The sequence below is a fragment of the Netta rufina genome, assembly GCF_964035555.1.
Source record: "Netta rufina genome assembly, chromosome: 4".
NCBI lineage: Eukaryota > Metazoa > Chordata > Aves > Anseriformes > Anatidae > Netta > Netta rufina.
The window spans coordinates 15680659-15966997 of NC_140127.1; the positions used below are offsets into that span (position 1 = coordinate 15680659).

Here is a 286339-nt window from a genome sequence, read left to right on the forward strand (position 1 = left end):
AAAGGGCTGCTTGGTCAACAAGCCGCATGGAAGGGGCATCTTCTTATTCTCTTTATTTTTACTTAGTGTAACTGATTTCCTCTGGTAAGTAAGATTCACTCAACATCACTACCGAAGAGTGAATAAATGCAAGTTCTATCGTCCTAGGATGATTTTTTTTTCATTATATATATATTTTTTTCCCTCCAGTTCCTGTTATCAGCAGTGCAGAGGTTTTGCTCCCTCGGGTTTGCTGAAGCCGAGATTCCTGGAAAACGTCACTGTCGACAGATGCCCAACAAAATGGTGCCCTCTAAAGGTAACTCGCACACACTGACAAGCTACGGGACACTCAGCAGTGGGCTGTTTCACTGAACTTGGGAGGCAGGTGTTTCGGAGGTAAAGTGGGTAGAAGACTTGTATCTCCGTTGAGGAGAATCAGCCTTACCCCTTGTCTGGATCACAAACCTTCAAGAACCATTCATCTGCATGAACGAGGAATGCACACAGCATTCACTTGACGTATAAGATTCACTGATCTGTTTATTCAGTGACAATTTACAGCATGACAGCTAGCCTAGAAAAAGAAGTGTTTGAGAGGAATTACAGTAATTAATTTTTGCACCAGTAAAGTTTTCTCATTTAAAGAAGGTTTTAAAGAGAAACCTGACGTTTAGAATATGAAAAATCTTGAAGGTGAAACACTTCAGTACCACTAAATGAATAGACGTTACTTGGAAAATAAGTATATGATTCGCCTTGAAAATTAAGAATAAAAAATTGAATGCTATTTCCAAGACATCATGTTTTAATTCTTTCAATATTTTAATGGTGTTTAGTAGTATATAAGAGTCTCTAAAAGAGTTTATTGCATGAAATAGTTTATAAAAGCGGCAGCTGTCAACAATGAGATGACTTAGAATGGGTTGTTTACAGTTTCAAAACACTGATAAGAAATGTTCAAGGCTTCTGAGATATTCATGGGTTGGCAGTACCACACGGTGAAAGACTTCCATTGAAATCCTGAGACACTTGGATTGATAGCTCATGACGGCTCGATAACACAACACTTGAGGATGCCAAGACTGGAAGTAGAGGATGCAGGACAGCAGAGGACCATCCATCGCTGTCTTCCTGACCACACGACAGGAAGCTTTGGCACCTTGTCTTCCCAACAAACTGCTCAGAGCCCCTGCACCTCAGCCTCCATACTTTTTTCGTTCCCTTGGCTGATCTTTCACCTTGCTGCTCTCTTCCACAAAATGGTTAAGCTTGGAAGGGACCCATGGAAGCCACCTGCTCCAACAACTGCGCTCAAGAAGAGATAAGGAGCGCACGTACCCATCTTTTTTTTTTTTGTTTTCCCTTCCTGACATACATTTGCTAAGGACACCACCACATTCGCGGTGCCTCCCCTCTCCCCTCACAGCACCGATCGGGTCCCGGCTCCCGCCCCGCGCTGCCGGCGCCTCCTGGGTAGCGAAGGCGGAGCCCCCCCGGCTCTCGCCCCGCCTGCCCATGGCCGCCACCGCAGTCGCCCGCCGCGGGCTGGCCGCGGTGCTGCTGCTGGGCCGCCGCCGCCTCCTGCCCGTCCCGTCCCCGTCCCCTTCGCCCTCCTGCCGCCTCCTCCTCAGCGCCGCCGCCGCCTCCCTCCGGCCGCTCGGCGCCGCCGCCCGCCGCTGCAGCCAGGTAGGGGCGGGCGGGAGCGGGCCTAAAATGGCGGCGACCGCGGGTGAAGCGTGAGGCGAGGGGGGGGCGTGGGCGCCAACCGCCAGCGCTGCCAAGGGGAGCGCGGGTGGCAGGCGCTCGCCTCGCCCTTTCTCCTTTATTATTTTTAAAAAAGGTGTTTTTGGGGTCAGGTTGTAGGCTCGCCGTCCCAGGAGCGTCAGCTGTCGGAGCAGGACGCGGAGGCACCCAGGGGGGAAAATGAGGAGGCCGTTTTTCTCGTCAGGGCGCAGGGGTTCCCCTTCTCCTGCTCCGAGGAAGACGTGGTTACCTTTTTTGAGGGTAAGGGAGATAATTTACCTGAGTAATGGGTCAGTGGGGAGTTATACAACCTAATACGTGATCATTAGTGGAAAAAAAAAAAACAAAACTTACAGACCACTGCTCAAAGCAAGATGGGTTCTCAGTTCCATCACAGCAACTCACACGCATAAAGCCAATGACCAGCAAAGTGTTTCACGTGTAGTTGAGCACATCGTCCTCTTCTTGCTGTGTTTCAGTAATAGAGTTTCACTGATCCACATCTAAACGCTTTACTGGAATACCATTATGGTTGGCTTCCATTCCCTCCCCCCTTCTTTTTGATCAAAAAGTGATGCTTACAGGGGGAGACTTCAGAGCCACTTGCCAATGCTGATAAGCAGGCTTTTGCTCAGCTTTGTGAGGCTGATCCTCCCATACTGTAATGTTAAGATGCATCCCTTCATTGTAAGTGAGGTGATCAAATCAAGTTTCTAAGCAGTTTAATAACCTGCTGAACTAAGCTTAGTCTCTTTAAACTCCTAGAGAAAGGAACGTAAAACAGGCAGAGCATAAATGATTGAAAGGTGCTATAGCATTTGTTCAAGATTTCAAGTACCTCAAAAACAAACTTTATGAGCAATATGAGGATATTTATTACCCAGTTATATAGCTGTGAATGCCGTGGGATGCCAAATCTCCTTCTTCTCTGTGAGAAGCATTGCGTGTTAAAGCTAGTGGTAGAAATGAGAGTTTCCTAACCTGTGCTTCAAAACAGATGAATGGCTCCACGCAGAATTTGCTGTTTTAGTCTGGAATCAAAAGACTCCCCGTGGTTGATACAGTTGCGTATGTTTCTGTGCCACGTGTTCCCTGATTTCTAGGCTGTAGAATTCGGAACGGTGAGAACGGCATACACTTCCTCTTAAACAGGGATGGGAGACGCAGGGGAGATGCCTTGATTGAGCTGGAGTCAAAAGCAGATGTCCAGAAAGCCTTGGAAAAGAACCTGAGATACATGGGCCCACGCTACGTGAAAGGTGAGTTGGAAACAGAGGTTTAATTGAAGGAAACACAGTAGAGTGAATAAGAACTGCTTGAATACCAAGACAGGCTTGTGCCAGGGAGACAATCAGGGACAAAACCAGTGAACAAAGTGCCATGAAGTCAAAGCTTCTTGGGCTGGGCAGAGAAAGCAAAGCACCTTGTGGCATGAGGGGCAGCACTGGGGGGACCTTTGATTGCATGGGGAGAACGGGAATGAAGGTGCATGCATGGAAGGAAATGCTGCCTTAGAAGAAGGTGTCTGCAGAATGCTACCTTCTGTGTACCATGAAGGAAAATAATGTTTTTTGCCTATATTCCTTGCAGTTTTCGAAGTACATGATAGAGATGTAGAGGGCTTACTGCAGAGTCTGCAGAATGAGTCGCAAGCCATCAGTGATGGAGTTGTACTACTCAGAGGCCTCCCGTTCACCTCCACTGAGGATGACATCGCGGAGTTTTTCTCAGGTAACTCAAAATAGTTCTTACTCTAGTTTATAAGGTATTCTGTGCTCCCAAGTTCATGCTCAGCTAGACAGTTGTTCCTCTAAAGGAGAGCTACAAGAGCCACATGCAGCCATGAACACCTTAGTGTAACAGGTTGCTATCCCCCTGCAGTTAGAAGGCAACTAAAGCTTTATTGAACAACCTTTAAGATTACCAGCTACCTCTGACTTCCTGCAGGTCTAACCTAGCTTTGGGACTTGCAGCACTAAATTTTAGGGGAAAAATAAGTAAAGGGAGTAATCTAGGTTCAGTTTACTTCTCTTGAACTGCTACCAGCCTGTAATTTGCCATAGAGGAAGAAGCATGCCTGTATTACAGATAAAGCACAAATGAGTGCAGCATGGGGCCTTTCAGCAGTACAATCGTAATAGAACACGCATGTCAATGTTTAGAACTCGGCTATTTTTTGTTTGTTTGTTTGTTTCAAATAATGGCTTGTTCGTGGTTGTGAGTAGTTGCTGCACAATTTCTCAGCCAGTCAGCTACTGGACAGGATGTGTCCACTGCCCTCAGGGCTGGAGCAGGCCAGGTGGCTGCTATGTACACTTCCTAGGAAAGAAGCCTTCCCGGTGTTTGCAGAGTTTACTTTTTTAGACAAAAGATTAGACTGTAGAGTAAACCAAAAACACTTGTTCTCATGTTTCTGCCACTCCAGGTAGGCATGCACACAGTTCTCTAGCATTAAGGCTCATGATAGTCAACATGATGCCAAAAGCAAGGGCTGCTGATAGTAGATTTCTGAACTGATCGCCAGCAGTTAAATAATGTTTAAAATCAGTCTAGTGCAGAGCTACCACAATGAGGTACCTAGGAAAGCATTTTGAGGTTGCTGTTTCTTTGAGTGTTGGTGAGACCATTCCAGAAGGTAAAAAAAATAAAAAAAATAGAAGATTACAAAAGCAACCACAACCACAAATGTTGGCTTTCAAAAGTTCACAGGTGTAGGAACCCAGCCCAGTATGCACTGGTATAATCACTGGTATAATCGCTGATTAAGGTAGGACTTGCAGCTCTTGGCTGTATTGTGTCAGATACAACAACGTAATGGTTTACAGTTACTTTACAGTTTTTCCCCAGAAAGATACTACACAGTTAAAAAAAAAAAAAAGTTTAGTAAACTAGATTTCAGCTGGATTTTAAAGAGACGAAGAACAACCTGAATTAGAGATTATTTGAGGAGCATTTGTGCTCCTTTTGTGTAGAATTTCCATTCATTTGTTGTTTTTGTAGTTACTTGAAGCCTGAAGTGGATTCGTTATTAGCAATTAAGGCTTCTGTGAGAAGTAGCACAAGTCCTCTAAACCAGAGTTTAAAAAAAAAAAAAAAACAATACAGGTATACTTAGGCCAACACAACCAGTTGTTGCAGAACTAGGGGCTACTGGATTAATTTGTCAAAAAACAGGAGTGAAAGGGAAGGGGTGTCCTTGAGCACCAGTTCCTAACATTGTAAATACTTCTTTTCCTCCTTTAGGTTTAAGGATAACTGACATAGCTTTTGTTTACCGTGGAGAAAGAAAATCTGGAGAAGCTTACGTGCAGTTTGCAGCTCCTGAAATGGCAGCTAGAGCCCTCCTAAAGCATAAGGAATACATGGGGAGTAGGTAGGTGCTTTGCTGTAGTTAACAGAGTAGAACAACTTGATATGAACCATGTGGTGTGACATAGAGCTTGCCTCTTAGCTTAAGGTACCATACTCATAGTTTTATTGAAGCATGCGTAGAACCCAGTTCTTAGGATTCAAATTCCAGAAGGAATCACAGTAAAATCTTCCTCAGTGTCAGACTGTTACTTGATGGCTTGGAACGTGTTATTTTTTAGTAGTGCCTTCTGGAGGACTCTGTTTCCTAAGCATTACCTCCTCCAGGGAGGTTTTCTGAGGAGCCTTGACAAAGATGGGGATGAGAACAGAAAGCTTTGCACTGCAGAAGCACGTTCACCACTTACAGCTTAAGCAGATGTGGGGCTCTGTCAAAAGAAAAGAGTTCTTCTGAAGTTCTCCTGAAGCCAGCCTCACCCTGCCCCAAACTGGGTGCCAGCATTCAGGATGGGGAAGAGCTCCATCAGGTAGATCCCACCTGCCCACTCACAAGCGCACAGGGATCCTGCGCCTCCTACAAGGTTTGCTGTTGCCAAGGCTTCTGCAGTGGGGCCCGCAGCACAGGCAGCCCTTCCCTTCTAGCAAGCACTAAGCACAGTCAGTGTTTCCATGTGGATAGCACGGCGTACAGAGCACAACTCACTGCACCTCTGGCTTGAATCCATTGCTGCAGCCGACTGTGGTCAGGTACCAGCCTCCTTGGTGACAGCATCTGCCTGGGCTGCTCTCCTTCCTCAGGACTTTGCATTTAAGTGCATTTCTCCGGCATGCTGAGGCCCTACACTATGTTCTTCCCACCTGAGAGCTTCCCTTGCCTTAAGCAAGTATTTGTAGCTTTTTTTCCCTACTATCCCAAAGTATCTTCAAAAAAAAAAAACTACTCATTTTTATGCTGGTTGGCTTTTAGAGTGCTCTCTGATAACTCCCTGATTTATTTTTCTGAATGCCAGATTGCAAGAAACCTCTCCCAGCCTTTCCTTCTCACATACCCCAGGAAGGCTTCCTTCCCTTCTATGCCTTTACTTCCTGTTTCAAGACTTCTTCCTTGTGTTTGTCCCCACCCCCCCCATATTAAAAGCAAACAGCTGCTCTGCAGGTGTGCTCAATAATTCCATAGGTGTGGCAGCTCCACACAATTCCCTACCCTCCAGGAGGGATTAATTAATTCCCAGCCTGCCATTAGGGGTTGTTTTAACCTTTCTTTCTGCATGACTAGCCAAGGAACTGAGTAGTTTCCAAACCTGCTGCCAATTAGCTCTGGTTCTTCCTGGGTCATCACTTTTGTCTAGAAGGGGACACTCCTGAGCCTGGGCACGCGGACGCTGAGCTGTAAGCGCTGCCCGGCTGTACGTGGGGTGATGTCTCTTCCTGAGGCTGCTGCTTAGGCAGGGAGGAAGGCCGCCTCACTTGGATGTGCGCGTTCTCTTCTCCATCACATTGTTTCTTCCGTGCTCTGGAAGCCACCTGCTTGGGCGCTGGGAGCTAAACCTGCTCGAGGCCCAGCTGGCTGCTGTTACCAGCTCTAAAAGAGCCTCATAGGAGAGTCCGAAAAAGGGGTTCTGGGGTGGGTGGCCAGAGATACAAGATACTACCCTGTTAATGCTTTCATCTGCTTTGGGGTTGAATTTTTTTTTCAATTGGGGTTTGGAGGGTTTGAGATAAGGCAGTTTGCAGAGGTGTAGTGGGGAAAACAGCCTCAAAAGAACGCATGCTACTGCAGGAAAGAGGTCGTGGTTTTGAGTAAAGCTGTATTTCTGCAACAAAACATAGCTTTGGCTTGTAAACGTAGTGCTTCTACAAAAATCTTGGGTAAGGCCATAAACTAAAGACCTTGTCCAGAACGAAGTGGCTCACAATACGTGGGTTTATACAGGAAGATGACTCTCATTGCCCATTGAAAAGGGCTTTCATAGACATAACTGGACAATTTAAATGAATTCTTCAAGACCTTTTCTTGCCAGCTAAGCCAGAATTGTAACAGCTTACAAGGCTCTCATACTTTGTGAGCACAGCTGAGCTGGGAAAACATCCGGAATTAATGGTACTTTCTGAAATCCTTGTGTTCTTTCTGGTGGGCCAAGGAGTGCCATGTAATCTTTTCCTTGTAATTTTAGATATATAGAAGTATACGTAAGTAGAAAGCAGCAAATGCAAAGGCATGTGCCTTATCACAAGCAGATAGCGACCTTCCCCAGGCTGAGACGGGAACTTGAATTGATTGCTGAAGCGAGGAGGTTGAGTGACAGTGCAAGCTCTGATGCCAAGAGACAGAACCAGAACCGTGAGTCGCACCCTGTGGCGCGTGTGTTGTTTGAGGCCCCTTTGTCTTACCCTCACTGCTGCTGTGGGCACAGCCATGTGAGGAAGGTGATAATTACAAGGGTTAATGATGTTTTCCCTTGATTCCCCAGAACTAGGTAATGAAGAAACAGAAAGCTCCGGGCACTGTTCAGAACCTGGGAGCACCTCATCACGGCCACACATTGTCCACGTGAGGGGTTTTCCTACCGAAACTAGAGCCCAAGACATAATAAATGTGAGTAGCAGTAAAAGTATGCATCGAGTTCAGTTGTAACTACTAATGGTAACCTGCGATCAATCTGTCCAGCTGAAATGACTGAAAGTTTTTGCTTTCTCTGTATCAGTCCTCAGTGCTGCGTGGCACTGGGCGTTGGGAAACTTGAACTGACATCGAAATGCTGAGGGACACGGGAAGGGTCACAGGCTCCCACATGTGCCCTGGCGTCATGGGTGCAGCAGTGATACCTGGGGAAGGTGACAGCTTGCAGGGCTGTGCTGAATGCCCACCAGCATGAACTGTGTCCTGTTGTACCCTTAGCTGACTGTACAGAAATTTTAATATCAAATATATTTCATTTTAATAGTGTACGGTCACAGTGAGTGCACCCGTGTTTGATGCCTTTGGCCACGGTACAGAAGGGTGCTGTGGGAGGCTAGTTCTCCCTGTCAGGAGTTACCCTGACAGAGGGCAGGAGGCTGCACATTGGCCTCACCCAGCTAGGAGGGGACTTGAGCTGCTCAAGTGCTCAGTCCCTAGGGTTGGACAAGCTTTGTGAGTACAAACAGGATGGTTTCTGGTAGGAGTTTTTTCTGGTAATGTTTTTTCCCCCTCACTTCCTTCCAGTTTTTCGCCCCACTGAAGCCCACAAGGGTCATGGTGGAATACAACTCCCATGGAGATGCCACAGGAGAAGCAGATGTGCATTTTGAGAGCCACAGCGATGCAGTCAGTGCAATGGCCAAGGAGGGGACACAGCTGCGTGAGTAAAGAGGAAGGGGGACTTAAAACACTGAGACTCCCCCCTCCTCGAGCACTGCTTCTTGTCTACCTACTTGTAGCATCCTGTGCAACAGGATTGTCTTGGAACTAGAATTCCAAATTACCCTAAAATGTTAAATTGGCTTTCTGGGAGAGAAAAAAAATGCAGCAGCTACAAGTCACTGAACGCAAATTGCCTCTCGTATTGTTCCCTAGAGTGCGGTACCATTGAATTATTCCTGAATGAACATCCAAAGGCAGAACAAGACTGCTAGTGACAGGGGCAAGATCGCAGCTTTGGTGAGCACATCTTTCTATTCTATTGCTCCTGTTCCACTTTTAGCATGCTTGATACTTGGCACTTCACATAGTTTTCAGGCTAAAATTGAGAGCAAGTGGCTGAGGCCGATCATCACAGCTAAGCCGAGGGCAGGCCTCACGCCTCACACGCTGGCCCATGAAGCTGAAATCCCCAGGGATAAATTCTTGTGGCAGAGGGGCAGCAGCTCTTGGCCGAGGTCACAGCCAGAGGCTGCTGCACTCTCCTGACACTGCAGCCCCACACAGAAACGTGCTGTGCTGTAGCTGAGGCCTGCTGCCGTGTGCCGCAGTGCTTCTTCCCCTAGCTTTTTCCTCCTCCCCATGAAGCTGTCCTACTTTTCATCTGTTCAAGGTTCTGATGGGGCCATATTCCCTGGCACAGACAAAGGAGTGGCTAAATATTTTTCTACTGTCACCCAGAACTGTTCCTGGCCTTTGTGCTGGGACTTAGTCCCAGCAGAATCAGCTTCCCCTGTGTCAGATCAACTTCAGCACCACATGAAAGTTATTCACCTCTCGGAGGCTGTCTGTCTCAGCTTATCTTTTTACTGACATCTTCCACCACTGCTGAATTCTACAATTCCATTGTTAGTGACCATAATTTAGAATAAGATGCAGTGGTACATTTAAAAAAAAAAAAAGAACAGTAGTAAGGTGCAGTGAGGTAGTGATGGTTTTTATTTCTCTCCCCCACCCCTTTCTTTTTAGGCCAGACTGAACACATTTCTGAGGTACAAGCGTAAAGTTTGTGTACTGTGTCACTGCTTAATTAAATGGACAAACTATAAAATTTAGTTTGGATTTATGTAAAAAGCATGTAATAAACTGTGTTGACATACCGTGGGAAGGTTGTCTGTCCTAAAAGTAGAAAAAGCTGTACCAGAGGAACAGCAAGTGGTGCAGGACAGCCTCCAGCTGTGTGCTGGTGTACAAAGCAATAAAACACCAGAATGGGCCATTAACACCGCCCAAGCGACTGAAGATCCCCGTACACAGAAGGCAGCAGGTGTGCTGTGTAGTGTAGCTAACACCTCGTCCCTCCTGCCATGCCTCTCTCGTTTCCGCATTGGCATCTGTTACTGGTTGTGAAATACTTTCATACCCACAGCCAAAGCAGAAGGGAAAGCGCACTCAGGACGCAGGATACAGATGAGAAAGTTTTTATTGTTGCATGTGGAACAAAATTAACAACAGAAAAAGAGCCTTCTGCTCCGCCCCATCCAAACGTGCAGGTACGAACCCCAAAATCCAGCATTACCTGAGCAAACATGCCTTTAACATTTGCAGCATCACCAAGTGTAACACCAGTACGTGAAAGCAGAGCCTTCCACCAAGATCAACCAGGGAGGCGGTGACTGTTGACACGACTGACAGCCAACGTGGTCGTGCTCTGGTCTTTCTGAACGCCAGTTTCTGTTACAGCAGCCGGAGCCGTATTTTGAAGGGTTTCAGCTGTCTTCGTAAAGGGCTGCTTGTTCATGGAGATCTCGTGTAACGATGAAGGACCTGCTCAAGAACTGTCCTGCTTTGTACACGAAGATGATCACAACATTCACTACAAGCAAGCGGAGCAGCAGCCACTCCTGCTGAAGCAGCAGAAAGCTGCGTACAGGTCACAACTAAGCTGTGATTCCAGAGCTGCAAAATTGCTCGGACGCCTCAGCAATAAAGTCACTTCAGTAAGTGCCTGGTTTCCAGTTTAATTCTCCAGCACTGAAGTTGCATGGGTCAGACTTTCTCCTGGGGGATGAGTCACTCTGGGTTCGGGTGCAGGAATTTGCTATCCCCAGTGCGTACACCATGTACACAAAGCTGCTAACAATAAATTCAGTATCTCATGCATTACCTATGGTGCTTCACCCCTTCAAAGCAAATGTTTGCTCACATTTCAATTCTAAGCTTTTCCAATTTTAAAACTATTTACAATTTTTTTTTTTTTTACCTACTTTAGGGGATAGCAGCAAGGAAATTCATGTGGTAACTACCACAGGGGGGACTAAAGAGCAGATAAAGGGAAAGTTGGAAGTTGCTCCCCTCTGTTTAGCGCTGTCTCTGAAGGGCACTAAGAGGAGTTGGAGAACTTGGGCGGCTGAACACACCGAGGCCTATGGGGAAGCAGGAAAGGGGAAGTTCTTGGTACAAACTCTAGCACCAAGCACATAAAAAACCTCAACTCTGATGTGCTTTTTAGTTCAGTTCCAGCCAGTCTAGTGAAGGAAAATCCTCTCTGGAGTGTTAAAACACTACCCCCAATAAAATTTCTCCAAAACCAAATACTTCTGTCACATATAAATACATCAGTTCTCTACAGATTACAAAACATACCGTGGCCCTAAAGACTGAAGTCTCCCAGTACAGAACCAACCAAATAAACTATGACATACTGCCTGCTTTACAAGGAAGCCACCACTGCTTTTTGAGAAACATGCAATTCCTTTTAACAGCAACAAAGATAGATGTAGCATGAATCACAAAAACTAAACTGTGTTCAGATCAGGATTTCTCATAGGTGCAAAGTACTTAAACTTCATACCACCTTCATTTTGATCTAAAGCAAAACCAGTGTAATACGAGCTGTGTTACAACCACACTTTCACGTGCACAACAGAGAGAAGAGAGGTGTACAGACGTGGCCCTAAATCCCTCTGTGTAACAGTATTTTGTATTTAAATATTTGTGACTCAAATCCCCCCAGGGATCAAGATAGGAAGCAGAGTTGCAGCCCTTTGGGCTGACCACCATTTTGTGGCCATGAAGTCACAGTGAGGGTCTCTGGTAGGAAGGTCAGAGATGACTTAAAGCACTTCCCTGCTGATCAGTGCAGGTGAGCTCTCACATCACATGCCTTAAAAACAAAAACAAAAACAACCTTATCCCATCTCAAGAGTCCCTATAAAAGGATAATTTCACAGCTTTGTTTGATACTGATTTGCATAGCAAGCCCACGGCCAGAGGACTGAAGAAATTAAGCCAGAAAACTTTTTTTTTTTGGCATGTTACCTGGACTCTCACCTGGCACTGAAGTAGCACGGTTGAGCCAGATTGTCAAAGGCAGCAGGGAAAGGGGAAATGGTATTTCAAGTGCAGCCAGACATGAGGATTAAAAAAATGCTCCTGTTTTGCTTTCAGAGAGCCATTGCTTAGCAGCAGCATGCCCTCACATGACATGCTCGGGGATGACAACATCCCTGACTTGGGCACACAGACACACGGCTCTTTCTGGGGTGGAGGCTCTGTTCTCACAGCATCCTGAGGCTGCTCGGTCACACCTTAAGGCTACTCGATGTGAAATTCCCCAAGCAGTTCCCCCTGGCACGAGCTCAGGTCTGAGAACTGGCAGGTTTTTCTACAGGGAAGGCTCAGACTTTGTTTTAGTCGCAAGAGACTAAACACCATCAAAGCTGCTTCCCCCTCTGGCCTCCCAAGAACACAGGCAAGCGTCTTCTCTTCAAATTCCTCTTGAACAACCCCGGAGACATTGATCAGCTACAACACTTTTTATGGCCACCGCTCTGCAGCCCGGCTCCTACAAGGGACTGGTCGAATACTGCTGGATGAGCTGCTTGTGGCAGGGATTGCAGACGGACTCTGGGTTAATACTGGACGGGAGGGGCAGCTCGTTTGCTGAACAGGCCTCGCAGAAGACACCGCCGCAGTTCTTGCAGATGTTCTGAAACAGGAAGAGAAGAGAAAAATTCAGGGATGCTGAAAACACTTGAGCTTTTTCTCATTAACCTTCAGTCAATTCAAATCCTCTACTGGACTAGAGAAAGATGCTCAAAATTGCACTCTTGCCCCCTCTGAAGACCAGAAGCTTTTCTTGTGCTTGCAACATCAGAGAAGAGCAGGATGTGTAGTGAAGTGGTACGAGTAATTGGTAACGAACCATTTAAGTTTTGACTCAGTCTAGTCACAACTTACAGCTAGAGCATTTTGTCCTGAGATGCACGTTATTATTTTACAGTCAGACAAACACAGGAATGACAAGTCTTACTTGAAAGCTCCCAGATCAGATAACCTCACTGTGCTCCCTAGCCTCCCCCCAAAAAATTTCCAAGGAAATATTTGGAACCATGGTACTGGGTCATCTTTAACCTGGTGTGGAGGTCAGAGCCTTGTGCCAGGAGCTGAAGACTCCTCCCTGCTCTGGTCTGTCCCCAGATCCCCACCAGAGCTTTCTGATGCAGGTCTTGTTAGGAAGAATAGGGGAAAACACAGCAAAACACCACCTAGCTTACCACAAAAGTACGTGCAGCAGTACGGCCAGGGTGCCTGCTGCACTGACAGCAGTTGGTATCACTGCCCTGACTGCTGGCCACAAAGAAGGATAAAAAAGTGATGTTTGGGGAAAAAAAAAAAAGCAAGAGAAAAAGGTATAGTGGCTGAAGTGGAGAAGTAATAAGCATTAACACACACTTCTCACTTCTGATTGATCCCAGAGATAATCATCTAGTTAAAAAGGAAATGTGCTGTAAAGGCGCAGGAAAAGCAAACCACAGGGCACAGCGCAAGCTGGGAACCCTCAAATGGCCACTGTCTAACAAGTACATCTTAGGGGTCAAATACACATCAGAAAAAGGTTAATTTCGTTATCCCAGGTCACTAGTAGGAAATCTGCACTACTTGAAGAGAGAAATCAGAGGAAATGCACATTCACCACGTGGCCGAGGTGACAATACCAGCCCTCACAATTACCTTTTTCTTGTTTCGGCTGCTTTCTTCCTGGCAGAGCTGGCAGATCTGGGCGTTTCCAGGTCCTGATGGCTGTTCCTAAACCCGTGATGAAAGCCAAGACATTTTGCTTTACTTGCCTGCTTTACCTGGGCCCTGTAGTAGACCCTTGTGATCCTTATTTTAAAACAGGGACGAAGATTTCTCACTGTTGTGTTTTTAGCCCCTCTCAATTCACAACCCACCAGGCAGCCATGCATTTATCTGCAACGTGCATTTATCTGCAGGACAGTTGCCCTGGCTACACCACGGCTCCAGCTATGCTTTGCCAGGCACTCGGGAGAAAGAACAGGCTCTGGTTAATTTGATGTGCACAGAAGCAACCAAAGAGAAAAACAACTAACCCTTCCCTCTAGCCTACACAGGAACTGGCAAAACCCTAACCCAAACCAGGAAGGTTACACACTGCCATTTTCACAAATATTAAAGTATTCTTTCATTGTTTTTTTAAAAGACACCGACCTAGGACAGGAACCATAAAAGAGGTTAATACAGTTTTGCTCAGACGGCAAAATGAACATAAATGTAGCACCGACAACTAAAAGCCTTCCTACTGAGCTAAGCAGCACTTTTCCACTAGGGAACCAGATTGTTGCTACACACTCTACAAACATAAATCCTCACAAAGGCAAAAAACCCAAAACACAAACTCCAGGGTATTGGGGCCAAGGAAAATACTGCAGTAACCCAGGAGCTCCCTCGGCACACTTGCTGTTCAGTATTTCAGTGCTAGAGAAGGAATCACCAACCTGCTCTTCCTGTGTGTCACTCTGCAACCTGCAAGAGAAAAACATCATCACTTTGAGCCAGCACTTCAGTCACTGCTACTGTTGAGAACAACAAAATCATAGAACCATAGAATATCCCGAGTTGGAAGCGACCCACAAGGATCATTGAGTCCGACTCCTGGCACTGCACAGGTCTACCCAAAATTTTAGACCACGTGACTTAGTGCACAGTCCAAATGCTTCTTAAATTTAGACCAACATCTGGACGATCAGAGGATTTCCTCCGTTCTGTCATTAATATCCCACCCAGAGTGATTTCTGGTTTTGTTTCTTCCAAACCACACTGCCAAGTCTGCTCACACGAGAGCTGAGGCAGTCATAAACTTCATCAAACAGAGAAGCAAACTGGCAGCACGTCACTGGCGTTATAGAATAAACGTTAGACACACAGCACACTCCTGGCTAAATGGAAAAACTTATAAAATGACTCCTGAAAAGCAGAAAAAAAGGGAGCCCTAACATGGAAGAACAGTTTAGACAACATACACGTAGTTCAAAATTAACATTAAACTTATTGCAAAATGATTGATCCCCCAGATCCGTGAACAGGCAATGACAACATTATATTAAAAAGCCTTCCAGACAAATCGGCAGACTGATGCTCGTATTGCCAACGCGCTCAAGGTGAAACGGGCAAAAAGCATCAGAGGCCTGGAAGGTTTTAATATCCAGTAAAGAAGATTTGAATAGAGCCCATGCTATTTTTAAGACAACACTTTTCCAATCACCTTTGCATTAGCATTCAGCGCACCACGTCAGAGCGCTGTGTATTTCCACTCACGTTCAGAGAGCAGTTGCTCAGAGAAAAGGGCTGTTGCCATCTCTGAGCAACATCCTCATTACAGAGCTCTCCCCTATCAGATTTAAAACTTACATTTAAACCTAAATCTTAAGCTTAACTTTCAAAGGCTAAACACATCCTGTGACAACAATCCTCGACTCTGTTTAGAATCCAACAATTCTGTTTAGAAAAATGCTACCAGAGGTACTTTTTTTTTTTTTTAAAAATATGGCCACATTCTTGAATCACTATTTTAAGTTCTTCTCAAACAGCTATTTTTATCCAGAAGCCACTATTTATTCACTGCAGGTGTCACAGATTCACCAACGCTTCTCCTATCTCCCACCATCAAAAGATACCTTCTTTGGATGCTAGCATCAAAGGTCCAGCTCTGTGCCGGATTTGGTTTATGAGGCTTCATTAAAGATGAAAAATAAGGAAACACTAGATTTATATAGAAACAAGTTCAAAGGTAAATAGGAGAAAGAGAGGGGCTTTTCACATCCAGTAACCTTGATGTCAAGCAGCAGAACCTGCTTCTTCCCTTTGACAGGGATTAGAAAAAGAAAAGGCAAAAATGAGATTTCTTTTCTTCCATACTTGTATGTCAGGCCACTGTTTTCCTCTCTCTGAGGCTGTTTCAATTTCGCATTTTCTTCCTGGATTTTGAGCTTCCCATCCTGCCAAAAGGAAACATTTACCTGTCAGTCAAACCACGTTAACAGCTCCCACTTCATCTCTGCCACACTGCAAAAGGAGAGTTCACGCTGATATTTAGGGAACACTGATCTCACTGACCCACTCTGGACATGGAGGCGTTTGGGCACTCAAAAACGTACAATCCCCAGTCCACCCTAAGAGCAGCTTTGCATGCTTTTCTTTTGCTATGAACATGGTTGATTTCACATTTTAGAGCTGGACTTTTGAACATGTCCAATGGTCTCCTTTTACTACAGGACAAGAAACTCTGGCCACTTTATTTTATTTTTATTTTTTTTTAATTCTTCTGTACAGCAGAGGTTGAAAAGGTAAATAGGCTCTACAGGCTTTTAGAGAACTGATCATGGTGACAAATCTTCTCAACCAGTAAAGAAAAATCCCCTCCTACTCTCTATCTGATAACTGGGTCATAGCCTGAGCCATATATGTACGGAACAACTCTTTGAAATGTGCCTATGTCAGAATTCGCCTGCTCGCTACATAGCAAGTACTGGCAGTATCACCCATGCATGCATGGCTCTCAAGTCACAACCATCATCACAGCACAGCCCTTAAACTCCTGAAAAATGCAACCTTCCATTAGACCAGGAACCTCCTACAAGTTCTGTGGCAAAAGAAATCCATTCTGAAACATGTTTTTTTTCCTCCCCCCCTCCACATTGGCCCATTTGCTCTTAGCAGGAGCAGAACCCTATTGAGGCTTGCTGAGGAAAGGAGGCTAACCACACACCACCAGCTGTTCTCACACCCAGTGACAAGCTGGCACACAAGCAGTAAGGAAAAGCAGCAACTCTGCCTTCCAGATAGCTAGCCAACTTCTGCTTAGGAGATCAGCCTGCCCCATTTTGGTGTGTTTCTACTGGCCAAGAGCACTGCACTGGGATCTCAATTCTTTGTTGAATTATATCTGTGCCACTAGAGCACCATGATGTTTTGATAAATGAATCGTGATGCTTAAGTAGCTTTGCAGGAATTGTGTGTAATATCAGTTAGGGGAAAAAAAAAAAAAGGAAGCTTAAAGCAAACCAGGGGAGCCCAGTGAAGGCAACTCTCAAGTGCAGCAACCCACACATGAATTTCAGAAACCACCTCTTTTTTCACAGTTCTCATATTTATGAGTTTTGCTCTCCAAAACATCTGCCAATTCCCAGCAAGGCAGCCCGTTTTGTTTTACAGAAAAACCTGTAGAGCAGATTTTCACTTTCAAAGGCAAATTACTTCTAAAAAGGGAGTTTCACTCAGGGACTATCAGTTTTACTCTGGAGATGAACATTGAATTTTACTTTAAAAAACACTGAATTCACTAATGCACAGCACTGAAAGAACACTGAAAGTGATTTGTGATGCCCTTCAAAGATAATTTTGTTTTCCAAGTTGTACTATTTTTCAGGAGAATTTCCCTTATTATGATGCAAAAAAGTAGAGTGAGCAAGCTTGCTTTTCACTACCTGTAATGCATACAGCATCTCTCCTGCTGTACATTTGGTTTTCATGAACTATTGAAGGAAACCATGATTGCTCTCAAGATTTTGTCAGGTACCCAGCCTAGAAGAGCAATTCTGTGTTCTGCAATTCAATGTAATGTGTAAAATCTTTCTTTTGAGTCCCAACCAAATGAAATGCCTATTTACCACGTGCAAGAAGTGTTCCAAAGCTTACCTTGTTGTGTCACATTAACAGTACTTATTAAAGCCTAATAAAGCTTCAGAAAAGAGAATGAGCATAATGAAACCTTACTTCAAATTTAAGCCAAGAGGAAAAAATAAGTCATGTTACCTACCGCTTTTAACCAATTCTTTGAGACTTTTTTGTTTCCTTGGCTGCTTTGGTGATTCTGTGACCATCTGTCTCTTTCCCGCTTTAGTTCCAGTTCAAGGTGGCTCCTGTAATATCAAGGTGGAATTAGGAATAAAGGCTATGGTTTTAAAACACTCAACATCAAGAGCCGTTACATTATAAAAACTAATTAATTCTCTTTATCCTAGAGCAATTGAAGCCCAATTCTAGAGCTAAAAACTTCCTCTCAGTAAAAGGCTGTTTCACATGTGTGAAGCCACAAAAGGCCAGGATGGAGAACCTAAATGTTCATGTAATTCTAGCACGAATTTGCTGAAAATAAGCCTGTTGACTGTGTCTGCAAGTCCTTAAAAAAATACCAAGCTATTCATCCGTCCTAGCACTGTCAGTCAGCACCCTGTTCAAGACATGCTTCAGCAGATGACCTGCTACATGACAGGCTGTGAAACCCAAGGCAATATCCTCACACACTTCTCAAAGCCATCCAGACATGACAGAGTCCTCCTCTCTCTGAGCTGTGGCAATCCTTCAAGCCCTTGTGTGGACTTGAACAGGAGAAGCGAGCCCCTGGGCTGGAAGCAGGCCGTGTGTGCTGTTTCCCAGCCCGCAGTTACTTCTATGGCCTAGCCTTATCGGTAACCACGGGGTGATGCACGCTCCCTCAGACTGCTAAGCAACCCCGCTGCCGAGGCTTTAGTGTCACCTCACGCGGGGCGTGCTGCGGTACATCGAGCCGGAGGGAACAACAGCGAGGCTGAGTGCAGCACGTTTGTATTCGGGAGGACAGCTGATCAGCGGGTCAAAGACAGATGAGCGAGCACATCTGAGGTCCCCGATACAGCCTGAGGAAAAGCACAACTCCAAATCCAGCCGTGGGTCACCCATCCTTTACTCTAGGGCACCGAAAAGCTCCACAATCATGGCCTGCCAGCACACAGCAGCACCAAAGCTCTTGGAGCGCACAGAACTGGGGGCTGAAGCACCAGAAATCCCATTTTCTGAAATCTTTACAAGGTAATTGGACAGTAATACGGTAGCTACAGTGAAGAACAACTCCTTCTCCAAAAGCAAAGGCTAGAAATTGAATAACGTACATGCTGGTAAACACATTGGCAGGATTTGTACCACAAAACACTCATAATCCTCATTTCTGCTAAGAAAAAATATGTCTTATTAACCTCACCAGTCTCAATGCTCAAACATTTATTTTTTTAAATAACTTGACTGCATCCTCATTAATTACAAAGCCTAACTGAAATGAGTAAAGCTGGTGGAAACTTAGATCAAGAAATTAATCTTTATCTATGTGGACATTCAAAAACAAACCACCCGGGGGAAATCTTGCTTACAATTCGATTAACACAAAATTCCTCATTTCCTCTCAAAAGGACACAATTCAAGCAAGACTACCTGCTACCCTCACTTAAATCTATCAGCGCAGCCTCCTGGTAAAGGAGGCACAATCATTTTCAAACTGCCACCTCGATCTAGCATGAGCAATGCTGTATTCAGAAAGGGGTGGATTGATGCCAAAATATACCAATTTGAAAACATCCTCCCCAGGTGCTATACTAATGCAGTTAAACTGACTTAGTGTGAGGTGCATGTGCAAAGATATATTCCCTGCATATACCTAATAATATCACTGGACTCACCCACGCACACCTGGGACTAGCACGAGTTTCTGATCAAAGCCATTTGCTGGCTTTGTGGGCAGCCTCGGTAACTTTTTGAAATAGGAAACAAAAGAAACTGTGCCATGATAGGGGACAAAAAAAAAATGCACCCAGCAGTGCTTCCACACCATTCACTCCAGTGACCTTGCTGCAGAAGAGAGGAAGCATCATGGCTGCAGATAGAAAGACGCTCTGCTATTTTAAGATAAGAGGATTTCTGTTTTCCTCTTGTTGGTAAACTGATGACACTGCAGGGGGGAAAGCTGACAGCTCTTGTTAAGTTTCCTGTATTGGCTTCCAGCTTTTTAGTTGTCACCCAGCAAAACTGAGACCCCTGCCAGAGTGGTTCCAAAGAATGTTTATCAATATGGTGACAGTCACTTTATATGAATATATATATATTTATATATGTGATGGCAGGGTTTCAACTAGAAAAATCATAGCGCTTTGTCGGACTGACCATCAAGATTGCTTCCCTTGCTCCTTAATCCTTCCACGATAGCTCTAGGCAAAGACATCTTTGAGCCACATCTGACTATGAGCAGCAGACAAATTGTTTGCTTTTCTTGTTTGCTTCAGACTCCCTTCAGGTTGCAGGTTATGCTGCTACAAGTGAGAAGTCTGGTGTAATGTTAGATTTTGGAGAGGTCTGTGTGGCTGTCAGAGGCCTGACTGCATGTTGAAGCATACAGCCAACTAACTCAAGCTCCCTAGAGCAGACTAACCTGCAATAGCATCTTGGTGCACATCGAGGACTGACCAAGCTTCCCAAACACACTTTGTACTTTGCTGTGATCTCCATCCTCCTACCTCACTAGCACTGCCAGTTCTTAAAAGAGATGGTTCTGGGCAGATGCCCAAAGTGCAGAAAGCATCCATGGAAATTTCTGTATTCAAAAAGAATACCCTGACGTTTCATTTCCATCCAAGAGATGTTCTGCAGCCTGTTTCTGATATTTCCTCGCCACAAAGATTTGTACTTTCGCTTGTGAGTTCTGCTGACCACTCAGTGTTTTTTTTTGTTTGTTTGTTTTGCGTTTTCTTGCAATCACATTTTCAACATTTTAACTTTAAAGATACCCATGTTAAAAGCCTTGCTGTCTCACAAAGCATTTCACCTCCCCACTGTTAATGTCACCTGGAATCAAAATCAGGTCTCGTCCCTCCGCCTGCAGCCCCTTCCTCCTTTTAGAACTGCCCTGCCTGCTTTTGTCTACACACAGTAAGAACAGCCCAGAAAATAAATTAGAAAAGGATCTCTTCACCGCTGCCTGGAGAGCTCTTCCACTTCTAGCTGGAGGCTGTTGATTTTGTCTCCAAACTCCTGCTTGAAGAGACGGTTGTCCTGCTGGGCCAGCTGACGGTCCTTCTCTGCCTGTCGCAATCTGGATTTGAGCCACATGAACTTGTGATAAAAAACAAAAGCCATGGTGGGGAGGAAGACCGAGTTTAAACAACAAATTAAAAAACCCAGTGAAAAGGTAAAGCCAAAAAAAGGGATGGTAAAAGCAATGGGAAGGAGGAAAATATTTTAAAGAAATGCAAAATGCAGGTGAACCAGGCAGAAGCGCTGATTTTCAATTTTTTTTATTCTATTACTACAGTTTACAGCCATTAGATGAAAAACATAAAACATCACTTTTATCCAGATTCAAAGCAAACCTCAAGTACACAGAATTTTAAGTCAAATTTGAATTTAATGTATGTTACATCTCAGCTTTACGCACGTAACTGGAACTTGCAACATAGGTTAGCTACTATATTTAGAATTAGTGCATTTTCCTGGTTTCTTCCACAGACTGTCACACTGACTCAAGCGCCCAGGCATTAGTACCCCAAAGCATCTCTGCTTCAGGCCTGACATCAGAAATTGCCAGATGCATAATTCTGTCTGATTTTAACATTGTTGTGACAGCAAACGAAACCAGCCCAATCCCCTATTCCTACAGGGGAAATTTGAGGAGAGGCAGGGGTGTTAATAGTTCTAACTTGCTACTCGGATACGCCTTGATGAAAGCTTTCACCATTTTTTTGCCCCCCACAGGTAGTTAAAATGCATTTCTAGTAAAGGATTACTGAAGGTTAAGTTTATACTTTCAAGCATGAGACTTGGGCATCGCTTAAAGATCGAGACCTGGTCTCCAAGTCTGCTTGTGTGCGGGCGTCCATTGAACAAGCTAAGCAGTGGCACACGCTTGTGCATAGGAGGACTAGGCTGAGCCTCACAGGTTTTTAAACGTACCTAGCGAGAGTCAATAGGTATCTTTCCCCAGTTGTGTTTCAGTCACATCTGCCTCCTGCTGCCCCACGGAGCGCTATCCAACAGCGCAAAGGGGGAACTGGCACCGAAGAATTTTTACAACCATCTCACCAGAGCAAATAAACCTTATTTCACTCAAACCTCCCCAATATCATTTTCTTGAGAGAAAAACATCTCTAGGAGCACTTATAAGGTAAAGGCTGTAAAGGGCCAGCACATTGAACTTCTGTGGCCACAGGGAGGAGGATATTAATTTACAATAGTCCAAGGTACTGTTGCTTACAGTTTTGCACTAGGGTATTACAATGACAATTATTTTTCCTATCCAGAGATGTTTCCAAGCTTTAGCTGTTCTTTCACTAGCAAATTCCATGTTTGTATTGAGCAACAGAAACTTCGAAGCAAATGAAAGAAGTGTAACAGTAAAAGGCAACTCTTCCTTTTAAACCACTAACTACTCATTCAAGGAGTGGTCAAGTACCAAATTACCATTTCCACTCCCCACCACTGCACATTTTTCTTTTTATTTTGTTTATTTCAAACACTAGAGTATAAAGATCAGATTTTTTTTTTAATTTTTTTTGTAAAACATGTAACTTCCCCTTCTAGGGAGAGGAGAGACCTATCAAAAAACACCTCTCCTCAGCTTCCTTCAGTCAGGAAGAACAGCAAGGTATGTCTAGAGGGACTCATGGCAGAGGTAGAAGGCAATGCAGAGATAAGGAGGTTTTCACTGAACTTACCACTCTATCATGTTACTCTAAGACACCTAGCTACTAATTCTGGACACATGAAGTTTAAAGGAATAAGGATAAGTCCCTACCCTCCCACCAAGTCACTAAGGCAAAATCGTTGCAAGCAGTCTTGGTTACAAGAGGGCTGGTCTTCGCGGCGATGAGCTATCGAGTCGTGCCCATCTGTCTTTGACTTGGGGCTGAACCCACAGAACAGAAGTGAATGGGTAAACGGCTTGGGGTACGCACACAACTACTTTCAACAACTTCCAGGGATGCATTTTCTCCTCTACTTCACAAAAAGGGAAACACAGAAAACTAGTTGACTTTCCAGAGCTGGCCAATGCAATATCGGCTCGGCCAACGTGCCTAGTATCCATCATACATGTTGAAGACTTGTGCTGCTGCATACGGCATGCATCACCGGGATGTACAGAACCACATTCCTTACGCTTTTCTGGTGTGTTTATTGGCCAACTCATTGGTACTTTTAACACAGTTTAAATGGCAAAGTTGGGGATTTTTAATATCCGACTAAATCTCTGAAGAAAAACTCACTGATTTTAAAAACTCAGCAAATTCCAAATCAACTTTAGATGACAATTAACATTTTAACAGTTGATTTTTAGCAATTCTCAAGTTCTTCCCTCATAAATGAGTTCTGATGTCAGAGCTGTGAGGTGACCAGACATAAAAACATCTAATGATGTTTCTGGATCAGTTTGTTTGCTGCACTATTTAAGGTTTTTGCCTGTTTCACCAAATCCTTTTCACTGTATAAGTAAGTCAGAATGAGGATGAGGAGGAAATGGAAAAAAATAGGAACAGCAAGAGAAAAAGAGCAAGTCAATTAGCTGAGAAGATACAATACATTTTAAAATACAATTTTTCTACAAGCAAACTGACCTATGTCATTAAGAGTCATAAACCCTAAAAATAAGGACATCAATTTAGTGCAATGAACTATTCATTAAGTAAGCCTCACACAATACATCTTGCCAGGACCTAAGGTTTCCCCTGGTTTTGCTCAAAGCTAGCAGTTAAGGCAATTCACAGAGATCAAACTTCTGAACCTTTGGCCAAACAAGAAAAAAGGGGAAAAGGAGCACTGCTCCTTGCCATATAAACCCAACTTCACTGCCGAGGCCCTCTTAATTACATGAGGGTTAATAACATGAAAGCAACACAGCCACGAGGTTGGAGCTTAGCCTGTAGGAATGACATCCATCTAGTCCAGGACATCTCCATCAACCTTTAGTGACAATCAGGCTGCCCTATCATCTTCCTTGAGGTACTTTCACGTGAGATTTTTTTCAAGCTTATTTTTCTCAGAAAGTATAAGAATCAGAGCATTTGTCAGTTCATAAAGAGAATGGTTCAAATTTTAGGGTGTGTTTCTTCTTCTTCTTTTTTTTTTTTTTTTTTTTTTCTTCAAAACAGTACCAGAGAGATCTGGAATAACCAAGCATCTGTAAAACTGGCCTCTGCTGTATGCTTGTCCTCCTTGCTCCCACAGCAATAGTTATCAAAAATCAGGCACTTCTTTAACTGCGTGGCTGTACTATCAGATGCATCAGTGCTATCAGAGATGGTAACTGACTGTGTAACATACAAATACGCAGCTGACACAGATAAACAAAGCTGCTACCTTTAGTACTGTTCTAGCAGTATATTTTTTAATGCAAGCCCTCCTAATTATGCAAAACACTTCTAACAGTATCTCAAAATTATCGCTGAGATTGAATCCTACTCGCTTAATGTAAAGCTATTTAGAGGTGACTAAGCACTGCATTTGGGCTCTCACCTACTTCATTCATTTCAGTGTGACACTATCACTATAATGAAAACAATTATAGTAATTGTAAGTTTCATTTTTTACCTTTGTTCAAGCTGTTTAATGGTAGCAGCCATCTGATTTGTTTTTTCTTCCAAACGGCTGTTTAATTCACTCTTCTGTTTCACTCCCATATCTGAACTCTGGAAAAAAATAGCAATGTGCTTTCTGTAAGTACTGGTAAAACCAAAGTAAGCCAGGACATATCACGTGGCAAATGAAATGAAAGAGGCAGAACCCAAACAGACAGAAGGCGCTCAAAAAGCAAATGCCAGGTCAATATAGTAAGGCCAAGCATCTTGCCCTACAGGTGCAGGCTGTATCTGGGAACCCCACAGAAAAGCAATACCATAATCAGTTCTGCTTTCTGTATAATATGTAGTAATTGTAGTGATGCAGCAGCTGCTAAGATCACTCAACTGCTGTGCACAGAATGATTGGCTCAAGGAGCACAGAAGCAACACTTTCTTATTCTAAAATTCATTTTACTGTTTATTTCTGAGAATTATGTGCTGCTCTTTGCCATTATGCAGTGATGTATGTAATGATAGCATATACTTTCAAATATGAGATCGTATTGGAACAGAAGCTGTCATGGTTTAGTTTTTAACCACACAAAAGCCAGAAGATGCTTTCCCCAATGAAACATACATTTCCAAATCATTGCCAGTCTTTCTTCACAACAAACAGCATTTTCCTTTAACTCCTAACATGGTCAATTGCTTAAAACATTACAGCTTTCTGTCTTGCCCCTCAGCAGCTCACATCCTCTTTACTAAACTGAAAAAACATCACTGGGATTACAAAGCACATACAAAAGTTGGAAAGCAGTTTGAACCAAACTGCATGATTACTGCTGTTTAAATTCTTAGCTTGACCCTTGACAAAAAAACGCCTGTGGGCTCTAGAAGTGAGTATCTGCACCAACAAAAAAGTAAAACAAGGTATAAAGGGAGAGCATCTCAGAGAACTGGCAAAGCTAAAAATCTGTTTTCTACCCTGCAAAGAAAGAAACCAACATGGAACTACTGAACACCGATCAATCATGTAAATACCTGGAAAACATGCTCAACTGAAGAGTGGCCACTACTAAGATACCCTCCCCCAAATCATAACTACAGTGTGTGCACTTCACTACACTGGAGAAAATCCTATCCTTACCAATCGCAGATAATGTACTCTAACAGACACTTGTGAAGGTAACCTACGCAGGGAAACATTCCTTTCACTTAAGGCATTTTTTATTTTTTTCAATCTTCTGTTGGTTTACCAATTTGAAAAAGGCAAAAAGACTATCAGTGCATATGTCATTATAGAAATATCTTCCTTGAAGTTTCTTGCACAAATCAACTTTAACCTGAAGAATGTCAGCCCTAATGCGAGCAGCAAACAGAAACAAATGTAGAAAAAAAATATACAGATAGGGAGAAGGTTTAAACAGGAGCAAGACAGAAGTATGGTATACTGCCTGTCCCTTCCACACTCAGTACTTTTTAAACAAGGTGGGGTGTGGAAACCAAGGCCCCAAAAAAGTTTTATCTGGAATTCATCCCATTTGATTTAATTATTTTCCTACCTGCAGCTTGAAAGATAGTTCATGCTTTAGGGCCCTGAGATCGTCCAGTTGCTGCCTGAGCGCCACCAGAGCATCTTGCTTCTCGCAGACATCTTTCTCCAGCATCTTCATGGCTAACTCCATTTCCTGTCTCATCCCAATCTGGACCTCCAGCTCCTTTTCCACATCCTGGAACACACAGCTCAGTCAGCACTACTCGCCAGCTTTCTTCACCATCAGTGATGTAATCACTCTTAACTGGTGCTCTTGGCAATGGAGTCACAACCCCAAAGTGTGCTGCATTGCCACAGCATCACAGTTATAGATCTGACACATCAAAAACAATTAAGGACAACAAATATGTTATTTCAATCCAATATTAAAGCCATGTAACCAGCATTACTAGTAAAGAGTCAGAAAGCACTACCTGAGTCCATCCTGATGGAGGGGACTAGTGAAAAAGCTGGCAGACTTAATTTTCTTAAAAGGTTCTGCTCAGGCATTTTATTTTGCACCAGCTGAACACAAGGTATTGAGTAACAATCCAGATAGTGGCAATATCCTTACCTGCAAGGGGGATGCGTCAGACCTAGAAAAGCAACTGCGCTGCTCATTTTGAGAAAGAGACCTCGAACTGATAAATAGTCACAAAATTAACATTAATTCTGACAAGACTGTCTCAGATCAGAGTGAGGTAGACAGGCAGAAATGACAGTAAGCCCCTGACCAAACATGTTGAGAAGTCATCATCTAGCATGGAGTAATTATGTGAAAAAGCCATTTGTAGTGAGCTTCAACCTCATGCTGCCCTTACCAGCCGCAGCTGAGTCTCTTCCTTTAACTGTTTTCGTGCCTCAGTCAGTGCATGTCCATCTGCAGTTCTGTCTTTAGTGACCTAAGGAAGAAACCCAATTAACTTGTCATTATATATGCCAGTAATCCTCACATTTGGTGATCATTTGTTTTTCCCACTTTGAAAACAAATTCTGCAAGTATCAAAACTCAGCAGCTCTACTCAGTTAATGCAGCATGCAGCTTACGTGAAGTGACTATTTCCCCAAGCTGCTCAGTGCAATTCAATGAATATGAATAAAACGGACAGACTGTCTATTTTCAGATCTTAGACAAAATACTACGTATGGTTACAAAGTCTCAGACAAATATCTGATGGGGTTTAAAACCCATAGCAGATTCTGTCATAGTTACTAGTACTTTCAACAAATCAAAGAAAAGATGATAGAGTATTCCAACATGGAATACTCCTTCATTTCTGAAAAGGGTAGTATTTTGGGCCAAAAAAGCAGAACTCCTACTTTCAATTTTTTTTTTTTTTTGCCAACCCTTAATTAAATCATCCTTCTTCCTGTCCCTTCTGACACCTCCACCCAGCAAGCCATGAGCATGCTGTGTTAGCTTGCCGCTCTGCACATGCTCACTGTTTCATCAGCACATGCCAGGTAGGATTTACTGTGGCCAGGGTCCATCTGTTACCCTCTGCAGAAGGCCCACCTGGAGTTACCCTTACTTATTACAGATTTCCATGAGATACATAAGGAAATTAAGTCTCTTCAAAACACCTACTCTGCATCAAATTTGGGCTGGAACTGCCCAAAGGGTTCCAGAATTATCTATACACACACACACCTTACGATTGGACTCCAAGATGTAAGAACTTTCTTCTTTAACCCGTTCCATCTCTTCCTGCAGTGTAATAATCCTGTTGTTTGCAACAGCAAGCTGTGAACAAAACAGAACAACAGTAAATGTACCAAACACACAACTGGCAGGGTTTCTTTCCCCCTCTAGATAGATTTCCTGTATTAATTTGTTTACGTCCCAAGTGAGAAAAACAAATAGTTGAAGTGAAAAGACGGTTCAACCCCTGTCATGAAGGCAGACCATCTGAAAGAGTATCAGTTGGCCAACAGTGGAAGTCTGTCACTGGTAACTAAAACAGATTTTCCAAACCATTTCTGTCCATGTCTTCCAGTCAAGTTATTCAGTTCCAAGGGTCACTACCTGCTAGACTCTACATAACCCATGATTAGCACAACTCAATGTAAAACCTCACTCCATTCCTCTTCCTTTGACAGGCATAACAAAAAAAAAAAAAAAGTGAACATAAAAAAGTAGCTTAAAAAAACACAAACAGAACTTTAGCAATGGAAATAAACAACCAGGGAGGTAGTACTTGTGTGGATTTGCTACAGCTTTGCTAGCTTGGATACATTGCTACTCAGAGCATCTGAAGTGCAAGATTTAGACATGCACTTCAGATGCTCTGAGTGTTTAAGCATTTGGGCAGGAGAAGTGCTACTAAAAGTGCTCCTCATTACAGGAGGAAGGCTTAACTGGAAACTGAGGGTCAGCAGCACACACCACCCTTACGAGACAAGACATTGCCTCAGAATAATTTCCCATAAAGACATCCCTGCAGACTAACAGACTACTTTGAATGTGTGGTCAAAGTCCAAAACAACTTCCGAAAACTCCTTCTGGCTTGGTAAATTGTAACTTTCGTAAGCCTTGCACACAAGAAAAGATCAGTTACATTCCAAGAGAGACTTCACTAAGAGACAGGCAAGTTACTACAACTCAACATATACTTGACTCATTATTGTAATTAATTTCACGGATACCATGCTTAATGGACACAGCGTTCATACGCTGCAGGTAATAAACCAAAAGCTATATATTATATTAGCACCAATTGAAGCCTACTGTAGACCACCTTTTCAAAATTAAAAGTTAGTCATTTTTAACTGTGGAAGTTAATTCTGAGAGTGGATATACTACCTTCCACTACTACAGCTTCTCATCGTTTGGCATACGTCCATTAGAGAAGGTGTTCAAGAATCAAACACACAGACCTCTGACGAGGGTGAACAAACAAGAAAGAATTTCTATTTCATATTTATACTGCCAGGGCACTGAGATGTCCTAACCAAAGTCATTCTGCTGAGCTAAGTGACATGCTGACAGACGCTGTAAAACTTTTAGGATGAGAATTACTTTCACCCATTTGTCGTGGGAATTGACCTGTGAAGATTTTATTACATATATTCCATTATTAATAAACTTCAAAACCAATTTCAAGACACAGATTACACTTAAAACTCACATGCCAACTACCTTCCATGCTCAGATTGAACAATGTTTTATCCAGAAAGACTTGATTTCTTACAAATCATGACAGGCTAGAGGAAAAGTTATTGCTATGTTTCAAGTAATATCTTAACATAGTAGTAAACTTCTGCATCTGTCAAAAACAAATAGAAGTTTATAAAGTTTTTCATACCATTTTGATGTCTCAAACCATGTCAGCTGTATAGCATTTGAAACCACATCCATTGTACAATTTATTCTAAAACATTTTCCAAAAATCAGAAAGAATTCAAGACTTCAGAAGGAAAAAGCGGATTCAATTCGGTTTTGATTTTTAACATAAACATTTAGCTGTTTTCTACATCATATTTAGTTAGCAGCAACAGTTAATGTAATTCCTTGGCAGCTCAGTTATTCCAGTTACATTATTAAACTGACATCATTACTTACACCACAACTCTGAAAATAAATCCTCCCTTACCATTTCTACACTTAATTCCACAAGGCCGAAACATCAGATGCTTCCCTATTACACTTACCTCCTCAGTCAGTTTAGTGTTGGATTTTTCTAAGGCATCCACTTTTGCCTGTAGGTTGTTCACTGTAGCACTGTTGAAAGGAAGAAAGCCTACATTAATTCCTTCTTTTTTTTTTTGGTAGTCTCATTTCTATTGTGCTATACTACATAACAAAGAATAAATACATCATATATTACCTTAAGTGTCTGTTGAGTTCTTCTACATAGTTCTTCTGGTCCAAAATAGCAGTTATCTGACCATCCCTGGAAAAAAAAACAATCACTCAGCTCAGCCAGAGCATAGTCCTTTCACATCTAAAACCAATGACTGTGTGGCATGTTTGTGGAGGCCCCAAGCAGATCAGAAGGTCTTCTCCACCAAGCCAAAAGATGACGAGACAGAGAGGAGCCAACCCCAAGTCATTCAGCCTACTTTTAGCATGCACATATCTAACTATGCTACCCACCCTGATCACCCCACAGGGGCTTCTGGCCCTGCTACACACTCCACAGAGGGATGGAGGCAAACCATCATTCTGAATGCTTACATGGACAGAAAGACAAGCTGAAGAGGAAATAGCACAATTTCTCTTTGATCCTAAACCTCAGTATTTGTATTAATAGACCTAAGAGACACCATTAAAGGTCTAAGAGGAAATGCAGCCAACTGTTAATGTTCAACTAGACAACATTCAGGCAGTTTGTCACACATGAAACGGAAGGATTAAGGCAGAAAATGTTTTAGTGAGTACAAAACTATTTTGAATTAAAAAACTGCTTTGTACTACTTTTATATGGGACAAGAGTTATGTTATCTTGCCAAAATTCATTCAAGGAAAGCCATCAACAAATGTGCTTTTTTGCATGCATTTCCAGCAGGAAATCCTAACTAAAGAAGAGATCTAGAAATGAAACTACAGATAAAATAACGGCAATCAAAACACCAGACCCTGAGGTACAATAATTAAACATGTACTTGATTTCAAAATGGCAGAACCTCTTAAATAGGAAGAAAGAGTCTCAAAAGTCTCAGAAAACCACAAGACTGGATCGGTGTATCAGTGTACCCACAGTATTTTTCAAGATCTTGCTCTGAAAGTTGCATAGCTACATTTGTGTACACTGGCACAAGTATTCAGAACTATTACACTTATGATCAGTTCCAAGCGGAGAATTTATTTAGGGATGGTATGGTGCCAAAAATCAACTGCTATCCTGCCAGCTGCACAACTGGTAAAGGCTACTAAGCTGCTTACCAAAAAGGTTTTCAAGAATGGCAGACCTAACTCAGCAAAGGGTCACTGTTAAGGTATTGTCATCTTCCTAAATTGCCAGTTAATAAAGAACACAGAACTCCTGGGACACCTTCCCCTCCCCTGCCACCTCCCAATACTTCCAGTATCTTATTTATACATTTTTTTTTCCCATAGAGGAACAATTCACTCTAAGCAACGTTTTAGTGAAAAATTTAACAGCTTGCAGGGCAACTTGAAATACTTGAAAAGTCATCAAGAGATAACAATTTATCTTGAAAACTCGAAAGGTTATCAGGAGATGACAAGCAGGACTCTCATGCGTGTGCTTACCCTTCATTGCCTTTTGTGCTGTTCCCATCTTTCAAATACATCGAGAAATCAATAACTCCAACCTAGGGAAAAAAATGCATTTTACATCAAATGATTCTCTTAAGAAGAAACACTGTTATGTGTGCTATGGAAGTTCAGGGTCATTCAGTTAGAACATCAGCACATGTTGTATTATAAACAAAGATTCATTATACCAGTAATTTAGCCAAAATGAAGGAAAACATACCCTTGTTCAAGCAAGAATATGCTAGCAGAAACAGCAAGCTAGCAAGCAGGTCTTAGGAGATAAGGACAAACATTATCATCACTAGAACCATACATTGCTTATGCAAGCTGTAACGTAAGTGCACGTGGGCCTTTTCTCTTTTGTTTAATGGCTACATTGATCTAGTCATATGGCAGGAGTGAACTACAAGATCAGTCCACTTCTCCCCCCCTTTTTGGGAAAGTCCATCCCAGCACTCTGCTTTATCTTCTTCTGCATTTCACACCACAGCAATCCAAATGCAGACCGCATGAAAGCATAACAAAGAAAAAACCAAAATCTTGAATCTCTGATGCCAGCTAACTGATGAACACTATAATGGTAGCAAGCTTGTATTAGTCTTAAATCACTTATAGAAAAAAGATATGAATCTCAGATAAACAAAGTCCTCTACAACAGAAAATTAGTCCAATTTAAATGAGCAGAAAAAACATTAACAGAACCCAGTACCTGTGAATCCAGGTCTTCTCCTTTCATGCAGAAATTTGCATCAATGACATTCAAACCTACTAGCAGGCCGGCAATGATTGCACCTTCTTCTTCCATCATTAGTGCATTAGGCTCATAAAATTCACTGCAGGATGGACAACAGGAGAAAACAAATGTTGCATCTTTTAAAATTCGACCAGAACAAGGCCAACTAGAATGGCTTTTCTGGTATTTCATACAATAATAAAACAAGCTCAGGCTTAACAAAAATCAGGCAATAACACAAACTACACAGAAGTGTAGTCCTATCAAACTGATGCTCTGACCAAACATCGCCCAGCACAGTACATCTTGGGGTGAGGCAAAGACCCAGTAAGTAGGAGATCTGGGCTTTCAGCTGTTAGAAGGTGATGCAAAGTAAGCATGAAAGTTGAGCGATATCAGAGCACAGTGAGGATTCAAGATTGAGGCTTAATGTTAGAGTTTTACAAATAGCATACTTTTACTGCTCCATCAAATACTTCTCTAACATAAGACACCACATTTTCCAGTGGACAATAGAAAGTTCTCCTTTCCAGCCCCAAGTCAGCTATGGATTTGCATGGACAGACAACAACAACAACAAAAACCTACTTGTTTACGTACAGAAACATTAACGTATTTATTAAATCCTACTACTTAATGTAATCATAGCAGCTCTAATCTATGGACTTGCAATTACCCTAAAAACTAACTGCTGTTTTATGAATGGGGAAGCAGACAGAGAGAAACAAAATGACTTGTTCTGAGTCAGATGCTAATGAAGTGACAAGGTCAGAAACAAGTCCAGGGCCAAGATCTCACAAACGAGAATACTGCATCCCATCTATACAAATATTTCACCCAAGTCACTTCTTTGGAAACAAAATTTTTATTTATTCTAACAGACAGACACTTGAGACAATAAGGATGGCAAAATGGCAGCTCCTGAATGAAAAAAGAATATTAAACTTTTTTATTCCTTCAAAGGAAGCTCTACATTTCACAAACATTACCATCACATCAGGAAGAGTACACACACCCTTACCTTTTGGGTGTAAAAGATCTTTAAAAAAAATATCTTACAATAGGGCAAAAGGGAACCTTATCTAATCTGAGAGGTCACTACTCACCTGAGAAGATCCTTTCTGTTAATCAAGGCCTTCATGTATTCTGAAAGCTTCTTCTGCATTAGAGCCAGGCGAAGCCAAGCTCTTCCTCTACCCACAGGTGTCCTACAACAGCAAGAAACGAAGGAGTTACACACAAACTGCAATACATATCCACAGACAGCTTTAATAATCCTATTGTGTCTGAAGTTTCTGCACCTTGAAGATACAGCTGCCATTGATGACAAGAGGGATATACAAGGTATTTAAGCATGAATAGTTACAGACAAGTTTGTCATATAATCATAGAATGGTTTGGGTTGGGAGAAGGCTTTATAGAGATCACATAGTACAAGTTATGTAAACAATTATCTAAAGAATTATCACTGCTTCTCCCCTAATCCTGTATTTGTTACTATCTTAACAATATTTTCCTGACTTCACTGGTGCTGGATGGTACTACACAGAAGGTGATTTACTGAAGCAGATGAACTCTAGTTCAAATGCAGTTGTGTATACGGCAAATCAGAAGAACGTGTGTATATTCAGCTCAACACCGATGCCCAGGCATCATTTCTTCAGGTAGGTGTTAAGCCTGCTGAGAATCCACAAAGACAACAAAATCACAAATTCACCAGTGTTCTCTTCAAGTGTTTTGCTCATGAACGCACTCACAGGATGCAATAGCGTATAGTCACAGCCCTTCCAGCCCTTCTCCCCATTTCTCCTGACAATCTGAAGCACACAGCTTTAAAAAATACGAGAACTGATATGCTGCATCACAGCTCTGGCTCCTCTACCCTAATACTGGCCAGAGCCAGTATCAGATGCTCTAAAGGAAGGTGTTAAATCCCCCCGTGTTGAGCAGTACCCTGATTAGAAGGAAATTTCAGTCTCCAGCAGTCAGCTGTGTTATAGCAAGCAGCATGTGGAGCACTTTATTTTCTAATCTCAACCAGTATAAGTAGCAGTTGCCCGTGGAAGTCATCTTCCTTATTCCCTGTTGTGGTCTTGACCTCACTAACACTCATGACACTTCATAAGCCAAGGGTTAGTATGTATACAAGGCAATATTTTAGAGACCTCTTCCAAAGCTGTCCTTTATTTCATGTCATGTTGCAGTTTTCTGGTACAACAGGAAAAGGTAACAGGAGCTCTGGCATGACACTCCTAGCGCTCCATGCTGATCTTGTAAGCTGTTCCAGGCAGAATCCTGCACAGTCCTCCAGTACAAGCACCTGTCCATATATACTTCACTAGTTACTAACCCAAGAGAAGCTGCTATTGAATATATTCACCCTTTTTCTGAGCAAGGAAGATCTGGTTCTTAATCATGACGCTCATACCAAAGTTTACTCAAACTTTTTAGCTATTTTCTAGACTGAAAGCCTTCACACTAACAATTTTTTTTAGTAATGGAATAAGCAAACCTCAATGTGATATCTGAAATGACTATGCAACTTTTAAGAGCAATATATCCTCAAAGAGGTTTCTTTACCACACACTAACATCTTCTCCACCTCTGTGAGCCTTCCTTTTACACAAACTTTACAAGTTCATCTGAATTTATTTAAAAAGAAAAATGACCTCTACAACTTCCCTTCCAATTCCCTTCCTCTGCAGTCAGGGAGTCAGTAAAGACTGATACGTTCCTAAGACACATTGCTAACCATAAATGAGTGACAAGCAATGTACTATTGTCCATGAAACCCTTGAGCTTAATATAAGAAGTAACATATCCTTTTCTTTCCCTCTGTAGTTCCTTAATTAAGGGAAAAAAAAAAAGACTGAAGAACCATTTATATCAACAGAACATGGCAGACAGATTCCTGATTATGTTTGTCCCCCCCTTCTCTTCTTCAGGATCCTTCTTACAATTAAAAAGAAAAAACTTATTTGTGCAGTAAAAGACTATACTTACTTCAGACCTGGGAGATCCTTAACACTTGCTGTAATCTCTGCAGCTTCAGGAACAAGTTTTTCTACTAGTTCTAGAGGTCCCCAAAATGACTTATTTTGCCCAAGAAAAGTCTTTTTGGCTGGAAAAGGGAAAGATATAAAATTAGTCCATTAAGCCTTTGTTGACTATCTGCATTCTCAAACAAGGTCAGAAGCGAGTGAGCAGTTGACAGAAAGATTCTACTGGGCAAGTATAACAGATTACTTTTTATGCTCAAGTGTGGCAATTACTGGCATCATTCAAATAACACAACAGGAGCTTGAGATGGATGCCAGAAATAATTTTATACATCCCAGATACTGCAGAACAACACCCAGTGATAACCAACAGCTAAGATTCAGTGCTAGTGGCAAAGGTTGCTCTCAGTGTCCAAGTTACATGTTGCGTGTGCAGTAGTTTTCCCTCACTGTCCATCACATTACATAGAAGAGAATTGCATCACTTTGAATCCACTCTTTTGCCACAGCTTCCAGAGGCTTCCCTGTACATCCCTTCCTCCTTCAGGAAAGGTTTCTAGTAACCACTACATTTCAAAACTGGAAATTAATTTGCTTCTTCCATAGTTTTACTGCTACTTCACAGCAGCTGTAAGGAAACTGAGAACTCAGTTAACTTAAAACCTGCAGTAGGGACACCAGCAAACAGATAAACAAAGCTGAGGAGTATGAACACTTCTCCCTTGCACAATGTTACCTTACCCAGCACAGGAATCGCTTCATCAGCACATAACACTGAACTCAGCTAATAAAGCAGCACCGCAGGATGTACATACAGGTGCTGAGAGGGAGTTTAATATCCCCTACTTTTCATCCCAAGCTACTATCAAGCAGGGGCGGCAAATGAAGTAGCATGATACCGGGCAGTTTAAGTTGTGACTCCATATTGTAAATATGAATATATGTTCTGCCTGCCATTTTACACGACAGCTTACACGACAATAGCTGCACACAGCCCAAATCCGCAATTTTGAGAGAACTAAGAAACTATCTCAGCACTACATCTCCACTTCCAGCAAGAGGACCATTGCCCCTCTGAACCGTGAAGACATACAAAAAAAAAAAAAGTGGCGTTGCGATCTTGCTGAGGAGCCAACTTTATTCCTAATGACTTCGTCATATTTGAGTCACATCTGCAATGCTGTTATAGGAAGTGACAAGCAACATCAACAACTGAACTTTTCACCTGCGCTATTACATCTCCAGCAGACACACGTCACCTGTGATCATAACAGACATTCTGCTCTCTTCAGCCTGCTGCTGAATACCAAACCAGACCCTGAAACAAGATTGCTCTTTCTTGCTCCTATGCTACAACCAACAGCACGGGAGGACTCCTCTCAAGGAAGGTTACCTTTCAAGCCATGTTTAAGGCAATGTTCCATCACAACGAAGAACTGCTGAAGAGGTGCATAGTCGGAGTCCAGCGTCCTGCCCAGATTAAGTGCAGATTCGATCAACCCCTTGATACTCAGTTTTGCCATGTTCATCAGGTTCATGCGTTCATTAGCCATGAGATAATTAGGATCTACAGAAAACAGAAGAAAAATACTGTTGAGTAACAGAACTTAATTTTAGTACAATAAGATATCCCATCTCCCTCTTTCTGTCCCCCAGCTTGAAGATGTTTTTAATGGCAGTGACAGTTTGATGAGAGGTGCTCTCCACAGGTCTGTTCTTGAGAAAAGTCAAAATTAACTAGCACTTTATGATGAAAGCCATACTGACATGGGAGTAGGTGATATATCAAGGGTTTCCTCGATACTTTCGCTACAAAATCATTAATTTTTCAAGAAATCAGTTTGAAGGCTGATGATAATATTGTGCTTTCCATCTTGACAAGGTGTTACTGAATGTTACGGCTGTCCCTTGCTCTAGCTCGAATCCCCAGCTACATCCAGCAGCTACAACCCAGTAAGAACTCTGCAGAGGTGATTTTTTCTTCAACCTACAGCCAACCATGAATCCTCTCACACTTAATCCATCAATGTTCTTCTCTATCAAGTCTTGCATCTTTCATGACTTTTTTTTTTTTGGGTGTAACAGAGCTAATTCACCTTGCCTACAGGCCTCGTGCCCCACAACCTGCCTCTGGCACAGCACAACATGCCAATGCCAACATAAAATGCCTCTCTTCCCAAACACCTTCCTTTCCAACACCTCAAGAAACAAAATTTTTTACAGCATTACTGTCCTGTAACCAGAGTGAAATTGTTATACGTCCACAATACAGCTTGCTCAAGCTTTAGGCGTGGAGACACGCAGTAACAGAGACAAATCCTTGCTGTTACAATACAGAGTTGCATCAGCTGCAAGTCTTCTGTTTGCCACTGCTCCACCTGCAATCTCATACCCAATTTTTGAGCTCAAGTTCCTCAGCACAGGCAGCAGCTCCATCCTCATAAGGCCCATTTATTCTGGGGTGCTGTAGACAGCGGCAGACCTTTGAACCAATCTACCACCTTCGCCACTGAGTTTATTACACCTAGCAGAAAAAAGGTGACCACAGAGCATCTAAGCCTGGATGCGCACCCAGTGCTTAGGTATGTCACCCACTGCACTAACAAAACATGCTTGTGCTCAGCAAGCAATTAAAACAAGTAAATACCCGAGATGGAAATCCTTGAAGGATTTCAAGAAAAACTGTATTTCTGTTGCAGAGAATGCAGAGGAAAGTAAGGCTAAGTTCGATGGAAGAAGCCATGAAGATAACTACAAACCTCAGCAGTGGAAGAATTGACATGGCTGCTGCTGCTACCAGCCAGCACTACCACTTACACCCATGAAGTGACTCTCGCTGCCACTGGGGGGGCTCTCAAGCTCTTTTTGGCTGCTCAGAGATTCTCTCTCCTCAACACTCAGACAGCTTAGAAGGTTCCTGTGTGTCTCTCGCCTTGAAACATCCATCATTGTTGAGGAGGAGATGCAACCCCCATCCTCAGTGGGTCTACTCCCCAAGTAAGCTCCTGCAGAAGCCTGGGTTTGTCTTCAGCACGTCTGCCACTGACTAGGCATCAAACCTCTGCCAGACACGTAGCCTTGAGCTGTCTGGGTTTGTAACAGCTCCCATCTCCCCCTGTCCATAGCAACATGAGGGACAATTTCTCATCCTCTAAGACGTAACAACCTAGCCAAAAGGGGTATGTTTTCCTCAGACTGCTGCTGCCTCCTTTAGCAGCTGTTGTGCTGATGAAAGGCATCATCCTGCTTCATCACGGCGCCAGTACTGATGAGCCCAGTTGCTCGTGTGTGGGCGACTACAGCCTCCTCGTCATCTCAAACATCCTACCACTGCGACGAGGCATCTTGTCAGTACCCACCATCCAGAAGCAAAGCAAGGAGCAAAACTTCACAGAACTATAAAGGGTATTAGAAATCACACTGATCCTCCACAAGAGCAGCAGCTGCTGCTGTGTGATTGAGACTTCCTGCACCAGCCAAAGGAGGCAGTGAAAGGCACCTCGGGGTTAGAAGAGGAAAAGCAACTACTGAAGCGCAGACAGCCGTTCCCAATCAAAGAACCAGAGAAATTATACAAGGGGATCAAAAGAGAGTATTTGTGAAACCTAGGAGCCAGCAAAACCTGGGAACAAGCCGAATCTGCCTCTGAAGCACTCCACATTCAGGTTCCCATGGCTCCAAAGCTAGCTGGCACTCCACGTCGTGATGTCTGGGTACTGCTGCTTAGTTTTGCATGGCCTGTCTGCTAGCGGATGGGCTGCTTTTATCAGGGATGCTGATGGCCCAAGAAATACTCAGACCTAGCTCTGTGGCAATTGGGCTAGTAACAGTCAAGTAGCCCCCGTTAACTTTAAGGGGTGTGAAAAAATCCACAGTCCAGGGGGAGAGACCCATCAAGGCAGCTGCCACCACTCAAACCTGGTACCGCAACTGCTTTGGTTTAGTCTCTTCAAGCATGTTAGGACAAGGCCTCTCTCTTCTCCCTTTTCTTCTCCAAGATCAAGCAGTACCCGAAGCTGTCTTCTCTAAATTTCACTGGAACCATCCTGGCAGGTCCTGCACACAGCAGCTCCAGCAGTGAAGCCATCCAAAGGAGAAGGAGAGCATGGAGCCATTGCTAAGCAATGCACTGGCTGAAATCACCATTAATCGACAGCCACGAGTCTCATTTCACTCCAGGCCACATCTGCTGCCACAGAAGAGTGTCTTCGTTTTCAGAGAAGCACCAGACAAGTTCAGCTGGTCCTGTGTCTCCAGCCAGTCTTCTACTGCTGAGGGACAGAGCGATCAAGGCTCCTGGCGAGTTACGTTTTAACTCTACACTCTTCAAGCACTGATTGATTTGGCTCCCAGCTTATAAAAAGTCTGGGACAAGGCATTTGCAATTTATTTTCACAGTTTAGGTAACTTAAACCATTCGTTTAGCAACAAAATCCTTGCAAGAGCATTGGACTGTAGAAAGATGTAATTTAGTGGGTGAGTTTTATTGCTTTTGCAGAACTACTACTATTTTAAACTGATAGATTTGGCTCTTAAATTGAGCAGAATACCTGTTTTATGATTTGCAATCCATTTTATGATTTGCTGCGTAGCTAGGAGAACAGCCACCATTACTAGAAATGCAGGCCCAGGAAAATAAAAAAAAAAAAAAAAAATCAGATGCAATATAACACCAAATTGATTGCAAAAACATAATTTTTGTACATGCAGTTAAAAATAGATTCAGCACTCCTGAGTATTCCCTTCTGTGCACTTCTGGATGATGCTAACGAATGCCACCTCTGACTACATCCATCACAGTTGCCTTCTAAGAGCACACGACTGTCACTGCAGCATTTGCTTCTACCACAGCGGGCTGTAGGCACAAAATGATGTTTTGCTTTGGTTCCGTGGCTCAAACCCCTTCCAAAACCACCTCATCTACAAAGAAACAGCCAGCTCCCTCCCGCAGGACTTCTGATATAGTTTTGCTCCATCTACAGCGGACTAGACTGAAATCTTGTCAATAATCACAGCTTCTTCTTCTTTATCGGGGCAGCAGCAAGATACAGGAAGATGGAGAGAGCTTCTATCCTTCCTTACCAGCATTTTTTCCCCACTGGCCAAGGCGCGCCTGTAAGTAAGGGAGCCCTGCCGCAGTATCGAGCTGTGGGATGCTTCGATCGCATCAGTAGCGGGGCCGGCATCCAAAGTGATTCTGCTCAAGTGGCAAATCAATGGCTAATGCAAAATTAAAGAAACCTTGCAAGATACCTACACAGAAAACGTTACTCAGGCTACGGCTATCAGCTTATTTGAATTAGGATTGATTCCAACTACACTGTTCAGAATTCAGGTGCTATTCCACTCACAGGAAACCATATACGTTTCTTCCAGTACCAAGAGTTGCTGCCTCATGCAGACCCACGCTAAGGTCAAGGGTATGCTATGCTTTTTGAGGCAAGATGCGTGGTTTTCCATGAGTCAGAGGTCTGTGACTGCCGTGTATCAACAAGCGTCAACGCGACACTAATTAAAAAAGAAACAAAAAAATGTGCATGAAGCACGTTCAAGGTAACTACTTTCTTTCAACACCTCTAAAGGATAAGAGGTGATGAAGATGCAAGCTGATGAAAGCACTTAGTTAAAAAAGGAAAGCTGGGCCATGTATTTAAGACTAAAACACAGTCACAGTCTGAAGAATTATAACACCATATCACTGAAAAATGTTTTAATCGCATTGACTAATTAAAGGCAGCTTCTTCATTAGTCTGTTGTGAATGATGGTGCTCTGTGTATGCACCTTATCCAAGATTTTCATCCTGTAAATAAATCAACTGTCATGTGGTATAAAAGCGCATAAAATCCCAAAGACTTATTCCAAAAATAAAATCCTAAATAACAAATACCTTTGTTATACGTGCTGCACCACACACAACACTGAGTTTGAGTCTAAGTCATTTTTACTTGCATGCCGTGCTCTTTCATACACTAAGACTGTCAAGGCAGCTTCAAGTCAACCCAACCATTTTCTGCTCTGACAACCTGAATCTGACACCAAGCTGAGATTCTCACTTCGTGCCAATACCTTCTCCAACTTTCTCTCTCTGCCATTAACTGCAGATAGCTCAACCTGTGTTGACCATAAATGTCACATTGTGAACTTTAAGAATAAAGCCTTGGTCCTTACACTTGGCCTTTCAATGTGGTCTGGATTTCAATTCAAGTAATCTTAAATTCTCCAGACAATTTTGCTATTTAAAAATCATAGCTTCTACAGAACAGACCTAGCCCTGACCATGCAGTGGTCATGACTGCACTGGGCTTGCATCCCATTAACGTGGCAGGTATTAAATAATCTGCTCATCCTGTTTCCCTAAAACACTAAACTCTCAGGTTTTTGAAGATGTATAACTCTGCCATAATCATTCACATGCAAACTGCATGAAAAGCAAAGCATTCCTGAGAAGCTTCTAGGGGAAAAAAAAAAAAAAAAAAAGCTTTCAAAAGCATCCAAGAACTTCAGGAACCCCACCATTTTTAAGAAGGTAAAATATATAACTAGGAACATAAAAAGTCAAAGGAAAAGTCAACGCAATATTGGATCTCAAAAGCTTAAGCCGTGACTGTGCTTCTAGGGACTTTCCTCCTAGCGACAATAAATTTTATCACTCCTCATCCTGAATTCCTGTAACAGATTTAAGAAGAAAATAAAGCCAGAACTTTGATCAAACGCAGGGACTCATGAAATGCTCTAAGTGCAAACACGTCTGCTCAAAGCAGTGCCTATTGATTAGCAAGGTTGTCCACATACTGAACCCATTTTAAAAGTCAAGAATCCAAATTTCCAGCAATCTGACATTTATAAAGGCTGCTGCTGTGCACAGCAGAGAAATAACTTGTGAGCAGTTCATGCTGCACTCGGGTTAACTGAGATATGTGGTAATGATGAAGCACTGGCTTTCACAGCAAACCAGCCAGCAGTGAGTTTCAGTTAAGCAAATTCACATTAGGAAAGACATTAGTTCTAGCTGCTCAGGCTCTGAAATCACGAACACATGTATAATTTGAAATAAATGCAAATTAAATAAACTTGAAATAAATCCCTAGATAAATTAAGGACTTAAAATGACTTTTTCCATGCCTCTGTTCTGCCATGCTACATGATGCAGAAGGTGAGAAAATGCTTCTCAAAAAGCTGAAGCTGTCTCTCTGCATATTACTGACAGGGAGTCCAATAACCTTCCTTGCCACGAGCCTGAGCACATCAGCAATCGCCATCCTTGTGGTCAAAGCCACAGAGGGTACAGGCACCTACCTGCACACCAGCTGCCCCAGGGCACGGCCTGGTACCCAAATTCAGGCTGACAGCAGGGGCCTGTGCTAACAGAATGACTTATGGTCAAGGTAACCACGCCATGGTCATCTCCTCATTGCCACCCCAGCTTTAGCGGCAGCTGTTTCCAGCTGAATGGCTTGCACAGTGAGCTGGCGGCCAGGGGAGTACCTGCACCCCGAGCTGTTTGCTTTTGGCATCTGATCCAGAGTCTGTCAGTCCTGATGGACAAATAAGTTCAAGCAAGCTCAGGCTGTTTCAATACTGCAAAAGCAAACAGGAGTTGAACATCCGTGTGTATCTTTTCAGCTTCTATCTCAGCTGGAGCTTTCCTGACACTCCCTTATATCCAAAGTCCTCATCTGCCTTCTAGCAGCAGCCTTCCCTGCCTACCATGGCCAAGAAGAGGGATACACAGCTTCTGCTTACCGCCAACTCGCTCCCTCAGAGGTAAGCAGCAACTAAAATAAAAATGAATGAACGCTCACAAGTGAACAGTAGAGGCATGCCTGTTTCCACAGAAAAATGTTTTACTGCAATTTTTTGCTTCTGTATTCCAAACTCAGCCTGCCTACTCTAAGGGACTGTGGATACACTGGAAAGAAGCTGTACTAACACCACATTACGAACATGCATCTCGTTTCCTGAGAGAAGCAGCATTTCTATAGCATTTCAATGGTTGCCTCATCTGTTCTTGCTATTATGCTCTTCATCTTGGCCTCAAGGGGGAAGGCACACTCTGTTACCAGGGAAGACAAGTTCCCAACAAGCAAGCATACAAGAGTTTCAGCAAAAACAGCACAGGGTGATAGGCAGGGGAAACAGATGCAAGGGCAAACAGACAGGTCAGACATTTCAAATGTATCTTTGAAATACATTTCATCACCATCCCACAAAAATAAGCGCAAAAGATCTGGACAACGTTTTACAGAAGAAAAGAACCAACCCCTTTTCTTCCATAAAGGCTACCTCGGAAATCTCTCGGCTGGCGCTGCTGGGGCAGAACTAGCTGCTGTGTCGGGAGAGAGCACACCTCCAGGGCTGAGGAGAGCTGGCTGCGTCCACCAGGCAGAAGCCCACGCACATAACCCAGCACAACAGTTAGGGAAAGCAGCACCCACAGCAGCTGACCAGCAAGCCCTCCGTGTAGTTAATACACCAGAACAGTTTCTTGTGCACAACACACCCTCTTTAGAGAGATTTATACCATTTCAACTTCCAAACATAAATAAAGATGTATTTTTGCTATGTCATGGTTGCTTTTGCTTTTTTCTTCAGCCAGAAATATGCTTCAAATTCCTTGCATGGGAAGGTTTTTTTCCGGCAAGCCTCATACCTGCCGCATTGTTTTGCCTCTGTATTTATCAGTTATTTCTCTGGTAATATTTACTACATATTTTAAGACAGAGGTACCCTTCATGCTGTCACTCAGACTTGACCTTCTATTTAGAACCCCAAGTCTATCATATAATCACTCTTCACTTAATTTTACCGTTTTGCTTTGCCAAGTTTAGGTTTAAATTGCTTATCTGTACTATAAAGCAACAAATGAAATTTCTGATTAAGATTTTTCCAGCGAGAATGAGACCAAAACTGAACAAAGCACTGGTAAGAAAAAGAAGCCACGGTGTTGGCTCAACTCACAAATTGGCAAAAAGAGCCAAAACGCATCTGCTGGTTTTATTCCTTCATGGCTATTAATACGGGACTTGTGCTCTCAAGACTTCCAGATTTCAACAGCCCCAGTGTTAGCTTCCAATTTGAGATCACAATTTTTAAAGAATTTGGCCTATAAAATATATGAGCCCAGAATCATACTTTTACATTGAATTTTATATTCTTCCAAACGATGAATGCAAACTTCTTAGCTTCACGAGGAAATTTCTCTCATCTCTAAAAGGCACATTCACCTTCCGTGCTGCATACACTTCCACCCCAGCCAGGCAGAGCTGGTTTTAGTCAGACTACAGGTTTACTTCAGTGCATGCTGAACTGGGATTCACTTATTTCATGCTTGCCCCGCTTTAAGAATCAAGCAGTGCAATATTAAAAATTCTCATTTAGTACAAGTTTTAATCAAAATTTGCAAAACAAGTTTGAGAGTCTTTTTTTGCCAAGTCTTGATTTGATAAATAGAAATAAGTACCTCAGAAAAACTGAAACTTCGGGGTGAGTTCTGAAACCTTACTTAAAATTCAGCTTCTAAATATTGCTGGATCTTTTAAGCTGTGTTTATGTCAGGCTCAGGAAAACAATCATCCTAGAACCCACTTAATGTAAGAAAATCAACCCCTTTGTTCACTTTTTCTACTTTCACTTCAAGGCTCAAAATTAGTAGCAGGTTTTTTTCTTCCTTTTTTTTTTTAATAAAAAAAAAAACATTGATAGAGTATCCCCATATTTTCTAAAAGCAATCAGTGAGAATTTAGAAACCAAAATTGATCACGCAGAGCCCATGAAGGCATTGGTAAAATTTAGCAGAAAAGCCTTCACAATACCCATTTTTTAAAGGTAAATTAATACAATTGAAGGAATAACACATAAATGAGAGGGATCAAAGGCATTTTCTTTAACATGCTAACAGCAGACCCCAAACACCCATCCGCAGTACAACGAGTACAGCACGTTCTGGCTGTGAACCTGGCGCAACCAGACAAGCATGTTCAGAAAGCCAAAGCTCTTAGCACTGGAAAGGAGAACCGTATTTTGCACTCAGGCTCTAAATCATAAGTCAAAAGCCAATCATTAGTGGAAATAATAAGCTGAAAGATGTTGGTGTGGCACGCACCTTCTGTATCATCACGCAATTGCTCCACCACATCTGTCAAATCCTCCCAAGAGTCTTTGCAAACAGCAAAAAGAAAGGAAAAGAAAGAAAATGTCATGCAAGCCAAGATCTAAAGGAAAGATTCAAAATCAAGGTACAAGGGAAGGATAACTGAAAGGGAGATTCGCATAATACAAGACTCAATTCATAGTGGCAAGGAATTTGCAAGTCAAAAGGGTTTGTTAGTCTGCACAAAGCAATACAGCAAAGCTTATTTTTCCTCCTTGAGAGGCAAATTAGGGTAAGATTTAATAAAGCTGTAGAAACTGTTGCTTTTTTTGCATTAAGACAATCAATATTTTAGTAAAGCACATCCTAAAAAGAAAAGCAAGAAATATGTTATTTTGTTTATAAGACCAAAGCACAAAACTTTTGGTGTTTACACAACGTCAGCATTTGCTTCAATTCCCTCCTACCCAGCCCCCCCCCAAAAAAACAAAACAACAGGGAAATGCAACTATATATGAAAATCAAGCATGACAAGCTTTGCACGTTTCAGGAAAATTACATACTGAGGACTTTTTAATAGGCTTCAATGAAGGTCTAACTCTGTTACAACCATCAATTCAAAAGAAAAACAGCGTAGAGGTGACCCAGCTTAGCCTGGACTCGGGTCACAGGTTTCACGTCATCGTTCTGATGTTGATTCACTACGACCTCAAACAGAAAACACTTTTCTCCTCGCTGGGAGCCTGCAGAGGGCTGGCAGGCATGGGGAGGAGGTAGGTGTCCTGGCAGAGGAGCAGGCAGGACAGGGCAAACTTGTTTCAGCACACCCACTAATTCCCTGGGTTTGAACCCACAAAACAAAGCCTGATGAAGCCCCGGACGGTCTGCTCCCCCCGTGGGATTTTCTGTTCCCTACTTACGTGCCCGTTCTCCCCAGCACTGATTTGCAGCCCACTGAGGCACAGGGAAGGCTCTATTCCCCTTCACACGCCGGCCGTGCCAGAGTCCTGAGCAAAGTACACATGCTGCTAGGACCTCCTCCCTCCCACGGAAAAGTTACCGCCAGCCTCCTCCTGCCCCGGGACCCAACAAACAGCACATTCATGCTGGCTGCATTTGAAGAGAAAAAAAGTCTAAATACCACTGTGACCAATAATTCAGCTAATCCCCAAAAGCTTCTTAAGCTGCAATAGCAACAGTCACCATATCCTCACAAACTATTTTATTCCAGGAGATTGTTTTTAGCAATCAGTTTTCTCCATAAAGCAGAAATTCACTTCCTCCCCTATGGCTGAGCATTACTGCAACAATAACAAGGGCAGAACAGCACCGCTCACTGTGTCCTACCCATATCCCCACGCTGAACTGACCACCCGCTTTGGATTCAGCGGGGATTTTCCCCCATCCTAGTTAGGGGTGAGCAGAGAGGGAGGATAAGAGCAATCAAATCAGACCTACCTACCTCCGCTCCCCAGGTGCAGCTGGCAGTTTCACTTGAGAAATTCCCTGCAATTGTAGCAGCACAGCACCAATGATGTTCCCCACCACCACCCCCAGCACCTGCTTCCGCTCCACTCATGGCTTTTGGTCGTTTATTACAGGTGTTAACGCCATCCCAAAGACTTCCCGGAGTTCAAAGTTAAAGTAAACTTTCTGTAGCTTAGTGCAGCAGTGGACGGATTTCTCTTGCAGTTTTCTGGACTCCACTGCACTCATTTCCTGGAGTGCCATGCCCCCCTCCCCTTGTTTTTGGTACATATAATGCAGATACCAGTGTGCTTCAAGTACTCAGTATCTGGGCAAACTGCTTTGCAAAACACTAGCTGTATTAACATGTTTACGTAGATGCATTTCCTACCTGTATTTCTAGGTATTTCTAAAATTAAATGAGGCCAAGATCTAGCTGCTCATACAACCATTTATTTAATAGCATTTTCCACCACACACAAAGATCAGAACCAGACTCTAGTCGTCCCGTAATCCCTATCTGCACACTGAGATCAAGGACAAACATCCCCAGTGAACAGAGACCTCTCACCAAATATCGAGGGCTTTTTTCTTTATCTGAAGTGTAAACGGTGAAGAAAATCTCATAATTGAAAAATAAAAAATAAAAAGCTGTCTATACATACATACATGCACTGCACGGGCCACGCACAAGCCAAGTATTTAACATCTCTACTCCTCTAAGGCTGTCGTTGCTCAGCTCCATATCCAGACACCGCCCTTGTCCTCCATCTTACTACGAGCTGTTAGCAAAGGGCAGGGAGGCTCGCGCACTGAAAACACAGGTTTTGAACTCTCATCACTCGGAATTATTCTTCACCAACATGGGAAATAACTGAACTATGTCAGGTCAGCAAATTCCAAGCAGTCCATTCTCCCTCCGCCATCACACTGGGGCTCAATGTTTCACAGAAAGGTGCTAGAAACCTCCCAGCTGAGCTGGCTACATCTGGACCATTGCCACCTAATTCACATTAAAAGACAAAGCTATTTTGTTTATTTGTTTTTGTTTTAATTTAAGCTCTTACCAAGTAGCAGTCCACGTAAAGCTTGCAAACAAGTGTCCAGTGCAGTCTCAAATATTTCGTCCTATTATACCCCTGCAGGCAATAATCCCAGCCTCTTTCTAATGAGAAATGCTTGTGAGAATTGCATGGATTTACATTGGCACTGAGGGACTATGGGGCCCGCACAGATTTAGAGGAAAAGGAATACATTTAATTAGCACCTCCTTTCATATTTTTTGTTCATTTCCTTGTGCATCTAGCAGAGGGTTTGCATACATTTCATCTCCTCGTTTACACTTCACAGCTTTCTCTACTTCATTGGAATTTTCACCTAACAAGACTGGGAAAAAAAATTCTTCTTAAGACACAAAATAGTAGCAAAGAACCGCAAATAGACAGTTTCCATGCTCCTCCTCACAGTATATCCAAGATAAATTCAATACATTTGATTATTCTGCAGAAATGATAGTGATAACAAAGCAGCTGTAACTGATATATACCACATTTAGAGAACAGGCTGACCAAGACCATGTCTCCGTAGAAGAGCTGCCTCATTCCAACCAGACTCTCCGAAGATTAGCACTTTGAATTAGGAATTGAGTACCACACTGGAATAAATACACAGCCCTGCTCTTTCCAAAGGAACCAAAACACTTTTATGATTAACACATTAATCATGAGAAACCCATCCGTCATTTTAGCAATAAAGTTTTGTAAGGTTATTTTCTCCTCTGCTTGGCCGACACAGCAGCAGTTACCTTGACTGGTTGGAATACGAGAGAGAGTCTGGATCCAGCAGCAGCAGGAGATCCACTTTGGGCTGATCCATCCACTGTGATGGAGCCACCTTCACAGGGGGGTGATAAAGCCCTCACAGCCCCAGTAAGGGGGCTCCAGCAGCATGGGAGCAGCACGAGTTTAGCCACACTTTTTGAACCAGTCACAAAGCCTACCAAATCCCACATCAAATAGGGTTTTTCAGGACATTTTTATCCTTTGCTAGCAATGTTAAAAAAAATAGTAATACAAACAGATCTCAATGAGCAGGGAAAATAATGTAGACAAAAAAGCAGCTGCTCCCTGCTACCACTTTGTTTCTCCTAACAGTGATGTTTAAGGTGTTGATTAATGAATGATGTGTACAGTATGAAAACAGTAACAAAAAAAAAACTTTCCCTCACGACCTTATCTTCCTGAATTTGCTCACATCTCAATTTTTGTTTTAGCATTTCTCAAAGGCATATGCAATACCTAACAGCTGCAGTAAAACTTGTACCAAGTCATGCAGGAATAACAGATATTGCCAGCAGATATGCTTCCCCAGAAAACAAAAGTTTTTATAATTAAGCCCTGGAAGAACGTACCAGTATAAAAATAATTTCATGAAAAAGTTGAAGTCCAAAGGCAACACTGCTCAACAGCGATTTGCCACGCTTCTACACAATGCCAAGTAAACATGCTACATGCCAAAGCTGACTACATGAAGGGGAAGTCAAATTGTGGCTTCTTATATGGTGGGCAGGTCAGGGATAAAAAAGGCACCAGATTCAATTTACAGGGTTTTTGAACAGGTGGCACATGAGAAGGAAACAGCTAGAGTTCCCAAATAAATAGAAGCATCTGTGGGGCATTTTTAACAAACCTAAACAAGTGCTGAACATGTGGCCTTTAATAAATGCTGAGCAAGTTCCCAAAGACCTGCACTGCACAAAAACTTACCTATTTCCTTCAAACTGCTTTTACAGAATGAGTTCATTAAGAACTAGTGTGAAATGCATGCTACCAGCTCCAACAGTGTCTCAGACTATGCTGGGATACCACCTACAAGTAGACTCCCACAATTCACAGTGAGCCTAGAAGTAGAACTCCAAGTTCCCCACCACGCAGTTTCCCAGTCCATCCCACCCACCCGTTTTCTGCCCATGTCCTCTGTACTTTTATTAGTAAACACCTTGAGAGTACAACTAGCAGGATGGGGAAACCAGAACTTCATATATAGCTATAGCATTAGCATAAAGAAAGATGCACAGAACAAGGCAGTGAATCCACACTTTTTAAAATAGCTTCCAAGTATAATATGAGAATCAAGTTCCTTCAAATGCAGACTAAATAGGTCAGGATCTGGTTGTTTGTTTTTTTTTTGTAAGCACAGAAGTCCTTAAAACTGCATAAGGAGAAGCTGAGAAATCAGTTATTAGCCAAAAAAAACAGCATCAATTTTGGGAAGTGAAAACAGAGGCTGGTCCAGAAAGTACTCAGCAACAGTGAAATGTGAATCATACCTCTTTGGCTATGAAAAGACCTGACCTGAATCTCTTGGGTTTTGCACAGGCACTTACATAAAACATTAACTCAGCTGAAGATTTACAAACAGAAATCCAGCTAGCCCTTGGCCCCCACGTTCTGCTCACCAACCAGAAAAGGTTGTTCGTTGTTTTTGTTTTTTTTTAAGCTCACCCACAACATGGCTTGTGACACACTGCACACATCAGCAGCTAAGGGCCAAGACCAGAGAGACAACCAGATTGCACTCAGGAGGTCTTGATTCACTTCTGTTTTGAATCGCCTCTGCTCCTGCTGGTGATTTGCTGTGACTGACAACAGTTTTGAAGACAGAAGCAAGGACAGCCAACATATTTCAAATAAGAGCTACAGAAGTGCTGACGAGTTGGTTATGACCAAACAACATAGGCAGGAATCCGGACGATGCTGAAATGAACTGAATCTAACTAAATTGCAAACAAAAATGCCAAGCAACAAGGGTAGCTCTCTCCTGATCCCCCTTCATCCTCTAAACGTACAAACATCTACCTTTCATCTAAGGCCCAATGTTCAAAGCTCTCCAAGATCTTTCTTTTTTCCTCCAGAAAGGAAAGAAAAGACCTCTCCTCCATGCCTTATTAACAGGCATGAGCCTAACTACAGCACTTCTCAGATTCACTTAAAGGCACTTCAAAGAGCATGTGAAATTCTACAGCAGCTATAAATATAACCGTAAGTTACAGATATTTTCACTGTCGGTCATGTCTTATTGTGCCCTGAAGAGAAGTACTAGCCACGTCCTACAGAGGGCTACTAATGGAAGAAATGATGACACATGTGCTCATTAGAAGGTTAAAATCAGACAAATAGTCCTATAATTACCTTTAGTCTGCTGCTCTAACCACTTGTTCGTCTTTTCTGGGCCAAAGCATCCCACAAGGGAAAGTTGGAAGAGTTCTCTGAAGTACTGAATATGCACGACAAATTGCACTTGAGTCTTTCTTTTCTTTAAGGCTAACACTGTCCTTCATTGTATGGGCAACTAATACTTTTACCATTAAAAGGAAAGCTTTAGTCATGTTCTTATGTGTTTTCTTAAATTGCATTATCCCATATTTAATGCGTTAGGTACAGTAATATGTTTATAAGGAAAAAATAAGGCGGTCAAGAAAGGTATGTAATAATTTCTTCATATGAGCTGTGCAAATCAGGTGGCTCACAGAGTCAACAAAGCAAAGGGAACAGCCAAGAAGAGATTAAGCATCACACTGAAAGAAATCCAAAGAGTTCAAGAAGTGACCAGACAGCCTGCACACCCTAATCACAGGAACTATTTATTAAAAAATTACTGAGTGGTTTAAAGAGAAAAAAAAAAGAAAAAAAGTTAAACTCTCTACCTAAAAATGGGGGGGAGAGAGAATGAGTGCCTTACGTACAGCAGAAAAAGAGTCTATTCACTTCAACCTGGGCAAGCTATTCCCAGAAGGGGAAAGTTAAAAAAAAAAAAAAAAGATACTAAAACCACTTAACACACACGTTGTCCTGTCCTGCTGCACCGACACATGCCCACTTGCAAGTGCCAGCTATCCTTTCAGCAAGAACAGCAGAGCAAACACCGAGCACACGAGTACCGCTGCCTCCCCTCGCTGCCCAGAGCTGTACTTTGCTGACGTGGCTGATGCTGGCCACACATCACACGTTGTCTCAATCCCTGAGCTGCTATGCTGCACCTCCTGTCCTCGCCCTCTCGGCCAGTGCAACCTTACCTGACATCCAGCTGCCCAGAATTTCTTTCTTTACCTCACGTTGCAGCACCAACAGGTTGTGCTTCCAGCTGTTGTAATAATTATGTGGTTTTAGTGAAAAAAATTACACTTATGAGCTTCTTTTAAAGGCTATCGTTAAGGCCATTAATAACTTCTATGGGAAGCTTCTGATTTTATTTTGGCGCTTGACAGTTCACACACACAAACAAGAGAAAAACCACCCTACTTCTTTTCCTCCGTCTTCCACTTCCCATCTTGGTTAACACCTAAGGGGTTTCTCTGCAACTTTTGATTCATTATTTCTGAGGGAAGCAAACCTTCTCCACATTTCCCAGGCTCATCTGACTTCAATTAGAGTGAGCAAGCTGAGGAGAGCAAACAACTCTTGATTGCAATTTCTTAATTACAACCTTGAAAATATTTACAGAAGTTTAACCTTTAAGACAAATCCAAACTAGAGGAGTGCTGATGTGACATCCATCTCATCCTCACCTAACAGGGCATTCTCTCTTCCAATTAACCTGAGGGCTGCTGCACAACACCAATCGTCCTGAGGAGCTTTTTAAAGCTTCATCTTCCTTCCCCACTGGTTCAGGGTCAAGTCTTCCGTCGGTCATTTCTCTTTCTTCACAGCTCTCTTCCCAGCTTGTGATGGGATTCAGTGCAAATACAGCAAGCAGGGCATCTCCTTCCTCCTCTCCAGGAGGATGACAATCTTTATCACGTTACTTTTCAGTATGTGCTGTCTGAATTACATGACCTAACTGCTACTCCAAATACCTAGGGTTATTAGCAGACTAATGCATGTATCTCACACATAATCGACTTTGCCCTTGTTCTATTAAATCCTGCCTCCAGCTCACGCCTGTCGGGAGGGCGCATGACCTAAGAGTACCACAGCTGCCAAGCTGGCAAGCCACATGCTTTTTTAAGCTCCTTCAAACTTTTGGCGTGTTCAGAGGTTTCTGCCACCATTCACACATTAGGAGAGTACTTTTCTGACAAAAGAATAAATCTCACGCGGTTTCTGCTGGTGAGTGAAAGGTCACTGCTACTCTCAGTACAGATTTGGTTTGCAGTCTGAAGGGCACAATTCATGGGACAATTCCACCTCTCCCAACAGTTTGCTCTTCCTATTCCACACCACAGAACACCTAAAACCAACTACGAGTCCCCAGGGTTTCTTCCTAGGTGCCTTTTGTCCTCTGCAGACCAACGATTCATACCAGGCCCCCAGCCTCTCCACTCACACAGCCCAGTCTGGCACCAGCCCCTATGGCACACGATTTGGACAAAACCAAATGGCTTTGTAGCTCCCCCACCGAAAACGAGGCGATTCTCGCAGCCCCCAGCATGCAAACTTCCGTGCTGAGCATCTGCTTGTTTGCAAAACAAAAACATAAGGTCATGCTGCTTGTGCAAGAAAGATGGGAAAATAGCTACAGAGAAAATAGAAAAGGTAGAACCTAAACAACAACATAATAGGCAGAGTAACAGATTAACAGGCAAGAGGCATTTGAGCACGTCAAAGTACAACTTGTCAGTAATAGCAAATCCTCAACTTCTACCCATGGCACCTCACACAAACATGCAGCTGAAAATAAGACTTTTAAACTAGTGGTCAAAAAAAAGTAAAGAAAAATCCAATTTTAGCTAGCAAAAAATATACTATGGAAAAAATGATTTAATCTTTGCATGTTATGAACATACTGCTCTAATTCCCCATTTTAGAGCAAATACAATAGGATTTTTTTTTTAAAGTGATACTGTAATAGCTGCACATCAATTCAGACCATATAGCTACAACATGTATTCCTTCTGCTCTCAATTACAAGCTGATCTCATGAGGATTCAAATTTCCATTGCACTAACATGAAGCTCCTCATAAAGAATGGTTAAGTCAAAGCAGAAATTTGCCATGCTGTAAAACAACACAAGACCATATTGTACTTACTTTGTTGCCCCAAAAGGTCAGATCTGTGTTGACTTTTATCTCTGCATGCATGTTTGGATGAGCAACAGAAAATACAAGGTGTTTTTCCACACCTTGGTCCCTAAGGATGCCTCAACTGTTATATACATTGCAAGCAAACAAGAGTCTGATAGCCACCAGTGCCACATCTCATCACTTCGGTATAGAACAAAAGTTTTGACTTCCTAATTAAGACCCATCGTTTAGAAATATATATATTTCTAGGCCAAGCAGGCTTATACTTTATAGCAAAACAAGCATATTTCGTGCCCAAATAACTGTTTCAAAAGAAAAGGAAATGCTTTCATTGTTCAACTGCAGCATCCCTATTACATGGTATAGTGCACACACACAGTTGCAAGAAACTCCCTCACTGTGCTAATGAACTTACAATACTACAACCCAACTTGAGGAACAACTCAGTTTTGCTCTGAGTTATGCTACCAAACTCCAACTCTACGGCAAGAAATGAAACCGCCCCAGATCTTCTTCTCAGACCAGAATCCATCTCCCAGCACAAGCAGGCTTGGTTTTACTGGATATCAACACCACTACAGTAAGATGCCTACTGTTTTTTAACACCAGTGAATACAACTGTGTTTACCATTAGGTCCTGAAATTGCTCGCTCCCTCCCTGTCCCTCCAACTCCAAGCACAAAACTGGCCTCAAGGTGGATTACTCCAACGAAGGCTAAGGCCAACAGATTCCCAAGGAAAGGGCTGGCAGCATGTTAGGCCTCAAAAATAAGCACCAGCTGCCTCTCTGCTTGGGGAGCTTTCAAAGCAAAGTCAGGAAGCACAGCAACCTGTCTCTAGCTCCCCCTAACATCATATTTCCACAGTCTGGCACTATTTAAACATGTCTTCTGATGTCTCTCTCTCTCTCACTGAAATTGAAACGCAAGGCTTTGATGAGGGATATAAAACCAGAGTAAACAAGAATCACTCCCTTTAGCTACCTCTTGTACGTTTAAAGCCTATTTCCTAAATCGTCTGCTCTAAAGCGTCAATAAAAAAGCAGCAATAAAAGTAACAGCTAAGAACAATCTCCTTTCACAGGAAAGAAAAAAAAATGCAGCTACTTGTTTAGCAGCAATCCAGGATTCTGCTATTTTACTTGTTTAGCCTTGCCTTTGGTGTAACCAGAACAACATCATCATCTTTAAAAATACAGAAATTGAATCTCACACCATAGCCAATAATATGGAGTGAAGCTTAAAGGTGTAAGGTCTGTAAGAGTTACTGGTTTTAAAATAAAATAAGGGAACCCAGAAGGTGCAACTGGAGACCCCCGGTCTCCCATGGAACTCCCTGAGTCATCACAGGGCGCCTCATGAGAGCAGCTCCGATGAGTCCAAATTCTTGAGACTCAACTCTTTATTTTCCCATCACATTTTCAGCCTTCCCCATCCTCTCTGCTGTTCTGTTCGGGACCCTCGGTCTTGTCTTCTTACTTTTCCACTGCCCAGAGCTGCCATCTCCCTCATCCCCAGGTCCTCTCCTCGCTGTGAGGTGACGGGCGGGCAGTTCTGGGTGCAGACGGCTGCGATGCAAGGCCAGGAGCACGGCTGCTGCTCATCCCCAGCACAATGATGCGGGAGGAGGAGGAGGAGGATGGCTGCTTGTGGGCAGGGGAGGGGGCACAGCGGGTCACAGAGCGGCTGGAGGCAAAACCTCTCTGGGAGCAGCAGGAACTGAAGGACAGCAACCTGGGGCTTCAAATCCTTCTTTCAAGCAGGATGTTGGAAGTGCAACTGCGATATATTCTTTTTATTTATTTTACATGTCTTGATTCGTAGGAAAAAAATGCCACTTGTTATGCCTTTGGCAGAACCCTAGGACTTTTTTTTCTCCCTTCACAGCCCCTACATTTCTGCATCAGTGTAACAGAGCTATTTCAGAACAAGCCAGCCCCAGCTCCCCTGCGTTTCCTCTCACACAAGCACTTGGTGTTTGCAAGCCCCATCATCCCGTCCCCTCAACCCTGGCACGCACTGAGGACACCGAAGCAGTGCTGATGCAGTAACTCTGCAGTTCCAACACAAGGGATCAAGCTGTGTCAGCTCTCCTATTGTGAACACTTCTCCCTGAGCTTATCTCTACTAAAAACATAACTCGGATCCAAAAAAGAACAACTCTCCCTCCCAACAAGCAACTTTCTTAGGTTATGAATGTATAAATAGCTGCATCAAGGTCACTATGACAGAGCACTCTTTTTACTAATTTTTGACACGCAAATGAAATAATGCTGCAGTGAAATGAGCAAATGCTGTTTTCCAGCTCTCTCTGGTACCTGCAAGAGACTGACTATAATTACAGCTTAAAAAGCAATTATTTTTGTAGTTTGGGGAAGGGTTATTCTAGTGCTTGCCTTGTTTACAGAAACATGCAAGAGTGCAATCTGTAGTCTAAAGGGACACGCTTTCAGCATATTTGAGAAAGGTAATCCAGAGAAGCTTTGTTACAGGACCTGGATTCATCTAAGCCTACCTTCCCCCTGAGTTTGGCCAGAGTGAGAAGACGAAGAAAGGAAAAATGCATACAAGAACAAGGACCTAAACACCAAACTCACAGTGCTACAGAAAGATTTTCCAGGCTATACCAAGAGCCCTAGACTGCTTAGATCAGGTACTAACCACAGTGTGACAAACCAAAAGGGCAGCTACTGTTTATCAGATAGAGGGAGGGAGAAGGACAAAGAGTAACAATCCACCAAAAACAAGATGATGCTGATAAAACAACACAAAAAACCTGAAGCCCAAAGCCACACAAGACTATGTCTATGCCACACACAAGACCATAGAAATGGGAAGTCAGCTGAATTACCGCACCCGTGGCTCACCCTGTACTGACTGCTGGCTCCATTTTCCTGAGCAGCTCTCTGAAAGGCTGGGATGTGCTTCAAGGGGAACCTCAGCCTTTGCTTTTTAAATCTCTCTCTAGTACCACATATTTGGCAAGCAAATCCGAACCAAAGGGCTGCTGCCGCTGAATTAAGTTTAAAGCTTGAGTCCTCACCCCAATTTGAGCTGCCTCATCCAGCAAAACAGCGATACAGTAAGATATTACTGAGTTGCTAAACCAGCATCAAACGGGTCAAGCAGGACTACTTGGTGGGACCACACACTTCACTAGTTACTGGAAGGGATGAAAGATGGAGTTCCCTCGCTGCATGACCGAAAGATGCTCAGCATCCAGCAAGGGGCCCTCTGAACCCAGCAGCATTGGTGCTAAGTGACCATGGAAGCACCAGCTGCCTTACAGTAAAATTCCTGCAGAAATTCACATCTTCTCCTTCCCCACTTCTTTACTGATAGGGCAATGCATCGCTGTCCTCTTGGTCTGTTTTTTTTTTCCCTCCCCTCAGTTTTCACAAAGCTTTCAGTCCTTGTTTCACCTGACCTGGTATTAAACTGCTTCCCATCAACCCAGATGACAAATCCTTTCCCAACAAAGAGCAAGACGTGTTACACCTGCACATTTCAGGCTTCTGAGCCATAATAAACAACAGCACGGCCAGCAGAAATGAGCTGCAAGGCTTGTGATGCTGTTATCACTTGACAATCAGCATAGCTGCGTAATCACTTGGGGCTTTCCAAAACTACCCACTGGCCATGTACAGACAGAAGGCAGTATTTTGACAGTGTGCTCCTACTGTAGAAGCTGACATCTGACAAATACAGCTCTAAGATTGAAGTCATGATTACAGATGTTATTGAATATATGACATGCTACATTGCTTCCTGAGACACAGAAACCTGATCTTTCCTGATACGCCTTAAAAAATTAAAATAAACCACAAGTCTGTCTCTGTGAAAGGGTGGCTTACAAAGGACACACCAAATTCCAACAGCAATCTGAAGCACCGAGGTGGCTTTTCGGTATGTTAGATGGTGTCCAGGTTCTCCAGGCAGGCCAAGAGCATCTCATCCCAGAGACACCCCCTCCCAACTTGTGCAGCGGCCGTAACAATGCGGCGGCTGCGGGGATCCCGAGGCAGAGAACCGGACCGTACCTTCGTGGGTAGGCTCTGGGTCGGGTGTCAGTGAGATGTCGTCCAGCTCGCGCAAGCAGAGCCATTCTCCATCCATCGACACTCGGAATTTGCAAAGATAGATGGTCTCCATGGCAGCCTGAGTGATCTTGTCTGTGGTGGGGGTTGGCATGTCGCTTTGAGGCGTCAGAGCAGACATGATGACTCAGCTGGTACAACAACAACAAGGGGGAAAAAAAAAAAAAGAACTAAAAAGAAAAGCTTTCTGAAGAAGAAAAGGAGAAATACCTTGCTAGTATAGGACAGATGTGCTCAGGATCGCACAGACTGCTTTGGCCTTTTCATATATAAAGCAAGGTAAAAACGCTGCTCCTTCACGCTCGTCTCTTCCTCCCTCCTTTCCACCACTGCCGTTGTCTTCAGATATGCTGAAGGCTATTGATCCTAAGCAGCCACAGAAAACCTGATGTCCGTGAAAAAAAATTACCAACAGAAGAAAACAAGCAGGAGGAAGAAAAAGAAAGGCTTCCTCGGACGACCACCCAAATGAAAACAAAGGAAGAGCAGAGAGCAGGGTATCCAGGTTTGCTGAAATCAAGCCGCAGGTTCCTTTCTTCCCAGGGCAGCGAGTGCCGGCAGGATTGGCTGTGCGCAGTAAGCAGGGTGTTGACCAAAATGGCTGACTAATGAACTGAACTGAAAATCCAGGCTCATGTGATCAGCTGCTCCGAGCGCAGGGCGAGCAATTCCCAGGATGCTTCGTGGAGGCTGCTGATGCAGGGAGGGCAATTAGGCGCTCATCAGCCGCAGCACCTCCTCGCCGGGCTCGGCTGGTCCATCGGGGAGCTCCGGGGAGGCGCGGACCCGCGGCGCGAGGCACACAAAGAGGCGTCTGTATTCCTTTCACGCGCCCCGACGGCACCGGGTGAATGAAAAATCAGCACCTTTGTTGTCACAGGAGGTGCACAAGTCACGGTTTAACATTTTATTTTATTTTTTTTGTCAGGCAATGTTCTCACAGGGAGCTAAGATTCCTGATACACAGAAGTATTTTAGGGTGGATTTATCATCTCAGGGAAACAATGCGAGGGGAGGGGGGAAATATCCAGAGTTAAGCATTCCAGCACTGGGGGATTAAGCTCTTCTAGAAGGGCACACGCACAAGGAAGAACAATGAGGAAGAACAGCACAAAGAGAGGCACTCGGCTGAATCCTACACTTAAAAACCTCTTCTGAAAATGGGCATCTTGCTCAGGTGATGCTCGTGAAGAAGAATTACCTCTCAGCAGGTAGAGGAAGGGGCTTCCAGTTTCTCAAGGACCAGGTGACAGCACTGCGCCGTCCTGCGGGCTCAGGCTCCTTGGTGCCCCCACCTCGAGGGCACAAGGAGCCAGCAGGCACCCTTCTTGTTCCTAAGGTCACTGATTAACCAGGGCGCCTGACACAGCATCATCACCCACCTGAACTGTGATATGAGGCAGTAATAAATTAGTTTATCTTATTCCCACGTGGCTCGGGGATATTGTGGAGAGCAGCTGGGTAGCATCTGAAATGGATGCCTCGTGCTCGTGCTCCCCCACCACAGAAATCCGGTGAAAGCTGACTGTTCACCAAAAAACAAAATTAATAGAAACACATGAACGATTAACTCAGGAGACCTTAGTTACTGGCCATATGTTTTTTCCTTAAGAAGCACTCAAAAGGACGTGTGCCTATTTCTTAGCAATACGAAATACAATAACTGATCACAATAATTGATCACTTGATGCAGAACTCAGAATGCCAACACACACAGCCTTTTGAAAAAAAAGCACCCATTCTGCCAAAAACTCATAAAACTGGCAAAAAAACAGGAATCATGGTTGCTATTTCTAACAGGCAAGAGGAAGCAGTTGCTGTGAAAACTTCCTGCTTGGTGCCGAGCATTTTGACTCAGCAACTCTTTCTCCCCATTAGACTAGAACAAAGAGCCATGCAGCACGTTATTGCTGCGATGCAAAGGAGAATTATTTCACAAATGACAACAGTTCCTATTGTTCCTTCTCCCTAGGAAAGAAAGGGTTTTATAATCCACGCTGACAGCATTTTAACTGGGATTGTATTCATAAATCCTTTCAACAACAGTCTCCGGTTTCAGCAGTCTCATTTTAGTACTTTTGAAACCAGTGAAAGTTGCCATATACAAACAGGTACAGGAGAGCAGCTGTTCACTTCACTCTTGCTACCTTTTGAAAGGACCTGAACAAACAGCAAATAAATTAAACCCTTGAAAATCAACCAAGTACCATAAGCTAGTAAGCAACAGATCTGATTGACAGTCAAACTTTTTTTCTTTGGGGAAAAAAAAAAAAAAACAAAAACCAAAACACTACAAACAGCATCAGGTGAACCCTGCAGCTCCCATTTCACAACAAAGGTCTTCCACTGAGTCAGCGTTGACTAATGACCCATACAGGGGGACCACAGCTGAAGTTGGTTTAAAAACTAACCAACTGCTCTATTTGTTCTTTTATGCCATTTGCTGCTTCTTAGCATGAAGAAATAAAAGAAGCCAGGCTGTCCCTTTCAGCTCAGTTGCATTTTCAGGCTCCCTTATGCAATGTTCCTGCTGCAGAGACTGCATAGGGATATTTTATTAAAGAAAACGGAAGTAATTACAAGTATTGCCCAGCTCTGAAAATTTTCAGTGGATTAGTATGTCTTACATAAAACAGAGCTTTGGACAGAGCATACCACGCAGCAGATTTTGAACAATTGCCAGCTTAAAAGAAACAGAGCTACTTCACCTCTATAAAACTTCTACTCCTTATGGCACAAAATCATTATCATCTATGCAGATACCTAAAAACTGATCAGTTGTTTTTGTTTTGTTGTTTGTTTTTTAAAAAGGACAGGTACAGAATTTCTGTTTCAAGTTGATTTTTGTTTTTCTTACCGAGTTCTGATGGGTATTTGGATAGCCAAGAACTCCTCACTTGCCCTGAGAAGATGGCAATCTCCAGGTTTTAGCACGACTGAATTTACTCCCAGGGAATGAAAACAGAGAAATTCCCTTTCAAACACCACTTTCAGGGTAGGCTAAGACGAGTATCAAGAATGCTTTTAAAAAAATTGTCTGTATGTCAGTTACAGCACTGTTGGAAAATAAAGAATATCCTCATGAAGCCAGCAAACAACGTCCCCCATCCCACCCACAAACCCCACCACTACCAGCAACAAGCAAAATCTCACAAGAACGATCCTGTGATTTACTGACCTGACAGCCTTTTACCCCATCTGGAAATCAGGATACTAAACCTATGCCCCCACCCCATCCTGTGCTTCAAAGCTACAAATCAACAGAGAATCTTATAAAGCATCAGTGGCAAATATTTGTAGGCTTCATAAAGCATTTGATAAAAATGCCCTGCAACTCAATACCGAGTGCTCAAGCTTCAGGAAGGTTCAAAGACTGATCAAGAGACAGAAGAGGACCAAGGGTAGGTATAAACAAAGAGGAGGTTACTAACACAGAATCACTTTCTGAATCTCAGACAAGTCAGGCAGCTTTGACTGGTCTTACAAAATTCTAATATTAACCACGCTTTGGCAAAGCAGAACAGAGGCTTGGACAGGAGACAAAATGCAGCAGTTTACAAAAATGTTTGTGTTTTAGGACTTAACCATCTGAAAGCAAACCATTCCACCAGCCAGAAGCATTTCATATCTCAGTTGTACTGAGAAATATGCCTAATTTATTCAGCTTCTGAAATGAAAGTGATCTAAGCAATAAAAACCAAACAAATCCCCAAAGCACCTCTTGGACTCCAGGGGGCACCTTTGGGTGGAGTTTTACTGCCAATGCCAGGAAATCCAGCCTGCAACCAAGCTGACTTAGCATCCTTACGAGAAACCTTTCCCTGATTGCTGCGCAGAGACTGCACAGCAGCCGTACAACAAAAAGGCAAAGTTGGCAATGAGATTACTGCTTCGGATGACTGCACTATTTCTGGTTATTTAAGATTGCAGTAGACCACAGAACCATAAAAAAGCCACTAGTGCTATGCAAATGGGAACCACTGCTGAAAGAAACTGTTGGTAACAGCTCGGATGCACCGCTGAGCTCTAAAATAACTGCTCAGAGTAACTCGAAAAAGAGTATGATATCAGAGGTAACTTCACACAAGGAGGACACAAATTATGATGAAACACAAGCTTTCATATCACAGTGTAAGATGAGCATGAATCATGAGCAAGTTCGTGCAAGTTTCTCCCAAAGCATGTAACCTCTTTGTGGCTGCTGCACACAGACAGCCTGCCAATCTGGTCCAGCAAGGCAGCTCCCACACTTTCTAAGTGGAAAAAATCTGGTCTTCCTATTTGCTGCCCATGCTCTTTCCTGATATGCAAAAAACTCTTCCTAGCACACCTATGAACAGGACTCCTCCTCTTGTGCCACCTCTCCTTCAGCCTGCTTCTGACACTTCTGCCAGCACAGACAAACACACACACATCTCACATGTGGCACTTCGAACGCTGCATGCCAAAGAAAACATAAACAGGCAGAAGACAATTTAATGAGCTGGAAACCAGCAACAGAATTTCACAGCTCCCTCAACATGTGATAAACTTTGTTTTCTACCTGCTGGGAAGTAGAGATATTTAAGGATTTAAATACTTGACATAGCTGAGGGTACAATTAAGTAACAGGAAGGAAAAGTCTACTTGAAGTATTGTATCTGTCAGGCTTTGAGTGGGAGCAAAGAACTTAGTTGTTTTTTTCCCTCCTCAAAGACAGCATGATCAAGTTGCTTTTATAGCATTTAAGTCTTCTGAGGACTCACTACAGCTCAGCATGTTTAAGTCTCCCTCTTGTTCTCTGTCTGGAACCATCTGTATCAAAAAAAGCAGGTGCTGCTGGCATTAAAAGCTTTTGCAGTCTCCTTCCCTTAGCAGCTCTCATCTTGACCTGACATTTAGCATCATCTCATCTCTCTCACCTTGTAAAGAAAACTTGGATAAGAAGGAGAAAGATCAGTCCTGGAAAAACAGGGGGGAAAAAAAGCACAAGACAAAGTTGATACAGAAAATAAATAGTTATAACAGCAAGAGTAATAACTACTCTTACAACTTCATTCGTTGTCACCACCAATGTTAGTTGTGGGGCTTCACCTCACCGGCACCACACAGCTTGCTCCACTGCCCCGGTAGCACGATGATGCTGCTGCTGCCTGGGCACGAGTAACACTTTAATTGGTCTCTACCGATGGAAGCAACAGCAGTACACAGAATCCCATGAGGCCACCACTCCCCAGGAGAACCCTAACGGAGCTACAAAGGCTGCAGTTACTTCACCAACAGCAAATATGCTCTTCTAGATTTTCAAATATGAAATCAAACAGGCCCCTTCTACCCTGCAGAGATGCCTCCCTCAGGAGAACAGTTACATGACTGTGTCATGACTGTAAATAAAAAGACTACTTCAAATAAACCTCCAAAACATCCTGCAATATTGACTTTTCAGTGCGTTGATCACTACCTTCACTGTAAGAGGCTAATGTCAATAAGGAGTAATTACTTTCGTTACTATTTGTGGAAATGACAGGCTGCAGGGCACTGAAGGGAGGAACTCATGAGCTAGCAGGATCCGTCGTTCACTTGAAATGCTCCTTTCACTTTACAGCTGTGTAGGGAGGGATTAAGCATTCACAGAGTACATCACATTTTCGTAACACGGGCACATCACGCAGAAAAAAAACTTCTTCACACTCCTCGCTTTATCTCAACTGCAAAAATAACTAAAGCGCTGAAGAATCAAGGTACACAGACATGAACAATCACTTCAGGTACTGCTGCAGAACAAAGAAAAGCAGACCAAGAACGGTCGATGTTAAGCAGTCACATGCTGTTACAACATGAACTCCCAACATTTGAGAAGAGCCCGTGAAACAGGCCAACAGGTTTCCCCAGTAACACAGGCAGGACAACCTTGATAGCCCGACCACCACTAATGACACCACACCTCAGGGCTGCAGAGGAACAGCCATCTAGAGCAGATGCAGCAAGTGATGACAGCTGCAAGGCCATGTACTCCACAGGTAGCTGAGACTCAGTTCAGCACTCAAACACACAAAATGCTTTCTGTTGCAGAGCTGAGCTCTACCCGCTGCTTTAACATCAGTCCCGAAGCAGCAAGCAAACAAGCAAAGCTCTGCAGTAGGATCCCCTGCTCCTGCTGCTCAGCGATGAGCAAACAAGAGCTGCTTTTTCAGAGACACGAGAACCAAAAAAACACCACCACCACCCCACAGAACAACAGGCATGATGAAAAAGTTGATTTGCAGGCAGGACACCCCCCAGGAGAAACGGATCAGAGTCCATGACACTGTGCAAATGGGTTACGATTCCTGTTCCCTTCGTACCCACCTATCGCTGTGTCAGTCGCTGAGCAGGCTTCAACATGATATTGCGCAGGCAGATATTACCTCTGAGATAAGAAAGAGCAAGGGAGACTCCAGATATATTTTATAAGGCTTTTTCCACGTAGTCTGTATGAATATCCGCTGCAGAGTAACACCAACGCAAGGGATAAAGCAATGCTCAGCTGATGAACGTGTACACTAACTCCTTGTGCTCTTGAACAAACATGCCTCAGCCTCACCACATCTACGTAGAACCCCTCCTAGAAAGGTACTAGAACAATTAAGCAGTTTGAGCAGTACAAGCACGATAGCAAAGACTAAATAAATATTTTTAAACCCTTCAGAGAATTCTTTTCTCTGTCACGAATAGCTCACTCCCTTGCACACACATCACACAGCTACAGAGTGTGAAGATTTCCTGATTAGTAGACACTTTTAAAAATATCATGGTTTTGAGAGGAAGTTACCAGTCGAAAATGGCAAGTCAGGAGGGAGGGATACTTAGTCCACAGAAAGAAATCTGCGACCAGAGAAAGCCCTTCATGTAACTAAGAACAAAGGTGGGTCACTTCACCTGCTCTTTACCTTACAGAAATTAATTAAGCTCACTGGTTATAGCTTTGCTGACTAATAGCTTAAATAATGTACATTACTTTCAAAAGGAGTAAAAACCAACAAAGATACCTTCCCCCCAAATCATCAGCTATTGTGTGAGTGAATACACACCTGAGATGCAGCCAGAAGGAGATAAAACAGAGGTAAAAAAGCTGTCACCCGCGCCCAGGCACAAGCGCAGAAGATGACAAAGCTACTGGCAATTTTCAAGATGGATGGATAAGGGAAAGCCTCTGCTACATGCACCCCTATGCATATACTTTTTGTTTCTAAAACACACCCATTTCGCACTATTTCAGTGCATTTATTGAAATGCACTGTAAGAACATCATAAAGATCACTGTGAAGCTGAAAACAGCTTCCCACCCAGCACGCCCCACAAGTAGCAAAACCCTTTGGCCTTGTCTGGCACCCTGAACAAATACCCTCTGCCCCAGCACAAGGAGGAAGCCCAAGCGGGTGTTTTCCATCTCCTAACCACGCTGTACGGCAGGGCTGGGCTGTGAGGCTTCAGAGAACTATTAATATTGGAAAAGCCCTCCAAGATCCAACCATCCCCCTACCGCCAATGTCACCCACTAACCCATGTCCCCAGGCACTATGTCCAACCTTTCCTTACACACCCCAAGGGATGGTGACGCCACCACCTCCCTGGGCAACCCCTTCTGATACCTGCCTGCTCTTTCTAAGCAGAAATATCTCCACATTTCCAACCTGAACCTCCCCTGGCACACCTTGAGGCCATTCCCTCTAGTCCCATTGCTGGTTACCTGCGACCAGAGGCTCCCCACGGCTGCCCAGCTCTCAGGGGCACAGCCCAGAAAGGAGAGAAACCCCCATTAAGGCTTCTCCATGGGCTGCATTTGGGGTGCAGCACACCTCCCCTCCCCAAAGGCACACACGCGTGCTGCGCTGCCACGACGGCGCCTCCCCAGCCCCGCTCCCCGCAACCCCCCCCAGCTCGGGGGGCGCTCAGGGAGGGTCCCCCCGCTCCCCACACCCCCACGGGAGGGCAGGAGGGAGACTCACGGGCGCCGGCGGCTCCCTCCGGCCCCGGGTAGCTCAGCAGCAGCACGGGCAGCGCGGCCCCGCCGCGGGGCGCCGGGGGTCTCCACACGCTGGGCGGCGCGGCGGCGCCTCCATGGCCGGGGTAGAGGAGGAAGAAAGGCGGCGAGGCTGGGGGAGGCGAGGCGGGGGGCGCTTCGTCTTCTTCTGCCGCTCCACGGCAGGGCTCGTCCCGCCGCTCCATGGCGGGGGGCAGCTCCCCGCCGCCCCCGTCCCCCTCCCCGTCCCCGTCCCGGCAACTTTCGGCCACGAGCGGCGCCCGCTCCGCCTCCGCCATCGCCGCCCCGGGCCGCGGCTCCGCCCCGGTGGCGAAGCTGGGCCTGGGCCGGCCTCCGGCCTCCGCCCACGGCCGGGCCCCGCTGCTGTGGCGCCCCCTTTCCCCTCAGGAGGGACGGGGGGGGTGGCCTCAAGTTGTGTAGGGTGGAAATGAGGAGACATTTCCTCTCACAAAGAGCAGTCGGGCACTGGGAGGGGGTGCCCAGGGAGGTGGTGGAGTCACCGTCCCTGGGGGTGTGCAAGGAGAGGTTGGACGTGGTGCTTGGGGACGTGGGTTAGTGGGTGATGCTGGTGGTGACGGGACTGCTGGACCAGATGATCTCGGAGGGCTTTTCCAATGTTAATGACTCCGTGATGCTAAATCCCCACATCCCCACCACAGGAGACGTTCACAGAAGCCAGGCAGTGGCTGTGGCAGGAAGCAGGCAGCCCCAGCCTCCCCGCTAAAACACCGCTGCCCTGCTAGGGCCAGCTGTGCTTCAAAACCAGCCGCTGCCCCTTCCACCTGCACTCCCCATGTAGCTGGCGAGTGAGTGGCAAAGAATGGAGAAAGCAGCCCCGGGGAGGTGCGGGGCTGCCTCAGCTGCTGCGCTTCACTGGGCCACAAACTTCATGGGGAAACGTGGATTTTAATCTGGGGAAACAACCTCCAGGAAGTCAGAATACCACATGTGTTAACTTATCTGTAAAGTCAAGCCATTCCCCCACCTCTTGCCTCCCCCTCACTTTCCGGAGTGCAAGATCTCACTGACAACAGCATTTTCGGATCCTTTGACAAGAGGCGACAACACAAACTCCAAATACAGTCTCTACCATTAAAACAAACACATTGGTGGTGCCCCATTGGAATCTCACCTCAAAAACAGCCTTTAGAAAAGCGGTGATAAAGAATTTTCATTCAGGCAGGGCTTTAAATGTGGACCATGGTGTTATCAGCAGAGGGAGAATGCAAATCTGCCAGATTTTAAAGAATATCCTGTATATTCAGTATACTTCGGTCAGACTGAAACAGGATGCTTTTTTTTTTTTTTTTTTCAATCTCACATAACAGTTGCAAAACCAAAGCTGCAAAGGCAACTGATTGCTGGAGACTTTTCTGTCGCACTGCCCCAAGTCATGCAATATGTTGCAGCTAATTTAACAGATGCTTTAATCCCTTTCAGAAATCCAAACGTTTGGGTTTGAGATTTGTATTTGCAGTGCTAGCGAGAGCAAAATCACGTCCAAACTGTTGCTGATAGCAAATAATGGGAGACAACTATGAAAGCCTTGACAAAATTATATCAATAGCAAATGTACTTCCTTATGAGTTATCAAATACATTTTCCTTACCCTGCACAAACAGAAATTCACGTTGTGACACAGAAAGCACTGTCCAACTCTCTGCCCTTGGATTTTTTCAGCTCCAACTTCTAAAGGCAAGCCAGGCTTACTCTGGATGCAACTACTGGAAGAAGGAAAAACAAAGCAGTGTTAGCCATGAACTTGCTCCACTTAGTTTCCTAACCATCATCCGTGATCCTTCCCATCTTTCACATGCATCTGTTTTAGCAGGGGTCTTCAAAATCTATTTACCGTCAGGGATTGCCTTTCAGCACTCAACATCTATGAAGCATTTCTTAGAGCAATGCTATGGTGTGCCCCCTCCCATGGCATTAATAATCACAGCCTTCCCATGATTACTCACACATAAAACCATACTGGAAAGAACTATTGATGGCTTCGTCCAGTCTCTGAACCAACCAACTGAACAAAATGCCATGTTTCATCTTCATTAAAACCAGTTGGTGCTGCAGACCTGGGAGACGAGCTGGGCCATCTGCTGGCTGCCTGCGGTGGGCACGCTGACACGCTGTGCTTGCTCTTGCCTTTAGCCCTAATCTCGACGTTTCTGGAAAGCGAGCCTGTAGTTGCACCATAACATACATCCCTTATTTATTGCTCAGATGGAAGCTGCCAGAATTTTGCTTGCCAGCTGCCTAAAGCTTTTTGAGGGAACATAAAACCACCACGGATACTTGCAGCTTGCTTGCCTGCCTGTGGAAGTGCATCAGCCCCTCATTTTCGCACAAAGTGCAAAACGTGCACGAGCAGATGCTGTAGTAATGAGATCAGTTAGCACCTCTGCAGGACGTTTTTCACATCCCGTGTGATGCCTGCCAGGAAACACTGCTCCTCTGCTGAAAAATCACCTAAGCTGCTTTTTCCCCAGCACATGAGCTTTCACCAACCAAAAAGTGTAGCTCAGCATCATCACTGGTGGCCTCCATCACGACCCCAGTGCAGAATTAATAGAAATGGTTTAATTTTGGGAAAAGCACCAGTTCCCTCCTCGGTAAGGCTTAGACTGGTTTCTCATTTTGGAGCAGACTTGTCACGTTTCACATGACTACCCACTCAAAGCCATGCATTTTTCTCTGGGAGCAGCAGGCAGTGAATGCTGCTGATTGCAGCTCACTGTACGAGAAAGCAAGCACCCAGGAAGAATGTCTTCTTCCCCTAGGCCAACAGGTTACACTTGGCCACCTGGTCAGACAGGGCATCACTCAAATAAAAAGGCATTTTCAGTGACCCCTTCAAGCAAGCCTCACATTTGCCTCGGTGATGCTCTTGCAGAACAAGGGTTTGACATGTGCCTCTTCCCAGCTTCCCCAGAGAAGCCAGCCGCAGGGCCTCAGACAACAATTTTCACCTTCTAGCAGTCACTGCTGGGACTTTGGGATGTGAGAAATGAATCCTTACCCTTGCAATCACCTCCAACCTTTCCTCTCCCCATGTAGAGACCTCCTACCAGCACAGACAAGACCAGCACTGACCAGAAACACCAAATTCTTCTTCTCTGCTGCCATCAACACTCCCCAAGCGCTTACAGTCTATGAATGAATGGATTCAGTTTCTATTACCCCTTGCCGTGCAAAATGCCTTGGCTCTGCAGGCAGGCAAAGACCTCCCAGTCAATTGCATGGAGGGGATCAATTCACAGTGAGCTAGTTTCTATGGAGCAGGGGTTTATTTCTTTCTGTATTTTTTTTTTAATCAGTGTTTAACTGCGGTTTGGCCTACGAACAGCAGGGGGCAAACGAATACAGGACCATTAAAGTCAGCAGAACTTGTCATTTCAATATTTAGCCCTGTGCATTCATATGCTGAACTGAGTTCTCTCTGAAATTCGGACATTCAAAGACTACAGAAAGCCTCCCTACTTCCATTCCCATCTGTCCAGTCTATGTTTGTCTATTTTCACCTCTCCCTTTAAGAATCAGCTTTAAAAGTTACCAAAACTGTCTCCAGTCAGCAATCAAGAATGTTCCTGGCAGGAAAAGGCTTAGGATGGAAAGGCTTGCATCAAATTGGAAAGGCTTGCATCAAATGCTATGGAAACACTTTTCATGTGCAGAAAACGAGCAGTGTCTGCATGTTTTAAGTACAGTGCCTAGCCTGTCACAGGTTCACCACTACACATTCATATTTTGGCTTCCCTGAGACTATCGCAATAAACACTAGCTACACTGGTGCTTCCATAACATTAAATGGTTGTTACTAACTAGACAACTGTCCCTCTTAAGGGAGTTCACATGGCAAACAGACAGAGTGCCTTTCAGGTGGTACTGGTACCCAAATAAGATGCGGGCTCACTGAGGCAGATCCTAGCCACATATGCATGTCTTACCTCAAGACAGTGTTACACTTGTAAGCTTCATGAGAAAGAAATCAGTGACGACTGCTTCACAACATGAACTGGAAGTGCCCACTCACATTCAGTTCCCAGCAAGAATTTATTTCAGTGCCAGGTTAGATGTGTTTTCCCACTACAGGGAAGTAACCAAAACATGTTGAAAATTTACCTTCGAAGTGCAAACAACATTATGTCTTACCAACTTGTCCTGCAGCACTGCCAGGTTAGACATACAAGTGTGTAACAGTTTGGAAATTTATCTTGGATGAAGTTAATGAATTCAACATAGGTAAGTAACTACGCAATCCAAAAGTGTCCTTGCTTTGCCTCTCACTGAATTCAGGAGCAGGTAAAATAGCATCTCAGGCCACATGGGATTTAGGTAACAGCTTCCTGCTTTGCTACTGAATTAAAAAGATTTAGGAGGGTGAGAACAGTTGATTCTTACATGTATGAACACAAGGATGAGTTAATCAGAGCACAAACTAGAGGAAATACCATAACCACATATCTGTAGCCCTATGCAGAAAAAAAAGGATGTAAGAGGACAATGCAGTAAGGAGGAGGTGGTGGTGACAGCTACACAAATCCCATTCTCAGCCCACCCTTGTCAGGATGCTCCCTCTGCCCTCATTCCACCCGGCCCATTCCCTTCCCCTCACCTGACACCCCCCTTGCAGCCTCTCAATGCCTGTATTTACAGCACAGAAAGACAAAAACAAGCAAAAAAAAAAATCAAAGAAAAAAATCCCACTTAAGGATGAAAACCACACATTCTTTCACAAAAAATTTATTGCATTCAAAACTGTTATTTGCAGCTCTCTGAAACAGAGAAAAATAAGTTTCACTGAAGCTTTCTGCTTTTCTTAACCCCAGCACGAATGCCAGACAGCTCCCCGCCGTATCGGTGCATCTCCGTCCGAACCTCACGGACCTGGCCCTTCCGGCGAATCTTGGCCTGCCGAAACTTCTCCCGGTGCTTGACCCTGGGGTTGCGATCAATCTTCTTCCTCTTGGGGGTGAGGCCTTTGTTCTTGATCATCTGATAGGTCACACCTCTCTTTTTCTTTGGATCCACCTCCTGCAGTGCTTCTTCTTTGAGCACGTCCTGGTCTTCGGTTCTCTTCCTCTTGAGTTTCAGCTTATCCTCCATCAGCTTATAGTATTTTAGGGCAGCCTCCTCATCCAGGTCAGACTCGTCTGCCTGTTCCTCAGCAGCAAGCCGGCCGTTAGCAAGCCCAGGAGCACGTTTTGGTTTGTTTTTCCGGGCAGCCATATACAGAAGCGCCGGAAACTTCTTCCGCTCTCGCAGTTTTTCCTCCTTCTTATCGTAATAGTTCCTCAGAAGAAGGCGAACCTGCGAGAGTAACCTCTGGTCTATCACAGCCAGGTCGTTGATGATATTCCTGTAAGCGACCAACCGCTCAATGACGGGGTGACTGTGAGCTGGCATTCTCTTTGACTTTAAAACCAAATAGAAACTGATATTGGCGCAGTAATTCAGGTAGATCTGATACTTCATCTGCAGATAGCGGCTGCCTTTCCCCTGAGGGATAGCGCCACTTCTGACCATTTCCAGCAGTGGCTGCAGCTCATCCTTGAGCTCCATCAGCTTGACTTCAAAGTCCTCAATCAGGTGCAGGAGCTCAGGGGACTCCTGCTTCAGTAGCTTCAGCTGCTCCTTCTTGGAAAGGGCCTGCAAATCCTTGGCAATCTTCTGCCCCTTGCTGTCCTGGGTTTTCTGCTGCCCCGCCACATAGCCCTGGATCACATCAAGCCCATAATCATCCTCCCCCAGGTCCTGCACCAACCGCCTCTGGATGACTTGAGCCTCCTGCTCCTCTTCCTCCTCCTCAGCATCGACCTCTTGCTGGCTACGCTTGCCCTTGGCCTGGCCGTCACTCCCGTAGTCCGTGTCGTAGTAGAGCTGCTTGCGGCGGCCCCAGGACAGCTCGTGGGGGAGCTCGGTATCCTTGCTGCGCTCTTCCAAGTCGCTTTCCATGGACAGGTCCTCATCTTCATCCCCCTCATCCTCCTCTGCGCTGCGATCCAGATAGAACTCAGCTCCCTCCTTCTCCTCCTCACCCTCTTCCTCCTCCTCATCCTCCTCCAGCTGCAGCCCCAGCACTTCATCCTCCTCCTCCTCCTCTTCCTCCTCCTCGTCCTCCTCCGGCAGCTGCAGCCCCAGCACCTCCTCCTCCTCCTCCTCGCTCTCCCCAGCCTCCTCCCCACTCTCCAAGGCCGCCATCACCGCCTGGAACTGCGCCTCGTGGAAGTCCTCCACCTCGTCCCCCAGCCCCTCGGGGCCCACGTCCCCTCGGGGGGGCACCACCACCTCCTCCTGCTCTTCATCCTCCTCCTCCTCGCCCCCATGGCGGCCGGCGGGGCGCGGCGGGGGCCTCAGGACGGTTCCGCGCCGCGTCCTCATGGCGCCGCTGCCGCCTCAGCCCCGGCCTCCACCGCCGCCCCTTCCGCTCCGCCGCCTCCCCGCTCCTCCCCGCTCCCCGTTCCCCTGTGCTGTGGTTCCCCCTCGGCCCGTGCCCCCAAAACTGTGTTATTTAGTTATTCAGTTATTTATTTTTAGCTGACGGGTGCGCGGAGTGGTGGCGGATGTCAGCTTATTCTGCCATCATTAACGGGAGTTTCTCCTTGCTTCCCCGCAGCCAGGCTGAAGTTTCAGAGAGAAGTGCTTGGAAAGCTCCCCCAAGCTATCTGTATTATCCCTCCAGCTCCTCACCTTCACTAAATTGCGTTTTTGACAGAATTTGGGCATCTCCTGGTAGGAAGCACTGCTGGGGCTGCTGGAGCAGTGCCCATGCTCCTTGGATCCCCCCTCATATGCCGACAGATCCAAGCAGGGCAGAAGTAAAGGAGCAGGGTGGATTTTCAGCAGCGGGGAAGCCCTCATCAGGAGGGTTTTTCAGGTTGTCTATACTCCTTCAAATTTACATTCCCGTCCTGGATGGCTGCTTGCTTGTTTCTGGCATCAGGCACAGAGGGCCTGGCCTGGCCTCCCCCAGCTTTCCCCTGGGAAAATCAAATTAACACCAAGCCACATGGAAGCAGGCTGTTTGGAAGTAATGTGGACATACAGCCACGTCACAAGAGTAGAGGGAGTAAGTAAAGAGTTTGTGGTAAAGAGTTTGGTATGGTCTGAACCCTGCCCACACCCCCTAAGTCCGATAAATTTGGCAGCCACACAATCCCAGGAAGAGAAGTTCTGTGCAGAAGCAGCGCAGGTGCTTTTTTCTAGCCACAGAACAGGTGCAGTTTTATTTATAAATACACGTGTCCAGCTTCCTGTGGAAAAAGTCACACTGGGCAAATATTAAAGTTAACTAAAGCAAGAGGATGGGGTGCAACTTCACTCACTTTTTGGTGCTTCACTTGGATTCTGACAGATTTGATGGCAGACCAAGCTCAGTTACAAGCCTTTGTCCTGACATGCTCAGCTTTTCCACCTAGTCACTTCTGGGTCAAAATTTTCCGTACTTGCTTGCACACCAAAGGTATGTTTTGCCTCAGACAAGGACACCTTTTCCAAATCCATCAGTGCCAATTTTCAGATACCACCTCCTCTGGATACAGGCCTGTGTCAGAGACAGCAATAAAAATGACTTGGTTTTGAGAAGTGAGACATAACATTCGCATAGCTTGTTACCCACACATAGGTAGAAATTCTCACTTCATACTAGTTGGCCACTAAAATACAATCGTCTTTGCTGATCAGGCTTTGTAATCTGCCTGCTTAATCTTACCATTTTTTGTGAAGCCCATCCAGAGCAGTCTGCAGCCACACAGTTAAAATTCTAGATAACTTTTGCAAGTGTGTCTCCAGTTTGAGTTAGTTTACCCCATTTTCAGGACCTGACAGGCTGAAGCACGCTGCTTTGATGTAGGCAATCACTGCTCCTCAGATGTCAACTGGTGACTGCTGCAGGTCTGTTTTTAATCCACCATTTTCTCTGCTTCTGAGTGAGAAGCAAGGAGAAAAGAAAGCCATGGGACAGACTGTGAGTGGATAGAATGTTATTTCGAGATACCCTGTGCAACGCTATGGATATCCTTCTCTCCAGCATAGCAAGGGCATGCGATGACCCGGCTATTTTGCCTCATCTCATCCAGGCATCTGCCCAGTTTCTAATCTGGAAAAGCCTAATTCATTGTGTCCCAGGCTAACTGGAGGCACAGTGATGCTGAGACCCCAAGGCTGGTTCTTATTTCTTTTCAAATTCTCAGTTATTCTTCCAGCAGCCTCTGCCTTGGGTAGCTCCCCACTCAGCCCAGAATGCAAGCCTGGGATGATGGTTTGCCAGCCCCTTGCCAAACTGCCTCAATTTTTTTAATACCTGCTTGCCCAGATTTTTATGGTTATGTAATGTGTCACACAGTAAAAAGTGTGACACATAGTCTTTAAAAGTAACAGCCTGCAAAACAAATTCTACTCCAAAGAGTTTGAAATCTAGACAGAAAGCCTCAGAGAGATGCAGGTGGCTGAGGGTGACTAAAAATGGCTCTCACGCCACCATGTAAAGACCAAGGGACTGCACATGCAGACACACAGATTTAGCAACTGAAATTCAGCTACGCTGAGTACCAGCAGTCAGGGAATTCACCGAAATCAACAGAATCATACAGAGTATCATTCTGCACAGTCTCTCCATTCATTATCTTTTTAAAAATTCATAGATACCCCTGCTTGGATTTTATTGGTGCTGTATTTTTATCAATGTAGATATGCAGAATGTGCCAGCCTCTTTTGCATGTGCTCTATTTTGCTGCATTCATTCTTCCTTCTTATTTTTTAAAAATCTCTTCTTTGATTACAAAAAATGACTACAAAAGGTGACTGAAACAAATAGTGCTTTAGATAGATATTCCTTCCCTGCTTCATCCCCACCATGGTTAGCCAGGTTTATTTTTAACTTTATGCACTAGATGGGCACCTTCCTGCTTCAGAAGGAAGCTCCACATTAAACTCTGTTGGCAATACTTTCTGGGGAGGAGGGAGATGAAGGAAAAGCAAATTTTGCTGTCATAAGGCTGCAGCCTTGCTGAGAGATAAGGTTTTGTACCAAACAGTCATGGAATAGCCTGATGCCCCGCTTGGAGCTGGGCTTGCATCCATCGTCACCTGCTACCTCCCTGGGGAAAGCCCCTCGTGTCAGTGCTGCTGATGCAACACAAAAGCTCTTTGCATCATGCGACTGCCTGATGAGATGCTTGTGCTGGCAGGAGAAAGTTCAGGACACAAATGCCAGGGTCTTCAAACAGCTCAACTGCTAGGAACCCAGCTAGCAAGGTCCAAAGAAAGGGAAAACAACCTGTAAAGTGACAGGCTGCTATTTCTGGGTCTGGGATGTTGGCAATGTTACAAATAATACCAGCCTCTTGAGAACCTGGCAAGAGTGACCAACCCTGGGGAGCCAAGGGTGGCACGTGCAGTGTGAAAAGCTTGTATAGCATCATGGGGCTGCTGCCCTCTGCGTAAGAAGCAGCTGGAGCAGCACAGGGAGATTTGCTGTGTGCTGCTATTGTTAATCAAGAATAAACTATCCTTGCAGCCAGCAGAAATTCAGGAAACACTAATACTGTAACCCTAAGAACAGGCCTGGTAGCATCATACCTTGCTCTGCCTCCCTTCTGCCTTAAATAAAATTACAAGATTTTATCCCATCATAGATGTCTCTAATAGCACCTGGTAAAAGGTGTTATTAGAGATTCAACTTCCCTTACAAAGCGGCCTTTCCTGTGCAAGATATATGCGTACACTCCAAAGAAAACCCTAGTCATTGCAAGCTATATTGCAATGCATTTTTATTATTATTTTTTCCCAGAGTTACACAGGTGAACACAAACCCTGGGACAATAAATAAACAAATAAACAAATAAATAAATCATCTCCACTACTCTTTTTTCTTCCAGAGTGAACCAAGCATATTAAGGAAAGTCTGCATGACAAATACCTCGAAGAATTTAAAATGCCTGCGTTCACTGGGAAATGGTTGCCTTGGACCTTACACAGAGCCTTTCATATATCGTGCATCCCATGGAGTCCCTGCTCTATTCATAGGGAAAGAAACTCCTTGATGCCACAGGCAGAGCACTAGAAGAAGAGCTCAACTTTGCCACTGCCATGCTGTTGCTTTACCTCTTTTACCCCTCCCACGTCTCCTTTTGTCTGCTTTGACTGAAAACTCCTTGGGGGCCGGTCAAGTCCTTAATATATGTTGCACAGCATCTGGTGCAAACAGGATTCTGATTCTGAAGCCTAGCATGTTCTTACAGTACGGGTCAAACTATCCCCACAAGAATCTGATTTCTCAAAACTCAAGAGTAAGAACTGTGACCCCTTGGCTAGCTGGACACTTTCTTATGTTACACTCCTGAGCTCGAGGTGGCAGAGTGCCAGTGACACTAGTGGTAAATTGGTCCCTCGAACCCAGGGTGTTTTTTCACTCCCTTGTACCCAGCAGCTTTGTTGCATGTCGGTGATGAACAGAATAAAAGTGCACAGTAATAGCACAACCCCCTACCCCCAACCACCTTTGAAAGGCAGAAGTCTCTGCGCATTCAACATGCCTGGTTTCAGTCCCCAAGCCACATCTTTCACAGCGTCAGTGGTAGCCGGCTGGGCTGTTTATTTTAGGAAACAAATAGCTGTATCATTTGCACACGCCCTTATAGGCAGACACACGCTCTCCACTCACATTCTTCAAAAGAAGTGAAGGCAAGATGAAGAGCTCTTTGTTGCCGTGGGTGGCTTTGGCTGTCTCCTTGGAATTCGTCCTTGTGGCAGGTAGGTGAAAAATTAAAACTATGGAAAACTTTGCTTTATGAGGGATGTGTGCTGTGTAGGTGTCTGTTAATAATTTTAAGTGTGTAAATCAAACCTTGATGCCTGCTCAAGAAGTCTTGCTTTGGTGGTGCTTGGACACGTTGGTGTCTTCCTGCACCACACAGAGTGGTGTGTTTTTAATTCCTGTTTATTTTATTATTTTTTTTTTAAATAAATATATTTTAATAAAGCCTAAAAGAGTGATGAATGGTGGCAAATGCAAACTTTTATAATAAGCCATCCTTAATCATGTTTCTGAAGCAACAAACCAGAAAAATGCAGCCTGTTTTTATGCAGCCCTAGGTAGCTTGAAAGACTTAGCTGCTAGGTTTTAAGGCTTCTAAAATCCTCCTGCTGATCCTGTCACATGGCTGTGGCCATTTCTGATTAAACTGCTATTTAACTCCACTGCATTTTGCGGAAGAACTCTTGATTTTTACCATGGGTACTTATATCAGACTCTCATCCCAGCACATGATTCAGTGTGGTTCACAGGTAATGGATTCTGACTATCATTCTGCCAGATCTCTATAGAACAGTTTAAAGTCATCCTCATTCACGCAGCGGATCCGGTCCACAGGACTAAATCCATGCTTAAGAAGAACTACTCTAGCAGCAAGGATAACAGCATCCATGCATTTCCTCCAGCTTTTGGAAAGTGGCCTCTTACTGCAGAGCCAGGCAGGTCCTTGAAAAGCCCTGCTTTCTGTGAAGTATATTATAACTGCAGGGAAGTCAAAATTTAGTTGTGTGCAACTACAGGAGTGACATTTGTACTACTTACATCAAAGTATCTGTCTGGCCTAACTGAGCCTCTTCTTCCTTTAATGAAGTATCCACCTTCACATGCAGCAGAGTTTGAACAGGTATTTTTGGAATTAATTTGCTTCTTCAACGTGCAGCAGTGGGATTTTGTTGAGCTTCATCTCCATATATCATATTACAGGATATTTTCAAATATGAGAAATATTATCAAAATCTCTGCATGAATATTCATCAGGGAAGGAACATCACATTGCAGTAAGTTATGCACCAGAAGATCCAACCCTGAAAAGATTTAGAGCAGCATTAAGAACTTTTGTATTTAAGTACCTTTCTCTTTAAAGAAACTTTACAGGCCAACTCATGGAATCATTGCTGATAAGTCTAAAAAAAAAAAAAAATCTTATTTGCAGCTTTGTAATTTTACTTTAAAAATATGGAGCATCTGTAACTTTTATGGTTACTGAAGCCAGTACTATTACACAAAGAATTAAATTCAGGACAGTGGTTTTAGAGTACAGTCTAAAAATGCCCGCATATTTATTAAAAAACAAACAAACAAAAAAATTGTTAATAGCATTTTATGATTAAGATAAATTAAAGTCTGCTCCCAAAGGTTTGGGGACAACTTAAATATTGTGTTTTGATAAATTTCTTAGAAGAATCACACACAATGTTGCATAGAAAATACAGTGACAGGCAACAGAGGAAGATCTCTAGCTTCTTGTTCTTCACAGAGTTTTTCTATAAGAAAAAAGAAGAAAGACCAAGACTTAAAGATACAGAGACTAAAGAGACTTTTAAAGTTAGCTTCTGCTTCAGAGGGCAGTGTTCATGTTATATGATGAGTTGGCAGCAAGGAAACATACAAAGCAATAGAGAATGGAAGAAGGTGTGCGAAGACAGATAAGTACCACTAAATTGTGAATATTCACCTGTGTCACATTTTGGATTTCTGCCTTGGTACAGCACAATCAGACATGAGACCGAACTTACATTCTGCATGGTTTGTAATTGGCATTTGTATAGATAGCTACTTGTGCTAGGTTCAGTACAGACAAATGCTAAATGCCTGCCACTGCTGTAAAAGGACTAAACAAGCACATGCTCTAGAGGGACAAAGATAATCCCAAGAGCAGTAGCAAAGGCAGCATCTCCTCCATGCCTGTAGTGGCTTGCTCTGTTGGACAAAAGGAGGGACTGCAGTAGCTTCTTTCCCAACTGAGAACTGCCCAACCAACGAACCTTCTTTAGAAGGTATTCTGCTGCCAGTTATCACAGAAGCATTTCTACCGGTCACTGAATTTTAAGATCACTCTGAGGCATGATTTCAAGATGTTTTAGAGCCTTTTTCATCAATACGAGGCTTCTAAGGATCTTAGTAAATAACCCAGTGCAATGCAAGCAGATGGGACCAGCATATTGTAGGGACAGGAGTGAAGCTCCAAGAAGTCTTACGCAGAACACCTGGAGTGCTATTTACATGGCGTTGTACGGACTATATACTCTTGGGACATAAAGTAAGGTCTCCTGATCAGTGCTGCAGAGGACTTGTTCCCATTCAGTCTTGGGGACAGTTTCACCTGACAGTTAAGCTTCCACTAATAGCATCTTACAGTTAGGAACCTTACAGCATAACTCCACATGCTTCTCCTGGATCCCAGCTTTCCTAGTGCTCCCACAGGCTTTGAGTGCTATCCCTTTCACCCTGTAGCAACAGGATCTGCTGTTCATACAAGCCAGCAGCATTGGACATGAAAATGAAAAAGCAGCCGTGAGCTTATGCAACAGGGGCAGCTACTTCCTTAGTGAGCCATTCTTCGGTGATCCAGAAGTCCACCTATTAGGACCAAAGCTTTTAAGTGACTCTCAAATCCCCCACTGACATGATGAACGTGTTTTTAAACTATTTTTTTTCTCCCTATGGTTAAACTAATGGGTTAGAAGTAAGCAAATCCTCAGAACTGAGGTCTGTCTGAGCCCAATATAAACTCTTCCTGTCTTATGAACTCTGTTTTCTCATACTTCTATGCGGGCTGAAGGTACTATTGGAAGAGTGACGCAGCAAAGCGATGGATAGCAGCATTAAGAGATAAAGGAAGGTGAAAATGACCATTTAAGAAGGGTGTGACTGTGTAAAAGCAAAGCCAGCTTGTTACAGGTGAAGAGACCAGAGGCTGCTGGGGAAAGACAGTTAGGAGAGAACAAATTATTTCAAATCCATTTGCATGTTCAGAGAGGAAGCAGGCATTACGTGCCAACAGAAACATTTAAAAAGCCTCTGGGTGACAGATGGGAAGTTTTACCCAGTTGTTTTGACTGAGTTTCACATTGAATAATATGCTAAAAGTGCAGGATACAAACATACCCAGAGCTGGCTCTTCTCTATTTGACTCAGCTCCACAGCTGCCAAACTCAGTTTCATTAGGACAAGAATATCAGAAATTCAGGACTGGAGTTTTCTGTGCAAACCATGGGATTGTAAGGGCCACTTGCTTTCCAGTACCAGTTCATCAGGCTGCTTTCCTGCTTCATCCTCTAGTGCTTTTTGTCATTGATTCCCTCAAGAATCTGGAAAGGAAAATAGCACTGACAGAAAGCTGACACATCTGCCGTGTTGGCATTGTCATAGATATTTAGGAAGCCCAGATCTCAACTAGGGCTTGGACTGCTAGACCAGTCCTTGTGCGTGATAGAGCAATCAGGTAACCTCCTAGCAGAGGCAAGTGTAAAAACAGCACTTTAGCTGCCAGGTATAGCCAGAGGCTTGTGTTTCATGAGAGATCCCGACTTGTTTTGTCTCTCTTATCAGCACCACAGTGCTCAGGTTCATCATTTTCTCCCTGCCACTTGCATCTCCTCCACATCATATAGAAATAGACTGTAGGCTGAGCAGGCAAGAGAGCTGAACCCATTTTTGTCCATTGTCTCATTTCTGCTTGTTGTGACCTCAACTTCAAGCAATATAGATGCCATAATGGGGCATTGCTGAGATTCTCATTTCTTCGCTTTCTGACAGAGCATGTCATAAGGTTTTTCTTTTCTACCCCTGAGATGGCATATCCTGTGTTTGCAGGTACTCTACTGGACTATGATGGTGAGGAGCGTGTGCTGGTTAACAACAAGTGTAAATGCACAACAGTGACCTCAAGGCTCGTCCCCTCCAAAGAAAATCCTGATGAGGAAATCCTGGAAAGAAACATACGCATCACGTAAGTGGCAGACAAGTCTTAGGTGGAGATGGTGAGCAGGAGACTGTGTTACAGTAGTACCCCTTTTCCCTTTTGCTTGCATTTTTTCCACATGTCCTGGTGTTGACAATTTAGATCTGTTTTTCCCAAGGACCACTTTCTGTGCTGTCTTGGAGTAACTCCTTTTGAGCTCAAGATTTTATTTATTTATTTTTTTATAAGAAAAAAGGAATATCAGAACTTATAGCTTGAAAATATCACTAGTGAAAGGCAGCACTTTCCAAAGTTGCTACGTTATTATTGGGGTGAATTTTACAGTCTTTCCAGAGATGCCTAGAAACCAGGCAAAAAAATATCTCATTGCCTTCAGGGGCACAGAAAGGCTCAGACTTGCTTTTCTTGGAGAAGGGTCAGAAAGGAAATAACCTGAACAAAGAACAAGATCAGAGTTGAGAATTCATTACAGCAGAGTAGTCCCCTGTTTAACAAGCAGTTTTCACAAGAGGAATTCTCTCCCTTCCTTTCCAGGGTCCCACTCAGGAGCCGACAGAACATCTCCGACCCCACATCCCCACTCAGAACCACTTTTGTCTACCGCATGGCTGAACTGTAAGTATTTTTCTTCACTCAATTTATTTCCTAACACCCTACCCTGCAGCACTGCCCCCAATGGTTCACAAACATCTTGAAGGATAGGAAATAAAATAAGGCAACATCACAGAGTGAAGTTGTTATTTTTCAGCCTGTTTTTTTCTATTCTGTTGCATGCCAATGAATTATCTCCATGATTAAGTTGCATAAAAAGGCCTCACATTTGCAGGTAAGGTTTCATGCTGACCCCTGTTGATCTTGAATGTCTGAAATACCAAGAAATTATGTTTTCCTCTTCGAGCCTCCCTTTTAGGGGGCCAGTCATATGAATAGCAGTTTGAAAAAACATAAGAGCATCTGTCTGGGAGTGCCTGTGTAAAATACGTGGCCTGGAAAAGCCGCAGTACCCAAGTTGCCACTGCTGCCAGATCAGTGAGGAAGAATGGAGTTTCGTCAGAGATGTTTTAATCACAGCTCTGAATACTTTTTCTGTTCCTCATCTCTTCCAGCTGCAAAAAATGTGATCCTGTAGAAGTTGAGCTGGGTGGTGAGATATACGAGGCCCAGCAGAGCACCTCCTGCAATGAGCCAGATACCTGCTATACCTACAACAGGGACAAGTGCTACACCACAACCTTCCCATTCGTCTACCACGGGGAGACCAAATACATCCAAGCAGCTCTGACGCCAGCATCCTGCTATGCTGATTAGCTCAACCCACTGCTATCCTAATACCTTGTTGCTTTCTCTTTTCCTATCACCCATACATCTATAGCACCATAGTGCCTGGACAACTGTGTCCAAAGTATCAGCTCCCAAGCTTACTTCTTGTGCTTCATATCAAGAATACCATCCCCTTGAATACTCGCTGGTTGTCAGATTCTGTTCTCTTATCCCTGGCACATATCTGCGACACCTTTACACGTCTTAGACATTATCACCAGCTAGACCAGATCCTCAAACAGCTGTAAATCAGTAATTCCATTGAAATCAAAGGAACTACATTAGTTTATAACAGTAGAGAATCTTTCCTGACCATCTTCCATCAGTCTATCTCAGCAACGCTATCATGGACATCAGCAGCAATGTCCATGTTTCCTGATTGCTTCCTGAGCAATCTAAAACAAACCTCTGCAAAAACCTTCCCTTTGATCATATTGGCAGAATTTTTGCCATTATTAGAAGTCTGTTGTACAATCACATTTGAGAAAAAAATCAGGTGAGACTGAATTCATATTTCAACTTTTTTTTTTTTTTTTATGTAATTAGGCATTTAGGATCCTTTTAGTGCTTTGGCAATGATAAGCCTCCTGTTTTCACATACATACAGTGAAAATGTTGCCACCATGAAGTGTTGTGCAAAGCCAACAGGACCTCAGCTCTTCTTGCAGTAGTAAACTTCTTTAGGACATGTTAGGTACTTTGCTTCCCACATTTATTAACTGATAATGATGCATTTCCAGTTCAATAGAGGATTAAAAAAAAAAAAAAATCAAGTTGGCTTGAATTTCTTGTTCCTGGTTTTGCATTTAGAGCTGCAAAAAATCCTATGAAGCTGCCACAATTGCAAGGTCAGGGTCCTAGTTAGGGATTATTTTCCTTTTTCACAACAGTCTTTCTGTTCATACAAGAAACTTTCCCCAATTAAAGTTGATTCTGTACTGTACATTACATTTAAATGGATTACACCTGGAGTTTTCCATATAAACATCATGGACGCGAGTGCATAAGGTGTCTAGCATTGCATTTGGGATGGCTGGTATGTTTCTCGGTGTTGTCAGAAGCTGATTGTAAAGGCTTAGGCTGTTCTGAAAAGGTCACATCTGGCAACACACATTATTGCAATAATGAAAAACAGCACAATCCTTATTGCCAAAGTTTTATTAATGAGGCATTAAATAAACTTTTCTCTGCAGCACTGTTATGTTCCAGTGGTGTTCATAAGAAAAAGCTGTCTGTAATAATATTCTTGCCTACTTCACAGGAAGCTCTCACTAAGCAACTGTTTTACTTACAGGTGAACCCTCCTGAAATACTGAGATAGAAACATTATGATGCACTTGTGGAACCTATGATAGACAGAGGCCGAACTGATTTATTTTACCATCAGTTCTGCATAATTGAGCTGTTTCAAGGTGCTGTGATTCTGCACAGGATTGGAATTAAAAAATCCAATTAACACCTAAATTCCTCTCAACATTGCAAACTGCAGATAGGAATTTTACAACGCTACTGAAAAATGCACCTTTTGGTGGTACTCTTGACAGTCCCTGGGGCTCTGCCACAGGAAACATCTCTCTAAACATGAAGTTTCCAATTCTGAGTAAGGTGTAGATAAATGACTTGGAAATCATTCGGGTTTGGGTCGTGGGCCAAGTTCAGCCTGAGCAGGAGGAGAAGGCTGCTAGAGCAGGTAACAGTCCACAGTTTGGGAGACCAAGTTCAGCTTTCGGCCTTGCTGTAAGCAGCCTTCAAGTGGCTGTGTGGTGTACACTTTGAGCTCAGATACAGCAAGAGTGAGTGAAGTGGGCCTCCTATCTAGCTTTTACCATAGTTGGCAGATTAGCAAACGCCAGCTGAAGCCTCAGTTGCTAGTGCTCTGAGCCCCTAAGCCTCATCTGAACTGTGAAACTGCCACGTGTGCAATGGAAAGCCTGTGGTATGAAACCCCTCTCACAGGTACCCACCCAGCAAGTGACTCAGCCTGTACATCTAGTGTTGCAAGATCATTTAGACTCGGTGTTCCCTAACACAATGAACAGGCACCAACATCATCTCCTTTGTAGGACTAGCCTTTCATCACTAAAACAGAGCTGAACATACAATTCATTCTCATAGGGCTGCTGGTAAATACAGATTTAAAGCATCAAAATGCTCAAATACTGTTGTAACAAAGCCCAAAAGACTGCCATAAAGAAATGAATAAAGAAAATGAATATACATATAACATTTGCCTGTAAGGAAAATTATGTGTAACACATGGATACAGAACCATAGCAGATTTATTCAGAAGATGGCTTGTGTTAACAGATTTTAGGTCTACATGGCCCAGAGCTGCTGAAGCACGTTGTTAACACAGAAGCAGGTGTTGTCACACCAGGGCACAACTACATCAAACATGTCAGAAAAATCCTCCAGCACGTAGTATCCTACAAATACCTAATGGAAAGAAGTATTTGAGGTCACTAGTTAACCGCCCTCAAATACTTTGCATATTAGTCAATGGGTATTAGCCACTGGCCCTTCAAAACCATACACCTGGAACTCCTGCTTACTAGCAAACAGCCCAGTGCTGACCTTGTAGAGACTGTAGGAGATAGATATTTACTTACAACAGAACGGATCACTGGAAATCACACTGCAGCACATCTTGGGAGTCCAGCAATGGCAGCAGAAGAGACTCACAAAAGGCATTCAGGGAAAAGGAAATCAAAGCACAGAACATGGTCCAAGCAGCTGTGAACAACTACATGCTTTGATGATCTTAGAGAAGTCACTGGGAAATAAGAAAAAAGGTATCAGCGGAGTCCACATGCTGCTGAGCTTTCTAATAAAGCAGGATTAATTCTCCACATATTTTCTGAGGGAGAGTCCAGAACTGACAGCCTTGCTCACCCTTTGTTGCTCAATTGTGTTAGACAAATTTTAAGTGATAGCGCAAAGCAATAAACAGTCAGGCTCTATATTCTTACCTGAAAGATGAGGACAGTAAAATAAGAGTAAGTGAGGTCTGGTCATCCCTGGTGAAAAAAAGTGTTCTCTCCTCCCCTGGGGTATACAGGATAACCAGGAATTAATCGTTCTATGCAAGAATGGGTTTGAGTTGTCTTTATTAGGTATTTGTGGTATACGAACAGATGACAGGCTATGACATTTAGCAGCCTTCCTATATTAATACTGCTTTTGTTAGTGCAAGGTTCGTCCATGCAGGAATCATTCTGCAGTGTACAAAGCAGTACTGTTCTCTCAGATGGAAGGTTTGTGTTTTTTTTTTTTTCCAGTGTTAAAAAGACTGCTGCCAGATATAACTTAAAGATTTCACAGAAATTATTTATTTATATTCTGTAAAGCAGTAGTCATAATGTGGATAATTAACAACCAAAAATTTGATTGTAGCCCAGGATCTTTAATTAAGCCAGTATGTTAAAGCACACAACACATCCCCAGTGCTTTTTCAGCAGGTTGAAGCACTACCAAGCTTGCTACGTAGTTTATGCCTACAATTTGGTAGTACAAATAAGATCTTCAATCTGGCCACTTCAGAAGAAACTCAAAGCTCTCTTTAAGTTTACTCTAATATAAAAACATTTTTAGGGACAGCTCAGCTATTAGCTTGCTCATTTTAAGAGAATTTATAAATCTGTATTAACAGTAGTGGAAGAACTTCCTCTGATTTTGTCGTTTCTCTCTGGACACCGTTTCTTGGAAGATTTGGATGTCTTCTCCTGAGCTCCACCATCATTTCCCCCAGCCAGCATTTTCAGAAGGAACTAAAACAAAAGATTAATCATGTATGCGTGATTAACAGACTCAAGCAACACTTACTGGAGAGAAACTGAAGAAAAAGGTAAAAACTTGTAAAGGGAAAGAGTCAAAAAGCCAGTGCACACATTGCTCATAGTTGCAGCTGTTGCTTACAGTATTAAACCAAATGCTGTGAAATCTCTTATTGGGCCTTCAGAGAATTAAAAGCCTTTTTCATTCCCACGCTTAACACGAGTCATTTGCTTCTGCATGTGCTGCTGATGGCACCTTTGAAAGTGCCTGAACCACATTAAGCTGAAAAGCTACACGAGTTACAATTGTACATCGAAATAACTGTTCACTTGCTGCCAACATGGCACTGAGTCTTGCTACGGGGTCCTTCAGGCTAAGCCTGAACAGGGGGATCCCAGCACCACTTGAAAGTTCCCCTGCTGAACTGAGCCCCTGGCTGCATTCTGAGGACGCTCTCTGTGAGCCCCTCCCCTCCAAAAGCTCCCGCACACAGGAGAGAGGGGAACCAGGAGGTAGCTTCACAGCCAGGACCTTGGGATGACACAGCAATAGCCACAAGCACAATAAAATGGAAGCACAGACATTAGCAGATTCTCATGACTCACCCGAGGCTTTTGGTAGCCCTTTCTCTCCAGGAACTCCTTAAAGGCCTGTGTGCAGTGGAGCTGTGCAACTTCCATCTCCTAAATTAATTTCCAAAGTGGATTAAAAAACATTCAAAGTTCATTTTTAAGTATAGGTTCCACTATTCTAAATAAAGTGCAGTGTGCATCCCTCCAGCTGTTATAGCTAATCTAACCAATAAATATTTTATCTACCAAGAGCTATATCTTTGTTCTTTGGAAAGAAACAAGGTTGCTTCATGAATGTGAAGTGGTTTTTAGTAAATTCTAATCTGTGGTCCTGTAAATCAGATATCCCATGCTACGTAAAGCCATTTCCCCTCAGCACTTCTGCTAATGAAGGCAGCAAGAGTTACTCTGTAGTGCAGTAAATACACCTACCTTCAATGGTTTGTGATACATTCCCAGGAGTACCTGGACAAAATGAGGTGGTCACCCATTCAACCATAAAGTTGGCCTTTAATTTTAGACAGTATTAACAAAACCATGGCCTTTGTTTTGGTGTTCTGACTCAGCTGTTCCGAGGCATCCTCTTTTCTAAAACTCTCCTTTGTCTTATAGACAGCATTTCTTCGTAAGACAGCAGTAGTGGCACATCTCATCCAGCTCACCAGACCCTTGCACAGGGCATGGTTTTAGTCATGTACAACTCAGCTTTACCTTTGGAAGCAGTGCCCTCTAGAGCATGAACAATGTCTTCCCTTTGTGCATGCAGCAAGAATGAAGATGGACTTTTTTTTGTTGTTTAAACTGAGGAAACTAAACCTACGTCTAGAATAATGTAGCAATTGAGGGAAAAAAAAAAAAAAAAGCCTGCCTGCTCTTCCAGCTCCTCCTAAAACCTGAAAATCCCAAAGCAGAATGCTAGTAACCTTTATGTCCCATCTCTCCATAAAATATTTTGGGTAGGCAAACTACCACAGCTGAATCCAGTTCCTTTGTAAAGGCAGGTATTTTGCTATCACAAAACAAAGATTAAAACACCCTCCATCGTTCTATAATGCCAATTCCTTGCCTTCAGCACATGGATACATTTTGGCCACATATGGCCACATCAACAGCATTGAAGGAATTGAAGGATTCACCTTCTAGAGCCATTGTCCACATGCAGGTGCCATAAAGTTACAGCCTAATCATTCACTTCAGTGAGCCTGTTCGAACCACAGTTATCTCTGCTTGGATAACATGGTCTGTTCCACATTACTCTGAGATGTTCCCATCATAACAAACTCTCTTGTAGCAGTATCAAAAAAGAAAGGCATCAGTTTTACATTCACGGTACCTTTTCACTCAAATGATGCTTTGCGTTCCTGATTCTATTTATTGCTTCCTCTGAAGCTTCTAGTGGTTTGTTCACTATCTCTTTTCTCCATGTTTTGGGGTCAAGATACCACGCTCCGTATCTGATCTTCTCCCTTTTTGGTTGGTGAAGGACCTGCAAAAATACTAATGCAGTTTTATTTCATCACATTGGCATTTTTCCCTTAAGCCACAGGTAGTAAAGACACTATCACTGTCCCAGAACCTGTGTACCATCTCTGAGGAGTCTACCAGGGATAATCCCATACCCTAAACTCTATAATACAAATTTTGATGGCTGATGAGAAAACCTGACTAGTATTCTTTTTTCTTTTTCCCCACAAAGGTAAACAGTATTAAAGCTGCTACTGGGAATCAGTAGCCTCAGGTCACATGGCCACCACTTATTTATTTAACTGATTTGTTTTCTGGAAAACTTGGGAAGGAGGTCTGTGAGGTTTAGACTTTAGGAGTCAGAGTATAAGTGCTTTTTCTACTTCAAAACAGAATTTCTGAACACGGTGACCAAACTAACTACAAGGTTAGAGTAACGGCAAGCTTTCAGTTTAAGACAAAATTGGTCCAACTTTAACCACTTACTAAAATCCCCCAGCAGAGGCTTTCCCTCAGATCCTCCTCAAGTGTTTACCTCAGCCGCATATAGCCCTTGTCTGTTTATTCGATGATTAAAAGAAAGTACAGCAAGAAAAGCAGGTAACAGGAGAGGTAGGGACTGGAAGATCATTGTACTATGCTTCAATTTTCTCCAATTGCTTACACCTCCACCATGAGAAGATTAGGGGCTCCGAGTGTAACTAACACCTAACAAACTGTTTCTGAGGTGTATTGAGCATGACCTGCTTAACTTGATCCAAAGCTCGCACAGCACTCAGCTGCGTTTTTCCATTGATTTCACTGGCTTCGGGTACAAGCAAAACTGCTGAGAATTCTCTATGGTTTGACCAGCAAAAAGACTGTATGGTCAGGCCTTAAACAGTACTCTTAGTTCTCATTCTCCTATTTTACTTCCCTGCTACTTGCAGAAAGTAACTGCTATTAAATAGCTCATTTTTAACTATTCTGAGTTCTAGATATAAGCATATAGAGAATTATCAAGTACTTATGAAAACAAAGCTCCATCCTCAACTCCAGCCGTCTCCACCACAATTCACCCCAAACAGACTCTTGCAAGGACTTTTTGCTCAGTGAAATAACAAGGGGGAATGGTTTTAAACTGAACTTCAAACTAGATTAGATGTTAAGAGGAAACTCGTTACTCTGAGGGTGGTGAGGCACTGGAACAGGTTGCCCAGAGAAGCTGTGGATGCCCATCCCTGGAGGTGTTCAAGATTAGGTTGGATGAGACCCTGGGCAATCTGATCTAGCAGGTGGTATCGCTGCCCATGGCAGGGGGTTGGCACTGGATGATCTTTAAAGTTCCTTCCAACCCAAACCATTCCATGATTATGATTCTATCAAATGTAAATGTGGGCTCTTTTACCTTAACTTGGCAGGGCAGGCACCCTAGGTGATGAGAACTCCTGACAGCAATCTTGAGAGGTGAAATCTCCTGTTTTCTCAACTGCTCTGCTTGCCCATCGAGTTTCACTGCACAGAAAGGTGTAAGTAGGCCAGCCTCCTTACTTTCACTGCTGGAGTGAAGCAAACTCTGAAGTGCATCTTCATCAATACTGCAGTTCCCGCCACCCTGGAACAACATCATCAAAACAATCTCAGATTGGTGGGGGTGAAATATATTTTTTTTTCTTCCATAAAATTCCTTCCTGCCCCCATTCCTATCAATAAGTACAATTAAAACCAGGGTTAGTTTCAGCTTATCTACACATATGCTTGGTATTTGCATCACCTTGATGATGTAAGCACAAAGTCAGTTCAGAGCTAAGACATGAATTGGTGTATCCATTTCAGATATATATGGGCTTCTCCCAGGTGAGACAGTTAAATAGTAGCTTGAACAGAGATGGATCCCCTGGAAAATCTTTCTGAAGCAAGCTTACTTAACAGTATTTTTGTATGAAGATACTCATTCTTTGCTTTACATTTCAAAGGACTGAGCTCTGGTAGACATGACACAACAGAGCTGGGAGTCAGAAACAAGATTTCTTGTTTCTGACTTTGGTTCCTGTATTCACATACCCAGAGTCATATTTTTACTTCTCAGTTCTAAAGACATTTGCCCTGAACACAGTAATAGGTTTTAGAATGCAAGAGAACAGATGGTAGCAGTTTCGTTTTACTTACCAAAGACATAACCCAGTCACAAAAATGCTTGGTTACTCGCTTTGTGTGCTCAGCAAGTGGAGCTAAGTGGCTCTGTGTGGCCTTTTTTCCTCCTTCTGTTACCTCCTTAGAAAGCGAGGTACATGCTTTTTTGCCCAGAGACTCCTTGCTGCTGCAGTATTAAAGCAATAAAACGTGAAATATCCTTTGATTAGCTGTAGACAACAGCCATATGCCTTTATATCACAAATGGTGCAGTTTACCACCAGACATCACATGATTTTGGCCAGGAATAGTCTGGGCAACTTGAACTAGTTGTAAAGATCAGTTTGGCCACACCTGATGTGTCTAGCAAGACAGTCAAGGTTTCAAAGCAAGACTTGGGAAATAACTTGCCATTTTCAAAATAGGAAACTCTTAAAAATGGAAGTGTACAGCTCTATATGGTGCCCATCACCGTGCCTTTATGACATTACTGAAAGGGCCTGGGAAAGCATAAAATGAGACTGATTATATTTTTTTCTCAGCTGACTCAGACTGAGAAAATTAACCAGCAGTGAAACTGACTCCTTACATTTTAACACCCAGAACTAATCCTGACTAGTTTCTGAACAGGTTGTGGGATATCAACTTATCATTACTATCAGTGAGGAAGGCAAAGGAACCTATCTCAATAGAAACCACCCCCGTGACAGATTTCAGGCAAAAGGGCTGGCTAAAGAGGAAAATTTTTAGAAAATGCTCCTAGGAACACTGAATCTAAGCCAGAGACAGCAAGCAAATTATTTTATGTTAAGTTCATCAGCACTAGCTGAGAAGGCTCGCTATAATGAGTTTGTCTTTGGTTCAAATTCTAAATGAGCCTGTTCATAGGCACCTGAGTTTCCTCTTTCCACACATCTGATTTCAGATAAGGAATATCCAGAGCCATTTATATTAATCTTCTGATCTTGTCCTGTACTCACTGTACTAGCTTCTTGCAACCTATTACTTTCATTTGCTTGTCCTCCACATGATCCTGCACCTCCTGAGGAGTTTGGGTCTCCCGTTGATAGTCATTGTATCCAGCCTTACTCTTAAAAAGGATTTCAGGACCTGGGACACCAGCAACCTCTTCGAAGAGCTGCAAGCCAAGCAAAGGGAGAGTATCTGTTCAAAAAAAACCTCATTGGATGAATTGATCTTGGGGGCTGTGTGAAGGACTGTGCAACATACAAGTCTCTGGAAGTTTTCTAGCAGTTAAGGCTGTTCATAGTGCAGAAGCTTCAAGTTAAGAGACTTTCTTTTTTTTTCCAGAATCTCTAGAGTATTAATTGCAACTCAGGCTGCTTGCCAAACCTCTGAATCATGCTGAATTTCTGGTCTCGGCCATCTCCTATCACAATCTGCTGTACTACATATAAGATTTTATTTCAGCTGATTTTAAGTTTCTTCCCTTCAGGATAACCCCATGTTTCATGTTCCATTCCCCCAGTAATAGCAACCAGGGATCAGGGAGAACTCTGCAGTTGCATAATCTTACAGAACAGAGACTCAATTCCCTTTTCCGAACTCTAAGTTTTCTCCCAATGAATCCACCCTTCAACATCTTACGGCATCCAAGCTTAGGTTAGTATAAATCCCTGGAGCAGCCTAAACAGCAATACAGACAAAGGTGCTTGATACCCAGTGTCCCCTTCTACTGTAGTATGAAGTCTGCCCTTTCCAACAGTCTCCCAGCTCTCCCCTGTTCCTTTTGTGAAGTACTAGAAGTGAAAAGCCCAATTCTGCCACTGTGTTTGGTCAATCCTCTGTTTGCAATATCCAAATAACCAAGCTCTGAAAACTCTGAGACAGACAAAAGAACTATCTGCTACCTTTTGCTCTCATGAAGGAGAGAAATTTGAAGAACCAGAGACTGGGAAAAGAGATAAGCTTCTGTAAACAGGCTGAAAAATAAAAGTAATGAGATTATACCCTACTATCTTGAGCACAGATAACTTTTCAATTTTGATTAGACTTGCTTCCTGCCCCATAGCATCCATTTGTGTCAGTGCCTGGCAATTGCTTAACAGAATATGTTCTGTAATCTGTGAAGGCAGGCACTCAATTTCTCAGCCTGTATGTAATAGTGTTCTGCAAATTATTTGCTGACAATCTGGATCTACTGTCTAAACCTAAGGTACCTTTGATATCACTTGCTTTGTTTTTAATATGGAGAGAAAGAGGTGGTGGATTTATTTTTGTTGTTAATTGAAAATAGTCATCAGCTAGATTAGTTTCCTGTTTCAATTTTCTGAAGAATCTGTATAACCAGGATTACAAAACTCATTACCTTTGGGGAGCTACTTTTTTCCAAACATGGGTAGAGCACTGTGGGATGCCGTTTCAGGCAGTGCTCTATCTGTGCAACGTAATCCCTCCTGGCTTGCTGCAAAGGGCTGAGCTTGGAAAGATAAATCTGTGTTTTGGTGCACTTCTTGCTTTTCTTCCCTGGAGCTGTGTATGTAGAGTTCCCTGTGCTGTTTTTCACGATAATTGAGACAGGACGCTTTTTACCATACACAATCATGTTATCAGATGAAGGGGGAAAGCCATCTCGGAAGTCATCTAGGCCTTTTCTCAGGAATATCCAGCGCTGGCCATTAAGGGAGTCTGAGAACCGCAGTCTGCTTTCTCGGAAGTTGTTGTAAGACATTCTCTTTTCTGTAAGGAAATTGCATTTGCTTACAAAGAATCCAGATTACAAAGGCTGGGTTCTAATGAAAAAGACAGGAATACGTTGAAAGTAAAAAGGCATATTCTGCTCCAAGCATGCTTACCCATACTAGCCATCTTTTTGTTACTATTCAGCTTTGGAAAAAAGCTTATAAAACACTGACTTATTCTGTATGACTGAACAACTGCCAAACATCAGAGTTGCCCACTCACAGAAATTTCTGGCATTTCAGAAATTTATTTTTAAATAAAAAAAGTCATGATGTTATAGAGCTTGCTTCAACACCATCACCATAAAAATATTTTAAAGCTTAGTTTTGACTGTTCCCACCATTACACTGTAAATCATGTTATACCATGTATGTAGTCAGCAACGTAATCAAAATAAGGTTTTGATAAAATTGTCATGATTCAGACATGATCCGGGACAGCACTTTCTGACAGCAGATCCTTCCATCAAGCATTTGTAGCCAAATTTCCAGTAAAGAATGCCCTTACTCTTACTCTGCCTCATTTCAGATCACTATCTTTTCCAACTTTCATCCATTCCATGTGAAATATCTCATTGGTGGCCTACTAAATGAGTATTTTGAGCAAAATAGTTTTGGCAGTTTCAGAGAGGTAGAAGTTGGTGGCTAAACCAATCCACATTTTCAAGTGCCCAACCTGCAGTTTCCAAGCAGGTTCGGGTTGTTGCAGGAGGGGAATCATGCCAGCACTGAACAAGCAAACTGGATTGGGAGACCCTGTTTGCTACAAGGGTCAGAAGCTGCATTAGCTGCCAGATAGCAGCAATTCACTTCTTCAAATACTTTTTGAATTTTACAAGCACAGCAACAAGGTGATTCAGCGTTATGAAACATTTTAATCCTTTTTGATCAGGGATTAAATTGAGGACAATAAAGTAGTGACATAGTATTTACCATCTGTCTTCACAAGAAAAGCAGTGTCTGCAGTATGGTAAAGACTGCTCCAAAGCAAATTGAATAAAACAAGATAAGCATCACTAAACCTCCAGCATTCTGCATGTACCAGGTATTGATGCACGTGTTGATGCTACTTCAGTTTCACTATGTCACACTAAATACATCCTCATTATGGTTTGCTCTTGATTTCACTTACTCTTTGGGTGCTAGCAGGGCATTTTTTTTTCCTCTGCCAAATCACTCAGCAGCTGGGAAGGATGTCTATTTACAACAAATATTCAAGTGCCACCACAAAGCCATGCACGAGCTTGTTTGGATGCTTCTAGTGATACAAAGCCAGATCCAAATATTTTCAGCTGTACTGCACAGGTGAGCAGTTTTCACAGTTGCTCTGGGTCAAAGTGCTGAACAGAGCCTCCAAATGCTGCCAGAGAAAATGCCACCCCAGCCACCTCCACAAGAGCAGTCAGGCCAAAGAAGGTCACTGCACTCCTACTTCACCTTCTTCCAGCAGCTGTAGAATTGAGACATGGAGACCACACAAAATATTCTATTGCTTCAGCCCAGCCTGCCCATATTTTGATGGGCTGTAATTCACTCCAGGCTTGCTTTCATGTCTACAGAAATCTTTTGCCACCTAGATTTGACGTTTTAAACCATACATGCTGCTACCAGGTCAAACTGCTCACTGTACTCATGTGGTTAGTTTCATGCTTACCTGTATTGGCTTGCTTCAATGATTGTGTCAGTAGCAAACGACAAAATATTTAAAAGGCTACTTTTCAGTGCCTTAGCAATACTGTCCTTGCTTGCTAAAGCATAACAGTAAAGAACATCATAAAGAGTGTGCTTCAGAGATAATCAGTCCTATTCACCTGTGATAGCAAATGCCTCCAGAGAAAGAAACCCCTGAGTAACTCTGTACAAAACATGTCCTAAGAAAGTACCATTAAGTATTACAAGAACGGTAAAGAGAAAAGCACATACCTGATATTTCACAGCTCTGACTGTGAAGATACCCTAGGCAAAAAAGGCATCTTCCTCTGCAATAAAAGGTGTAAAGTAAGCTAATTCAACATCACTCTGCAAGCAAATCTCCAGAAAATCTTAAAAACCTACAAGAAAACATGCAAAAGTTAAGACTTCGGTAGTATTACATCAGATGAGGCACTAGTTTCAAGCCCCTGCTGGCACAATACCCTAGGCATGTTTCAAGATGGTTGTTGTGGAAACCAGATCCATGACTGTCTGCCTACAACAAAGTTTTTTTTCACAGAGATATACAGAGAGCTCCTAGGGACTGTAGAGGAAAAACTTGAATTAAAACAAAATCATGTTTTGTCATAACATATATCTTGATCTTTTTAACAGCAGTACTTATTCAAGAAGTAAACAGTCAAAAGTCTTTACTGCTGTTGAAACATGATACAATACACTGTTCAATGTGCCTTTACTTCAGTGTTCATTAACATTGTTCTTCAAGAAACACATAAGAAGCAAACATGGGCCAAACGTGTCACTTAACTTCTTGTACTTTTGAGTAAAGAGGACAGATTATTCATCTTGTAAAATACCACATTTTCCAGAAAACTCTGCTGAAATATCTAGAGACATTTGCAAGACATGTACAGAATCAAGCCTGGCCAATGTCAAACATAGTTCATCCTTCAGACTCACCTTTGCCTGTAAGATTGGACAATGACAGAGACAGGGCCATTAAAAATCAAAGTCCATCTGCACAGTGGGCAGGTGCTCCTGCTGCTGCTCTCAAGGTTGTACTCACTTTCAGCCAGTCTCCCTTTAATCTACCAAAAAAATCAGAAGCCATGTGAGAACACCCTCCCAGATGTGCACCCAAATCATGACAAAGCCCCATTCCACAACACTGCCATCTCTCCCACAGCCTTACTTAGCTCCTGGCCAAGTGGTATTTAGCTGGATTATTCTCCCACCCAGGAGTAGCGAAGGGGCAGTACTGGGACAGGAAGAACTTGGAAGCTCCTGTCAGGGAAGCATAGAACAGATGTAGCTGCCTTTGCAATTATTGTGTGAGAGGTTTTGGCTCTTGCTACTGGAACAGTGCATTCACATCTTTCTTCATTTTCTGGTTTTAGATGCCAACAGGAAAAAAAACTGCGCTGGATTCATGTCTTTAAGGTGCTGCTAGGATATCTTTTAAAATGCAGACACATGCTGTATGAGGAGACAGTGAAACAGGAACATAATATTAATTAATGCACTAAGAAATGTTTTCTCAGGCAGACCTCTGTTTCTGGAGCGCTCACTTGAATATTCAAGCCAGACTGTCCTTTTGGTTTGAATACAAATAACAGTAGCTTGTCCTGCTATGCTACAGATCACTTTCAACATATTTGTTAAAGTTTGATTTCAGCTACCTTGTTGGTACAGTTTCCCTCCAGCAACAAATCCTATTTCTTCACACTTAATGTTACAAAGCCTCCTTTTCACTCTGCACCAATGGTCTGTTATAATGAATGGGCTAATACTAGCTGAACGTGTATCCCAAAGTGACTGAATGCCACTGAAGAAAACACCTGGCACATTTTGGCTGGCAAATGTCTGATGTACCTACCTATGCATGCAACATACATCTCTCCTTTACGGATATATGTACCACTAGTATGGTTTTTGAAGGCTTTATCTACAGTCTGATGCTATAAGTTCACTAGTTTATTTTAAGAGGTGTATTGTAATCACTGAAGACCAAGTTGGAGGTACTGCAAGACAGAATTCCTAAATTGATTCTCCCTCTATTAAAAGGTCCAATACAATTTTTATGTTACTCTTCTCATCTTACAAGGACTTCAATTCTCTCCTGTCCATCCATCAGGTGAAGAGCAGAAGCTTTTTTGAATGCATATGGTACAGCTGAGAAGTAGAACCCCCAAGAAGCACCCCCTGACCAACTCCAGTTTCAAGGCAATGAACTGTGATTAGTACAAACTCATTTGTTGCTGCTGTTCTCAATTAAAAAAAAAAAGACAAAGCCGAGACCAGGAAGACAAGGTCCCTGCAAGAACTGAACACCATAAGTTTAAATATAATTGAAAAATAATACTAGAAGTACTACAGTATTTTATTTAAGTGAAACCTCCCAGATTTCTAATGAATACTACTTAAACCCTACAAATCCTATGAGATATGAAAATCTGTGGACTGACTGCAACAAGAACAACAATGTTTTTCTGCTTTGCCAGTTGTTGCAGCCCAGTACAGAAGTGTTTTTTATACAGCATTAAAAGCAAGCATTTCTCATATAGATGAATACTGACCTGAATAATCCAGTATTCATCCAGGTGGATGAATAACCCAGTAAGAGAGAAAAATCTAGGTCTGGGCAAAACTGAGCTAAGAACTACTTATCCATAGATACTTTGTAAAGAAATTAAAAAATATATTTTACAAAAAAGTCTCCACCTTGTAGAAAAATACAGCAATAAGGATTTTAGCTCATAGTACTTATACAAACAAAAAAAAACCTATAGAGCTTACAAGTGCACATGGGTTAGAAAATATAACACAGAACAAAGAAAACATAGCTTTCCCTCTAATGTTAATAAATAACTTATGTAACAGATTTCTCTAAATATCAATTAACTCAAATAAACCTACTTTATATGATATGTACAATAACTTCTCTAACCACCTTCTAAAAGGTGCTGAAAATTAAATTAATGTTTCTTCATACAAAATAACTTTTTTTCCATGAACAGAAAACTAACAAAATTGGTGAGGGCTTGCCCATGTGAATTAAATAATCCCTGCCTTGATTAGGTCATGAAAACCAGACCAATCAGCAAGCAGGAGGGAAAGTGCTTGGATTATAAAATACTCTCACCGAGGCCTTTGCTTTGTATGAATTTTTAATTTTTTTTTTAAATAGTAGTGAGGAAGATTTTTTTATTTTTCTTTTAAAATTTGTAATTTTTTATGCTTTATTTTTGTCTGTTTTGTAATCTTAACTGCTACATAAGGTAAATATCTAAAATAAGCTTTATTTTGTTTTAATTATCATGAAAATCCTGAATGTAATAATGAAGTTCTCTATGAATCTAACATCATAATTTTAAATAAAAAAAAAATCAACAAGTACTTGATTTGTTAATGATATTGTAATTACATGTTATTTGTCTTTTAAAAAGTGTGCAATAAATAAAAGAAATAAGATGTTTCTTGCATGAAAACAATTTTAGGTATAAGGAATAATTTCTTAAATATGTTGTTTCAATTATTAGGTGAATACATTTTTTAAAACTAGTAACTTGTATTGCTTTTCAGTATTTTGAGCTCTTTACAGAGATCATATTTCTCTTCTTGATACAATGTTACTTATTAAAAATACTGGGAAAAGTGATTCTTCAGAGCTTGTGCTGTGAATGTTCAAATAGTAAGTAAAATACTGTCTCAACTGGGTTGTTTCTAACACTTGAAGAAGGTATTATGTTTTACTCAACAACATGCCTATTGTCCTTGACTGGATTAGACAAAATCTTTCTGATTTTTTTGTTACTATTCTCTAGAACAGCTATGTAACTTCACTTTGTTTTTGAGTACTCCATTTTGAAGACTCCTTAGTGAGCTATGGATTAAAAGTAATGAGATAAAGGTGTATAAGTGAAAGTGCAGGATCAAATAATCTCTAGTGCATTCATTTCAGTACAACAGTATCTTAGAGCACAAAGATACCTGAACTTGAGAGCTAAATATGTCTAAGTGTAATCATCCTAACTACAAAACAGAAAGATAAAACCTGTGTTTTTGAAATATAATTGAACTCAGGAACTTCTGAATAACAAGCAGCTTGGTTTCTCCTAAAAGTTATTAATAGGTCACATGTGGGTTATTTCTACACTCCCTCAGAGCTCCTGGATGCAGACAAATTTCTTGACAGCTGCGCATGTATAAAGGAAGAACCCATTGCTTATGCTCTAATCAGCATCCTAGAGCAACAAAAGTCTTTATAGTCAAGCACTACTGACCTATGTGTGTTCATAGTACCAAGTCTTTCTGGCTTGGACCATACTCCATCATGTATCTGTATTTGATGTAAGTGAAGAAGATTTACAAACTGTCCTGTAAATCCTGATGGGAAAAAATGACTATACGTCTAGTGTGTATGCTTTGCTATCTTTGCAGAGGGACTTCCAGTGAGTGACTGGAAGAAGCCTGTTAGACCACTGTTATGGAGGTCCAGTCCTTATGCCAAGAGAAAGTTAAGATGTAATTCCCCATCACTTCTGTACAGCTTCCTGACCAAATGCTGATATTTTACCTTATTTTCAGTGTTGAGACTCTTGGGGATTCCTGCGATGTCTTGCATGTCTCACCAGGCACTGTGCATGGATGTCCTTTCTATTGAAACCCCATTGTTCTAAAGGTTTCAGGGACACCAGATGTAATGTTAAGCAGTGGCTTCTGTTAACAAGTAAGTCTATGCTGAAGTGGCTACAGGTGGCTCCTCTATTGGTACCACTCTGCTTAAAAGCCTTTTACTGAGAAAACCTTGGGTCACTCTGAAGGAGAAGAAACAATACTTTTGGATGCCCTAACGATAGCATTCAAGCATGGCTCTAAGTGCATGTTATTAATTACATCTCTGTGTATATGATGAGAGTAATTATTGGATGTCATTTCATTCATAAACAAGTTCTTTCATAATTTGGAAGTGAATGATACTATGTAAAGTAAGTATAAATGCACTACAGTGTAAATAATTACAGAAAGGAAATACAACTTAAGATTCCTATGATACTGTTTAAAAGATAAACTAAAATGATGCTGGACTACAACACTTCTATTTTCCTCTTTGGCGAAGCCTCAGCTTAGTGCTGACCACTTCTGTGCACATGTTGATGTACTGCAGAAAAGCCTCCTGAGAGCAGGAGGGGACAGTATCACTCCTAAGGAGTCCTCCTGTAACCTGCAGCGTAAGGGCCATGACTCACATCTACAGGCTGCAGTCCTGAGGCCAACAGCTACTGCAAAGGGAGGAAGTATAAGCAAGTACTCACTGCTCTCTGATTAGGTAGCTGCCTGTAATTGTCCATGTATGACCAGTCAGGTGGATGAAGAAGAAAAAGCGAGGTCTGTGGGGAATAAGCAGCGCTTGATCACACGTGATTTTTAGCTTTGTCCTATTGCTCCTAGTTTGGTTAAATTAACTGGGGTCTGTAGCTCTCATCAGCTGTTCTGATGAAAAAGTTGTTTGACTAAAGTGGTATCGGGAATGCATAAATCATTCTGGTGCATAAATTGCATATGCAAGTAATTCTTGAATAAAAGGACACTGTCCAAAAAGTCTATACGGGAACTTAGAAGCAATAAAGGCCTTTATCTCATGAAAAAGTCATGAGTAAGATTAGCAACACCTAAACTACAACAGTGTTATTGAACATGCATGTATGCAGTGGGGCTGTTTTAATTCCTGTCATTTTTGTGGTGTAGTCCTTTTAGCAGATGAGATTGAATGAATACCACAGCTTTTTCTCTTCCACATGACAGAATGTTATGTACTACCACGCTTTGATCAAGTATATGGATCTTACTAACCACGCTGGAGTAGTATGGTGATACTATGGGTGAAGAAAGTCAGTTGTGTAGTGAGAAGGGTTCGATGTTGTGAACGTTTGGTGGGCAAAAGCCCTGCTGCCTGACCCCTAAGGAGCTTGTAAAGGCGAGTTTTGTAGAAGTGAGTTTTGTCGAAGCGCCCAGCTTTGTCCCTGGGCGGCTGCCGTGGCGGGGCGGGGGCTGTAAGATGGCGGCGGCCGGGCGGCGGTGAGGCGTGAGGCGCCATGTCGGGCCGGCAGGGCAACAAGCTGCCCAGCAACCTGCCGCAGCTGCAGAACCTCATCAAGCGCGACCCCACCTCCTACACCGAGGAGGTGAGGCGCCCCCTGGGGGGGGGGGGGAAAGGGGGTTAAAATGGGTTAATAACGCGAGGGAGAGGGTAATAGGGGCCGCTGAGGCGCCTGGTGCCGGAGTAACGCTCGCTGTGCTTGCAGTTCCTGCAGCAGTACCACCACTACCAGTCCCATGTGGAGATCTTCACCTTCCAGCCCGACAAGCCCAGCAAGGAGCTGGCGGAGCTCGTCATGTTCCTGGCGCAGGTGAGCTGCTGCTGCTGCTGGCCCGCAGCAACGTGTGCGAGCTGGGCACGGCGGCCTCCCCACGGCTGCTGGGGGGGGGGGAGTGAGGGCTGTGTGTCCGTGTCTTGTTCTCAGAGCCCTGCTGTACAGCTCTATTTACCAAAATTTCCGTGTTGTTAGCCGTTTCCAGGCAGGCAAGTTTTTTTTTTTTTGAGGCTTCGGTTCAGTTTTAAAAAAGATCTTGTTACTGCACCACGTGTTTCATATCAGCGTTTCACCCATAACTTTTCTTTTGGTGTAGATAAACTGCTGTTGTACAAATAAATTTATTAGTTGCTTATAACATCTCGCATTCCTGCAGCTGACTGCTAGCTCATGGTTTTTAGTAGCGAGCTCACTCCAGCCTGTCTTTGCCCAGGTTGCCCACTGCTACCCAGACCAAATGGCCAACTTCCCGCAGCAGCTCAAAGACCTGCTCTCGTACCACCACACGGTGCTGGACACAGACCTTCGAATGGTAAGGCTGCCACCAAAAGGTGTTTAGGGCAGACCACCACCTCTTCTTCAAGTATACCTGGGAGAATTCAGCGCTTCGAGTTTGCTTTTGCACCTTTTAATAGAGATGGAAACTGGGGGATGCTGTGAAATTGTGATTCTGATCTCTTCTTCTCCCATACAGACCTTCTGTAAGGCTCTGATGTTGTTAAGGAACAAGAATCTGATAAATCCCACAAGTTTGCTGGAGCTCTTCTTTCAGCTGCTGCGATGTCACGATAAACTTCTCCGAAAAGTAAGCAAGCTGTGATTACAAAAGCTGGGCTTGACTTCCAGTGGGTTTTGACCTGCCTAACAAAAGAAGTAGTGGGCAGTTCGACTGTTCATGGTTGTGGAATAAGTGGGAGATGGGTCTGCTCCTTCAGGAACTTGCCGAAGGCAAGACTCAATCTGTATCTCATATTGAAGCATGTTGCTGTACACACTTCTACATGCAACAGTTTGTAAGCCTGTACTGCATTTGCAGTCAAGCACCTTGAATGTGTCTGCAGATAAAAACCATAAGCACATTGATGTCAGAGCAGAAATTATTGAATTCTAGTTGAAAAATTTTAAGTTAAAAAAAAAAAATTGCTAGTAAAAGCTTCATTTTGTGTTTTCTGCAGTAAATGTGAGATTAGTTGCTTTCTCTGACCAGGATTACTGAACTTGCTGTCAGAATGTACGTATGAAATGGTAGTGGGATTTTTTGAGTTAAGCTTCATGCTCTTTGTTTTCTTCTCTCACTGTGCTACAAATTAAGTACATTTTTTCAAATCCATGAAAATCAAGCATATATAAGGATTTACAAGGTAACATGTTGTTTTTGTAACTACATATTAAAAGGGATCAGGTCTCATTTTGGTACTCAGAGTCTTTGGGGCAATTGTGGTGCACCTGCAGTGTTTCTTGTGTGACATGCAAATGTTACTTTTTGCTCTTCCTCCTTTTACAGACTCTGTATACTCACATTGTGACAGACATCAAGAATGTAAATGCTAAGCACAAAAACAATAAAGTAAACACAGTAAGTATTCTAGTTTTCAGATGCACTTCAATTTACTACCTTGTGTTATTGAAGATTGGTAATAATAAACGCTTCCCAACTTTTTTCTTAGATGCTGCAGAACTTCATGTATACCATGTTGAGGGACAGCAATCCCACTGCTGCCAAGATCTCTCTGGATGTGATGATTGAACTTTACAGAAGGAATATTTGGTAGGTTTGGTAGGCCCATGCTTCTTCCCCATTTAATGTTGGATGGCCATCCTGACATCACTCACAGTATGGTGTGCAAAATGTGATGTGGAGGGCCTCTGGTTTTCAGTATATTTATCTTCTTTGTGTTCCAGTGGCTGGATTTTGTGAAGCTTTTTCTAGTTTGAAAGAAACAGGTAGAAATACTGTCTTCCTTAAAGTCTGAGTTACTTAGGTTGAATCTTTTATGCTTTAGTTGAAAATGGTCAAGTTGCGTGTATTGCATTTGAAACAAGCTTTGTGCAGCTCACTTGTTTGAACTCTTGCGTATAAAGCTGTTGCTATTCGCATACAGGCTGTGATGTACAGTGAAAAAAGGAATTTTGTTTTTTCTTCTCAAGTTACTAGGGTATAATTCTAGATGACTGATCTAATAAGTGCTTTGAGGGTTTTTTGTTGTTGTTTTTAGGTGAAGCCATAATATAGCTTTTATTTTTAGTAGAGACCAGCTTGAACAACTATTAGAGAAATACTGAAAGCAGAAGAAGTGCACTGAGTGCTCAGTTGCTGTTTCAGTGCTAGTTAATGTCTAAGATGTTGCTGAATCTTTTTCTTGTGTTACAAAGTGCCAGAGTAGGTGTTACCCAGTGGAAAATTGCACTAGAAGATCGTAGTTTGTTCACTCTCAACTTTTTGACTGTAAAAACAAAGTATTTTTTTAAGCCCTTCGGTTTCTAACTCCATTGCTCTTCTGGGTTCTTCCATAGAAATAAACTGTAAAGGAGATATATGAATGCTGCAAGCAACACTGGTGGTGTGCAATGTTTCTGCTGCTTTTTACGTATTTGTGAGTTAGTGCCAGAGATCTGATGGGTGCAGTTCTTGCATTACTTATTCCCCTCAATTTCTAGCATGCTGGGAGGTGAATGGCAATGTTGCTTTACCTTGGCATTAAAAGAAACCTCAGCTGGCAGGCAGGATGCGGTGCCATACGGTATTTGTCATGAGGAGTTTTGATATGTAGTGTTCAAGGAAACAGTCTATTCTGTTTCCTTGACGCACAAGGTCACAGAAGCTTTGTTAAGATTTTTGTTGGTTTAGTGGTAGGTTGAAAATTATTATAACAAAGGGACAATTAGGATAACAGAAAAAAATACTAGTGTTGCTGAAAAGATGAGACTTCTTGCAGTTTTAATGAGTAGATTTTTAAGTACCTAAAACTTGATATAAACTCAAAATGTTTTTTTGGAGTCCTAGTTCACGCAACTTAATTTTCTGAGAATAACTTGAAATTGTAAAACTTGAAATAAAAGGCAATGTTTTGTTTTATTCCAGGAATGATGCCAAAACAGTCAATGTCATCACAACTGCTTGCTTTTCCAAAGTGACAAAGGTGAGGACAGAAGTCATTTGATGAAACCGTATTTAATCTAAGCTACTGTTATCCTGGGGATGCAGTTTCTTATTTCAGTACCCAAATTGCTAACTAGCTTCACTGATTATTTGTCTTTTGTTGTTTTAATTTCAAAATGCCACTTGGGTTCTGGGAGTAGGACACATTTGGTGCTTAGGTGCAGAGCAGCAGGATGGGATGCTTGTGTTATTAAAAGTGCAGGCTGGTGTGGGGAAGGTGGGTGTACTTTCCCTTGCTACTCAGAAGAGATTGTCAGGATATTGCCACCTTATAATCATGATCATTAAGGCATTTACTTTTTTAATGTGAAGAGAGTTGATATCTTGCCTGGGATTTGAGTGTATCTGAGGCTGCCTGTCATCTTTGTAGGATTTCCAAAGCTAGATGCTCTAAAACGCACGTTATGGTTCGAGATATGTTCTTTGACAACGAAAGTCCAAAAGCTGTTCCAGTTGATCAAAAAACAAACAATCAAAACCCAACAAAGCCATATAAACTAATGAAAGCTTGGAGTGCTTAGCACAGCTGATCAGGTATCAGCTGTGCAGGAGTTAATAATATTGGCATGGAGCAATTGCATTGCTTTGCAGAAAGCTAGGAAGATTTCTCTGGATTTGCTTCTGTCACTGTGGAAGCCCAGCTGTTTTTTGATCCTTTATGTGCCTCTGGCTGATGAGGGTTAGCAGCAAAAATTGACTTTGTTCAGAATGCTTTGTCCGATGGTTTGCTTTCTTTATGTATTCTTTTCTACCAATAATTGGAAATGTTTTAGCATAACTTAAGATCAGGATGCTTGGCTGTTGTAAATAATCTTGTCTGTTTGTCATGTCCTATATTCTACTTAATTTCTCAGGTATTAGTTGCTGGTTTGAAGTTCTTCCTTGGGAAGGATGAAACTGAAAATCAAGATAGTGACTCAGATTCTGAGGTCAGTGTTGTGATTAAATCTTCACAATCTAAGTTGTGTCATCCTGCAGACTCATGACTACACCAATGCATCAACTTCTGTGCTGCAGAATTTTCATTTTTGTTTCATTCAGTTTTTGATCCACCTCACAGAAGTGTTTATTTTTTTGCCACCTTGTCCCAGTTGACAGCAGGTTACCTTCACTATCTGCCTACAGCCTAAGGGCTCCCTTGATTTCCTATACTCATCGTGAAGTTCTTCACTTGTAAGAGATAAATGAGGGCTGGCCAACTTTTTTTTTTTTAAGCTAATGAATTAGTAGATACGTAACTTTAGAGTTGTGGGAAGAGATTTTAACTTGATATTTAAGATGCAGGTTTAATTTTTTAGATATCCCTTCAGTTCTGTCTCTCAAACAGCATTTCGCATTTATGTACAAATGAAATAATTCAGTTACCCTGAGAAGGCTGATAACTTGCAACAATTACAGTTTAGAACCTCCTAGTACAAGACCATTATTGTGTGTGACTGTCTAGTACCATGTGATTACCCAGCTGTAACAATTATTACTATCTCTCTGATATAAGTGGTTTTATGGAACTGTGATTTTAAAGGCTACTATCTCTGTATGATGAAACTTAGGTGGGAAGAGACCCTTTTCAAATGTAGTACACTGATACTTCTTGTATTTCTGCTTCCCGTTTGAAGCCTGATTTCACCTGAGTCTTGTTTTCCTTGTGTTCCTGCTGAAGGACGACAGCCCCACGGCCAGAGATCTGATGGTGCGGTATGCAACTAACAAGAAAACGACCAAGCGCAAGAAGAAACTGGAAAAAGCGATGAAGGTTCTCAGGGTGAGGAGAACGGTGTTTTGACTTGCTGGCATTTTAGCTTAATCCTTCACATGCAGAAATCTTTTTTGTTTCCAGTCATCTTAGTTATCTTTTGTCATCTAATTTAGGTGAGGCTTCTAGAGCACACCAGCATCCGCTGGTTGGGCAGTTTTCTGAAATACTCCTGTCTGAGTTGTGGACTGGTTCTCCTCTTGGGTGCCCCTTTTGTGGTCCCTTACTTAGAGCATACTGTGTCTTGAGAAGCAACCTTTTGATGTGGTTCCTGTTGCCTGTTAGGTCAGGTGGTTGAAAACCTAATGCAATTGAAAAGAATGGTAGTTTATTTGCTAAAAACCAAAGCACATCTTTTTGAAGAGAATAATGAGGAATAGCAGTTTCCAATGGCAGCCTGAAACTGAAGCACCTGCAGCTTTTTCATAGAAAGAAAAATGTCTCCTTTACTCTTCTTGCCATGCAGAAACACAAGAAGAAGAGCAAGCCAGAGGTGTTCAACTTTTCTGCTATTCACTTGATTCATGATCCCCAGGGTAAGCATGCATCGTGTTCTGTATTTTCTCAAACTGTTTTTCTCAGATAATAAATATTTAGTATCAATGAAGGAGAATGAAAGTAAAAACAAATGTGGTAACAGGATGCTTTTTTAGCTTTCTTTATCAAAGAGTTTCATAACACTTAAAACGTGAGACTAATCTTGTTGTGCTTGTCATAATGGAACACTTGTAGATGGCCAGAGAAGGAAGAAGGAGCAATACTGCACTATCTGCTCTGGGTTGATACAAATCAGGATGTGTCTTTCAGCTTATATCTTGTATGTGTGAAAGCCATAATTTGTGCAAAAGGGCAGTAGTTTATCTTCTGCAGCTTTTTTAGCTTACGCCTTTGTAAAAGCATGTTCGTATTATCAGTCTGGTATTTGTCTAATACCACTTGACTCGTTCACAGTCTGATGTAGTGAAACTCTGGGGATTTTGTTTTTCAGATGAGTTGAAATGCATCTTTTTTAAAAAACAAACTAGCTTTAAATACTGATCCTGTATTTAAAGAAAAATTGAACAACAACAAAACTTAACTATCTTTTTTTAACCCAGTCTCAGCTGAGTTTGGCAGAGCGCCTTTTGAGACTACCACAAATCTATTATTGTTTTTTCTAGACTTTGCAGAGAAACTGCTGAAGCAGCTGGAGAACTGTAAGGAACGATTTGAAGTGAAGATGATGCTCATGGACCTAATATCTAGGCTAGTAGGAATCCACGAGGTACATAATAATTTTGTAGTGGTCTGACGGTTGGGTGGTGTGCTCTGGCCTTGTGCCTCTGGAAAGTGAGTTAATTTTCCTGTACGTTGAAGAATGAAGCTGAGTAAAGCCATGGAGTTGCCAGTGGGCTTTATGGTATGGCACAGTGATGTGGGCTTGTATGGTACTAAGTGAATTCTGCTTGACAAGGCTGGTGGTATGTAATATAGCTAGGATGTTGTGACTAGAGGAGAAAATGCCTATTTAAAAACCTGTGTTTTCAGTGTAGTTTTTTAATTGAGTCTAGCAACAGCTTAAGAACAGCACCCTGAGGTATAACCAAAGTGTGATCAGACTTCCTTAAGAATCTGTTCTTCTTGGGAGCTCTGTGGGGTGAGGGAAACACTAGTCCTTGCAGGTATCCTCAAGGCTAACAAAAAGGTGGAAATGCTCACTGTGGCTGTATGAGCACTCTTTAATATAGGGAGTGTGAGAAAATACAGTTGTGTTTTTTTTTTGACGCTGTACTGGGTTCACGCCTAGGAACATACAGCTGCCACTTTGTGCTTTGGTCTCTGCCCAAAGCATTCCTCCCAGTGACCAGGGCATCTGAATTGTCAGGTACATCACAGAGACCCCAGTGTTGCAGTGGTGTCAAGCCTGAGCCCACGCTATTTCTTCATTGCATAAAGCTGAAGTAGAATTTACCACGTGTAAGTCTGAGTCCAGGAGGTGTATGAAGTCCTTGTCACTTGGGAGGTTTGTGTCCAGGTGTTAGGCTGCTTCAGCATCAAATATTCATTCAGGCTTGCTGGAGGAGTTAGTGAAGGGACTTGGATGCTAAGTGAGCATGAATTTAGGGACAGTCTCTTTTGAGAGGACTGTGTTCCTGAAGCTAAGGGAAGAAGTGGCACGTCATTGTGTGGCAGACCACCCAACTGGATTTCTGTGCATTCAGACGAGAACCATTGTGGATTTCAGATTTTGGCATTAAGTCTTAATTTCCTTTGAAAAAGTCCCTTCCTCACCTCCGTGTATTTCAAGTTCAGGACAGGTGAATGTATTACACAATAAAATCTGAGGCATTTGCAGAGCAGGCTGTGTAGGTTTGTTGATTGTCATATATCAGGTTATAAAAGTAATCTCAGAAGAGACGCAACTAACCTGTTACAACTTTTATCTGCCCTGCAGCTTTTTCTTTTTAATTTCTACCCCTTCATTCAGAGATTTCTACAGCCCCATCAGAGAGGTAAGCACTACTAGTTATAACAGTGTTGGTCTGTCATTTCACATGTACAGTCACTTCTGAAGTGGTGCTGTGAGTAGGTAGCAGTAGCATAATTGGAAGCAAGAATAGTCCAGGGAGTGTGGATGAAGGAGGCAAAAGGCTCCAGTTGTCCATAACAGTGGACTTTCATGGAAGCTTTGTCCACTTGACGCTCTTAAGCATTTGAGAAACTTCAGCAATAGGATCAAGTGAGTTCCTAGTTCCTTGCAGAACCTGACTTGTTGAGCAAAGCTGTGACTGCCTTTTGCTGCTTTTTTGCTTCTCTTTAGCTCTAGAACGGAAATACACGTGTATTTTCGTGTAGCTGGCTGTTAAGGGTCTGCACTGCTGCTGGGGTAGAGATCCGGGTGTGTTCCTAATGCTTTGTGAGAGAGAAGTACAAGATGTCTCAAATAACTTCATCCTGAACTGGCTTTGAGGCTTAGAAGCTCAGGATTTCATTGAGTTAGCTGTATTGGTGGGTGTGGGTAAGGCCAAAATAAGTTGTACTGGTTGTACTTGGACATCTTCTCCCCCTTGCTTTTTATTTTTACTTCCAGAAGTGACAAAGATTCTTCTGTTTGCGGCGCAAGCTTCGCATCAGCTAGTACCACCTGAGGTCAGTATTCCATTAACTTTTGGTGACGTTAAAATGGACAGGGTGCAAGCTTCAAGTGTTAAGTGCATTCACTGGGGACTGGGGACAAGGAATCCGGTCAGACCCTTTTTCTTGAAAACCATGTGGGAATTTTTGCTCTCATTGACAATTTCTGCAAGTTCCAGGTTGTTGCTTTTTATAAAGGGATACAATCCCAATGCTCAAGGTCTTCAGTTCCTACAGGAGAATTTGTCTAGAAGTTATTTGCAGGCTATAGTGTTAAGTCACGAGCTCTGCCTTTCTGTGAAAAGGGCTCTGTTAATAAGATGTAATCATTTCACAATTATATTAAATAAACAGTAAGTATATTTACCCTTTCTTCCTTATTTTCAGATTATCCAGTCAGTGTTGATGACCATCGCCAACAACTTCGTCACCGACAAGAATTCTGGGGAAGTCATGACTGTAGGGTGAGTATGGAATTTTATTACAACCATAAAACTCTGAATGTGGAAAAATATTTTCCATTTTTTTTAATGACCTTCAGCCTATTACTGTCATTCATCTTTGCTTTTAAGAACCTACTTGAATAAAACAAGACAGTAAACATAAACTTTCCTTAATTTTCTTGTCAGTGTTGTAAATTTCTCAGTGTGATGGGTTTCTGTATTTAGCCAGTGCTGTGACTTAACTCTTTTGCATTTTGTGATGGCCTTCTTTGGTTTCTTGCTTGGTCTTGTGTTTTTCTTCCTTCCCAAGTATTATGTTATTTCTAGTTTGAGGGTACACCCTCTTGTGTGTGAATCAAAGTACATGTAACTTCCATTTGTATACGCACAGTGAGAAGACAGCATCGTAATTCAGGACTTTTCATGTTTAGTAGATCAAATTTTATTACTGACAACAAATTCAAGTGATGCTGTTAGTGAAACTATAAAGTGCTTGCTTTCTCTGTTGAAGAAAGTCTGCTTTTGTAATAGGTGTGGTGCAGGCAGAGTAGAGTATGACCAGTAAATGTAGGAGAGAGCTGAGCTGTGCCTGAAGAAGATGAAGTAGTTGGTGGGGGAAACTACGTGAGCAGCCATGTGTTGAATACTTTCATGAACTACTTTTTTCCTTTCAACATGGTTATAGTCCTGCAACAAATTTAGTTTACTGGGTGTGTGCATGAAGATGATTTAAAAAGTAACTTGGTGTAAGCAGGCTTCCTTTATAGTGTTGTTTGTCTTGCCCACGCTTGACAGGAGAACTATTTCTTGATTTTGGCCTGGCCTAGGCCTGGTGATCATTTGACAGCTTTTTGCGGATGTGCTTGGTTGGATCTAGCCTTAAGTTGCAGAATCCGGAGGTCCAAGATCAGACAAAATAGGTGGAGAGTGTAGAGTATGGACCAAAGATGGACGGTTTTGAAGAAGTTTTGGAGAACTATGGCAGAGAGCATCCTGTTATGTTCCGCTCTGTTACACCTAACGCTTCAGAAGATTCATCAAGTGTGAGAAAATTCAGTCTATTGCTGGGCCAGTGAGTGCCTTCCCAACCATGTTATTCAGGAAAATATTTCCCTTTGAATTTTTAGAATCAATGCAATAAAAGAAATCACAGCGAGATGTCCATTAGCCATGACTGAAGATCTGCTCCATGACCTTGCTCACTACAAGACTCATAAAAATAAAAGTGAGTATGTTATACGGGTATGACTCTTAGATCTATCTTCCTTTTTTCTTGTCATCTGGTCCTCTGTTATAGCCTTCATAATAGTATTGCATTTTTTGGTGGGCTGAGAGGTATCATTTTTAACGTCTGTTGCATTTCTATGCGTATACTTAGTCAAACAGTCATGGGTAGTTACGGCAAGGGAAACAGCTGACAGAACTGGAGAAGGGCAGCTGCTTGTTAACAAAGATTTGGCCCTGAGAGCTGGATCCTGTATTGGAGAAATCAGTGGGAGCTAGGATTTCAGAAAATACATGAACAGGCTGTAATACTGTTTATCTCAGTGCACTTTGGCTTGCTCAGGATTCTGCTTTACCATACTTAGTCCTGACTCTCTTTTTCTGGCTAGATGTGATGATGTCTGCAAGAACTCTGATACACCTCTTCCGTTCGCTGAACCCAGAGATGCTACAGAAGAAATACAGAGTAAGTGTTTTCTCTGCATTACATTCACTATAAATGTAAGCTTATGTGCTCAAAAAGAACTGCTCTCAGGGCTTCTTGAGAATATGATGGAATCACTCATTTTTTTTCTTTCCAGGCCTGTTTTCTTGCTGCATTTTTGACATGGCTTTCTCTTGTTTCAAGGCTTCTTTACTCATCAAACTTATTGGCAGAAGCTTCATGCTGCAGAAGCCTGTCTTCCTGCAGTTTGTTCAACTTCTTTATAGTAATTCAAGATCTTTTCACGTTTCATCAGGCAGAATTTATTTCCTACAACTCCACCCCCTATTTTTATGGGCTTGTGTGAGTTAAGATAGCAGCCTGTTTAATGTGTTTTATTTACTTACAGGGTAAACCTACTGAAGCGTCGGTGGAAGCCAAGATTCATGAATACGGAGAACTGGATGCCAAAGACTATATTCCAGGAGCAGAAGTACTGGAGGTTGTGAATGAAGAGGAAAAAGGAAAAAACCAAGAGGAAGGTTGGCCTTTTTTCTTTATTACTTCCATGTTGTGCATCACTGCTGCTAAGCTTTTTTTTGGACTTGGTGTTCATGCATTTCATTTGCTGCTGTCACATGCTATGTGGTTTGTACATGTCTGTATTTACCCATTAAGAAGCACTGATACTGTTCTCGAGTTAAGTGCAATTTATCCTGAGAGATCTGATAGTCAATGCATTGCCTCATATAATAGAGGGATGAAATAAAAGAGAGAGGAAAGAGGGATTTTGAACAGCAAAGAGAAGCGAAAGAGGTCATAGAGAGCAACTTTGCTTTAAATTGCATTGCTTCCTTCCTTGGGTTAGATAAAGTGGAAGGGGCCGGAAATGTTGCTGAACGCAGTGTGGTAAGGATTAGCAGTTGTAAACCGATGTATTTCTTCAGAGACTCTCTTAAATGCAGCTGCTTGTTTTGAGGGCCTTGAACATAACTTGAGAGTTACCCTTTACCCATAGGGTTTTGGTACAATTTGCTGCAATAATGACTTGCTGCAAACTGATTAGCTATCCTCTATGGTTGGCATTCTTTAGAATGAAAGAAATGTATGTAAATGCATTTCCTGTAAAGGCTTTGTTCACCATTGTTGCAGGTTTATTTAAGTTCATAAGAAAAATGTTTTAAAGAGACTACAGCTCACAATGACAAGATAGAACAGGTTTTAACAAGTCTGTTGTGTGTGTGTTCAAATATCTTACGCTGCTGTATGTGGTTATCACTAAAAGTTGGTTTCCATAGCTGTACATGCACGTGATGTAAGTGTGCTAAGAAATGAAGGCTGAGATGTCTTTGTACAGCTCTGAATCAGTTGCTGTTAGAGTTACGCCGTGTGATGCTTTGACTTTGCAGGCCAGGTGAAATTTGGTAGCTGAACTTGCCAGTGGGACAGCATGAGAGCTACTGGTTTGTTCAATCGTGGATGTCTAAAAATATTCCCAATTAATGATCAAATGTGTGAAGTTATCTTTAAGTCTTACAAACACCTATGTAGTTCTGAGGCTGGGATGCTGAGATCCTACAGCTTTGAGTGTGTCCCTGGGCATAAATGTAGTTAGGTACTAAAAGGCAGTGAGAGCTTAGGATCTGCTCTGAAATTATTTAAAATGCAAAGAGTTCAACCAACTCTGTACTAGCAGCTCTGTGCAATTGTTCCCTTGAGCAGATGGATGGGAAAGTGCTAGTATGAGTGAGGGGGAAGATGATGAAGATGGAGAATGGATTGACGTCCACCACTCTTCAGATGAGGAGCAGCAAGAAGTGGTGAGTTCCGAGCGTGTTCTACCCCAAATAGAAAAGGGACTTGTTAATAGCAGTCCACATTCTCTTGTTCTACCTTCTTGTGGCTGCTCATAACTACCTACGTGGTAACTTGACCAAAATCAGTGAGCTGAAGTATGTTTTTGCAGCTGTGCTGAAATATGTTTGCTCTCAGGGTGAGGGGGGAGAGTTGGGGAATTCTCTTCCAGTGCTAAGCTCCTTCAAAGCTATGTTAACTTTCAACTCCTTAATATTTCAGAGGAAATGAAGTATTCCTTTTTTTAATACCACATGTTAGATATGACTCTTAAGAATCCTACTAACAGTTTGGAGCATTTCCCAACATTGTTCCCCCTGTGTGGATATTTGGGAGGCAAGAGGGTCATGGATTGTAGAGCAAATGGTCTGCAGAGCTCTGGATGATTGTTCTTTTGTACTTGTTTTGAAGGCAGAGAAGATGAAAAGCATGCCTATAGAGGAACGGAAAGCTAAAGCTGCAGCAGTCAGTACAAGCAGGCTGCTAACGCAAGAAGAATTCCACAAAATACGTGTTGCTCAGCTCTCCAAAGAGCTCAATTCTGCACCGGGCAAAGCTGCAAAGAGGAAAAATATTGAAATAGATGATGAAGAGGAGAGCAGGTAGGATGTGAAGTATTGTCTCTTGCGTTTTTTTTTTCCCCACAGTCTGGTGATAAAACTTTGAATTGCTGTAGGGTACAGAGCTCTGCTCTTGGCCATTATCCCGTGGTAGCAGGTGGCAAACAGCCACATGGCCTAGAATGGATCCTGGCCTGGGGGATTTATTTTTACCTGGGAGAAAAGAGCAAGAGGGTGCCAATGGAAACTGTGGGAGTAGTTTGTTTGTTCAGAGCAATAGGAGTGTTATTTTCTTAGCAGTAATTGCAAGTCTGTATCTCCAGAGCTGCTTAAATGTTGTGGTTCAAGCTGGACTCGAAAAACAGTCATGAGAGAAGGGTTGTTTTGTAAGGGTTGTCCCAAGCATGAGGATTAGCCTAAGAGGAGGAACAAAAAGTGCCTGTGTGAATGTGTATAGGGGAACAATAGCCTGAGAAATGGGTGAGAGACAAAAGGTTAGGAGGACATCATGCTTTTCTGGACAGATGATTTGTGTGTGACAGCCTTCTGTTGGATTTCTGTGTGCGTAGGGGTGAGTTGCTTTCACTCAGAGATATCGAACATCTACATAAGAAGCCGAAGTCAGACAAGGAGACAAGATTGGCAACTGCAATGGTGAGGAACTGGGCTGTTTCATATCCTCTTTTTAGACACTTGTGGGGTTTGTGTTCTTGTCTCCTGTGGAATAAGGAGGTGGTGTTGAATCTGTAAGACACATGCCCAGCTGCCATCTGTGTTTTGATGAAATTATTTTTTACTGTTGCATCGTGGCTGTAACTGATAAACAACCTCGTGCTGGTCGCAGGTGAAGATGTAAATACAGACACCCCCTAATTTTTCACTGATACTTAACGCAGCCAGCATGGAGGAATGCAGTTAATACACGCAGGAAGTCACACAATCTGGATGTACACTTGCTGCTCTAGAACCTTCACCCTAGCAGCTGATGTTTACTGTAGGGAAGAACAAATAATAAAGCCCTCTCTTATTATGGTGTGTTGTCTATTTTAGGCTGGAAAAACGGATAGAAAAGAATTTGTGAAAAAGAAAACAAGAATGAACCCATTTGCCAGCTCTACCAATAAAGAGAAGAAAAAGCAGAAGAACTTCATGATGATGAGATACAGCCATAATGTCCGGACCAAAAATAAGCGTTCTTTCAGGGAAAAACAGGTAACATTTCATGTTGAAATCATATGGGGCAGTCTGAGCAATAAACTTGTAATGCTGGTGAAGAGCTGTCTAGCCTATATCCTAAGATTTTGGTGTTTAATTTGATGGATTAATAACTGGAAAATGCTGTGAGTTAGGTTGCTTCCCATGAAACCTACCCAGAGGAAGTATATCAGGGACTGTGGGGGTGGAGGAGAATGCTTTTTCAGAATCTGCTCGTGACTATGCACAAAGAACCATGCACTGTTGCAAAATCATGGGTAGGTTAGCAAGATGATTAAAATGTGGTTTGATTTCTTTTCTCCCTTTAAGCAATAACAGATTATGTTCAAACTGTAATGTTGTGACAGAAGAAATCTTTCCCCCGATACAGTGGAGTTGGTCTTTAGGACAAGCTTCTAGTGTGTGTTTCTTCACTCCCCATAATCTGTCTTTGACCTTTCTCCTATTACTGTCATATTATGGACTCAGCTCTCCTGGCTTGAGGTCATCTGATAGCTTGATACAAATGCACTTAAGGGACAGATGCCAGTACTCTTTAGAACCTTTTAGAGCTGTTCACAAAAATTAAGTCACTTTTTTGGTGTAGTCTGCTGCCATAGTTTGGCAATATGCTGCTCTCAGTGGTGATGCCTTTGCGTTCTACTGCTTCCTCAGTTACGAGCTTAGCTATGGGGCTGATGCAGGATTCAAAACAGCCTTCCCAAAAGCACATGTAAGTTAAAAGTGCATCTCTTCGGTAGTCCAGTTACTGTGTGTTCCCACAGGCAGCTGTGCCAGGGTAGCTGAAGGGATAACTAAAAGGTGAGGCAGAAAGTTCAGGTGATGACTTTGTAGCTTCCCCACACAGCTGAGGTTAGATGAGGTGGCAGACATGGAGTGTGGACAGAGTCCCCTCACGTCTGTCATGCACCTCAGCTGGGGTTGATGCCTAAACTGTGGCAACTTTTGCTGGTGTTGATACAGGCATATGGTTTGCCCTACTGTGTTTCCAGGGTAGGTCTGTGTTAACAACAAAAATCGGCCTTAAAATCCCTTTATCTAACCTGGCAGGTGGCCAGTCAGGGGTGTTAGAGGCTGTTATAAAACTGAACTACTTTGAAGGTGTTCTGAGGAAAAACTTTGAGAATAATCCAGGTGTGCAGGCTTCTTTTCTTCTGTGTTAGTGATTTGTGTTTACTTAAGTGTTGTCTTGTGGTAGGGCATGTTCAGGTGCTGCTTGTACAAACCCTCCTCTGTCCCTGAGAGTTGTTTCCAGAATCATATTAAGTTGATGTGTATTTGTTGGCCACTTGTTGTCTTAAACAGCAACAATACTGAAGTTTATAGACTCAACAGGAAGTATTTCTTGAGTATTTCTGTTGAAGAAGAAGACTTGGACTAATATCCTGTGTAGTCTTTTATTTTTTGTCACTCTGCTTTGCCTCGTATAAGGCTGACACCTTAGCCCAGTACTTAAAACACAGAAAATGTAGCAAATCAACAGTCCACGTGCTTTTACGAAACTGCTGTTAATTCTCTGTCCTTCTATTGAGAAATTGGGTGTAATTTTAGCCCAAGAATTCTGGATTAGCTCCTGAGATAGGATTCTTAACAGTTTGTTCTTCTTAAAAATTTATGTAAAAAGTAGGTGTCCATGTGATAAAAACATCTTCCTTGTAATGTAGTGCCTTTAATCTTTTTTTTTCCTGAGATTATACTGACTCTTAAACTTGGCTCCCTCTTTTTAGAAAGTCATCTTGAATGTTTTCAGTCCTTACTGCTGATTTAATGTTTTGAGTTCCAGGGTAACAGCTAAACAGTGAAATGAAAGTACCCTTCTTCCTTCTAATCTAAGTTAGACCACAGCATTGTCCTGTTGACAGTGATTGGGAAGTACTACAAAAATAGAAGTGGGTTGGAGTACTGTAGTTTTTAAGATAATTCCTTCTGCTGCCCTCCTCAATGGTAGAATAAAATGGAATGTTGTCTGTAGTCAAGATCTAAACCCCTTTACCAACTAAAATGTGTATAGTATATCACTTTGAAGAGACTGTGTATGGCACTCATTAAAAATTACAGCATCTCCTCCTTCCCACCCTTGGAAAGCAGCTTTGTAATAATCTCAAAAAATTCCTGTTAATCCTACTTAGCTCTCAGCTGGACTGTTTTTTCTCATCTCTTCTTGCCAAACAAGTCTGTAGAAGAACAACTTGTTACTCTATCCTTTTCCTAAGTGTGTAGGATCTTAAATGATGTTCTGATGCATTGATGAATGTTTTATTTTTTGAAGCCCTACTCTTTCTTTAACTATACTGTTTAACTAAGCAACCACAGCATTTCTGTCCATGGATGTTAGCACTTGCCAGTTACTGCTCCCGGTTTTAGCTGATCAATTATTATTATTTCTCTAAGATTGAATAAATTTTAGGAGTCTTCCTTAGGATTTTGCTTACTTAATGAAAATAGCTTAACGAGACTTACCATCAATAGATCTGTCTGCATAAATGCTACCAAAATTCTTAATTTTACAGCTGAAGATAATGCTGTACTCCTGTTTTCTGTAGAACCCTATAAACAATTTCTTAATTGCATTCTGATATTTTATTACCTTCCAGCTTCGTGCATCAGATTTTGGTTGTCTATATTCACAGCCATGTTTGAGTGGCTTTTGAACTTGAGTATAGGTAGTCATAAAACGACAGTAGGAATGAGCTGTGTGGCTAGCTCCTTTGTCTGTGATCTGCCTACTCAGTGCTGTTGTAGTTACAGTGTTACTAGCACCTGAGTCAACTGGTTCAAAGACAATTCAGGTTAATTTTTCATCTTGCAGTCCTACTTATCTGTAATACATAAAAGCCTCTATAAATGTCTACCTCAGCATAGATGATGGAAGCTGTTAGCTGTAGCATTCTCTTAAAAAGTTTGGTGATCTTATCTGCAAATGTCTGGTTACTACGATACCAATGGGACGCGTATGATGGGCATATCAATGAGGATTGTCCATGTGATACTGTTTTCTTAATAGTTAAAGCGGAGAGTTTGAAATACCTGAATATCCCTCTTGTTTCGTATTCCAGCTGGCTCTTAGAGATGCGCTTCTGAAAAAGAAAAAACATCTGCTGAAATAAAATGGTAAAGGAGAAGAACAGTTAATCATCCTTGAAGAAAAAAGAAACCTAGAAATGCTTATTTTTCCTTCTCTTAAAGAAGGGAAGAAAAAAGTACTGAATTGCCTTATGGATTCATCTCTGCTCTGTTCAGAATTATAAATTGAAGGCTGCTGCGAAGTTGGATAGTGCATCAATACGAAAGACCAAAGAGGCCTTAATCCTTGCAGACTTTTGGTTTTTAAAGCATTCTAGGAAATGAGGCAGTTGTCTTTTATTGAATATAATTTATTTACAGCTGTTTTTGTATGTGTAAGTATTAATTAAAACATACAACCTCACTGTAAAAAACTATTTGACTACTTGATTTGATTCAATTAATGAATAGATATTTGGAAGAAAAATGAATATTCCAGCTCATCCCTTAAATATTACATACACACTTTATATCTGTCTTACTGTTGTGATTTCATAGACTTAGTAAGTGGTTGTTTTTAGCATGTTTACTACTAATAAAACCAAAGGCAGGGAAAGAACAGCTTAGTCTACAAAGGTGACAAAAATAAAAGTAATACGTGGGAGGGGGCCCGCATATTCCCCTCTAAACAGAAGGGTAGTGTCACATGCAGGAGAAATATGCAGTCTTGTTCTCCCATATCCATGCATTGTTTGGTAGTACTTGCTTGTGTTTGATTTTTTGTGAGAATGTATGAGAAAAACAATGTGTGGTCTATGAATTCTTGACTTTAAAGTAAAGGTTGAACTCCTGTTTCAGCCTTTACTTCACCTGGGATTGCTAATGGCCTTTCTGCCCTTTACCCAATCACGTGTTGCCCTGATAACTTATTTATACTACCCTTTGTCAAGTTCTGTTTCATTTCCTAAGGGAGGAGAAACAGGTGACATGCACAGTGTAATGGAAAATGTGGTGGAGTATTTTTTCTTGTTTTCAATTTTCAAGAAACCAGGTTAATGTTTATATCCTGTACCATCATATTTACAATGAATACACAATTGTATCACTTCTAATTATTAACCCAGCCACAAGCAAGACAAAGGGTTTCTTGGTCACATCTTGCATCCTAAAGAAAAAAAACAGATGGAAGCATGAGGGAGCTTGTACAGAATGAAATCTGACTTTCTCTTGCGGCTGTAAATGAAAATTAAGGTTTCTCTTGAGTGAAAGATGGGGACAACTCCTGTTCTCCAGGGAAGGGGGCATGTAACGGAGCTGGCAGAGGACGGACATGTCGTGGTTTGGAGACCACAGGTAAGGGAGAATAGTAGGAATGGCATACGGATTTGTAGGAAACCTACTTGTGCTATTCTCTCTTCGCTGAACAGCTGTGCAGTTTCCCGGGTATATGTGTGGCAGGAGGAGCTGTGCCCAGTTTCACAACATGCCCAAGAGCCAATTTCACAAGCTGTGCTCCGTTTCTCGAGTTTCCCCTCTGCCCTCCTATTAAAACCGAGGGTGTAGACCCTCTTTCTCTCAGGTACTTATCAACCAACGCTAGGGGAAACGAGACACAGGCACTAACCTCTCTTTTACCCATTCGTTGCCCGTGGAGAAGCTCGGGGCGGGAGAGGCGAGGCCGCAGCCGGGCGCCTTCTCCCTGAGGCGATCTGGCCGCTGGGCGCCGCCGCCGCCATGTCGTGGCCCTTCCCCCTGAGCCGCCCCTCGGGGGCGTGGGGCTGCGGGCACGGCGGGGGCCGCTGCGGCCGCTTCAGGCAGCATGGGGCGGGCAGCGGCGCGGGGCTCCCGGCTGCAGGGGCTGGCGGTGGTGGTGCTGGTGGTGGTCGTGGTGGTGGTGCTGTGCGGGACAGCGGCGGCGGGGGGCCCCGGGACGGCGCCGCTGCTGTGCAACGTGAGCCTGGACAGCCCCGCCGAGGAGCGGTGGCTGCCGGTGCTGAGGCACTTCGAGCCCGCCTTCCTGCGCGCCGCCGTCGCCCGGGTCATCGAGTGAGTGTTGGGCGGCGGGGGGACCCTCCTCGGGACCGGGGGGGTTGGCGGGGACAGCTGGTGGGGGATGAAGGGCTCCGAATTGTCCCCAAATCGCCTGTGCTGTGCAGGGTTCTCGAGGGATGCATAGAAAGGCGGTGAGGTGCAGCGAGGGATGCGGGCGAGGGTGCTAAGGGGTCGGTGTCAACTGGCACGGTTGGTCCCAGTTTGGGACAGGCGCTCGGTGGGGCAGAAGTTGCCAACCTTTTTGTCTCTTTCTCAGCTAATAGGTAGCTAATGCCTTGAGCGTGTTTTGCAGTGAAACCGTGCCAAAATGGGTCCACGAAGTTATTCAGCCAATTGCGGCAGAGCTGGAGTCCTTCATGCCGCAGCCCTTCGCAGGGGAAATCCTGGGGCTGTGCAAAGCCCTGGGAATCAGTTTGGGCGACGGAGTTCTGCTTAACTTCGCCTATGAATCCACCGCGTAAGTGACTGAGAGTAATAGAACCTGACGGACATGGGCACAGATTCATTTTAGCTCAGTATCTGATAAGGCAGATGAAGATACAGCAGATAAATCACGCTGTTCTATCTGATACCATTTCTGATGTTCTGCTGGGAGACAGTTTGCATGCTGATTTGAATGAGGTACAGAGCAGCACACCCAATAAGATAGCCTTTTAAATGCTAGTTCTTCATATCTCACAGAGCATGCTCATCATCCTGAGTCCCCATAAGACCTATGAAATTTTAAGTTTCTCGGCTCTAACAGTGCTCCAGAATGAACAGTAACCAGGAGCAAACTACCAGTCTGCAACTTTTCTTTACCTTTACAATTTTAACAGACAGTGCTGTGTATCACTAGGATGGCAAACTTACAACTCCAGAGAAAATAAGTTGTGAATTACCTGCTAATTCAATTACAGAATTACGGAGCATCCTGAGTTGGAAGGGATCCATGTGGGTCATTGAATCCGACTGTCGATTCCACACAGGGCAACCTAAGTGATAAAACATATATCTAAGATCATTGTGCAACAGCATACTTCTTGAACAACGTACTTATTAAAAATTGTTTCCATGAAAGTGAAACTATTACTGAAAAATGAGTTTCAGCACACTTCCTGTCCAACAGAAGTTAGACTGCTGTTGACATTGTCAATGCTTTAAAAGTAATCAGTTTCCAAACTGAAAAGATTTTGTTCGAACATTTAACCTAACTGTAATCAAAATATAATCAGGGTCCAGATAGAAATCAATCTATAATTAGTAAAAAAGGAAATAAAAAAAAGTTTCAAACTGATACTTTGTGGACATTTTTTGCTGTTGGCTTTTCATCTTGATTTAGAAAAAGTAAGTTTTGAAATAATGACATTTTTCCTAAGTGGAAATCATGATTCCTGCTTGGTCTGTTATATCTGACCTGATATCGACAGCAGCAGGAATTTTGACTTTCTAAGTCATGTGTGATGTCTTAAGTTAAATATTGTACGGTTTTGTATGCCAGGCTCTCTGGGAAGTCTTCACCTTGTGGATATTGTGCATGACCCGTACAGGACACTGTTAAACTTCCTTGTACTTTTCTTTTTCCTTTAAACTGAAAGTGAAGGCTGTGTGAAATTATATGAAAAAGTACAAGGCGAGACTATTCTTTCAGGTTGTGTATTGCAAGTGTTAATGATGTAATGTGAGCTCTTATTTGTATGCTTCTGTGTGTAAAGTACTTAGAAGAAAATAAACTCAGTTACTCCTGAAATGTTGTGCTAGTTCAACTAGACTGTAATGTTGAAAGTGTTGTCGTAGCTTTTTAAAAAATAATTTTTTCTCTCTCTTTTTTTTTAAAGGTTCTGTACTAGTATTGTTGCTCAGGATGAAAAAGGAAACATTTACCATGGTCGGAACCTGGATTATGACTTTGTAGATATATTAAGTAAAATTACAATTGATGTGCAGTTTATAAAAAGCGGACAGGTATGAACTGTGGGTGGTGTGGCTGGGTGGTATTCTGTGAAGCAATGCTGTGTGGTTGCACAGCTGCACAGGCAGCAGCATTTTATCTGGGATATCTGGTTCCCAACCCAAGTTTACTAAATTATCAGAGCACCACAGTCCCTCTTTCTAGGAATGTGGGATGAGTGCTGTTTTTTTTTTGTTTTGTTTTCTGAACCTCCAGTTAGCAGAACAAATAAAACTGCAATCTGGTGTGTCAAGATCATTATTTGGAAGGAGATGATAAAAGAAGAAAATGCCAAGGCATTAAAAAAAAGGAAATACTACAGAATGTAGAAAAGAGAGCAGTTTTGGCAGGGACCAATTTTTTGTCCCTTTTCTAAAGCCTTGTTAATTTTATTGACCAATGTGTATGTTTTAGATGAATATTGTCTAAAATGAACTAGTTGCTAGTGCAGTCCTCATTAGTTTCATTTTCTTAATATTCATTTGTCCTTTTTGCAAATACAGAATTCTTTGTTTCTTACTTGGTCCCTTGCTAACTTGAGCAAATTTTTTGTAGCAGTTGGTGATCATTAACAAATGAAATGCAGTGTATTGTGAGTCTTTTTATAATTTACTTTGCAAGGTTTATTATAATTTAAGGCAAAGGGTTTTAAAGGGACTTCCAAAACAATGTATGAAAGTCACAGGAAAAAGTACAGGATGCTGTTTTGGAATGTTGCTTGTATTTCAAAAAGTGCTTAGTTCCAGAATGCTAAAATACTGTATGTTTCTTGGTTTCAGATAGCATATCAAGGAACCACATTTCTTGGTTACGTAGGCTTATGGACTGGACAAAGTCCGCACAAGTTCACAGTCTCTGGTGATGAACGAGGTAAAAAAAATCCGTCTTCCACACTTGACAACACGTATACTATTTCAGTTGATTGTTGCCTCTTCCAGCTCTTCTGTCACATTCTCTAAGAGGGAAAAATACTGTTAGGTCTGCCAGAAAGGAGATGAAACTGAATGACTTCTCTGGCCCTCGGGAGATGAAAGCACACATGCTGCCAGTTTTTGGCTGCTACGGAGGAGAGAGGCATTTGTTTATCAGCAGTGTCATCTGAGCTTGAAAAGTGTCAGAGGAGACTGAGTAGGAGGAGGCAGTAAGAGAAAAATCTTGTGATCTGTCCGAGAGACACAATGAGAGATGACAGAGTAGGTGCTGAGACAAAAAAGGAGCCTTGTATAGCAAATAAACTGTCACTTTCCTAGTTCTCTCTTCCTTTCCCTATATCCCATTTTTCTCTGTCCACATAAGGCAGCTTGAATGAAAGGATCAGAAGAGAAGAGTAAGACAGAGAATTATATACATATTCATTATTTCTGTAATTAGGGACTCTGGTGTGGAGCACGTGTGCCTTTTGATTCCTGCTTCCTTTGTTAATTCTGCTTTCTTGCAATATTAAGATTCTCTAGATTGTTTCCATAATTGATATTCGTATTTTTTAAAAGCCTGCTTCTGATGCTAGTGTAATTATTTAATCTTTTCAAAACTGGATCATCTTGGCCCAATACTGAGAGATGCTAACTGCTCTTAATTTGTACTAAAATCAGCTTGGACATAAGAGTCTTAAATGTACTGAATCTTTGCAAAACGGCTTGATTTGGTCTTGCAGACCAAAGTGAGCATGACCTGGGGACAAAACCAGGCTGTTCTGTTCTCTATAACGTATCTCAGCAGTGTGCAAAGATCATCTGAGACCACGGTGAGATGCGTTAATCCATGCACAAGCTCATTATTTTTTCCTGATTACGATACTGGAATCAAGTGCTGCAAATGTTTGTGTGAGATGGGCCCCTCTTGTCCATCAGGAGCTGATGTGCTGTCACCCACCTGCATGCCTTTGTTTCAGTTGCTTTTTTATTATAGACAATAATAATTCACTCAACACATGCTGTGGTCCTGTAAATCGGTTGTTACTGACTGCTTGTTTGTCTGTCTGTCACCATACAACTGAAATGAAATTTGAGGAAATAAACTTGTGCACTCTGGCTGGGAAGGGAGGTGACTTTAAATTAGGGTGAAGGTCTCTCAAATAACAGATATTATTTCTGTTGCCTTTTTCTTGTTTGGGCATAAAAAAAAAGTATAAAGTTGTCCTTCTGTTTTTCTTGGTTCTCCTAATTTTTCCCGAAAACACACAATCACTATTACTACCTCTTTTTTTTTTTTTTTTTTTTTTTTTTTCCCCTTTTTTACTTACTTTAAGATTTCAGTGTAATTCTTGTTGTAGGAGTTCAGTAAGACGAACAATGAGATGATTTATGCTAATATTTGAGCTGACAGATGTAGACTAACAAATCTTATCAATAGACTTGCAGTCTTTTGGGCAATGCGTGTTGCAAAGTGCTACTTCCTCTTAGGGCAACCTTTGACTCTTCAGTGCTCAGCACTCAGCTATGAATAAAAAATGATGAAAAATTGAGAAGCTGGTAAATTATCAATGCTGAGTTCTTGATTTAAAGTGCTAGCACTTGCGAGTTCTGAGAAGTACTGTGTATTTTCTCTAAAGAGCTAAATACCTTTTTCACTTTTGTTAATGCTGGTATCGGATCCTCTACTTCTCGTTCACATTATGGGTCCTACAGTGATTTGCTTGAGAACTTCTGTTCTAAGTTACGCAAAGAGCACAGTAAACAGATGTTCTGTTTATTGTGGCCCTTCTCAGCAGCGTGATCTCTCTGTAGCTCTTTGTTGGATTCTTGGAAGTGAAATTGTTGAAGCTGATGCTGGAATCACTATAGGCTGAAAGAAAGGGAGCCCTAAAGTACTGATGGTAGCACTGAAACAGAGATCTTTAACTTCTGAGCGTGTTTTCTGACTGAAACCTTTCAGACTGGTTGAGAGTTCTGTTGCTGTAAATCTTTTAATCTACAGATTAAGAGTTTTTAATCGAGTAGGGGGTAAGATTGCAGAGCTAGAGATGGGACCTGGAGAAGAAAGGAAGACGAGGAGGATAGATTTTACAGTGTAAGTAACATGTATGTACAATAGTTTTTTTTTTTTTTTTTTTCTTTTTTTCCAGCGGGTGGTAGCTGGTGGGAAAATGCAATAGCTGCTTTTCTGAATCGAAATTACCCTGTCAGCTGGCTTGTCCGAGATGTAAGTGCACTACGTTATATTCTCAGATTTCAGTGATGTCCTTTCAACTTACAGACCCCTAGTAAATTTGACTTTTTTCACAGAAAATTGAATAAATTGGTGAGATTATATTTTATAAGGGTAGATAGGTATTATTCCCAAGTAATCTGCAACGCGTTTGATAAAGGCAAGTCCAGCCCTTCAGGGGGACGATCTCTGATCCCTGCCAAAAATCTGAGTATCTGTGCAAAGACTTCCTTCCAAGGGAGGATCTCAGCTAGCTGTGAGGGATGTAGTAATTTAGCAAATTGAGCAGCTGTACTCTCAGATAGTACACATATGAACCCGTGGTTGTTTTATTACATTTGATAAGTTCCCTTATTAGAGAGCTCACTGGTGAGTGGCAGGAGTTAGACTGGTGTTTTGTATAGCACTTTTAATGAATGTTGTATTAGTATAGCTGCTAGGATAAAGCAGGTTTGCTGCTTTTCCAATTCATGAATTATAGCAAACATGAATTATATCTTTTGTAAGTAAAAACCTCCCTGCAGAACTGGAATGTTTACTGGAAACCTCATTATTGACATTTTTTGAGTTTGAGATGTGAGCTGAGGCCATGCCTTGCCTACTACTAGCTGCAGCGTTGCTGTCAGAAATAACTAATTGTTTAAAACAATTAAGAGCACTTTTACTTTATGTTTGTTCTCCATATTTGGCTTTAGTTCCTGCACAGCACTGATTTTTAAAGAAGTACTTCAGTAGACTGTGGCCCTATGCCTGTAAACAGTAGCTTCACTGGCTGTGGTGCAGTTATCATTTCATACTAAATTAGTCGTGTGGTTATGGCAAGAAAAGGAAGGCTTGATGTGAGCAATGCCACTGCTTCTCCATTGTTATCAAAATCGTCTTAAACTAAAGGCAAGACAAGGATGCAGAGTGCTTCTTTTTTTTTTTCCTCCTCATCCCATTTCTGTCCCATTTTGCAAGTTGAAAAACTTTGAGGATTGAACTGGCAGAGTGTGGACATGCCTTTATCTCTTCAATGGCAGATTTTTCATCTTTTTTCACCATATACATGTGTGTGTGTACATGTGCATATGCATGCATGTATATTTACTTTGTGCATTTGCAAAGCTGGGATTAATGAGGTCTGTTGCTAGTCACTCATTTCATGTTCTTGTGCTAAAATCACAGAAGTGTTTTCAAAGAGGTATCTTCAAATAGCACCTTAGAGTTGATTGCAGTTTGCAACAAAGCTGCGACTGCTGTGCTTTTTCAGGTGTCTCAGTGCTTACTTTGTGCTTGACTGTGCTTTGTGAATTTTGTTTCATTGTGCTCTCCTTTTTGCACTAGACCCTGAGCAGAGCAGAGGACTTTCAGTCAGCTGTTCTCAGACTAGCTGGCATTCCCATCATTGCTGAAGTTTACTATATTGTAGGAGGTGTATCACCCAAAGAAGGCATGGTCATAACGAGGAATAGAAGAGGGCCAGCTGACCTCTGGCCTCTTGATCCTTTAAGTGGAGCGTAAGTACACAAAATGTTGTGTTTTTTTTCATACTCCCTCTTAAGTGATACAGCTTTCTTTAGAGATCCAGGCCCATCTCTTACCAATGTTGAGAAGGGAAAGCTTGACAGCCTCAGAAAGGAACCCCAGTCCCTTCCTGGGAAGGCATCACACTGCCTTGTCAGATTGGGGTAGTCCAGAGCATCAAAAAAACATCTGTATGTATTTATTTTTTAGATAGATTTCAAAGGAGACAAGATTTGAGGGCACATTGAGGGCAAGATTTTGAGGGTTGTCTGCCAAGTATTGTATGATTAAATTCAGTGCTCCCAAGTTAGTTTTCTCACAGCGTGGTAGAAGGGTTGAAGGCTCAAAACTAATCGTTTCTGTGATTTTTGTGAAATCAGCTGCTTGATAAATGAAGGAGATCCTTAATAGTTGCCCTGCAGTGACAAAATGGAACTTAATGATTGCTGTCAGTTAGTAAGTGCTGGCTTGGCAACAGCCAGATGGCCTGTTGGCTCTGTGCGCTCCAAGTGGAATGCTGCAGGCTATAGTGTGTACACATAATCCTTTCTCTAATTATCTCTTTAAAGATCTAATCTTACTTTTTTCCTGGTCAGTAGTAGTTTTGCCATTAGCAGTTCAAGAGGTCACTCCTTTTTCATTTGCGTTCAGTAGCTTATGGTAAAGACTGCTGTATGTATATGATCCCTTGAATTTGCAAGAGACACAGGGAAGAGGTTTCTGAAGGCAGTACAGAAATACTGATTCTCGACTTTTGTTAATTACCTGCTGATGCACCTTTTGTTTGCTTGCTTGTGTGTTACATGACAGGTGGTTTCGTGTGGAGACAAATTATGACCATTGGACTACCCCTCCTCCTTTTGATGACCGAAGGTAAATTTAGTTTAGACCTCTGCAGTGAGATATCGCTTCCATTTTTAAAAAGCTTAGAGTCTTGGGTGTTTTCTTCTCTGAGCAGGTGTTAGCTTGCTGAGCAGGCAGTTTGTTCAGTTTCTGGAATGCCACTCAAATGGGAACAGATAAGCTAGGAGTGACAATGACACGTGCCAGAGGAAAGTCTGTTTGGCATTGAATGGCATGCAAGGTGAGAAGTAGCAAGGATATACTGTGTATCAAACATTTCCATATAAAGTTTAGTAAAAATTACATTTTCACTGTGAATCTAAATCCTGTATTTGATGGCACTATTGAGAGACTTGCAGACATCACACAATCTTTAGGATGTGTGGTCTGCAAAAAGCTGCTGGCAGATTCCCTTTGTTCTGAGCTCACAGTGTAGTAACACAGTAACTTCAGCAGTGTGAGTCTAGATTAAGTCGCACAGAACTGTGGATAAGTTTAGACCATAAGAGGCATTATAAAATTAAAGGCATTCACTGAGTAAATTCTTCACAGTGGTGGTTCATAGCCTTTGGAACAATAAACTGTGTTTAATGATATTGCATTGTTCTCCCACAGAACTCCAGCCATGAAAGCTCTCAATGCTACTGGACAGCAGAATATCAATTTTGATACGCTCTTTCAGGTATTTATTTTAAATTCTGTAATGTGGCACGTAGACTTTCACTTGAAACTCTTTCAAAGCAGAAGTGGTTACGTGGTTGTCAGTGATTTTAAAGCTATGCAAGGAAGGCATGGTGAAAAGGATGTGCCACGCAGCCACCTCTGGAGAGTTTAAGGCTGACAAGTTTGTGCATTAAAATGGTTCTGAACTCTCTGTGTAGTCATTTCATAATAGTCTGCCAACCCAAGTTGAAAGGGTAAGTGATGAATCCCATCACCATCATCTCCGTGCAGTTCCCTCGTTCAAGTGCAGTCATAAATATTAGAGCAGGCAGCTAAAGTGTTAGACAAGAGTGATATTTACCACTCAGTTTTGAGAACTTCAATTTTGTATATTTCAGAATTATATTTTTTTAGTGAAATGGTCCAATACTTAAAACACAGCAAGAGTAATTCTTGATTCTGTATTATTTGTGTTTATAACTTCATCCTACTGCTGTTTCTAAATAGCATTTTAATTCCCTTTTCACCAAAATGACACATTTTCAAACTTTCTGTACAGGTGTTATCAGTGAAGCCAGTCTTAAATGAGTAAGTATTAGATTCAGAGATGTCAATCAGTGCCTCCTACCATGCCTTGGGCCACTTAAAAGGCCATCACAAACTTCCTCAGGATTTTCCTATACATCTGTTTGAGTATCTTGTCATTTCCCAGCATAGATTACTGCTTGTGCAGATGGTGCTGAAGACTTTCACAGAACTCTTCCTCTCTGGCCATCTTCCTCGTGTCTCTCTGGCCATGAAACTGTGCTTTGTTAGGCTTAGTCTGGTAATGGGAAGTTCCTTTGTAGTAGTGAAACAAGTAACAGCTTACATGAACAGCAGTAATTTCTTAACAGTTCTTTTTACCAACTCCTTTGTGCCTTTGACTTTTGGAAAGGTTGGATTTGTGTTAACGCTAGAAATGGCTTTATCTGGTGCTTCTGATTTAGCTCTGCTTGACGTGTGAAAAAAAAAAAAAGAAGTGGTAAATGGGGACATAGCTTTTAGGTACCATTTACTGGCTTTTTAAAACAGACCGATTTCAGTATAACATTATAGTTCTGCATTGTTCTGCAGGTTATCCTGTTTTGCTTTGCTTTTACATGGAGCTCAGTACCTTCTCTGGATCAGTCACTCACATTAGAGCTTGGCAATGGGTTCTTCAGAGTCAGTATGAGGACTTCCTCTCCTCTTTCTTATAAGTGTGAGGAAATTTGGAAAGGAGAAGATTATATCTTTGTGACTGTTACAATTAGCAATACCGTTTTTTTTAATACAGTGATCCAAACAGATGTAGAAATACTGTTTCTTTGCTGTACTAAATGGAAGGAAAAACGTGAAAACTTTTGCCAGCAGCTATCATTTTTATCAGTCTCTTTCCCACTCGTCCTAATGCTTCTGTACCTAAGCAGTTTGTTTCCACTAAAATTTGTCTTGCTGCTTTGCTAGTTTTCTAAATTAATCTTCTCATCTTTGGAATGATTTTTCACTCACTGTTTTCTTCTTTTCCCTACTAGTAACACAGTGTATACCACAGTAATGAGTGCTGCATTTCCAGAGAAGTACCAGACATGGATTAGAACTATGAAGTGAAGAGGTGTAAGTAATGTGCTGGTACTCCTAGCTACTTGTACTTAAATAAAATTTCAACTGAAGGGTCATTGAGGGGCAAAGCACTGCAGTGGCACTCAAGTGACCTAGTCTGGATTCCTGATTCCCTTGGTTTGCTTATTGACCTTGAGTAAATACCTTCCCTAGCTGATTCAGAGATAGGAGTTAAGTATTGACTTTCTTTACAAAAACCTTGGAGATTATTTGAGGAAAAGTACTTTATCGGAGGGGAAGGGGTAGGTGTGGTGAGCTATGGGTAGTTGTTGGCTATATGAACATTTTACCTATTATTTTTACCATTTCCACTACTGTGGTATATTTCACATGCCTTCCAGTGGCTGACTTTGACAGGAAGCCCTGCCAGTGGTGAACCCTAGCAGGTGAAGTCGGTGCACTTGGCACAAAGAAGAATCAAGCTTAGCTTGTAACAGCCCTTCATAACCAGCTGAACATTAGCATCCTCAGGTTTTGTCCAGTGGTCTTGCAGAAAAAGTTGAAGTGATTGAACTCCCACAGAGATTCAGGTGGTGGCTTTACTGTGTTCAAAGTAAAACACTAAGTTACAGACATTTCTATTCCAAGAAACTCTGGTTGTGTGTGGGGGCTTGGCAGGACCATAAGAAACTGCATTTCAGTTTGAATAGCTTTTTAAACCATTATTAGTATTATATTAATAGCAGTTAATATTGGACATTAGATTTTAGCAGGACTTTTAGAGATTCTGAAGCGTTCATTTCTTTTTTAACTTCATACAAACCTATGCTCTCTTATTTACCTATGTATCTGTTTATTTCAGCAGACCAAACTGGCGAAAAGCTGAAGCTTTCCAAGACCAGCATAAGCTTTTAAAATCACACTCAAAAGCAGAACAGTTGTTTTGGCTTACTAATTGTGCAAACCATTCAGGAAATAATGACTTGTTAGTTCTTTGAAGTGTTGCAGATGATACTGTTAATGAACTGTAAAGGAAGATTGATTTTATTTTAATTATATTCGTGTTCTAGCAACTGTTGATGACTAAAAACTGTTTTTTTATTGTTTTTGGAAAGAGTTGTGCAATTTGATTGTACTCATGTACTTACTAATAAATAAAAACTAAATATATTTTGTGTGGGATGTAGGTCTGAACATAATTAAATAAAAATACACAGCTGATTGCTTGATTTATGAAGACCTGTGGTGATAATACCACTGTCATCATCTGTTTCTGACTTGTATGGGGCCTGTGAATGTGAGCCCAGCAGGGTCAGGTGCTGTGCCAAGCAAGAATTGGCCTGAGTGCTAGGGAAGCTGGAAGAGTCAGAGAACAGGGTTGCCGCAGGTCGCGAGACTGTCTCAGCCTTTGTTCAGCTGCATCACTGTGGCCATCCTGTCCTGAGGCACTCCGTAGATCTTCCTCAAGACAAAAGTTACTGCATCAGTGCAAAGGAACATGACTACACGGTGTGAATACCACTGCAGGCAGTATCTTTCCTCTTCAGCTATGGTTCTCCAGTGCACAAGTTCTTCAGCTGTTTTTATTAGGCTTATGAAAGATCACTAAGAGGCATGTAGTCTTAAGATGGTTCCCAGGTAATATGGAAAGCACTTGACTTATAGCAGTAGATAAGGTAGTGGACCATAAACAGAGATTTTCAGTCTGTCTAAGGACTGTATTTAGTATAAGGTGAGGAAATATGGCTCCGCATCAGAAATCAGGAGTTACTTAAGGAGATGTGATGATACAGGCTTCTTCCCCACAATAGATGATAGAAGTTTGTGATGCAATAGTTGCGAGATTAGAAAATGGATTGTTTTCCTTTTGATATTTGAAAGCTGTCTTCAACAGAAACTTTACAACTCCCTTTTCTAGTGCAGCGGTGGGTTTTTGTTTTGTTTTGCCTAGTTATGCTGTGACTGCATACTGTGAATTAGGCACTTCTTGCAAGCACCCCAGAAATACAGGATTTAAGGAGTCAAGAGCAGTGGATACCTTCACATAAAGCTTAGAGGTCTGGATCTTCACCAGACAATATTCAGGTGAGTGCCTGTGAAAATTTTACCTAGGAGAAGGTATGATCGTAGCGCTAGGTGAGAGAGCCATTTCCAGATATGTGCAATGCCATCCGCAGTGCTGGTGTGCCGGTTATGCAAACTGTTCCCGAGTGAGCCTTCTGGAGATGTGGTCCCTTTATCTCCTTGCGCTGAGTCTGGCTAAGTGTCGTAACCTACTTACCTGCATCCTCTACTTCTGCCTGGATAAATGCGCTGCCAGCTTTGTCTTGACCCAGTTTGTATAATGATGTTAGTAGTCATATACCAGAACTGATAAAGCTGAAAAATAGAGGTTTTCTGGAAGAGGATGTGAATAATGGAAGTTACAATATCTTTGAGATATCAGGATGACGTTGCTTTAATCCACAGAGCAGACAGTGACTCCTCATTCCACCAGGGTTTCCTTATGTAACTGCCACCCACAAGTAAAGGCAAAACAATCCTCACAGGAATAATTTTGCATAGTCCTCTTGACCTCAGAAGTGTTAGGCTGATTATCTTCTGCCAGCGGTGTGCCCAGATTCTCAGTCCTTTATAAAATGAATCAAACATGTTTGCTTCCAGGTGTACAAACAGATCTGGAGTGCATAAATATTTGGTATCCATGAATATTCAGCAAACAGTTGTCCACTCCTGTATTGTCTCATCAGCTGATCAGAAAGTGGTAAGGCTCAGCCACAGAACACATTAGTGAAAAAAAAAATAATTGTTTTTTGAATTTTAAATGGAAAGCTAGATTTGAAATAATCTTTTTTCCTTTTGTTCCTTTAAAATATTTTCTGAAAGCCTTGCGTTTTATCAGTTTATAAACAAACATTCAGACACTCTGCCAATAAAATGAAGCCTTTACGCCTATATAGATATAGGTATATGTATTTTGCTAAGCAGAAGGATACGTATAACTTTCTGGTCTCAGTTTAAATACATGCTAAAAATATAAACAAAGTGTTAAATGACATATATTACAAACTAGATAATCTGTGAAACATGTTGAGCTTCTTTTGTCTAAGAATTGAAATCTGATAAAAACGCAGAGGTTTTTAAACAGTTTAAATAAAACAGTGCTGGATATATAAGGAAACAATAAATGCAGCACTGGTTGTTTTGAGAGAGTGTTGGTTTTTTTTTTTTTGTGGGATCTGGTTTGTTTGTTCTTTAAAAAAAGAAGGATCATTCATAGTTATTGGAATTGCTCACTGGTCATCCTTCTGTTTGACGTTTCATCTGCTTTGTGTGTTCACATTTTAGAGACGGAAACAAAACAGTTTTTCTGCTTTCTCAAGCCCCATCAGCTTCATGACTTAGAATTGATAAGTAATTAATTAGAACTAACTTACTTTATCCTTGCTTTGTCCATTTTTTTTTTTGTTTCTGCAGTCCAGACTCCCTAGCTATAAAGCCCAAAAGATTTTTCAGTCCAACACAGAGAGTGGGTGAAATGTTTATTTCTCTTCTCTTTGAGAAATTTGCATTTAACAAAAGGGAACTTGAAGCTGTTTACAAACTGGTCCTTTTAAGATGAGAGAAGCCAATGTACCATCTTTCTCATTCCTAATCCTCTTCAGTAATCCTAATCCATTTCAGACCTGTAACCTTTCTTAAGCATCACATGGGAGAGGATTCTTAAGGCTGCTCAGAACTGTGCAGTAAGTAAATTGAAGGGTCTGTGCTTGTTGCAGAGCAGCACGTATGTTGTGTACTGCAGGTGCTGAAAGCAATGGCAATTTCTGCTGCATGCCCAAGAGAACAGCTTGCTTGATCATTTAGATCTCAGGAGGAATTTCTAAATCTGTAATCAAGTAAATCACTTCAGAGATTATTGATCACTTTGCGTACTGAATGCTGGTTATATAAGCAAACAAACAATTATTTAAGAAGTGGAGAGCTTTTATGTTTATTTTAATAAATCCTTAAGCTAGAAATTGGTGGCAAGGTAAGTTTTATTTTTCTTTTCTCTGCAACTGTTTTGTCTTCAGTAGTTACTTGGTGAGGTGAAATGTCCTTTCTATATATCACTTTTTCTAAGTGAAATTCTCCTTTTTGGCACTGCAGTAACTGTGCAGGTGCAGAGTTCAGTGCATGTGTAAAATTAACCACGTTTCACTGTCTTGTTTCCAGCTACAAGCAAAGCTTAGTCTGTTGTACACGTGGAGCAGGGGTATTTACTCTAGGAGGGAAAGGAAGGATCATCACTTTCCCTGGTGCTAGCATGCATTTTTATTCTTGTCAAAATTATTTTCTATATGTTGTTGTTTTTCTACTAGCAGAACTTAAAATTTGTTTAAATTTTGCATCTCTCACTGTTTTATTCCTAGTAAACATTCAGTCTGTTTTATCCTCTCGTTGCCGTCTAGATTCTGCTCATCTCTTCCCTTGGTCATCCAAATATCTGTAAAATTTACAAGCTAGTGGGGATTCTGTTGTGCATATGACATGTGAACGTGTTGTCTTTCTTAAGAAGTGCATTGTTTTAGAGTTAACTTTGCATGGCGGAGTAGTTTGTTGCTCCTTTCAGGATTTTGATTCAAGTAGGTGGAGCCCCAAATTCTGCACAGATCTGTAATCTGGACGAGCTCAGTGATGTGACAGAGTGTAGAATTTAATTCAAAATGGTGTCATAGGTTTTCATTTTGTAAGAGTTGATACTTGCAGTTAAGCCTGGAAATTTACCTAGGTTTTTGTTGTTGCTCTTCTTTCCTTCTTTCCTTCCTTCTTTCTTGTTGATGCAGAGGGATTTATGCAAGTTTTCCTTTATTGGGTTTTATGTGTTATTTTATCATGGGGTAGTATTAAACAGATCAGCAGCCTGTGTTGCAAAAGGAAGTGTGTTAGCCCATGTCTGTGGAGGTGTATGTGGGGTATGACTGTAGAAGTTTCTTCTGCCTTTCAACGCCAACTGGTGAACAGGGAATATGCATCAATATGTGTTTGTGGTCCTCTGCTGAGGCACTGAGCTTTATTGATCTGTTAGTTGCCTATATCTATGTGCAGCTCTTGAGTCTATGTCTTGTTCGGTTGTGTTTTTGGTGAGAAACGAGTGGGCAGCCAGTTGTTTCACAAATGCACTGTTTTATCTCAGCTAGTTGTTTAATACAGCCTGTATTTGAGGTGATGCCACCATTGAATTTCACCATGTCATTCAGGCTGCATCCTTATGGACTCCTACACTGCAACTTTTCCTTGCAAACAGGGTTTTAGGTATGGGGGGTCGTATTTCACTATGGGATGGATGAGGAAGGATCAGAGGTGCTGAGCGGTTGGGTTAGCTCTATTTCTTCCTCACTCAACCCACCCTTGAAGCAGGTATCATTCCTTTGGATTCTCTGGCTTATTGCTTTGCACGCCTTTGCTCAGGCTGTGGCCCTCAGAAGAATCTGTGGGTAACAGAAGTTTGCAGCTGCAGGAATTGGTTGGGAGAGACCTGTTAACCAGATAAGAGATGTAGGTAAGTGCTAGTGCCTGTGCTTGATATCTGCAGGTGCTCCTAGGGTACACTAACACAGACTACCCCTCTGTACAGATGGCCAAAATTCATGTTTAAAGTAGAGCTGTCCAAACAACAAATGCTTGTGGTTTTGATGTTGTTGTTTTTTGCGTTTTTTTTTTTTTTTTCAGGGGAAAAGTTTTATTTTGTTTCTCCAGAAGTGATCTCAAATCCAAGATCATGTTTTATCAAAACATGTAGGTAGTACCCCTGAATACACTGTAGGCAAGCAAGGTACCTACCTCTGTACCTGAGCACACATTTAAAATAGGTTCTTTGGTTTTTAAAACTCATCTGGCAGTGTTCTAGTTCCTGAAAAAGGATTTTTTTCTCATGCTGGCTGGCATTTTTAAAGGTATCTTTAAAAGTGCTCACCTCTTCTGAAAAGTTGAAGCATCCAGCTTCCTTTGAGGCTGGTAGTATCAGGTTTTGAAGCTAGGCACGTAAGCTGTGTTGACCTCCACTGTGGAGGAGCAACTGTCCGCACTAGCCATGCTTCAGGGTTTTTTCTTGGGCATGGCTTGAATCTGCTCCAGTGGACTGAGCTCCTGTTTAGTAGCCAGATTGTGTCCTCTGGTGTCTTTCATCTGAAAGGAACCCGTGTCATGCTGTTTCGGACTGCTCTGCCAGGTGTACCAGAACGCACTAAGTGGAGATGATTGGGGATGTCTGTTTCTAAAGCAAGCTGCTGATACAGAACAGATCATTCCTATCATTGCTTCTCTGGGGAGCTAATACTTGGTGAAATCTTCAGGTATTTCTCTTTGAAAAGACATCTTTATGTGAAAATCCATATGGAAATTATAAGTCTACACACAGAGTTTCTGAACTTGAAAATCTGTTTCTCCTGAAATGGGCTTTTCCCTGTATAGGAGGTGACAAATAAGAGCCTTACATGCTAGCAATTCTGATTTATTTTTTTTTCTGTGCAATTGTCCATTTGAGTAGTTAATGATCTGAAAAGTTGTCGGAGTACCTGCATATGAAAAAAAGACTATAAAGCACCAGATGTGTTTGGGCATAATTTGCAGTGATTTCAGGCCACTTTTGACACTGATATGCAACAATATTGTTAGACTAAAACTAGAGTGACTGGTATTTTGTTAAGGACATTGTAAGTTATCTTCCCATTGCATCATCCGGTTAATGTGAAAATGCCTTTGTGCATTTCAGCATTCTGGGCAAGATAGAGAATTTCAGCATTTATCTAGAAACTTTCTGTGCTGATGTTTTGTTTAGCATGGATCATCATCCTGAGCAAGCACTGTGCACATGTACCTTATACAACACTGGACACGTTCCTTCAATTAGCCTTTCTGCAGATCTGTAGGCAAAAGGGCTGCAAGAGGTGAGAGAAGGGAAGGGCTTTTCCCTCCCCTGCTGAGAAGAAGTGCCTCTGCTGCCCTGACCCTTCAAAAGCCTTTAAAATTTTGTGCTAGCACCAGACCTAATATCGTTACCACGATATTAGGTGATTTTTTCCTTCCTTTCCTTTCTCAGTTTTCTTTCTCTCTCCAGTTCTGTGGCAGAATAAAAAATTTTATAAATCTTATGTGATACAGCCTGGGACTACTGTCGTGGTCATCCATGGAGTTTTATTTTTCCTACATTTTTTACTTCCCTCAGAGGAAATGTGTCTGACAAAAAAAGGCATTTTGATTGTCCTCAAAGTGAGAAGTTTCAGAAATTGACTTATTCTTGAAACAGGATCCTTTTGCTCTGAACAGAGTTTTCTGCAGCAGTGAGGTGAACAAAAGTCTGGCTGTCCTGTCCTTTTATACTGGCCAGGATCTGAGCAATTGATGGCATAATACACCCCGACACTCAAGCAGATCCATGAGGTGAAGAAAAGCAGTATTTATTTCACAAAGCTGATTATTTTCTTATGATAGCTAATTGTTATTTTAGACTTATCTCCCCTCTAGCTGTGGAACTACAAATAGATTTAAATACCATATATATGTTTGTCCCTTGTAATGAGAGTTATCCTTCAGAGATGGTATATACATAAATATATTTGCATATTCTGAGTGTTACTGAATCAACTTAATTATTTTAATGCTTCCAGATCAGTATAAAAAAATCTTGATTTTTTGCTATATGGCAAATGACTCAAATATGCAGTCATGTAGTATTTTAGCACCTTTTACTTCATCTGGGTGCTTCAGCTGTGCATGAGTAACGGGGGTGGTAGCATGAGGATTTGGAGATGTGGTCTGCTCTTAATGCTCAGTCAAGCATATTTTACTGTACCATTTGAACTGAAGGTTCACATCAAAGAGCCATATTGCTAAAAGTATAGGAGTCTAAAATTAGGTATATGAAATATTGTGTGAGTACCTGAATGCCTGGTTTATACATCTACTGTACAATTACAGTACCTAGATACGTAATCTCTGATATTTTTATCCAATTGGCAAAGGTGCTGGAATTATTCCTGTTCATATAGCTGGGTTGAAATTTTAAACAGCAAGACAGAAATCCTCATCTCAGACTGTCTAGAAGACAATAAAGTAGTTTGAGGAACGTGGTAGTAGAAGATGTACTTGGGCATAAGACAGGACATCTGCTTGTTGATCTTAATAAGTGTTAATATATTTAATTATAGACTCAGCACTGTGGGGCATGTTGCAGCAGTTTTGATTCTGATCGAATGCTTTCCTGCATCTCTCGCATGGTTTTGATGATACAGGGCCAGTCGGCAGCATTCTAGTACTGGTTGGAAAACATGGGATCTGGTAGTTCTGTAAATCCCAACTACAAGTACTCTCTGCAGAAGTCTGAAAATGGTGAGTGATTCTTTGAAATGTAATCTTTTCCTGTCTGCTCCTGCACGTGCTGTTGGAAGGTTGTGGTGGATTGGCTTCTTTTCTATGTTACTCCTTTTTCTTGATAGTACTGAGATGAGGTAATATCTTTCAGTCACGTCCTATGATGAGGAATTTCAGATGTCATGCAGAATACCAACACTAGACTCAGAAAATAACAGCTATCTAGACCCAGGATTAGATTAAAATCAATCAAAACCTGACCAGAAGTGAAGCAGCAATAAGCAGTTCTGTTGGAATTCAGATTAATTAATCAATTTCTGGCTAATTTGTGTGTGTTGGAACCTCATGTGCTGACAGGGTGAAAGATGAAAACACCCTGCTGCTTCTGGTGGGCTTCCTCTTCAAAGACTGTGTTAGGGATGTAAGACTGATAAAGCAGAAACATTAGCAAAGCCAAAATAAATGTGGTTCTAAAGAAGGAAAGATGCTGTGGGTAAGAAAAACTAAAAGTCAAAGCATGAAGAAAGAAAAAAAAAGACTAATTTTCTTTGTTGTTTCATTCAGTCATCAGCAGTAGCAGAACAGCAGTATGGTACAAACTATTTGCAAATGTTTTGAAAGCAAAACCAGTGATTGCTTTTAGAAATTAGGAGAGTGGAGATAATGTTGTGACTCAGCATTATGTATTTGTAATTTTTGTTTATTAAAAGTCTCCACCTTTTCTTTAAGTTAGAGTTGTCTACTGCCAGTAGCACCAGAGAACCAAGGAGTTTCTCAGGAAGTTCAGGGTGATTTTATGACAGGGGCTTGTTCATAACATAGAAAGCATAACATAAAACTAATTAGATTTGAAACCCTCCATTAAATCTGATACCTCATCAACAATTTCCAATGGCAGTAAAATCTTTGTCAATTTCTTGTCTCTCCTTTTTTAAATCCTTCAGATTTGGTGATCTGCAGAAGTGGAGCTAGCAGCTCAGGAGTTTCCAATGTAACCACTGGGCTCTGCCCTGCCTGCTGAGGCTGGAGCTCTGCACAAGTTGTGATGAGGGAGCAGGCCAGACCTTCTGCTGGTACCAGCTGGCACAGAGCAGGGCTGTGCTGACAGGGCATCAGCTGCCTCTGTCTGCTGTGGGGCCTCTGGTTCTCTTGCCTAGGTTGTGGAGAAGTGGTAGAAAATACCCATGGTGTAAATGTTGCCATTTCCCTGCATAGATGTGCAACTTAATCTTCATTAAATAAACCTGTATGATAGGGAGAACCTGGGCTGCATAAGTATCTGCCAGGTTAAAGAGAATGTTTTCTGGCTTGTATTCTCATTAATTAGAAGTTAAAATGTAGATAAAAATAATTTCTTATGATAGGCTTTCCATTTCTTAGAACGAGGTCTCCTTTTTTTTGTTGGAGCTGTTGTTAAAATCAGCTTGTAGCTATCTACTTGTATTTCTGCAGTGCCTTCTCAGGAAATCATACTTTGCTGGCACTTGCAAAAGACCTGAAAGGATACTTGTGGGACGCTCACTTTCAGGCAATTGGTTTGGTTATAAATGGTTGCAGAGTACGAAGGCAGTATTTGTTCACAGCTGATTTGTGAACTACACTGCTGGCATGAACAGGCAGGCGTAGCTGAGTTTGGGTGCTGCCACTTTGGCACACATGCAGTAGCTTATGTGTTGATGTATGATTCAGTTTACTTCTTGGATCCTCATAAAATGTGGATAAATCTCTTTCTCTTCCTTTTTTATTATTTTTTTTTCTAAACTAGTACAAACACTCCCAGATGCAACTCACCCAGGTAAGCTGGTAAATTAGAGTACCTGGCTTTTTCAGTTGCAGAGTCAATCTATGTAAAAGTAGTACTAAAAAAAAATAAATTATGCCTTGCCCATCTGGAGCTTAAAATGCTGTGGATGATGGTATATGTGCTCAGTGTGTGCTTGGTGACCAATCTTTCATTGATTTTATTTTTTTAATCTGTAAAAGGATCTGGTTTTCATTGGTATATGTGCAGTCATAGCTATACATTTCTTCTCAGGATTCACTTGAAGTATATCTGGCTCCTGCTGCAGTAATTGGATGTTATATCTGCTGTTAGGGGAATGCAACATGTTCAGAAGTTATTTATTTTAGAGTGATTGGGACTGTGCTTCTGGCTACATGCCAGCCAAATTGCTGTACAGGGAGTAAGGCAGCTAGTGTGAAAGATATAAAGGAGGCTTGAAGAAGTAGCATCGGGTACACAAAAGGCAGGAAACAAAGTCAGCTTTTTAAAACTTTCTCATAGCCCAGCAGATCAGAAAGCGTTTTCTCAGCAAGATATAAAGCCCAGACAAAGTCTAACATAAGTTATTCTCAAATTAAGGGTAACCAATCTTACCTTCTTGCCCATGACTTCACTGTGACTCAGTTCCCCGTCTGCTCAACAGCAATAGCTCTTCCGTGCTCTGCACCTCCTGGTGGTTTTACAGTAAAATAGATTAGAAGGATTATTATTTTCAATACATAAGCCATTGGGATATCTTCTTTACCTAAAGGTCAAGCAGTGTTTCCTGCTGAAGTACATCAGGTTTTTACATAATTAATACAAGCTAATTGAATTAATATGATCTCTTTGTCTCTTGCCAGCACTTAGCAGCCTTTGGGGTAGGGGTGGGGGGGATTTTCTTTTTAATCAAGCTTTTTCATTCCACACACCCAATTAATTGCTCTGCCTGCTCTGGTGAACATAGCAGTGCTCTCTCACAAACCATATGCCAAGGGAACACAAGCTTCTGCAGCAAGGCTAACTCTTGTCTTCATTTGAATTTGGGGCCAGCCTCTAGATAGAGCAGTTGTCCCTCTCCCAGCTGAAGCTGACGCAGAGAAGTGCTTTTAGAAAATGTTTTAAACACAGGACTCTAGGAGTGAACAGAAAGAGCACTGAGCCTAATAAAAAGAGAGAGACCAAGTAGCAGAGTTGGCAAGGTGATATAAAGTAACCAGGCAATCCAAATGGGGTCAAGACCAGCTAAGGAGGATGTAAGAGTTTCCAGGGGTACATAAAGTTCTGCTGCAGAATTTGAAAAAGTAAATGGAAAACTGTACCACTGTGCTTTATTTTAAAGTACACTGCTTTATCTTAAATCACTGGATCTGGGGAAATATGGGGGAATTACGATATTTTGAACACAAGGCCATATGGCCATCATTTGGAGGCAAGAGCCTGGTGCCAGTGCTGGCTATAGATTGACCCATGACCAGAGAGACCTGTGAATTCCTGGCATTTCCCTCCTTCTGTATCATTAAGTGGATGAAGGGCTGTTTTCCTCTTTCCACTACATGTGTTAATTCAGTCCAAGATAATAACACCTTAACATTTACACTAGAACAAATCACACCTGAAGTTTGCCCAGAACTACAGAAGCTGAGGTATTTATTTGGCATAAAGGAAGGGAGATAAAACCTGTATTTTTGAGGTTCTTTAGACCTCAGTGTCTCATTTTCCCTCGTAACATCTTGTGTAGCCTCAGTCTAGTGTATGGTTTCCTGAAGCCCCAGTACCTAGACTATAAGGGGGACGTGAAAATGATGAAGGTGGATGGAAAGGGATGAAATTGTGCTTTAACACTGAAGAATTTGTTTGGACCTTTAGGCCCCAATAAGTTGTTACCACAGGTGCTGAAGAGATGGCAGTGATGGTTAGAAGCTCTTCAGAGCAGAGTCAGATCCCCTCTTGCAACAGGGTGAAAAGAAGTGGGTGTTCTGTTATTCCTAATATTTAGGCACCAGAACACCCTTTCCAAATACTTGCTCCTGGAAGAGAAAGGTCCCTCTTGAGTTTTCAGGGTCAGGAAAGGAGAAGAAGCGGAATATCTCAGCTGCTGTGGCCACTTGCAGCTCACCAGGCTGTTTCTGTTTTTGTCCCCTAGCTTTCAAGGCAGCCGTTTTGATCCAAAGGTGGTACCGGCGCTATGTTGCTCGGCTGGAAATGCGCCGACGTTGCACTTGGAGAATCTTTCAATCCATTGAGTATGCCTGTGAGCAGGATCAGATCAAGGTAAGGTGCTAAGGAAAAGAGTGAGTGGGAAGAGACATCCTCTTTTGGTGATTTTGGTACTGGCTGAAGCTTAATTCCCAGCTTTCTGTCTGAATGCAGCCTCTCTGTGCTGAAGCTAGCTAACGGTACACTATTTTTAGGGCAGAAGCAGGCAGCTTCTTCCTATGTGGGTGTGTAAGATGTATCATGATTTTTAGGACCCTAATTTACGGAGGGAGAGAAATAAGACTCTGCCTGAAGGTTTGCAAGGACTGCTGCTGTAAAAGTGGCAGTAGTAGAGTAGCCTGGGGAGGAAAGAGCATCGTGTATTAGGAAAACTGCGTAACCTTGTGCCTCCATGTGTCAGGAACTTTACAACTTTGTGTTAAATTTAGAGAGGGTTGTTATTTGTGAGTGTGGGATTTTATTTGTTTGGGTTTTGGTTTTGATTTAATGAACTCTTGTCTCCTTTGGAGCCTAGTCCCTCTTCCCTCTTGGAGAACACTGTGGCCTGCCATTATTTGCCATTCTGGGAGGCAGGGCCCCTTCTGCGAATTCTCAAACAGAAGGATGCTCTCTCTGCCACAGATGCATTTGTTTCTGTCTACTGGCTAGTAAGCCTGCAAGTGCTTTGGTGTACCAAAGATTGGGTTTCGTGCTTCTTTTCTGCCTATCAATTTCCTGCATGCTTGTGTGTGTGATGAAATGCTAAGAAATGAACCTTGAAATAAACTTATAAGGAGCATTTAACATCATCAGCCCTGTCCTGAGTCTGAACTCAAGAGGCAATCCTTGTTTTGTATTAACTTTGCTTGATGTTCTCTTATACGGTTGCCTTGCTGTTGAGCAGGGAGAGGGCTTATGGGTGTTCTGTCTGTATGGCTGAAGGGAAAGCTACTACTTTTACTTAATTACAAGAAATATCAAACCAAATAACTACAGTCTGATTTGTTGTACATGCCAGAAAACATGAGAAGGGCATGGGCAGGTAATACTTGTAAAAAGATCTTGTCAGCTTCCCACTCTACGTAATTTCCAGTGGGTGTTGGGGATGTTCCAGAGTGAATGATGATGGGCTTTGTCTCTTCTTGCAGCTTCACAACTTCTTCAGCTACCTCATGGACCACTTCACACCAAGCAGCAGTAAAGAGAGTAAGTTTGTGTGTGTCTTTTGTAGACTCCCTACAAATTTGAATAGGGACTGAATTACAAGGACAATGTAAGAGCTGTGCAAGCAATGTGGGGTAATTCCTACTCCTTAAGAGCTAGAAGGGGGAATAAAACCTCAGCATGTTTTCTAAGAGCACTATTAGAAATCTGCCCTTTTTTCAGTCATCCCCGGTAACCAGCACTCTGCAGAGTCCATTTCTGAAGCTATAGAAGATCTGTCTCTAGGGAGATGCTTCAGATTATCTACATTATTTAGTTTCTCACCTATAATGGTGGGGGGAAAGAAGTGCAGTGGGAACCAATAGGGTATCTTTCTGAACCTGCAGAGAGCACTGTATATTATTTCTTAGTGCTGGGAGCTTGCTAATGAATTTAGGTCTGAAATCTGGTTATAAGATGTTACAGCAATTAAAAAAAAATATGCAAAACTGAGAACGTGGTTGCAGGTTTAGAAAAAAACAGTGTAACATAGGAGACAGCTCCTCATTATAATTTTGCATGCTTTTTGCTCTTGCCTAAAGAAACAGCTTTTCCCTAACAAAACAAACAAACAAACAAACAAAAAAAAACAAAACAAAACAAAACAAAACAAAAAAAAACAAGAATGGTGTATTAACTTTTTCTTGTCTCTTTCTTTTTTTAAATAAACAATCCAACCAACCAACCTGTCATCCAGGGGATTTTATCAGTCGCATGTTCATAAGTGGGGAAAGCTTCAAAGAGGCTGAGCTGGAAAGGTACTGCGACTATGAATCCATGGAGGTGCCAGACTCCTACACTGGACCCCATCTCTCTTTCCCCCTCCTTCCTGACCATGCGACTGCCTTGCTGGAAGCTTTCAAACAGAAACAAGTAAGGATCCCAAAAGGAACCACACTTTCCCCTTCTGCATATAGAGGTGTGGGACAGATGATTTGTTTTTAGACTTCATAGAAACTAAACTGATTTGAATATGAGAAGCTGGCAGGCTGTTAAGGAAAGTGGGTAGAAATGATCTGGTAGCTATTTCCCAGGGCAAACTTTCTTCTTTTCAGAAAACACAGTTCTAACAAAAACACAAAATTTTTGTAGTTAATGTGCCAGTGCTAACCTTAATTTCATTTCAAAAGGGAAAAGAAAAAAATACAACAGTCCATGTTGAAACATTCTTTTGTCATTTTTTGTTGCAATGCCTCTATTTGTAGGAATGTATAGGATGGCCCAAGTGGAAAGAAGTGATCAAAATTATGTTTTGTGCCATGCATATCCAATTCGTGGGGAAAAAATATATATTTTAAATCTAAGATAGAATTGTGTGTGGTTTTTTATTATTATTATTTTTTTATTTTTTTTTTTTTATTAGGAAGTCCATTACCAATTCAGCAAATCTAATGAGTGGAGTCCTTGTACAATTGTTCTGCCTCCATCCCTCAGATGAGGTGCTGAACAGCAAAATAGGTCAAAATAGGTCCAAACCTCCCTTCCCCAAACAAATTCAGACTTGTAAAGCAAAGCCTCTAGAGCCCTGACTAACATTAAATTCTTCCTCACTGGCTTTGAGGGAACGTATTTATGCAGGTCACATGGCAGGTCAGAATCTGGCCTTATGTGGAGAATGCAAAGAAAGATGTAGAAGATAGCAGCTTCTTACCTGTGATGCCAGGCTGGAGCTTCTGCTCTAGGGGATGGTGTTGCATAGCGGATATAGTTTTGACCATAGGGTTTCGCTGCCAGCTGTGCTGATGCCAAGGCAGTGCTGCTTTGGACAAGACTCTTCCATTCTGCTTTTGCCTGGTATTTGTGCTGTCTTGTTTGCAAACCTGAAGGTCAGCTCTGACTGTTGTGATGGGTCCTTGGGGCCTTTGCAGGCAGCTGAGTTGCTGCTCAGAGCTTTAATTCCTTCGCTTTCTCCTAGTAGCAGCTCCACGCTCGCTATGTCTTAAACCTTCTGCATGAGACCAGGAAGCACCTCAAGCAGTTGCCAAACATCAGTCACGTCTCCACCTGCTACAGCGAGGAGGTCACCGTGTGCGGTACGTCTGGGTGGGAGGGCACTGCACAGTCTTTGGAGGGAGAGTGCTTAGGTGGAAGGGATGGAAAATTGGTACTGTTCAAATGTGGAACAGAACTGCAGTCTGTATGTAAAAGGTGTATTGAGAGGCAGCTGGGGCTGCCTTTAAAATGTCTGGTAAAATACCTTATGGTGCTGTATTTGAGCTGCTGTCGAGACTGGCCTGAACATTGGCGGGAGCAATTCTCCATTGTGGCCTCATTTCTGCTTGGTCTGGAAGAGGACGGTTTGATAATTGCCCCTTGATGGCAGCGGTTAGCTTGCCATAGCCTGCTGTAGCAGCAGTGTTGTCACAGCAATTATAAAAATGCAAAGAGAGGAGGAGGTATGAAAGGAGAGGATAAGGATATACATTTGTCTTAGCATAAAATGAGGGGTGCTGATGATGGCCTGTGGCTGTTACAATTGTTATACATTACCACAAAAATTTAGATTTTTTTTTCAACTGGATTTTTTTTGTTCTGTAACCCAGAACTTGGGATCCCTGTTCTAAAGCACAAAAACTGCACCCAGTCAAGGACTGGCCTCAAGGCTCATTTATTGTCCTGCTCTGTGCCCTGGAATTATTTAAGCAACCAAGTCCTGGAGCTGTTTTGGTTAAGTCTTCATAATTGGCAGTGTGTGCATTCAGATCCAGGATACTCACACATCTTTGAGTTGTATCAGATAAATTTGAAAGAGACAAAACTTTTCACCATTATTTTCCTGCTCTAAGACTAATGTTAAAACTTTGAGATATTTCTGAAAACCATGTGTTATGCACAGAATTTTGTGTGCAGTCAATAACACATTAAATGAAAATTTAGTTTGATTATTTTGTATGCAAACCTTTCTCCTGTGTAATGATCAAAGTCAAATAATTTCTTGTGCCATCCTGTGTCATTATAAGAGAGATGCACAAAGCTTCTGAAGCAGTTTGTTCTCACTCAGACTTCAGCTCAAGCCTTTATATCATGTCCTTTTGCTCTGGGCATGCTGCCTCAGTGTCAGGAATGTATTACTTTACTCTGGACCTTGAACTTCCTTTATAGAGATACTTTATAGAAAGTTATTTATTGGTGTCTTTTAAAGTTAAAAGTAAGCACACTGTGACTTGTCTTTTTGTGCCTGTTAGGAGATTTGCATGGCCAGCTGGATGACTTGTTCCTCATATTTTATAAGGTAGGCTCCATACTTGGTGAGACTGCCCAGGCATTGTAAGAGGTATCACATGGGTCATGCTGAGAAGCATTTGCAAAACTGGGCCCTTGAGATGTAATTGTCCAGCTATTTTGATCGGTTTTAAATGGCTTCACAAAGCAAAAGCTTATTCTCTTGCTGACTTTTAAATGTGTAAGAACTGTTATGGTAGACATGTACATTTGGCAGGTGCTAATGGATATTTTTGTAAGTCCTGACACCAATGGCTCCATCTCCTGACTCCGTTTTCACTTCTCAGTGCATTTACCACTGGGAGCCTACAGGATAAAAATAAGAGTTAGGATCTATTGTAGAAGGTGACTTGGGGTAACAGTGAGTGTGCAGCTAGTGGGGAGGTATATTTGAGCGTCACGGGGAGGCCTCTCTAGTAACATCTGCCTGTCCCTTGTTTTTTGCAGAATGGCCTTCCTTCCCCTTCCAAGTCCTACGTGTTCAATGGGGACTTTGTAGACAGAGGCAAACAGTCCCTTGAGATCCTTATCATCCTCTTTACCTTCCTCTTGATCTATCCAAAAGAGGTTCATCTCAACCGTGGGAACCATGAAGATCACATGGTCAACTTACGGTATGGGCTCTGTGTGGGACTGATCACAATGTCAGTGGCGTCGCTGCAAAATCTCACTGAACTTCCTTTCTTCTGTTCCTACAGGTATGGTTTCGCCAAGGAAGTCATGCAGAAATACAAGGTAGGAACATGTTTGTGTCTCCTTCAGCACATGAGACACAGGCTTTGAAGGTTCGATGCTTCATCTTTTCCTTTCTGCCCTGTCCTCCTAGGTGCATGGGAAGAAAATCTTGAAGATGATTCAGAATGTCTTCTGCTGGCTCCCCCTGGCCACCCTGATTGATCAGAAAGTCCTCATTATACATGGAGGCGTCTCTGATACCACTGACCTGGACATGCTGGAGAAAATTCAAAGGAACAAAGTAGGTTTTATTTCCTCGAGACAACAGTGTTGCTGATTTATGGTTGGAGAGCTTACTCCTGTGTGTCAGCTTGGATGTTGACAAATGTAAAGGATGATCTTCCTAGCCAAAAAGTGTGTTTAGGTACAGGCTCGGGGTGCACTGCTTTGGTTTAATAGGATGCGTGCAGGAGGTGTGAAGGGAAAAGGAGTTTTCGATTTCTGGAACTCGAGAGGATCGGTTATAGCCAGCTAACTGGTGGACAATGGCATTGGGTAAACAGATGTGCTGGTGCTGACAGTAAAAACATAGCAACAACAGGATTTTGTCCTATAGTTCTTTAGATTGTTTAGCTTCTTTTTTTTTTTTCTTTCTTTCTTTCTTTCTTTTCCCCCCCCACTATTTTTAGAGGGATTGTGACAAGTCATTAACTTGCGTCTGCCTCTCTGTAGTTGACAAATACTACTTCCCTTCACCAGATCTAATGGCAAGCACCTGCTTTAGCGATTGATCTTTCCCTCATTCTGCTGCCTAGTTCCCATTGCAGATTAAATCCATGTAATCTGTCTTTCATGAGTGTCTGAGCAGTACAAAGTCAATGAAGAAGAGATGGATCCGTAGTCAGGATGGATGTGTGGCCCCAGCTGTAAACCAAGAGTGGAACATCCTGAGAGGGTGGCACTAGTAACCTCCTACCATTAAACACCAAAGGCAATTGCGTTTCAGAGGCCTGTGTCACTTGACAGATTTCCAGTGGGAGATGCTAGAGCTAGAGCTCCAGCTTTCCAAGCGGTTTGACCATCTGTTTCCTTTCCTACCTCTTTCAGTTTATTTCTGTCTTGAGAGGGAAGAAAAGGAAGGAGTCAAACAGAAACGTGGAAATACAGGAGGTAAACGGGGAGAACGCAGAGGCTGACCCTGCAGGGAATGAAGCACTGCCCAGTTTACCCTTGCAGCCCCGACCAGCGCAGGCTCCCAGCATGGCCAACAGGCTGGAGTTCTCCAGGTGGGTCCGGCAGACGGTGCAGGAGCAAATCGAGTGGTGCCGCCGGCTGGTGGACATCAGTGAGTCGGAGGACGAGGAGCCCACCTACTCCAGCATGGTCTCCTTAACGGATTTGGATGCGCCGTGCTGGACTCGCCAGGAAGAGTGGAAGCAGGTGAGCGGTGTAAACGGGGCCCTGGCTTTGGTAGGTGCCTTCCACGGCTTTGTTCTCTGCCCTTACAAGGAATCTTGCTATAAAATGTGTGGGTCAGTGCCCAGACCTCTCTGCAGAGATATTTTTGCTGCTCTGTAAAGTGGATTTAAGGAGAAAGTCAATGCAGAGGTGCCAGAGGAGGACTGGTGCTAGCTGTGTTCTGCTGGTGCCTTTCTTTTAGCCTTGCAAGTCAGCCTCTTCACTGGGCTTTTGGCTTTCTGCACTCAAGGCTCTGTCTCAGCATCTGCCACCAGCACAGCATCTGTTGGATAAATCAAACTGCTGCTCAGGCACAGCGTGGGGTGACAGTTTTTTTTTGATTCACTGCAGGGGAGAGAAATAATAGGTGACTGACTGTACAGCCCAGTGGTTATATCCCTTGCTGTGTGCGTGGAGTATCTGAGGTCAGCTCTGCAGCTAATGAATGAGTGTGTCGTTTGCTGATGAGGGAGTTGTGATCTTGGATGCTAGAAGCACTCAGAGTACTAATGGGCTTCTGGTTTTATCCAGGCTGTGCAGTGAGATCACTAGGTGAATCGGAGCCTGGAAACTCCATTTCCTCTTTCTGTTGGATCAGTCTCTTCGTGAGCCTGCGTGCTGTGAAACCATCATTCCTTACCACACACTGCCCCTGACATCCTGGCATCACACACCTTATCAGCGTAAAGCTGTATATTGAGGTCAGGGTTAAAGAGATTAAACTTTAATCCTTGCAGTGGGTTACTGAGTCAGCACTTATATTAGTGGAGGCTGCTGAACATCCTGACCGGGGAGTAAAGGAGTTTAACACTAAGTCCACTCACGGCCCCAGGATCTGCCAAGCATTCTTGCTTTGGGGCATGTTTTGGGCTCAAGGAGGACAGGAAAGGCTTTTTGAAATCTAGCGGGATCAAAGGGAAAGCTTCTTTCAGGCCTGATTTATGAACACCTCTCTCCCCCAGGCACTTTTGAGTGTGGCTGTAGCTCCAGGCCAACAGTGTTGTCACCTCTGTGGTGGCTCAGGTCTGTGAGAGTCCTGCAAAGCAGTAAGGAGGTTCAGCGGGGATTCAGGAAACATCTCTGCATTATGCTAACAGCAGAAGTCCAGGCATGCAGAGATGGTGCTGTACTTGCTTAGTTGATGGGTGGTGGTTGACAAATACACATTATTCAGTGAACTTTTCCAATCCTTTCAGATTTTGGACATTCTCTGGAGTGACCCCATGCCTCAGGAGGGCTGCAGAGAAAATAAGGTGCGAGGTGGTGGCTGCTACTTTGGGCCTGACGTGACAGCAAAGATCCTTGAGAAGTACAACTTGCAGTTCCTCATCCGCTCCCACGAGTGCAAGCAAGAGGGCTATGAGTTCTGTCACAACCGCAAGGTTGGTGAGGGGCATGCTGTGAAGGATGCTTGGGTTTCCATCCTGCCAGGGCAGGGTTTCTGAGGTGTTTCATCTCAGCTCTTCATTTCTTCCAGTAGGGTTTTGTTAAATACATACAAAATCTTTGAGAGGCCGTATCAGGAGTTACTGAAATGTGCTCCCAGCTGAGATGTGAGGTCAGGGCAGTCTGAAGTCAGCCTCTCTGTCAGGGGGGCTGTTATGCAGGCAAAACACCTTCCTCTGCGTTGTAGCTGGGAAAAGATCTTAACCCATTTGTGCTATTGCCCCTGCTTAAAGCAGCTGTTTCTGAAGATGAAATATAAAAGCAGCATTAAATAAGCTGATGCAGCAAAATTTGGCTCTCAGAAGATTCAGGGTGACTTCAGTGACCTCAGCTGAGGCACCTGGACTCTGCTCACTGCAGTGGAAATTTGTCAGGAGTGCAGAAAAATCGCAGAACTCCAGCACATGGCCAGAACTACGCAAGGCCAGTGTCACCCGCGAGGAACTCTCACCTCACTTTTCCTTTTCCACATAAAACATTTTACTTTCACCATCTGTTGACTCCAGATGGGATGGGAGTTTTCACTGATGCATATATAACAGAGGATGCATGTACTGACTGTAAATGCCTCTCTTTTTGGGGTTAGGTACTGACCATATTTTCAGCCTCAAACTACTATGAGATCGGCAGCAACAGGGGAGCCTACGTGAAGCTGGGGCCGGACCTGGTCCCTCATTTTGTTCAGTACCAAGCCAACAAGACAGCCCACACTCTCACCATGACCCAAAGGCAAGGCTGAATATTTGTTGCTGAGTATTCACCAAGCCAAAATTCCCAAAGGGAAAACTTTGGGAGCTTTGAGAAAGTTTGGCTGCAGAGCTGAACTTTCACAGCTTGATTTACCAAATAAATAGCCCTAAAGGAAGATTCAAGCTTTGAGCAGAAATTACTGAGTGAGGTTCAGGGGGACAAGGAGGAAGTGTTACAAGAGCAGAAAGGGGTTTTTCATTACTGGCTGCTGATTTTCCAGCTTCTCTTTCCAAAGCCATGTTTCAATTTGTGACTCTTTGTTGCTTCACAAATTGCACAGCTGTTAAAAGCCCCTGTGACTGACATGGTAGAACCATTGAAACAAAAATGGGGAAACAAAAATGGGTAAACACAAACTGCAGAAGTTCGCTGGGATGGATTGTTTTTCCCTGAACTGGAGCTGCCTGCTGACACCTTGTAAAGGAAGGGTAACAGTTTCTGTGCTATGGCAGGGATTCACTGGATCAATTGGGGGAAATACTGCTCCAGACACATGCAGGGCAGTTGTGCGAGGGTCTGGGCAATCCACGGACAATGCAGAGGACTGGGAACATGCTTCTCTCTTTTCTGTATTCTTCAGAATCAGCAGAGTAGAGGAGTCAGCCTTTCGAGCCTTGCGGGAGAAGCTGTTTGCTCACACCTCCGCTCTCATCAGTGCATTCAAGGCATACGATAAGGACCATACAGGTAAATTTGAGCCACGAGCTGCTAAAATAATCCCCTTGTGGGATGGGGTCGAAGAGGCCAAGTTGGGTGCACGTCATAATCCTCAGGCTGCTTTTGTGCCAGCTAGGAGAGCTCTGCTGGTCAGGCAACTGAGTCATGGTGCTGAGGAGATCTCTCTGCATGTGCTTAGGGGGGAAACAGGGACAGGGCAGTCAGCAGAACAACTTCGTTGTGGGTGTACCTTCCCTAGCAGCAAATCATTCAAAAAAGTCCAGTTTAGCTGTTAGAGCAGCTGTTAACCTTGGGGCTTTTCTATGTTCCTGGGCCACCGAGGAACAACTAGTGGAGTTGCACAGCTCATAAGCTGCAGGGCACACATAGCTGTCAGTCACAAATTTATAAAGAAATATCCAAAGTCAGTGTGTCTTCACAGTGTTCAGAGGTTTGCAGTCCCACTGATTTGTTACGGTGGTCAAAAGCTGGCTGAGGCTGGAGGGGACAGCATGTGCTTGTGCCCTGCAGTGGCTGTTGCAGGCTGATGTCTGCATGGCCATGTTGGGTTTTTACCTATACCCAGGTGCTCAAGTGTACCATGGAGAAATGGAGCCATTGCTGGCAGTAGCACAGTAGCCGAGGATTTTTACTTTTAGAGCCGGCTGCGCTGCGGCTTGGTGTAATGGATCTTCTGGAGGTGGCCCTGTGCAGCAGCTAGAGGTGACAGTGGTGCAGCAGGTGAAACAAGCAACGCGCCAGCCATCTTTACGTGCTTTCAGCCACCAGCCTCTCAGAGGTCTCCATGGCTTTCTCTTCTCCTTACAGGAAGGATCACGCTGAGCAACTGGGCAACGGCAGTGGAGTCAGTCTTGCACCTGGGACTGCCGTGGCGAATGCTGCGACCACAGCTGGTGCGCACCACAGAGGATGGCATGCTGGAGTACAAGTCCTGGCTTGATGATTTAGCCATGGAGCAGCGGAGCCAAGAGGTAAGGACTCATATCTGTCAAAGTGTGCTGCAGAGCAGCTCACAAGGTCTCAGTGTGGGACAGGCAGGAAGGTTCCTGTAACGCAGAGCTGCACAGATGGTCCAGCCATCACAAACCCAGTTCATGAGGCACACACAATGTCCTGTGCACTGCTGGCTAACTCTTGAACGCAGTAGCTATTTTTACTTATGGGAGGGTCTGCAGTAACTGCTCAGAGAAAACAGAGCTGTTGGAATGGGTAGAAAGAGTGTCCATGTTGTCTTTCAGCGCATCCAGTCGAGCTTGCTGGAAGTCATTTATAGGAACAGATCCAACTTGGAGACCATATTCAGGATCATTGACAGAGATCATTCAGGTAAGGAGGCGTGCAGGGGGTGCCGGTCACTGTGTTGTGTTCCATTCTACTTTTGGTCTTTCTTATCTTCAAAGGTATTTATTTAATGGTTTAGGGCACACATCACCTTCCTTCCTACACTGTTTTTTTTTGGTTCTGGCAAGTTGTATTATGTCTCTTTGCTGCTTCTAAGTTGTATTTTATCCACTGTTCTTCACACTAGGAAGTTTAGTTGCAGCATGTGAAAGTCATTCCCTTCGTTTAGGGTAAGCAGGTAGTGAATCTGAGCAGGCGTACATCCCTGCACAGAGTAGGAGCTGGCAGCGTGGTGCTAAGGTGGCTGTGCCTTTTTGCCCTGCAGGTCTCATCTCATTTGAGGAATTCCACCAAACCTGGAAGCTGTTCAGCTCCCACATGAACATTGAACTCACAGACGACGGCATCAATGACTTAGTTCGCAGCATTGACTTCAATAAAGATGGAAACATCGACTTCAACGAGTTCCTTGAAGCCTTCCGCCTTGTCAAACAGACACAGTAGTGAGAATTCGGAGGGGATTGCCACGTCCAATGCCTTGTCTGCAAAGCCAGGACTCCTTCCTACCTAACTGCAGAGCATGCTTGCAGCTGCAAAACAGGGAAAGGGAAAGCAGGGACCTGTAGCACTACTGCAAAAGCTGAAAATAGGGACCACTCCAACCAACAGCTGTGCTCTGTTTTGGGAAGGTAAAAGTACAATAGATAAAATGCACTTCAGTTACACCACATTTAAAGAAGAGCTCCGTTCCAAGTAGAAATCCTTGCTCCAAGGGAGCTACAATTTAATTTCTTTTGTCAATGCATGTGATGAAATCTTAAAGATCTATTCCAGTTTAGTAAAATGGAATTAAAGGCATTTCTTGGGGGCCGTGTTTTAACCAAACAGCAACTGCTACTGCAGTCTTCCTTTTATGAAACATTTCTTCTCAGTTGGCTGGTCCTGGGCCTTCTCAGCTGTGCTAGCACCACTGCTATTTCTGTGATGATACCCCTCTCCCCTGTTGCTCCTTTGCTTCATTAAGTTTGCAGCTACTACATATGTTCAGTTTATGTTTCAAAGTGTTGCTCAACTATCTTGAGCATGCAAAAGAGTCTCTCACATGGGGGGGGAGGGGTCTTAAGAAATCTGCTGAAGCTATCGTTTTTGTCAAGGGTCATAGGAATGAACAAGGTAGCTTCCAGCTGCAGTGATTCTGTTGCAGGCTCAAGATTAGTTTACATTCAAAGCACGATACAAATGCAGCATAAAAAGCATGGGGGAATTTTTAAATGAAGTGTTTGCAAAGAAAAAAAAAACCTCTCTCATATCTACAGCATCGTCATTCTAGCTGTTTCTCCAGTGCACGCAGATCTAAGGGATGTGACACTGTTTTAGTTTGGGGACTGAGGCTACTCAGGAGCTCTGTGGCAGCTGGCTGGGTAGCCTGTTATGTGCAGTGCCTAGAGGAAAGTGAAGTGCATTAACCTGGACTTGTTGGCAGCTTCACGGCTTTACTGACAGAGCTGAAAAGGAGCCAACACCATGCACAAGTTATTACAAAGTCAGACTGAATTTATTACTCTCCAGAAATTAAAAAAAAAAGGAAGACATCATCTACACATCTTGTTGTTAGTTGAGGGACAGAAAAGCTTCTCAGAATTCACATATGTAAACAGTCCAAAGGAAAGACAGACACTGGAGAAGTCAAATTCCTGCAGATTGCCCCAGAAAACTACCAGTATTGTGAAGACCAACAATAGTTACAGCAGCATACATATCTGTAATGATTTAGATTAGCTGTTTACATAATGCTGTTACTTGTTTTGACAAAACCATGGAAGCAGGCTAAGCTTTCCACAAACCAAGTCACAAGTAGAACAATGCCCTCACCACTGTATTTTCTAAGACAATAATGTTGTAAAAAAAAAAAAAAAGGAAAAATGTACAATAGTACATATAGTTTTATAGTAGAACAGTATCTGAACAGATTCAGTTTTCCTTCTTCTATTAAAGCATATACAGCTTTATAACATATAAACCTTCCAAAGGTCAAGTTCAAAAGCTTAGAAGAGGCTTTGCTAATTCTAATGATAACAGAAGACATACCATTACTCCTAGAAGATACACATTTTATTTTACCTCGCCAGTTTTAGCCTTGGAAGGTGAACCATGAACTTGAATAATATGTTCCGTGCGAGCCCAGCAGCGAGTGACCCGTCAACTGAAGACTCCTCCTCTGATGGGAATGGTCTCGTTCAGCCCATGTTCTATTAGTTTGATGTCCTCCAGGTCATCCTTTATAATGCTAATTAAGTGACTAAGGCCTTCCTGCTGCTGCTTCAGATGCTGCAGGTATTTTCAAAAAACAACATGAGTGTACTTTAACTTCATAGATTTTAAGTAACATTTCTCAAAGCAGTCACAGCTGGTGGCCTTGGCAAATTGAAAAGTCCAACTTTCTTGGTAAAAAGAAAAAGTAGCATTTTCTGCACTAATACATAATTGCATACCATAACTGTATATAAACTTGAGGCACCATCACTGAGAACTGTAAAAAGGACTACCCCCAAACAAAAGCCATATAAAATTCTCAATACATCTCCCAAATTAGTGCCCAGCACGCTTATATGACCAAGTTGTGACAGTCTACTGGGTAGTACTTACTTGCTTGATTTCCCTTAAGAGGTCTGCATCTATGTAATAGCGCTCTTCAGCCCTCACTGCTCCAAAGTGGTTTTGCATCCTGATTTGGGACATAAGCTCATTCAGTCTGCCCTGGGAAGAGAGAGGAGAATAGAGAGGTTTAAATTAAACAACTCATTTACATCTGTCGGAGCTCCAGCACACATCACTCCAAATCACCAAGGCAGGAAGAATTACTGATTATGCTAGTTTTGGCTCAATTTTTTTTTTTCTTGTGGAAGGCATGCAAGGAGCAAGCAACACTAATAATTTTAACTCAAAAATACTTAGACCTATCAGACATGCAGCAGAAAACATGACACTGCAACCTAGTAACACTGCTGGACTTCTCTTCTGAAAGCTTTCCACAAGAAATACATACGTGTGCTTTGGAAAATTTACATTGTTTTGTGAGGAGAAAAAATGGGTTGTTAAAGTTCTGAGCCAAGTTCTATTAACTACTCACCTTGAACTGTGTAGGTGCATTAAGTTCACACTGAATAGTATCTAACTGTACACGAAGCTGCTCTTCATCTGCTTGAATGGCATAACCACTTTTCCTTTGGATCTCCTGCTTTATTAACACCTGCAAAAGAAGCCTTTGAGGTTCATTAGAGAAGACTTTGCTCCTCTCTTTCTCCACCAGCCCAGTCAAATCTCTTTTTGCCCTTCCTCTGAAAACTGTTTCATAAGATTTGTTCTGTCATTCATTCTGCTGCTCTGAGTCTCCAGGGCAGTCCCACATCTTCTGGGTAAGTGAGAAAGTCTCCAAAGCAGAGAGACATGCGTTTGAAGCTTTCCCTGACAGCCCTGCATTTTAATTCAATTAATACCTTTAGATGAAGTCAGAATTTCATTTTCAACACTAGCTGTGCACACAACTGCAGAGGTCATACTGGGGATTCCATCCCCTTTCAGTTTGATTTCTGGCACCAGCCTGCACATCAGAATGAGTTACTTTGAATATCCGTGTTACCTGTAAGGTTCTGTGAGATAGCGCCATCAGTTTCCTTTTGTACTGTGCAATTTTTGCCATAGTGGTTGTCTGGTTTTTCTGTAGCTCACTGATATCTTCTGATATTATCTGCAGATGACATGAATAAGTTGGAAGTCATTAAAGTGTCTGATAACAAAGCACATTTGTTCTCATTTGAAACCATGAGTTTCAAAAGAGTACTCAGTCCAGCAACCTAAGGTCGTTGCAAAAGATGATTTCAAAAAAACTTTTTGCTGGACCTTTACAGTTTTGGTCACTGTTTATTTTTATATGCAGGTGAGACTTCCAGAAGGCATAATGTGTGCCCAAATTAGAGTCCATGTCAATGCAACTTAATACAGCTGTTTGATTTAGCCTGTAACAACATACTAAACTTGAGCCTAAACAAAACACAACAAACAAAAACAAAACAAAACACACTAGTCAGATTTTGGGCCAAAATATATTAATTAATATATTAAGGAATTAGAAGAAAAAAAGAGACACAGCCCCATGCACATGGCTCCACCACCAGTTTTGAGCACACAGAAGAGAGGCTCATATAATAACACCTCCTTCATCAGCAGCAAGCAATCACAACAAAGATGAGAAACCTTACGTCTAATCGAGTTTGATGCTGTTTGGTCATCTGATCTTGGACCTTCAATCTTCTCAACAGTTCTTTGAAACCCACCATTGGCACAGGAATAAGCCTACAAGAATAGAAATATTTCTTACAAAATGTTTTTTTTGTATGAGACATGTAGCACTGATTAATAATTACAAATATAATCTAATGGTGATCTAAGTGATCTTGGCTTTTGATAAATCAAGATATGTTTTGCTAAGTTCTAGAATCCTCTCTATTCCTAATAACCTTCTCCTTTTTCAGAAGGAAATCAGCTTAAGCTGCCTGTAACCACTGGAAGGCACAAGAGTACAATTTCAGCTTCAGGGATAAAGAGGAAAAAAAAAAAAAAACCATAGTGATTGCAAAAAAAAAAAAAAAAAAGAAAAGAAAAAAGTCAAAAAAGTCACAATAGCTAGGCCATAAAATAGAGAGCACTGCAAATCCAAGTAACACAAGTTAGGCTCTTCATCCTGACTTCTCTTAAGCACCTAAATGGGTAAAGGGATTAGGGAGGTATGTCTAGTTAACCTTATTGCTTTATATTATACCAGCACTGGACAAAGTTATTCTCTACTGAGTTTCTTACCCTTTACCTGAAGGTTACTACTCAATATTCTGCTTTTCTCCCCTCTTTCCAAGTGTTTTTGTAACAGTAGGACAAACTATTACACTTACTTGTCAGGATCTGGATTATCAACTTTGGCTTGTTCCCATATAATAGGATCAACACCTTAAAAAGAAAAAAAAAAAAGTATGGACGAATCTGAATAGATAATACCTCTTGCAGCTGCAGCAGGAAAAACACCAGGAAATACAGAAGCCACATAAACTGTGCTTAATGACTGTTGTACAAATATAAGGTTAATTAAACAAGGGTAGTTCTTAAAATCTCAGTCCTGGGCTATGACAAAAAGCCCAGTCCAGATGGCAGTCGTGACTTGTATTGGTTTGAAATGGCAGGGAAGGAACAACCAACAGATTATCAAATCAGACAATCCATGCTTAAAGAAGAAAAATTCCTTATTGCTTCCACTGTATGCTAGACTTCGTCTATCATTCCCCTTCAAGTTGCTTATTGTATGCAACAAATAAAATCAGTAATTAAGCAATCTAAGGACCAAACCAGTTTCCAAGGTGATCGCAGTAGGAAGTATCATGGCTCCTAGCAGGATGCGTCTGAGGATTTCAACTGTTTACAGAACAGTTGTGTATTTTGCCATGAACCACTTCATCATGTAAACACATTAAAAGCAATCTAATTGTACTAACTAGTAATTCAACATCATGATTATTACATTCTCCAAACCTCACTGCAAACCACATCAGTGTATAAAACGCACATCTAGGAAAAATGCACATGCTGGAGAAAAAAAAGCAATACATACAAGAAGGTCTTTCTGACCAGAGACAGACATGTCCAGCACAGACAGCAAACACGGCACGAACAGCAAACTAGAACCAAGCTGTTTACTTGCTGCCTGTAACCACGTAACGTATGGATACAGGCTAACAGATCCTCCCCCCAAAAAAACTAGGAAGCGGATAAAGGACGTGATTATTCTGTGATTCTGATACGTAGCTTTTTTTTTCTCCATCAGACAAATACAAGTGATTGATAATAGCCAAATCACACAGTCCACTGCTGTGGATAAATTACTGATACTTACTGATAAATCAAGTTTTTGCACATCTATCTTAATAGATTATGTTGTGCTTCAGTGGGCAAACTGGCTGTAATTAAAAACATGTCATCGCATCAGAATGCCTTGGAACCACCTGCAGTTTCCAGTGGACCAACACCTGCATTTTTCCTAGAGAACTTAAAAACCAACCAGCAGAGCCCCAATCGTGCCCCCTCACAGCCCCAGACCACATACCAGCAGGAGGATTCTGAAGGAGCTGTTTGACTTGGGCCGGGGAAAGCTCTGTTCTGGCCATGGAGAGACTGACTCCCAGCTGCTGCAGGGACGATTTTATGTTGGCTTGTTCAAAGTGGGCATACAGGGTTGTTGCTGGAACTCTCCTCGAGGTGCCGTTGGGTGAACGCTCAACAACGTAAATGATCACTTCTGTCCTGAGCAAGACAAACGTGTACTGTGAGACAAAGCAGCAGTGTGCAGAGACTAACGCAATGAAGAACAAATCTAAATCAAAGTTACTGCTTCTCCCAGCTGACTGAACTTACTTTAGTTGAGATATAAAGTTAGGCTACAAAAGCACAGTGCCCCCTGGTTTTAACAACCATACTAGGTACTGATACTAGTACTGCATTAAGAATAACCTAAAAGCTTCGGTCTTTTGAAAAAAAAAAATTAATAAACTGCAGTAAAGTAACAAGTAGAAATGTCAGCGTCATCTCCATTTTTTGCTGCTAAGCAGGGTCTGGAGAAGCCTGTTTCCCAAACAGAGCTAAGGTCTTCAGCCGTGTACTCCACCAAAAACAATAACATATACAGGAAAGATATTGGTCTTAATGCCTTAAGAAAAAACAAGAAGAAACGAGAGACGTTCAACTCCAGATGAACAGATTTACAGTCAAGTTGAGTGGAAGATGTATCCACCACCATTTACTGAGCAGACTAGGTGCCAACCCTTTTTATAACATGCAACCCTGAAGAAAAAAGCAAAATTGTGTCAAGTTCACATACTGGTCATCTGGCATCGTTTTAACACCTTCTATGTTGACAGTGAGGGTCTGGTTTCCTCCCAGAATTTTGTGCAGCGATTCTACGAGCTGCTGCTGCTGGCTTCGAATATCTGTTTCTTTTCTATTAAAGACCAAGACAACAAGGCCATCTTCGTCTTTGTTGTTGGGCATTAAACTGTAACCCACAGCCTGAAGAAGAGCAAACAAAAAGACAGGGATAAATTACTCAGCAAAAAGCATATCTATGTGGCATGAAGGGGGGGACTAAACCAAGATAAACCCCTCAACTTTTGAGCAGCTAGTTCAAAATATCTCACAACATATTTAGAGATGCAGAAACATAAAATCAATCCCACTTTAAAAACTAAACTCACAGGGCCACCAGTAGAGTAGCTTTTGAAACAATTCTGAATTTTCACAAAAATAGTTCTTAAAAGTCCATTCCCCGTCTTCAAACAATCAGAACTATGGATGAGCAGATGGCAACTTTGCCAAATATTTGTGGTATTTCAGAGCTGCTATCAATAAAAATATTTTAAAAACTTAAAACTTTTTCTAAGTTGCAAAAGGAACCATAGAACCAGAATCCAATACAGAAAGATTGCTAGAGACTTACTGAAGGGTTTTACAATATTAAATTTTCAAGTACCTCAATAAAAAACAGTTACTGACGTAACCCAATTGAAAGATAAGCCAACCACAAATCTATCTGGATTTCTTCACATTTCTAATCCTGTATATATAGACAGTGTGCCCAAGAGTACAAGACAAAACACTGACATGAAATATTTTTACTAGTGAAGACATATCAAGTAAGGTTCCCGCAATCTGGGACAGCCAATTTTCCTCACAGTAAGCGTGATGTTTGTACAATTGCTTATAAAACTTAATGTTGTCTTTATCCTTGCTGTGATAAAGCTGTAGTAAGGTTAGATGTTTTCATCCAGCATCATGATCCAGTCTAGGAACACTTTCTGCTATCTGTGCTAAGCAGCAGTGTATTTTCTGAATTGCAAAACAAAACAAAACAAAAAAAAACAACCAACAAACCTCTGTCGGCTCCAAAATTAACTCCGCATCTTGTATGAAATATTTAAGCTGATTACTCATTATAAGCAAAAGCAGAATGAGCAGTTTTCACCTCATCTTGCCCACATGAAAGAAAAAGTAGGGAGGCACCACCATGCCCAGCCTGACCTGAATCCTCAAGTCTAAAACTCAGCAAGAAAGTCAGCAGGTGCGAGATTTGCAGAGGATGAAGACGTACGTGTTCTTTGTTAACATGGTAAGCAAGAGCTGGTACTGCTGACAATGCCATATAGAGAATAGAGCCAGCTTTAGCACTTGCAAGGATAAAGGTAGAAGAAATCTTTGAAAATCAATATATTTCCAATGGCCAGCTTCACAAAGAGTTTTTCTAAAGTATGCGAACCAATGAAGAAAGACTGTTAAGTTCCTATTCCACATACTGAAAGTTTCTCTCAGGTATGAAGGATTATTTCAGGTAGTTTCTGTGCACTGACCTTAATGCTCTCAAAGAAGAGGCAAATTGCACAATCACAAAATGTTTCATGATGCACATATATGCACCCATTAACTAGTATCTCAGCAATACACAGATTTCTAGTATCTATATGTTAGAGCGCGGCAGACGGAACACATGCAGCCGACTCAATATGAGTGGTAAAGCATAGTTCATCTTTATTGCCCGGATAGCCTAACTTTTATAGTGAACTTAACAGGGGCGGACAGTGTTTCACACAAGATTATTGGTCAAGAGCACTCAGACAAACAACTACAAGAAAACAAGCCCCTTGTGATTAGCAATCACATAGACCTTGTCCTTGAAGCCAGCTGCTGGTAACAATATTTTTCTGAATTCCTCAATTGGACGACGTGGGAATCATTGTCATGGGAGCTTCTCATAGTTACCCTGGTAGCTTGGTTTGCTCAGCTACAGCAGGCCATGAGATTTTCTAAGGCCTACTCCTGGTTGCTTAAAGCAAGCTCAGATCGAACAATTGTTCCAAAGACTCAAGTCCACGCCCTTTGTGCCAATTCCCAACATCTATACACCTTCAAAGCTTCTATTAATATTTATCAAATTGTTTACATTACCCGGAAAAATAAAGTTTCAGATTTGATTTTGTTACTATTGAGAGTAATTTAACATTCACGAGACATTTAAGACACACAACTAGCAAAGAGAGTAGCTGCCTCAGAACTCTGTGTGTGTGTGTGCAGGTAATGAATTCATACCTTAAATCTGCAAAATGGGTTTTCCTGGGTGAACTCCACTGGAGCAATGTTATTGTTGAAGTACCCTTTGCCTGTTCCCCAGAAGGCCTGTAGCTGGTTCCATTTTGCCAAAATGGCATCTCTCTCATCTCCTAAGAGCGTCGGCGCCGAGAGGGCACTGGCTGTATTGATGAGCTGGTTTGATTGGGCAGGTGTCTGAGTAGGCTGGCTGAACAAGCCGCTTCCCAGTGCTACATCAGATGAAGTAAAAAATTAACTCCTTTACCAACAAACAGACTTGCTTGCTAATGCATACCATCTGCATATCATTATTATCTCTTCTTCACTCATTTTAGAAGCAAAATAAATGCAAAGAATAAATAAATATCAGGTAACACTCTTTGAAAGTGTCTCTTTACATCCGATCTTTATCAGCAAAAGAAGTCCTTGAAGGCTGAGTTGAAGAAAAGAATTACTCTTTTTTGCTTAAATGGGACATCTATATTCACTCATGACATGATCTGGTACCTCAATATCCTAATGTCAATCTTGGTTATAATAAATTAAGTGGACTCGGAGCCTGTAGTTGTTCATGATCCAACGTACGGTTAAACTAAATTGAACACCGTTTCCCTCCTGTTTCTAACAAGGCTATGGCTGCCAACAACGATTCTGTAACTGCTAAACCAAAGTGTCAAATACTGTCACTCAAGGGTAAAGTTCGGAAACTTGCTCGAGATCTTATTTAAAAAAAACGCAAGGGCTGCAAATGTAGGCATTCCAAAAAACAAATTTCTGACATGTCTCCATCCAGCCAAAGACTGTAACAGGCTCCTTCTGTGACGTACTTCAGTCCCATCACTCAAGCACCAGTGTCAGTCTTACCCTGTCCTCAGCAGCCGAAGCATAAGCCAAGAGAAAGCCATACTTACTGGTCTGTTGCTGCTGGGTACCGAAGCCTCCAAAGCCTAACCCAGTTCCCAACCCAGTACCCAAGCCAGTTCCAGTTCCCGTGCCAAAACTAGTACCAAATCCAAAGCCTTTGTTCTGGGTAGCACCAAAGAGTCCTGGGAAAACAAAGAATTGTTGAGAATAATAGGAGAAAAGTACCTGTGAACTGCAAAACATTGTGAAGGAACATTTAGAATAAAACATTATGCTTTATTCTAAAGTAAATGCTTTGAGATTTGTGCTCTCTTACCGCCAGTGCCTGTATTGGTGGGAGCAGAAAAACTAAATGCTGGTGCCGCAGTGGTGGTGGTTGTCCCAAATCCTCCAAATGCACCTAACAAACAAAGTTTGCAAATAAGGCAGGCTGCGTGCTGTGAAAGGGAACTGTGCATAATGTGACAATGAACCGCACACTTCAAGGGGTGTTATGGGATGTTGACAGATGCATGTGTTATGTTACAAGCACGTGGTTCACACTGACCATGGGTACCGAGTTCATTGTCCAAGGAAATGGGGGAGAAAACATGAACCAGAAAGCCAATACATTTATGGTGTGTCAGAACGCAAATAAAAAAGCAGCAGGTAACAAATGCTCTGTTCCTTCACCAGGACGTGCTTTCCTTGGTGACAGACACAACTTGCAGTAGTATTTCTTACACTGACTGAAGTATTCCTAAGAATTAATGTTGTTGCTACGTGTTTAAAAAGTGATACAATGTTTTATGAGCTTCGTCGACATTTCTAAAGTCTTAAAAGCAAAACCAGAAAAGAGTCAACTCAAGTCTGCGGCTAGGGGGCACAAATGCTATGCCTACATGTGAGTAGCAATTCTTTCTTTCTATATGGTCTTTTCCCCAAGGCTAGTTTCCCCATAATCTGACAGCCTCCCCATCAGACTTCTTTTTGAGGTTCAACCATTATCCAGAAGAAAACAGATGCAAAAGCCATCCACCTCACACAGATTTTCAGGAAAACCAGGTGCTGGCTAGCACATGGAAACCCCAAGTGAGAGCCTGAGCTCCCCCATGCCAGATAAAGCTCCCCCCAGATATATTCCCATTTGTCTTCATGGCAGAGGTGTGCCAGAAGCCACTGCAGCACCTCTTTTGGATCCTATGCACCATCTGATTCAAGGTGCAGCCTGTGGACATCTTATCTGACTAGCCCTAGAATACCAAATCTCCGTGTCTGAGGCAGCTTTTGTGTGTTCAAATGAAGAAGGAAAGCCTAGTATATAGGTTGTGTCAAAAAAATGCTGCCACTGCTCATTCATGTTATCACCTTAAAAAAAAAAAAAAACACCCACCCACAAATTGTCTTGGTAAACCTACTGCACTTACTGTCCTGTATATATATGAAATAAAAAGCTTAAACAAAAGCTGTCACGCAACCACATTTTATTTTCATTCAGCAAACATCTTAATGCAACTGGATGTAAGAGATGTTCCCAGTAACATTCAAGTTTCAGTCCTACCAGTGGGTGAGCAACCCTAGCAGGAGTACCATCAATACCATCAGATGGCACAGCTTTTAGGTAGACTGGTATTTACAGCAATTTAACATCCTTTCTTAAAAAAAAAAAAAAGAGATCTAAAAGTGCAACTACTAAACAAATTGTGTATTAGAGTTCAAATTCAGCTACAGAAATACAGTCCAATAGCATTCATACTAAAAAAATAAAAAATAAAAATAAAAAAAAGATCCCTTGAGCACACAAAACAGGTAAGATTACTCTAACACAGGGAGCAATGATGCTGTGGAATGAATAGAATTCCTATACGAGCAGCGGCAATGAGACCCCATGTGCTAATTCTGTGAGAAAAAGCATGAGGTATCCATGTAGTACACTTTTTTCTTTTTCTTTTTAAATGTGATGGAGATTACCTTGAAATTTATCATCCGATCACCCAGAATTCATAGATCTACATGGGGCCAGGAAGGGTGTTCTTAACCAGCACCCCACGCACACATCTCGCCAGGACCCTCACAGAGAATCTTTTGAGGACAGCCTGGGGTGCGCGCCATGTCAAGGTGCAAAACGGCGTTTTGGAAAAAGAGGTAACAGCGAGGGCTGTTCGTCTTTTTGTGCTGATCGTATAAAATTTGTTTCTCCACAGAAACTACTGAGGTGCAGCGCATTCATGATAACCAACGGAAGGCCAATGAGACAGGGAGGATGAAAAACATGACTGCAGTAGTCCAAGAATCTCAAGTCAGGCAGCTTGGTGTTAGGACCAACTCTGTGATTGCTCGTGGTTGCCTGGGTTAAAAGGAGAATTAACATTTCTGTTCTGCTAGGTAATTGAGGCTTGATTTTAGACTGGGTAAGACTGGCAGGGTACCACAATCCAGTGGTCCAGAGACTGAGCATTTGGTACATGGCTGTTTTTCCTCAACAGCTATGTCTGAATAATTTAACAGGCAATAAAACCCCCTACAAGTCTATGGCTCTCCAACCTGTACCACCTTCAGGGCTTTTATCTCCAGTCTTCACTGGATATGAAATAAGATTAATACTAAATACGGATTCTCAGGAATGTAATTCTTGGACCCCTGCTATTAACATTGATTACAGAACAAGTATTTATGTTTTATCTACCTGCACTTGCCAGACTGTTACCAAAATTGAATGGTGGAGTTGAGGTAGTGGAAACACCAAAATTCCCAATATTAAAATTCACTGCAGGATTAGCAGTTAATCCGAAACCCCCAAAATTAAACCCACTGGCAGTGGAGTTTGTAGTTTCAAGCCCACCAAATCCTGGCAAGCGTGAAGCAGAAAAAGAGCAAGGTAGCATTAGTTCTAAGTAAAAGGTAGGTTCAGGAAGTAAAAGCTGAAATATTTTACCATCCCCAGAGACAAAACAGGCATAGTTAGAGCAAGAGGAAGATATTAACTGGCATTAAGCATTGTTTACCGAACACAAACAGGACAGTTAAAAGCATTCTGTTTAACCCACTCTATCACTACTGCAATGGGATTACTTTTCAGATATTCCGCAAAGCAAGCAACTCACGCTTTTCCCAACCTTCAATAGATCTTCAATAGATCTATATGTGAAAATAACCAAGCAATTTGAGATTCCCATTACGAGCAATTTTACCCAAGACTACCCGATAGAGCTGCATCTGCGCGAGCGTGGCTGAGGAGCACCACGCACTGCTAAGGTACCCCTTCACTGCAGTAGCAAGCCCAACAATAAGTATTGCGGGATTTTTCACCTTGTATTTGCAAATACGCTCTACGCTAGCTGGTGTTTCCTGATGAAGGTTTTTACTGCTCGGAAAAAGAGGATGGTAGAGCGGCTCTGATCGCCTAGGAGCTGGGATCCCCAGCTCGCAGTGCTCAGGGGGCATGCCAGGCCTGAGCCCAAGCAGCGTGAGGCGATTTTTCTCAGGATAAAGCCTCAAGGTGTGCTGATGAAGCAGCACGAGGCGATTTTTCCCCTTAAGACGTTCTTACGAAACACGAGGTCCGTCCCTGCAGCCCAGCGTGCGCCCAAACCTGTGCTGACCGCCGGGAAGGAGCCCAGACCCCGCCAGCCCGCAGGACCAGGACCCGCTAAGCACGTTTCATCCCCCCACAGGCCGGCGGCGAGGCGGGGAGCCCGCGGACAATTTTTCTCCCCTCAGGATTTTTAACCCGGGGCCGCTCCGAGGGCGGCTCCGGGCGACCCCTCAGCGGCCGCCTCACGGAGGGGCGCGACCGTTGGCGGGCTGCGCGCGTTTGGGGGAGGTTAGCGGGGGCCGGGAAGGGAGAAGGGAAAGGAGCCAGCGGCCGCCTTCCCTCCCTCCCTCACTCACTCACCCGTGGGGTTGGCGGCCCCGGTGCCCGCCGCCGCCCCGAAGTTGAAAGCCATGAGGGGAAGAGGCGTGTGGGTGCTGCCGGGGAGAACAGGCGGTGCTTCCGGCACCCCCCCCCCCCCCGCAGGCTTTCTGCTTGGTACCGCCCGGCGGAGCCCCGCCCGCTCTGCCCGCGCTCGGGCTGTACCACTGTGGGGGGTGGGGGGGAGGACGGGGTGTGAGGGGGGGGGGAGCTCTTGGAGGCTGAAGGAAGTCGCCTAGGGGTTGGGCTTTCCCTCAGGGAGCTAAAGTCCTCCGGGCTTTCCCTAAATATCGTGTTCTGTTTCCCTAAATGCCATGTTCTTTCCAGCCATTGGCCAGGGAAGGAGGGGAATACCACAGCAACGTGGAGGTGACTAACTCCAGGAACATGGCTGGCGTGTGGCAGGAGCGACTTCGGAGTGAAAACCGAGCAAAGAAAGTTCCTGAAGTGTTTTCACTGAGCGCTGCCTTCCAGGCTGGCCGCCCAAATAACAACATTTGAGGCAGGGGCGCTGAGAAGAGGGGACAGTTTCTGTTTACAATGTGAAATTGCTCCCGAAATGTCTCCAGAAAGCGGCAATGAGTCTCCCCTTCCCTGGTGTGTGCTTGTGGTCCATGAGGCAACAGGCAGGCAAATGTCCTACCAACGTACCAAACTGCTCCTCGGCCAAGGCTTAGGATACAGATTTGTTAAGCTCAGCCCTTCTGCTGAGGCAAAGTCTCTCAGCAGGGCTGTGAGCACCATGGGCTGCAGCGAGTGCTTTTAGCAAACACAGATAATAACTAATTGCAATTACCTTCAAATGTCCTGGTTGGAACCGGCTGCAGACGAACAAAATTGTTGAACAAAGCACCAGCTAGGCAAGAAAACAACAAACCAAAACAATGGAAAAAAACAATACCTCTATTTAGAATAAAATAATACATTTTAAAATATGTTTTGCTATCCAGATCCAATAGAAATACTTCCCAATTAGAATATCCCTTTCGCCATGGGAAAAATACTTTTGTAATTTCTGAAAACAAGTTTCCACTTGGCAAGTAAAAAACTCTTACAGCTTTTCAAGGCCCTACACATACCTTAATACAGAGGTGTGCTTTTATCCTGAACAATAAACGTAACCGCCAAATCTGCATTCATATTAAACCACACAGCTGAGAACTGTGACAAACACCAGAGGAAAAAAAGAACACCGTTTTTGTGCCTTCCACCATCAAGACGAATGTTGTGTTCTGTTTTGTTGTCTTCTGTTTTTTCAAGTTGAAGGGAAACAAATCCAAATCTTAAGGATAGATGTAACACTAGCATGCAATAGGATTGTGTGCAGTTAGAACAGTTACGAGGTCTGTACGTAAAAGCATTTCCAGTCACTGGATTCTTTCTCCCCGATAACTACAGATACTTAAAACGTTTCACACGATATTTTGGATTAGTCGTACAAATCAGTTCTGTGGAAGGACCAATGACATTAATAGTAAACAGTCAGTGCATACTGGTAGTAAGCAGCGCGCAACACTTTACAGAAAAAACAATACTAGGCCTACAGGAAAAATGACAGGTCTTCCTGGGTGGTACGGGAACCTGCTGTGCCTTTACAAGGGTACTCTGCAGCCCATGCTCCTAAGGCCATTTGCAAAATTTACCCCTGTCATTTCTGTGATCAATCAGGCCTTTGTTCTTTTCACTGATATAGTGGTTATGATCGTCTATAGGTGTCAGTGCAGGTACGAGAGTGCAGAGCTGAAAAAGCAGGATCTTGAGCAGTTTTAAAACGCAGTTTTAAAGTTGTAACTTAGCTGGTAAGAAAAGTCTCCTCCCTTGATGACAGTCCAGATTCTCTTCCGTCTCTATGCCACAATAACTTACACTTGACACGATTGTTTCTCCACGGTGGACAACGGTGGGTAGTGGTAGTTGCTATTAGGTCAGCTCTAATAATTTATTCTCCAAGCTCACATGTTAAAGAAAATCTACTACTATGTCCTGATGAGTGGGGACCTTTCTTCTTCGGTACTCTGCAAGAGAGAAATTTTAACACAGGAAAGTTAAATGTGGCACATCACAGAGCTTCCACAGTTGGGAAGCTGGATTTCTGAAACTCCCGACAGGAAAGGAAAAAGCTTGTCTCCTACTTCTACGTGCAGTTTCATGGAGGAGAACCAACGCTGTGCTGGGGAGGTGCTGGAGGGTGGATGGCAGCTTTGGCAGGGGCAGGCACTGGGCTACAAAGAGCTGTCCCAAATTTGCTTACTCCAGAGGATGGAGAGGATTGAGGCAAGTGGAAGAAAAGGGCCAGGATGTTCTCCTTGCCCCCACTGGAGGGCAGGATGCTGCCATCTCTAAGGACAGCAAGTGAGGTGAGGCAGGAATTAGGCCTACCAAGATCACGCTCTGCATGCCAGTGGCGCCAGAGAAAGCTCACACTGCAGGATTCACAGTGTGAACAGTGGGTAATGGGCAAGAAATACAGCGAGACACATCCTGCAGAGAAAGCAGTCCTCCTGGAAGCTGGGAGATACGAGGCAGTGATGGGGCAAGTTGTTGATTAGTAGGATATTAAGGATGCAACATAAATGGGAAGGCTCAGGTCGCATCTTTGCAGGGCTGTGGAGCAGGTTGGGAAAGTGATGAAAGGAAGGAGGGAATCTGTGTATCTGGAGGTGTGGTATGCTCAGTTCTGGGCACTGTATCACTGAACTGTCAGGGACATCCCCCAGCCAGAGGTATTTCAGCAAGGACTCAGCACGGCAGATGTGCTCATTCACAGGCAAAATAAAGGCCTGATTGCTCGGTTCCCCGTGGCACATTCCAGATGATGAAAGACCATAACCACCCTGGTGGGAGGTGGATCGCAAACAGACCTGCAACTGGCTGAGTTGCTCTTAGGTCTGCAGGAAAAGCAACAAAAGTAACAGAGAAAACATGAAATTGAGGTGTCGCTTGGTCATTTTAATCACTGTGTAGCATCCAGGAACATCCAAGAGTGCTGGGATGAAGCCAGCACATAGGGAGGGGAAGGAATGCCTGGGGCAGGGGCCTCAGGCAATGGGACAGTTTTGATTTTCTAGTTGAGCCTGCCAGAAATATGAGCAAAAGAAAAAGGAAGAAATGAACAAGGAAAAAGGACAAGGATCTGCTGTAAAGGAACCTGAAATGTGGTCCTGAGAACCCCTGCTCATGAAATGCTTCCTGGGTGCCTGGAGAGAACTGCAAGAGTGAAGCAAGAGAGACAGAGATCGGTTCCTCAAAGCTTGAGGAAAGAAGGCTGAGGACTCTCCGCCACTGCTGCCACCACCATCACACCCCTACCCAGCACTGGGTCCCACAGACTGAAATGAAGCACAGACACAGCACAGCTGGGAGCTCTGGCAGTAGGCATAATGGTGCTTTCTCAAGTGGTTTTAAGAAGGTACTTAGCCAACATCATATAAGCGAGACCACACTAAGACCACAGCAGCTACAGGGAGAAAACAGCCAACTAGAGTACCCAGTTTGTCTCATCGGAACCCTACTGCCTTAACTGTTAGGGTGAAGTTTGAATTTCAGCATTGCTAACTAACAGCCTTAATGCCAGCATGTCATTTTGTGACAGAACCCTTCATAAATAGATGTACAAACTAGCACTGTCTGGATAAAACTATCTGTGTGCTGTTGTCTGTAAAAGTCAGCTGTTCTTTGGTCATGAATTTGCATAGCGGTTCAGAAGAATAATCAACTGGCATAAGGCAATTGTTTCTGAGAACACTGTCCAATTGCCTGTTATTTAATGTCCAACAAATATGGTGAACTTTTGCATCTCACCCTTCAGGGTCCTCTAGACAGGCTGATTTTTTATTTTTTTTACTACTATCAGCAAGGGAGTTAGGCACAGAAGCTACGACCTGCCTTACCACGTTCCGTATATTAGCTGCATTCCTTTGTTTTCATGCATTTATTCTGAGTCTATTAAAACTTCCCCTCCCTAGAAAGGTCATTTTAAACAAAAACAACACATAAAAATGTTTGTGTACAAAAAGATACTGAAGAAATAAATCAACCAAAAGAAAATTAAACACAGACTAACATACAGTAAGCAAAGTTGAATTAAAATGCTACTTACCTCTTCACTTACTCCCCGGGACCTGCACACGAGCACAATAAAAATAATCCCAAAAACAATTCCGATAGCCATGATTACAAAGGGGATTCCAGTTACAACACTGGCTTCCAGCAAGACGTGCTTGAGTTTGCTGGCAGATGCTTCATCAATCAGAACACTCTGGAGCAGAGAAAGACGAAGAGAGAAGAAAGACTGATTTCTGTCCGTCTTTATATTAGGCCATTTTACCTTTGTGAGGTGTAGGGTAACAACAGTTCCACAGTTCTCCACCTCTGCTTCATTGCTTCTTGATATACCTTCCCTCTAAGAATCCTTAGCTCTCCTTCTCTGGCCAGAGGGATAATCTGCTCTGCATTTCTAAATGAAGTAGTGACTTTGAATGCTCAGTTTATGAAAGCAATAATATGGACCTGGAGTAATGGCATGAATCATCAAAGCTAGAGTGTTCCCTGAATCCCTGAATCCAGTGAAGGCAGTGATCCAACTACAGCACAGACTGTGCTACTACTGCATTCATAGAGGTCTCCACACAAAAAGATGTGATCCTGCAAGCCTTCTGCCTCTTCCTTGTGGCCAGTACTCTGCAATTACAAAGCCTACCTGACAGTATTTTCCAGAACTAAATTTAATGCAATGGTCAACAAACAGCAAGAAAATATTAGTAAGAAACAACAGCTTCCTACCTATCACTATACAAAGCAACAGGAAAACATGCATTTCTTTCCTGGCTAGCTCAAAGACGGTATTTTAGCAAGAATAAACATGCCACAATGCTGCAAAGAAATAACATATTTACCTCATTTAGATACATCACTGGGAAAATTAGTGTTCGGATGTTGCCTGTTTCACTGTGTAAAAAAACAACAATAAGAAATGATATTTTTCCAATTTTCCAACTTGAGGGTTCTGAAGACAGACTATAATACAACAATGAACAATGAAACTGTCCCCAGAGAAACTCTAGACTTGATTTTCACCTCCCCACTCGAGCAGAACAATCTAAATCTTCAAAATGCTAAATAATTTCTGTTTTGGAATTTGGTGGCGAAAGAAAAAAAGGGATCCATAAGAGGCTCATTAATAACTTACTGAATGACAGATTTGTGCCAGTCAGCAGGAATGCTAAGCTAAGCCGATGTTGAAGGTTACTCATACTTGTAAAACACAGACACTATTGTCCACACAACATGCACAGAACAGTAAAAAAAAAAAAAAAAAAAAAAAAAAAAGAAGTTTGGCACACATGAAATAACAGCTTGCTCCTGAGTTGTTTTAATGCAACAGCTCCTGGCCACTAGAAAACAAGGTGTAGAAACACTGACCATCCCATAAAGATTGGGGTAGTTAAAACACTTCTTTTTTAGTTATAATATGTGGCAAAGCTGTGCCAATAAGCTGAGTAGCTGCGTAGCAAGGTTTGCTGTATGGACTGCCTAAGTCTCAGGACAACGGTTTCTCGTTATCGTACCAATGCAGTCGCCAAGGCAAGGTCTTTCTCTCTACCTGACCTAAGCCCTCCCCTCAGAATTTTGGATAGGACTTGCTGGCTGTTTTGGGACACACCACTTGATTTTCTGCTTTGAAGGGATTATTCCTTTTTGTTTGGTTTTCACGTGGATACTGCTGAGAAGTGATGGCATTTGCAGTATATATTTTCTAAAAGCTGTGAAGAGTAGGATGGCATGTCCTCACTGCAGTGAGCAGCAGCTCTCCGAGCTCTAGTCCCACTCCATTGTGGCAGACCCTCTCTTGGAGTTGCATCAGTGTAGTATGACTGATGCCACCACAAGCATCATGTGTAACTTGTCTCCAGCAACTTCTTTTCTTGAATACTGTCTTTACTCTGCAGAAGGAACTGTAATAGCCACTTCGTCTGTGATTGAAGAGCGTACTGCCAAATTAAGATTTGACTAGATTTCTCCCTCTCATTTTCTCTCTCCAACCAATATTCCATCTGAACACTGCAGACAACTTTGTTTTGAATATCAAATCAGGTCTGAGATATCCACCCTGCAGCACTTACAAAAATTCAGGTAGTTTTCTGACATGAACATTGATCTGCATCCGCTTGGCTGCTTGAAGGACAAGCCCTGTCAGCTGGGGAATAGAAGAAAGCAGTTAATTATTATTAATATTATTATTTTTAAAGAGTAAGCATGAAATAGGCATTAGGAGAATACAATGTAACAGCTACACTGATGTGGACTTGACAAGGCAATGTAAGACCCACTTAGGGTTATTATTTATTTCCCTTCACCAAGGGAAGGTAATCTTGCAAGATGCTCTTGTATCTCATATGTCCAGATTTCAGTCTGCCTCTGAATTAAGTAGATGTGAAGAGGCTACAACAGAAACGGAGGAACCCACACTTAAGCTACAGAGTGATCCCCTTCTTTCAGATCTAGCTGTAGTTTTGAAAAAGGCTATCACCTACTGCTGCTTGTTCTAGTCTCATTACTGTGCGAAGACCCTGCCGTCTCACACAAAAGAAACATTTCTGTTTGAAGGGTGACAAAGAGATATCAACCACAATGAATGGGAGTGAATGGCCATAAAGGTGATGAGAATGAAACACTTCTCACAATATTGCCACTGCTATAGTAAAGGTTGCAAATGGATGCACAGAAATATGTTCCTTTCTCAAGTAGCCAAATTTAGTCTGTGGGGGTGGATGGAAGCGAGGAGTCACAGAGCTCATTTTACACTAATACTTCAAAAGAGCTGCATAACAGAAAGAGCTTGGCACCAAATCAGGTGTCAAGCAGCATCTGCACTAGATGTTGAGAGAAACTATGCAATTTCCTCCATAGCAGCTTGATGAGTCAGACTCCTCTCCTTCTGTAAACTGGGGAGGTAATGATCTTGCTCTGTCCCTTGACCTACCTTCAGATGTGTGGATCTAGAGTACAGTGTAAAATCACAGCCCATCAGCTGCAAGCTCCTTTATTTCTGACATCTCACGGTGAGATTACCAGAAACTCCACAAACTTCCATGAAAGACACAACCACCATGCTTCTGCATCTCTCTTTCTGTGGCTCCATGCCATCTAAATTGAGTCCAACATCCACTGAGTATTGATCTGCTCTCTTAGTCCACATACCCAGCTTCTTCAGCTTGGGGAAAATACAGTCAGGATAATACCCCAGTGGCTGGGATGGCAGGGTGAGCAGGAAAGTAGCCTCATCTGCTTCTCAGAAATATTTTAGCCTCTTCATTTCATCAATACCAGCCTGTTGGCATCTCTAATTTCACAGGCATGATAGGAAGAGCATTTTAATTCCTGTTATCCAGTAAAATTTGCTCCATACAAGCACATTTGAATAGTTCCATGTAAAATAACACAGCTTTGATGAAGTCAGTGAGACTACATCAATGCACACCATCCAAGAAGGTAACCTAAGCCCATGAGCTTGGATTTGACTGCATTACCCTTTAAAAATGGCTGTACTTACAGGATTGATGTCCACAAATGTCTCATGATATTCCTTGGTCGGGTGCATGCCCTCTATGTCCTCTATAAACTTTTGCTCTGCTTGGTAAAAATGTGGGGCTGATAGAAATATGGGAGCACCTGGAATGTGAAAACAGAAAAAAATCACCATTTAAGAAAAGAACAGGATTTGAGAAAGTCTTTGAGGAACTCAAAACTCTTTGCACTGTGCTATTTACACTGTAAAGGCAAGTCCATTCCGGGGCTACAGAATTAACACTGATGCCCAGTCCTTAGAAGAAGCCAAATTTTCCCTTGTGCAGCATCAGCACAGCTTCATGGCTTGCATGCTGGTCTTTTCACTGGTCATCCAACTACACAGACATGACAGCTACCTGGATAAGAGCAGACTACAAACGCTCAAACTGTTCAGTATGGATCCTGGTACTCCCTTCTGATTTCTTTGATTTTTGTCATTGCTGGAGCTGATAAAATCTCACAGGAACATCTCCCCTCAGATACATTTCCTCATTACTGCAGTTTAACACCAACCAACCACTTGTTGGTGACTGGTTTCACTGAGTACAGTCACATCCCTGTAGGCTTCACCAAACTGTCCTCATTTATTTCAGTCAGAAAGGAGAAATATGTTGCTGCTGATATCCTCCCAGTCTGCTTCCACCCCCTGGTAACATACCTTGCTTGCAGATGCTGACGTTGAGGACCCCAGTGCCAGGGCAGTTCCCTGGAGGCACACAGAATCCAGCATTGTCTGGGTTAATGGTGGTGTTGGCAAACACCATAGGAGAGGGCACAAAGCGGTAGGTTGGGATGCCTGCAACGCTTCCTGAGCTGTCATACACCAGATAAAAAGATCTGCAAGAAAGAGAAGCCAGACCCAGATTTGTTAGTCTTGAGCATATGCTAATATCTGCTGCAGATGTCTCTTTGTTGATGCCTGCTTATCTAATTCAGTTTACAGTAAGCTGCGGCCTTGGCCTAAGCTCATTCCAGTGATCTTCTGTGTTGAATTCTTCTGTGTTAAATTCTTCTGTGTTAAATTTAACGGGCTTTTGATCATCACATACACACCTCATCATTCTGCTGCTGCAAGAAATGGACAATCCTGTGCTAACCGTGCTGCTCTAGGGATACTGACACCTGCCTTCAGCATTTTGGGGCTTCAGCCATGTCCCCATGTTCCTATTATGCGATGTGTGAGGCACTGCTGGTGCGTGCTACTGGGAGGGACAAGGCAAGGAACAGGGTTGGGCAAGACAGAACAGAGGGGAGGCACAAATTTAGCGAGTCCTGAATTTAGCATAACACACATCCGTATTGATTTAAATAGAGAATTTCAGATCATTTTCATTCTCCACAAACAGGAAAACTTGGAAGGGAGGAGAACAGCAAGTGGAACATAAAGAAGGAAACACCATGTTTTTTTTTTTCTGAATATTGCTGCATTTTAAATAGCACTGCTTTAAGTCACACATCTCTGAAGAAGGCAATCTGCGTTCTCTAAAAAGCAGAACAAGGGAAGATTTTGGAGAGAAAGAAATTTCAGGCAAGGTTCATAGAAATCCTCTTCCCCTCATTACAAACCTTGCTAGACAGTCCAGCCTGTCTTTCCAGTCATCTTTCAAATTTGCACTCTATCCTTCTTTACAAATAACACATCCTTAATTTGATACAGATTTTATTATTATTATTATTTTATTTATTTTATTTATTTTATTTTTTGGTTTATCATCCTTCATAGCACAAATGAATACTGAACACCAACCCTGCTAAATAAGACAATGGAAGGAAAAATATTAGCCTAACATAAAACTTTAACATCAATGGACATAAATGCTCTGCTGCAAAGTCTGAGTGATGATGTTTTCCTTTTCTTACCTGCAGAAATCAGAAGAGAAGATATAAATATTCTCATCTTTGCTAATCAGTGGGTGAAAGGATGTTCCATCTGTTCCGTTGATCATGTTACATGACTTTGTTGTCCACCAATTCAATGACCTGAAGAAAATGAAGCAAAGAGAATAAGGGTTAAAAGACCTCTGAGCAGTGGTCAGGCCAGCTTATGGTCTGAGCAAACAAGAATCAGACCTGTACAGTGCTACATCCTATTGCCTCAGCTCTGCTAACAACAAGGGGCATTAGGATGGGTTTAAATTGCATTTGTCTTCTCTTTAAACTGGCACCAGGCAAGTAAGAATCCAGGGAGGTGTGTCAGGGAGGGTAACCGGTGCCATGGAGCAGTCAGGGGTTCAGAGGTGAGTGCCCACAGCAGTTTGTTCTCTAGGGGCAGGGGCTGTCTTCTTTTCATAATTATATGACCCATACCGATATACTGGAGGCCTGGTCTGAGCTAAGAGCTGCTAAGAACTATCACCACCCACAAAATAAATGGACTTTTGTTTTGTTTTGTTTTGTTTTGTTTTGTAAAGAATGTAAAGGTGAACAGTCTTGTTCAACAAAAATGTGGAAAGTGGCAGATTTTGACAGAGGCCTAACCATAGTGAAAAACTTACTCTTTTCCTTTCCATTCCACAATCCGTGAGAAGTTAAGGTAGTTCCTTTCCCCACTTAGGAAAACATATTCTCCATCATCAGTTCCATTCATCTGCAAACAGATACGTAAGTTTTTAATCACTCCTGACTGGTAACAACGGGGTGACAGGAGACTGAGCTGCCATCACTACAAATCCACCACAGGAGTGATGGACTCCCCTGAGGTAAGTGCAAATCATTAAACTCCCCCTTGAACATAAGTGAGGTGGATGTGACTGTGCTAAATTCTCACCCCTCCCAAGTGAAGGGAATGAAACATGAGGTTAGCCTTTTTTACCCGTTGAAATTTGCCACTGAAAAAGCAGTTTAAATAAAACAAACACACAGAAACAAAATAAACCCACAGAAAATAATTTGGGTGCTGTAGGTATCTCTGAGAAACAAGGAGTCCTGCCAGCCCAAGGTGACTTACAGAGATGCTGTGGAAGCCAGGAATGGCTACAGCACAGAACTAAACTAACATGTGATCTCAATTAATTACTGCGAAGGAAATTGGTCAGGAAATTTTCTGATAGTTTGCACAAGTGGTGCCAAAAAGGCCATGCTACTCAAAGTGAGCACAATCAACAGTGGAATTGTTTACATCCACTCTTGAAAAGCTTATGCATATTTGACACAGGGAAGTGAGATAAAACACTCGCAGCCGTGCCACAGGCCAGTGCCTAAACACAGCCAAATTGGACATGGAACATCCTTTTGCCACCTCTGCAGCCTGCCTCCTGGCCTCAGCCTCGGAGCAACCTTCTCTACTGGCGGCTGATGACAGTCCCAACTCTGTAGCAATGACATCACCCCTAATTTAAAGCACCTGAAAGTCTGGTATGCCAGTTACCTTATTAAAGAAACCAAACACTGGATCGATCTCGGGATGCAGAAGATGAATGGTTGACAGCAGCTTGTCCTTGTAGCCCCACAGTAATTCATGCACGGTGCGAACTGTAAACAGGGATTCTTGGTATAGGAGCAACAGCACCTCTGTGGCAAACTGAAGAGAGGTTGCCCTGGTCCACTCCATTGCAGTCTGCCAGGGGATTGGAATCAGGGAAAAATGGTCAGATTTCATGTAGAATAAATAATTACAGCCGCATGCAAACACAGACACACACATTTCAGCATTGCACACATTTGAATTGTATTTTCAGTTTCACTATTTCCACTTGCAGCAAGTAATGTGCTGACTAACAGGTTCCTCAGTTATTCTCCTCCAGGGATGTGCTCCTGCAGATTCCTGTTCAGCTAAGCATGGGCACACGGTTTGGTTTTGTGCCACTGATTTCTGTAGAATGCATTTAAAGTGAAATGTGCAAAACTGCTTTCTAAGCAGCTTGAATTTCACAGGTATGTTACAGCTGGAGATGTTCTTTGAATATCAGCCTTAGGAAATCATGGTTTACATTTTGAAAAGCGAAGCCTGTAAGGATGTGGAATTTCTCTAAAGTGCAAACAATACCAAAAGTTATTCCCTTTGTAGTAATTTTGCAACATGTATTTTAAAAAAGGCAAAAACAAAAGAAAAAAATATTCCTTGGGTGAACGAAGCTGTAGTTCTTCTAGTACAGCCTGTTACAGTACATCACTGTCAAAAATCTGAACGAGAGATAATACTTGCTACCACTCAAATGCCTGGGAGGAACTGTAAATACAGTGACTGTATTGTTTGCAACTTGTAGTAAACTGTGTTCTATCTAATGCCACATACAGAGAATGTATGTATTCATTCATAAAATCAGACAGACATTTTTAGAAATGCCAGGCAAATTTGAATGCACCCTGTAATTGAAGTCAATTAAACTAGTATGGGGAGTAAAGGCGTAGTTACACAACCAGCAAGTATTTGGGTACTGTCTCATTTGCTTTGCAAGGTATGACAGCTGTGTATCTGCCTGTTCTCATGCTATCCCTGTGCGAGACCAAAAATAATGGTCTGCCTCTCATCACCAGAATGAGACTGTCTTTGCAGGGTTGCCTCACCTAATGCAGACCGGGGTGCCTGTCTTAATTGTAACTTTATTCTCGCAGCACCTTTTCATTCAGTGGTATCTGAAACCTTTTTTTTTTTTTTTTTCAGTTTGTGATGCAGAGCTGGAGGCAATTTTTGCAATTTTGACCAAAATAACCCCAACCAAACAAATATTTCAAGCCTTCTCATTCAAATGTCTGAGTTCCTCCTACGTATCTGAGATCACTAACTCCCTAATTTCACTTGGTCACGAAAACCCAACAAGCCTGATTTCTGCTCATCCCTTAAGTGCGTCAGCTCTCAGCACAGGAATGCGGTACTAACACTCAGAGGTGTATGGGGAAGGAAGAACATCATAATAAAAAAAATCCCACAACAGTCCAAACCAAAACTGAATGCAGTATCTGCCTCAGACATAAGCTGCCTCTCTAGTTCTTCAATCACCTTTATCTACCACAAAGGAAGAGACAGTACGGAGTGACAAGCTGTAGGGGTAAAGTGAGTTAGGATGATTTCCAAGCAGAAACGGAGGAGAACTCACCACTGCAGGAACATTAATTGTTCTGATGAGATCCACTTCAGGGTCTCCAACTGACTTCTGAGGCTCAAATACATATGTCTTTGGATTCAGAGCAGATACTTTGGTGCCATTGTCCAAAAACTGAACGTGCACTCTTGGCCTGTATTCTCTGAAAAACAAGAAAGTTTACTCTGTAAGCAAGTTAAACATGTATAAAGCAAGTTAAACATGTACAAATGACACTAATTGCAACTTGTGGCCATTCTACTGCTCTAAGCACATGAAGGGGAGGATTTTCAGATCACTGGCAGTTGGTCCATTTTTGCTGCTGCTGCTGTCAGCAACACAACTCCCCTTTGTGTCAATGTGAGCTGAATTACACCTCACAGGGTACTCCCAAAAATGCCACCCCACGCCCTAATTGCACTTCATATTTTTACCTTGCCTTGAAATACCTCCAAGGAAAGAGAGCAATTTCAAACAGTACAGAAGGATTTAGAGACACTATATATAAGACTTCTGCCTCTTTCCTGCAGGCAAAATTTGCTCCCAGACAAAATAAGATGTAGGCTTCACCTAAGTATCACTAACCTGACCTAAGAACCTACCAGAATCTTTCTGCTGATGTCCATGTACTTTGCAATAGGGCTTCTGGGCTTATGTGTGACTCAACAACAGAACAAGCCTCGTTTTAGCTATTCTCCTTTAATTGTGAGGTGGCAATCCTGGATGCAACAGAAATTCAACTGATTTTTTTTTGCCCTGAACTGCTCATGGGTTTGGAGTTTGCTTCTGGTACTGTCTAAGCAACAAAACAGACGAGCTACAAACGAGCAACAAAAAGCTCAGGATTGCTGACAAACAAGTCCAATTGGCAAGAAACATCAAATGCTACCTGCTGGCCTAGTAAGGGAGTCAGATCTTAATCACCCTGAAGCACATGTCATAACCATAATCCAGTGCATTGCCAGGACCATGTTCCAAACAAGAACCACAATTCTGCAGAACTGGCAGGCTTAGGTTCACAATGAGACACATAGCAATCTTCAGCAATACAGAAAACAGCAGTGGCAGGATGTCTTCTCATGGTGTGATCCTTTTGGCATAGGAGTGAGGTGAAACAGACCATATTTCATGAGTCCACATTCAGTCAAGAGTTTGTTGACTTCTACATTGCTTTGCCTCCGGAGTAAATTTTAACTCCCAAGATGGAAAGGTGAATTATTCTGCAAGATCCTGTGCTGTGATGTTCTTCGTTCATTTCAGATCCTAGATGCTATCCTGGCTGCACTAGATCTAGTTAATGCAGCTTCATGACTGGCTGTATCACTCTGGTTCAGCCTTTCTAACTTAAAGCAAACTGGGAAGGCCCATGAAACTATTCTTCTTAGAAATCAACCATTTCCCACCTCCCCTACAAAAACAGTGTATCTACTGCTCTTCTTCTCTCCTAGGAACTCCAGCTTGCTTTGGAGTTCACATCAATTTATTCTATAACCTAGGGCTTGAACTGAGGGGATGGGAATGGACAGTTGTGAAGTGCCTTACCTAAAATAGGCCAGAGTTAGCCTGAGAAGTTTCTCCAACTCTAAAAAGTCTGCAGAGGAAAATAATACTCCCCGATTAGGGACACAAGGAGGAGGATCTCAGATGTTAAAGACAAAAAACTGTTAATGTGTCCAAGACCAGAGAATATCCAAGTGTTCTTTGGAGCTTGTCAGGAAAGCAGCATGCACTTCATAATGAATTATTTTATATATTGCAAATATAACTTCCAGGATTTAAAAAGACAAGCACTACAGCATTTCAGGTACAGAAACTATGTCTGCACTAACTGGGTTTACAATTTATATGGGTCAAACCTATGAACTGTTTGAAGCTTAACCATGCAGTATGTACATGTAGCTGTCCCACCTCTTCTCTGCCACTCTTAGACTTTTTTCCCTGTCTGTCAGGGACGGTTCACTTCCAGCCTTTCTCCTCAGTAACCCATTTTATAAAACACTGAGTCATGCACTTGATTTTGGAGCATTTTGGATGTTCTGCTACATACTAACCTGGTATTTATTCTGTGGCTCTAGCATGCAGTATGTCTGCAACATGCCTTCCTTCTCCCTCTCCTCCCATGCACCTCCTCTCTTTCCCCACCCACCGCTGACAGCCTGGTACACTCAGCAGCAGCAGCTAAGCAAGGATTAAAGAATCTGCTGGGAAAGAGCACTCCAGCTTTTTAACTTCGCTATTTCTTCCATCAGGCAGAGCGCAGCACAGTCGAATCCTGTTCGGACACGTCAGAAGCGGGCAAACCAAGCAAGGCAGGAGCGACAGAAACACGCAGGGCTGGAAGGAGCAGCCTGCCTGCCTCCCTCGGCAATAAACAAGTCGGGGAGCGCCTGCGTCGCCCGCCCCAGCCCGATCACATGCAGCCAGCCTGTGGTGTGTGCTGCAGGGGAAGGCTCGCAGCGAGCCACAAAACAGCAGCTCAGGCTGGGCCTCCCCTCGGGCACGGACCACGCCAGGCAGCCCCGTCCATCCCACAGAACTCCTTCATGGGTAAGGTGCAGCTTCACAAAGCAGGCTGTGCGTGACGCCTGGAAGATGCTGAGGAAAGAGGAAAAAAGGAGCTAGAGAATGGGAGTGCAGAAAAGCAAGGGCCTGTGAGGTTTCATGTAGGTCTTTTACATCTAGAAGCAGCCCTGTTTATCTTCCTGCTGACTAATTATCAGCATTATACTACACCGACCTGAAGGAAAGCTTGGGAACTTGAAAGCTTCTCTATCTTTTCCCCACCTCTACCAGTTCATCTAATAACAAAGTAGAACATGTAGTTTGCCAAAGCTAAACAGGCAAGGCAATGAAAAACAGAGATGGGAAAAGATTGAGGGCAGAGGGTGAAGCAAAACTGAGCTGTAGGTGGAGAGGAACAGCGTGGGAAGACATACTGCAGAGGCTGAGGCAGCCCGAAAGGCTCTCCCTTTTACTCTACAATATTTTTTAAAATACTGACAACCAGATCCTGATCATTCTGCAGCTTAGGTAGAGACAGCTCCTTCTGGCGCTGAAACTGGTCTGAATGAATGTCTGACCACTGAGACTGACAATAAGAAACCAACATTTTTGCCATGGTTCTCCTACCTCCATGAGTTCAAATACTGTGAAACCTCCTGCTACAGGACTGCTCCTGGTTTTACACTGCTGCGTGCAGTGGAGCAGAATGAAGCTCCAAAGGAAAACTTGTTCATAAGGGGACCAAAACCTCTCCACATGCAGCAGACTCGGACTGCTCAGCGTGGAGCCATACCATGCAGAAGGAGTCATGGAGGCTGGATAAGCTCCAACACTGCACGTGGCCTTACTGAGTCCTTCCATCTGCAAAAATAGTAGATATTTCTGGATCTAAGTAGTGATGGCTGGTTAGGGGAGTTCCCTTTAGTTCCACTCTGTAACTAGCTTTCTGTCCATGTTTTTAATGATATGAATTGTGCAATTTCAACTAGGAAATAGTTTCTGAGTGAATCACATTTTTATGCAACACTTCTCTCCGCTTACATCTCAACCAGTCACTGCCTCTTCCCTCACAAGACAGCAGGCCACGATGCAGAGAACTTCCTCTCGGTTCAGCAGCTGAGGAGCAGCAGCAGCACACAAGCAAAATCTTGCACAGAATTTAACAGAAGACCCTGGCTGAAACCAAAACTGCTTGCAGGCTGTTGCTGTGTCAGCCTGGTTGTACTGTGCAGGTGGTGTATGACCATTCTCAGTTGAATAAATTTTCAAGCCCACATTAGCAGCTAGGTTTTCTCCTAGAATGGGATCCCAAACATTCTGGATCTCAGTTCTTTGCCTCCTTACACACAACAGGTTCAGCGAAATGTGAACACAGTGAAATGGTCCTACCGGTAGGTGTACGGCCCTTTTTCCTCTACAAGAGGAGTAGCTCCTTGAAGCACTTCTAATGGATTTGTCACATTAAAAAAGTAGAACTGCATGTAGACTGGTGGAGGAGGATCTTCCCAGGCTTCAAAGGTTTCTGTGCCATTTTTTAATACTGTTCCCTGAAACATGAGAAAGACAAATCAGCTGTTAGTGATAGATGCTGAATAATATTTACAGGAAAGAGAGGAATTCTCTGTCCTCAGAACAAGGACAAGCAACACCATTGGAGACCCCAACTCTACAAATACTTTGTGCTTTACTTTGAAGCACCTCACTAAATATCAACAAAATCAGGCATATGCTACGATGCTTGCAGCCTAGGGGCATACTTCTGTGGGGATTGTTTTTCTGCTTCTTCCTACAAACACTTCTGCCTGACATTTTTCAGAATGAAGACTTATCAGCTGTTACACAATGATCCTCTTGCACTTTCTATATGAACAAAAACCTAACCTGGTGTGAAACACCACAAAATATATCCACATTACAGATAGAAGAAGTGGAAACCAACAATGTGAGGCCAAGCAGTCCTAAGAGAGTCATCTGAGGAGGAACAAGGCCAGAAAAGAAGCTTAGATTCATTGTGGTTATGATTTCTTTGCCTACAAATGTCACATTCCAGTATAGCTGTAAGATTGTCTTCAAAGCAACTGGACTTCATTTCTCAGTAGACTGTGAGGAAAACCTGTAAGTGATAGAAATTTCTTTCATTTAGGCAGACTGGGATTCTTGCTTTTCTGAGGTCTCCGAATAGGGCAAAGATTCTTTGTATTCAACACAACATGGGTCTACAAAACAGGAACTGCAAATCATTATTTTATCACATAAGTACTTGATTCAATATTCAAATGTATCTTCATGTGGCTCTATTAGGAACACGTAACACAGATCTCAACTCCTTATTTTATTACCATTTAATTCTAGATAAAATTTACTGCAACTATAGAAGCATCACCACCACCACCACCAAAATCAAAGCTTTTCGCATGTTTTTAACACTGTTACTGCCAGTGTTACAGTTAAGAAAAAAATGGCTTGCAGAGTGGAATTTTCAGGAATAAGTACAAACAAAACTGGATCTTCGAAAATCATAACACTAGTAGGCGGAAGAAGGGAGGGGGAGATAATTTGCAATTAAATGGGTCTCGTCAACACTTGCTCTTTTTATTCTTCTGAGAAAACAAGTCAAATATTGTAAGTACAAAATCAAAGGCAGGACAAACTGGCCAGCTGCCACGTCTTGGTTACTGTTTATGGGGTCTTAACTTTATCAGCTACAGGACTATCAGCTACAGCCTCAGCATTCATCCTTGGCCTTCCCACTGAAGGAGCTGTTTTCTCTGCATGCAGATTTTAATTTTGAATGATTAGATAAAGATAAGACCTTTTAAAAGAAACACGTATTGGCAGGAGCTTGGAATGGCAGCAGTATTCCTGAAAGGCAGTGAAAGCCAACCCAGCTGGTAATACTCTGCAGTTGCAGACTGCTTTTCTCTGAGAATTGCAAACCCTGTATTCTGTGAACACCACAAAAATAACGTTAGGCATGTTTCAGGTGCTTTGTGCACTTCTTTGGTACTATCAGCATCTCGTATACACCATTTCCTACACAAATCAATGCTTCTGACCCTGTTTTCTTGCAGTCTTATGCCAAGGAGGCTCACAGTTGTATTCATACAGAGTCTGCATGAAGCTGGTTTGTAGGATCAGGAACAGAAAATCTCACTAGATCAGGCATACTGTTTCCATGACACTACCAGAAAGGGCTGGGAGCGACACAGCAATGTATTTAAGATACCTAGAGATAACTGGGATAGTTTTTCTCCATACGCAAATAACCACAGTACAAAGTCAGGGGTTTCAGAGGTCTGATGTCTGCTCCTTTCCTAAGCTGTGCACAGCTCACATTTCTCATGTGCATGAAATACATTTGAGCATAAGCTTGACACTGATAAAAAGACTAACTCTTGCCTGTCTTGACCTTAACTCTCCCCATCTAGGAATTTGTACTATTCCCCAACAACTAGTAAGCGTATTCAGGGCACCTGTCTGCTGCTCAAATTGCTCTCATATGAGGCAATTAAAGCGGAAGATTATTACTCCCTCTAAATCGTCAACATTTAAAAAATACAAGTGCACCCCAGACAAATTAATTCCAGTTTTAGGCTCCAGTGTATCCTTTATGAGGGATGACATTTACCAGGTGCAGGGAGGTCACTGCCCCATGCCACTCTCCTGAGCTAGACCGAAAAGAAGAAGCTCCCCACCTTGATGACGAATTGCCAAATGTAACATCAGTTTCTCTCGTGCTATATACATATACTTATGCACCAGACTACATGCAAAGACCATTAACAGGAAGGGAATGAGGGAATTTTTCTCTGGAAAGTCCGCATAAACGCAGGTTCCTGGGATTTTGAAATCTTGTGTGATCCCCTGGGAGATGGCTACAGAGCAAAAGGGTAGTGAAACCAAGTCATCTGGTGATTTATTTGCTGGATCTGCGTAACGCTGCTTGGATCTCCCACAGCAATGACAGTGTATTTTTAGCTCTGTACAGTAACAACACCAGTTGTAAACCCAGATTCACAAACTTCTGAGCAGGACTCAGATACACTGCCATGAAATTCTCAAATAATAAAATACGGCAAGCTCTTTCCTTCAATTTTTCACCAAATGGTATCAGGGGCATTTGGGTCTGCCACATGATATTAAACAGCCTGGGCCCATGAGAAAAATACGTGCACATTTTTTTTGAACAAAACATATGTCCATGTCCCTCAGCCGGTGGCATTCTGTTTAGCTCTGCTGACTGATTCACAGAAGAGTAGGATCTGATGTTACTGATTTTGTTTGTCAGAGGCTCTGGCCACTGCTAGGTTAGGTAGGCTGTGAAATACTAGATCATAGGACTGCTGTTTAATCTGAAATATGTGAAAGATACAGCCCCACTGCAGTTATTGTTGCTGTACTGCACAAGGCCTTTTCTCTTGATACACTTACGTGCAGAAACAAGACATACAGAGTATCCAGGAACCCCATGTCAGACACTAGTCCTGCAGGCAGTAGCCCAGGGAGGCCTCAGACTCAGAGATCCTGTCTCATGGAGACACAAAGGTGCACCAACTGCACGATCGCCACCCAAAACCAGTAGATAACATCATGCTGTGTCCTCACTCAGCAGCACAGCAGAGACTGCCGCTTCCACGAAAACATCTGCCCTGCTGACTTATTTATCAGGCCTGAATTTGCACTGGTTGCATTCTCTGATGTTTCCTTGTCTTCACAAAGAGGAAAAAAAAGGCAGTTTATGCTCCCAAATGTAATTGCAATTGGTGGCGTTGATTGGAGTGGAAAATGATGCTGGAATTTTTTGTAACTTGTACAGAAAATTAAATACATACATATACTTTTTTTTTTCCTGGAACTGCAAAATGATCTAGTTCCAGGACATAGTTTTATACATCCATTTGTCACAGAACTTAATTGCAGCTTCTTAAAAGGAGCAAAAGGGTAAACCTTCAGACCAACACGAGCATACTTTTCTGACCCTGCACTTCAGGAACTGTTCAAAAGAAGCATCTCAACTCATCATTTGTCTAAGCCACCACAGTCTAGTATTTCACATTAAACAAAACCTACAAATGATCAATACATAAAATAAATAAAGGGATAAAATATCTTCCCCAACCTTTTGGGCCCCAAATACTCCTGACAACCCAGCTGTGGACAGCTGGCAGCAAAAGCCCATTGAAATTTCGAGGGGTTAGAAGACTAACCATTTTCTAAATTTATCAGTGTGCGGCATGTGGCATAAGCAGAACACTGGAGGTAAAGGCACAAGGGCTGACTGCCCAACTTTCACATTAGGTGCATAGCTCAAGGGTTGTTATAGTCATACACTGCACGCTTATGGCAGTAAAATCCATAACCATATAACAAATATATAGCATAAAGCAAACACTGCTCGCAGCTAGGAAGGCTTTTCACCTGTGGGCAGCTATTTTACTCTTGTTCTTTCCAGTTTTTTTTCCCATTATTTGCTGGAGTTTCAGGTGCTACCGCTGGTAACTAACAGACACTGGACAAGATGGACCAGTGGTGCTGGAAAGGATGCATCACACAAATCCCCTGGTTCAAGCCGACCCATCCTCAGTGCTGCATAGCTCCTGGGTTTGGACACACAGGTGCTTCAACTGGTCCATAATGCAGTCATTCATTTCAATTTACTTCACTATCAGTCAGCACTGCTGGGAAGTCTTCAAAGCAGCATGAACTACTCCATGCAAAGGACAACCTCTTTCTGCAGAGAAGGTGTGGAGGGTAAGAGGGGCCAGCATGAAACTCATGAGCACAGGTGACATTTCTTGTCCACTGCCTTGGACTTCAGAGCAATCAGAGAGCTCAGAAAGCTCTAGTCTTGTTACACTGCAAAGGCAAATTCAGATTTGTCTATTTGCACAAGATTTTCTAAGCTGCACACATGGTTACACAAGAGACAGCAACTTCCTAGGCCACACACAAATGAGAAGCTCGTGTGGGATAAAGCACGTGGAAAGCAGCAGAATCAGCAGAGTGACTGGGAGGGAGCACGCTGCTTTGGGGCTGAGAGCTGTTCAGGAGGGTGTCACTGGGAAGCGCAGGGAGCAGGATGCTTGATCCTGTGCAATGGAGATGCATGCTAGGACAAGCTGAAAAACACTAAGCAGGAAAAGACTGAGCTCTAGGAACTGCATCCTGCATTACTGAAAGCTCTGCAGAGTAACTATGAAGTTACTCTTATACAATCAACCGTTAAGGGTAAGGAGTTGTGTAGCTAAGAGATAATACGTGTAAGGAGGATCACACCTAATTCCTTACAGTCCTACACTGTGCTGCCAAACCATTTCTTTTTACCCCACTGCTCCTGTGGTAAGAGCATGAAATAGACTTGAAGCTCTAACTTCTGCTGTGATGCAGTGGCTGACAGACTCCTTTCCTGCAATATAGGAGATGGAGCTGTAGATGTCTACACAAAGCTGCGCTGTTTGGCTTGCTTTGCACACAACTTCACATACACAGACGTTCACATCAGTTCGCATCTGGCTTTCAGACTGCCTGGAGAAAGCATGAGCTGACAATCGGATGACTTCAGGATAAACCACCCATTCCCCACGCTGTGCTCCAGCAGGGCAGAAGCACTTACCTGGGGACAAACCCTGCAGGAGCAGCTCCCGAGGAGCAGCTGACACCCTGACAGGCTGCACGACACCTAGGGAGGCCTGGTTTTGGCTATCCCCTAAACTTTAGGGATACATTTCAAAGTGCAACTTGTTTTAAACTGACTGCCAGCATAAAAATGCCCTTGTTAAGCCAAATTGGTGTAAGATAACACAATACAGCTTCTCTGTTAGGAAACGCTTGCTGTCAATACCTTGAGGAAAAGCACAGCGCATCGGTTAGGACATTACGGGGGATAAGCAGACTTCTGTCACCAGTTAGACAACAGCACTGGTTACATCACATGATTTGTTAGCACTCTTGGTTTCCCTGTCTGAATAGTCCTCAGACTAGGCAGATCAGTAATAATTTACATGCTTCACAGACATTTTAAAGGAAATAGCTAATGACAAATGCTTCGAGTAGGGGAGTTTCTAACACCATTGGAGTTGACCCTTTTCAGTGGACCACCATATAAACCCAAAGGGCCAGCATGAGGAACAAAAGTTAAAGTAGACCATGAGCAAGGAGGGCTCTGCAGTCGTAACAACGCCAGGACGGGGGCTCCCCAGTTTTGCTGCAAGCAGCTGTGAGCAGCGGGGTGAAATGCCCTGCTGCCACCACCCAGCCCATAGCACACCTAGCACTGCACAGGCAGCAATAAATGGAGCAGCAGCACAAGCCACTGTCTGAAAGCTGCAAGAAATCGGTGATACAGATGGTAGAAAAGGAGGCAGGAGGGGTGCTTTAGGTGTTCCCTGCTCTCCCTACGTGTTGCTGCTCTGGAGCGGGCCCCTCATTACAGCAGCTGCCTCACAGCCAGCAAAGCTGCCTGGAGAGGACTGATTTTTACTCATATTTGCTGGATTTTTGCCCAGCCCTGCCCGAGCCCCCACCTGGGGGATGCTCCGACCGTCACCGAGCGCGGCTGAGGCGCGGAGGGCGCCTGGCAGCGCCAGCCCCCAGCCCCTTCCCTCCCTCCCTCTCCTCCCGGGGTAACCTGCGGAGGGGATAAACCCCTCAGGAGGGACCGTGAGGGCGGCGATCGGGCCGTGCTCTCACCTGCTTCACCTGCAGGTCCACCACGGACTGGAAGACGTGCGCCACCAGCAAGGAGATGCTGGCGATGAGCAGCGTCAGGGCCAGGACCCCCGCCGTGACGAGGCACAGCGACTTCATGGCCGCCGCCCGGCCGGCAGGGACACAGCCGCCACCAGCACCGCCACCACAGCCGCCGCCAGGCCCCGGGGCCGGGCACAAGGGGCGGGCGGCTGCCTCGCCACGCCTGCTGACGGGCCGGGAGGAGCCCCCGGGCCTCCCCGGGCCTCCTGAGACCGGCTTCGGCCCCTCAAGGGCCGGAGGGGCTCGGCTGTGGGCTGGGGGCGAGGCTGTGTGGGGTGGGGAGCGCCCCGCTCGCTGCACCGGGCAGGGAAGGGGGAAATGAGTCCCGAAAGGGTTTGGTTTGTTCCTGCTGGCAGGAATTCCCCGTGTCTGCTCGGGAGGGACCATGCAGCAGTGGTGTTTCACAGGTTTTCTGGAAAACAAGCAGGAAAACAGCTGGCCTTCAGGAAGATGGTTAGGGGAGAAGTTATAGGGAACAGAAACTGCCTCTGGAGTGAATGGGGCTTCACAGGGATCAGCTTCTACCCTAGTTCAATACAGATCAGTTAACCCTCTCATAATAAATAAATTGATGTATGCCTTTCTCCGTTAAAAGACAGCGGGCACTACTGCTCCGGCCTCCCACCCAGAGTCACTCCTGGAGCACTGCTAGCAGGAGGGCAGAGCACCCACAGCAGCGGCTTTCCCAGCACCTCTTTGCTATGTGCCCTCCGTCCCAGCCTTTGTATGTCACAAAGGGAAGGAAAGTCCATGCAAAAGGAAACAGTCCTGCTGCTACCAGCGCTTTCATTTCTGAAGTCATGAGCTAGTTCCCTCTCCTCCCACAGCCAAATTGTGAGGCTAGCAGCTTGCCATCGTCATCCCGGTTCAAGTTATGTTGTCCCTAGAAGCAAGCAGGTAGACCATCAGATGGGCTTCCTGTTAAAATCGACTGAATTGTCCTTTATAAATATTATTTCCTGACATTTTAATTGCTGGGGACTTGGTTATGTTACTGTGCCGTTTATTTACTTATGAAAGTTTATGAGGTCACCCTTCACAACTGTTTGGGAAACAATGACTGTGGTTCCCCTCACATGGTAGAAGGATTGTTCTGCCAGCAAGTTTTAATTTAGATTCCCACTCCCAAGTGGTGCTTTTCACTCAGTTTCATCACCATCTCTCCAAAAAGCAAGCAAGAAAGTAAATATAAGAATCCCTTTTGAAGGTTAATTTGACTACACCAATAGATTTGTCCCCCTGGAATAATCTTTAATGAGAATTCCCCTTCTGAAACAATAAACTATCCCTTACACCACATTGTCCTTGGTGGGATGTATGATGTACTGATGACTTTTACAAGCAGGTGTCTCTTCCCATAGCACATTAAACATTCTCTGTGGCCACTGAAGCAGCGGAGTGGAGACCTTGTTCTTTTCTCACCTAAAGTATTTCAGCTGCTCCGTGACTTATATTTTCTATTGAGGATATCCTGATGCATGCACTCAGAAGTATGTTGTCAGACCTACTTGCTCCAAATCAGAGCGAGAGACAGGAAAAACAAGATAAATACAGAAGAGAGAACGCTTTTCTACTTATGCAAGGCCATTTTTATCATAACTAAGTATCACAGCCATGAGGCATTTCTATTAATAATGTTAAGGAGGATGCTGGTTTATTCAAACATTTTTTAAAAAGGTAAATTTGCTTTGCCATTGAGATGGCACAAATGCATTAAGATCAAGCAATGATTCCTGCAGAATTTTGTTTTTGCTTAACTCAGTGCTTTGATTTTATTTGTTTGTAAAAATCTACCCAGGTGATGCACAAAACTATGCTGTTTCACCATACAGATTTTCTAGATTCCCAGTGTGGATTATTTTCTTTTCTTTTTTGACAGACTATTTTACCTCTGGAAGTCAGGAAACTGCGTACTAGCAGTTTTATTTAAAACATTCCCGTGAACAGTGACTCCACCTCTGGAGTACAGCATGGGAATGCAGTGGGTGCACTGCTGGCTCCAGGCACAACACTGCGTCATAATTACAAACACCTGAAACAAGCAGAGGCATATCTTCCCTTTCCAAAATCCCAATGATATTGCAAAGGGAAAAGGCAGATACGGCCCATATTCAGAAAAATGTTTAAAAGTGCTTACTCCTGTAAGTCTTCATGTCATCATTCTTTTTTCTTTCTTACCCTCTTCCACTATTCCTCTGTCTCCCCACACCTTTCAATTTTTATCACAGCGTGCCACAAAAAGTCACTATCTCTTCTTCCACTGCCATCATCCACATATACTGCCAGGCTCCCCTAAATTTTGCTGTCTCTCATGATGAAAAGGGCAAGATTTCCGTGTGGAAAAATGATTTGAGAAACCCTGTTTTCAAACTAAATCATGGATGGAATATTCCCATCCCATGCACTGGGAGAATCTTTCAGAAATAACAAAAGTCACTAGTTACTTACGTCGTCAAGTGGCTTCGTCAGCTCTGTGTAACACCAGCTCCTTGGGGTCTATATAAGGAAGGAAAGAGCTTGTCAAAGAAGAAAGTAGGGAATTGTATAGTACGGTATTAGCTAATTCCTGTTATTTAATAACTACTGGATCATTCTTTAGTGAACGTTTTATGTTAGCCACAATGGAGGGGTGGAGGCAGTGGATAAGAGGGGTAGGGTACTTTTGGTTTCCTCTTTGTTTGAATTCATGTCTCTTCATGGATCTCTGGTCTTTTCCACCCAAGATAGGAATCATGCTTGTCCTAATTTCAGAATTAGGTGCTGTAATCATCTGCCACTGCTGACAGACCTGTTCACACCAAGTCTAACTGGATCCAAAGCTTGCTTTGCTTCCTTTAGGAGCTGTGACCTGAAGGCAGAGATGTAAAACAGCCTTTCCAGAACCAAGAGTTTTTTCATCTCAACAGTGAGAATGTAATTGTAACTAGAAAAGTGTTTAACTCAATAAATACTCTACTTGTTTCTGTCCAATCTAAAACTTCTGTATGCTTTTCCACCTGTCTCCTTCTGCTGGGTAATGTTTACAGCCTGCTTTCATCTGTGTATCTGTGGTGCTCCATTTACTTTTACCTCCACCACTGTGTTTCTGAATCCTACCTTTATTTTGTTTTGGGATGTTCAACAGAAGAAAATCAGGGGTAAATATTGTAGGGACTGAGATCTAGTTATCAAGAACGATGCTTTTATGATGGTGGAACATCCCCCTCTTTTGCATACTGCCAGGAGTTTAACCACTCGCTGCCATTTAACTCAGCCCAGCTCGCCAGCAGCCCATAAATCATATTACAGGTAACTTGCAGGTCCTTAACATTTCAATTTTCCTGACGGCTCACCACAAAGAGCCTCTACTGTTTCCCAGCGTGGGCCAAGAAGAATAGCAGAAGGTTTACATGCAGTACACTCCCAGTCTTAGAGGAGCAGCTCCTGGGAAACACCCAAGTGCATCGGGATTATACAAGGAAAATGCTTTCAGAGACAGCTCATCTGCCTTTCATGCCTGGCTAATCTACGTGCTTGTCATCAATGAATTTACACATATTATGTATGTGTCTGGCACCGTATGCATAATTAGTAAAATAATAATGTAATTATAAGATACTGATTTCAGCTGAGAGTTGAGAAATTTCTGAAAGGCTTCTAAGTTGGTAGCAATCACATTTCCCTGTATTCAAGCTTTACCTCACTACTCCCACACACAACAAAGTAACTGCTGGCAGGAAGGCAGTTCACTATAGGGCAGAACCACCCTGCAATTATTAGGTTCAGCAGAGACCTTGGAAAGGTCTGTGAACAGAGCTGCTTTCTGTGGGCAGTAACTTTGCTCCTGATTTAGCTGCACATGGATGCGCAAGAAGCAAATGCGTCAGATAGACCAGGCACTGACTTCCAGATATAGGACTGTGACTTTTTAAGAGACCAGAGATTTAGCTACAGCATGTTTCTTCTGAGGAAATTAATACTTACTGTTACGAGAGCAGCAGCAGAAACATTCTTCATTCTGAAGTTTGGTCCTTCCTGACTCTCATGTTTTTGACACTCTCCGGCTAAATAAGCACAGACCTGATGAACTGTGAGCCAGACTTACACACACATCCCTCTACAGGCACCTGATAACTGGGATACAGATCATGGAGTACCTTTTAGAATACACACACATGGCCATATTCCTCATGATTTGAGTTTCACCAAAATCAGCAAGTACAACTACTCACACCCATCAGCTACTTCTCCTTTGGTTTGCTGCTTCCCTGACTCATCAGCTGCTTCTGCATATATCTTAAGTGCTTCTGCACAGAAGTCCACATGACTCAGAGTTGGCAAGCTGGGCCACCTGCGGAGGAGGACGGAGCATTGCCTCAGGCCACCTTTTCCTCTTCATACAGATTTCTCTCCTCACTCAGCTCCACTCCCTTCCAGACCACAACTAATCAGCCCCCATCCTCTTCTCCCTAGCACGTGGACCACCTGCCCATGCTATGTCATCTTCTCTCAGTTACACATCTGCTTTTAGCTGCTGCCACAGCAATGCTAGAGCCCTCGCTGCTGAACTAGGGCACTCTCAAGCTGACCATGGCCATGCTAGGGGGAAATACATTGTGGGGTGGGAGAATGCTGCTACAGAGCCTGTGCTGCTCATGCCAGGCTGTGACCTGGCATGAAGCTGTGAAACAGATCTTGCTAGGAAAGGAAGGACAGGGAGCTGGGGGAGATGCACTGGGAGTATGGCAAGCCCTGGTTTTTGGCACTGTTGGGGCAACCTAAGTGAAGTAACAAGTTTGCCGAGGACCCGGCTTTCAGTGTCAAGCCAATGTAATCTGTAAGTCTACGGCCAGAGCTTCACTGCCTTACATCAAGTTATAGCTGTTAGACTGCATGTTCCTCCAATGCAGGCTGCAACAGCCAAGAACACTACCATCAAAGCTTCCCAACTGCTTGATCTCCCACTCTTAGGCAGTAAGTCCTACTCTCCACCCGCTTTCTTCCCCAAGGACACCTCAGGTCATGGGAAGAGTCACTGTAGCTCTCTAGATTAGAGCCCGTGGAGGCTGACAGATCTCCTTCAACCCACAGATATTCTGTTGGTCCTGAAGCAGCAGCAGGACCAACAAGGTTTGCTTGTTCGGTTACTGCTGAGCACTGCAAAGAGCCTGGAGCTGCCGGGAAGACCTTCTGCATGCCAAGTGACAGGCACAAGTGCAGCAGCACCCAGGGAGAAACTGAGAGCTCAGATGAGACGTGCCCGTGCTGTTCACAGTCGTAGAGCAAAGGAAACCTGCTGTGCCCATGCAGAAAGAAGCCAGCCACAATTCAGAGCTCAGCTTTCTTATCTGCAACAGCTGGGAAGGCACTGTGTCACCTGGCAGGGCTCCTGGCAGTTCTGGCAAACGTGGGGACAGGGATGAGGAGGGTGTGAGACACGTGTCCCAAAGACAGGGCAGAGAAGCCAGAAAGAGCCTGGGGAGGAGTTACATGACCGAGAGCCTCTCCTTGCCCCGCAGGCGCCGCTGGACACAGTCTCCTAGTGACCTGGAGCCTCCGTGCTCTGACCTTCCGTGCCGGGTAGCCAGGGCCTCGGGGTGTGGAGCTGCTGGGATGAGTGCGGCCCCATGGTAAGTGGGATCAAGGCAGACAGGGAGGTCTGGTGAGGACCCTGCGGTCCTTCATTAGCTCACCTCGCTTTCTGGCATGTTCACTCCTGCCTTCAGAAGCTCCAGCTGAAGTAGACTTGTGCCCATCAGAGTCTGTGGGGTTTGAACAAGAGTTTTTCCCTGGGAAACATGTCAGTGGGAAAACAGGGAATATAAGCAACTCACTTTCCTCAGCCTCCGGCTTGTAACCTAGTACTTTGTCTGGCTTCTGAATGTCAGCATCTGGCACTGCTCCTCTCTCACACCCTGAGCCCTCGGAGCCCGAATGTCCCTGCATGTTTGTTATTCTGCTTGGGCACCAGCCACTGAACTGCACTGCCATGTTCAGTGGAGCTGAAGTGTCACAGCACAGGCCAGATGTGGTTAGCCCTCTTTGCCTGCTTACACCTCCTCATACAGTCAGTATTTCCTGCAGTAACTAGAGGTCTTTGGTTTCAGGTACAAAGAAAAGCTGTCATCAAGGGTCTTACCCACACGCACCAAGCAGAGGTTCTCCGACTCGCTTAACAGCCAGCGCTGGAGGTTCTTAAAAAGTGGTCTGGATGATTTCAGAAGTGGCTTCCCCCCTCCATGTGATAACATCATCATCCAGGGCACAAAGGGGCTTTCTCCCATCCTGCTGCAGAGCGGATCCCACCTGGCTCAACAAAAGGCACAGAAAACACCAGCTAAACCCAAACGCAAGCTCAGGTCAGAGCTGGAAGCTGGGAAGGAGTTCACAAAGGAGACTGACCATCACTCAAGCCACAACCCTCAGTTATTTCACTCTCATTTGAAAGATGGCACCCTTCCAGAAGTAAAGAGAACATAGTTGGTGCTGTTCTTCCTTGAAGTAAACATCTGTGCAGTACTTGAAATGCAAAAATGGTCCAGGATTGTGTTTCCTCTTGCCTTATAAGCCCCCTTCCCTCATTATTAATTACAAAGAGGAAGCCAACAAAGTCCACATCTCCACGTTAAAATGTCTCTCTGTTCTTACCACAGAGAGAGCTATATATAAGGAGCTGGCGGGTCTTGGAGACACCTTGCTGACATGGTGATGTAAGTCACCCAGGTCAGTTACTGAACCAGGCTCACACTTTCCCATCAATATAAGACACTGGAGAGAAGAGGCTTTGCCCTCCAGCCTTAGAAACATCTTTGGATAACCCTGGACATGCCATGAATAATAAAGAATCTCTCATTCAAAGAGAATAATTGGTGATCACGTACTTTCTCCTGTATTATGAAACATATGCTGCCTAAAATGTTAGCATTAGAGTCAGTGGGAATTCAGGGCCCGAATCCCACAGGAGTGGATGCAAACCCTGGCCCCTGACACAAGCCCTTTGATTTCAGTCTCTTGGTACATAGACAGTGCCAAAGTGCAGAGCAAATCACAAGTCAGTTTATTCTGTAATGCTGCCAAGTGCCTCTGTTTACTTCAGCATTCGCTGGCACGAAGAGAGGGGACAGAGAGAGAGGCTTGTTGTGTGTATTTGCCCCATTTTGGATTCAACCTGACTGAGCACAGTTCAAGCAGTCCGTGCCCTGTTCTGAGTGAACTGTACCTACAAAGGGCACGCGTAAAATTAGCAAGCCAGTGGCACACGTCTTCCTGACCTGTGAGTGATATTCTGCACGAATGCCACCTCAGCCTTGCGAAGGTTAAGGATGCTCCCCTGGAGTACGAGAGGACGGACTCTGGGGAAGCAGATTTGAAATGTGCTTTATTACGTTATAATGTTCTGCAGTGCTCTAGGAATCTTGGTTTTGTTTGTTTGTTGGTTTTGTCTGTTTTTAATTTTGTTAGCCTCTGCTCAACTTCTTACTGACTTGAAAAGAATTCACAAATCAGCTCTGGAGCTGAAAATGTATGCTGCTGCATCAAAAGCTAGTTGCCTTCCATCTCTACCTGCTATCTTATTGGGTGAAAATAGATGTCCTGCAAAGCACAGCAAGCAAAGCACTTTTACAATCTCTGCTAACTGCAGTTTACTTGGCCTGTGTTTTTGTGTGAAACTGCAGACCTGCAATCAGTGTCTGCTTTGAGTCTGCCTATGTCAAAAGCTGATCTCTTCCCGTGTTCCTCAAACACACATAGGTACTAGAGGCTGCAATTAGATTATTTTGCTAGCCTCAGTTACGTTATTATCCACTCAGGCAATCAACTGTTAAAATTCTGATATGTACATACCTTTTAGCACGCAGTAGCAGTGAGAGCAGCACTGCTGAGCTCTCTGGAGTCCCAGCACATACGAATTCTGCACTCAGCCCTTAAGCGCACAGACCTTACTGCCAGACAGGAGGAAAGAGACAGAAATGGTTCTCATCAGGGGTCTCTTCCTGACTCCCAGTGCCTACTACACCTCAACAGGCCAAGAAATAAGGCCAGAATTAGTCATTCTTAGCCCCTTGCTAGCCCCTTAGATTCCTGGCTAGTCTGTGGCAGCCATTAGTAAAGAAATGTTTTGTCTGCCAGCCTTGAAACAAATAGCTTGTGTCTACCAGCTTATACAGTAAGGTTCTGCATGTCCCAGCCCTCCAGCTCCTGCCTCGGGGAAGGGCAACACCAGCAAAAGGCATGAGAAGCACTTGCTTCCCTGGAAACGTGCCAGATGACAGAGGTCTTAAGTGATCTGTGCTGGAGAAGAGGAGGCCTGGAGACTTGCTGCAGAAGGTCAGTGACTCAGATTCACCTCCCCTCTGTCCTCCTGCTGTGAGCTTTGGCACTGGGATGCAATGAGCATCCACACTTAGCGGGATTTTATTGTGGTACAATAAACAAAGTTCATCAGCTGTTTGGGCGGGCAGGTCTCCAGCTTGCCTCACGCGGTACAACTGGCCACAGCTGTTCGTGGCGCTGCTGGGTTCAGTTATCTGCAGCAGTTTTTCCACACAAAAGTGCCACTGAGAAAAAAAATAATAAATAAGGGTGTGAGGAGGATGCCTGAGAACCTACTGCACTGCCTGTCCACCTGCAGCAGTTCAGGAAGGCGAACACCACGGCGTTCTTGCTGCTCCTAGGCCCACGCGTCTTGAGAACCTAGCTCCCTGTCAGCCCCAGAGCAATGCTGCACTTGGTTGTGCCTCAATTTTATTTACTGTCTTGGGGTCACAAGCACTGCTGGGCCATAGGATGGGAACTGTTAAGCTAGAATTTCAGTGCAGGCTGTGATGGCCTGTATAGGTTAGCTGGATGCCTTGACACCACAGTGAGGGTAAAGCATGGAAGATTGGGTGAGGCAAAAAATCACACCCTCAATTCCAGCCATGTGATGTGGGTCTTAGGATGGAGTCACTGCATCATGTGCTGGCTTGTTAAGCACAAATTACAGGGTCACATCTTGCCTTTTCCTCTAATGTGACTGGGTAGGAAAGGACATTATGCCTTCTCCCCCCATTGGAGCAGAGCAGCGTATGAGTAAGTGACCAGCGACATCCTCCTGCAATCATTACACTAAGGAAAGAGGAACTTGCAGGAACAATTTCAGATTAGGGCATGCAGATTTGATGTCAGCAAAACTGTATTTCAAGGTACGGTAAAGATTCCTACTGCTGCCTTATTTATATCCCTGGCTTGCTTATTTCAGGGAAGAGAAATAAATAACAGCAATGAAGATAACCCCAAGGCAACTGCGTGCTACCAGATCAAGTGTGTTCGGGTGGTGGAGATAAACACTTCACCTCCAGAGCTTATAGAGTCTTTGGGAGAATTCTTTCCCCAAGAGAACTGTCAAAAGTCCTTGTAAGGTGAGCAGAAAAAAAGGTACACAGAAAAAAAGGCAGAGCCAGGGAAATGGGAGCTTTGTTTAGAATTCAGACACATGATTTATAAAATGATCTAATTGCTTACAGCTTTCAGGCAAGCAGTATCTTCTCCAAGGGGGCATGAGCAATCATATTTAGAAATTTAATGAAGGTTTAGCATAAGTTAGCTCCTGAAGATTAAGAATAACTTAATCTCCTGCAAATGAAATACTTGCACTCAGTGATGTATGAAAAAGTATAAAAGAATATATAGGCAGTCTGGGGGTGGGAAGAGTGCTTGTCAAAAGAAAGCAAGCTTACTTATTTTGGTCTTTTCCTCTGCATGCCCTTGGCTCACATGATCCTTCATTTAGACCAACTTCAGACAAAGCTTAGCAAAGTCCTTCCTGAGAAAGGCAGATTAAATTAGGCTGGGCACCTGAAAAATCCAAGGGAATGCTTAAAATGGTGTACAGAATGTATTTCCATCAGCCAGGTGAAGACACCAGTGGCATGCTCTAAAGCCTCCAATTATGATACACAGCTTCACGTCACAGTAAATAACATCACAGCTAGGCTAAGAGAATACACATGGGATGCTGCAGAGGAAACAAGACATTTGCCTGTAAAGCTTGCCAACACAGGTAGCACGCTGTAAGAAAAAGCATAAAATGATACCACACCCTATGCCAGCATCCTACTGAGAGTCCTCCTAGGAACTGTTCTTTCTCAGCATCTAAAAAAAGCACTTTTGGTATGTTCTCAGAATCAACTTTTTCTGCCAGTTTAGATTACACTGTCAGCTACAAATACAGATGCACATGTTGGTTTTTATCACAAAACTCAAGCCTGTGTTTATTTTCTCAGCGCTCTTCAGACTTCGGACTTTGATAAATTTCTGTGTTAAAAGTTATTTGAAAATAAATATTTGGCTGTCTTTTATGCTGCAATTTTCTGTGGGCCTGACAGGGTAAAGAATCCACATGGAAGTCAAAACATAGTGTATACAGGACTTTAGATGACCGTGAGGGTCTAAGAGCATGAATTTGCTGGAACATTTTAATTACGATTCAATCTATATGAGCATATGGGTACTGCAGCTTTGTTGACATGCTAAACATAATTTAGCCAAATACATTATAATATATTTTATACTTTGGGGGCTTAGCTGCTGCCCATCCCTGTAAAAAAAAAAAAAAAAAAAAAAAAAATCAAACGATGTCATATTATTGTTCCACTCTATTCCTGTACTGTAAAATGACCCTGCCATTCTGCTGCATGTAGAACTTCCACTGAAGAACAAAGTCATTTTGTTAGCAATTCTCATTATGTCTCTAAAGAATGCAGAGATTAAAGTATTGGGCACAGGAAAAGACTAAATTGAGCAAAATTTATAGGTCTTCAACTTTGATCCCCTTTTACTGGGCTCCAAGAGGAGATTTTCACTCTGTCTTCTCTGTTTCCTTCCTTCTCTTTCAAATCTTTAGGTGGGATTTGATTCTAACTTAGGGGGAGGTAAAAAGCATCAGGGACCAATTATGAAGTGGCTTTTGAAATGATACTGTACCAGCTAGGGAAAAAGGAGAACAGAGAACAACAGAACAGAAAGCATGACTTTCAAAGTGCGTGACTAACAAACAGAGAAAACTGGCGAAAATGGCTCATGGGAAACAAAAAGGAAAGGAAAAGTGATTTAGGGAAAGCTGGTATTCCTTGATATTACTGGCATCATACACATATTTAGAGGAAGCATGGGATATGCTGTAAGAGACTGGCCTGATGAGCCACTGATGATAAGCTCTCCCTCAAACCCAAGAGGGAATTCCAAGACAGACTACTAAGGAAAATTAGGAAAGAGCAGCATTAGTACCTAGGGAAAACTAAGAAAAGTAACACTGAGATGCACGTAGCTAGTGACATTAGATAAGAAGGAGTCATTCCTTATGTACATTTCTAATGAGCAAAACACCAAGGGAGGTGGGTTTTTTTCAGTGGAGAACAAAGCTAACAACAAATGATACTTAAATAGACAAAACTTTCTCTGCCTCCTGCTACCGGAAAGCTCAACCACAGTCATACAGCTAAGACTATTACCAGCAGTGAGAAAGGATGAAGATATCAGGATGCAACAGGGATAGAACAGTTTGCATAGTAATTAAACCTCTTAATTGTTTGAGTCAGCTACGCGAAGATGAAATGTATTGTGCTATGGAAAAAATGTTAGAACAAACACAGTCACTAGCTGTTTCCTTGAAAATCCATGGAAAAAGAGTGCATTTCCAAAGAACCTATCCAATTTGCCAATAACACCCAGCTAGAAAACACAACAAGGATGATGAAGGGCTTCAAATGGATTTACAATGATCCCAGTGTGTCATACAACACCTGGGAAAATAAAGAAGAGACTACAAAACCAGGGCTGAATTACTTCCCCCAGTCACAACTCAGCTGTGCCAATACTGAATGAGGAACAACTGGCTAGGCTAAAGTTCAGCAGAGAAGCATATAGGGATTGCAGGAGACTGTAAATGTCAGCAAACGCCAAGTCATGCAGAAAAAGGGAAGCACCTATCATGAGAACAAAGATGAATGTGAGATCGTCCTTTGCTCTTCTCAGCCTGGGTAAGAACACCTCAGGGGATGACATCAGTGTCCAGGTTTTGTCACTATTCTTTAAGGGAGTTGTAAAAGGATTCAAAAGAGGGCAGGGAGAGTCACAGGAATGCCTACACACCTACGGCCAACATACAGAGATGGAGCAAACTGAGTTATGGAGTACGGATAAGCAATAACTGAGGACATGCCTAAGAAGTTCCAATAAAGCAGAAGGGTGATACAAACCACTGGAAGTTTCCAATTTCTACCGCACATTTCTTTGGGATAGGGGAAGTGAGCTGAGGGGGAACACATTAAAAACTAGCAAAAAAAATTTAATAGAAGGGAAAGTTAAATAATGAAATACATTGTCCTGAAGGCTCTGGTTTCTCTGTCTTTCAAGATCAGGTTACCTAATCATCAGCAGGTTAATGCTGTCTTAAGGCAGAAAGGTAAAACACACCAGTGCTGCTTGATTGTTAAGATCAAAAGTTTTTGGAAGAGAATTCACAGTCCCTCTTGTATTTTACAATTCTTTTGGTGGCTACGGAGAACAAAGTCCTTAAGATACAGCTAGGCTTTACTGTCTTAGAAAACCTCAGTTTTACTATTAGAACTGCAAACATTCGAATTTTCAGTGTGTTCTTGTAGAAAACGCCTTCTTTGACAGAAGATGTGTAAAACGTTGCTCTTCCAAAGCTAGCTGGAGCTGAGAGAAACCCCCTGTGCGCTGGCAGGGAGAGCTTTCACAGCCAGGCATTCTCCTCACGTGCCACCTGCTGGCTACTGCCAAATACTGCACAGGGAAGAGGGTCAGGTGCTCATAGCCAGGACACTCACAATTAATTTGGGGAAGGGGTGGTACAGAAAGACAGTCAGGGTTACAGCTTCTTCCAGGACTGTGGAGCACGTCCGAAGTATATTAATACTTTGCCCTTCCCATTTTTCTACTTGGTTGGGTGGGGACCCAATGTGAAAAGATTCAAACAACTTCCAAGAAAACCCCCATGGCAGCAGAAAGGCACCATGACTGCTCAGCTGAGATTTTAACTTGGTTCCTGGTGAAAGATACTTTAGACTAAGCTTTGTGAGCTCTTAGTAAGGTATCTACAAGATGATGTTGTTCCTTTTGCAGTGCAGTGATAGTAGAAGGACGTCTCTTACTATTCACCTGACAAAGATTGCTTGGCTTTCATTCTGTCACACCAAGAAGCCACAGCGTAAGGTCCGGCAGTGTGCAAACACTGACAGCCCTCATTCATTTTAGGCAATCTGCTACCTGGCACCAACCTCACCTGCGACCTGTTCTCCTTTTCCAGCTCAACTGAGCATCATAAAACTGCCACTGGGTTTTTAGGCACGCTCCTGTTGTGTGCAGGAAGAGCTCCTTGCAAACCTCCATAAAGCTTCCTGGGCCAAACTCTCATTCTCGACATGTCTGCAGAACTTCTCGATGCCCCAGGAGTACAGCCGAAGGACAAAACAGGGCTCCATAGTTTTTATTTCTCCTCTACTGGTTCATGTTTCTATTTTGTTCTGTTACAAAACTGGAAGAAGCACTGTACACACACAGCGGTGGTTTGAGAGCAGTACAGTCCTCAAAACAGCAACTCTATACCAGGAGAATAACAGTGGAACACAGCCAGGCTCCCGAGTGCTCCCTAAATAGCATCCTACTGCCGCTGCCGGCGCCAGAACAGCCTGATGGATGCACCACTGCTCTGATTTCAGCAGGGCACTTCTCACATGCTCTGAAGCTCCAGCTGAGATTCCTTGTCAGCACACTAGATGGCACAGCTTACAGGATAAAATTCAGAAAGTTCATCTGGGCGACTGCACGTGGGGCTCGGGCTTCCAAACAGCTATGGCTGCATGGCTGGTTATAGAATTGTAACACTAAATATCCACCCTACTGCTGTGGTTCTGAGATGTGAAGAGGTGGCAAGTTTGAGGCTCCTGATCTCACACCACTCAGCTGGCTGGTAATTCTGCAAAGTCACATGTAGCTTTTCAAAACAAGTTTCAGCAACTGCTACCGCATCGACCGAGTGAACAATGGTGCAACAAAGCCTTGGTGTTCACAGAGCACACACTTCCAAATTAATGCCATGTCACAAACAATCCCATGAACAAGCTACGATTGTGAATTAGAAACAGAATTGATAGTGTCCCTGAGAACTTGAGAAACCGCCTCCTTGCCCACTTACTGTACTGTTGCTTTGTTTGGTTCAATGAAAGCTTTAAAAAACGCAAGATGCATTATGGAGCACATCTGTTAATCTGCTTTGGAAATTCTCCCAGGAGGCAGATGTTCCCACATCCCACATTTCAGGAAGTAATTACTATAGAAGTAATTACTATGGAAGTAATTCCTGTGGAAGTAAGACTGTGACAATCTGTACCTTTGCTTCAGAGCAGGAACTTCATCCCTCAGCATTGTGGGAGCTTTTGGGCCATCACCCTTCTCACTTCTCTCCTGTCAAGCATTTCTGCTTGTAACTCTCAGTAAGTCATCAGGGGCTCAGGAATTTCAAACTTTGCATTTGCAGAGGATACACATATATATATTAAAAAAAAAAAAAAAAAAAAAAAAAAGATATGAAATTAATTATAGACAGCCTAAGAGGAGTTCCAAAGCACAAATTCCACATGGACCCAATGGACCCACCTGGTCCACCTGTACCATTGTTACAACTGTGACTGAGCAGAAGTGGCTGTTCCACAGCAGATTATAGGGAAGGCTCAGGTCTAGGAGGCAACAGTACTCAAAGTGGATTTATATCAGTGGATGCTGATGGCACCTGGAAGCAACTGAGCAAAAGTAGCTGCTGTCCTCTGGGGACTACACAGGACTTCCTCAGGAAACTGGGTTACAGAACTGTCCTTCCCTGCCTGGGAGAAGAGGAAGCTTGTCTTTGGTGGCACCTTGGTCCTTTGCGACTCTTCCTAGTCATTCAAATGCATTACATTAAGCAGCAATTACTCCCTGAGCACTCAAAGCACTCTGTGTGCTCTATTTTAGTTTCTTCTTCAGACCCTGGGTGAAAAGGAGACTGAGCAACAGACTTTTATGAGCATGGAAGATGAGTAGAACCAGAGGAAAACTATGCCCTTATTAAAGAAGCACCCTGCTTTTAGATTGTCCCTTTGCCTTTCATCACTTTCACTTCTGTGTCTTCAAAATAAGCTGTTCCTTAAGGATTTCTGCAGTAGTCACTTCATAGCTGTGCTAGTTTGGTGCCTCTTCCTTTCTAAGCCACTTTACCGGCTAATTTAAGAAAAGAAATGTTGGGGTTAGCAGCTCCCAACACCACCTCTGGCTTTGCTGAGGGCTGGCTGCAGGATGCTCTTCTGTTGTAAAGATAGGATGATTATTGATTTCAGTCTGCTCTGCTTCAGTGAGACGATTAGGAAGTTTAAACTGCAGTACACACTGCCTAACAGTCGGTAGCTTCTTGTGCCCTGAGAATCCCAGCTGGGTGACGTGGTGTATAAATACATGGGAATGTCTCTGCAATGAAGGCTAGAAAAAGGGATTTAAGTAAGCTACAAAAATATAATCTACTATGCAAGAAGTCTAAATAGTTAAATTATTACAGGCAGCCAGCTGTTTTACATAGCAAGGCTATACTGAAGGTACCTATATCCCCTTGAAGCATCAACAGTGGTAAAAGAGAGTGCACCCAAAACCAGATTCACTAAGGAAGTGCCCAGGCAGGTCCGAGCTTCTCAGCTCTTTTCTTTCACTGTATTATTGGACAGGAGATCTGAGCAGTGCATGTTTAATGTGTCTGAACCCATCCCACACATCAAAGTGGATATTTATACCCACGCACAAGCTCCGTACTTTGTTGGAGCAGGACTCCAGAGAAGGCTTTCTGTGGTAAGCAACAAAAGGAGAAATATTTAGCTGATGAATTCTGTGTATTCACCTAGGCCACTGTATACCACATGAGCCAGGGAACTTCACTCTGAAGACTGCACACTTGTGCTGCCATAAATTTGGATGACATTTACTGTCCTGTTAAGCTAAGGCAGCACTGCTCTTAATGACACCGAAAGATTAGGAAGTTCACACTCTGGAAATAGACTTATTTGGACATCCACTTAGCCATTCTCTTTTCTAATGAGATAGATGATAAAAGCTCATCAGTCGGATTTGGAAACCAACGCCTTTGCTTAGATAAAGGATATTAAAAAAAAAAAAAAAAAAAGTGGTAAAAAAGGACTGGAACTGCCTCCTGTAATTCTTCCTCTGGTGTTAAACTTTGGTGTGAGTAGCCTGACCCTTGCTGGACTGACAAACATTTTCACAGCTTGTCACTCCAGGATTACTGATTTGAAACACGTTGCAAGCCATAAATTGCAATTATGCAAATTTCTTATTACCTAGTGTAAGGTTTATCTATATAGCTCTTACATTTCGAATCAAAATTTGACATCCTCACTTCAGGAGGAACAGAATTGGGTGGTAACATGAAGTTAAATTAAAACAACTGTCAAATGTCCTCTGTGCTAATGGAACCTGAAGTCCTGGTAGTCCAACAAAGCTTCCTGAGCTTAACAATGCAGAAGATGGAAGAGCAGGACAGTGCTAAGAAATCCAATTGTAAGCATTAGAGTATGATGCGAGCATTACAAAATTAGGAGTAAACTTAACTCAGTTCTCAGGGACAGCAGAGAAAGCATGGCTTTTTTCTTTTTTTTTTTTTTTCACCACCCTGCACTGCTCAAATTAAACTGCGCAAACTTCTGCGGCTACTACAGGTACAAGCTCGCTGCTCACGAATGCTTTTTATTTAAAAAGAGGAATGCAAACCGAGCACTCGCTCCCCAACTTTTGCGTGTGAGCTCTGCTCAGTTCCTCGGTTATCCGTGACATAAACCACTTGCAGCACGGCCACCTCGTGCAGATTTAAACGCGGAGAAGCAGAAAAAAAAAGGAGAGATGATAGAAAACGGAGGGGAGAGGGGGCAAATCTCGCAACTTTTTCTCACCCGGCTCATTCCGAGCCTCGCTGCCTGCCTCCTCCCTCCTGCCAGCCAGCACCCGGGGGACCTGCGGCCCGCCCCGGGGGCGGCTCCGGCACCCGGCTTAAAGCTGGGCGGCGGGGGCGGGCCGGGGGCAGCCCCCGGTGCCAGCGCCCGGCCATGGCCCGCGACCGCGGCCCCCCGGTGCTGCGGCAGCCGCCCGGCTCCCCGCGCCTGCCCGCCGCGCTGCCCGCAGAGCCCCGCGGCTGGGGCTGGCTGGGAGCGGGGCTGTGGCCGGCGCTGGTGGTGGGGCTGCTGGCCGCGCTCGTCGCCTGGCTCTGGTACGGCAGCGGCGACGGGAGAGGCCAGGAGAGCGGCGGGGAGGCGGCCGGGGAGGCCCCGAGGGCGAGGGGCGAAGCGGAGGGCACAGGTAGCGAGCGGGGGGCTGCTGCTGCTGCTGCTGGTGGTGCTGCGGGGGGGGATTGCCCTGCATCTGCAGGGGTTTGGGCTTGCTGCTGACCTTAACCATTCTTTTTTCTTTTTAATTGTTGTGCTTAGAGGATCTTCTGGCGAGCGGTGAGCAAGTGCTGCAGCAAGCCAAGGCTGCTGCTGCGCTGTCGAGCCCTCAAGAAGCAGGGGAGGATGCGCCGCAGCATAACCACGCTGAGAGCAGCAGGGCGGCCTGCAGAGCTCCGGAGAAGGAGCTGGCAAAGCCATGTGCTGCTGCCTCGGAGCCCGACGCCGGGGAGCATCCAGTTGATGTGCGTGGTGGCCAGGCTGGGCAACCGAGACCCCCGGTGGGACAGGGGAGCGATGGATGGTGCGTGATGAGCTCTGGCGGTGTTTGTAAGGATGGAAGCGAGGAGCAGCTGGGACAGCCAGCCCAGGTTCGGGACCTGGACCAGGAAGAGTGGGAAGTGGTGTCTGAGCACCTGGACTGGGGGGAGGCCGGCAGGAATGGCAGCGTGGAAGACTCGGACAGCAAGGAATGGGAACAAGGTGACTGCCCCGATGGGGACCTGAAAGCAAAGCGAGTTGCAGCGGTGCCCCCGATGTTTCAGAATATCCACGTGACTTTCCGCGTGCACTACATCACTCACTCCGACGCTCAGCTGATCGGCGTTACCGGTGACCACGAGTGTCTTGGCCAGTGGCACAGCTACGTTCCCCTCAAGTACGACAAGGATGGCTTCTGGTCTGAATCCGTTAGCTTGCCAGTAGACACCAAAGTAGAGTGGAAATTTATCTTGGTTGAGAATGGGAAGGTCACACGTTGGGAAGAATGCAGTAACAGGACCCTAGTGACCGACCACGAAGATCGAATCGCTCACCAGTGGTGGGGACACCACTGACTGGATTTTGGAAGCTGCTTATCTAATGGCAAACCTGCTTAGATTAAGCACAGAGCCCCTGTAAGTTCTTTCTCTTCAGTAGGAGACCTTCTCAGCTGCACAGCTCTGTAAGTCCCATATCAAACCCGGTTAAACTGCGTGAGCAGCAGATCTCGGTCACTCCCTTTAGGAGATCATCTGGCATCCTGAAAAATCAACCTCATGGTCTGAAGATTTGCAAGGTAGGAGCTGAAGGCATGAGCAGCATTCCAAGCAGCTGCCTGTCCGGATAAATCTGGACCCTGGACTTGAGTTTGTGCTGCTTTGAGTGGGGCTGTGGGATGTATCTTTGTGCTGACGGCTTAGGGCTTTAAAAGCATTCTAGGAAGTGTGGTTACCTGCACTGCAATAGGAACTTAAGTGTTTTAACTTATGTAATGTATTAAGTAAGCAATAAACACTTTCAGACTGACAGTCCTTTATAACATAACCTGTGAACTGACTCTTAATTAACTTGGATAGAGTTGGGTTTCTTGACCAGAAACCTTAGTGCTAAAAGGTTCCTGAAAAGTAACAGGCACCCTTTGGAATAACAAAGGTCTAACTGCTAAGTACTTCATTTTTCTGCTCACTGCAATATAGGAAGGACCTCAGCTCAAGCAAAGGCTTGGCAGATGCATCCTTTTTTAGTCAAATCATCACCCTGAGAGGAGAGCAAAGGTCAGAAACAACTGTCTGGGCTTAATAAATTACTTTGTCAGGGAGGGAGCAGGCTTTTATTTATTTATTTAAAACAAACAAAAACACCACCACCTAAACTAGGCTGCTGTGATAATCAGAGGACAGGATTCTCCCTGAAATATGTGGCACATCCTGCCTGTGAAAACACTACAGTACTGTTACAAAGTACTTATCTTGAGCTTGTTTCAAGACCAGTCTCTTCCATGTGAATTTGTTCTTGCTAATTTGAAGCCTTCCAAGTAAGCCGGATCACACACAATGCTTCCAGCATCAACCAGCTGTTATTTTTATAAAACAGAAGCAGAGAGGCTGCTCTATTGGCCTGCCTTTCCTAATTTCAGTTCCAAATGCACGATATGCCACTTCCAGCAAGCTCTTCTTCCTATAGCAAGGAACCTATTTGCAAATACCATGTCACTAGAACAAACTTGCTCTGCAGAGCGTAGTTTTGTGTGAGGTCTGGAAGTGTAGACATCAGCATTTCAGTATGGGACACAAGCACGTTGCAAAGCTAATTTTCTCTGCTTATTTTTTCTGCTTCACACGGTGGAGCAGTCTCAGCACATGAACTAGAGTAGTTCTGAGTGCTAGTTCATGTTCTCAGGAAAAACAACCCCCTCCCAATTGTCACGTGACAGCACAACTTGGGACAGTTACTTCTGCAGATATTAGCTTTGCTTGCTGCTTGTCTCAAGGAACTTAAAGATTCAGGTGAGAAAGTTTGATTTCCTTACTCAAGGGAGCTTTCATACATCAGAAAGAGCAAGGTAGGAAATGGGAGTTTCAAGCTTCCTGTTTACTGCTTCTCTAGGACGAAAAGCACCTTTATTTCTGTGTGGAAGTGCTGCAGGTCTGGAAGGTATGTGGGATCACTGTGGGCAACTGGATGCAAAAGGGAGACGAAGGAGCTGACAATTCAGTAGGTGATTGCTGCTATTTCAGTGGTCTTTTAGGAGTGTGCATGTGCACACGCTAGTCCTGACCTCTCTCAACAGAAAACTAATGTGGGACTTTATTTACTGCACAAGTTCAAAGGGATTAGGACTTACTTGGGCTGACAAATTAATACTAACATCAGGCTCCTTTCATCTAAGGAGCTACTGCTTCGCTGTAATAAATGCTTCTCCTATTTAATTATGACTGCTTTCTGTGTGTCAACAGAAAGCTGGGAAGCTCTGCATTTTTCGCACTTCCCTGATAAATTAAAGAGTACAATATACACAGGTATGTAGCTGAAATAGAAGCTGATCTTCAGGAATAAAGGATACCCAAGCCAAACATGTTCTTTCAAAAGGTCTGAAATTCTTTTTCCCATTTCTGACAGTGCTTCGAATAATGAGATACTGTCAACTTTAAGCACTTTTTTAATAACCACTGCCATTTGAGTGTATTTATACGTACATTGCAGGCTTATCTGAGAAGATTAGCTGTGGTACTAGATTAAAGTATTCACTAGAAAGCCAATTAACCCACACTAGAATAGATTCCCTAATGCAATAATGAACATGTTTCAAACAGGCTAACTCTAAGAAGTCTCTCAAATTGAGGGCACTTTTTTTTTTTTTTTTTTTTTTTTTTGATTAAACACCCTGCACTTTGATCCTACAGACTGCACATGCATTCTTCATGATTTCATCATCTTGCTCAATGATCAGAGTTTGTTTTCTTCCTAGTAGCTGGTATGGTGCTGTGTTTTGGATTCAGGAGGACAAAAATGTTGATAGCACACTGATGTTTTAGTTGTTGCAGAGCAGTGCTTACACTAAGCCAAAGACTTCCAGCTTCTCCTACTGCCCTGCCACTGAGGAGGCTGGCAGTGCACAGGAAGTTGGGAGGGGACACAACCAGGACAGCCGACCCAAACTGGCCAAAGGGATATTCCATTACCGCTGGATGTCACGCTGAAAAATAAAACTGGGGCTTATCCGGGGGAGCTGCTGTTGCTCAGGGACTGTCTGGACATTGGTCAGCTGGTAGTGAGCAATTGCATTGTGCATCACTTGCTTTGTTTATTCTTTTTGCTATTTTTTTTCTTTTCCTTCCTTCTTTTCTTTCTTATTAAACCGTCCTTATCTCAAACCATTACTTCTTGCACTTTCCTTCCCCTTCCTGGGGGCTGCATGGTGTTCAGCTGTCTGCTGGGTTAAACCACAAGGTAGAGTTGAACAAAGTTGTCTTGCTACATAAAAATGGTTATGCTAGACTGGCTGGGTATCTGTCTAATAGACCATCCTGACTGTGAGACTAGTGAACCTACGTGTGAGAAACAAGTTCTTGTTGACATTTCTACATGGATCTAGCAGCCAACAGCTCAGGATTTCCAAAAGCAAATAATAAAATGCCTCACTCACAGCTTGGCAAAGAAAGTGCAGCCAAAGACCTGCAGTTTAAACTGACCAGCTCAGACTCACAACAAACTATTAGACAATTTCATTACTTTTAGGTGAAATACAATCTAGTCTTATTTGTGAAGTAGTTTGGTGCCTACTGGTGTGCCTGGATGATAAGCTGAGCAGACAGCCTGAGGCTTGGAATGGGGACTGGGCTCCTGTTGGACATGAACTAGTTTTAAGTCACATACAGAAACTTGCATTGCATCTTGCCTGCTTCCTATTTATTTTGCAGTTGCCTTTGCAAAAACCGTAGCTGACCCACATTTTCTTCAGGAGTTAAACTTACTGTTAGGAGTCTCTCCACATGATCCATTCAAATATATTAGACTGGTGTAAGGTTTTATCTGTAGGGTGGTGGTTGCCGTCTGTGGTGTCCTGCTGTGGTCAACATTTGCCTAACAGTCCTCCTGTTATCCACCTGTACAACATGCAATAACACAGTGTGATTCATGCCACAAAGTCCAGGGTGTATATAGCTGGACTTGAGCTCACATCTACAGCCCTTCACCTCCCCCAGGACGATCTTTCCCTTCTGCTGGAAGTTCAGGCCTGTTCCTAACTGATGGATTCCAGCATGAGGATGTCGAGCTGCCTTTTTGCTTGGCAGATGTCTCTTCTCTCTGGATATTTGTACCTCTCCACCTGCTCCCTTCCATTCTCCCAGGTCTGCAATCTTTTGAAACTCCTTTTAACTTGGCTCCTTGAACGCAACTGAGAATGCGTTTTTCAGTGACCTTTTACAAGCTGCCAGACTACGGGGTGAATACATGCTCTCATTTTCTACACCTCACATTTTTCTTAGTAAATCTGTGGTAGAGCTGTCAAATATAGGCAAACTGTAATGCACAAGCCATCTAAAACAAGTGATCCTTTCAATACAACCCATTTACAGGAAAAGGGAGGTGCCTTTATTAACATTCTGACTAAACCTTGCAACACTGTTGAAAAAAAAAGTAAATAAGTGGAAAAAAGTGATTGAGAAATCCAGAAAATTATGTGAATTAAATCAAAATACAGTTGACAGTGACTGAAAAAAAAACTTCAGAACAACTCACTAATCTCTTTCCCCACACAATAATGCCTCAAACTAATACTCAGAGGTTTGATCGCCTCTGGATGTAGTTCCATAGCTTTAAAGCCAACAAAACTAAGCTTGTATCTGGATGGGTGTGTGCTTTAATGAACAGCTTTCGCAGAGCCACAGATAATAGTCATGGTTTGGACAAAATTACCGTACTTACTGTAAACCCCTTGAATTCAAGCACGGAATTCCATGTTGCCATAAATCTAAGGCGATCACAACTTCTGAAAGAGCAGGCGAGCAAAAATGCTAAGGCATTTTTGGAGGTGCCTCACTGCCACCTCCTGCTCACCCAGGTACAGCTGCTCAGCCCCCTCTTCTGTGTTTGGGCACCAATTTATTTCAAAGGACGTCCTGCCATGTGTTTTGGTAGTACTGTCTATAGCACTCATAGCAAGAACTCCCCTGATAACATGCCAGCAGCTTCCACAACCGACTTCTCAGACAGCCTTGCTCAACTCTGAAAGGGAAGCGCTTTTAATCTGCTATTCATGACCAGTCTGCCGCCAAAAAAAAAAAAAAAAAAAAAAAAGGCAAATTCTGGAAAAGTACTCAATTTAGGATGAGTACAAAGTTCTTGCTCGCCTTTTATAGAGCTATCTTGTTTCCTGAGTTATTGTCAAATACTAGCAAAGCTTTGAAGAATTAATCTGATATTTTAACGATCTTAATACCTACCCATTCTGTTAATTAAGTGCATTAGGTCATTTACCCACTGCTGCACAGTCCTTAAATGCTACTTGATAAAAAGTGTTAAAATAAATTCACATATGCCAGATGTGCTAAATATTCCTTCCTGCTTATTACTAAATCTTATACTAGGAGTGGCCTTCAAAAACCATTTGTAGACACATACTAAGGGAAGGATGTGTGTTTTGGTGACTCAACTGCAGAATATTTTAGAGAGCAAGTGGAAGTAATATCCCCAGCTATTTTAGCAAACTTTTAGCAAACTAAGTTATACCAGACTATTAAAAAGTCAGTGTAGTTTCATAATGCATTTTTTCCCACCTAAACCTCACCTATTTCAGTTTTTATAAGAGGGACACGGACGAAGGAAGGATAAAAAGTCCCAAACAATCCAGGAACATACACTGCTCTGAGTCAAAATATGAGTGTTATGCTTACAAACTTAAGCCCAGGGCAGATTTTGTACTACAAACCAAGGATGATAACATGTAATGAAAATTACAACAAAAATACCATTTGATGAGTCCGTTTTGCTTGAAGGAATTATGGTATAGGATGAAATCTGTTCAGTCTTGCAGTTGTAGGCATGTGGTTCAAAACATTTTGATATCTCAGCGTTAACATGAGCCACATCCAGGTTTCCTGCTTGAACTGGTAATACTTGGTAGCTCTGGGACATCCACATGAATTGGAACTTACTGAACTAGAAGCATGGGGGGAAAACGGTTTATTTTAGATTGTGGAATACACAATACTAAATTTCTTTAAATTTAAAAATTCAAAACTAAATTTCTTTAAAAAAAAAAAAAAAAGGACCTGAAATCATGTGCAAGATCCAGAACACATGGAAGAAAGCCCTTACTGTAACTTGAAGCAATCAGCAATGCCCTGTGGCCAGCGTCACCCACAGCACATAGCTACTGACAACATGTGCCAGTGCAAGTCTGTATTTAGATATTACTTGGATGTGTTTACTCCTCTGTACTTCCCATTCATTTAAAAGTAAAAACCTGTAAAGAATGTCCTGGTTCAAGGCAAGAATCGCAGAACTATGAGAACCCTTATTATCACAGTTTATTTTAAACACAGCATACATACGTGAAAATAATCATTAATGCACATAAATCTTCACTTTGACAGCTTCTTCTCCTTTTTCTTTGCTTTCTCTATCTTCATTTCCTGAGTTCTGATCATTGATGACATAGCTGAAAATAGCAAAAGGAACAGATTATCTGAACACCAGCTTATGTTAAAATGATTGACACCTCAGGTGCAGACTCCTCAAGCTTTGTAATATCCTCCCACATGTTACACTCTGCATTTATCATGCCCTTCTAAATAAAACTTTGATTTGCACTTCTTCAGATGCAGGAAAGATGGATCTAGTTGTGAATAGACACCATGTAATCTGCTTTCTGGTGTCTAAGTGCCAAATAGTAAAGTGATGGAAAAATGCTACTGATTTTAGAATCTCTCTTACAGGGCAACATTAAATTAATGTTCAGCCCAGTGACCATGACAACAAGTTTACTTATTATGCATATATATATATATTTTTTTATATATACATAATCTCTTTGATATAGTTACAGTTGACACATTACAGATTTGTACATAGATTTTTATGTAGCATACAGAAAACAGACTACCTGAAGATGTTAGCAATGGCCAAGAATAAAAATGAGAACAATTACCTTATACTTCATATATGACAATTTTTTAAGCAAATCAGGTCACTTGAATGTCCTTGATGTGTGAACTGTATGATGTAGGGAAATACTGGTTTCCCATAGCCATGTAAGGAGACTTAAAAGAGAAAAGGTGGAGTTATTGGAATGTGTAATTCAGAAAAAGTGCAGAGAAAAGATATTCCATCTCATCTAGCATTCTGCCATTTCAGGCAGGGCTCATGGTAGTCTTATCAGTGACTTCAAAGGGAGCAAGAACAGTTCAAAAAAGTTGTCTATGACTGTGGTCATCTCAGATTAAAAAAAAAAAGAAAAAAAAGAAAAAAAAAAAAGAAAACGTTGAAGAGGAAAGGATATGCTTGTAAGGCCACTGCTGGGAAGCTATGTTTTTTTTGAATCAATTGCTGTCACAGTATCATCCAGTTTCTATAAGAGTCATCAGCTTTTGACACGATAGCACATGAGGGCAGCCCTGACCAGCTGCCATGTTTGAAATGTTAAGGATCTTGAAGCTTATTAAGAGTTAAGGGGCTGAGAAACAACGCATCGTGTAGTTAATCTAATTACTCTCTGAGGAGCAGGATAAAGTAGAAGCGGGTACTGGTAAAACAGGAACAAATAAACTGACATCATGTAAAACACAGAAACACAAGTAGTGCTTTGGCAGGTAACACAGTTTCTGGGGAGTGCATTTTAAATAAAATAGGAATGTATTTGGTAAATACTGGCACCTTGGCTTTTTCTCTGTAACGTTTCCACCTGGTTTTGCAGGCTTTCCATCTTGTTCTATAGCTTCTTAGATGTGTCCTCACTAGTTTCCACAGACTGAGAAGCTATTGAAAAAATTACTTCTCTGCATGTTATGACAAAATAAAAGAGTCATTGTAAGATAAATTATTTAATCATTCCATCTAAAGTAAAGTTCCTAGAAAACGTCAATCAAAATTTCCAGTAGCAAAGAAAATGAGTGAGAAGGCAAGGTTATTAAAAGAATTTTATATTTTATTGCATTTCTGTTCAAGGGAGAATGCAAATGAATTTCTAGATTGCCTATAAATGTGCTTGGGAATGGGAAAAAAGTGTTTTATGTTAATTAAGTAATATTTATACCCACAACTTATAAATAAATCTCTGCCAGTAAATTTGCAGTGATTGCACAAAGGAAAGTAGTAGTGTCACTTTCATTTTACCAATGGGAAAACTAAGGTACAGAAAGATGCAACTTATTGAAACAAGGAATAACCTCAGCATTGCTAGGCAACTGACTGAAAGTCATGGCTGTGACTTTGACTTGCTAGATCTCCCATGGTCTACATAGGAACAATCTGGAGTTTAATTCCAATTGTAGTTGTGGAGGTAACCATACCACAAAGCCTGGCATTATGCTTACATTCCCTAAAACAAGTGAAATCCAGAGATGAGACACACTAGAGAGGAAGGTTGTGCTGCTCTACAGGCACAGAAATGTGCAGGTACCCATTTGGCCAGTTCAGCACATAGAGTGGGAAATGCCACACACCTTTGCACTCTGGTTATGAACAGGCATTTCTGAGTTGCTGGATGTGCACTGAAAATACAGGTGAGCTAATAAATACACACTTTGTCTTTGCACAGCCAGCCAGAAAGCAAAGGTCAATTAGCAATACTGTTCATGTTCCAGTCAGGCTGATTGCACAGCCCAGCTCTTTTAGATACCTTTCTACAGAGAGAGGATCCTGATGTTTTTAAAGTACTGAAAAATGAAGTAACTGAGAAGCTTGCATTTATGTGATAGCAGTGCAATACAAACATGCTACAGGTATGCTGAAAATACAGAAAAAACAATTTCCAGCTGAGAAGCAAGACAAATTAGTCTCTTATGATTAGATTTCTGCCAGTACTACAAGTAGCTTAGAGCTAGGTGGGCTACATTTCTATTACACTGCTACTTGCAGTGCTTATTTGCCTGCTAAGAGAAGTGGTTATTTTCAGATTTTAAGAAAGAGGAAGAGAAAAATTACAAAAAATGTTATTTGGCAATTAAATATCATGTGAAAAGTCAGTAGCTTACCTGCTTTTCTTTTTGTACCTACTTACATTTTGTACCTACTCACATTTTGTACCTACTCACATTCTGCAAAGTGAAGTAATAAAGCAGACCCAAGACTACCTGGAATGGAATGCTCATCATCCTCATACATTTTGTGGTTCTGGAAAACCTATTTTTCTACCACTTAAAGGCTACAAAGACACAGTCTTGTATCAGTATTTTCAGTAAACCCCATAACATTTTTAAATGTGTTACAGAGACAATATCAACTATGAAAAATGTTATTAGACAACTTTGTTGCCTGTTATTGCAAATATTAAGCAACCCTACATGCTACATATTTACCCGAATGAAGAAATTCACTGGTTCTTACATTTAGTGGCATGTGGCACGTATGTCCTCTTCCCTTTGTGTAGCACACTGATTAGCTACTATATTTTACTCACAACTCGTTCATCACAGAAAAAACACCTCTAATTAAACACATCTGTGACAGGGCTTAGCTTTCACGAGATAGAAGCCTCTACCTTGTATCAAAGGCAGTCTGATGCAAGCAAAAACAGAGCAGTTTCAGGTAAGTGGGGCAGAACTCCTGTATTTTAAAATGAACCACTGATAAGTTATCTTTCAATAAATTTGCAAGCTGTAGTTCTATTTTCTGGAACAACAGATCAAGATCAATCCTGTATCAGCCCTGTACACTTCAGAAACACCAGTGTGTATATTTGGCAATGTGACTGGGTTCTGTTAGCTACGCATTACAAACATATATTAAAAAAACAAATGCAGAATTAAGTAAAGGTACCACAATCACAAATCGCCACAGACTGGATCAGTGAACGATGGTGGGACTCCACAGGTTTTTACAGAATAATAGGAGCAGAATTTAACCTGCTGTTTGTAACTCACTTACTGTATTGGCTGGGAAGAGACCCAGCCAAGATCTTTGGATCAGTAAATGGGAATGGACTTACTTATCCAGGGGACTGTGGATTCAATGTCTGGAGAATCACTTTTCCTCACAGAGGGTCTGTGCTCTGGTGAGGTGCTGGGGCCAGCTGCAAGGTCGTCTGGTGGAGCAGTTAACAGCAAGTGTAGTGGAGACCTTTCTCTGCACCTCTCAGCTGAACAGGCCTTCTTGGGTCTGGACTTGTAATGAAGAGCTGCTCAGAAGAATTCTGGGGTCTTCTCACAAAATCCCGCCCTTCAACTACTCTCCAGAAGACTGGAGAGTCTTCTGTGTAAAAAATGATACCTGTAGGTATTTTGGAAGCTAGGGAAATCCCTGGATGTCATAGATGGTTTAATAGAATGCTGACAGTATCTACTTTCTATACTATTTAGAAGTTTAAAAAGAAGATTCATAGCAGTTACTCCTCAGGACAGACAGAGGAGAACTAAGCTGTCTCTGAAAAAAATTAAAAAAATAAAAAAAATTGACCTAAATACTAAGAGACAACAAATTTTCAGCATCTGTAGGCAATTTTCACAGAAAATTCACAGAATGTAAAATTTCTGCGCAGCAAAAGAGAAGAAGGCTAAGCCTACTATCTTCCAACCTCGATGCTCAAAGACATACCCTTAATATTCATATTTAGGTTAACGGCACTGCATTTTAAAAGGTACTGACCATGCAGCACTTTCAATAAAATCAAGGGAATCCTCAATGACTTGATCCCTCTCAAAAGCATATCAATATTTAGATACTTGAATACAGAATACAGGCTCTTAAAGGCCTAAACTTAGGCACCAGAATTTGAAAGTATTATCTGTACTAATTACACAAGGCTATTACTATTCACAAATAACTGTCACAGAAGAAACCCATTTTAAGTGCTCTGGTATCAGCCTCCATGGAGCTTGTTTGCACCAAACCACGGATTTTGCAGCAAGGTTTGTGTGTTTGTTTTTTTTTTTTGAATAATACTCAGTAACGTGTCAGTTCCACATCCATGGGGAGCACTCATCCTCAAATGCAGCCAGTGAAAACTCACCAGGGGATGTGAAGGGCCAGGTCGTGCCTTGGGATTGATGGTCTGCAGTTGGTAAGCATAAAGGATCCCTGCAAGCAAGAAGATGGCAAAAACTTGCAATATTCTGTAAATATTGTGCTAAGTTTTGGTAATGCTAGCTAGCCTCTACAGTGAGAACATAAAGCTCTCATATGTAATCCCCACCTCTTCTACATGTATATTAAAGGCAAACAATGCAATTAAGTTCCAGAGCTCTTAGAGGGATGAAAGAAACATCCCAGCTTTGTTTTGTAGTTCCCAGGAAGTTTTTAGCATTATGAATAAAACAAAAACACGCTCACAATTAATGCAGTTTTAAAAAAGCCTTAGAAAATGAATTTTGAATGAGTACTTTGAGAAGCAGGTAGCTCAGCTAAGTGAGATCACTTCTCACTGGACAAAAGAATCCTGTTCCATGCTGCTTTCAGTGACAGAGTCTCTAGTTGGAGCCTCCCCACATGGAAAAGACATAGGGCTGTCAAGGTCACAGCAAAAAAACCTTGCTATTAGGTTTGCTACACTTTACTTTTTTAGAAGATGAGCTGCTTTTTTAGCAGAGTAAAATTGCACACAGCTATATCCTAAGGGTGAAGAAAAACAATAGTAAAATAGTTACGCACGTTCACTGAAAGTCTATTAGACTGGTAGTGAATTTAGATCACTGAAATAAGGGCTATCTTTGGGAAATAAAGGACTACATTTTGTACAAATAACACGTAGTCATGGAAATGGAAAAAAATGTCTTGAACTTCTAATTTTGACAACTACTGCCACTGTTATCTTCTTTCTTGTTACCCACATGACAGAGCTTAAATCTAGCTTCTTCAAACCAGCTTCCACTTATTAGGAATGTGCTTTCTAGTCCATATCTCACCTAACGACATCAGATAAGTACCATCATGTATTCATGCCGTTTCCAGCTTTGTCCTGTGCGTTTTCTCAGGCACAGTACATTTTTAGAGTACAGCGATATTTGATGAGAGAACGAAACGGATCACTGATTTATATCCGAGCAACAGACAGACTGACTTTAAGTACTGGCATTGAGAGACACTTAGAAGTATTCCAAAGAAGTAAAATCCTGCTGAACTTAGTGTTGACCTTTTGTAGAAATGCTCTCTTTCCTCCAGCAGCTCTGCAGTTGTACCTGTATCTCTGCCAAATACACCCTGCTAAGCCTGCTTCAAGCATACAAAGTGCTATCCTTATCATGTAAAACCTTCTTCCCCTGTCAGGTTTTTTGCAACAACCTCAAGTTGTGAATAGAATTTTTTTTTTTTTTCTTGTCCCTAAATACTTGCTGTTTGATATCTTGTTCTGATATGGTAACTTTGGATACAGCACAATTCTTAACTAAGGCACTGAGAATGGAAGTAAAAAATAGAAATAAAAACAAAAATCAAGCTTCATCTCAATTTTCATAGGAGATAATCCATAACATCTCTCCTCTGCCAAACCTATCTTGAGGCATCTGGTTCCAGCTTTCCATTTACCATTTGTGTTTCTTTTGGTGGAAGTCCACTATTTAATTAACAAAATATTTATTTAAAAGGAAATTTGTTCTATGGGGGATATTGTCACCTTTTTCTTTACAAAAAAGGCTGAAGTGCTGAATGCCTTTTAGCAGTCATCCTCACTTGTTTAAAGCCAAGAAAGAAGAGAAAGAAGGAATTCTATGTGAAAATAAAAACATAAATGCCCAAAAGAAAGCAATAAAGGTAAATGGTGTAGTCACTTCCTATTTCCCTGCCATCTGATGTATCTGAGGAACCAGGCAAACCACAGAAGCTGTGGAAGCTTTTGGCCATCTCACCGTTATTCCTAAGACTACCTTTCTTGCATAAAGATATCCTATACTGCTCCCAAAATACATGAATGTCCAAATTCTAGTTTTAGAAGACAACAGAGGTATACCACACATGACAGAAATAACAGTTTACTGCTCTTACACAGTGTTCCTTATGGTTGCTAAAGGTGATGTTTTCCCACCATCGCTGTCATTCTTCCCAAGATCTACAGAGGAGGTGTTATCATCTGAGCTTGTTAATTCTTGAGGAGTCCTCTCTAAGTCCTGCAGTGGTTCCTCCTTCAAAACGCTTAGCTTGGAAAGCATCTGAAATAAAATCATTTTGTTACAATGCATTTTAATAAAGACACACAGCTTTTCAAAACACATCCAAAGTCACATGTTTTTCCACCTCTTTTCTTGAATTACCAGTTAGAAAAAAGTGGGTTTTGGTAGTTCTAATTAAAAAGTGGTAGAGGCTAGGTCATGATAACTTGAAAACTGTCAAAATACTAAATGTGACCACACTCTTATCTGGAAAGTTATCTGACCAAAATATGTAAAGAAACTAAATACAATTAAAGGAGAACATAGCTGACATAACTGTGTTTTAAATAAACATTGTAAAAAGGTTACTACTATTGTCCCAAGGTCAAAAACAAAAAATAAGCATTTAATTATAAGAGTATTTTTTCTCACACAACCACAAGCTTTTTCACAACAACCCTGTTACTTTTTTAACCTGTGATTCCAGGTCTTACTGTACAGAGAACAACCAGCTTGGAAGGTAGTAATATTAGTATCTCAGGGTGCTTTCTAGGCACTTGTTTCTCTAACAGCTGAGTTGTCTGCAATTATGAACTACTTAATTGTCACAGCCCTGCTCTGCGATGAAGTGCAACATCATTAAAATGAAACCATTCCTTCCTATGAAGAACTGGTTTTTCCAGAGTACTCAACACATTGCATACTCAAAGCATTGCTCCCACCAACTTAACCTTCATCTGTGCACAGAACGGGCACTTTTTGCTGATGCATTTTTATTGAAAAACATCAGGTCCGTTTTGGACGATTATACAAAATCTATACAAAAAAAACAGCAAAAGATTTTTTTTCCTCAAAATCGATTTGACTTGATGTTTTCTATAATGGAAAATCAACATAGCAATATAACCCAATTTAAATCTAATGTCAATGTACAAACACAAAAGAAAATAAGGGCAGTGTTTTATCTTCTAGGATAAATTTGGTCAAAAATCAGTGAAAGCCAGCTTGGAGAATGATTTAAGTATAACAAGCAGTAACTCTTAGAAGGTCAATCAGATGGTAAAATGTATCAGGAACTATGGACAAGTCTATTTTCACTACCAAATATACGTGGTTGACAACAAATACCATAAAACAAAAAAAGTAAAAAATGAAGTTATTGGTGATGCAAGTAAGATGAACTGCTATTACAATCTATAATGTGGTTATTTTTTATTGTCTGGTTGTTTTTTTCATGTATTTCACAAGCAGAAAGAAATAGAATCTGAGACTCCACAATGAATGAGAAGTTATAGACAATGATTTTGTCTTCGGTGCTAAGAAACTGCTCTTGGATGTTTCTAGCGGATGCTTTCCCGTTCAGAATCTCCATGTTATTTTTAATCTTTGGAACATCCCTGTGTCAGTACACTTTCGCTCTGTGAATCGGGTACTCACGTGAGGGGCACAGCTGGCCAAGTTCAGGGGAAGTGGCATAGCAGCGGAGTACAGGCGGGGAAGAGGCAACACGTGCTGTGGCTTGCCTGAAGCAGAAGCTGATGAGTACCCTGGGCCCTGCAGCTCCTGTGGAAGAACACTAATCATGTGCCAAGCACAAGAAGTAGGTACCAGACAGCAAGCCCTAAGCAACAGCAGATCACTTTTAGTCACAGCTTTCACAATGTGCAGCACTCAATTCTCAAAACACTTTCTAGTTTTTATTGTAACTGGATACACCAGTGATCATTTCATCGTTTTCAGAATTTTTAACAGATGCGCTGGATTCTCTCAAGTGGAGGACATCTCAGGGCTACCACAATACTAAACTTTTTTTTCTCCCCTGTTTGAAAACAAAACAAAACAAAACAAATCACCTTACATGGAAATTTGTATCCTAAAGAGCCAGAACTCTGAGCAGCTGAAAATTACTCTTCCTTCTGGAGCAACAGCAGCTCACCTGTAAGGCACCTTGGACTTACATGTTAGCCAGACCAAAATGTAGAACATAGCCTATGAGAATACAGGGTTGTGCAGAGAGCAAAGCATGTGAACACCTGCCAGGCTGCAATGCAGATTTAACAGAGGAGCTCCCTCAGTTTCAGTGGCTTGATTTGGTCCAGCACCTCATTTTTTTTTAGTTTTCCAATTTTTATTATCTTGATCTGCTTCCCCATACTTTTACTGTGGAGACAGTGCTCAGAGTCAGGACATAAGCTTTTAAATAACATTGCATCCAAAACAAAACAGAAATAAGTTCTACTGTAACTTGACCATAGATGGCTGCTAGGATCCATTAGACCCCTTAAATAACACACGGGGAAAAGCGGTCACATTCCTGCGCTATGTTTAACTAGATCTGCTTCTTTGGTCTCTAGAGTCAGGGAATTTTTTTGCTCAGGGTAGTGAGAGACTGCCATAAAGACTGTACGTCCATCATTCTGCACCAGAAACCCAAACCATTACTCCCTGAGCAACATGACCATCCCATGCTGGCAGGGAACCTTCAGCTGTACCAGTGGCCGTATTTGGATCCATCAAGCAAGCTGCCCTTCTATTTTTAACATTAGCCCAATTTAGCAGCTATCTGAGCTGAGCTAATCTGAAGCTCCCTACCTGCAAGGCCAGCTAGCTCAATCTGAATGGCTTTCAGTTTGCTCATTAGTTGGTCTTTTTCCAGTTTCATATCATTAATTGCATGGAGTCTCTCAGTGCACGTTTTTACCAGCTTAACCTTTTCCAATTCCAGCTTGCTCAGTGTGGCCTCTGACTTGTGTATTCTAACTTCTTCCTCCTCCTTTGCAATCTACTCATATAAAAATAATAATTGTGTAATATATAGATGTATATATAAATTAACCACAAAAAAAAAAAAAAAAAAAAAGAAAATATCATCATTACTTTAATTCTCATTTGTCAGATAACAATCTGGAGCATGAAAGAAAAATGGAGTAGAAAAGCAATTCTGTGAAAATGAGTAATCCACGCAAAAAGGGTACTCCAGAGTCTGATCTGATGGCTTTCCAGCACGTTTAACCTTACTAGGTGTACAATATCAAAACTATTTCCATCCTTGTGCACCGTTACCTCCATGTTCTTTAATACTCAACTGTCCTCTGATAGAAGTGCATGAAATTCCCTATCTGCAGCAAATTTTTTCAGAAGCTGCCAACCTGAGTAAGACTACCATATCACATAATTTTTGTCTGAGAAATTGCCAGTTATACACTGTTCCCAGCTTGGAACTCTGAGTGCTCACTGTCTGTTATTTCTCAGTAACACTGTATTTCTTGTTCTGCTACTCATGTGGACCATTCTATTCCTCAGAACAGCATATTACATTCCAGCTGTGGCAAGCCTTTTGAAGACTGCTTTTGCACCAACGAAATACTCATTTTTGGTGGGAATGTGCTCATATTATTCTTCACCAACTCTTCCAGTGTTGTTAGGATTCCAAGGACAGTCTCATATTGACTTTAAAACCAGACAGTGTTGGAGTATTAAGGTGCAGATTTACAACAAGAAAATATTAACTGTATTACAGACATAAATACACCATCATTTACAGACCTTATGTTCTTGCACTTGAAGTTTCCAGTTTCTTTCCAATTTCTTTTAAAAGCTGTGACTTCTCAACTTCCATCGCTCCAGCAGTTTGATACTGCTGGTCTACAACTTGGATCATTAGATCAATTTGCTTTTGCAAGATCTCAATAATCCTTTCCTTCTCTATTACCTGCAGCTTCAGCATTTCACACTCTGACTGCACATCATGTAAATGGACCTCTTTGTTCTTTAGATGCTCAAGCTCCTGCATATTACTGCCAACATATGAATGCAGCTTCTTGATTTCCTTATTGGTAACCTCGAGAGCTGTTTCTTTCTCCTTCAGACATGCCATAAGATTTGACACTGTTCTCTCAGCAGTCTCCAAATCTATCTGTTTGGCTCTAAGATCTTCTTGAACTTTACCGAGTCTTTCCTTGGTTGACTCCAGTTGGAAAGTCAAGGAGGAGATTCTTACAATGGTTTCAAATTTTTCCTTAACTGCAGCCCTCTGAATAATAGCAATAAAAGGAGTGACCAAGAGAAATGTATATTTCTACCTTCACAACTTCATGTCACTTTCTGATTTTCTACAGTACGTCTTAAACATCTGTGAGTTTCAGAGGAAAATTACATCAGTGTGGTCAGATCTACACTGACTATATGAGTTTTGGTTTTCACTACTCATTCTCCATTTGATAAAGTACTAATTGGAATACTGGTTTTATTTTTATTTTTATTTTGGTCTGGTATGTTTAATTTTCTGTGATAAAAAAAAAAAAGAAAAAATGTTACTTTAAAATTTAGAGCAGCTGGGGCTAAAAAAACCTTAAGTGTTAAAAATTGATCAATTGCACTATAAATGAAGTTCAGTCTACAAGAAATCATTAATTTCCCATCTTGAATCACGTTTTGGATTTTTTGTTATTTTCTTACCATTAGCAACTTTCAATTACATGTTTACGTACCTGAATAGCGACTATGACATAGATTTACACCTAACAGACAACAGGAATATTGGCTAAACTAGTCTGGCACCTCCTACATGTTTTCTCCCAACAAAGCAGTAACTTTCAACTTTACATATTGCTTCTGTAATTATTTTCAATTACATACAATCTCAACACTAAAGTCTTTGATACCATTTCTGTCTATCCTAAAATCAATATAAGCAGCAAAATGAAAAGAGATTATATTGTGCCAACTTCAAATGAAAAACAATAAAGCATTACCAAGGAAGGCTTCTGTGATAAATATCCATCCTTACCACTAATAAGAAATGTTCACTGCTTGTTTCATTTCCTGCAGTAATTTATTACTTATTCTCCAGAGCTTAACTCTTTTCTCCCTCAAACATAATACTAATAGTACATAACTTAAATTGTAAATGTAGAATGTAAATAATATTAAAAATACTAATATACACATTTCTTAGCTACAAATGTCAAAAATATGAATTAAAAATGTAGCCAAACTGAATTACCAATATACATTTCTATCAATAAGAACTTTTGTTATTATTTTGGAAGCTAGGACTGTGTATATTGTTAAAGCTGAAGTAGAGAACAAAGCAGCAAGCTTGGAGAATGGCAGAATGGAAACAGAAACTACAAACAAAGGGAAAAAAAAAAGGATTAGTAAAGTATCTTAACATTCAACTATGCAATCATTATGCTGGCTCCAGTCTTCTCTTTCAGCAAACTGCAGGAAAAGATTTACTTAACATATTCTTGAATAGGAGAACACCATACTGAACGAAGTAATTTCAACATCTCCTTCAGAAGGACTGTAACACCAATTAGGCAAACAAAACTAATGAAACCGTGTAAACTCATCTCCCAAAATTCAGTTGTTAAAGAGTAATCTTATATTTTAAAAAAAGGATAATTACAGAGCATGAAGCCAGTTTTTATGAAACCAAAACTTTGTGGCAAATTTTTTAACTCCATTTCATTTTGTGAATGTTCTCAATAGACCAAAAAGGAACTTTTAGCGCTGTTACAAAAATCCTGGGCATGTCTTACAAAATATGTGTTAAAGGGACTTAAGTTCCTTGACACAGGGATCCAAACTGTGAGGTTCCACACTTACAAACATTTTGAAATTATGACATGTTAACCTTAATTCTGAATGTCAAAGGCCTTTGGGAAATAGTCGTAACAGTCAATCCAAATTTCTAATCAAAAATAATCTTCAAAATTAACTATATATATAAGGGGGCTGTCACACTTTGGAAACAAACAATGTGCAAATGAAAAAACCTGCAGTAAGGCGACACTTTTAGAAAGCAAGGTGTTTGTTGTCTTTTTTTTTTCCAACACTATCACTGCTCACACCAACAATTGATGAATCCGGTCATTCAGATTTCCACATTCTTGGTTGTATCAATCCCGTTCGTTCTGAACTTTTGCTACCTCAGAATGAGCTAGGTGCAACTGCTTCTCAAGATCCTCCACCTAAATGAAAAGCAAATTCACGAAGAATTATCTTAATATATTCTACTTTAAGAAGCATACTGGCTTTCTTTTAGTTTTCTTCTAGCTTCTGCTCTAAGCAAGTCTAAATGTCATCTTTTGATGGAACAGAGTTTTTCCCTAGGTATATTCACAATAGCATTTTTTTTTCCCTAATAACTAAGCTCAATTACCTTGTAGAGTTAGCTCAGGTTCCTGAGAATTAATTGGATTCCACCCTGATCTGCAGCTCTCCAAAAATTCCTTACTTGTAAAACGAGTAATCTTCAACTTCCTGGAGCTACAAATTCTAAGCAGCTACAGAGAGCACCAGGGCCTTTTCTTCCCCTACTTGCCTGAAATCCTTTTTGAGAAAAGGGATTTTCTGATCCTCTGGAATCCTCCATCAGGAGGAGAAATTACAGTAAACCCTAGGTATTTCTCCCTTGAACCCTCCCTACACAACTACTTTGTATTTCCACAGAAAACCTAAGCCTGAAGCATGTCCTCTACAGAGCTCAAGGACTGCGTATGGCATTACCAAGAGGGCTCCCACAGGCAGTGACAGAAAAAGTTCTCCTCGGACAGGGCCCTCCTAATTAAGGGAGAATTTGGTTCCAAGACTATCCAGATGTGTTCACCTTGTGTTTAAAGACACAGCAAAGTTTTTCAGAAGTGCCTATGCCCAAGGGCAGGTTTTATGCAACTAAGACAGTGAGGCGTAATTCCCTCACTACAAATACATCAAGAAATCCACAGGCAAACATGTATTGTTCCAACCGATAGTCACACAGTTCCTGTGGAAGGATGCAACTTTTGGCAATGTATGAGATGGCAGGCCAGCCTCCAGCCCTTTTTAATAAAGGGAAAGGTATTAACATAGGCTTATCCAAACAGAACACTTATATATTTACATTTATATCTCAAACCTAACCACCAAATTTCTTGACTGCTGAAAAGTATCTGATATCAACAACATACCATGGCTTACACCTACTACATCGAAAACTTTATTTGTGAAGGCGTTTTCCTGTGAGAGAAGCTGTGGAGAAATGCTTCTTCTAAAACAGATAGACAGTTGTAAAAGCTTTATTTAGATTCTGCCCCACTCCTTCCTGGACATAACTCCACATAACAGCCAGAGATCAAATGATCAACTTGTCTTTCACTGAAGCCTACCTAATAACACTTAATAATATTGCACTTCCTATTGAAAAGTGGTTTTTATTCAGGGACCAGTAGTCTATTGTTTTATAGGGAAATGAAATGAACATTTTATGCCATCTGTAGATTGCAAAGAATAGTCTGAAATTGATGCAGTGTTTCCAATTTTACTTGTTATATATAAGATAGATATTCTGAAAGAGAATATATTTTAAGGAATACACACTACAGTTATAGTTTTTTACTGGATATGATCTTATGATGTGTACTGCATGATTTAGGCAAAAACAAAACAAAACAAAAATACAACAAACAAAATGTAGGTACACAGACCTACCCGAAAAGCACACTCTAAATTGTACTCTTCCTTGAGCATGAAAGATAGTAACAGAGGCCAAATACAGTTCACCATAGTTCACTTGTGATACTGTAAAAAGTCACTTTCAGAATTGCCTGGTGTGAGTTTTGATGCATGTGAATCAAACAGAACTGTTAACAGTGAAAACCTACGGAAATGATAAAACACAATGTCATTCCTGCTCTGCACATCTGTCATGGCTCCACAGGCTCGACCTGACACATCCCTGTCATTCCATCCTCAGTCTGTTTTTGGATCAGAGAATATCAACTGTGCCAAATCTCATAGCACTCCTGTGACCTGTACTTTCCCTTTCTAGCAGCATGTAGGAGAAGGATGCCTAAATCTTCATGACTTGTAATCTAAGCTGGATTTGGATCCAGCAAGCATTTCTGCATGGGTCAGCTCTACTAATTTTTAAAGAAATGGAGAGCATTCAGGTCATTTTCTATAAAAAACATTAACTAACTTTTACCAAAAATAATTAAGAATTTAAAGATATTCTGGTGGTTTATAAAACTAGAATCCAAAGCATCAAAGTAAGTGAGTGAAGCAATGGACATGATCTGGAAAGGGCATGTAAAATGGGTAATTTCTGGTCCCCAGATCTGGTCCCCTTCATCGAGAGGAAAGATCATGAAGCTCGAAGCTACAAATCTCGTATGCAGAATATGAACCCCAATACGCTGAGGTAGCTTTGTGGCAAACTGCAGTGAAGGACGTAAACCCACTATGTATGCTTTGATCAGAACGGGGTACGCAGAGGACAAGCCTGGAGATTCGGAATGGAGTTCTTACTATCAGATTTGCCAGGAAACATGTTGACAGTATTGGACTGAGGTTTGGATTCTTCCCTTCTCTCTCAGCTGGCTTTGAGCTAATGTTGCAGTTCTGCTGTTGCCCAGATGAATCTGCTGCTTCATGTGCTTAGAAGAATTGGCTAGAAGCCTGAAGAGAAATGTCTCTGGGGATTAGCTTGTTTTCCAGGGATAAGCCCTTCTCTACCCTTTGTGCTTCTGAAGGTCTTTCAGGAGGACCCCTTAGAAACCCCTTGGAGAAGAGGCATGGTAACTAACTGTGAGAGGAGTTGAGCTGGGCCTCTGCCTCTCTGCTTCTGTTAAAAGGCCCCACTGAAGAAAAGCAGGACCTTGGGGATGTCCGGAGGCCATGTCAGGCCCAGACCTCAGTCCCCATTTGTTGTGTGGCCCATGTACCTGTGTAAATGCACAGGGAAGAGGATGAACACCCTAACAGCTTGTTGGACGTGGGCAGCTTGCCAAACCTTCATCTGGTGTATGATGATACGAAAGGTGCAGTGTAACTCAGACTTGGATGTGATTTCACTATAGTGTTTGCTAGACAGCACACTAAGGAACTGTTTGGTTCCTTGCTGTTGCTGAGTGTTGCTTTGAACTGGGATTGTTCATATAATGTGACTAAGTACATCCTAATGCCCTGTGTGTGGACAGTATCTACAACTTTGTGTTCTAACCCTAGAGTAAACAGAAACAGATCCCCAGATCTGGTCCCCAGGGAAATGGCTCTGTAAAGGCAGTGCCACTTAGCACGCAACACAGGGAATATTTTGGAGGAACTTTCCAAGTGACGTCGCCACTCTGGATGTCATTCTGAAGCAATGTGTCTTATGTGGACCAAGTTCTGTGGTGCACAGCCTAGCCTAAGCCGCAGTTGGAATCTCAAGCTGTCATCTCAGCTTGACTGGCTCCTGAAGTTGGAATTTTGCAGAAAAAATTCAACAAAGCACTCCACCAGTCTTACAGCATTCAAGCTCGAGACTAACAGATGACAGAGACTATCCTGAGCAACATGGTCTGAAAATGATGAGTATGTTTCATTATGTGCCTTCCTATGGGTCACAGACAGGGATCTAAGAGTGTGATGTGGCTTGTCTGAGTTTGGTTTAGTGAGGCATGATTGTCTTATGCAAGCGGAATACTGTAATCAAGGGGAACTTTTTCTAACATAAAAGCATCTGAAATTTGAAAGATCCAAAGGCAGCACTTTGAGCTGCCGACAGCATTAGTACTAGGATAATTACATGTGTGCTGCACTAAGACTATCTAGATAACGAAAAACTCTCTAGATGCTGAGTTGTTTCTTCAATCTCAGATCCTTCTTGCCCAGATCCTTCTTCTGCCCAGCGTAGTGGGCTGTGTTCTCTTTAACGCTGTGCAAGCTTGTGGATCTTGGTAGCTCCTCACTGCATGGGGACTGCTGGTGCTCTTGCATGTTCTTCCACTTGCTCTGCACATTTGTTAGGCATGACACTTTTTGGGCAGAGGGGCTTGTTCAGATCACGTATGGCAGGTTTCTCTCCTGTCTTAACTGCAGCGATCCTTCCAATTTGCTGTTGGCCAGCAGTCCTGCTCCCACCAGCTCAGTATGGAGGGAAAGATCCATTTGCATGTTGCTGCCTCAGGCATGACTGGGATATTCTGGGTGTTCTCCATCTGTCATCGCTGGGTGTAAGAAAGTCCAGAGCTGGGGCCTGTTTTTACAGTTTGTGCTTTGTGAAACGGCAGAGATTCTGTGGTAGGACTGTATGAAGTTCTCTCCATCAGTATGTAGCAATTCTGTGTAACTATCTGGAAAAAATTGGTTTAATTGCACGTCTTTATGGACGCAAGTAACTTATCAAAGTTGTTGTATAATGGTATTTAAAAATTGGCTTGAATACACAGGGACTGGCTAGCTGTCATTTTTACCTGCATTATGTTCTATTGATATGAAGCGTTGCAGTGAATTTTATGATTCTTAACTTACACTGGGACACTTCTGGACAGCTGAATGCTTCTCAAGAGCTGCCCTAATCCCTATGCACTCTTGTTCTTGCACTTCCCAAGAAAAAAAAAATCGTCAGAGAACTTTTCTGGGCAGTACAACTCAAATAAGTAACTATTTTTACCGCCCACTTTATTCCTTGTTGGTATATTTTCTAGTGGTACAGTGGAAGAATCTTCTTGTACTGCACATATAAGTGATAATTGAAGGACAAAATTACTTCACTTATTTCCAGAAGGCATCATTTTTGGTATGTTCTCAAATGCATTCTGCAGAACTGTTTTTGTTAGAGAAATATAACTTGTTCCTAAAAATAATACAAATGATGCTTGAGATAATATCATTTATCTTGTCCACTCAGTTCTTCTGAAGCAAACCCTTACCAAAAGATTTTACCCATCTGTCCGGAAACTTTACACAACAAAATATCCAGTTTACCCAGTACTACTTGTTACACACGAATCTATACACACCTTGTCTTCATACAACCTCCTAGATTCTTGTAATTCAGAACGCAGCTGAGAAACTATAGATCCCAGGTGACTGACTTGATGCACATGCACCATGTTTTGCTTTCTTGTTTGTTCTCTAAGAAATATTTTAAAAGGAGAAATTATGCTCACAAAAGCATGAAACATTTGTCGTTTTTGCTGTAATCAGTAAGAACACTAAAACTTACTGCTTTAAAGTACAATTAGTGTTCGGTTGATTATCATTCCACGTTTAAAACATACTGTCTTATTGGCCAGATTTGCTGTCTGAGAGTTCTCACATGAAATCATACAGACTCAAGTCTTAATAATTTTTATCGCTGGTTATGACTCTTTTTAATCCTCAACCAAATTGTAAAAAAGCTAAGTCTGCTTTCAAATGCACCCCAACTATTCCATAATCTGAATCAGAAGCATTTTGCTATCAGCTATTCACTTTCAACTATGCAGGTCAGTCATAATATATATGCCGACGTTTAAGTCTCATCTTAAGTTTGCAGCACTGCATGGCATGTCCTCGATTTTTAATTGGTAATTGAACACTGATTTCTGAGTCACCAAGTAGCTGGTGAGAATCAGTGTCATTTTCTTCTCATTCAATTATTGCCAAAGTCAATAGTACCAACATATCTGTTTCTTCCCCCAAATGAAAAGCATTTAAAATTACCCCTCATTACTATTTATTTGTACCTTTATGCAAACAGCCCAACTGTTTACTCAGTCTTGTCTGTGACTCAACAGATAATGTTACTGGCAATTAATTTTGTATCTGAATCCATTGAACATATAGAAGGCAAAGCCCGTGGTGCAATATAGACACCTAAAACTGCACACAACCACAGCTCTTAACTGTAGCCAGGTACTCTGCAAAAACTGTTCACAACTCTGATACTGGAGATACATCATTCAAAAAGCTGGTGGCAAAAACAGAGCTGACAGCTAGAGCCACAATTTGAACTTCCACCCACTTTGCTGGTGCTGTTTCAGAACCACAGCAACCGAACCAGTCCCTGAGTGTGCCAATTCTCGAAGTTTGCCTAATGCATTACTTTTTGCCTGTATATAGCGTGATTCCCTATTTCTTCATTTTCCTTTTTTTCTCTTCATTCTACAATTTATGCAAGGACTGCCTAAGTTTCTGACATTAAAAAAAAAAAAAAAAAAAAAAAAGTAGGGCATAGAGTATACCAGCAACATAAGCTGGTATACTCTAGAATAAGCTCTCGCAAATTAAGGTTATTCTTAACATTATCTGTACGATAATCAAACAAACATACTGAATCTTCTACATCTGGCTTTGGATACTATTTGCATAGCTTCGTGCTCTTAGCTTCAGCAGTTAGTGCTGCCACCTCCTGTTCATGTTCATTTTTTAGTTGCTCAATCCTGTTTTAAAAAGAAAATACGGGTTATAATTTTAGTCTTGGCAAAAAATAACCTCTCCAATGTACAGGTAATCATATTGTTCAGTAGTCAGAAAAGAAGAAGTTTAGAAAAGAAAAATATCATCCTTATCCTTCTCAGTTGACCATTAACTCGGAAACTCATTAATGATCCCTCTTTTTTTTGGAAAATTTTTCAAATAGTAGGTACATAAGTGTGTATATGAAAATCACTAAATCTAATCACCATCTTCAATCCACCCCAAAACAGTAAAATCACTGAATATCACAAATATCACTTTTCCATTGCTGAATGACCCTGAATCTAATATTAAAAATAATTCTGGGCTCCTGCAAATTCATTATCATTAGGCCTTACTGTATCCTGATTTTTTTTTTGCAGAAATCCTGCTGACATATGGAAGAACTCCTTCCACCGTGGACAGAAACAAAGTACACAAATTACAATCATCAGTGCAATTCACCCCTCACAGTAGATTGCCTTGGGCACCCATATCCTTAAATTTTGTGTTCACACCTTTCCTGTCGTGTTAGTATTAAGGACTACACCTTCAGCATCTGTTTGTTTCCATTTTCTGTAAGAATGATGTTGACCACAATGACAGATATCAGATACAGGATTTCTCTAATTAAAAGAAAAAAAAAAAAAAAAGTATCCTACCTTAATTCCTGGATATTCTCATTCATATTGACAGCATCTGTGAAGAAGAAATAATTGTCCTTATTTTATAATATTTTTATCAATATATTATTTCCTAGTATGTTAAGAACCAACTTTATGTCATAAAAGTGAATTTTGTCTCTCTACTTTTAACTAGGAGAAATTCAAGGATATTGAGGTGGATAATTCTTTTCCTTCATAAAGCCTTAGGCTTTGTTTTGTCTGGATGAACACAGATGCACAGTTTTATAAATACTTGGTATCATCTTCTGTTAAGTTTTTCAACAATTAAGTGGTAAATCATACACTGTCACTTTGTTATAACATTTCCAGGTACTTTTTCTGCAAAAAACAGTGAAGACCACATTTCTATAAATATCTGCCCTCATCTCATCTCCAAATATATTTTATCCCTACCTGCTTGCCTCAAGACAATCTTCTTCCTCACGTAACTGCTTTGCAGGTATGTCCAGAACAAAAACTGAGGTCTGGTGGAAGACCAAAGCACACAGTCTCAATTTGTGTATCTAGAGTTTTGGGATTGTCATTACCAGCTCCTGCCAGGACAGTTTCTCCTAAACCAGAGAGAACCCTCACGGCTCCCCAGGTTTTGTTTGCTGTGTGGTGAGGACGGAGGCCAGGAGGAGCTACAGGCGCCGCCATTTTGGTGGGGGGTGAGCATGCACAAAATGGCGGCCCCAGGCTTCCACCTGCCCCTTCCCTGCAGAGCAATGAGGGAGACACAGAGCTATCTTGCCACTCTTGTAACCCTCCAGCCCTACTGTGCACACACTTCCTTCAAGTTTTTTGTTGGTGGTGTGTTGTTTTTTTCCCCCCCTCGTCAGTGCAGGTTCTGGCTATGTCCTTTCAAAAAGGCCATGCCCTCACAGTGAGGCCCATCACCTTGCCCCTTCTTCTGCCTCTTCCCCAGGAAGGAGTCTGCCCTTTTAGCAATTGCACTACACCCACTTTGCCTCAGCGACAGAGGGGCTGCAACACCCGGCCACCATGAGGAGATCTCCAGGCCAGCGCTTCGTCCAGCCCCCACAAAGTGGCCGCTCGTGTGTGGCAGCCCCCTGGCCCCAGGCAGCGGGTTCTCTCCTGTGGGGGCACCAGAGCAGCCAAGCTGCCTTCACAGCCACTGGATGGTGAAGGAAGGTTTAATGGCCCCATGCTCGCGGCTGGAGGTAAAAATCCTCTCAATCGAAGGGGCAGGGAAGGGCTTGGGGCATCACGGTGTGGGGGCTGGCTATGAGCTTGAAGGGAGAAGTCAGAGTGAGGAACCTCCTGTCAGAGAAAAGCTCAGAGAGCCAAAAGCATCCCACCAGAAAGCTAGCTCAGGAGTAAAATCAAAATCTTCTGACTTATGCACCAGACTTTTCAGAGAAAAAATGGTTTTCAGTTCCTGAAGGTAGTGGCTTGACTGGTATTTTCCATTCTTGCTGGGAGAACGGGTGCACAGCCACCACATGATCAGTAAGGGAAATCAGGTGGCCAATTGTCCTATTTTGGATCTCAGTTTTAGGAGAGAACGTACAGATTTCAACAGACCATATAATTCTTACCAAGTTACCAAGTTTTTGTTTGTTTGTTTGTTTTTTTCCCTTCAAAAATAAAAGAAGATAGAAAATAATCTATCTGGAAAAAAAAAAAAAAGAATACCTACCTGCTGTGTTTTTACATATCCCATATATCAAGTGTAAATGTTGGCAGAATTTTGCCAGCACTTCACGTGATGAGCTCAGATAGAGGACCATGTTACCACAGCTTGCTGTGATGTGCTCTGATGCCTTGAGTGACTTCAGCTGTAATCCATTTTGCAAGAAGCAGTTGCAAGAAATAGTTTGGCACAGAGGACTCTTATCCCAGAAGGTGGGTGCGTGTTGAAGTTGTCTGATTGTGCCTGCAGTCTGCCATGATACAGATAAGCACCACACAATTGCTAAATTAAATGAGGTGATCGTTTCCCCAAGCCTTTTGTGCTTCCCTCTTTTTATTTGGAAAGTCTGTAACTAAGCCACAACAAGGGAAACTCCTTTAGCCATTGCTAATAATACTGGATAATTCTGTATATTCATGTAATCTAATTTAGTGTTAGAATGAAGACATTTAGGATATGCCTACTTCTGTGCATCCTGATAAATTATTGCATTCAGAATGCAAACTGAGTCTGTTTTTCTGGAAAATCTTATGGTACTATATAGAAATTCAGGGCTTGCTACTTCTGAAATGTCCTCAGGGGTGTTAAAGTTATAATGCCATACCTAACAACAACTCACATGTTGCAAATTTTTGGTGCTACATTGTGATGAGCCTTCTTTATTGATTCTTGGTTCCTGATTCAAGCAGTTATTTCATCAAGGTCATTGATAAAGCCATTACATCAGATAAGTGAAAATTCAGATGCAGAGAGAAAAATCAGCAGTTTTGAATTTAGATAGCCTGAGTTCATCTTGACTTGTGATGGCAGTTGTGCTCCCCTTGGAGGAGCAGGATTGTTCTTCACTCCTTATAGTTCCTTTTCAGCAACTCAAAGTTTGCTTTGAGTAACAGAGGGACCTCAAACTGTTTTGTGCCAGAGACAATATTATCTGGAAAGACTTTTTTTGTTCACCAAACATTTTTTTTTTTTTTTTTTTTTCCCCCAGTCTTCAAAGGCAGGTATCTTCTCCAACATTAAGATCTACGTGGATTGATGTACTCTGCAGCTTCCTTCTGTTTCTCAGCCTTGTTATTTCCTTTCACTCTCTGATTTTTATATTCTACGTTAGGCCTGCCCAGGAAAGCAGGCTTATTCTGTAGCTTGGGAGGGAGCTAGACTCAAATCCAGCCTGCAATGTGAGCAGAGCTTCTCCATTTAGCTCCAGGAATGCCTCTCCAGAAGGAAGCTTTTGACATTGGTAGTTGATTCTAATCCCCTTTTTTTTTTGGTCATAGAGAGGCTTAACTTATGGTCCATCCCATCATTTCTCTTTTCAGATGCCAAACAAACATTTTACGGAGTTGAGTGGATGGATGTGCTATGGGATTGGCTCAGGTTGATGGGAGGTAAGCATAGAAAACTAGTATTTTCTATTTAGATGTTTCTAATTTATTAATTTACCTAACCTTCAAGAGAACCGTTACCCCAGGAAGGCATGACTTGCTTCTTAAGGGGTCCTGGGTTGATTCAGGAGAGTTGTGTCTTTTAACACTTATTTTGTTCAGTTCTGCAGGTTTGGGTCCTCTGCATCTTCAAGACTCAGGGTAAAGAAGAGGCTGGGATGGCCACTGGTGCTTGAAGGCCAGCTATTATCATTTAAAATTCCCAAAGCTCTTCAGTTTATACAGAGCCCTATCTGGAAGTAAAAGAAAAGCTATACTGTGGTAAAAAGCAGTGAGCTAGGAAAAAGAAGGCTTTCTTTCAGTTTTCAGCCTTTTCATACTTCATGTGTGACCATCAGCAAGTCACCCATTCCATCTGTTTGCATCTGTGAAAGGTAAGAAGGTCCACATTTCTACTCCCTTTTGTCTGCCTTGCCAATTTAAATTACAAATTATGTCAAAAGGGGCTGTTGCAAGGCTTTTACTTGCTCAGAAGCAGTTTGCATACAGCTAGAGATACGAAAGACTACTCTAACCCTAGGGACTCGTGCTGGCCTGGCAGAATGTGGGTACACCAGCTCCTGTATCTAGAAAAGGTTCTAAGAAAGGCCACTGGGAAGGCAAGCTCTAGCCTTTGCCTTCACAGACCTTTCACAGAAATCCTGTTTCCACTGACATGGCTGTGTACCTTGATATTTGTTCACTTCTTTGCATGAAAGGGCTAGAAATAAAAAATAAATAATCAAAATTAGTTTGTGCTTGATAAATCAGTGTGGGCCCTTTGTCCTTTACAGGCTCACTTCTGTGATGCCAGTGGAATTACACTGGAGTAAAACACGAACGCAAGGAGAAAGATGCAGCTCATTCCAAACTTGTCGACCTGCTTGTATTGATGATTTTCTGCCAAATGCATCTTGTTGTGTAATCAGTTACACTGCTGCTCTTCAGATGTCCAACTCAGAGCCAGTTTGGAATGTTAATCCTCTTCAGAAGTCCCTTCATTATGGATGATGGCTGCTTTGTTTTATGAAACAAGTCTTGAGAGGTGAGTCGTGAGTTACCTTCACCCTTCCTCTAGATTAAATAGAAAGTAGATTTGAAGAAAGCATACTGTTGAGTTCTGTAGCCAAAAAGTAACATGTACAAAGACTTGGAGCTAAATTTTCTTTTTTTTTTTTTGATTTCTAGATTTATATTTAACCTGATGACACGCCAGCTGATGGACCCAGGTAGGATTAATAGCACTGCCCTGAATACTTCGTAGGAATTTTGCTTCCTTTCAGAAAAGTAAATGCTTGCTAACTAATTTGTGAAATGTTTGCATGTAAATCGATAAAGACAACGTAAACTCTCGTAACCCAACTAAAAACCAGTGTGTTAGCTAGAGGCCAGCGGATGGGGGCAGTGTTGCTCCAATGAACTTTTTCATTTGCAAAAGAAACTTGAAATATTTGAAGAAATTTAGGAAAAGTGAGGGCAGCCATCAGCAAAGTGGCAGCACCTTTATTGATGGTAACTGTAGGGTGTGATCTCGAACTGTGAGAAGAATCAATGGCAATTTCTCCTGCTTTACCAGAGTAGTACTTGACAGTTAAGCAAAAGGGTTCTGACATGACTCTATACCAATTTTATTTTCTCTTACATTGAAAACCTTCAGAATTTTAATTTGCATTTTATTTTGTGTGGGCAGCACTTTAGTGAATCCACGTCTGTGTATTGTACTGTGACAACAGTGTTCTGAGAGAGACTTCTCAGAGAAGAATTCCTTAATACATGGGCAATGTGAGGTTCTTGCCAAAGGCAAGATGGGGGGGAAAAAGGTTTGTATTTAAGACTTTGAAATGATTATATGCAGGTGAATGTTGAGTACTGCTTTAATTATATTCAACACTGAAATCGTTTTCTCAGAAGAATTAGCTCTAGGTTCATGCACAGAAGTGCTCTGTGTACTGAGTCTGGCAAAAAGTTAAATTGGAGGGTGGGGGTGGAATTGCCACAGTCTCTAGCATTCCAAAAATCCCTTGCTTCTTCTTGATTTCTTTGGGTGTTCCCAGTGAGGTAAGTATTGTGAAAAACAGCCCAGGTAATTTTCTCAGTAAGAAATGTATGTATGTCATAGATGCGAATTGGTTTCTACGAGCACTTGACAATTTTTAACTCCTTTGTGAATGAGAGACTGCTGAGAAAGCAGACCAGGATCTGGCAGCCTTTTTGGGTTTGTTGATCAAACCTTTTTCGTAGCTGTTCATGGGTTTCTGATCTATGTAAGCAAATGTATGTTAACCTTTGTACAGCTGAAATAGAATTACGTAGGACTGAAGGGACTAGCAAATGTGGAAGCAGTAGGGGTGTCTCAGGAGACAGTAAACACACGGTTCTAGTAATACAGCAGCAATTTGGTTTATTATGGTAAGTGGAAATTTCATGATGCTATTGACAAAAAAGTTGTATTTTGGTTGTTGTATTCAGCACCCAAAATGAACTGCAGTACTTCAGCAGAATATGATGGTAACTCAGCAAAGATGATGGTAACACACCAACCGCTGTCAGCACCATAATACAGCTCCTACTGGAATTTTGGCGTCTGCAAGCATGAGGTGTACTGACAACATCTTTTCTTCGAAATGGATATAACCCAGTCTACCTTAGCCTGTTAATAGACAGCCATGTTCTCACAGTCTTAAATAGTCTTGATGGTTATGGATAGGAGGATGTATGGCCTCAAGAGGCAGCTTTTGGAGACTTAACCTGTCTCTGCAGGGGCTGTGGAGGGACAGAAATCAATTGCTCATTGTAGGGACTTGAACCGAAGGTTTTTGCATTGAAACACTAGGAGTGTTTGAAACTACAGAAATCTGATTTGAGACAGGCTAAAGGGTGAGTTCTGGATAAAAGCAATCTGTGAGACTGACCATGATGTGAAGCTAATGAAAAATCAGCACCTGGGAGGGAAGCAGAGGGAACAACAGAGCTCAATATAAGCAAGGACTGAGGATCATCTACCATGAAAAACAAGGGAGACAGGCTCTTTTCTCTGTTCTTCCTCTTGGCGATTGGGAATGAGAGCTGGGACACATGGGACAAATAAAAGGCTGTGGGGAAACTCTAAGGGGGTTTGGAGTAGGGCAGTATGAAGGCTGTGAACTAATGTGGAGAGTTTTGGTTTTAGATTTAAAGCTGCAAAGCTCTTTACCCATGGCCAGAGTCTGAACACAGTAGCATTCATTATGGGTTTGTTAACACAAGATCTTCACTGCTTTCAAAGCCCGAGCACGTCCCAGGGGCTGTGAGAACAGAAGTGTGGGCACCTTTGAGGCACTGCCTGTATTTGTTTGCTCAGGTACAGAAGCAGGAAGGGGAGTGGGCTGTGGGCTGCCCTCTCCATCAGCCTGTTCAAGTGCGGATACGAAGTGGAAGTTTTTGCGAACACCTCTTGTGATGTTTTAGGAGTGAAGTCAACACCTGCTAAAGCGATGAGACAAATGCCTGAGCCTACATGCACACTGATAGACACATCCACAGCCGTAAATTCTAAATTCTATGGTGACTGCCTCTATTCAGAACAATATCCTAACTTCTTGCCACTGGTTCTTATCCCACATTTTGGGAAAACGTGGTCAACAGTGTTTGGAGGAAAGCGAATAAGTCCATTGAAATTGGTGGGTACCATGTGGAAGAGAAGCACTTGATGAGAATAAAATTATTTGCACTGCTCCATTGTGTTGATTTGGAACAGGTCCATTGTATTTTCAGCAACTGGCAGTTTGCATTGCTGCAATTCCTTGACAAGTACAATGGAAAGATGGTTGGTTTCCGGAGGCATGAAAAAAGAGTGAGCTCCAGCTTTTGCACACTGCATTTTATAGCTGCATGCTTGATGTGCACAATTGGGCAGCGCTGCTTTTCTTGCCTTAATCCATTGCCTTCTCTCTCTCTCTCTCTCTCTCTCACACACACATACACACACACACACACACACTTCCTCACCCTCTCTCATAGCAGCAGTAGCTGCTGCAGCTCTGGCAGATCATCGGAGAGAGCACAGAAAATGAAAAGAGCTCAGCTATCCTCTTAACATTTTACCCAAAGGATTAATTTCACCTGCTTCTCCAGTTTTGCTGATAGACTTTCTGCGTTTTTCAATCCAATAAATGTGGGGTTATTTCGCATTTGAAACCCCTCTAAATAGTTTTCGGGATGGACTTTTTCTCTCCTCCTCCCCCAGCCTTTTTTATGACAGGTCAGAAAATTGTGAAGTAAGCGGACAGAGTAACTGAGAGCGTGAGAGGGAGAAGACGCTTCCATTCTTTTAGTGCAGTGGGCTGAGGCAAAAAGGCCATTGTAATGGTAAATTGCACGCAGAAAGGAAGAAAAGACTGATAATCAATCACAAGTGAAGCATTCGTTTGGATTTTGGCAATTCGTTGGCCAATGGCTTTTAAATGTCTAACCTTTTTAAAAAACTTAAATTTGATGTACTGAGGACAGGAAGATAAGTCTTAACGAAGTTATCATGCCCAGAATACCTGGGAATGGGAAAAGCACAGTGCTGAAACAGCAGTAGAAAGTCGTGGTTCTGAAGGAGAAGCAGCATGCTGAAATGTTCTTGGGAAACATCTCTAGCCCATCACCTTGGACTCCAGCTCTGAAGAAAAGCTGTCCGTCTCAGCTGCTTCTTGTTTCACATGTTTAGGAATGGCTTCTGAGAAGTTCAATTTGCAATTTCATTAATCTGTGATTGCCCGAGTGGGTTTTGTATCTGACTGAGTATGCGATAGGACAGATGAGGATGTTAGACAACATTAGCACTGGCATATCATCTTCAGAGTCCAGCATCGCCCATAAAGGAAGATACATCTACCTGGAGGCACTGCTTCAGGGAGGCGCTCCATGGGGATTCACACTGAAAGGTGGACTGGAGCACGGGGAGCCATTAATCATCTCAAAGGTACATATATATTTTTTATTTGAAATAAAATGCTAACAAGCTAGGAGCTGTGCCTGATTTAAAGAGCAAGAGTCGTAAAATAACCCTGAAATGGTTTGGCACTGTATTTGGCTTGGTTTTCAAATGTCTCGTAGATTTGCTCAGGAGCTACCTATTTGAGCAGCATGTGAGAACTCTCAGCATTGTTTAACTATCAAAGTACAGATTTTGTCCCACAGGAAGTACTTTTGCTTTTAGAAATTGGCTCTATTTATTTCACTACACTCTCTTTATGAATGGGAGAAGGGGATTTCCTTTTCATGAGGTGATGCAGTGATCTCATGTCATGAAATCATAGCATATCTGAGCATGTTCAGTAATCCATAACAGCCTCTTCTGAAGAGAAAAGAAAGTAAGTGCTTCTCATCACATGATGTGATGTCAGCTAATAAGTACTTTGTGTGGAGAAACAGAAGAATAATAATGAATACTTATTCCTATCTGGTATGCATATATGTTATGTTAGCGGTGTACTCATGCTATGTACTTTCTACTTGCTATCTTATAAGAGTGGTACGCCTTCAAGATTTGTGTTCTAGCTGACAAGGATATTTTGAGAAACAAATGAGAGAAAGTTCCTCATTCTCATCAGAACTGAGCTTTAAAAAGTAATCAGGTACCTGAAGATGCAGATCTTTAAGAAAATGGGTTTCAAAAGCATGAAATTGAATCTATGAATACTGAAATAGGTTTTACCTATGGCCCTAAAACAGTTTTGAAAATAGGATTTTGGTAATGCTGAAATTTAACCTCTAGTGGCTGGTGTGTTTCACTTTTATGTTACCTGTCTAGTGCACTCTTCTTGTTCATAGTACGCATTTATGTGGTGAGCTGCTAGGTGCACATGCACTCTCATCTGATCTCATTCCCTCACGTAAACTGGGACACGTGGGGAATTCAAAGGATCAGAACTGATGTCAACTGGAAGAAAATGCTGATACTCAATTTTATTCAAATCCTGCAACTGACTGTGCAAACACACTCACATGTTAACTGTCAGTCACTTGAATAGTTCACCTGAAATAAATTATTCGTGGTTTGTGCCATCTACATGTTGAAAGAAAAAAAAAAAAAAGGACTTCCATTAAAAGTTCTGTCATCATAAAGGAATTTTAGAAATTTCACATAATTGTCTTTCTTGCGGGACTTCACTGGAGATGGGCATAGCCACAGGAAGCAAAACTAGCCTCTCTGAAATGGTCTTATATTTTTCATTTTATAAACATGAGGGACTAATACTTCTGTCAGAATTTTCACTTTTTTTGGTAGTGTTCTAAATTTGTGAGGAAACTGAGAGTTTATTTTGACTTTGACATTCTTGAGCAGTGTAAAAAGTGCCACCCTCCCTTTTTTTTAATTGGGGGCAGGGAGGAGAGAGGAAGAGAGATGGCTCTGGCTGCTGAACATTAATTAATCTATGGGATTTGGTTTCCACAACAACGAGGCCCCTTAATGTCAAACATGCCTGGAGTGTGCGTGGCGCCACTGGGAGCTCTCTGACTTGTGCCTGCCTTCTGTGAAAAGCACTGCAAAAATGTGTATTTTTTTTAAACTTGTAGCTGATGCTTGGTTTGTGCTGTCAGTGTTGACATTATGTTGTTTTGCTCATGCATTGGTGACTGCTGAAGAAAAGCTTGCGCACTCCAGAATATGCACAGCACCTATAGCTGCTTTTTGGTTTCCAGTTTCAGCTGGAAAACTCATTTCTTCTTGTGTTTGAATTCTCGTGTGTGAATTCACTAGGCACTCTTCAGGAAGAATCGAATCAAATATCAGTAATTAAACTAATTCAGTGTTCTGGGAAGTAAGGAGGAACTGCAGGAAACAAAAAATTGAACCATACTACAAGGCAGATCCTCTTGTACTTACGCAAGAGCACTAGCAGTACATATGCAGGTACAGCTCTAGGAATGATCCAACAACAATTCTAAATGTTACCTATAAATATAAAAAATGTCAGATTTTCATTTCTGATTATTCAGAATTAAGGTAGGAGTTTTATTTGCTTCAGGTCTGTTCTGGTGAATAAATAATATTTACATCTGCTTAAGGATCTATTTGCATGGACAAAGTGGTGTTAAATGACCTTAGTGTTTAATAAAAATTTAGATTAAAATAAATATTGAAGTTGGTACCTTTTGAAAGCTTGCAACATGACTTAAAGCAACAGTTTTAGTCTGGTTACTATCTTCTGGCAGCTCTTTCAACTAAGAGCAAGTTACTTACAGCCTCTCAGCTAAGTCACCTTGCTATATAGATGTGTTGCAGTGCTCCTGTGCAACAAGGCAGCTCAATTGCTTGTTGTGTATGTGGTTGAATGCACAGATAAGCACACGTAGAGTTAAACACGCTAGTAAATGCTTTGCTGAATCAGCTGTGATGCTCAGCACATCATGGAACCAAGACTTAATCAACTTGTCAGAAATGTTGGTTGTGCAGCTATCATGAATTTAGGTAGTTAAAACAGATGACCTTTATAAGCTAACACTCTTCTTTTTTCCCTGTGGAAAGACAAGCCTGTAAATCTGAGGATGGTTACTTCAAAGTCCTCAGCATAGGCATTTTCTGAATGTGTTTTGCGGGAGGTAGAGGAGGACAGACCATAAATAAACTTAGAACAACTGACCTGCGTTTTCCTCTCTCCATGTAGGAAGGTGCTTTGACAGTCCCTTATTTTTCCTGTCTTGTTTCTTGACTGACTATAAGCAACTCTTCACGCAAAGGCTGCAGAATCATAGTACTTTGTGATTCTGGCTGTGTAGGGCATTTAAAGGAACATACTCATTTTCAATAAAAAGAAATTTGGAAATGCTAACGCTGTCAGCAAGATAGAGATCCAGGGTCCTGACTGGCCTAGAACAGCACTTTGCCATTTTGGGAGCCTAAGGAAGTTCCCTTTGTTTTCTGGAGCTGCTGGTTGGGCCACAGTGCTTTAGGATTGTGTGTGGTATTCCTGATGGGCCACCTAAGCACAAGGTTGTGAGGGATCCTCAGAAACAAGCTTTGTGGAATTTCCCCAACATTTTATTTTGTGCCAGGAAAGGTTAGAAGAATGAGCAAAAAATGTCAACTGGATGTTCCTTTTCCCAAGTGCGTGTCCAAAAATCAGTACCTAAATCAGCACGAGAATGTTAATGGCTAGCAGTGGGACAGCATCCAAAAAGATGGAGCAGAGGCTGAAAATTAACAAAAGGTGATTTGCCTCTCGTATTGATTCTGTGGAATTAAACACATTATCAGGGAATTGTGTAGGTGAGAATTTGAAAGGGAACTATGGTCTTACATTCCTCCTAGGGAAGAATTTCTCATTTATATGAGCTTAGAGAATAGCTGTCAATCAAATTCTTTACTTAGAACTATTCACAGTTTCTCCCCGTGTTTTGAAAGAAATAAATGTCCTCCTGAGGTGAAGAGGAAAAAGGCTTTGGTGGGAGGAGGAAAGAGACTCCAGAATGAGCATGTTATGTTAAATTTTTCGCAGCTGAGTGAGCTCTGCAAATTCGTAGACTTCAAAGAATCTAGCCTAGATCTCAAGAAAATTTGCTACTTGTGGTTATCAAATATTCCTTTGGCAAGAAGATTGTCAAGTTTTTATTATTTTACTTTATGTAAAATCACAGTTTTATTCTTCTATACATTAGTGTTCAAAAGGTAATATGAGATTATGTAAAAACGTCACTAATACTTCAGAAACAGTAGAAATGAAATCCCTAGTAATGAGCTCCACTTCTCTGTTTTCAGATCATGGTTCATATTGCTCATCTTCCTTTTTCTTTCCTTTTTTGATTGTGCCAGTTTTGTAGTTCAGAACCATGTAATTTTGGCTCCGATTTGAGGAGATTTGCTCACAGTGGAAATCTTGTTAAATAAATGGTGTCTTAACCTGGAACCAGGAATGCCATGAGAAATGCACAAGTGATTGCTGTCGATACCAAATGCTGAATTGGAACCTGATTTCCTTTGGTCTCAAAACCATAAGCACGCACAGTTGAAAACGTGCATATTACTGTTTTGGTTCATCTTTTGCAGTAAGATCAGTATTACTGAAATGAAAACGCCCACTGTTTTAGGCAGCAAAGGCAGTATGGGAACAGAAGTGTTTGTTCCCTCTTGGTTGGCTGTGAGAATTTTCAAGGTAATAAACATGATTCAGTATCAACTGTTCTGGGGCCAGGCGATCTATTTCAGCGGTCACTTTCTCATTGCTACACACAAACCTTTGCAATAGCTTCGGTTGTTACAGGCCTCTGAAATGTGCTTTTATTTTGAGCTCCGTGTTGATGATATTAACAAAAGAGTTGTTTCTCTTGCCTAAGAATTAAGGCATCTAAAGCCTCCTTTCTCGGATAGCAGCTATGTGGGAACACTTTTCACATGCTGTGCTGCAGTTCATCGGTTCCCTGAACTCAAAAGGATAGGTCATTTACAGGGACCTCATGCCAGAAGCATGACACAAACTCTGAGGTTTACCTCTCAGCAGGGATGTAGGAAGCAATAAAAGTTTAATAATAATAGGAATAGCTTGGGACAGAGCCTGAGAAATAGTCCTGAATTCTTGTAAGGTGTTTAGACCTTGTTAAAACCTCGATCCAGCTTCTGGGGAAGTGAATAGCCCTCTAGCAATCGGTGCATACAGCACTGGATCAGACTGTCCTCCACAAGGCCCCCATGCCTGTGCTGCTCCTCTAATATTTTTGTTGGTGATGCCTTGTTCACCTCACCTGAGTGAGCTCATAGAGCATTTAGGGACACACAATGAGAATTATTCCAGCAGTCTTGACAAAACAAAACCCAAAAGGCCGTTTTTTGATTTGTTTGTTTGAAACTTTCCACGTTTAGTCTCTTTGGGCTAGACATAAGACTTTATTTTTCTCATTGCTGTCCTAGACTAGCTTAGGGCATCTGTGTTGTTAATATTTAAAAATGTTCCTTTTCATTATTTATCTTCCAATGTGCTACGAGTGGGTTGATGAACAGATCCATTTCAAAGCCATAAGCAGCTTGTTGCACTCATGCCTTCTTGCAGAGCATTTAGGACCGTAGACACTGATGCTGTGTATAGTATGGCAAGTCCTTATAAATGTGTTCTTCATGCGTAAGGAAAGAAAAAGACCAATATGTAAAAGGCAAGAGACCAGCACTCAGGTGATTCTTAACTGCATCAGCTGACAGGGCATGGGGAGCTGGTGTGTTCATTACTCCTTCAGTTCTTGTTTTCATGGGGGAAAGCAGTCAGTGGGCACTGGTTTGCCTAGGACTAAACATAATGTCATTGCTTATGCTTGGTCTTTGTCCAGAGGCAGGCAGGAGGGTGTCCTGTGAGCAGAAAGCAGCACTGCCTGGCAGCCTCTCTGGGTTGTAGTAAAAACATTAAGGACCAAATCAGCTTGGACAACAGAAGTGACTTTTCCCCAATTTCCTTCTCCCTGTTCCCCCGGTATATCCGTTACATTTTGTATTGGAGAAAGGTGAGCTGAGGGGTTTGTTGTGCAAAATAAACCTTCTGCTGGGCTGGTAGTAGGCAAGACAGGTGCCTGATCCCAGATGACAGGGAAATGTGGATGGGGTGGGTGTTTGCTTTCAGAGAAGAAGGGAATTGATGCTGTAATCGTTCCAGAAAGCAGAAGGCAATTCCTCACTGCTCTTCCTTGTTTCTCAGGGCTCAGATTAGGGCCTCACCAAAGACTGCTGATGCCAGCACTGGGGACAGGATCATCTACCTTTTCTTAAAGCTAGGGAATTGCTCGATGAAAAGGCTTCTATTGTTAGCCCCCTCCATTAGGCTGCCAATCGTTCCCCAGCACAAAAAGACTTCTGTTCAATGCCACAGCACTGAATTAGCAATTGCAGACAAACCGACTGACTGATGGGAGCAGTGGCTTGCTAGGCACTGGTGCTGCCCCAGCCAAGGCAGTAGGAGCTTTTCAGACTGCAGATCTGCTGTCTGATGGGGCCAGTTGGTCTGTGATTCATCACGATGACCCCATCTGCTGGGACTACCTTGGTTGTCCTGGTTAACAAAGATCAGCACAGATGAGTTCTGAGGTTCACAGGAAACTCAGCCATCTGACTTTCGTGAACATGCATGCAGAATAAAATTACTCTTGGAAATGTCACACTGGCGTGCTGAGTAGAGACAGACTGACAGGTGTCTGTTTCCACTTGACCAGTCGTACTTCAGGTTACGTCCTTACCAGAGATGAACCCATTCTGCATAGTTTCAGTCCAAGCCCACAGAAATCTCTCCTCTAAAAGACCGTTTGCACTACTGTATCACAACTTTGTGAGTTGCGGAAGGCTACGTAGTGAAACATGCTTCAAAGTCATAAAAAGGTGTGAGAGAATATATTTTCTGCTCAGGTTCCTGGACAGAGAGGAATCACATGTAATGAAACACAACATGTAATCCTTAGGGTCAGTAAATAGAGCCTTCATCAGTCCTGGCCTGGCTTTAGCTTACCTGAAAGAGAGTAGTCAGAAAAATGCCATATACCCTTGTTTGCTTAGCTGTAGCAGGTATAATCAGAGTTAAAGTTCATGCTGATCCTAGCACGAGAACCAGAGAATGTGCTCTTCAAAGCGGTGTTTGGGCAGAATAGATGGTTGCTTGTGAAAGGCTTCACTAAACTCAACCTTTCCCACGTTTCTTGGGAACTCGAGGCATAGAAGGAAAATCCATCATCAGTAACGTGTCTGGAGCTGAGCTAATCTCAAATTTCATCAGTACTTCCCTTCAGGATCTTTTGATAAATCTCCAAACTGTGAAACGTGAATCCAGCATGGATCTGTTTTGTAGAAAGTGCTCAAAACTGGGGGGGGGGGGGGATCATTGAACGTGAAAATAAGTTGAACTGTAATTGGCTTGCCAACAAACATTGGAAATCAAAGAAAAAATGTACAGAGTCCTTTGGAAATACACTGCTGAACCACAAAATCTTTGCCACTTACTTGTGTCTAGCCAAAGCCCTGAGGGGATCACCATCTGATGGCAGCAAAGAACACCCAAGACCTGTGTCAGATAATCCTAAAATGTGACAGTGTCTTTCAACCCAGGAGGCAAATCTCTCACTTGAGAGTTGAGGCAGTAGGCTTTGGATTTGAGCACAACCAACAGGAACTGGTGGGTGTTCTGCCATCATTCCGGAGGCTGCAGGCTACATTTCTGGGCTTGCCTAGGGGAGGCTTTCCTTTTTGACCTGAACCTACTTACCTTTATGCGTGGAACAAGGAATATCCAGTTAATAATACAAAAACATAATTCAGCATCAGGACTAGCTTGTCTGTCGGAAGAGCCTGTCATCCTCCAGCTGCCCAGCACCCAGCCCTATCAACCTCACATAGTGGATTTCTTCTATGAAGTCAACCGTGTGTTCTGCACTGTGAATGCCTGCCAGTGTGGGGACTGAAGAGGACAAAACCTGCTTAGTCCGTGTGAGATGAGGAAATCGGAGCCTCGCGTGGCCCAGACTACCACACACTAGTGACGGAGCTCCGTGTTGCTAGATGTGAAAATACAGTCTATGTCTGTGTATCAGATTTTGCACTCCTAGCGAAAAAACACCTTCTTAATTAAGTTTGTTTTATGTAAGAGAGGGGCTAGTAGAGGTTCATTCATGTGGCTGAGCTGGGAATAGATTTCTGGTCTTCCCATTTTCAGCCACGCACTGCCTAGCTCTGTTTCCACAAGTCTTGTTACTTTGCCATGAGCTTAAAATAAATGAATAAATGATTCCAGGTTTCCCGGTCAACTGAAATTAGGAAAAGGACAACAGGAACAGACAAGACCAGCTTATCCAGGACACAGCTTGTTAACATCCTAACTGGTATTCAAGCATAATACTAATTTTTCACACTTGCATTAAAAAATCCCGCCGAAAAAAATAATTCAAACCTCAGTGAAGAATGATTCCTGCTGATAAGAAAATCACTGTGCTTAAATTCATTAATAGAATAGGCTGTGGGATACATTTCAAAGCACAGGGTGAGAAATAAGCTCCCAAATCCCATTAAGAAATAACAGGATTTATGTGCATTCCTCCCATATATTAACTTTCCCCTCTGGAAACGTCTTGTGCTGGGTTGGTGCCATTTTTCAGGCAGGTGCAATGTTCTGCAGTTCCCACAGACCCCTCCAGATAATCTGCCGGCCTGAAAGCCGTTCCCTATTCTCACTCAAGAATGGGGATTTTTCGACGTGCCGGCGAAAGACGGGTTTGGCTGACAAATGTCATAGTTCCGTGATCTACAGGGTTTCAGTCACACATTCTGCTGTGCTGCCCTAAGCAGTTTTGTCCTGTCCGTCTTCACAGTTAAAACATTTCAAGTACCAGGCAATAGGGATGGAAGAGATGCTGTTTTTCAATGGTTATTAGCAGCACCGCATCAGTTTCTGAACTTGACATTATGACTTATGATGCTGAAGTCTTCAGGCAATTGGTTTTTATTATCTGTGGTGTCAGCTCTTGTTAGCACTGTTACAGTTTTGTTTTGTTTTTTGCCTTTCCAGTGAAGTCAGCTTTCTGAAAATCATAGAAAATAAACCAAATCTTCACATTTGCAATTAGTTATAAGAGTTTCCATGCCTTTTTGCTTTTAGAAGCATAGATAAATGCAAAATGTCAAATCACATAAAACAGAGGTAAAAGTATTATGCAAATACCTGCTGAAGACATGGCAAACAGATATATTTCCAAGGGTGCAAAGCAGAAACAGTTTCATGGAGCAGAAAGAAGCAAGAAGGGTCTCCAAGATCTGTGAAGATGACGTGTTGTGGCATGTTTATTTCAGAAGTAAAAGAGCATGCAGTCCACTGCATGTTGCAAAAAATGAAGTATTTTTCTTTGTGTTCTGTTCAGCTTGTAATCAATATTTATTTTTTCTACCACGACAGTGCCAGCAAGCCACAGTTGACAACTAGGATCCCTTTGTGCTATTTATAAGTGCAATAAAAATTAACTCAGAGGATTCCAAATTTATAGTTATGATACAGTCACAAGATGCAAATATGAGAAAAATAAATACAGTAATGGGTGAAGGGTGAAGCAAGGGTGAGTGAATCTGCAAATGCATTGGTGACTTTACTGCCTCAGTAATTGTTGCTTGGAGTTTTGTGATGTAGCGTTGGACCTAGAGATGTTTGCAGTGGCACGTAATTGTCAGAATAACTGTATTCTTGGAAACTTGTGGTAGTGCTGGATCAGTTATTACTTTTTTTTTTCTTTTGTTAAAATATGCATTATTTAGATGAACGCTTTGTTTGGAAAAGTGGATTTGTCCCTAATGTCAGAACTCGGATTTTTATGTATTGATCAATGACCTAACTTGCCAGTGGATTGAGAGAGAGCCACATTACTCAAATGCAGTCTCATAGAAACTGGGAAATGAGCTGATGGAATTCAGACCAAAGATCTGGCTGTTTTCCAGGAGCAAATACATGGCAGAACACGTTTCTAGTTTCAAGAGAGAGACTGGAAACAGAGAAAGAAATGAGAAACATTTGGACAGAGAAGGGTGGGGTCGTGGGGGGATCTTCATTTTGTCAATGATGCCCCCTCCTCCTCCTGCCCTGCTTCATTTCGTGTTTGCCTAAAATCAGTTGCCAGTGTTTGCTGAATAGCGTCAGCACAGAAGGGATGCAGCCACTGACCTGACTATACGGCAACAGCGAAAGGTTAGAAGAATTAGTCTTGTACCGCAGACTTGTATTAATAGTTGTATTGTGGTGGTGTTGGCACAAACTCTGCAATTAAATAAGTTGTTGGCGCTCTTCCCTAGGTTAAATTACTACCACTGTTCCCCATGCTTGCAAGTCAATGAATACAACACTTTTGGGGAGGCAAGTTCAAACATTTTTTGTTCTTCTGGGATTCAGCACAGTTCTGATTTCAAGCTAAGAAGTTTCTGCAGGCTTTCCAAGTACACCTCTTGTTGTTATGTCTCTGCAGACAACCCATGCAGACTAATGCTGGAGAGACCAGGCTGGGAAGGAGGTGGGTGAGGGGGAAAAACACAAGACTGGTGTAGAAATGAATGCCCTTGGAAGGGGCTTTCGCTTTCTCTTATCCCCAGGCCCGTGGATGCTTCTTAGCACCAGGCTGTTGTTGTAGAGGATTAAGTTGCCCTCACAGCTTCATGAGCAGCAACTTAACCTCTTTGTCAGCCACAGGCACAGCAGGGTATCCCTGCCTATCCCTGCCCCACAGTGCAAAGCAGCCACTTTTTCCAAACCAAGGTCCTTTTCTTGCTCCAGCTGTAGTCAGTGGCAATTGGGTTTGGCCAAGGGACCCAGGCACCCTTCTGTGCTGTTCTGCAGGGGATGCAAAGAGCAGTACACCTCCCCAAGGCTGCTTGCCAGAAAACTTCATATTTGTGATTTACTGACATTTTTTTCTACTTCGGGAAAAGGAGTCTTTGCGCTTCTTCACGAGTCTGTCTCTAATTTACTCTAGCAAGCAGCACCTGTGGCCCCATCTGTTAGTAAGGAGTAGATCTAAAAATTGTCCTTCCCATGCACATCATAGCTTTGTTGTTGTACAGAGTTCTCAGTAAAGCTAGGGAGTCAGCCCACATAAAGACTAAGGTAAGATGCAGTCTAGTCCCTTGGGGTAGCACGCTGTAAACAAAAGACCTGGAAATGCTTCTGTCTCTAGGTCCTGGTGGCTGGTGTTGAAAGGCAGCAAGACTGGGGGGAGGCCATACTCTGTATACAGAGCTGAGAAACTTGCACATATAATGGTTTTCTAAAAAGGGAAGACTGGCAGCATACCGAAAAATTATTAGGGAGAACCTTAATGTGTGTTTCCCTGAAGGTTGGCTGTTATTTAATCAGTTATCAGACATTATGAATGAACTGTGTTTGGAGGTTTCTCTGTCCACCACCACCAAAATCTGTTTGTGGCTTACATCAATGTTTAATGGGGATTGATAGAGAGTGAGCCACTAGCGCATCAGTAGAAATGGGAGAGTTAGGAGGAGAAGCAGAAACAAAAATGCACTTGAGTGACTCTGCATCTCTGTGACTTCTTGTGTATCTCATCAGCTGCTTAAACAAAAGGTTCCTCTGCTGGTTGGAGCTGAAGAGAACCAGGGTAAGCATCTATTGTTCTATATATTTTATTGTTCTTGAGCTGTGATCTTGTCAGCTCGCATTAACTTAACGGGCTGGACTGTGTCAGTCCTTGGATGGGAGACTCTGAAAGCAACAAGAAATGACACAGAGTGGTTCAGTGCATCGCCTGCTCCCTCTGAGTCACTGCTGAGCCACTGAGAGGGTGTGATAGTCCTGCTCCGTGAGACGGTCAGGCTTTTGGTGAAGAGATATAATAGAAGGTCAGTCAGTGGCGTATTTTCGTAGAACAAAGGTGCGATCCCATGAGCCAAAGTGTTGTTGGGATAAACTGTTGCACCATCTTCTTTCTCCTGCATCTTGAGCAGGTGAGGGTGGTGGCAGGTGGCTGTTGTGAGATGTTTTGGTTGCAGATGGCAGTGCTTGTGGTGCAATTGGTATATTTAGATATATGGAGGGGTCTGTCTGCTGGGTGTGTTTATAGTTTGTAATCCCATAAAGTGCCAGGATGCAATAAACAAACCAACAAACAAAAATTTCAGAGTTCAGTCAGAATAAACTTTGGAATATAGAATTGAAAGGTAATACCTAACTGAATTTAGAGGGGTCTCCACAGAACGATTGCATGATGACTTAAATCAGTGCTTAATAGCAACAGAGCAAGCTAGCTGCTAGCACACAAAATAGAAATGTGAGAGTAAGGGGGAAAGGACTAAAGAAAAGATTTCATGCTGGTTTAGTATGCTCACAACGTTTGGCTAGTGACAGCATACAGTTGGGGCTTAGTTAAGAAGGCTGCCCCATGCATCAGTCATCTCAATTTTAAGCCTTCTTTGTAATTCACAGGAAGCTGCAGCCTGCCCTTGTGCTTTTTGCAACCTGTTGTAGGCCAAGCTCAGTACAAGTCTGAGTCTGTCTGCTTTTCTTTAGCATAATTGGAAAATGGTGAATTGAATTGAATCCAAGTGCCAGTGTTGTACAGCTCCCTACATCTGTGGGATATCATTGGCCATCTTCTGTAGCTGTACCTAGAAATTTGCAAAGCAAGTTTATTGTGCCAGAGCAGGTGTTCAAGCAATTAAAGGTGTGAATGAATACACTTTCTTAAAGTTGGTAATCTGGGAGCTAGGTAAGGAGGCCCGGGGTAGAAAGCCACCTGGATGCACATGAGAGATGGTGCCTTTCCAAACTGCATATTCCCACAAACTCCCCATCCAAAATAAATTAAAAAAAAAAAAAAAAGAAGATGGACAAAAGGAAAATGTGGTTGTCTCATAGCTGCTCAACAGGCAAGTCTGAGATCCTTCTGGCAAGATCAACTGAGGCTGAATTCATCATTGTTTGCCCTGTGTCACCCAGCTGGTCGGGTCAGAGAGCTTCTCTGACCTGAGCCCACAAGTGATGGACAGGTCTGTAGAGGGCATTATCACAACATAATCACATGGAATGAAAGGAAAGGCATGTGGCTTTCTTAACTTTCCCCTCCCTGTTCGCCAAATCTTTAGGATAATACATCTTTTCTTATTTTGCTCTGAATTAATTAATGCTTCTGTTATGTAATAAGGTTTTCACTGCAAAATATGGCCTGGAGAGTAGTGGTGGAGCTTTTCTAAAGATCCACAAAGATCTGGAAAGATTCTGTTGCACTGTTAAAGGAAGCATTAATCATGGTCAGAAATATTTCCTGCTGGGTTGTAGTGTGCTCTCTGGTTTCCTCTATCCCTCAGGCACTAGTGGAAATTCCAGCTGACAAAGAGCTAGATTTTTTTGTGGGTTTATTTACTTTTTTTTCCTCCTGGTTCAAGTTAGCTATTTTGGTTTTGGAGAAGAACAGAGGGGCTGTAAATTCTTAGTGGCATTACTGCACTTGCCAAAACAAGAAGCCAAGAAGAAAATTGCTGAAAACCCAATGGGCCTGATCAGGAAGGGACCAAAGGAGGAATTTTGTTGGCCTGAAGATTTCAAAATTCCTTTATCATTTTGTTTATCTGTGTACATGTGTGTTGCTTGGGTGAGGGAGAGCATATGGGGAGACACGTGTTTGGAGAAGGTGGTGTTATGAGTTTGGTTGTTTACTCAGTTTTATAGTTTTTATTTAGTCACTGCATGTTAACCATGGGGTGAAAAATAATCTCTGATACGCATAAAGCTTAAAGAACGTAAAACTATGAAATCTTTTTGATTTCGTGGCCCATATAAAGAGACTAGTTCTTATATACCCTGAACCAAAACTATGGCAAGACAAAAAGAAAAGAAAAAAAATGGATGTTTGCGTTGAACTGAAAAGCTTTGCCTGACCCTTTAAAACAAATGGCAGATGAATTTGAGATGAAAACAACAACTGAAAAAAACAAACTGAAATAAGCTGCTATAAAAATGTTAAATAAATGTTTCAACCCTTTCAAAATAACCTGTCATCCCTGCCTTTCAGGGATCAACACCATGGGCTGCACTTTGCCTGCTTGTGGAAGCAGCCTTGTTCTTGCTGCTCAGACTCACACTCCAGCACTGTTATTACTTGCTAAGTAGTGATGCCCTGCTCCTGTCAAAATATGACTTTCAAAGTAAAGCACTGCTTGAACATGGATGAATCTAGACTTTGTAGAACCAGTGAATGACATTCCTTGCTATCTTTGTGGCTTATTTTGATATTTTGTCTTCTAGTGAAAAAGAGCTGAAACTTGCCAGGATCCTCTTTCAAAACCTGCTTAGATGTGCAAGGGATATATTATGCTCCTAGGAAAATGTAGGTAGTGAGGTAGAGTTGTCAGGAAGGAGCAGATGGGGTAATATCCCTGGATATTTTTCCAGTGCATTTTATATTTTTGATGCCGTTGTGATGCTTTGGAGCACATCTTTTATCTGGGCAGGTAATGACGTCCACTGGTTTACGTGGTTACTCTTTTTAAACAAAACAAAACAAAAAGAAACAACAACACCAACTGTGTTGTGTATAGGAGCAGTAATGATGGCTGGGAATCAACCTGTGTATAGATGGAGCTGACAATGGTAGTTTCTGGGCTGTGACCTCGAGGAAGTGCCTCTCAGATTGGCAGTTCTCAAACATGTTCATGGTCGCCTCAAGAGCTGGCACAGTGCGTCCTGCCTGGGTTCTGCTCCCCCTGCAGCTCGCTGTGTCTCCTCCAAGCACAGCATTGGCCACTCAGATATTGGCCAGTGACATGTGGCCTGTGGCCAAGGGCTATATTAAATTAATAATAGGAGAGATAATGGCAGTCAGGAAAATCAACACTGGCTGACAAATGTAGACCTGGTTTCGTTATGCAGCATTGTTAGCGTTATTCCAGTGTGAGAGGTGTCAGCAGAAGAATCTGAAAACACAAAGTCATTCAGGATTGCAGGTTATTGCTTCCTGGTTTCATACAAAGAGCTTTTTTTTAATTTATTTTTTTTTCCTTTTTTCCCCTTGAGAGCATCATATTTCTGCTTGCAAGAAATACTGATTCATTTCATCCTTGGCTACTGACACACGTTTACAATGGATAACAAAAAATGTTTTATGGGCCCCTTTACCCACTGTAGTCTGTGAAGTAATATGAATCAAACAGGGATTAGTCAACAGGTCAGGGATACAGGTGAATGAATCCTTTGATATTTTTGCAGTTGTGTAGTTACATTTGTGAGGCACAGCTCATATTAAGGAGAAACTGACTTTTAATATTTTTCAATTACCAGTGATACTAAAAAAAAAAAAAAAAAGGCAGTTTGGGCTCTTCCAAGTGGCATGTTACTTGAAAGAAAAGGCATCTCCACGTGAGTGGGGGCCTCATGAACAGCTGGTACTGATAAATAATATCCACAGGATAAATCACAGGATAAATATTGACTGATTTACATTTTGGATGTGTACGCTGTGCGCTGCTTAGAAAAACATGCTACACTGGTAGGCATTATTCTCTCTGCTTGACATACACCTTGCAAGCCGAGGACTGGAAATGACTTGTTCCGTGTCAAAACAGTCAGTGTCACCTTCTCTAATCTTCAGACTTGTTTGCAGTTGAGTACCTGCTGGCAGAGATCCATGCACCAAACCCCTGTTTAGAGGTTCAACTCTAGTGCAGGAGATAATTATTTTTCTTTTACCAAGCACCAGTGGCTTGCAATTTTCCCTTCATGTGTACCCTGGAAGACATCTCTGAAAATAACACAGGGGGTGTTGGGACAAGCGAGTAAATACTCAGTGAGTTTTTGGAGACTGTAGCAATCTCTGATGGAGAGGATTATGATAGTGGGATGCACAACCCAAAAAAGCATTGCCATCTGAATAGAGGATTGGTGTGCTTTCTGTCCTCATGTGTTGGGCATGTTTGGCTGCTTAGCAAGTCGCATAGACGTGCTGTTATTGTACAAATCCTTCCTGTGATCCAAACTGGGGAATCTAGTCAGCTTCCTCTGGGATTTCTCATACTTCTTAACAGCATGGTACCCATTGTGTGATGTCTTAGATGAACCACAGGTATGGAAAAAGGAAGATTACTTATGAAAGTAATTCTTACATGTTCCGTCATCTATTTGAAGTCAATGGAGATTTTGTTGCCACACAGGGAATTAAATGCTGGCAAAGACCTACAGTCTTCATAGCTGTGTATTTTCATACCGAAAGGGGGTTGCTTTCTACATTTCTGACTCCCCAGTGTGCATCTTCAGGGCACACACCGCAACAAAGACCTGCGTGTCTTGCTACCCCTTTATTTCCATGACCTGATTAAGGAGGATAAACGTACACTGTCTTATACGTACCTATCTAAAGCATTTGGCTGTAAACAGGAATTGTCAAGGCGTGCTTGGGAACGATCACGCAAACACAACACTGCAAAGCAACTGTGCAAAACAATTTTTAGCAGCCCTTGTCTGAGACAAATCCATGAAATATTTTCTGTAGCATAGTCATCTGAATCTCTCCTTGGCCGTCCATAAAACAGTGATCAGTTAAGATACCCCTTCTATCTCTGTGTTGCTTTGCAAATAATATCGTATCCATGTATTGAACTGCCAAAAATCTACAGGGAAGAAAGATAGAGGCAGAAGGTATTTCTCTTTCCTTATTTCTATTGGTAACTGGAGCTAAGTGAAAAATGGATTTTTGGGTCACTGGATGTTAAAGAAATACTTGCAGTTGATCCAGATGCTTTGTTTCAATAACATCCTTAGCTTTGATGATTCACAAAAATAACTTGAGCTTCTAAATCAAAGCAAATAATAACAATTGAATTTAAGCTGAAAAACTGAAATGTTTTAAAAATAATGAGCTTGATAGTGTTTGGGGGGGAGCTGTTTTGTCCTGTTATTTCAACCTTGCTATTTCAGCTATTCCAAATATTATCCCAAATAACTGCTAAGACTTGTCTCTAAATCGAGGGGTAGCACTAATCCAGGGAAAGAGGTTTTGGTAGCGTTAGGCCTTGTCAGAGCAGCTTGTGGGAGTGAAGCAGCTTTTCTTAAAGCTGGCGTATTTATAACCACCTAGTACTTCTGTGCCAGTGTAAGCTCTGGCCTTTGCACTAGGTTCACGCACGTGCACTCCATCTGCACTGGTGCTGTATGTGTGTGAGCGGCGCAGGCATCCCTCGTCTCTCCCCTGGCTGAGGTAGAAAACTAGAGAGCTGAGGGCCCATGCTGGCTCTTGCCACGTGTTTTGGTCAGTTTTGTGTGACCCACTCAGCCACATAGCTGTGTGTGTGGCCGCGCTGTGCGCTCTGTGCTCAGCAGCTAGGTGCTGCTGCTTTCTGTCACCCTGGCGGAGCCTGCTCTGGAAGCAGGAGCTGCCTGGCTGCTGGCACGCAACAAGTCCCTCCAGCAGCCCGCAGCAGGGTCAGCCAGAAGGCAGTGAGACTTGGTGTTTCTGCTGAACCTTCTCAGCTAAATGTTGGGATGAGGTGGCTGTAATTAATTCCCAGCAGGTGAGTTATCGCCCTCAAGGGCTGCGTACCTCCACAGGGCTGGCTGTGACCGAGGGCTCATCGTGTTTAACAGACTCAGCCAGCTCTAAGGTTATCCGAGGACAGCTGCTGCATACAGGACGTTGGTCTGCTCCACTGTGGCCCCGTACGTCTCCTCCCTGGGAAACATGGGAACGGGCAGAGGGATGTTTGAGAGGAGGATGGGACTGCAAGCCAGACCTCTCGGGGAGCTGTGCGTGTGTGTGCTAATGAGGCCCAGAGGTGATGCCAGCCAGCTCTCTCAAAATGCAGTTTGCACATGAGTGCACCAAGAATGCACCAGCTATTCAACCATAATAAGTTTTCAGAAGCACACTTTTCTGACCATGTCAAATTTTGTACCCCTTCAGCTGCTAAAATCCATGGAATTTGACGCTGGGGAAACAATCACATGCGAGAAGAACTTGTACAAAGGGGAACTCATGTTGCTTCCCAGCTAGAGCCTGAGCAGTTGATTGGCTTTTCTAACACAATATCACACATTTATTCCTAAAGCAAGATTAAAACTTTAGAAGAAGAAAGATTAGTCAGCAAGATTAGAAAAGAAAACATTCTTAGAGAGTTACATTAACCATAACGAACTATCTGCTCTCTGCCACTGCGAAAGCGAAAACTGATTTTTCTTCCACAGTTTTGGATGGTAGATTTCAACAAACACACAAATGGGACCTAGTCTGTTCCCAGCTCAAAAATCCCATTATCTTCTCTAACGTATTACTCATGTGGGTAAGTATAGTGTGTTTAAGGGCAAGGATAGGCTGAGCAAACAGAAGAGAATTGTGTTCACAGATGTCTTGGTGTCCAGGTACACCAAACAACACCAGAAGATACTGATGTGCCCACAGGGTGCTCACACTGAAGTGAAAGAAAAACGTGGCTTCTTCTCAGCTGAAGAAAACTGCTGGAAGCAAAATCATTCCTTCCACAGAAGATCATTGTTGAGAGAGGCTCAATGGCATCAAGGAGGGAAAATGGAAAGAAGTGGCACCTAGGAATAAAAAGGGTTTGGGGATCAGGAAGGATAATGCTAAAAAAGGAGAAAAGAAAACTTGAACCCAAACTGCACAGACTTCCTTTTCACTGGGTCGCTTTCTATTTACGTTGGCTAAAATTCACATACCAAAGGCAGAAGAATTCCCCGCTCGGGTGGGATGGACAGGCTGTTTCGGGCCTGAGCAGGTGTAAATCGGCATGGTTTCACTGACGTCAGGAGGCTAACCCTCATGCATGTTGCTGGGTCGCCTCTTCCTGCTGATTAACACCATCCTCCAGCTGAGTACTGCTCCTTCCTGAGTTCAGTCAGAAATGCTGCTGGGGTTAAGTAGCCCCCTGATTTGGGGGAAGTCGTCATTGCACTAGGAACAAGGTGTCATCCTTCTTCGGGAGGAAAAATCACTTAGATTGCCTCTTTTCTGTCCATGTAACCTTCCCGAATGAACTATTAAGTACAGGAGATGAACGTACTGAAATCTCATTTCCCACACTTCAGGTCTGATATCAGTTTACTACAATAACCGCTCTTGGAAAAACAAACATTAGCTCAGAAGAAGGCAAACTACAAAATACAAAGAGATGAAATATTAAGGAAGTTGTGAGCAGTCACTTGAGCTTCTCCAGTAGCACTTAACTTTCTCACCCCAAGGGCTCTGGTGAGATGGACGGAGCTGCTGAAACTCATTAACCAGGGAACCATTGTTCATTTCAAGCTTTTCCTACAAGGTGATTGATATTTCAGAATGGTGTGGGAACTGAAGGGACGTGAGGAACAAATAATAAAAGTGAAACCAGGTTGTAGGCCTGATCCTTTCCCCACTGTGGTTTTGTGCGGTTTAATTCCTGAGCAGAATGGGTTCAAGGGAATGTGCCCTGTGGAGCCTGTTACCCAAATCTGGATCCACCTCTTGTCCCCTCTCACACCATCTTCTGACTCACTTCTCTTTTGGGGCTGGAAGAGACTCCAGCAAGCTCTAAAGGGTCAAAGGAAATGTGAAGGTTTGCCACGACAACCTTTCTGTCTTTAACATTGGCTATGTAAGGTGTGTGAATTATAGGGTCAGGTTTTGCAGTAGCCTTCTGTTTATATAGCATGAATCTCATACAGGACACTGGATTTTGCTGAAGGTAACCTAAACCTGCTGTCCTCTGCCCTGACTTCTTGTTTTCATCTTTTAAGGCATTTACTATTTATCGCTCCTCCTTGCACAACAGGGGCTTCAGAAGTAGGACTGCTCAGTGCATCTGTGAGGGGCACGAAGAGCCCTCAGGGTGATGGAAATCTCTTGAAATTATCCTGTGGTAAACCTGGAAAGAGTCAGTGAAATGTCAGACGCATTTCTTCTGCACACTGATGTAACCGAAGCGGAATTTGGTTCTAGCTGCCTGTGATGGGTGAGCATTGTTATCTGCCTGGAGATGGCAAAGTCATCTGAGGACAGCCCTTGGGACTTGGCCAACATCCCAAATCTGTGCTATGGCAGCAAAAGACGGCATTTTTTCATCTGAGCTGCTTCTCTCCCAGCAGCAGGGGAATGACCTCTTCCCCGCCTGACACACCTTCACTTCTGCCTCCCCGTCTTTTCCAGGCCACAGCTGTACTTTAATTAGCTGCTGATGGGGGAAAGAGAAGTGGGAGCTGTGGCTGAGCTATGAAGAGGGGAGCTTTCACAGAACACAGTCTTTTCCTTTGAGTACAGAAGAGAAACACATCTGATGCTGAATAATCTTGTGACCTTTTCTTAGAAGCTGGGTCATTTTTGCCTCCTTCATCACTCCTGTGAAACCTTCCTTATTAATCAAATTCATCCAATATAATCCAGGTAGGAATGATTTCCAGAGGGCAGAGCTTTAGCTGATGTAAATCAACACATTGATGCTAGTGGAACGACATGAGGCTCTCCCCTGAGAAATAGGCCTGTGTTTGTCTCTCATCCTTTATTTCTTTGGAGTGAGTAATGTGTCCCTAAGGTACAAAACTAATTATTGCAGGCATATTGCTCTCTCACAAAGGAAAGGCTCAGAAATTCGGGTAGGCAGTGTTAGATGTAAAGCTCAGGAATAATGTTCAGCAAAATATGGGGGGAAAAAAAATCTAGCTGTCTTTTTGGACCAGGTCCTTTGGAAACTTTACTTGTCTGGTTGCAGCAGGAGTTTACTGCCTTGCCCTGCTTGCTGAGGGGTGTTGCCAGCGAGAGTAGAGTGGGGTGCCCCGTTGTATTTGTTCTCAGAAAGCTTGCATGTGGGGACATAAATTCAGAAGGAAAACAAGACTAGGAGTGACGCCTTCTTGTAGCAGTATTTCATGTGCTGCCTCAGCAGTGCACTCAGCCTCTGACCTGACATTTCAGAGAGGAAGAGTCAGTAGGAAAATGACTGCAGAGAAACTAATAAATGCATCAGGTCGTTCAGCTGAGCAAGTTCTTTTGCTGCCCAAAGAAAGAGCCGCACAGGTTTTGTTGTAAGAGGAGTCTTTCCTTCAGAAAGGCTAGTTTGGCACGGAGCACTTCTCACCGTCATCCCGAGTGAGAGGGGAGAAGTATCTGTTGGCTGACATTTGCTTAGAGAGCAACCACTTCCATGTTTGCTTGTGAGATTGGAGGGGATCACAAAAGGTTAAGCAACAGTGTGGTTATTTGCATGGTTGGAAAAGCGATTCCCAAACTGAAAATGTAAAGACTATTACGGCTGGGATGTCTATGCAATAAGAAAAGCTGCTCTGAGACAAGAGTATTGTATAAGATTCAGTGCTGTGGAATGAGCTGAGATTCTCATGTGCATAACAAGACATGATAATTAAAGTCTATTCTTGTGCTTTTCGTCTTTTGCTGTTTCATGCATTCTTTATTCTTAATGTTGAAGGAAGAAAACAATAGGTTACATATTTCAACTCTTTTTTCTTTCCTGCTGCATTGATTCTAAATGCCTAAGATAATTTGTAGGGACTCTCAGTCTCTCACTTCTGCTTGCATCTGATGTTTTTCATAACAAAGGACAGTTTGACCCCGTAGATCTCACAGTTGTGTATGCTTCGGTCATTCAGTATTTGTGTATATGCAGTTTTGTAGGATACTTAACTGAATATTTGAATCCCTGTTGTAGTAATTGCCCATGGTCTGCTTTATTAGCAGACTCTCTTTATTAGCAGACCCTCTATGATTTTTTCTCTTCCGTGAGAGAAGATGAACATGCGGTGTCACATAGGTGTTACCATTTATCGTAGCTACCATATATCTTAGCCTGCCACTTTGGACAAAAAGATGGGATTGCCAAATGCGTCAGCCTTCTCCCGAAGCCTTTAAATGCTGGAAGGGCAGCTGGTGGAGAGACGTGCAGAAAGCACACAGTCAGGAATGAGTGAGTGTGGGGCTGAAATGGCAGCCGTGGGATGTTCCTTAGCACCTCCTCTTTGTCCCTGAGCGTTTGTGAAAGCTACTGAGTAAATATCATCTGGGAGAAGCAGAGTCCGAGCTCCACAAAAGATGCTTCTAAGTCATGATCTCAGAGAATAAGAGTGGGAGAATGAAGCCAGCGGGAGCTCGTGCTTTCTGACGAGAGAAGGAGATGGTTTGCTGGGTAACCAAGACCACTGGAGCTGGCAAGCTCTCTTTAGGTTCTTTTTCACACCGATTTGGCTGCTGTTGGATTTCTTTGCTGGTTGCAAGCTATCAAGGGTACAAAAAGCTCCTGTGATGTTTGCTCTTTTGCCATAGTCTTTGGCAAAAATCTGATGTGCTGAAAGTTGTGATTGTTTTTATATGTGACATTGAAGCATAACAACAAAAGGAGCTGCGTGGTCACATGGAGATATGTTTCCAGCCTGAGGGAGTCAGAGTAACTCCAGTAACTTTAAAATCCAGTTTACTTGACCTGGGGAGCTTGACTCTATGCTACGTGGTTTCAGTTGTCTGAACCAGATGAATTCAGTGAATCCTGTGGCCAACTTATAAACCTTTGGCTGAGGTAACGAAGCTAGGCAAGGCAAGAACCACTAGATTTTAAAATATGGTCAATATCTTTGTACCAATAAGTGAAAAGTTGTGTTAACTGCATTTATTGCACTTTCCTATCATGCTAAGCGATCTGGATGCATTTCTTACTTTCTTGTAAATCAGATAGTCATGTTTTTAATTTAGAAATGTGTTCTGTTCCTGAAGTACCTTAAAATTCATAAGGATTTTGAATTCATAAGGATTAAAATTCATAAGGATTTTGAACAAGGATACACATTTAGTGTTCTGGTATCTAATGCTAAACGGATTTCACCTGCATGCATTTGGGGAGCTGGGCCCTTATACTTTGGTGCCTTGGTTTCTTTGTAATTCCTGAATGAAAGAAGCATTTATGAGAATATGAGATGCTAGAGTATCCCAAAAGGAGGAAAACATCTAAACTTACTATATTGGGGCAGAAGCCGTGGTTTTAAACAATAATTTTTAAAACAAAGCAGCAGGTTTACAATTTTGCCACAGAGTAATAACCTCCTACCACCAAATTTGAAGTTGTAGTGAACCTGCAGGTGATCCAGCTGTATTTCAGTGTGCCTTATCACTCAAACTGGCATTTGTCTTCCAGTTCCAGAAATGTTATTGTGGTGGTGATGTGTGAAATGGAAATAAGACAATTAGCGCTTCAGACACGCCAGGCTGGCACTCAGACCAGCTTACTCTGATGGAATGGAGTGTAAATAGCAGCTACCAAGCTACAATACGCCTTTATTTTCTGATCACTATAGGTTAATAACTGATTGTTACGTCCAAAGTGTTGTCTCCTTCCCCAAGTCCATTTATTTTGGAAAAGAAATGGGTCTTGCCCTTACTACTGAAATAACGAGTTTTGATCAGGTAGCTCGGTAAGTGTTGAAGCACGCATTATGAGCTAGTACGACTTCATTGGCAAGTAACAGGGCAAAATTGTTTAGGGAGTGTGAGTACAAGAAAGGATGATAAGAGCCTTTTCAGTTATTAATCACTTTAGTTCACATCTGAAACTCAGCCAGCTGAAAAGCAACCAGTCCTGGAGAACGGGCTCGTGGAGCAGAACACAGTCAGCTCATAGCCTGGTCCCGACATCTGCATTTTCCTACCTGTACTTCAGGAAGCTTTGCCAGGTTTAATGGCTCTGGACAATGCTGAGAAAATGTTCGTTCTGTGCGGAAGTTTATTAGATTAGCTGAGTAGGCGACATTCCGTGGAGAAGGTCAGTGGATCGTGGCCAGTCCTGGTACTTTGTGTTTTAAATTGCATAGCAAGTGCTTTCAGTTTACCTACAAAAAATAACCGGTGGCTGAATGCTGAGGCTAAAAGATGAGATTAGGAACAAATGGGAGCTTTTTAGTTGTGAAAGGGACCTTTATCAGCGAAACAATTTACTGAGCGGCTACTACAGTAGTTTCTTTATCCTTGGAAACTTTAAACTGAAGATGGCTTATTTATTTATTTATTTATTTTCTATTATATATTTCGGATCAATTTATGTGGGAATTAATTAATCATTAACCTGTGTTAATATGCTGATTGATCACAACCATTTTTTGTGGCAGCATATTCTACAAATTTATCTCAGGATGTGTATGGGGTTTACAAACTTACCTCATAAACTGCAGGGAAGCTACCGGAATCATTTATATCCTACCAGAAGTTGGTACAAGCTCACAAGGTATATGTGGGCCTACAACTACTTTCTCATGGTCACAGTTCTTAAAATCGTAGCAAAACCAATATTTCAAAAGCTTTCAGCAGACAAATTTTCAAGTGATTTGTACTTGCAAGTGATTTGCATGCTCACAAAATGCTCAGTGCCCACGTCACTAGTCCTGGGCAGGAAGGTGGTGAGTCCTTCTGAGAATTCAGCAACAGGATTCCATGTTTGGTACTGGTTTTCCTTTTTCTGCCAAAACCTGTTATAAAGTATGTGTTCATAGAAACTGAAACGGATTTTGGCTTCCTAGCATCCCTCGGGCTATGCTGGGATTGCTAATGCCTGCTCCCAGTATCCTGCAGATGAGAAGGTAAAATCAGGAATCACGGTGCTAATCTGTTTGGGAAGTAAAATCAGACATATTAAAAAAAAAAAAAAAAAAAAGCATTCACATGCAATTGATAAAACTAGTAGTGCATTGTCGGGGTGGTTGTATTTAATGCTCTGAAAGTCTTAGTGCTAAGAGAGCATTTTCACTCGGGACAGCGGAAGGGAACATAACTTGCTCTCAGGAGCATTTTGCTCTGGGCATGAGCTATGCACACAGCAAGAAACAGCCCTGGTCACAGAGAATATATCCCTTAACCAAAGGGATGGAGAAGAAAAGCAGGCAGAGGAAGTAATGCTGTTTGGTTTGTAACAGAGCCCGTGTGATACTGATTCCAAAGTCGTAGGCTCTAGATGATCCAGTTATTACAAATGGTGTTACACGTACCAGCCTTCAGATTCAGGGGCCTGGGCTAGAGGAAGTTGCCAAAGGTTTTAGAGCTGGACTGTACAATTGTCTGCAGATACCAAAGAATTGTTTATTTGTCTGAGGGCCAATAGAAATAGCTATAATTGCTTTTAATCATAGAATGCTTGGAAAAGACCTTAAGGATCATCCAGTTACAACCCCCTGCCATGGGCAGAGACACTTCCCACTAGACCAGGTTGCTCAAAGCCCCATCCAGCCTGACCTTGAAATGTAAAGCAATTTTAGCTGCTAGAGGCTATCTTGCTTCTAGAAGAAGCCTTCAAGACTAGGCTTCAAGATACCGATCAGTTGTACCAAGGTTACCTTTGCTGCTACTTGGAGTGGAGGGAGGAGCAGCGGATTTAAAACATTTTTGTTCATTAAAGTATGACAAAAGGCCCTATTCTGCCCAGGCATACAGCCCGCAAAGCTGTTTAGGGACTGAAAGAATCAATTGAGGCGATCCAGCGGCAGCAGAACAAAAGATCTCGGCCAGTGTAATTAGCTAAGTATTGCATGCTGTTCTTTCTGCCCCCACTTAGTTAATCAATCAGGACACTGGGCGATGATTCGCATTTCAGGCAGATGGCTGAGTGACAGACGCCTCTTCCTCTGATAGATGGGCTGCTTGAAACACTGGCCAGAATCACCAGGGCTCCTCTGAAAGCCACGGCTGGGCTGTAGTGTCTATGTACATCATTTTTACCAGGAGCCGAAGCCATCTGCCTGGTAGATGGATACCTACTGCCTTCTTCCAAAGTGCAGGCAGTTCTCATGACAAGCAGTGCCAGTACAAATGGCAAGGATGTCACCCCAACGAACAGTGCAGAGCTGAGCCCTGTGGCACACGTCGTCTCATGCCTCTGTTTGGCACTCAGGTAAACAGCGCTGCACCAGCTGTCTCTTTACAGCCATCGTGAGCTCACGGCAGTGGAAAGCACGAGCAATTGTAAGAAAATGAACTCCTTGTCCCCAGAGCTGCTAGGTAAATGAGCCTGGCTCTCTGGTGGGTGCAACAGGGCCTATTAAACTGCATTTCTTTGTCTCTTTGATTTGAGGAGGAATGCTAGGAAGGAAGAGAGCAAGGCAGCTTTATTAGATCTAGCTTCAGTCACCACGACTGGGCTTTGTGTGTGTGTTTCTGAGGCACAGATGTGCAGAAGGACAGCCGGAAAGTTAAACAGGTCGGCACGGAGGGATGCCTTGATTTGATTTTGGGGTCAGGTGCAAGCTGTTTTATGCAGTCAGCAAATCCCTCAATCTGCCCATGCTTTCACCTGTGAAATAGAAAGCACGGCACTTCGTCTTTTTGTGTGCCTTCTTTAGGGGAGGAAGGCACTTGAACACAAACACAGCATTGCAGCTGCGCCTTTGGGAGGGATCACCAAAGTGCACTTCTGTGCCAACAACACTGGTCGAGAGGCCACCACCACTGCGCTGCTTTCATACATTAGAAGGAAAATCCAGTGAGGGCAATAACGCAGGACAGAATCAAGCTGCTAAGCCTCTGCTCAGATCTGGAGGGCTGTCCAAACAGCAAAAGAGAGATTCAACAAAAAGAGGGTAATCTGCCTCCGGTGCTAATTCCGCTTGAGGAACAGATGCTGGGACTTCTGCTGCAACTGTTGCTCTGTGCAGCTCTTCAAAGGGCCAGCTTTGTATGTTTTTAATTACTGTGCTGGCAAGTGTGAAAGAAAACAGCAGCTCAATATGAGTGTTCACAAAAGTTTCTGCTGGGACAGCTGCAAAGTCAGACGTGCAGCTCTAAGATTTGTTGTCTCATTTCCCTCTGGTTTTACTCTTCTCCTGCCAGGCCCTTTGAATGTGATCTGAATTATTTAAGCTCATCCAAGCTTTTCACATATTCAATACAGTCTAGACATGACCTGTTTTTAACTTATAGGTTAAGAACGCTCCCTCTACAAGAAAGAATATCCTTAAAATGTCAGCCTGGTGGATGGGGGTCCAGAGCCACGTCGTGGGCCTTGCTGCTGTCATTCTGTGCAGTCCCTTTGCTGTCCACGTAGTGCTGGTGGAAGAACCGCTGAAGGGCTGTAGTGGTGCTTGGCGTGAAGAAAGCTGGGGAAAATCCTGCCCAAAATTTAGGCCACTGGTTAAATTCGAGAGGTCTGTAATGTTAGGGTCAGCAGCACAACTGATGACAGTGCAGTTTGTCTCATGAATCACCGCTCACTGCTTCTTGAATTAAGCCAGGTCTAGCACAGGCAGCGGATCAAGCTGCTACAGAGAGGGGGCTACAAGCTTCAGGGCTCAAAACACGGGCTTGCATTAAATCTGGAAGCCTTGAGAAGGGGCTGGTACTGGCCTTCTTTAGTCATAGCACAGTGAAATACCTATTCCAAGGCCTTTCAGGGCAGTGCTGCATGGATATTGCTTTCTTACAACGGGAGGAGCTTTTCTCTGAAAAATACTTTAGTATAGGCTTCATCCAAACACCGTTAAATGGAAAAGGCATTTACTGAGTTCAGCAATGCTTGGGCGAGTCCCCACAAGGATATTAGTTAACCTAACTTCAAACAGCCCAAACAGTGCCTGCCACAGTGTTTCTGCCTTGAGGTTCCAAGTGTGCTTTTTGTTTTGTCCTCTCAGAACTTTTACGCAATCTTAACATTTTCTGCAGCTCATTTGACTCAGCTGTTGTTGCAGGCTTGTTTCTCAGAAAGGACGTTTTCATCATTCACAGGATCTATTTTTAAGTCCCTCAAAGATTGCTTAAGTGAGAATGATATCCCTGCGAGCTGTACAGGATGCTGTGGGTATGGCAGCTGATCTCAGGGACGCTGCGGAGTGCCTGGGAGCTGAAACAATTGACCACATTCATTGAAACGGCAGGGAGACCAGAGGGAAACAGAATGTAGTTACCTTCACTGGAATTTGGCCAGCATCCCAGCTACCACTAATGCCTCTGCTCTTGTAGGAATGTCCTGGGATTTTCATTAATGTATGATTCAGCTTATAAAAACATGTGCCTGCTGCCTTAGCCCCTGGAGCTATGGCAGTTAAAGAAAGGCGATTTAGCCAATGCGTAACGACTGGCTTTAGCAGGCACGTTCCCTTCCATTCTAGTTACTTCTGCTCCCCTCACCCTTTGTTCTCTTTCCCATCCCCAAAATGCAAGAGTTAAGTTTCCAGTGCACTGCATAAACTACACAGGCAGCGAGCCCCTGCGCTCCGTTCAGGTGGTGTTGGGGTGCTGTTCCCATTGCGCATGAAGCAGGAATATGGTTCTTCAGTGCTTAAGACTGAAATGGAAAAGGTTGTGCAATACTGAGATAAAGTGTTCCCTGTGCCCAGACTAAGCTCATCTGCATTCGGAGTCACCTCGTATTTTTAGTGCTGATACCTCTGGGACAGGACGTACGTGTGAGAAGAGGCCAGCAAGTCAAAGTGGCATCCTTGTGGTGCAGGAGCTAAGTCACTTTTTGTGTACTGTTCTAATTTAGGTGTAAAACTTGAGTAAGCCTGAAAGTACTCATGGAGGACATGCCTTCATAATCCAATTCTTTCCTGGGATCAAGTGTCTTCCACTGCTGATGTCTAAACAGGTCATTCCACATTGCCCTTGTTAATGGGAATCTTGTACTTGTTTGTCCAGTCAGTTTATTTTCAAGGACATTTTTGGAAACAGAAAAGAAGCAAAAAAACCCTGAGAGAACTGTGAGAAACCAGGAAATCATACCAAGCGGCGGAAAAGGCAGGAAGAGGATGCACATTTTCAGTTTGTGTTTCTGAAACAGTTGCAGTGCACTTTTCAGTGGCGCACATGGCAGAACAAGGATTTGAAACCCTTACTCTGGAAAGGCATTTACGTGTCAAACTGCTAGGTCTAACCTTCGCATTTTCAGGTGCAGGGCAAAGTGTAAATACACGCTTCCACAAAGTTAGCAGCCATTTGGAGCATGTGTTGAGGTTTGTCTCACAGAAAAGTTTCAGAAGAGAAACATAAAAGTGAGAGCTCTCCAGCATGCAGGAAGAAGACAGTGGGCAATGTGCCTGGGGTTTATGTTTTATGGTATGTTTACCTCGTTCATTTCCATGCCACCTGACAGCATCACTGGCACTGGAAACTTCAACCTGCCTCAACCTGAACTCCACCTAAATTCATTAATGTCTACTGCAACTAAAAAGAGTTTTGCCAAAAAGTGTTTGGCTCGATAAATAGGTAAGCTCCAAAACTCAGCCATAAATCACCTCTCCTAAAAGAAGGTATTCATTGCATACCCCAGGACCTTTTGGATCATTAAGGTCCACTTCTGCGGTATAAAATTAGCAAGAAGATTCCCAGATTGCTGTGTTTAAATGCAGCCTTGGTAATCACCAGCTAAGCTCTTATCATCTTGTTTTCAAAAGTTTTCTTTGCCATAAGCTGGCAAGAGACCCTGCATGTGCAGGTTGAGGACATTTAGGTGGACACGTGGGAAGGGCATTTGGTGGTGCCTTTGGCTTCTTGGCCACTGGTTGAAGAATTGACATGGAGCCCAAAGAAAATGATTTTGGTGCTTACTAACTTGACTGTTATGCAGAACTGAGCAGCCTGAGGTGTTCTGAGGACAACATGACAAAGAACATGCTGTCAGCCATTTCCTATCAGCAAAAATGGTAGAGAGCTGCAGAGAGGCTGCGGAGGTCATAGCTGAAGGAGTGGGTAGATAAGGAGGTATGAGACAGGGGCTGAGGCAGTCAGTACCCTTCTGTCTCCTTTCGTAACTTGACAGAGGGCTGTAACATTCACTGGTGAGTCAGACTGCTTCTTCAAGGTCTACATTAAGAAGTGACCCCAAATGCCACTGCTGAACATTTTTTTCTTACTTTTTCACACCATAAACTTCGTTTACGCATCTGCCTTTGAATCTTTGAGATACTCAGCCCAGCTTAAGTGCAGCAACCGCCCTATTTCCACGACAACAGCAGTAACTGACCTTTCAGATGAGCTTTCAGCTAGTGCATAACTCATGTTACTGAAAACAGAACTACCCACAGGTCTGGAGGGGGAAATTCAGACTTAGGCTTGGATTTGACCTGACAGCTTTTCATTCCTCTTCTCACTAACACTATGTGAGCTGCTGCTTTAGCCCATCATTAGCAAAGCATCCCTCACAGTTTGAGTCCCACCAGCTGCAAACGAGATGGTAGCACGGAGAAAAGCAATTGTCCTTTGAGCTTGGAACTGCCGCGGGGTGGCAGCAGGGGACAAGGAGAGCGCTGCAGAGGCAGCGATGTGAACAAACCAACCGAAGCTGTGCATCTCCCCTGCAGTTTATTCCTCTGTCTCCCTGGTGCTCCTGGTAAGAACACACAGAATAAAAAAAAAAAAAAAAAAAAAAAAAAAAGAGAAGAAACAAACAAACAAAAAAATTAAACAGCCCATTAGGACCCTGTTAGGAAAACATGCACAGCTAAGACTGCACACTTTCACATGGGTTCATAGGGAGAGGTTCTCAAACACTCAGCCTGCCTGTCCTGGCAGAAAGGGGGTGGCTGTCAGAAGGACGTGCTCAGTTTGAAATTCAGGGTGTTTGTTCTTCCAGCATGAAGCTGAACTCATCGCTCTCCTCCCTCCTTCGCTGTCAGTTGTTTCCAAGTATGTCATGGCAATTCTTTACTATTTGGAGTTATGGTAGTGTCATGGAAAATGCTGCCAGGGATTTCTTTTCATGGGTCGATGTGGTGTGAGGGGGCTCTGGTAGATGGTGGCACCAGGTGCTGCCTGCTTAGACCCCCCTGACACATTACTGATCCCGCAGATAGCCGTGCCAGTGTCTGATATGCTCCTGTGCTTCAGTACCTGGGGGACCAGAAGCAATCCATTCTGCCTCATAAATGCCCATTTTTAAACAATAGCTGCTGCACTTGGATCTCTGGGGCTGGCCATCTCAACAGCAGTGCTTAGGGTCCCAGAGAAGGAGTCTTCCTTTTGTTTCCAGGAGGCTTTTCCTTCCAGGACACACTAAAACACGCTGGAGATGCGGAGGAGAGAAGGCGTCAGGGAGGAAGGGTGAGAACTGATCTGCAGGCAAAGAAAACAAATCTCCAAGGCTATGAGCCTGGCATCTCTCATGGGCACTAAATTCACTTGAGAAGACTTTTTAATAATTATGGGAGGCTGGGGGAATAAAGAAAGGGTTTGCCAAGTGTGATGTGATGACAATGGCTTGGACCGTGAAATTCCTCTTTTGTACCGGCACCGTCACTCTGAGCCGTGCGCTGTTGCCATTATCTGGTCCGAGGGGAGATCTTGCTGCGTTATTGTGGAGTGTGTGTGACCTGGCATCGAGTCAAAGCGCGCCAAGCTGGGATGAACTTGCCCAGCTACTTCGGGAGAGCGCCTTAGCATTTCCTTCTCATTACCTAGGGATGCCAGAGCTGCTCTCTTGCCCTAAAGGACACGGCTCTCGCTGTCGAGCTGTGTTTTAATTGCTGCCGGCTGATCCAAGCTTCAGTCTTCAAAGTGTTCCTGAAAATTTTTGTTTGATTCTCACTGAAATGAGTGAGAAACAAATACCTAAATTCCTTAGGCAGCTATTGAATGCGTTGCTAGAGCTCCAGTCAGTTCATCGGGCTGTGCTGCATCATTTTTTTCTCTCACATACGGACAAGTACAGACATTTAGTGGGTATTAGTTTGCATTTGATAGGCTTGGGAAGAAAGGAGGAGCATGGTGAAGGGAATATAGGGCAAAAGAAAGGAAAATGGTAGCACAATGGGAGAGGGGACAGCCACAGCAAATAGAGAAGAATGAAGACAAAAGAGATGAGAGGAGCCAGAGGTACAGGAGGCAGGATGTCCAAAAGCAGTTCCTCTTGGTTGTAGGAAGGGAAAATTGCCGTGAGGGAAAGCGGCTTAATGCTGGGGACATGGTACAAATATTAAGGGGGGAGAGTCTCATTTGGCCTCTGTATGGCGTGACCTGGCAGTCAGCACCGAGTGCAACTCCAGCACTAATGTGTGATTCTTTCTGTGACCCTGAAAAAGTTACACAAACATTGCTTCTGTTTTTATTTCTCCCTAATTTAGAAGCAATACTTTGTGCTGCCTTTCCGTGCTGTCAGAAAGCCAAATGAACTAATGGAAGGAAGGTTCTCATTATTTCTGTTGTCATTACTATTATTACTGCTATTTCCAGTAGCAGGTATAATGAAAGTGTTTAATATTAGGGAATGGAAATAAGGGAAAGAGAAGTGGGAAGTGTCAAAAGCAATAATTGGCCATGCTGGGTCCGACAACCTGTCCCCAGGAGAGACTAGTACTACATGTTCCAGTAGCCAAAAGATCATGTAGTTTCAGGTTTATGTGATTTCTAGAATTACCCAATTGCAGGGCAGATTTTCTTAGAGTTTCTGCTTTGGATTCACACCAGCAAAATATCAAGGTAGGAAATTTCCTGTCTAATCATGGAGTGGAAAAATATATATATATATCATCAACTGTAGTTCTAGAGCCTGCTGTTGGTGACTTCTTCAGTGAAACCTTGCTAGGTGGTAGGATGTATAAGAAACGGCTGTGAAACTGGGGACAGGATGGCAAAGCAGGACAAGGAAAGGACTCCTGACTGTGGAAATCTTGGGTGTGTTTGGGAGCAAAGCAGAAGACCTTTCCAGCAGACTCTTGGACAGATGGCTATTTTTACCTCTCACATGGTGGAGCAAACATTAACTCTCAGGTACGTGCAGTCACTGGAGAGGGGCAAACTGCGTCAGCTGCAAGAGAGTTAACAGGGAAGGAGTTCTCGTAGCCCCTTGAGCTGATATCGCCCTGATAATCGCTGCAGACCAAACAGGATCAAGTTAGCGTGCGCCAGGCCCCAGTATTTGTAATATACCCTCTGTGGAATGCGTGGAATGGCTTGTTTGCAAAAACCAAACAGCGAACAAAGAAGCAAGGCTCTCTCTGCTTGCCATGTGCACGGGCAGGGTGTGTTCTGCAGGCAACGCCCTCCTGGGATAAAAGCTGGCCTCACGCAGGAAGCAGAGAAGGAGCAGGAAAAAGCAATCCCTCGGGTTTTAACACTGGAAGGGAGCAAGCAGTGCAGCTGGCTTTATGCTGGCTGAAGATGAGCTGATTTTTCCCCTCTTCTGCAGGTGCCCTTGCTTTTCCTCACCTCTAGGCTCAGCCCATGTGTTGCAGATGTCTCACTGAAGCTGTGAGCGGGCTTTGCTGCTGTCTTGTTTGCTGTTGACACAGCTTTTCCACATCTCTGTTTCCCGTCCCTCTGTGTCTGACCTGCCCATTCGCACCGTAAGGCTCGGGGCAGGAACTGTCCATGCTAATGTGTTAGCACCACACCGCTAGCAGAGGGACCTGACAGGGCTGTACATGTTATACATGTACAAACACTGATCAGTTCCTTGCCTTGTATATATGGATGGGTGTGGAGAAGATTTATTGTTAGTTTTGCCTCCTGTTACAAAAAAAAAAAAAAGGATCCTGGAGGCTTCTTAAAGGTCTGAAGTCAAAGCTGTAGTGGAGTTCCGTCTGTCTTTGTGCATTAGCTGAAAGAAAACTTGATTTTTCCTGCTCTATACTTAAGAAGCTCCAAAATTATCTAAGAGCTAAGCTTTCTTTCCTCTGCTGGCTTAGGAATTCAGAGTCACTGAGAGGAGGCAGACACAAACTCATCCACTCATGTCTTCTTATCTCTTGCAGCTGAAGCCAGCAATCTGGTTTCCATTCACTTCTCGCCACTTTTTGCTGAGGGGCTGACTGCTGAGATTAACCTTGCTTCCAGGACAGGAAACAATCGCACAGGAAATGGGAAGGTGTGGAAGTGTTGGAGCCTGCGGGGTAGTCAGAGGAATGACCTTGAATCCTGGCCGCTTGTCAGTAACTTGCACCCAGCCTGCCTGGAGCACCATGGCATTTCCGCAGCTGGGTCACTGCTTTGCTCCCCACAGCCAGTCTGCACTCTGTAATCATATGGGGAAAGGTCTTGGTCCTTCAGGGAGCTCCTGTCTGCACTGGAGCAGGAGCATCCCAGCATTTCGCCTGCAGTGCTGTCTCCAGACCATCCAGGTTCAAGGACAAGGACAAGGCAGCCCAGGTACTGCCTTACTCCTGGGCCGGGTTTGGGGACAGCACGGGGCAGTGATGCTCTCTGCTGCATGCAGATGGGGCTGGAGAGGAGGGGTGGTGCTCAGTCAGCAAGGGGCAGCAGGTTTCCATCTGGATCTGTAGCACTTGGAGGGGCACCAGCACCACTGCTGCTTCATTTTGGCTTGGGGGAATATCCATAAAAAGTGAGGTCCTGGTCCCCTTTGTACTAGAGGCTCTGACACATAACAGCATTTTCACTCGGCATCCTGGACAGATTTCAGGTTTGGTAAATGCAGCCTGCTTGCCTGAAATCCCTCTTCTGAAGAAAAGATGTGTGGTTCATGTTCTTTTCAGCGTTCCTAGGGCAAGCCTTAGACATGGACAAAATAAGGATTGCCTCAGGCAGCAGAGCAGAGGACTAGGAGAGGAGTAAAGCCACAGGGACGAGGAGCAATTTCTCCAGTGACCTTGTCTTGAGGGAAGCTCCTCTGTCCCACTGAGGCACGGCTGGCCTTGCTCTCAGAGCAGTGCCTACCTTTGGCCACCCAGCAGTGGGAGAGCAGCTTTATGGTGTCAAACACTGCTCTGCCGGTGGCTGCAGTGCTAAAATCAGAGCTGGTGACTGTCACTGCCAACACAGTGAGCAGAGGTCCCTCTGGGTTTACCGTGGTGCCTCTCTGACGTAGTATCTGGAAAATAAGCCTGAGGATGCCAGAAGTGCTGGAGTTGTGAATGGCAAGGGCTGGAGTCCTCCTTGCTAGGCGTCTTGCTCCAAGCCAAGTAAATGTATTCATTAACATGGTTCAGACTGAGTGGGGGAGAAAGTATGTTGTTTTGCTTGTGTTAAATAACAGATTTTCTTGGGAAGTGCCAAAACGATTTCTTAGCACCGTTAACCCTTGAGAACCATGTAGTTTAACTTGTTCTTCCACTGAGTAAAATTCAGGCTCTCGAGGTGAATTCGTTCTGCGTGAACCTTGTACAGCTACCTGGAATAAATGAGTCTCTCCACCACCAAACCTTTTACTTGGCAGCAGTAATGTTACTGTAGAACAATCCAGAGCACTACGAGAAAAAAATCTCTTCCTTTCTTCCCTGCAGGATAAAACAATAACTAATTTGGAAACAGTTTTGAGTAAACATCAGTAGCTAAATTCTCTCTTGATGCATGTCTGCATCAGGGATGGGGATATCCAGCAGAGATAGGGCTCCAGGGGGGGACCTTAGACTTAACTGTTTTTTGGTTGAATCGTATGAACTGCTTTGTCACGCTGACACAGGGCTTGGGGACAATGGGACAGGATTTCTCTCTGCTGCATGGGAAACGCGCACTGCCCCCAAACTGTGACACGGCATTAAGTCTGAGTGATGGGAGCAGCGTCTTCTCTGGAGTCTTTCAGTAGCTCTGCAACTCTGCTATTAGGTTTGAGAACCCTGTCTGAACTCCATGGGGGCTTAAAAAACTTGTCTCCCGCATAAAACCGATATTAATCAGCTACCAGTGCTGCTAACCCAGTGAGGGACGAGGCAGAGGTGAGTCCCAGGTGCGCTAGGATGCATCATCCCACTGGAAAGAATAAAAAAAAAAAAAAAACAATTCTTGTAAAAGATTTTAGGCTGTTACAAATGCTTTAGCAGTGGAGATGTGGAGATGAAAATGGGCTGAGAAGGAGGATTTTCAAGGGCTCTGAAGCAGAGAACAAATTTCCGTAATGCTGCTCCTGGGTGAATCACGGACACCTTGCAGTGGAGAAAGCTTCCTCTCTCAACTCCTCCAGGGAGCGAAATTTCTTCCTCTGCCACCCCATCGGTTCCTATAAAACTTCTTTCTGCAGCTCAGGAATTCTGGACAGCCATCTCCAGCAGTTCATTTGTGATGCTTCCCTTGCCATCGTTACTGTGTGTGACACGCAAAGGGCAGTAGTTTGTCACTGCGATTGCGGCTGCTTCTGTCAACACCCGGCTAGGCTGCCTTACTGTTTTTTTCCAGAGCATCTCCCGGTGTCCCTCAGCAGTGGTACTAACCTGCTGTGTGGCACAGCTTTGCTTGTGTAACTGCATACAGTGTGCGTGTCTACATATTTGCTTCTTTTTTATGAAGAAACTTCGGCCAGTAAGTTTACAGTTTAGGAATCACATGCATCGTGCTTGATACAAAAGACACAAAGGTGGAATGATCCATCTTAAAAGCTACAGAGAATTTGTTGTTACAAAAGCTCCTCAAAGCAAGGGAAGAGAAAAGAGGAATAAATAAAGAAAACCTCTTTAAAATAATCAAGAAAGGATCTCAGTTAGACAGCATTCTCTGAACCTACAGTAACCATAGTGAACCAAACAAAAGACAGTAGTAATAAGTCTTATGTATCCTTGGTGATCTGCTTAAGCAACATCTTGCTTTTACAGTAAGCCAAAAAAAGGGAGAACAGATGAGTTCAAAGTCTGCTCTATGATCTATTGAGTGACATGGAGCCTCCTCCAGTACAAGAAAATGGACTGGAGTGTTAATGCAAAGCAGGAACCAGGGGTGGCCTTGGGGATTTTCGGGAAAGGGCAGTGGGCATGGTAGGCTTTACTGCAATAAAGACAGCTGAACGGGCTTAGGTTTGTGTCAGACTGAGAAGACTACTGAGACCTTTTGAAGTGGGTGGGGAGGCCAGCTTGGCAGGGAAGATCTTGTTTTCTCCTTCTGAAAGAACCTGGAAGCACTGGCTAGATACCTTTGTGGAAAGCAGAAGAAAGAGTGAGGTGTGGAGGAGATGGCTGAAATCACAGCCTTTATGGAGGACCTGGATGGGGTTTCACAGGAAATAGGAACTGTCAGAGATGGTTGGTGGAGCACCCTCTGGAAGGGGATAATTTTCTGTTGCATGATTCAAGAGGCAAAGACTTCCCCAGGTCAGGGCTTGTGAGCTGCAGATTCAGAGGCAGCCCCTGGAATGAGAGCCAAGATTTGGATCATTGCCACCCACAGAGAGATCACATGTTGAACAGAGGGGACAGGTGAAGGTAGGAACAGTTGTGTCTGTTTTACAGTTGGGAAACCAAGGCACAGAAACCATGACTCTTTTTGCTATTGATGAATGTTTCGCTGTACAGATGCTCCTACTGACTTCAAGGAGAAGGTTTCTGCTCCCCACGTGGCCATGCCTGGGCATCTGGTTCCTCTCACAACATCTGCAGTGAAACCAGGCATTAAACCCAGCCAACCTGTGTCTTAGGTATTCCTCCCCCCTCTGCTCGTCAGTCTTCTCTCATGACTTGGCTTGACAGAGTGGTTGTCTCATTCCAGCCAAAAATCATCAGTCCCCAGCTGGCTCCTCTTGTTCCTGACAGTTTTAGCAATGATCCTCTGCCCAAGTAAGCTTGCTGGCTCCAAATCACCTTGTTTCTCTCCGCATAAATAAGCCATAAGAGGTCTTACTGCCTATTGATTGACCCCTTACACTGGGTCATGTAGCTCAGTGATCCCATTTTTGGCACAAGTGACTGCTGAGGATGATTTTGACAACACTGTGGCTGTTCAAACTACTCCAATGCAACTGACACACTGAAAACAACAGAGCGTGCTGCTAGCTCTGCCCTTGCTGTGACAGCACTGAGAGCCACTTGAGGTTTAGGGGACAGCTGAAGACTTCTCTTCTCTTTTCCTCTCACTTGGGACCTTGGGTCCACAGAACAAGCCGATGTTCAGAGAGGGCAGCCACACGCAGAAGTGGCCTGCCTGCATATTTATCTGTCTGGTTTGGCACACGAAGCTTTGCAGGCATACTCTGTCATGTGGTCCTCAGCTGCTCAGCGCATCACAGACCAGCAGGTTCCCATCCTTGACTCGGCCAGTGAAGCAGGTGATCATTTAAATAGGTTACATGTGTGCTGAGGTTTGTTTGCTTTTGTTGATAATTGTTACACTGACTAGAGAGAGCGCTTTGTGTTTATACTGCAGCGTGTTTTGTTTGAATTATTCTGTTCTTTCCTTGAATTATTACCACTCCTTATGCACAAATATTTTCAGAGGCATTCAGAGAGAGGAAGTGGCCAGGTTAGAACATGGGGCGTCTGAACTTTGCTTTGGGAGACAGTGCCTTGTTTCTGGACTTCTGCTGGAAACCCTGGGGTCTTTTTGACCCTTGTGACTCTCTGAGTGGTATTGCCAGGTCCCAGGGCTGTTGTATTTTCCTCCAGGACCTGTAGGGAACTTGCATCCAGGGAACCCCAGCTCATTAAATGGGACAACTGTACCTAAGCAAGAGAGGAGGCTAACATTATTAAGAAATGAGATAGCTATGCAATCAAACAAAGAAATCAATCCGTATCTCCACTTACATTCTGTCTAGGTACACAGGTAATTTAGTTTTGATGCTACCATCAAAAGTGTCTAGTCACAAAAAGCGTGTTGTGTTTTAGATCTTGTTTGTGGATAGTTATACAGGAGCAAAGCAGATCATTCTCAACCTCAGCATTACTTGCAGATGGCTGTACTCAGGCTAGCAAACTCTCCTTGAAGGCCTTCTTTAATATACTGCTGTGGCTGGCTACATGGCCTTGCAAACTGCAGTTTAAGAGCCCCTGGCATAAGCGTAAGCTGGAACACATCAGTTGTCAAAGACAGATTTATTTTAGAGCTGTTCATAATGTTAGCAACCTTACCAGGAGTATCGTGGATTTTAGTGTTTCGTTGAGGCCTTTGGTTTCAGGTTATTTATCATGGTAATTATGGAAGAATCCAAATACCCATTTTCACTAAAAAAAAAAGAGAGGAAAACAAAAATCTAGCCCCCATGGTTCCAAAGAGAACCCTAAAATAGTGATCCTGTGGAGTTTAAAAACCCGAATAAATAAATAAAATCGGGACTTAGTAGAGAATAAAGCACAGATCATGATTTTTCAACTGGCCATTTTTTATGCCCAAAGTTCCTCAAGGCAGAAGTTAATACAAATGCTTCTGATGAGTGTCTCAGCCTTTGAAGTAGATGATATTTGTTACAAGGTATAAGTACAAATTTGTACTGGTCCAAGAATGCCTTTTTTCTATTATATGTGATCTAACATAACAAAGAAAAAAAAAAGAAGAGACAATAAACGAACTCCCTTCTGTTTCTTGTATTGCAGGTTAATCTAACCTGTATTGTCCCAGTCTATTTTACTTAGTTTAAATGCTACCCACCTGTGTTTCTTTACAGCAGCAACAAACTGGAGCGATACCGCATTGCATTTTTTCGTTCGTTATTTATTTGTGCTGGCAGCAAGGTCTAATGTTTCATCTCTCACCCTTCCTGGTAATTGTGATACAAGACTCTTTATATGAAGTCTCATTCCTGTGGTTTTATCCATTCTCACAAAGAAAAGAAAAAAAATCATTCATTAGTGGAAGAACTTCCTGGTAGGATGAATACCAATGATTTTTACCTACCTGTGTAGGGAGGTAGGAGAACTGATTAGCTAATGTTTGTGGAAGTCAGATTTTAAGTGTTACAAAATACAGGAGCTGGAGAACTGTTGTTCAGAAGAACAGACTGGCTTTGCCTGTGAGAAATCACCGTTTACACTGAAACTAATGTACTAGTAAAAGGTCTGGGTAATGTGTCTGCATGAGCTGAGCTTCTTGTTTGAGTTGTGGCTCAATTACATCTTACCCGATGTGGCTTGAAGTAAAAGTAGCTTGTAGAAGTGTGCGTGCAGTTTCACTTCTCAGAAAGTGGCACCCCTGCAAATACTATGTCTGCTCACTAGATCAGAGTCTGAATCCAGTTTTTGTTTTGGTGTGATGTCTGGGGAGGTGAAGGACTGACAGAAGAGGTTATACTTCCAGGGTGCCATAAGACGTTGTAATTAGTTGTGGCTCACGAGACAATTGCTAACACCAGTTACAGCTTCTGTTGAACATGGACTGCTGGGTGCTTTGAATATCAGATTCTGTGGTGGCAAGTTTTGTAATAAAAGCTATTTTGGTTGCATTTCATTCTGCAGAAGCTCAGGATTCAGTGTGTTGTATGTATGTAACCTTGTCCTCTGCTAATACTCAGTATCGCTCTGTCAGTATGAACCTCTCACTTTGCACAGGGGCAGGAGTCCGAGATTCTGGGCCCTGTTTCCTTCTCCTCTGCCCTGTCTCTCACTTCTGTGCAGACTTGGTGCATTGCTGCTGGCACACTGATGGAGAACCAATGGGCATTGAAGACTACACAGCATACACAGTGGACTATACAAAACCGAGAGGAAAGTGCCCTAGGATTCTCCTTCTGGATTTGCCACTGCATAGCCTTGGGCAAGACACTTACTTTCTCATAAAATTAAAATAACTTTCTACTTCCCTTTATACTGTTCTTTGAAATCCCTAGCTGAAAAACCCTGCAGAGCTGCTGTATGTTACTAACTGCATACACCTGTTTGCATCTGCTCTGTTGCTGGCCTCTAAGCAGCAAGCTGTTGTTAACCGGGCAGTCAGATCATGCAGAGGAGCCTGAACCAGAAAATCACATCAAAGGTCTTTTAATCCAGGCTTGGCCCTTGGGCTCATGCTGGGGTGCTCTTATCAGGAGATGTTCCATCACCATTTTGCTGGCAATTACTGCTTCCAAATAGGCGTGCCTCACCATCGCTTTCTCTCTTTCCTGTGCAGATCGAAGAGGGAGGTAAAGCAGACTCCCTGCCTTCCAAGCTGCAGGCTGGTGATGAGGTGGTGAACATCAATGAGGTGGAACTGAGCAGCTCCAGGAGAGAGGCCATCTCCCTGGTGAAAGGGTCCTACAAGAAACTGAAGCTAGTCGTCCGCAGGTAGGCAAGACACAACACTCCCTCCTTCCTGCCCTGCAGGGTACCACAACCACCCCCCCCACATCTCCAGCTGAATGCCTACGGCCTGATCTTGGCAGTAGCCTTGTTTTAAGCACACAGGCATGAGCCCGAGGGCAATCGTTTGTTCCTTTCTGCAAACATTTCTATTACTCCTTTGTCACTATTGCATCCAAGTATGTGAACTACTTATCCAAATGTCTTCCACTGCTATCCCGCCACCTGGCAGTCCAGGAATCCTGTTCAGATTTACAGGCAGTCCCCCTTCGTCCTTTAAAGTACCGGGGGCTTCATTCAAAAGAGTGGCAATTCTGTACATAGCTCCTGCCTCATTTGCTCTGTTTTATCACGGTCACTGTGACAGCACAAAGATTTCCACTGGCCACAACAGGGTTTGGAGCTGTTTAATGTTCCGCAGGTAAGTGATAGAGTTGCCATGCTGACAGAGAGCAGCTTGATCAGTATGGCACTCAGGGTGCGATCCAGGGGGAAGAGCAGCCGCTTCACCTGCATCTTTTTAGCAGCAACCTCTGTGTTATCACTGAATGAGTGATCTTTCCTCATACATCCATTTCCCTGGCTGCCAAAGGCCTTGTAAAGGGTAATGAGTAGCAATGCCTGCATGCTGGGTCTGGTGGTGTGCTGCGCTTAACTCGGCTACACAAAATCTGCCAATACCCTCTGGAGGTATGAAGAATAAATGTTTGTGATAGGGTCAAGCCACAGAACTTTATGCCCACTTTGAATCACAGACGTTTGGATCTAAAATTGTGGTCTTAAGACCTTAATAGAGATGCATCCTGTATGTTTCCTAGTGCTGGCATGTCCAAACAGTCTTTTTCTGTGCCAGTTAGGTGATAGCTGGTATCACTTCATGGAGTGCTCTGTCCTGAATTTCCATGCTCAGCCAGAGAGGAATCTGGGTCAAGATCAGCATAGCTGAGGAGCTGTCATTAGCCAAACAAAAGGTGTCAGCATGAGTCACTAAGTTGGAACAACTGGCTAACATCCGAGGGGTAATGTCTGAATAGGGCAGGCATGAAGGGCTCAGACACCCTTCTGTTTTCTGGAGTATATTTCATGCTCTGCTGGCTGTATTGTGTTGTTTACATGAAGCGTCTTCAGGTACTGACAATGGCCTTATGACAAAATCTGGATCTTCATATACTGAACTGGTAGATCGTTTGTATCCACTGGGAGGATATTTGCAAATGCAGTTGATTGCAGCTTGAGTATTTTCCAAAAACAAATGGCTTTTACTTAAGATCCATGTAAATTGTAATCAGTACTGACTGAACAAATGTTCAATTCAAGCTAACATTTTTCTGTCACATCTCAATTTAGTTTTGCTGATGTGAAATAGTGAAGTAACTGGTTCTCTTTGGTCTAAAGGGATTTTTTTTCTCAGGTTTATACTGTCTACTTGGGAGGGAAAAAATAAAAGGAATGAGAAAAGGGAACAAGAAAAATCAAGTTTGCAGACCTTGGAGTCCCAGGGAGTGATAAAAACTTTGTCTCTGTCTGGATATGTATTCACACGTGCATGTACATAAAAACATTGATATCTATGTATGCATCTGTATGTGCTTACAAGCAGAAGTGAGGTACTCAAAGTCAGCAGTGTCATAGCCAGGACAAAATTCAACAGTTCCTAATATTTCCTTGGGAAATGCCTGAATGAGTGAAAGACATTTCTTGCAAAGTTTTGAGGTCTCTCAAGCTAAAAGAGAAAATGAGCTGCTGCTTCACGTCCGTGACTGTTTTTTCACATGCAGGAGGAATCACGAGACACACAGTTCATGTAGCCAATCCTAAAGGACATTGGTCACATTACTCTTATTGAAGGTGATCAGTTATTGAAGGAGGAAGTGATCAACCTTGGAAAAAATTAAGAATCAGCCACCAGTGTTTTATATATTTCAAAATTATACTTCACTAGCTTAATGGTTTCTTTCTCCATTATTTTTAAGTATTTTAAGGCCTTTTCAGCTTTTCTTCTCCTTTTAAAAGGAATTTTCAGGGGTATTTGATATGATCACATAATACCCTCTTGCCAAGGTTCTTCAAACGCTTCATGCACATTTAAAGCTCAGGAAATCCATAAACTTAAAACTGAAAAATTACAATTAAAAGCTAAGAGCCCATCCTTCAGGTGATTCAACATAGTCCCAGCTGCCCCTGCAGTGCTGGTATGGGCTGAGAAAGTAGCGAAAGAAAAAAATGTGAGGTCTGACTGCTTTGTGGGTAGTCAGTTAGAGGTTGCCTGAATTCTCCTAGTCCCCAAAGGTGGCAGGTCTCTGCTCTTTGGCCAGCTGATGACAAGGTAAAAGACAAAGAATTTGTCTCCAGTGCAAGAGAAGGGATAAAAGAAAGATCCCAGAGGAGAATGGTGGGAAATAGGAAAGTAGTGAGAGGAGAGTGAGCTTCTACATTTAATAAAAGCTTCCAACAATATTTAATGAAGTGTAGCTAGATGCAAAAGAAATTAAGGAAAGCAACTCATTACAGAATATCAGCCACATAAAGCCTTCATCTCACATAGAGGGATGCTGCTGGGCAGGCTGCTATCTATGTGATAAAATGCGAACAAACAAAGGTTTGCAAGCCAGACTTGTGATAAAGCTACAGCACCAAATATGTGCAGGTTATCTTTACCCCAGACCTAATGTGTTTAGCCATTAGGACTGGTAAAGGAAGCACTAATGTGCTTCAACAACCCCGTTTGGGGCTTGGTTTTTGTTATGTGGACAAGAAGAAAATGCTTTGCAGTACTACATTGACTGAAAATAAATTATGTTTGGAGTGCCTAAGGTACTGGTTTTTGTAAGTTGCTCGTCACAATTTAACTCAAGTAGATTAGGTTTGCTTGCTGCAAATAGCAGCAGTCCTAACGTTCTCTGAACAGTCATCTGTGACGTGAATTTTCAGGATTCATGAGAACTCTTGCTTAGGGAGTGACACAAATGCATACGGACATGGACTTTACCCCTTGAAAGTCATACACAAACAATAGCAAATCTGCTTGTTGTCTGTCTTTTTGGTTCTCTCCAAAGCCTATTCAAGGTCAGCATGTTTTTGAAGGTTTGATTGTTTGTTTCTCACATTAAAAACCTCAGGAGCTGTCTTTAGCAGTGTGATGAAGACACGAGACATCACAACAGACAGAAAGCTTGGATTTTTTATTCAGATGTTTTGTAGGAAGAACATCGAAGGACATACAGAGTACATTTGAAACACTCCATATATTTGTGTTGCCTGCATAGCATACGCAGATTGCTATTTAATCTCAGTGTTTTTTTTTCTAGGACAAAGGTAAGCTTTTAGTGCCTAGTGCAGTAGTGTGCGCCTTTACATGTTATTAAACAAAAATTAATGTTGCAAAACCTTGCTGGGTCTGCAGATGGTTTGATGCAATATTCTGTTATTTTCCTCGGAATGTCATCTGCAAAGCTTGGTACTGATCCATCAGCATCTGTAGTCACCATTTTGTTATTGGGCACTTTAGTGAAGGAAAAGAGTGGTAACATTTGCAATATTGGGAATGTGAAGAGAAAACCAGAGAAAATTCAGTCTGAGAGGGAAGAGGAGAATAAATAGAAATGAGAAAAATGGCTTATCTTACAGCGATACTGAATATAAATGAATGGTTATAAACCAATGAGCAGCACCAGAGTAGGTAGTGTATGAAGACCTTAGTCTGCCTTTTACTTCTGTGCAAACATCCTGCTGATGCTGGGGAGGAACTTGCAGAAGGAGACACATGTGAAGTTGTGAATTTATGAGCTTTCTACTTCCTTGCTCATAAGCTTAACGTGGATTTGGAATCATGACAACTTCAGGCAAGTTTGGCTTTGCTAACATCTTTTTAATTCTAATGTGTGAAGAATAATTCAGAAGAAGAAGCACCTTACCCATTACAAACACTTCATAGGCCCTGGATCTGGTTTTGAAAGAGAGGTATCTAGTCCGTTGCTTCAAAATCAAAGTTACAGCCTTTTCCAGAGGTTAGTGCCTCCCCGTGCTTCCCCAGCACAAGAGATGAATTGTCAGAGAAAGGTGTTTTAGAGTTTTGCAGAGAAGTAAACTGTCGTTAAACACAGTGTTTGCCTCTGTAACATCTGTGTCAGTGAGATCAGAGTAAGTGTCTGGAAACCCAGAGCAGACAAGACCACAGTGATCCCAAGCTGTTGAAAGATGCGGTGAACTGATTCTTTCCGGACCAAAAGTAAATTGATCAGCACTGAAGGGAGTAGTGTAAATGTATCAATATGTGACTGAGAGAATGGCAGTGAAAAGTCTACCACTATGGAAAGTAAACCTATACCCTGAACTGCCATTTGGATTTCTGTCCTGTGCAGGTGGTACCAAAAGCAGTTAAGCTGCAGTCATGGGACAGGGATGTGGCAAAGCCACGTAGATTAGGCCACCCAAGACATCCTTTTGTAAATATCTTCAGGTTGTTAGCATATGATGTTGCAATGTAAAGATCAACAGACGGGGTGGTTTGCGTTGGCATGTGTGAGAGCTGCAGGAGACTTAGTGGTCAGAATAACTGCATTTTGGGTTTGCTACATCTCTTGCTCGGAGCTGGAAAGGAGCCTTTTGTGCTGCCTCTTGGCAAACTCCTACTAAATGACAATTCCTCTTCTGGAGGGTTAACAGCCTTTAGCAGCCAGATAAAGTATAACTGGTCCATTCGCAGATGAGAAGCTGAGGCAGAGAGCGATTGAATGATTTGCTTGATATGACACAGAAGATCTCTGCAGAAGCAGAAATGTGCTAAGTAAATACTGTGCCTAATCCCTGAGATGATCCTTATTTGGGAGATGTCTGGTGAATGTTTTTTCAAGGATGCTCTCTAGTTGCATTTTCTGTGTATCATTGTTAGCTCAGGAGCCCTTGATGACAGTTTGTGAACGTTTTCAGCTTTCCTTTGCTTCTCTAACAGGGCTGCTCGTATCTTAACTCATCTAAGAGGCTGTTCCTAAAGCCCCTTTGTTTCTTTATGCCCATTTCTTGCTTCTTCCCTGTACTTGTTTTGCCCATTCATTCAGGACAGCAGACTCGGGTAAGTATGTATTTGTTTATTCCTGTAGACCTCAGGCCTGCAGCTGCTGTGCCCTGGAGCAGCTCGCTGATGCTTCACATTTACTGTGCTGAAGCCTGAATAAGCCAGAGTGAGGTGCTTTGCAAGTCAGAGTTACAGAGCCCTAGTGAGTGCACCTTAGGTGCACTTTCCACTCCCTGCTACACCGAGTTACAGTTTCTGGCCTCACATCTCCTGCTGCTATAATAAGTAATTTGTGTGCTTGCTGCTGGCAAGGTGGATTCAGTGTGGTGGTCTATTCTAGTTCTTTTTCTGAGGTGTTATCCTTAAGATGTTTAGAACTGCACAGCAAAATCACCTGCTTCTCCTTCCCCTTTCCCACTTTTCAATACAGGGCTTTTCAGGACATTTCTGCCTGCTGGCTCAAGAGAAAGCACATCCATTTCATTCTGACACATTTCAGACCCAAGCAATCAGACAGAAAGAATACTGCTGTTTTGAGCACTCAATCCTGCTAGCCAGATCAAATTGCTATGGATAAACAGTGAGTGAGGGGAACAGCCTTAAGAATTATCACTGGGCAAAGAGACAAGATAGCAGCATGCTACAGGGAAGAAGGAACTGTCCCTCCACTGCTGACAGGCTACGGGAGTGAGCCAAGAAGCGAGGCTCTCCACAAGTATTTCCCATGATAGTCTTCAGTATATTTATATCACTGCTGGTGACAAATGCCTCTGACTGCAGGTGTGAGCAGAACCAGCTCCATCAAGCCTGAGGCATCCACAGGCTGATGCTGGGGAGATCTTTTTGCTCATGGCTTGCCAGATTGGCAACAGTCAGTGTGAATCACTGTGAGGAACTGAAGAG

General features: G+C 42.7%; 12 protein-coding genes across 18 annotated transcripts; 6 read left to right on the top strand and 6 right to left on the bottom strand.

Moving 5' to 3' along the window:
• The first annotated feature begins 1480 nt into the window (after positions 1–1480).
• On the top strand, positions 1481–10379 carry GRSF1 (G-rich RNA sequence binding factor 1). 4 transcript variants are annotated; one of them, XM_084286102.1, is made up of 10 exons: positions 1481–1668; positions 1839–1986; positions 2829–2984; positions 3316–3456; positions 4969–5098; positions 7209–7375; positions 7506–7630; positions 8240–8375; positions 8591–8674; positions 9983–10379. In XM_084286102.1, exons 1-9 carry the CDS (start codon positions 1498–1500, stop codon positions 8647–8649), a joined length of 1233 nt encoding a protein of 410 aa, XP_084142228.1. In that variant the 5' UTR covers positions 1481–1497; the 3' UTR covers positions 8650–8674; positions 9983–10379. The 4 variants fall into 4 exon arrangements, with proteins under 4 accessions (XP_084142228.1, XP_084142229.1, XP_084142230.1 ...); XM_084286103.1 differs by having other exon boundaries at positions 10118–10379; XM_084286104.1 differs by having other exon boundaries at positions 10121–10379.
• Positions 10380–10518: 139 nt separating this feature from the next.
• On the bottom strand, positions 10519–72634 carry RUFY3 (RUN and FYVE domain containing 3). 3 transcript variants are annotated; one of them, XM_084286100.1, is made up of 19 exons: positions 72521–72634; positions 66805–66919; positions 35911–36084; positions 34522–34639; positions 32625–32726; positions 31495–31618; positions 30780–30841; positions 29392–29457; positions 29216–29285; positions 27216–27308; positions 26386–26466; positions 25593–25760; positions 24062–24159; positions 20454–20573; positions 17496–17598; positions 15596–15675; positions 14176–14203; positions 13391–13465; positions 10519–12365 (listed from the first exon to the last, which is right to left on the bottom strand). In XM_084286100.1, exons 3-19 carry the CDS (start codon positions 36068–36070, stop codon positions 12222–12224), a joined length of 1692 nt encoding a protein of 563 aa, XP_084142226.1. In that variant the 5' UTR covers positions 36071–36084; positions 66805–66919; positions 72521–72634; the 3' UTR covers positions 10519–12221. The 3 variants fall into 3 exon arrangements, with proteins under 3 accessions (XP_084142226.1, XP_084142225.1, XP_084142227.1); XM_084286099.1 differs by lacking the exons at positions 66805–66919; positions 72521–72634 and adding an exon at positions 65161–65476; XM_084286101.1 differs by lacking the exons at positions 10519–12365; positions 13391–13465; positions 14176–14203; ... (3 more) ...; positions 66805–66919; positions 72521–72634 and adding exons at positions 22237–22955; positions 65161–65476.
• Positions 69923–71585, bottom strand: UTP3 (UTP3 small subunit processome component). The gene has a single exon (XM_084285651.1). It carries the CDS (start codon positions 71574–71576, stop codon positions 69993–69995), a length of 1584 nt encoding a protein of 527 aa, XP_084141777.1. The 5' UTR covers positions 71577–71585; the 3' UTR covers positions 69923–69992.
• Positions 72635–75883: 3249 nt separating the features above from the next.
• JCHAIN (joining chain of multimeric IgA and IgM) lies at positions 75884–82368 on the top strand (the record flags this gene model as incomplete). The annotated part of the gene is made up of 4 exons (XM_084286192.1): positions 75884–75947; positions 79825–79960; positions 80468–80548; positions 81040–82368. The coding sequence occupies 4 exons, from the start codon at positions 75884–75886 to the stop codon at positions 81239–81241; spliced, it is 483 nt and encodes a 160-aa protein (XP_084142318.1). The 3' UTR covers positions 81242–82368.
• A 2514-nt stretch (positions 82369–84882) lies between these two features.
• On the bottom strand, positions 84883–99627 carry LOC311208985 (protein FAM47E-like; the record flags this gene model as incomplete). Its single annotated transcript, XM_084286035.1, has 8 exons — positions 84883–85020; positions 85633–85710; positions 86933–87085; positions 88451–88657; positions 89212–89362; positions 90156–90313; positions 91505–91875; positions 99489–99627. The coding sequence occupies 8 exons, from the start codon at positions 99625–99627 to the stop codon at positions 84883–84885; spliced, it is 1395 nt and encodes a 464-aa protein (XP_084142161.1).
• On the top strand, positions 99576–117091 carry SDAD1 (SDA1 domain containing 1). The gene is made up of 22 exons (XM_084286330.1): positions 99576–99715; positions 99836–99940; positions 100338–100436; positions 100599–100709; positions 101409–101480; positions 101572–101672; positions 102987–103044; positions 103919–103993; positions 104725–104826; positions 105284–105353; positions 105978–106081; positions 107252–107309; positions 107888–107946; positions 108319–108395; positions 109502–109599; positions 109988–110064; positions 110432–110564; positions 111745–111842; positions 112288–112478; positions 113006–113090; positions 113487–113648; positions 116708–117091. The coding sequence occupies exons 1-22, from the start codon at positions 99626–99628 to the stop codon at positions 116756–116758; spliced, it is 2076 nt and encodes a 691-aa protein (XP_084142456.1). The 5' UTR covers positions 99576–99625; the 3' UTR covers positions 116759–117091.
• Positions 117092–118376: 1285 nt separating this feature from the next.
• Positions 118377–129558, top strand: NAAA (N-acylethanolamine acid amidase). Of its 2 annotated transcripts, none has more exons than XM_084286714.1 (11): positions 118377–118700; positions 118999–119163; positions 120524–120650; positions 121416–121506; positions 123701–123777; positions 125110–125282; positions 126100–126162; positions 126748–126814; positions 127355–127383; positions 128352–128433; positions 129242–129558. In XM_084286714.1, the coding sequence occupies exons 1-10, from the start codon at positions 118474–118476 to the stop codon at positions 128425–128427; spliced, it is 1095 nt and encodes a 364-aa protein (XP_084142840.1). In that variant the 5' UTR covers positions 118377–118473; the 3' UTR covers positions 128428–128433; positions 129242–129558. The 2 variants fall into 2 exon arrangements, with proteins under 2 accessions (XP_084142840.1, XP_084142841.1); XM_084286715.1 differs by having other exon boundaries at positions 129245–129558.
• Positions 129559–136691: 7133 nt separating this feature from the next.
• Positions 136692–151972, top strand: PPEF2 (protein phosphatase with EF-hand domain 2; the record flags this gene model as incomplete). Its single annotated transcript, XM_084286711.1, has 15 exons — positions 136692–136752; positions 140643–140770; positions 141844–141901; positions 142596–142771; positions 143817–143931; positions 145084–145130; positions 145568–145855; positions 145947–146096; positions 146903–147235; positions 148450–148635; positions 149286–149428; positions 150030–150136; positions 150935–151098; positions 151366–151453; positions 151794–151972. The coding sequence occupies 15 exons, from the start codon at positions 136692–136694 to the stop codon at positions 151970–151972; spliced, it is 2223 nt and encodes a 740-aa protein (XP_084142837.1).
• Positions 151973–153015: 1043 nt separating this feature from the next.
• Positions 153016–165488, bottom strand: NUP54 (nucleoporin 54). The gene is made up of 12 exons (XM_084285469.1): positions 165384–165488; positions 161826–161909; positions 161557–161691; positions 160646–160875; positions 158388–158575; positions 157617–157813; positions 156415–156469; positions 155728–155821; positions 155109–155216; positions 154599–154718; positions 154115–154225; positions 153016–153796 (listed from the first exon to the last, which is right to left on the bottom strand). The coding sequence occupies exons 1-12, from the start codon at positions 165433–165435 to the stop codon at positions 153668–153670; spliced, it is 1503 nt and encodes a 500-aa protein (XP_084141595.1). The 5' UTR covers positions 165436–165488; the 3' UTR covers positions 153016–153667.
• Positions 165489–166286: 798 nt separating this feature from the next.
• SCARB2 (scavenger receptor class B member 2) lies at positions 166287–188362 on the bottom strand. The gene is made up of 12 exons (XM_084285965.1): positions 188183–188362; positions 181883–182040; positions 178007–178154; positions 176338–176526; positions 175466–175557; positions 174831–174950; positions 173629–173807; positions 172954–173072; positions 171524–171597; positions 170297–170348; positions 169501–169659; positions 166287–167416 (listed from the first exon to the last, which is right to left on the bottom strand). The coding sequence occupies exons 1-12, from the start codon at positions 188297–188299 to the stop codon at positions 167378–167380; spliced, it is 1446 nt and encodes a 481-aa protein (XP_084142091.1). The 5' UTR covers positions 188300–188362; the 3' UTR covers positions 166287–167377.
• Positions 188363–205350: 16988 nt separating this feature from the next.
• Positions 205351–209315, top strand: STBD1 (starch binding domain 1). Its single transcript, XM_084285645.1, has 2 exons — positions 205351–205615; positions 205744–209315. Exons 1-2 carry the CDS (start codon positions 205366–205368, stop codon positions 206535–206537), a joined length of 1044 nt encoding a protein of 347 aa, XP_084141771.1. The 5' UTR covers positions 205351–205365; the 3' UTR covers positions 206538–209315.
• Positions 209316–212549: 3234 nt separating this feature from the next.
• CCDC158 (coiled-coil domain containing 158) lies at positions 212550–232083 on the bottom strand (the record flags this gene model as incomplete). The annotated part of the gene is given in 12 exon segments (XM_084286036.1): positions 212550–212626; positions 213841–213895; positions 213899–213942; positions 216113–216301; positions 221796–221985; positions 222763–223236; positions 225062–225109; positions 225113–225181; positions 229976–230088; positions 231290–231321; positions 231323–231379; positions 232058–232083. Coding segments are annotated over 12 exon segments (1374 nt in total).
• Between the last annotated feature and the right edge of the window lie 54256 nt (positions 232084–286339).

Bases quoted from the DNA above. Each gene is read 5' to 3' on its own strand.
- RUFY3 (XM_084286099.1), bottom strand. From the start codon at position 65,473: ATGGCGGAGGCGGAGCGGGCGCCGCTCGTGGCCGAAAGTTGCCGGGAC. The intron at 36,085-65,160 runs GTGAGTCTCCCT...TGTTTTCTGTAG, and splicing joins GGAGGGAGCCGCCGGCGCCC to ATCCTAATTATCTCATGGCT. The intron at 30,842-31,494 runs GTACTGGGTTCT...TTTTTTCCCTAG, and splicing joins GAGAAGACCTGGATTCACAG to GTTGGAGTTATTGATTTCTC.
- SDAD1 (XM_084286330.1), top strand. From the start codon at position 99,626: ATGTCGGGCCGGCAGGGCAACAAGCTGCCCAGCAACCTGCCGCAGCTG. The intron at 99,941-100,337 runs GTGAGCTGCTGC...GTCTTTGCCCAG, and splicing joins TCGTCATGTTCCTGGCGCAG to GTTGCCCACTGCTACCCAGA. The intron at 110,565-111,744 runs GTTGGCCTTTTT...TCCCTTGAGCAG, and splicing joins AGGAAAAAACCAAGAGGAAG to ATGGATGGGAAAGTGCTAGT.
- GRSF1 (XM_084286102.1), top strand. From the start codon at position 1,498: ATGGCCGCCACCGCAGTCGCCCGCCGCGGGCTGGCCGCGGTGCTGCTG. The intron at 1,987-2,828 runs GTAAGGGAGATA...CCTGATTTCTAG, and splicing joins CGTGGTTACCTTTTTTGAGG to GCTGTAGAATTCGGAACGGT. The intron at 5,099-7,208 runs GTAGGTGCTTTG...TTGTAATTTTAG, and splicing joins AAGGAATACATGGGGAGTAG to ATATATAGAAGTATACGTAA.
- SCARB2 (XM_084285965.1), bottom strand. From the start codon at position 188,299: ATGAAGTCGCTGTGCCTCGTCACGGCGGGGGTCCTGGCCCTGACGCTG. The intron at 178,155-181,882 runs GTAGGACCATTT...CTTGTTTTTCAG, and splicing joins AAAGGGCCGTACACCTACCG to AGAATACAGGCCAAGAGTGC. The intron at 174,951-175,465 runs GTAAGTTTTTCA...CATTTTCTTCAG, and splicing joins GTGGAATGGAAAGGAAAAGA to GTCATTGAATTGGTGGACAA.
- NUP54 (XM_084285469.1), bottom strand. From the start codon at position 165,435: ATGGCTTTCAACTTCGGGGCGGCGGCGGGCACCGGGGCCGCCAACCCC. The intron at 161,910-165,383 runs GTGAGTGAGTGA...TTTGTTTGTTAG, and splicing joins CGGGGCCGCCAACCCCACGG to GTGCATTTGGAGGATTTGGG. The intron at 155,822-156,414 runs GTAAGTGTAATA...CTATTCTTGTAG, and splicing joins GATAATCCAGATCCTGACAA to GCTTATTCCTGTGCCAATGG.
- STBD1 (XM_084285645.1), top strand. From the start codon at position 205,366: ATGGCCCGCGACCGCGGCCCCCCGGTGCTGCGGCAGCCGCCCGGCTCC. The intron at 205,616-205,743 runs GTAGCGAGCGGG...TGTTGTGCTTAG, and splicing joins GGGCGAAGCGGAGGGCACAG to AGGATCTTCTGGCGAGCGGT.
- UTP3 (XM_084285651.1), bottom strand. From the start codon at position 71,576: ATGAGGACGCGGCGCGGAACCGTCCTGAGGCCCCCGCCGCGCCCCGCC.
- NAAA (XM_084286714.1), top strand. From the start codon at position 118,474: ATGGGGCGGGCAGCGGCGCGGGGCTCCCGGCTGCAGGGGCTGGCGGTG. The intron at 123,778-125,109 runs GTAAGTGCACTA...TTTTTGCACTAG, and splicing joins TCAGCTGGCTTGTCCGAGAT to ACCCTGAGCAGAGCAGAGGA. The intron at 126,163-126,747 runs GTAAATTTAGTT...GTTCTCCCACAG, and splicing joins CCTCCTTTTGATGACCGAAG to AACTCCAGCCATGAAAGCTC.